The 288,358-nt window shown below is 39.9% G+C and overlaps 1 protein-coding gene across 13 annotated transcripts; it reads left to right on the top strand.

The window, feature by feature from the left end:
* The first annotated feature begins 38,212 nt into the window (after positions 1-38,212).
* Positions 38,213-185,403, top strand: FAM110B (family with sequence similarity 110 member B). Of its 13 annotated transcripts, XM_078353563.1 has the most exons (6): positions 38,213-38,439; positions 76,633-76,728; positions 121,307-121,395; positions 155,251-155,398; positions 172,914-173,100; positions 182,528-185,403. In XM_078353563.1, exon 6 carries the CDS (start codon positions 182,852-182,854, stop codon positions 183,962-183,964), a length of 1,113 nt encoding a protein of 370 aa, XP_078209689.1. In that variant the 5' UTR covers positions 38,213-38,439; positions 76,633-76,728; positions 121,307-121,395; positions 155,251-155,398; positions 172,914-173,100; positions 182,528-182,851; the 3' UTR covers positions 183,965-185,403. The 13 variants fall into 13 exon arrangements, 12 of the variants coding, with proteins under 12 accessions (XP_078209689.1, XP_078209690.1, XP_035133312.1 ...); XM_078353564.1 differs by lacking the exons at positions 155,251-155,398; positions 172,914-173,100 and adding an exon at positions 169,733-169,750; XM_035277421.3 differs by lacking the exon at positions 155,251-155,398.
* Positions 185,404-288,358: the final 102,955 nt, after the last annotated feature.

Here is a 288,358-nt window from a genome sequence, read left to right on the forward strand (position 1 = left end):
TGTATTATCCCAAGTCAAAAATGAAACTGTCTGTGGGAATCTAAAAACAAAGGAAAACACGACCAAAAAAAGCATGTTCCTACCTTCAAATGATGAAGCCAAGACCTCAGCAACTTTTTTCCCCCATTTTAAAAGTACTTAATTCTGGAAAAAAAATTAAAGAAATGTTCAATTTGAATGTTCATTTGAATTTAAGAGACATACTGGGACAGGAAGGAAATAAAGAGACATAAACATGAAATTTCATTCAAACCATTCTCGCAGGTTCTCCGACTCTCTCCTTGCTCTTACTTTCTCACTTGATGTGAAGTTTTCATTTAGAGTCAAATCTTATTTATAAGGAGCACATGCTGAAACTGTAATTTGTGGTTTTCTTCTCTATTTCCCTTTCCTCTCTTTTCTTTTCTTTTCTCTTGCTCTTTGGCTCCTCTTCTGACTAACTCACCAGAAGTCTACATTATTTGGTTTTTATTTAATTTTATTTATTTATTTATTTTTGAGACAGGGGCTCACTCTGCCAGCCAGGCTGGAGTACAGTGGCACTGTTATATCATAGCTCACTGCAGATTCAATCTCCTGGGGTCAACCATCTTCCTGCCTCAGGCCCTGAAGAGCTGGGACTGTAGGTGTGTGCCATCACACCTAATGTTTTTATTATTAATATTATTATTATTGTAGAGATGGAGTCTTGCTACATTGCCCAGACTGGTCTTCAACTCCTGGGCTCAGGCGATCCTCCTGCCTTGGCCTCTCAAAGTGCTGGGATTACAGGTCTGAGTGTCCACAGTTGGCCTAATTATTTAGTTATTAAATTGCTTAGTCATTATTATTTTTACTCAGTGTATAGAAAGGTTTTTTTTTTATTGTTGTAGTTACCCTTGAGGGGTTTCCCAAGCTTTTTTTTAGCCACAGCCAAGAGAAAAAGATACTGGCTATGCTGCTTAACCAGATGGATTCTTCTCTCACCCACCTCATGGACAGAGAGAAAGTTGCTCCCATCCACTTTCCAGAAAACAAGGCTGCTGCCTAAGCTCATTCTGATAAAGGTACCAGAAATTTACTCTCAGCTAAATGTAGGAGAGACAAACTCAGTCTTGTCACCGAACAGAGCTGGTGGCTTCCATGGAAGTTGCTCTCCACTCAGAATAACCCCCAAACTTACACCCCACCCCACTAATGCACACTCCTATTCCTGGCCAAACCCCACTTGGACTCATAATTTGGGACTTGGAAGCTTCCGAGGGAGTATCATTTACCCTACATTCTCAGGAATGCATCTTGTAATAACTTCCTCACCCTAACCAAGCCAGTCATGCATAGTTGAACTTGGAACATTTTCAAATCACATTGTTCTTACTCTAAGCTGAAGTCTTTAAATCTCATTTGAATCAAATTCATAAATTTTGCCTTACAGAAGTGATAAATTATCTTGTCTCCAAAGCATGCTATATAAAAAATTATCTGGATTTCTTAACACGATAAAATAGGTAATAAATTAAATTTGCTTGCTTACCAAGTTTATGTCAGTTTGCTTAATCAGGCTAATAATTGCCTTTCACTAGAAATGTTGGAGGTTAAGCAAATCATCCTCTTCTGTTTTCATTTCAGTGGTTTCGGAGAAAAGGAAAATCAGTTGAGAGGTCTTAAGTTACACTCAAATAACAGAAAAAAAAATTCAAGGGATTTCAGAGTAGAAATGTTGATGTACATTCTTAGCTAAAAGAATCCACTTATGAAAATATTTTTAGTGGTCTATGAAGCATCATTAAGTTTAAAAGGATACTCTTGGATAAAATTGAAGTATCATATTGCAATGCACAACTTCATTTGTATGATTGTTATTGCACTGATTTTTAATTCAATATTTCTACATAAAGAGAAAGAAGTTTCACTGAGTTACACGACATTCGTAGAGCTTAATCTCTATTTTCATATCTGCATGCCATTTCCAAACCCACTTAATGTAGATAATGACAAAGTAAAGTTAGTCATGAAACTTCCCGTTACAAACTGTGTTTTGTGGTGTGAATAAATTTTACAGTCTTTTCCACAGTTACTTTTCTCAGATATCAAATTTGATGCATTTAAAGATGATGTGATTTTTCGAAGTGGATGCCAAGTGTGACTAGTATCTAGCCAAATGACATTTTTTAGCCTAAAGAGGTATTTACATAAAGGGGCTTATAAGAATGTATCCTTTGTGCCATGTTATAACAAGAAAATTGTAAACATGTTCTGCAGATGTCAGCTTGAACTTACAAACTTACTCCTTCCCAGGCTACATTGTGCAGCTCAGTGCAGTTCTGGAGCTCCTTCGGTTCTCCTATCTGTAGCTGAAGTTCAGCTATAGCTATGAGAAGAGTGCTTTTAAAATATCCCATTTCAGACCTGTCTCTAGGAAACAGAATAGTGAATGATCTCCAAGTGGGCTGATTGGATATGGATTTCACTATGCTCAGAATTTAGACACAACTTGGAGAGTTCTTCAAATAGCTTATTGCAACTCCCTTGCTATGCAGGTCCAATATTCCTAGGTAAAATCAAAGAACAACAGTAGATTCAAGCATGCAGTTGTGCATAATCTATTCTTCTCATTTGCAGACTGAGAAACAAAATGTAACCTGGTTGTCTGGATTGTTATGACTGGAAGTTCATTCTTAAATAGTGTACTCAGTGGCTGCTTAATATCCTGATAAACTGACTGCACTTAAAGCCAAGATTGTATCAGCACATGAGTTTGCTATGCAAATCTGTAAAAGCTGCTGAGGTTAATAAGCTTCAAGGTTAGAACACTCAGAAACCTCGTTCTGCTCCATCCTATCAGCATCAAGGTTGTGGTATTGAAAAGCCTTGTACTTTAAAATCATAGACCTTAAGAACTTTGTGTTTAAAGCCACGTCAGTGACTACCAGATCAGAATAAATGAGCTGTACTCTGGGATAGATCAGAATGCTGAGCATGGTGATGTAACCCGCTTCGGTCTAGGAGCCATGGAATGCTTTTTCTCCTCTGATAGAGCTAGTCATAATCTTTCCACTTGTTTTAGAACAAATCAAAACCCTGTTCATTTAACCAACGTGATAGATATAAGGTCTGCTCACACAGTGTTTGGTCAGACCAATTTCCAGACTTCCAAATGCAGGTCTTTCTTGTCCCACAAGTGTAACGAATTTAGTTTCATCTTTTACTTGCTTTTGTATTCTTATTAGCATTTGCCCTATGAAATGTATTTTTTTGGTCAGAATTTGATGTGCTTGTATTACTATGTAGATAAAAAGCTTGGAACATTAAGATCTGTTTGCTATCAAGTCAGTCTGAACTCTTAAATCTCTCTGAACCATTGCTCAAATATAAATGAAGGTTAATGTTCACAGATCTGTTATTATGACCAAATGAATAAAAATGTAGAAACACTTTGTACATTAAAGTAGTTACAAATGTTAGTTATTATTATTACAGTATGCCAATGCATTTACTGTATTTTTCTTTTAATTACCTTACAGAATGAAAACTAATGCAGCAGCAATGGGGATTGTGAAAATACATACGGATTTAAAAATTCGTACCTAGGGCCAGGCACGGTGGCTCACGCCTGTAATCCCAGCACTTTGGGAGGCCAAGGCAGGTGGATCACGAGGTCAAGAGATTGAGACATCCTGGTCAACATGGTGAAACCTCATCTCTACTAAAAATACAAAAAATTAGCTGGGCATGGTGGCGCATGCCTGTAATCCCAGCTACTCAGGAGGCTGAGGCAGGAGAATTGCCTGAACCCAAGAGGCGGAGGTTGCGGTGAGCCCAGATCGCGCCATTGCACTCCAGCCTGGGTAACAAGAGCGAAACTCTGTCTCAAAACAAAACAAAATCATACCTACAGAAAAATCAAGACAAAAAGGAAAATTAAACATTAAATGGAACTCTGTAGTTACTAAAATTAAGAAAAGGCAAAACAAAATACTGCCAGACTCTCAACATTACTTCTCCCAACAACTGTTTCTTTATTGACGAATAATCTCCCACCTGGAGTTTTGTTTGTTTTACATTGAAGAATCCAAAATACAAACAGTTTATTTCTCAATGAAGAATAATAGGTAATTAACAAAGGATTATTAATCCTTTTCAATAAAAATGATTGTACACCAAGTGGCAGTACTTTAGAGCTTATTCTCAATTATAAAAATACTTAAATTACCTATAAATGTAGAAAAAATATTTTAAAAGAGCATTTGAAAAATAAAAAAGCAACAAATAATTCTTGAAAAACTTATATGTAATAAGTTATATACACATTTCACTAACTTATTTGTGGATGTCTCACTTTGTTCTTATTTCACTTGAGTAGGAATCTAGGCATCTATTTTTACTTAGCACTATTATTCATCCTGGAGTGGGAGAACTATTTCTTTGATTCTGTGTATTGTTCTCTGCCATGATGTTTTTTTCACTGATGTAGTTAAGGGATTGTCATAAAATTCTGCATCATCTGTCATTTGTTGCCAAGAAAATACAGTTCTTTAACAGCTGTACTCATTTAAAATCATATTAACTTTGAATTCTCCCTGCTGAAGTGTGGAAGGTTATTCACATAGATTTTATTTAGCTATTGTTGTCTGCTATGATCTCTGGAATGCTTTATTTATATATTACATAATAAAATATATTATTATTTATCTTTGATATAAAACAGCTTACCTATTACTTTTGAAGTGATACTATTTTTCAAGACCCTGAAATTAATTTACCTGAAAAAAATATGTAAAAATACGTACATAGAAAAAACATGTAACGTTTGAAAACTATCCATTTTAAAACATTATTCAAGGGCAGGTATGGTGGCTCACACCTGTAATCCTGGTACTTTGGGAGGCTGAGGAAATCAGATTGCTTGAGCCCAGGAGGTCCAGTGCAGCCTGGTCAACATAGTGAGAACCCATCTGTACAGAAAAAGATAAAAAATTACCTGATTGTGGTGGTAATTACCTGTAGCAGCTACTCAGGGGACTGAGATGAGAGGATTACTTGAACCTGGGAGGCTGAGGCTGCAGCAAGCCGTGATTGAGCCTGGGTGACAGAGCAAGACCCTGTCTTAATAAAATAAAATAAAATAAAAATAAAAACATTATTCACCATCTATAATACCTGTTCACATTGTACTAGATGATGAAATGGATATACCAATATGCATAAAGGTAGCTCCTAATCACAAAAAATATACATTTTATTTAAGGAGATAAGACCAATGGATACAAAATTATTAAAGAATAATAAAATATCAAATGCCATGATCTAGAGTAAAATTAATTTGAATTCAAATGAACTATTATAAATGTTTAAATCAGCATTTTGTCACTATTTTAAAGCAAGAGACTCAGTTGGAAAGAAAAAAAATCCATTGAACTAAAAGAAACAACTCCTAAATCATACTGAAAATGTTAAGATTTTGACCCTGTTATAGGCCACAGGAAATTACATTCTATGGTTCATCTGATAATTACCACTGTCTTTAAAAATCTTTAAGCTATCTAAGAAAGTATTCTTTGAGGAATAAAATCTTACTGATTGGTTAAAAAAAAAAAGGTTTTCTGATTAAAAATGAAAAACATTAGGGTTTAACAATATTATGTAACCTCTTCCCATGGACTAGTTTTATAACATTGATTCTCGAACTTTACAAATCATCTTAAAACGCAGATTCCTTGTCCTAAAACCCTAGACCTATCAAATCAGAATCTCTGGGGGATGGGGAGGAAAGTTCCCATCTATTTGCCTATATGTGAAGCACCCTGGGGATTCTGATTTAGTTACTCCAGGAAAACATGTAGAGAAACAAAACTATGAGAAGTGAAAAGAATTTACAGATGACACAACTCTTATAACTTAAAAGAATAAACATTCTCCAATAGTTTACAAGCTAGGAAAACTGTTTTATTTAATGGATATATCTAGAAAGCTTCACTCAACTTTTTGAGAAAATATATCCTTCTTAAACACACATACATGGAGATCTACAAATGTTTGACCACATCCAATATCATATGGATTATAGTGGTGTCTATAACAAAATGAAGGAACAATTAAAAAACACATTAGAAGTGTGCTTAGAAAATTTAAATTATACTTTTAGATAATGAATTTATTAAAGAAGACATAGTAAAGAGAATTAGAAAATATCTAGAACCGAATGAAAATTGTATATATTTAAATGTGTAGAATATAGCTTCAACAACGCTTAGGAGAAATCAATAGCCTTAAACTCTTAAAAAAGAAAAAAAGGCTAAAACTTAATGTCAAGGTTAAGACATTAGAATAAAACAAAAAGAATTGATCCAAAGAAAATGAAAGTAATGAGATGATTTTTTTAGAGCAGAAATTAGAGAGAAACTATATCACAACTGAAATCAACATGATTGGTTACTTGAAAAGGAAATAATACAATAGACAAATCTCTGGTGAAACTGAGAAAAGTAGATGGCACAGAACACACACATACACACACACACGAGCATGCATACATGTAAGCTCATTTTCACATAAATATTTTAACAGTAAAAAAAGGCAATATAGCACTAAAGTATCATAGATAAAAAAGATATGAGAATCACATAATGATTTTATACCTATTAAATGTAAAACTTAGAACTTGGGGAGGGATAACATGGGGAGAAATGCCAGATACAGTGATTGGAGGAAGGAAGCAGACCACATTGTCATGTATGTACCTATGTAACAATCTTGCATGTTCTTCACATGTACCCCAAAACCTAAAATGCAATAAAATATATATTATATATATATATATAAGTTCTAAGTGTGTGTGTATATATTCTAAGTGTGTGTGTGTATATATATATATACACACACTTGGAACTTAGCTAAAATACATAGATTCTGGGAAATATTATTAAGAAAGATTCGCTTGCAATTGCTTCTGGAATATACAGAAAGACTCACATTTTAATTTAAGAATACACAGCATGTGCAAAATTGGATGACACTTGTTCACTCACTAGCACACAACTTGATACACAATAGAAGGCCATAAAACAGGTGTTTGGCTTATACAGGAGTCTGTAAAAATATTTTTCAAAGGAGATTGAATTTGGAGAAAATGCTTCTTTTTTAGTTTATCAAAGTAAAACAGTAGAGAACACACCAGAATATTGATATTTCAGCATGGCCTTTTATGTTGCAAGGAACAGAGATTAGCTCAAGAAAAGAGGATTGGGGTGAGGTTATTGCAAGAATGTGCACAAAATGGGTGCAATGGAGCCCTGGCCAGACCCAAAACTAGTCTTCCCTCTCTCAGACCTTGTGCATTAGCCTCTGCTCCTTTGTGGGCACTGTACCTTTCTCCAAATGGAGCCACTTCTTCATCACTTCTGTTTGAACGTATCCAATGATGACTGCCTCATTCCTGTATAAGCTATTGGAAATTTCCTTGTGAGTGGCTTGCTTCAAGGGGCTCAAAGTCTGATCGCTCCAACTTTCCTGTTTTTTAAATTATTTTAAACCAGAGCTATAGTCAATGATTATGGTTTGACCGAACTTAGGGTTCTTGTGAATTTCCATCCAAAGAAATGTGGGAAAACAAGACAGGGTCATGTGGTTAAAAACACAGCACCTGGGTTGGAAGGGTTGTGTGAGGGGAAGGGACATCCCCCAGAAGTGTATGTGGGTGGGCAGGTATCCTAACATATATTGACAATACTCTTCTGTTGTAAATCTGCAATATTAAAATTCAAATAACTCCTCATCAATCCAGCATAAATTTAAAGGTTAAAAATCTTAAAAAGCAAAAAATACCATCTGGTTGGTATATTATAAGCATTTACTGAGAAATTGTTTTTTAAAAAAAATACAATTATGCTCAAAATTGAATGTCACATTCACAGTATATCACTACTCCCTCTCTTCATCTCTCCCCTTTCCAAACCTTCAATAAATTTACTAAAAGTTCTGTTACATTTAGTCTTATTTTTCAACTTTTCCTTTCCCTGCTCCTTCCTTCTCACTGACCTCTCTGGCTGAATCTGTAGCTGGGCTCTATGGGACTTAGGGCCCAAAGAAGGCACGCAGTTCTTATTCCCTACCCAGCTAGGTCTAAAATGCCTTCGTCTAAAAGAGACCAGATGCTTTGTTTTCTACTTACTGGGAGGACTATTTTAAAATACTAAAATGAGAAAGAAGAGAAACCAACATAGAGTTGAAAATCCCAAAGCAGACCGGTCCCAAAGAGGTTATTCAGCTAGTTGCTGATAAATGTGACATCACCTGTAGTGAGGATGTACTTGGACAGGATACTGGCTTTTTTTCACTTAGCATTATTTTTGACTCCTACTATGAATTGAGAATGACACAAGGCACTGAGTTACACAGGAAAGTCCCTAGTCTTAAAGAACTTTCCCCAGCAATTGAAATATATATGGACCAAATTACTACAATGTCCATATAGAAACAAAAGTTTGTACATAGTACAGTGGCAGCTTAAAATATCTGGAAACAAGATCTGTGGCATTCAGGAAAGGTTTCACCAAGCTGTTATCATCTTTGGTATTTGAAAGATGTGGAAAAATTCACCAGGCAGAGAAGAGAGAAAACGGATAATCTTGGTACAAAGACAATTATGTTCCCACATGCAGAAATGCACTGAGTTCTTCTGTTTTGAAACAGAGTGGCTGGAATTTTTAGGTTGTATGACAAAGAAAGGGGTAGGAAATGAGATGGTAAATGCAGATTGAGGCCAGATGGAGAAGGATCTGGATAATCAGCCTAAGAAGCTGATTTACCTTACAGTCACTGTAAGGTTTAGGAGATAGCAAAGGTTTAGGAAGAGAGAAGACGAGACTTGGATTTGGTGGGATCAGGAGATCAAAATGAGGAAGGGTCAGCTGGCAGGAAATCATTTGAGAGTCCTTTCTAACAATCAGACTGAGAACTCAAGAGGACTGAAACAAAGCTTGGAAATGGGGGAGGTTAGGAGGGGAAACATTTGGGAGACATTTCAAAGGTAGCACCTCCTAGATTTGTCACACTGGGTAAGAAGAGAAACGTGACACTTATTTAACCTGGGCTTGCCAGCTTGATTGAACAGTGTGGACAGTGCCATCACCTGATCTACTCGTGAAAGAAGAAGTGGAGTTGGTGCAGTTTTGGAGGAGTTGAGTTGAGGACAGGGATGGGTGGGAAGAAAGAATGGCAAATTCAAACAGACTCGGGTAGTGCTTAGAATCAGGCAACACAACTCTGACTATACCAAAAGCCGGTAAATTACACAATGCAAGCAAGTGAATTGCATGGTGTGTGAATTGTATCTCAGTAAAGCTATGGGTTTCTAAAAAGTCAGGCCAGGGAGAAAGAAACCACAAAAATGACAGGACAAAGAGAATGGAGGGATGTTCAAGGAGGTGGTGACCACTGTTGATATCTTTTCTTACTTTTTGTTTTGAAACCCCTCACTTCTCCTCTGTTATTCCTCATTCTCTTTCCAGCTTCAGGTTTCCTATTTTCTATTCCCTACCATGAAGGACCAGAAATTCACTTTTATTGGAACCCAAATTCTGGTGACTTGGATTCAGTAGCAATGTCACGTGTGCTAAAATGTCTCATAAAGACAACTTGTGACTAGAGATAAATTGCGATTTTATTTTCATCGAGCATGTGCAAAATGTCGCAAAAATTAATGCATGATAGCAAAGCTTAATTTTTAAAAAAATGATTTTGAGCAGCTGTATCAGGGAAATCTCAAGTGCTAAACTTTTAATCTGACATTCCAGAACCATACATAAATACTGAAATATTCATTGATGAAAAAATTCTGTATACCAGATGAATTCATGATTCTGAATATTACTCCAGTGACAAAGGATTGATACTGTTACAGAGCAATCAATGTGCTCATTACCTGATGTGCAGGGAGGCCAGTACCATGTGACCAGCTTTTGAGAAAATAAAAGCTTTGTTGTGAATTGGCTGGCAAGGAGAGAGGAGGCATCGGTCAAATCTGTCTCCCCAAGCTGGGCTTTGGGTAAGGTTTTATATGCATAGTGTAGTAAGAAATGATCTGATTGGTTTTTGCAATGAAGTGATGCCAGGAGGATCCTACCAGCCTCCTTTAGATTCTGCCCAGGGGTGATGCCAAGGCTCGATCTGAGCAGATCCTGGATCCTGTCACATGGTGTTTACTTCCTAATTCAGTCCCTACTCCTCAGTCTGAGCACTTAGGTTCCTACTATGGTTGCGCACGTGGTTCATCTGGACATGCTCAGATTATGGGATCTTCAACCCAGGAGTTTAAGGCAACTGAAAAACAATTCACAACTTTGTTATGTAAAAATTGAACAAAAGCTGGAGGCAGTGGCTTATGTCTGTAATCCCAGCACTTGAGGAGGGTGAGATCACTTGAGGCCAGGAGATCAAGACCAGCCTGGGCAACATGGTAAAACCCTGTCTACTAAAAATACAAAAATTACCCAGGTGTGGTGGCATGCACCTGTAATCCCAGCTACTCCAAAGGTTGAGGCATAAGAATTGCTTGAGCCCGTGAGGTGGAGGTTGCAGTGAGTCAAGATCAAACCACTGGACCCAGCCTGGGGACAAAGTGAGACCCTATCCCCACCCACCCCAAAAAAATGTCTGATGCAGTTACAATACAGTCACTGATGTTCAAGGGACAGGAAAAGTTACATCATTTAATGTATTCATATTTGCTAGAAGGTGACAACAGTGTTTTCCACAAAAAGAACCAAATTATCAAAAGAATAACTTTGAAATAGTACTGTACTATAATTTTTAAAGAGGGAGCTGTAAATTACATATTTGTGTTTCCCCAAATTTGCATGTTGATTTTATAACCCTCAATGGGATGGTAGAAGGAAGTAGGGCCTTTGGGAGGTTATTAGGTTTAGATGCAGACACAAGGGTAGAGGTCACTAATTTTTTTTTTTTTTTTTTTTTTTGAGACTAGCTCTCATTCTGTTGCCCAGCCTGGAGAACAGTGGCTCAGTCATAGCTCATTGCAGCCTTGAACTCCTGGGCTCCAGCGATTCTCCCTCCTCAGCCTCCTGAGTAGCTAGGACTACAGGTGTGTGACACCATGCTTGGCTAATTCCTTGTAGAGATGGAGCCTTGCTGTGTCGCCAGCCTGGTCTTGAACTCATGGCGGGAAAGGATCCTCTCTCCTTGGCCTCTCCAAGTGCTAAGATTGCAGGTGTGAGCCAGCACACTGGCCATTCGTGTCCTTATAAGAAATTGATACATGAGCTCTCTAGTATCAGGGTGCCTAACAATTCTGGCATCCTGATCTCAGACTTCCAGCTTCCAGACCTGTAAGAAATAAATGTTTTTTAAGCCACTTAATCTATGGTATTTTTGTTATGGAAGCCCAAATTGACTAAGAGAAGGAATGAAGGGACCAAATTCAGAGTGACTCTTAAAATGCAGGTCAGGGCCAGGCACGGTGATTCACACCTGTAATCCCAGCACTTTGGGAGGCCGAGGCTGGTGGATCACGAGGTCACGAGATGGAGACCATCCTGGCCGACATGGTGAAACCCCTCCTCTACTAAAAATACAAAAAATTAGCTGGGCGGGGTGGCACACGCCTGTAGTCCCAGCTACTCTGGAGGCTGAGGCAGGAGAACTGCTTGAACCCAGGAGGCAGAGATTGCAGTGAGCTGAGATCCCGCCACTGCACTACAGCCTAGACAACAGTGGGAGACTCTGTCTCAAAAAAAAAAAAAAAATTGCAGGACAGGTCATGATCAGGATCATGTTGCTCTTGTGCTCATAACTTTCCGTTTCCATGACCTTTAGAGCTCTGTGTTCCCTCCTTACCTGCCTGACTCGGTCTTGCATTTTCTAGTACCTAAATGATGTGCACCGTATGAGAGAAATGAGTATATACGAACATATTTTTAGTCCAAGCTATGGTTCATTGTTAGAAGCATCTGCATATGCCTCAAATATCTACAAGAAGCTAGGGCAAACAATGAGTAATGCTGAAATTCTATGAATGTATATTTCTATGCAAAAACAATTTTAGATAAAAATAATCTTAGTAAATCCACTTGAATTCTTTTTCATGCGACTGGACGCTTTCTTTCAATGTACTGTCTTGTTTTCCCCACGTATTGAACTTGCTGTGTTGCTCAATTGTTCACTCTGAGGGCAGAGATCTTTGCCTCATTTTCACAAGTTTTGGCAAACAGATTCAAGAGAATTCATAACATATGTCGTTGAATGTTCAAGAGAATGTGAGGACAAGTCTGAGAGGAAGTACCATATATACAACCTGATTGGACTGGTCCCCACATATAGTCAGATTTTCTCATTGGGTCCAAGTCCTCCCTCTTCAGCAAACTCTGCTGATTAAGTAATTAAGTAAATAAATAATTGAAAGTCATTGGTATTTAAAGTATTTGGAAAAATAAATACCTCAAGATCAGAACACACACACACACACGTGCACGCGCACACACATTTTAATGAGATCTTTCATTTCAGAGTCTGAAGAACGTCTGATTCATTTCGGGACATATATCACAGTCTTAAACACATGAGGGGCTAAAGCCCAGGAGAATTTAATGCAATAGAAAGTGTATCAGCGTTATTGGAAATGGGTTTTATTGCAAAATGGTAAAGATTTATGACTGGATCCTGAGGATTAGCAGTGTAGTTTTCTCACTTTCTTTTATAAATAAATCATATTAACAATAGTTTTGTAAAAACATCAGCAAGGTACAGCATAATTTTTAAATCACATAATAAATAGCGACTAGAAACATTACTAAACCAATTAAAATTTATATTCAAAATTCCCTAGTAAATGTACCTATAATTATTTTAGAGTCTGTGAAGGTTTCCAGCATTCCGACTTGAATTTAATTGCTGCTTAATGTATTCTGTGCACATCAGCTCAAAATTTTTAAGAGTTTTGCATAGATTATTAGTAAGTGTATGTTATATTCTCCCAGTCTAGTTGAAAGCATATGAAAATAGGAAGATTAACATAGAAGAAAAGTTTGCTGCGTATTCTTTCACATCCTAAATTCAACGGGTAAAAATATTGTTTATTTAGAAATTCATTTTTCACAAATTAGTTCTCTGAGCATAAATTTTCAGGAGCTCTCTAACGCTATCAAGACAAAGCTAGCATCTAGCATCATGGTAATTAACTAAATGTCCACTGTGAAAAACAGACTTTATGGCAGATTGTAATGAAAGAAATATTTTAGTATTTGTAATAAATATTCTGACTATGCATTTCATATAATTTCCTTCTTTGTGAGTTTTAAGAAGATGGGTGGAATTCAAATGCAATTCTCGGAGCCCTGTGGGCGGCGGGGTCAGTAGCAAGGTTTTTTTACACTCAGGTTTCCCTGTGCCCAGCTGAGTTCTGTAAGCATCATCTGTAGGTTTCTTTGCCTCTCAGTAACTCCATTTTGAGTAAATATAATACATGATAGAACTAATGCAATGTTCTTTTAATAATTCTAAATTCAGATGAAAATACTATCTTGTAGCTAGGATCAAATTATAAAGCTGGGAACTGCTGGAAAAAAAATATGCTAAGTCCCCAAAACAAAAATCCAGGTGCAAGTTATCTCTTGCATGACTTTTCTCATACCCTCTAAGCCTCTCCCATTATCACTTGCCTCCCTAACTAACATCTGTCATGGGAGGGCACTAGCCAGGAAAGAGATTCTACATGGAGGCTCCCTCTGAGTTTAATTTGGGGATGGCTTCCATTGGCCTCTGTTGTCCAGATACTCTTCAGGTAGTAGTTCTTTCTCTACCCTCTGCCTTGACCAGTTGTAAGCAGGATCAACTTTATAGAGATAATAGACCAAGTATATTCTACCTTGGGGGATATTGGGCTAGCTTTCTGTTCACATCTTTTGTTTCCCTAACAGAGAAACACCAACGGAAGTCTACAATTACACCCAGACTTACAAGTCTGATGGAAATGGGGAATAGCTCATAGATTAAGAGACTAAGTTAAGCTTCCCACTTCCTAAGGAAGTATCTGAGCACCACTTGATTCACCTTTTCCCAGATTTCCATTAATATCCCCAGACAATATACAAAAAATACATACAAGCACATATCTACAATGTATATTAAGGCTAGCACACAATACACCAGAGTCTAGGGCAAAATTTTACTATTATTGCATTAGCAAGACTCAAACAAAAAACAGAATCACGGGTCACACCCCACACTACAGTATGGCTAGGAAGAAAGAATTAGGAAAACATTTTGATTTACTACCACCATCTCTCTCTAGCTAACTCATTCATCTTAAACTTCCATCTCTATTACCCACCAGAGACTGAAACTGCCAGTAAAAAATACAACCCACATCCAACAAGGCAAAGAAATTTTAAGAAAAAAATACTCCTTGCAAGAAGAGAGAAAAGTCCTCATAGAAATTGCATCCTAACGGATCTCATCTTTTGTGTACCAAATCTAGACCACAAAGAAGTGCTTTCTTTATAAGCTGTAAGAGCACAGCAGGTAAAGAGAATAATACACGTCTCTAGCCTCAGCTGAAACAGTGGCCCTGAATAATATTATATGTAATTGATGAGACTCTTTCCATTAGAAATGAGAAGAACCTGAATCATCTCAAGCCAGAGGGAAGTTTATTGGCTCAGATAATCTATACTGTGGAAAGGGCAGAGGTGATGCTGGCCTCAGGGGCAACACATCCAAGTATCACTTCTTCCTCCCTTTCTGTATTTTTCCTTCCTTCTTTCCTCCCTCCTTTCCTCCCTTCCTGCCTTCCTTTCTTCCTACCTTCTTCAACCACCTTTCTTCCCCTCTCCTCTTTTTCTCCCCACCTTCTTCCCTCTGTCCCCTCCTTCCTTGCTTTCTGCATACCAGCTCTATTCTAAGTGCAGACAGACATCCTCCACAGAGTAGGGAAAGAAGGCTTCCAGTGGCCCGGTACTCAGCTCTTAAGGGCTCAAACAGCAGAAACAGCCTTCTTCACCCACTCTATTTTAACCTCGAGAAAGAACACAGAGCAGCTTGGCTTGGGTTACATGCCTACCTCCGTGGCACGAGAGAGTAACATGACCAGCATGGCCTGAGTCACATCTCTGTCTCCATAAATGGAATAGGAGGAAACAAATAAGCAAAGGAAGCAGGAAATGCTGTCAGAAGAAAGAGTAAAAACTAATGGATGTGTTTAATATAAATGTAAATATTTCTGATGCCTGTCAAGCATCAGAAGTTGTGCTAGGTCATTATTAACTTCTTTAGGCAAAGCTTTTTTTGTTTGTTTTAATTTGTTTTTACAGTTTTATCGTGGTAAATTGAAGTGCAATAAACTTCACATATTTAAAATGTGCGATTTGGTGAGTTTTGACACATGTATACACCCTTGAAATCATCACTGCAATTTGCATAATTAATATTTGCATTTCCTACAAAAGTTTCCTCAAGTCTCTTTGCAACTTACTCCTCTGTATACCACTTACCCAGGAAACCAGTGACCTGTTTACTGTTACTAAAGATTAGTTTGCATGTCCTAGAATTTTGTTTCAGTAGAATTGTTTTTGGCCTGGCTTCCTTCGCTTAAGATAATGAGTTTGAAAATCCTTGCATTTTTCAAGGTCTAGGCGGAAAGGTCACTTGAGGCTTGGAGTTTTAGACCAGCCTGAACAACATAACAAGACACTGTTTATACAAAAAAAAAAAAAAAAAAAAACATAAAAATTAGCCCAGTATGGTGCCATGTATCTGTAGTCCCAGCTTCTCAGGAGGCTGAGGCAGGAGGATCACTTGAGCCCATTTCAAGCCTGCAGTGGGCTATGATCGTACCACTGCACTCTAGCCTGGGTGACAAGGTGAGCCCCTGTCTCAAAAACTAAAAAAGAAAGAAAATCATCAGTGTAGTTGTATACATTAATAGTATGTTCTTTTCATTTCTGAGTTGCATTCCATTGTACAAATAAAGCATAACTTGGCTATCTGTCCAACTGCTGATAGACATCTGGGTTGTTTTCAGATTGGCCTACTACAAAGTTGATATGAACATTTATGTACAAGGTGGACATGTGCTCATGTTTTTCCTGGGCAATTACCTAAAACTGAAATGGCTGAGTTGTTTGGTAGGTGTATGTTTAACTTTTTAAGAGTCTTTAAAATTGTTTCCACACATTTTTACATTCCTGACAAATTCATTTTATAATCCCAGCAGCAGTGCACAAGATTTCCAGTTGGTCCATATCTTTACCAGCACTTGGTATAAACAGTCTTTAAGTTTTAGTCATTCAATTGGCTGTGTAGCAGTATTTCAATATTGTTTCAAATTACCTTTACCTCATGATTCATGACGATGCGTATCTTTTAATGTACATCTCATCCATTTTTGAACTGCACATGAAAGTCTTATTTAACTGGGCTTTTATTCTTAGTTATAAGAATTCTTTCTGTGTTTTGGATATCAGTTATTTGTCCATTTATATGTTGTAAGCATTTTCTCCTACTTGTGGTTTACCTTTCCATTTTCCTTTTCCTTTCGTTTTAAAAGAGATGGGATGAACTTGCTCCAGGCTGGAGTGCAGTGATATGATTATAGCTCACTGTAACCTTGAATTCTTGTAGTCTCAGCTTTCCAAGCAGCTGAGACTACAAGCACTGTGTCCAGATAATTTTTTTTTAAATGTTCTGTAGAGATGGAGTCTTGCTATGTTGCCCAGGTTGATCTCAAACTCTTGGCCTCAAGTGATCCTCTCACGCTGGCCTCCCAAAGTGCTAGGATTACAGGTGTGAGCCACTGCACCTGGCCCTTTTTCATTTTCTCTGTGGCATATTTCAAAGAGCAAAGTTTTAACTTTTAACTTCTGATATAGTCAAATTATCAAAATTTGTTTTGTATTTTCTGTTTTCAGTGATCTACCTAAGAGATTTTTGCTTAATCCAAGGTCTAAAAGATTTTTTCGTGTGTTTTCTTCTAGAAATTTTATGGTTTTGGGTTTTATATTTATTACTATGACCCATTTTCAGTTACTATTTGTTTATGATATGAAGAGTTTAGATTCCTTTTCTTTTTTAATACAGATATCCAGTTGTTCTGACACTATCTGTTAAAAAGATTTACTTTCTTACATTAAATTTTCTTGTCATCTTTGCTTAAAATCAAATGATAATATATGTGTAGGTTTATTCATAGAACATGGAAGTAATAAGTACCATTGGAAATCATCTAAATTTCAAGCATACTGTTTATTCTGTTCCATTAGTCTGTGGTTAATTTTTTCACTAATACAAAAATGTCTCAATTACAGAGAGCCTTGGCAAGTCCTCCAACTGTCGTCCAACACTGGCCATTTTTTCAGAATTGTTTTATCTATTACAGTCCATTGCATTTTAATTTATATATTTTTTATAAATATTATTATTTATATGTAACATATTAATAATATAATAAATAAATGTTAACTATATAAATATTAATAATAATATTAATAACAATACAGTAATCATTATAATATATAAATGATATAATTATATTATTATAATATAATTGTATTACTTCTTTTTAATATGTGATATTTTGTAGATTTTTTTAAAGTGATTAAAAATATAATATATTAAATATATATTTAAAATATATAAATACATATTAAATATAAATATTATAATATTTATTATAACAAATTGCAAGCCCAATTAAATAAGACTTTCATATTATAATAAATAAATTGCAGGTCTAGGTGCTGCCCAAATCAGTGAGGCTAGTCAGCTGATGAGCAGCAATAATAGGAGTTAGCTACGAAAGTTATCTACACCAACCTCTAAGCAAATTAGCTGCTGCTTTATTTCTGCATTCCAAATCTTACTTGAAAATATCTTTTATGGTTGACCCTAACTGGAAATACACAGGAAGGGATTCCTGGGAAACAGCACATCCTTGAAAAGTTGACACATTACAAAACCACCTCAGTCCATTCCTTTTCAACTTGCCATCCATCCATATCTCTTTAAAACATACTTAGTTTTCAAATATAAATAAGCATAGCATTACTTTCAACCAAACATCAGCCACACAGCAAAATCAAGGTAATTCTTTCCCCAATCGTTGATGTAAAGACCCCTCTTTTTCTGAGATCGTTTATCCTCCTTCCAGTTGATTAACACTCTTCATGTGATGTCTTCTAAGTCAAACACATAGCTACTGAGATAAAGTTAACTATTATTAGCATATGCTAGAAAGGAGAAGACTACGAGAGGGAAAGAAAGTAAAAATATTGTACACATGCCTACAAGAATGAGGATTAAATACTCATAACTATGACAGTACTCAGACCTCTGACTGGTTACATGCTCATAGCTTGGTGTTTGGAACTAAATTCTTCTACTACTGATTCTACCTTTCTTTTGCCCTCAGGAAGCACCTCAGCTGGTGATGCTTCCTTACTGGGTGATGCTTCCTTACCTGGTGATGCTTCCTTACTGGGTGAGTAAGCAAAATTTCAGATCCTGAAGAGTTTGTTCATTAGTATTCCTGTTTGGATTAAGTTTTTGAATTCCCATTGACGACTTTAATCTCAGAATCTGAAATTACTAAGCAGTGCCTCAGGTGATATCCTGCATTCCAGACATACTGCTCCTTATCCCCATGGTGAAGTAGCAACCTAATTGTCCCTTAATGATTGTGATCAGTCATCACAACTAGTATCGTAATAGCTTCTTTGCCTGTTGGCAAATACTTGAGGATCCCATGGTAGCCAGGTGACCATCTCAACTTCCAGCTCAATGCAATTGTAACCTCTGATAGAAGCTTTCCTCATTTTGGAATTAAGTCCTCTGGATAAGCAAAGTTTATAGCTGCAGGAACAGAAGGCACAAATTTTTCTTATGGATCACTAGAAATCATAGTAAGACATTTCCAATCTTTAATTTCTAGATTTTTGGGTTGGGAGGAAGCAACTGATTTAGAGCATATAATGCATCCTGGAGGAAATTTCTCTGGCCACCTAACTGATGGTATAACTAAGTCTTTAAAAGGCAATTCCACCAGCTGCTTCAGAACAGTAGAAAACAGAATAAGACCAGTAAATTCCATGAGCCCAGGCCCACTGCCACATTTCATTGTGGCAACATGAAGTAGGCTCCTTAATTGAAGCAATGCTATGTGGAATAAGGCATTCTGTAAGTTCATGGATGTGGGTTTTGGCAGAAGCATTACAGGCAAGGAAGGCAAATCCATATCCCAAGTAGTCGTCTATTGAAGTGGGAACAAAGCATTGCTTCTTGCATGACGGAAGTGGTGCAATGTGATCAACCTGTCACCAGGTAGCTGGCTCGTCACCCTGGGGAATGGTGCCATATTGGGGGCTCAGTATTGGTCTCTGAGATAGGGTACCCATCAGTGGCAGTAGCCAGGTCAGACCCAGTGAATGGAAGTTTATGTTGCTAATTCTGTGCTTACCCTCCATCCTTGGCACTGTGCTCATTTTTTTCATGAACCCATGAGGCAATGACAGGGATGGCTGGGAAATGAAGCTGACTGGTATCCATAAAAAGGGTTATCCTCTTCACTTGATTATTTATTCCCCCTCTGCTGAGATTGCTCTTTAGTAAGCATTCAGAGGGAACATAAAGCAGATTCACATCTTTACCTTTCCTGCCAGGTGCATTTACTTGCCCCTTCCCTTGAGGGCTGGCATTTATACCACCCCAAGAGTGACAGTCTCCTTAAATGTTGTGCCCGGGACACCTCATTTGTCTCACCCTAATAGTGGCCCAGGTTCATGTCTCCCAGTCCAAATTATTAAAAAACCAAGCAAATTCTCCTTTAGAATTATTAGTGGTAACTTTGTTTTTTTAGAAACTGAGGACAAAGGGAAAGATGCCAAAAGACTAAAGAGAAATACTATGGATCAATCCTATGTAGAAATTTCAGGAACCATCCATTCACTCATCCCTTTACCTAACATCTACTGCATTTCAGCCTTGGAAGTGTGGGTTTTATGCTGAAGATAGTAGGAAACTGCTGAAGAAATTCAAGCTATTTAAAACGGGGCTATAATGCATGATTTTCCCCTGCCGGGAATGTTACACTCACTTGGCTGGCTTCATTGTGTCATTCAGATCTCAGCTCAAAGATTGCCTATTGAAGTGGCTTCCTTGAGCTCCCCATTTTAAATAGCAACATCCTCCCCCATAGAGAAGTTATCATATCAACTTATATGGTTGCCTTCATTGCATTTATTAAAGTCTAGCAGGTTTTTATTTCATGAAGTTCAACTAGAATATGATGGGGTTTTTTTTTTCCACCTAATGCATATTTCTCTTAGAAGATTATTTCATGCCATTCACAAATACGAGGCTGTTCACATCTAGACTCTGCCTAGACTTAGAGTGGGTGCTGTTGGTCCCATATTCGACTTCCTTCCTTCTTCTCTTCAGGGGGTTGCAGTCTCCTTGCTGGAAAGAGAACTATTGGTGAAAATGAAGAAATCAAATTGCGAGGCCATTGTCTGTTCTCTGAATAGTACAGACTCATTTTCTGTTGTGGTAGGCAGGAAGTGAGGAAGAAAATGCTGAATTTATTCTTGTTGCAAGAATGCAGCATTTATTCTTGCCAATAGCTTTGCTCCATTTCTTCTGACCAAATAGCTTCAGGCTAGCAATTGCAATTCTAATTCAACTCCACTGATCTTTAAATACTTTATGGAAAATTATCTCAGAGAATTGTCTCACTTTTGAAATAGGGTGTCTGGCAGTTTTGGTCTTTTTATTTTACTCTTAGCATCATTATAGGTATTTTAGGAAGAGGTTAATGGGAATTAATTAAGAGCTAAGACCTAGACAACATTTAAATCACATCAATCTCCCCACATAAAACCCTTGGATTTCCTTTGTATGTGCTGTTGGCTACTTAAGAGTATGTTATTTGTTGCCCCTATAAACACATGAGGATGACTTTATATTGATGCCAATTCAACTTAACTCTGTAGATTTGGTTTGTTGTCCCGGCCTGTTGAGATCTCTTTAGAGTCTGTTTCTGTCAGGGCTTTTTGTTTGTTCATTTGTTTTATTCAATTATATGCAACTTCATATTTTCTGAGATGCAATAGGGCTACGTTCATGATTGAAAACTTTAAAGTGTTACTTACCTCCTTTCTTTGTATATGTTTAAGAAAATTTTAATTGAAAGATAACTTTCATGATCACACAAACTTAGATATCTTTGATTAAGATGCGATTTACATACATATTTACATACTTATATATTTAAAGTATAACTTAGTGCACAGATCTTAAATATTAGCTTACTGAATTGTCATAAAGTGAACACTCATGTAGCTACCACCTATTAAAGAAACATCAAATTGCCAGAACCTCTTAAGATTCCCCTCTGCTGTCTCTCAATTACAAATGCTAGTTTGTTCCTCAAAAGTAACTATTATCCTGACTCTAAACCATAGATTAGGTTTTCCTGTTAGTAAACATTACATAAGTGAAATTACAGGGTATACATTCTTTTGTATTTGGCTTCTTTTAATGATGTGCTTGTGAGTTTCACCTTTGTGGTTGCACATATCAGTAGCTACTGTATATTCATGCTCTTTACTATAACGTTACATGAATGCACCACAACTGACTTATCCATTTTGTTGAGGACATTCATTTGTCCCCAGTATTTAGCTCTTATAAATATTACTGCTATGAACATTCTTATGCACACAATTTTTTGACATATACCTAGAAACAGAATTACTGGGTCTTAGAGTATGAGTGTGCTAAATTTTAGTAGACGTCGACAAAGTACATGTAAAAATTCATACTCCTCCCTACTGTGTATCTAAGCTCCAGTCATCTCACAACCCGTTCACTTTTTTGCTTTTTGTTTTTTCATTTCAGCCATTCTGATTATGTAGTGGTAACTTAATGTAGTTTTAATGTACATTTCTCTGGGTTTTTAAAATACTCACTGATTGATATGATTTGGCGTGTCCCCACCCAAATCTCAACTTGAATTATATCTCCCAGAATTCCCACCTGTTGTGGGAAGGAACCAGTGGGAGGTATTGAATCATGGGGGCAGGCCTTTCCTGTGCTATCCTCATGATATTAAGTCTCACGAGATCTGATGGCTTTATTAGGAGTTTTTGCTTTTACTTCTTCCTCATTTTCTCTTGCTACCACCATGTTAAGAAGTGCCTTTCTCCTCCTGTCATTCTGAGGATGCCCCAGCCATGTGGAACTGTAAGTCCAGTTACTCCTCTTTGTCTTCCCATTCTTGGGTATGTCCTTATCAGCAGTGTGAAAATGGACTAATATGCTGATTATTTGAATGTCCTCTTCTGTGAATGTCTGTTGAAGTATTTGTCCAGTTTTCTTTGTTGTCTGTTAAGTCTGTTGAGTTCTTTTCATACTTTGTAGATGAATATTTTTTCACTCATATGTATTGCAAATGTCTTCCCCTACTCGGTGGTTTACATTTTGATGAAGAGAACTTCCTAACTTTAATGTAATACAGTTTATTTCATGTTTTAGTTACTGTAGTTTTATAACAAGTGTTAGTATTTATTAGTAAAATTCCTTCAACTTTGTTTTCTTCTTTAAGGTAGTTTTGAACAAAGATGTTGAAATCTTGTTTAGGTGTTTTCTTGGTGCATTTTTAATCCAATAGGTTATAAGTTATTTTTAGTAGCTTATAGTTTATATCATCATTTTTTACTAGAAAAATGATCTATAAATTGTGAATTTTGCATGTTTGTGATAAAGTATCTCTTTCTCTGTCTTCTTCTGTTAACTATAAAATCCCACCTGGCCCTAAAAGGAAATAACAGCATTTCTGGTATACTATGACCCATGCTCAATCACATCAGGCAATTGGGAGAGTTTTAATTCACTCTTTAGACAAATAACACTGTTTGAACATTAGAGGATCATAAGGACTTCTGCTTTTAATAGATTGTCTTGATTATCCAGAATTAACTGTTTTATAACCTAATAAGGCTACAGTACTAAAAAGAATACCAAAGTATTTTGCTTTTTAAATCCACAAAGTTCTTCTTGATAGGAAAATAGAATATTTTGTATTTCTAATTGATGTCACTCCTTTATACTTAGTCCTTTACAGAAATGCAGAGCAAGTGATCTGCCTATTCTACATGTTACCACCAAGACACTCATAAAATCTTTAAGAGTTTGTCTCCTCTCAGTCGTCCTTGACCTATTTCCAATTACGTTTGCTATCTTTAAAATGTGATGATAAAAACTAGACTGTTTTTTCCTGTTTTGAAAGTAAGAGAAGGGTTATTTCTCACACTTTGAAATAACATTTTTTGCAAAATATACCTTTCCAGTTTCATATTGACTTTTTAAAAACAAAAGGCCTCAAAACGATCTCCTATTTAGCTATGATCAAGGGAATGAGATTGGTCCTCATTAATCAAATAGCACTTTCCAAAGGTGTTCTCCTCACTGGAGGTTTTAACCAGAAGTTATGTGACCATCGGCCGGCAGTGGTGGAGACATTTTAAATATGAGGTTGGGCAAGGTATCTTCTAAGGTCTCAACTAGGATCATTTGATACCCAAGATATTTCCTGCCAGCATTTCTTTGGCTTCCATTTATATTATATTTTCTATTGTCAGTATTTATCATTTTTCCCTATTCTATATCCTCTCACCCCTACGAGACAATCCATTTTAAAGTTCTCTTGGCTTTACTTCAAAAATACAACCTAAGCGTTTCTTCATATTCATTACTTCCACTTTGGTGCAAGCGACTGACCTCTGCTTCCTTGGACCGTTGCGGAGTTTCCAGTCTCCCAACTTCACTTCCGATGCACCTCCTCACTGCGTCACTCCCCACTGTGATGTCGGAGTTGGAGTGATCTTTCAGGAACATGAAGAGGATTGTACAGCTTCCATGGTTTTCACTCTGGAATAAAGTACAAAATAAAATGTAAATGTCCTACCATGGCCTTTTCTCTTCTCCAGCCTCATCTGCCACTACTCCCTGTTCACTAAACTCATACTCGACTTCCTTTTTCTCAGACACACCTAGCACATTCCTACTTGAGAGTCTTTGCAATGGCTATTTCCTCGGCCTAAGTTCACATTCCTCTCGTCTTTACGTGGCTGGTTCCTTCTGCTTCCTCAGATCTTGGCTCAAATGCCAACTCTCTGGTGAGCCCTTCCTGACCACCTGATCAAACTGCACACCACCATTGCCAGTTGCTTTCTATAGCATCATCCCATTTAAAACAAATAGATCAACTTATCATCATTTGAAATATCTGGTTCATTTAATGTTTCATTACTTTTGGTCTTCTTCCAGGAGAACAGGCAGTTTCAAGTTCACAAGAACCCTCCCTATACCCCAGGAGCCTTAGGCAGAGCCTAGATAAAGAAACTTTGCAATTTATGTTGGCTAATTGAATGAGTGAGTTAATATGTAAGTGAATGAGTGAGCTCTCTTTACAATACGCCTATTCTTGTTACATTTTTTTCCTAGTCTTCTTCCTAATTCCAACTTGTCTTTGTAAAACAACATTACATATAACTTACACTTATAGTTTGTTGAGTACATAACTGTTAAGGCATCATCCTGCTTTGTGAATTCCAAATCTATTTCTATACAATCACACAAACATTATATTCAGCATATGTTTTAGATTATTTAATCTTTGATTACCTGCATTGCTGTGAATGATTGGCTGGCTTTGCCTGTTATTTGTTGAAATACCAAAGATACTTTCTACTTTTTCTGCGATTGAAGTAGTATCTGAAATATCTCTTTCAAAAAATTGTATTCTTAGGTTCTCTTTTAAGAGTGTCAAAATTTTTCTTATCACTACAGTGGAAAGAAAGCCAAGTAAATCAAAAGGAACAGAAACTGGAAATATGCAGGCATACTTGTGGCTGGTGTTATTCCACTACTTGTACATCATGTGGTTTACCTCAACATGTAGAAAAATACAGTAAGTCCTTCCTTGTGCAGGGTGTAGTTACAGTATCATGCAACTTAGGTAGCTTATTCTTTCTTGCAAATATTTTATGATAAACACAAAATATGCTGCAATCTTTTATGAATGATTCGTATCTATTTTTCTCAAAAGAATTTTTTTAACATACAAAAGCTCTTTAAAACAAAAAAATATTTTCCTTACCTCGACCGAAAAAGTTTCAACCCCACATACATGGAGAAATGCCTTTAGGCTACTCAAAGTCATTTATTTATGGGACTATACAGAGTATGTCAGACCTGTCCATCAGGAAAGACAAAACAAAAACAACAACAAAAAGATCTGAGCTACTACCATACCAGGTTTGCTTACAAGAGAAAATGTTCAACTTTTCTACTCTAGATATCTCACTGTCTGTACTATTACTGGGGAGGAGAAATTAATGTGTACAGTGTATCCAGAGTTTATGACCTACATATGATGTTCTTCAGTATAAAAATGCTTTAAAAATTGTTCCCAGAAATCAAAACTAAATGGTTTTGATTTAATTTCTGGCATTTCAATAGTTCCCTGTCAATTTTGCTAATAAGCAAAAGAAACATTTCTTTTTGTATTTAGTCTTGAGAACATAGAAGATCTTAAAGATCTATTTGCTTAATTTTTTTTCGGGAATCTTAAGATTTCATAGGGTCTTAATATTTGTATACTTTTGGTTGATGCTAATCTAAATGTTAAATTAAGATGATTTGAAAAATATAGACTGAAATTTTTTCTTACTCCAAAATTTGACAGTTTTTTTATGTACAATTTCAAAAATAATTGTTTTATATAAAAATGTGTTGGATATTAAATTATATAATTATGATTCATATTATGGTATATTTTAATTTTGTTTTTATTTGTACATTTAATTATGCAAGTCAACAAAAATAAAAATACTCAACAATACTATTTTATATTAAAGTTAAAGATAAAAAGCTGTTAACTCTTACAAGCATCTATAATCTCTTTAAGTGTTTTTAAAAGTGAGCATCCGGTTGGTTAGTGTGCTATTGACCATCAACCATGATTCTTATTCTCATCATTTGTGCACATGCTTTCCTTTTTATAACCTTTGTCTATCATAGACTCTTTAGAGAAGTTACCAATTTTTTTTGTTATTTCCACCTTCTTTAATTCATGATTGTAATCTACCAGAGGAAACTTACTTTGCTTTTTTTAACCTTTTCATTATATAAAATCCTGTTAAAACTTTGTTTCCTAGCCAGATGGAATGGCTCATGCCTGTAATCCCAACATTTTGGGAGGCCAAGGCAGGAGGAACACTGGAGCCCAGGTTTTGAGGCCAACATCGCAAAACCCCATTTCTACAAAAAAAATTTGCTGCATGTGGTGGCACACATCTGTGTTCCCAACTATTCAGGAGGCTTAGGAGGGAGGATCACTTGAGACTAGAAGGCAGAGGTTGCAGTGAGCTGAGATCCAGCCACTGCACTCCAACCTGGGTGACAGATTGAGACCCTGTCTCAAAACAAGCAATAAACAAAACTTTGCTTCCTCCAGGAAACTATTATAATTGTGACTTCTCTGCAGGGTACCTATTTGAAACTTATTTGAACATGATCTTAACATTATATTTATTTGACCTTTTTCACCTGTCCAGTTTTCTTCATGAGTTTATTCAGTTACCTAAAGAAATTGAAAACTACTGTACTTAGATAGAAATCACATTTCATAATTTGCTTATAATTCCCCCTAGGCCTTCTGCATTTTATGCATATTGAACATCATACAATTTAATGAATGGATCATTAGAAAATCTCTCATTATGTACACAATTATACATGCAATGCATTTTCATAACTTATATAATTGTTTTATTTCATGTTACAGTTAAGGTTGAAGATTGAGGCCTGTACGCACTAATCTATTCTTTATATAATGGTTTATTAAAATGCCCTTTTAAATTATAATAATTTTCTGCATTAAAATTGGTTTGTCCTTGCTTAACAGATTTAATCAAGAACAATAAAGAGTTTCTCTCGCTGAAATCATTAATACATTTACCTATATAGAGATAGATAGTTGCTGGCATATACTTATTAGCTTATGAATAACACAGTTACATCACATTGGCTCATTTCAGAAATGTCAGTATAAGTCACAAAATAGTTTGTGAAATGACTATGGTATGCTTTCGGCTACAACATTGAGTCTACTGTGCCTGAGAGGAAATTAGACTCTGTGGGAGGAAAAAGAAAAATTCACAAAATCAAATTTTTAGCACCAGGGGTGCTGTGCGCACTGCCCCAGAGGGTGCCATTTGTGGCAAGGTCTGTGGAGTTAAACAGTGTAGGCTATGTGGTTTATATGGCAGCCCTGTAGAAACCAGAGTATACAGAAAGGTATCATAAACTTTTGAACTTTGGTGCCACTCCTCAGTTAAGTGGTCTTCAAACTCTTATGGATGTTTAGCCCATCTGATATAATCCATGATGTTAGAATGTACAATGGTCTTTACCAGTCATTTTATCTGGTAGAAAAGAAAAATAAAATATAACAATGAAAAGTAAAATTACATATTAAAAATACATATATGTAAAATAGAATTAATAAAGCACAAAATATATGACAAGCATCTAAAGATTAAGTATTTTTCATAGTCTAAATTTGCTATGACTATACTGTAACGATTAAAATTATGTCTTGCTTATAAAAAAGGATTACATCTCAAAATGAGAAAATATTTTGTAGTGATATTTCAGTCTCCAAATAAGACTATCATTTAAGGAAGTTAAAATTAATTACTTTCGCTAAATTAATACAGATTATGAGCTTTCATATTAAGTATATGTTCTTTTTTAATGTAATGGTATCTTTTAGACATTATTCAACCACATAAAACATTGAAAATCAAGATTTATTACCTAACATTATTTTTAAAAATGCTTTTTAACATAAATCCTTTTTAGAAGACTTAGAGGCACAGGGAAATAAACATAATACCTACTTCATCAACATCTTAATTGGTTAAATGCAAATGAAGGAGTAGATTGTATATATTTGTATAAAATAACCTCTCTGTATTTATAAAGTTATATGGAAAATGCAACTAGTGCTGCTATGGTCAGAATGTTTGTATTCCTCTGAAAATTCACATGTTAATACCTAATCTGCAATGTAATAGTACTAAGAGCTGTGGTTTTTAGGAGATAATTTGGTTCCAAGAGTAGAGCCCATATAAATGGCATCAGTGCCCTTATGAAAAAGCTCTGAGGAAACTTGTTTGCCCTTTTGACATGTGAGTACTTAGAAGGTGTCATCTATGAACCACATAGTGAGGTCTCACCAAACACCAAATCTGCCAATGCCTTGATCTTGGACTTCTCAGACTCCAGAACTGTTGAGCAATACATTTTTATTGTTTATAAACCACCCAATTTAAGGTATGTGGTTATAGCAGCCCAAACAGACTGAGACAGGTGGGAAAAGAAGATGCATAGGCATACACACCTACTGTGATAGTTAATTTTATGTCAATTTGATTGGGCTAAGGGATGTCCAGATATTTCTGGGTATGTCTCTGAGGGTGTGTCTGGAGATTAGCATTTTAATTGGTGAACCAAGTATGCAGATGGTCCTCTCTAATGTGGACGGGCATCACTCAAGACATTAGGCGTTACAAAAAACAAAAGGCAGGGAAGGGGCAAATTTGCTCTCCTCTTAAGCTAGAACTGTCCATCTTCTTCTCCTGTCCTTGGATATTGACTCTCCTAGTTCTCAGGCCTTCAGATTCAGATGGAATTACTCCACCAGTTTTCTCAGTTCTCCATCTTGCAGATAGCAGAACATGAAACTTCTTGGTCTCCATAATAGTGTAAGCTAATTTCCATAATTAATATATATTAATTTATATGAGATCCTGTCACTATGACAATAGTATTATAAATAATAATAGACTGTATTTATTAATAAGAGATGTAAATGTATCTCAATTGATTCAGTTCTGTTTCTCTGAAGAACCCTGAGTAATCCACCCACTTTAGCCCAGTTTAATGAGCCAATTTAATTAATCAAGAATAGAAGACATACACCGTCTGTCTAATTGCTCAGATGCAGCTATAGGTAACCCAGACCAGACAGAAAAGCATCTCTCAGAATCCGACAAGCTCAGTAGTTCTTCTGTTTCTGCTCTTTTATACTTAGAGCTTACATTTCCATTCTGGAAGAACTAAATTATAATTTAAGAAAATATTACCTAGGCCACAGTCTCCTGGAAAAAGAAAGAAGATTCATCTGTGAGACATACCCAAAAACCATCTCTGCCTCTGGCTTTTCTAGCATTCTGAAATGCTCACTTTCCTGCATTCCCCCATTATTCCCACACCTTTGCCTGAGTGATTCACACCTTGTTTAGTTCAAGGACCATCATCAAAACTGTACTTTCTGAAATATAATATTCGATACAGACAAAAATAACATCTTTTTCATTAGAAATTAACAAGAATATTTTGCCATTCGTAATTCTTAAATGTGTGGCTTTGTGAATCTTTCCAAATCCACATAAGAGTCAGATGTTGCTGCAATCCCTCATTTTCATTCTTTCCTGGCTTCTGATATGTGTCCTCAGTTGGGAAAGACACCTTCGTGGCTTTTGGTAGCTGCACTCAGATTAGGGGTTTCTCCATGATGAAAGCATGTTCTATGCTCAGGACTCAGTTGTATAGGAGATGTTGCAATGTAGAGATTCCATAGCAGTTTCTAGAGATGAGAAGTTTCTGCATATAAAGTGACACAGTAATTATAACACTATCAGAATATATATTTATCTCAATGAGTATCAGATGAAGCTTTGTGAGCTGCTCTGATTTTGCTAAGTACTGAGGAAAATCTCAAAAGGGGTTAGCTACATTCTTGTTCTCATGTAGTTTACAGTTCAGCGAGCTTTATAAGGAGCCACCCGAGACCATGTTTGTTCCTAAGGTAGTTAACTGCATTGGAGAGTTATCAGTGCATAGTGCAGTTTGAGTTCTGAGAAATAAACCATCATCTAATACAAAATAACACAGGAAGGCCTTCTAAGATTAGCACAATTATGACATTTACTAAGAGTTTGGGAATTCGGCCAATCCAAAATTCCTAAGAGATTATTATGCTTAGTGATTATGAAAAAATTGTGCTAATATTTAAAATTTCTGCTTACCAGTTAGCACAAAACTCCTAACAACTAAACAGGAAGTAGAGGCTGTCAGAGGAAGATGTGCATATGGATAAATGTCACAGTTATACATTGATATTTTTGCAGCCTATGTTGATGTGTGTGTATCCATATTTCCACCCAAAAAAAAAAAAACCCAAAAGGGCAACATATGGTTACTTTTCTTTCCCCCCCAAAATTCAACATACTCTGATTTAGCCTTCCTATATTGTCACCAGACAGTTTAGAAGATGCTTTCGGATTGAGTAGAATAATGAGCTTGGTAGTAGAATTGCTCTCTCCCCTACCCCATTCTGTCTTTTCCTAAACTCTCTATTAATTCCTCCACCCCATTCCTCTTTGATGACAAACTAGCTGGGACTTTGCAAAAGTAGATTTTCTAAAAGGATATCTACTTAGAAGTCTTGGCTGCTGGTCATCGAACTAGCAGAAAATTCAGGCATTGTGTCATTTGTGAATATGTAAAAAATATTTGGAGTCATCAAACTACTGCGGAGAGGATTGACTTTTACTTCTTTGGGGAATGGAAGAATAGTTATAGAAGTGGTAATAAACAATACACTTGACTGGTTGTTTGATGACATGTTTAACTTGAAAATCTATTGAAGCTATTGTACTATGTGCAGGTAAGATGTGAGTAATGAGATGGGTGAGGGAAACACTGAAAATAAGAGACTTGGTGACAGAATGCACGAGGGAGGATGAGTGGGTGAATGAACTAAAATTCACATCTACACCAAAAGCACTCTGATATTTTGTGAAATTTTTCCTACAATTCTCAGGAGATTTCTACAAATGTCAGAAATGCCATTGCTCATCCATTAGACTGAAACAGATAACTGAAAAATAGAAAGCCTACATAAACTTCTGACTGTATCTTTACCAAACATTTAGAAATCATAACATACATGTTGAAAAAAAAAGCTCAGGAAAAAATACACATTGAACTCTAAGACTTAACAATCTGTGTACCTACTTTAAAGTTGTTTTAAAAGAGGAAAATAGTTAGGATGTGTTGGTGCTGTCGGAAGCCCAGACACCTAATATTCCTTACTTGTCCTTCTCTCTTAGTTTTCTCTTACTTGCTATCTATTTTGTTCATTAGCATCTCTGCTGTTTAATGGTAGAAAGGAGAAAAAAAGTTTATTTTTTTGCTGTTAATTAAGTGACTTAATATTTGATTAGGAAGAAGTTTGGATGAAATTAGGATTTCAGTTCTTCATGCCACCTTTGCATTTTGATTCCAGGGAAAATGAGAATTGGTGAGCTCTGTGCCAAATAGATGGATTATATTTCTATTAAATAAGCACCCTAATGTTCTAAATTCATCTTACCACAAATAGTTTAAAACGAATCCATGTATTTAGTGCCTTATTTCACACTGTAAACATGTGAAACGTGCATAGATTAATCTAATAGTCCACATACAACACAAGCATAATCCTGACATCATAATCTTTTAAAATATCTGTAAATCTAAAAGTAGGTGAAAGTATCATGCCAAAAAAATAAGAGCTCATGTATTTGTTTCATACAAGTGGACACAGCATCTCAGTTCTCAAGCATAAATCAGTTTTATAACTGGAAAGAACCTAAACAGTTTCAGCCTCCCTCTGCATAATTATTTGGTTATTCATAATATTTGGCAATCTAGAGTTCTCCAGGCAATTTTTCATTCTGCTCAATGTCAGTAACAGAAACAAAAATTAATTCAGTATTAGTTCAATTAAACAGACAGCATCTGTATGTCTTCCATGGTCTCAGTTTCTAGGGGGCAGTCCTTATTTTTTGTTGTTTTGGATCAGGTCCCTTCACTGGGTCCAACAGCTGGGTGCCTAGGACATCATTTCATTTTTCTGTGCTGTTGTGGTGGCAGTTTCCTGCTTCTGCCAAAATCTAACTCAACTCACTTTCTGTTATTCATCTCTTCAGCTTCTCTAGGATCTTTACAAGTAGTTTGCTATATTAAATTCTCTGTTTCCAACTGAACCCTGACTGATGCATTTGGCAATAATAATAACTTTTGGTTATTGACAGGTAATAGCAATGAGCATTGGGGTCCTAGAAAATACTCAGGTGGAGTCAGGCACAGTATTTTTTTGTGTTTATTTGTTTTTAATTTTCAATCCAGTTTAGACGTACAATATACAATATGATACAATACGATACAATAATGTGCCTACAATGTCAAACTGGTGTAAAAACTTATAAATACAGGCTTGGCCCGCCCTCCCTCCCTCCCTTCCTCTCTTTCTCCTACTTTTTCTCTCTGTCTCTTTCTCTCTGTCTCTTTTTTTATGGAGTCTCTCTCTGTTGCCCAGGCTGGAGTGCAATGGCACAATCTCAGCTCACCGTAGCCTCTGCCTCCCTTTACGTCAAATAATTTTCCTGCCTCAGTCTACCGAGTAGCTGAGACTGCATGCATGCGCCACCATGCCTGGCTAATTTTTGTATTTTTAGTAGAGACAAGGTTTCACCATGTTGGCAGACTGCTCTCACACTCCTGACCTCAGGTGATCCACCTGCCTTGGCCTCCCAAAGTGCTGGGATTACAGGCATGAGCCACTGTGCCCAGCGTTGGCTTTCACTTTCTAAATTCATCTTGTACTAGAGTAGCCACACACAATTCAAGGACCACTGCTGGTTCACAGACAGCTCTTTGAGTAGCACTAGCCAAATGGAGAGCTAGAAAAGAAAACTACTCTGCAGATTAGAAAAATATGTGGAAGTTAGAGATAAAAATTCTAGAGTCACTGGCAAATCAGTAGTAGTTGAAAACATGGAACTGGAAAACCAAACAACCAACAGGGAGAGGCATTGGGCAGATAGAAGCAGGCTAAGGGCAGAGGGTCAGCAAACATCGTACTCTGGCCAGTGGCAAGCAGGTACTCTGCAGAAGTAAGGACTACAGGTGAGAACTGAGATAACACAGGGAGAAGAGATGCACAGCTCCCAAGCATGGCATTCCGGTGCCTTGAGGGTGGGCTCCTGGCCGTGCATGCCTCACAGAAGCACTCAGTTCAGTATGCCCTGCTGATTATGGCCGCCAGAGAAACGTCTTACTCATTTTAGAAAGAAGTTCATCAAAACAGTTAACATAAAAGGGTTGGGGCAATTTACTTGGAAAACTCAGTCATGAAGAACACTGCCTTAAGATGATGATACGGATGAATCTGAGCAGCATCCAAGTCGTTGGATAGAACTTTCTGTGGTGATGGGGACATTTATTTGTGCGGCCCAAAGGCAGCCATCAGCTGCCTGTGGCTGCAGAGTACTTGAAAAGTAGCCAGTGCGGCTGAGAAACTTGCAATTTATTCACATTTACAATATAAAGTTTTTAATTCAATGAATTTAAATTAAATGTAATGAGGCTAGATGCAGTGGTTCACTCCTATAATATCAGCAGTTTGGGAGGTCAAGGCAAGTGGATCGCATGAACCTGGAAGGTGGAGGTTGCAGTGAGTTGAGATTGTGCCATTGTACTCCATCCTGGGTGACAAGAGCTAAACTCCATCTCAAAAAAATTTTTAATTAATTAATTAATTTAATTTAATTAATATAAATTCCATAAAAGTTTAATTCATTTAAACTTAAATAGCCTCCTGTGACTACTGACTCTCTTATTGCATAGATAATTTGTGAGATTCATTGGCAAGTTAGGCTTATAGTAAAGATCTTTAGGCTTTGGCTCATAAAGATCAGCCTTTAAGTCCTCTAATCACTAACACTGTGACCTTGGATTTATCTCTTTTCTGGGCCTGAACTTCTTGTTCATAAAATGGGAATCAATACTATTTATATTTAGGGCCGTTGTGACCACTGAAAATAAAACATGTAAACTGTTAGCACAGAGTTTCAATAAATGGCAGTTGTTAGTATTAAATGATGGAGGTCCGTATTCAAGAGCATAATTCAATTGTTTTGATTTTCTGACCACCAGCCTGAACAAGAACTATGCTGAGAGGCAAGCAGCATGAGGGAACCCCCAGGGGCTGTTGCCCAGGATGGAGTGGAGTGGCCTCTTAGTCCAGCAACTAACAATACTTTTCTGTTTAGTGATTCTTTTATCTCAGCCTTGCTGTGAGCTGCCTTTTTTCAGTGTGATTACTTCTAGCAAATCCGCCCACTCCTCATAAGGTGCATTCCTCGCTGCTTTTTTCTATTTCCTCAGAACTATGGTTGTTAAGGGGAAAAGACAAATTGAGTTTGTTCAATCAATAAGTTTAATTTTACATAAAAATTCTAATTCAATGAAGTCTGATCTGAGGGCTGAGGCTTTCCCAAGTCTTTTTCTGTGGAATTGAGAGCACAAATTCACAGACCTTATTTACATTAGCCCTGCCAGATTTGCTACAATCTCTTGGGTAGATCTTAAAAAAAAAAAAAAGGCCAGGCGCAGTGGCTCAAGCCTGTAATCCCAGCACTTTGGGAGGCTGAGGCGGGTGGATCACAAGGTCAAGAGATCAAGACCATCCTGGTCAACAAGGTGAAACCCTGTCTCTACTAAAAATACAAAAAATTAGCTGGGCATGGTGGCGCATGCCTGTAATCCCAGCTACTCAGGAGGCTGAGGCAGGAGAATTGCCTGAACCCAGGAGGCAGAGGTTGCAGTAAGCCAAGATCGTGCCATTGCACTCCAGCCTGGGTAACAAGAGCTAAACTCTGTCTAAAAAAAAAAAAAAAAAAAATGCTTGTCTGTCCTCCCTCAACCTAGAGACCTGGCATTTGTTGGGAGTACTACAGGTGATTCTGTTTCATGGTCTGAAAACCTCTGATGTATGCCATGATTTCAGGGGGATCTGTGGACAGATAGGGTGGTCTGACTGACCCTAAGTTAATTAAGGGACTGTTGTACCACTCTTGGGCAAGATAATGTGTACAAGCATCCCATTGATCCAATACAGGCATGCTGGGGGTACTCTGGATATTTGATTGACATTTTCCATGGCATAGCCAATCACTGGAACAAGTGCCACTTGGAGCTGGGCCTGGATTCCGGAACTCTTTTTTATTTTTACTGTTTAACTTTCCCCCCAAGCTGCTTTGGTTGTCTTGTTTTCAGAGATGGTTTACTTCCTTGTACTCTCCTTTTGTGAAGCTTGCATCTATTTATGATATATTATTATTCAGCTCACAGGCTTTTATACATTTAAAGTTTCACTAGTTGTTGACACGACTTAGGTACATACCTACCTGGAGAAAGACTAGTGAAAACTCTGAACTCATGTCTTTTCAGTTTCACATTTTCTTTCTTTTTTTTCCTAGAGATGAGGTTTCATCATATTGGTCAGGCTGGTCTCGAACTCCTGACCTCCCAAAGTGCTGGGATTACAGGCATGAGCCAATGTGCCTGGCATAACCAATCTCACATTTTCCCATAAGAAACCATTCTGGCGGTCAGAGCAGTAGGGCTAATAACTGCATGTCCTTAGGCTCCCTCCCTTGCTAGGAGTAGTCCCACTGTCCGCAGTGACCTGTGAGTAATGATTAAATTAAATACTGATTCATATATGGGTGCTTGTTTGGGTACTAGCCAAATGTTGTTACATACTTTTGGAGACAGAAATCTCTGTGAAACAAAAGAATCGCAAGCCTAGGCTAATGGCTCACTTCTGAAGAATAAACAACATAATAAAATTCCAGCAGAAACAACTAATTTCAACATTTCCTGAAAATTTGTAGCAGGCCTTAGCGTTTTCAGTCCCCAAGATAAGAAAACTATGTCCTAAATCTGCAACCATCAAGGATTATGACAGCATGTTGTATTGGCGTAATTGATAAGACAAGATATTTACTGAAATATTCCAGCATAAATGTTTTATTGTGTTCTCTCTGGCTCTTTAACCACATCTTTTATTGGTTTTTGGTTTTGGTGAGGACAATTTGGGGCCATTAAATCTATAATGGGCAGTAGTAAAACCCTAAATGAGAACCTTAATAATAAGAGTTAGGGCTTCCTACTAAGTGAACACCTTGGCAGATACTTTATTTATCAAGAAGTAGATTAGGCAATAGAAAAGCTAAAACTTGGCAGGGTGCAGTGGCTCACGACTATAATCCCAGCACTTTGGGAGGCCAAGGTGGGTGGATCACCTGAGGTCAGGAGTTTGAGACCAGCCTGGCCAACATGGCAAAACCCTGTTTCTACCAAAAATACAAAAATTAGCTGACCATAGTGATGTGCGCCTGTAATCTCAGCTACTGGGGAGGCTGAGGCAGGAGGATCACTGAACCCAGGAGTTGGAGGTTGCAGTGAGCTGAGATCATGCCACTGTCCTCCAGCCTGGGTGAGAGAGTAAGACACCATCACAAAAAAAAAAAAAAAAAAAAAAAAAAGAGAGAGAGAGAGAATAGAAAAGCTAAACTCATTGGTTGCATTCATGATTTTCAAAGCATGGATCATAGGGGAATCTTTTATGACTTTTTAAGTGAGTTTTTTTGAAAGAAACAACTCAAAATGGCATAGTAAGAAAGACAATGTATTGGTGCATTCCGTCAGAAGTTTAGGGATTTGACTGGTTTTAGAGGTGGTTACCTACAGATGGTCATTGATGTCATCAGTGTTCTTTTCTACCTCCATTGCTTAGCGTGGCTTTTTTTCTGCTTTTGTTTTATTCTCCAGTACCTTGACTCCAGCTGCTGTACTCTTGTATGATAAGGTCTCAGGAGCTGTCCTGTCAGTCAGGGAAAGGACCCCCCCTTTTTTGTTCCCAGAGGATATTCTAATTGGCTGGCCTGGGTCATATCCCTCACAATGTCAGGAAGGTCTGTGGGCTAGTCACACCCAATGGGAGGGGAAAATTCCTAAAAGGAAGGGATTGGGGCAAAGAAGTGAAAAAAGAAAAGTGTACTTGAGAGGGAGAGAAGTTGGTTCCATTTGCTATGGGAATGGTGAAAAATAATTTCTTTCTGCTGTTATGTGACTTTTGGAGTGAATGCAGACCACAACCTAATCTGTGATCAGGAGGAATGCATTAGTATGCCAAAGGAAAGTTCCATTTAAATCCCAGTATCATGTCACTTTCTTAAAATGGTAGTCTTTTAAATAGTAAAAATTTTTATCATAGAAGTCTAAGTTTTATTTAGTTGGCAACTTAACTATTATGAAACAATAGGTTCATTGAATTGAAGCACAATTCAAATATAAACGATCTTTCTGAGAAAATGAGATAAATGCAATTGTGTTTTCAGTGTACTAGAGATTAAAAAGAAATACTTGCTAAATATTTTCTAGAAGAAACAATTATTTTGTGAGTCCGTAACCCATTTAAATTCATTTTGATAAAGATGGATTTTATCTTTTAGAGTTTGCAATAGCAAGGCTAAATTACAATGTGTTTAGTCTTCCTAAAACTATCCCTCTCCTGAAACGACGAAGTTACTAGGCAAATCTAAGTAGAAAGTATTCTCAAATAACATATTAGGCGATTAAAAATGATGCACCCCAAAACGCTCCATTTTAAAACATCAACCGGCCCACATTTCAGAGGTAGTACATTTTTATTCTTTACTATTTTCTCCAAACATTTTTTTTGAAGCCTTAAAAATGCCTTCAGAAATGAAGTTAGGACGCCCCGTCTGAGTATATGAAAGTAAACAGAAAACGTCAGGCACCAAAACGTTTGGATGGCTTGACAACCAGGTGGGGTTATTTCATTCAAGACACAGGCTCTAGGTCTCAAGTGCTGAGCGGATCTGCGCTGGGGTGGCAGTCCGAGATCCAGAGAGATCACCGGATGGGAGCGGGGTGGGGGTGCTGGCGTGAGGATGAGGGTGGGAGTGGGGGGGGGAATTGGGGGCGCCGACGGAGTGGAGTGGGGGTGGGTCAGGGGTAGGGTGGGTAACGGTAGCGGGCTGGAGATGTGGGGAGAGAGGCAGGGCTTGGAGTGGAGGTGCAAGAGGGGTGGGGACCCGGAAGGTGGAGTGGGGGCGGGATGGAGGCGGGGCGGGGCTCTCGAGGGGCGTGTGCACTCGCTCAGGGACACGCGCTCTCGGCCCCAGCAACTGGCTCCAAGTTCCCTCCCTCGTTCTCCGGCGAAGCCTGCCTCAGCCCTCCCAGTCGGCGCAGACCGGACCATCGCGGCCGCCGCCAGCGGGGCCCGTTCCGCCAGCCCCGCCAGCCCCGCCCGCGGCCCCGCGGCAGCAACCGCGAGGACTCGGCCGCCTCTACAACCCGCTCTCGGCCCTCCGCCCTTAGCGGGCCCGGGCTCTCCCTCCTCGCAGTCCTCGGGAGCCTGGCGCCCGGCTCGGGCCGCACGGCCAGGGACTGAGGTGCGCGGCCCAGGTAAGAGTGGGCCGTGGGGGCCGGGAGGGGGACTGCTGGGCCGGGGTTGGGATTCGGGTTCAGTGGTCGCGCCGCGCCCCGGCTACGGACAATGCGGGAGCTGCGCGCGGCCGGCTCTTCGCCTGCAGCTTCTCCGCCCGGGCAGGGTCGCCGTTCAGCCCGGCCTCACCGGCCCAGGCGGACCCCGGTCGGCTTTCTGGCCCGCCGGGGGAGGCGCTGCGCCGCTGCCTGCCCCGCTCCCCCTCTGCGCTCGGCTTGGCTGCGCGTCCCGGACTCGGCTAGGAGGTCGGGCACGGGGCCGGGGTTGGAGCCAGGGCGGGGGAAGCTGGCCGCGCTGCGGAGCGGAGGTGGGCTCCGAAAGCGCGCCTGCCGGATGCTGCTGGAGGAGTGGGACTACCAGGGATGAGGACTCCATTAAGCCGCAGCTCCTTGAATGGTCTCTAATCTCAGTGTTAAATACTTTGGGAGTATCAATACCATCTAATCCTTGGCTGGGAATTATTGCAAGAAATGTAGATTCTGAGGTTCCAAAAGTTTGTTTTTGGTTACCCCTTCCAGCTCCTCCCTTGGCCTCAATTGTCTCTATTTTCTTTGAAAGCATACAGATTTGAAATAGAATTAAATTGTCCTTGGCTCACTCATGCCTCCATCACCCAGAGGAGCTCATAACTTGGCAACAAAGCCCATGCAGGCTGTGTGAAGCCCCGAAGCCTGCTGCCCAGCCTGGTGCCCTCCTATTGTTTAGAGCTGGAGCTGTACAGTGTAAATGGCAGTGACAGGTCTCCCCTAAGCTGGCTCCTGGGGAAGGAAGGGAGATAACTTTGCAGTGCTCTTAAATTACTCTGGAAAGTGGAAAGAAAACACCTGGTGCCCGGCTTTTTAACCCTTTCAAGTTATGATTCAGATTCATTGAGACACACACACACACACACTCACACCCAGAAAAGTGCAGGCTTTCTTTCCTGCCAAAAAATAGGCAAACTCTGGGTTCTTCCTCACAGCCAGTTTATGTCCTGTGCAAAATCTGGCACACATCTGTGACAACATTGCACTGCTGGTGTTATGAGGATTGCAAACTGGTCTGTTTCTCAAAAGGGAATATGATAGTAGAATAAGCATTTTTGCAATATGAATAGTGGGACTTCCATTTTCCTTATTTCCTTTGTTGGTGAAGAAGTTATTTATTTAGTATTTCCCCCCCAATTTACACGTAGTCATTTCTGGAAGGATACTTGTATTAATTTCTTGTGCTCATTTTTGTGACATCACAACCCCTGGTTATTCAGATAAGCTATTTATTACGCATAGTTGTTCTAAAATAAGGGTGAGTTAATGGTAAACTAGAATCCTTCGCTCATAACATCCCATTGGTTTACCCTACGGTATTTAATCTGCAGTGTTACTATAGGCTGTATACCATAAAGTCGCTAATTCAACAGAGGTAGTGGTGCCTTGTCAACTTGATAATCTATAAAGTGATTAGAACTGTGCCTTACATATAGTTCTAGGTGTCAGATAATATTACTTTTAATTTTTCTTATCAAGCTATGTGTTTCTTTCTGTTTGGAAAATGGTTGTTTTGATTTTTAAAATTCTGCTTTGTTAGATCATGATCTATTTTAAGCCTGTGGTTTAATTTTAGATCAGGGCTGAAGTTGGGTTGTTGTTTTGCCTATGACTGACAAGCTGCCCTATGTATCCATATGCATGGTAAGGGTTGATTGAATTCATCTTATATAGTGGATTTCTAAGGGAAGGACCACAGTCTTGAATCTAGTTGTGCCCTGGTGCCTTTCATAAGGAGACCTGGTTGTCCTTAAAAGGCTAATTGTTCAAAGAGAAGCCTAGACATTAGGGAAAACCTGGGCTCTGAACCCCATCTCTGACCTCCTCTGCACTCCCTTGTTCTCTAGGTTTAGAATCCTACTTCCAATTCCCAGTTGAAAGAACCATTGGTACAGCAGAGTTAAGTAACTCCCGCTGTGTTAAAACATAATGAAAGATAAACATGTCTGCTATATATACATCAACAATAGCATATAATTCTTATTCATGCTTTAAAATCTTTAGAGCAGGATTTATAACCTAATTAGCTCAGATAAGAAAACTCACTTATTTAAAACTACTTACTTGCCACTTATTTAAAACTGCTTATTTGTCATGTGTTAGTAACCAACGATTGTGTTTGCTGTTTAGATATTTTAAATGATTGGCAGGAGTTTACTCTCATTTCATGTCCTCCCTTCCCCTTTAACATTGAAGTAACTTTTTCAAAGTTATTATTTTAAATAACTTAGCCAAGCGAAGGTATGGTATTAACTGTTGGGGCCCTGCAGAAGCAAAACTGCTGTAGGCACAGTAGCTTGGCAGTAGATGGCGCTGTGGACAAGGCTGCTGAAGGAAGCACTTGGATGGTTTAGTAGAATCCCAGGGATTAATTTAGCAATCTCATTGTTTGCTCCCCCCAAAACATACTCTTACCAACCAGACACTATCCAGCATTCTTTTTGAGAATATGGTTTGCTTTTAAACTTGTTCTTTATATGTTCAACATGTGTAGACCGTTTACCATTTTTCTCTCTGAAAGCGATAGCATTTTAGGTGCTAGACAAACATTGCTTGCAAAAATATTATTAGTCAACTATTTATTTTATTTTATTTTCCCACACTAGAGTCAGATTGATCAGCTGAGCCTAGAGGATTTCCAACTAATTTGACCTTTTTTTCATACTTAACTTTTTAGGAGAGAGAAACAAATGATCAGAAACCTACTTGCATCTTGAATTTAGTTAAGAAAACAACTTCCTAGGGCCAATTCCAGTTTACTTTGATTTGCATCATTCTTCTGGCTCCTGGTGTGATGCAATGAGAGTTGATATTCAGGATGAAGACCGAAGTTTTGCAAAGTCATGACTCAGCCAAGAAAAATACATTCATTCCATTCAGTACAGACACCAAGACAAGATAGTACACTCAGAAAAAGGATTTCTGGTTCATAATAACAGTTATCTCCAAGGGCTGGCTCTGGGACCAGCAAAGTCTTCAATGATTGATGGTGGGTGCATCTCTCCTCTAAGACACCGTAGGTACTGTTATACCCTTTCTATAATACAAGTGAAGGGAAGTGACTTTTCTGAGTCACATAGCTAATATGTAGCAAGGTGTGTGTGTCTCCAGACCCTATGGATCTTTCTCTCATGCCAGGAGGAATAACTTCTGCCTTGTACATTCAACTGCTGAAGGTATTTGTTCCATATCTTCTTTTCAGGTTTGATGTCAACAAATCTCATAACTCATTGACATACTTTGAATTTTGTGCTTAGCATCTGATTATCAAAGAGTCTAAAATGAGAAAAAGTATGCCACTTTCAATTTTCAGAGGAAACCTTTTAAGATTTCACAATACCTTGTTAAAGACTGCTTGTTTAAGGAGGGTTGAGGAGAGAGATGGCACATTTAACGTCTTTGAACTATGTAGCCTCTGATAAAAATGTCTTAGATTTAGAAGTAATAAAGAATGTTGGGTTGGTTTTTGGCTTCGTTGCTCAGGTGATCTGGGAGCAGCACAGCTCCCCCTATGCCCAGTGACTTCTTTCCCTTGGGTTAGAGGGAGGCATATTACTTTTGATCACATAAGTATATCAGAGGGGATTATGATGATTTCAGAAACATTGAATCAAATCCTCATTCTGTATATTCATTTATTTTATTTTATACCATAGGCAGAGCCTAATCTAATTTTTTAAAATGGTGATTTTTTTTTGGACTGAAAACATAGAAATGCAAAAATATAATATTTGGGAATTATTCAGAAGAAAATACATATTATAACCAAAGTGTTTATCAGAGAAACTAAATGCAGCATTGACTTTAGACTTTTAAAGGATAAATTATGAGATGATTTGCGTGAAAGATTTTGGGGAATAGTTGTAGGAAACTTAGTTTTTTATTCTTTGTGAATGTTATCATCCAAAAGATTACAGATAATTAAGATACACACAAGGCTTCTCCACTGTTGGATAATTCTTTTTCATCCTGTTTTAAAAACAACCTAGTTTGTTTCTGAATGCTCCTTTTGTAATATAAAGTTAATGAACTTAAATCATGGATATGTCATTTTGACATACTTGATTTCCTTCTACTTATGGGAAGAAGGGATTGAGTGAGATTTTTGCATTTGTTCACATTTTACGGTTTGCCTCATAAGGAAACACCCATAAGAACCTGACATTCAAAGACAGAAGCCTTGTTTTTGTTGTTGTTGTTGTTGTTTTAAAGGAAACTTTAGTAGGTGAAGCAAAGTTTCAAAGTATGTTTGGTGATAAAAATAGTGAACATGTGGATGATTAAACAGTTTTAAACTGGCATTAAATCTGGGACTTTAAAATTGTAAACACTTTAAAGAGAAGCTCAAAAATGAATACCTAAGCAAAAGGAAACAGTATGTCATTTGGCGGACAGGTTTCTGGAGAATTTGAAGAATTCTGTGGTATGTTTTATACATCAGGGCAAGATCAATGGGTTTTGAAATTGTCCGGTTCCAGATAAGGCTTTTAAAAATACAATTCACAGGAATATGGGAAAGTTTTTAGTAGTTGTGTTATCATGCAAACCATTATTTTTCTCACAGTCCCATTAGAAATTTATTTCATCTTTTTAATTTTCTTTTTTCAGAGGAATCGCAGATAGGCTTCAAAACAATCATTCTCACCAGTGAATTTTTTTGTCCCATTTATAAATAAAAAATAAATAATTATGCAAAAGAACATAGTTTACTAAGTTCCTCTGCTATGATGATTATGTTAAATAGATATTGATAGAGGACTTATTGTGTGCCAAGCACTTTGAATAAACACTGGTCAGGAAAGACAAGTTTCCTTCCTCTTTGAGGCCTTATTGTGTAAAGTGGGAAAATAGATAATAAATTAAATGAATAAATGAAAAGCGGACTTAAGGCAATAGTAAGTGCAGTCAAGAGTGGGGACCACTTTTCCATCTGGGTTGGGTGGTCTGGGAGGGCTTCACTGAGGGCTTTAGAGCTGACTTCAGTGTAAAGAAGGCAACCGGACAGACACGTTGGCTCACACCTGTAATCCCAGCACTTTGGGAGGCTAACGTGGGTGGATCATAAGTTTAGGAGTTTGAGACCAGCCTGGCCAACATAGTGAAACCCCATCCCTACTAAAAATACAAAAAGTTAGCTGGGCGTGGTGGAGGGCTCCTGTAATTCCAGCTACTTGGAGGCCGAGGCAGGAGAATTGCTTAAACCTGGGAGGCGAAGATTGTAGTGAGCTGAGATTGCACCATTGCATGCCAGCCCAGGCGACAGTGCAAGACTCGGTCTCAAAAAAGAAAAAAAAAAAGGCAACCTCTGCAAGGTCTCAGGGCATTGAGGATGGCCCATGCAAAGGCCCTGTGAGAGGCAAAACCTGCTCTTGTGAGGAACAAGAAATAGCAGCAAAGGAACGAGGTCAACAGGGCCTTATGGACCACAGGGGAGTTGGGGTGGGAGGTGGGTGTTTCCATTTAGGTTTGAGTGTAGTGGGAACTGCCAGAGGATATGACGCAAGGAGGGCCAGGCTCTAATTTGCAGATTTGGGAACTCACTCTGCCTGCTTGTGGAGAACAGAGCCTTTGTTTAGAGTAGAAGCAGGGAGTCAGTTACAAAGCTGTGGTGACCAGTGCCACTGGACTGGAAGGAAGACGGAGGAGGGGAGGGAACCAATTGTGTGCAGGACTCTGAATTTCTCCTCCCCTAAAACATCATTGATTTAGATTAGAGATACATCATTATTTTCCGTATCACTGAGCAAGAAAACGCACTGCCAGTTAAACTGCGACACCCCATCCATTGTGATATGAGTCCTCATTTCAGCATTGAAATGAAAAAGAGGTGTGCTAGAATCAATGCTCATAATATATTCCGGACATCATGCTGAGATGACGTACCGATTTATTTGGATCTGTACCTGAATGATACAGGCAAATCCTACATTTGGAATTATCTGCAGAGTGAAGTCATATGTCTTGAAATTGCCTACCTCAACCCTGGAAATTGAGGTAGGAAACCGTGTCCAGTGTAAACGGTCTTTCTGATACTTAACAAAGATATAAAGGTGGCATTTATTTGATTTGCCTCAAAACGCACCATAGACTGTTGGTGTGACAGAGTGCTGGGAAAGCCCAGATTTGCTCTATTAATTCAGAGTGTGGGCAGTGTCTGTGACTGTCCCTGAACTTGGGCAAATCTGGGAATTATAAGCTTCGTTTCTGTTACACCACTGGGAGCAGGGTTGTGTGGGGGTTTGGTGATGACTGTGTGGATCCCAGGCCAAAAGATTAGCTGTGGGCCAGCTGGCAGAGAGGCCTTCCAGGGAGCTGAATCTGTCTGGGTGCGAAGACTGGATCTGTGTGAGGTCCAACAAGTTACTGAGGCTTCTGGAACCTCAGTTTCCTTATCTGTAAAATGGGGAATGAGTACACTACTTTCTCGAATTGTCGTGAGAGATAATAAGATGGTGCTTGCAAAATGCTGAGCACTCCATCGAGGTTAGTTGCTATCATGTGTTTCTGTTTCATGGATTTCATATCTTGTTTCAACTGCCTTGCATGTTATCATCATGTGGGTCACAGGACAAAAGTCACTTTTTCAGAGACTCATCCTGATGGCTGAAGCTAAAACAGCTGCTTCTCCAGCTACCCTCTTCTTTCTTGTCCTATTTTATTTTATTCACAGCCCTTATTTGTACTTGAAATTGTGTAATTTGTTTACATGTTGAAGGTGCATATACCCAAATTCAAAGGGGCTCTATGATGTCAACTGCTGTGTGCATCGTGTATAGAGCTGTGCCTGGCCACATGGCATGGCCTGGAGACAGATTCCCTGAGTGGAGTGTGAGTTCATAGTGCTGATGATGAGATCCCTGTGCTCTAAGACTTTGAAATCCTGGCTAAAATGCCTAACCTCAGCAGGATTTTTCTCTCAACTTTGTTTTTTGTGCTGTGAGATGACTGGCTTTCCAGTTGGAGTATATAAACTTGAGATCCACCAGGCAGGTTTTGAGCAGCCTTTGATAGCTTATTTGGGAGGAGAGGAAGAGTTTGTATTTGGAAGCATGGGCTTCTACGTGTAGTAGTACATTGGTATGGTTTGAATGTGTCCCCCAAAAACCCTTATGTTGGAAACTTAATGCTTGATGCAACAGTGTTAAGAGGTGGGTCTTTTGAGAGGGAATTAGGCCCTCATGAATGGATTAATGATGATAAAAGGGCTTGAGCGTTCTCTTGCTCTCTCTTGGCCTCTCTTTGCCCTTCCCCTGTGGGATGACGCAGCAATAAGGCCCTTGGCAGATGCTGGCACCTTGATACTGGATTTCTCAGTCTCCAGAACTATGAGAAATACATTTCTTTTCTTTATAGATTACCCAGTCTGGGATATTCTGTTATAGCAACACAAAACAGACTAAGGCAGAAACACTTGTTTTCCTCTGGTTTATCAGAAGGTATCACCAGCTTGTTCTTCAAACTAAATGTCACCTGCGGCCTAACTAATGCCAGCTTCCAGGCACCTAACTTACTATAGAAAAATAATAGGGGAAAACCTGATAAGGAAATGGAACCATTGTAAAAATGACGGATGCTTGGTAAACTGTGCTCTGGCCACATAGTTAAAACAAGGTGAATTGAGAGGTTCCTTGCACAGTTGACTGAGTTGGGAATTTTTTAAAAATTCCTTTAATCTATCCCTAGCCTGTGTCCTTTCAAATGATCATTAATTGGAATGTTGTGATTTTAAAATCAGATTTTTTTTCCCAATAAATTTTGTTCTTGTTTAGTGACCATGAGAGAAGAAGAGAAATCATTGTGTGGGTTGTTAATAGGACTAGTCATGGGTGCTCTTCACAGCTTCTGTCGGCTTTGTGCCAACCTGCAACATGCACCGGCTGTGTAACCATAAACTGTTTTATAATGTTTTGGTAAAGTAGCCACCATTTTTGAGGGGATAAGACTGTCTGCCTAGTAACTTAGTTCTTTAATTTAATGAAGATTTCTTTATCCAGTTCTTGTTAGTGAGTCTGTATGTACATCTCTTGTTAGTGGAGAGTAGTACAGTCATACAGATGTTTATTTTGGGGGTAGTTGAAATGTTCTTTTAGGTAGTGCCAGAGAAGATCTATGGTCTATGTGTATTATCTGGAAATTGACTTGAGATGAATTTTCCATAGAAGCAGTGAAAGTGCCACATGCCATGGAGTTAGTGTGTGCAGATGTGTGTGTGTTAGTGTGAAGGGCCTAGTGTTCACTATGCACGTGACAGTTCCTGTTTTTTCAGTTAGAAGTGACTCTGCCTTTGCCTCAATGTGACATGTGTTTTAACTCATGTGGCCTAATTTGCTTATTCTCACAGGTATTTTTCCTTTCAGAATTCACTAGCGTCACAAGATTGAACTGTTTTGATTGTTCACCTCTGGTTGCTATCTCCACCAGCCTTTTTCAGAGTAATTTCAGTGTGAAGCATGCTGCTGTTTAGGTACTGTGAGTCATCCATAAAGGGACCAAATCACATGGCCCTTTAATTAAGCATACCAGCATATGCGTAAATACCTTTATACATTTTGGGCCTGAGATACTTAAGTATCTTCATTTTACTTTGGACTTTTCATTTACCAGATGGTATTAATTATTTACATATACCTTGTATTAGAGAACCAGAACCAATAGAATATACATATGAAAAGAAATTTATTACAAGGAATTGGCTTACATGATTATAAAGGCTGAGAAGTCCCATGATCTGCTATCTCTAAGATGAAGACCCAGGAGAACCAATAGTATAAGTTCAAGTGTAAGGTCAGGAAAATACAGATGTATTAGCTAAGCAGCTAGAAAGATAGAGAGAGGGATGGAATTCATTCTTTCTCCACCTTTCTGTTCCATTTGGGCCTTCTACTGGTTGGATAATACCCATCCACGTTGGGGAGGGCCAATTGCTTTACTCAGTTCATCAATTCAGTGCTGATTTCATCCAGAAACACCCGCAGGTACAGCAAGAAATAATGTTTAACAAGATATCTGGGCATCCCAGCAGCCCAATCAAGTAGACATACAAAATTAATGATCACATACCTGTAGTATAATCAAAATAAGGTTTTGTTAAAACATTTTTGTGAAAGCGTATTTCCCAAGTTGGTTTAAATGATCAGACTCTGATCATTGTTAACACCAAGTACTCCTTCTCCAAGTCCTGCTTTATACAAGCCTTTCTCAGTAGTGCTAGCAACATCATACCTTTCCCTTCCCGACCAACATTTCCTTTATTGACCTAATTGATTGCTGCATTTTTGGTGTATTCTTGATTTTGTGAGTGTGTCTTTTATAAGACATTAAGTTCGTCCACGATGAAGACAGTATCTACTGGCATACATTGGAGACAAATTGTTGGTTCAATTCCAGACCACCACCATAAAGTGAAAATCCCAGTAAAGTGAGTCACATGAATGTTTTAGTTTCTGAGTGCATATAAAAGTTATGCTTAAACTATATTGTAGTCTATTAAGTGTGAAATAGCATTGTCTAAGAAAACAATGCACATGCCTCAATTAAAATACTTCATTGCTAAAAAATGCTGATGATTATCTGAGCCTTTAGCAAGTTACACTCTTTCTGTTGCTGGAGGTTCTTGCCTTAGTGTTGATGGCTGCTGACTGGGATCAGGGTGGCAGTTACTGCATGTTGGGGTAGCTGTGGCAATTTCTTAAAATAAGACCACAATGAAGTTTGCTACATCAACGGAGTCTTCCCTTCACCAAAGATTTCTCTGTAGCATGTAATGCTGTTTTATAGCACATTCCCCATAGTGGAACTTTCAAAATTGTAGTCAGTCTTCTCAAACCCTGCCACTGCCTTATCAACTAAGTTGATGTAATATTCTAAATTATTTGTTGTCCTTTCAACAGTGTTTACAGCATCTTCACCAGGAGTATATTCCATCTCAAGAAATGAGTTTTTATTTTTTCATCCGTCATAAGCAACACCTCATCTGTTGGTTTTACCATGAGGTTGCAGCAATTCCGGCACATCTTAGGGCTCCACTAGTAATTCTAGTTCTCTTGCTATTTCCACCACATCTGCAGTTATTTCCTCCATAGAAGTCTTAAACCTGTCAAAGTCATCTATGAGAGTTGGGATAAGCTTTTCCCAAACTCCTGTTCATGTTGGTATTTTGATCTCCCCCCATGAATCATGACTGTTCTCAATGGTATTTAGAATGGTGAATCCTTCCCAGACATTTTTGATTTACTTTTCCTGGATACATCAGAGCAATCAGTATCTATGGCAGCTATAGCCTTACAAAGTGTATTCCTTATCATTGACCCATGTGCTGAAGAATGAATGTTGTGTTAGCAGGCATTAAAACAACATTTATGTCCTAGTACATCTCTGTCGGAGCTCTTGGGTGACTAGGGGCATTGTAAATGAGCAGTAATATTTTGTAAGTAATCTTTTTTCTGAGCAGTGGATCTCAACAGTGGTCTTAAAATATTCAATAGATCGTGTTGTAAACAAATGTGCTGTCATCCAGGGTTTGTTGTTATAAAGCACAGGGAGCGTGGGTTTAATATCATTCTTAAGGGCCCTAGGCTGTTCAGAATGGAAAATCAGCATTGGCTTTAACTTCAAGTCACCAACTGCATTAGCTTCTAATGAGAGAGTCAGCCTGTCCTTTGAAGCTTTGAAGCCAGACATTGACTTCTTCTAGCTATGAAAGTTCTAGGTCAGCAGTCTCCAACATTTTTAGCACCAGGGACCAGTTTTGTGGAAGACAATTTTTCCATGGACTGGGGAGTGAGGTGAAGGAGGGGGATGGTTTGGGGGATGATTAAAGCTTATTACATTTATCACTCGATTCTCCTAAGGACCATGCAACCCAGATCCCTTCCATGCACAGTTGACAGTAAAGTTCACACTACTAAGAGAAGAAGAAGATGGACTGCTTGCCTGCTGCTCCTCTTGCTATGCAGCCCAGTTCCTAACCCCAGGAGCTGGAGTCCCCTGTCCTAGATGACATCTTCTTATATAAGGCTGTTTTGTCTACACTGAAAACCTGTTGTCTAATTGTAGCCATCTTCATCAATGATCTTAGCTCCATATTCTGCAGCTTCTAAATCACCACTTGCTGCTTTTCACCTTGCACTTCTGTGTTGTGGAGATAGCTTCTTTCCTTAAGCCTCATGAACCACCAGGCACAGTGGCTCATACCTGTAATCCCAGCACTTTGGGAAGCTGAAGGTGGGTGGATCACCTGAGGTCATGAGTTCAAGACCAGCCTGACCAATGTGACAAAACCCTGTCTCTACTAAAAATACAAATATTAGCCAGGTGTGGTGGCAGGCACCTGTAGTCCTAGCTACTTGGGAACCTGAGGCAGGAGAATTGCTTGAGCCTGGGAAGCAGAGGTTGCAGTGAGCTGAGATTATACCATTGCATCCAGCCTGGGCAACACAGCAAAATTCCGTCAGAAACGAACAAAAAAACAAACCTCTTGAACCAACCTCTGCTAGCTTTCAGTTACTCTTTTGCAGCTCTTTCATCTCTCTCAGCCTTCACTGAATTGAAGAGAATTAAGACCTTGCTCTGGATTGGGCTTTGACTTTAGGGAATATTGTGGCTGGTTTAATTTTCTATCCAGACTGCTAAAACTGTCACCAGATAAGCAGTAAGGCTGTCTTGCTTTTTTATGCTTTGTGTGTTCACTGGAGTAGCAGTTTAAGTTTCCTACAAGAACTTTCCTTTACATGCCCAACTTGGTTCACTGTTTGACTGAAGAGGCCTAGTTTTGACCTCTCTTGGCTTTTGACATGCCTTTCTCACTAAGCACAGTCATTTGTAGTGTTTGGTTTAAAGTGTGAAATGTGTGACTCTTCCCTTCACTTGAACACTTAGAGGCCATTGTAGGGTTGTTAACTGGCCTTCTGTCAATATCGTGTGTCTAAGAGGATAGGAAGGCCTGAGCAGAGGAAGGGGGCGGGGGGGACAGCAGTCAGTGGAGCATTCAGAACACATACATTTATTGGTTAAGTTTGCTATCTTTTGTGGTAATGGTTCGTAGTGCCCCAAAACAATGACAATAGTAACATCAAAGATCCCTGATCACAGATCATTTTAACAGGTATAATAATGAAAAAGTTTGAAATATTGTACGAATTACCAAAATGTGACACACAGACCAGAAGTGAGCACGTGCTCATGGCTACAGACTTGTTTGACCTCAATTGCCACAGACCTTCTATTTGTAAAAGACATTATCTTTGGAGCATGTTAAAATGAAGTGCAGTAAAACAAGGTATGCTTGTATTTTTTTCCACGGTGAACATTGTCTATGAAACAAAGACAGTGGTGTTTTTATACTCCTTTCCTGGTGGTCTTTGTAAGGAGCACACGGAGATGATGATTATGGCCATTAGCATCTCTCACTTCTGCCAGGTCTAAGTGTTCATTTTATGAATCATCCCCAACACAACTTACATTCAGGTGTAAAGTGATGGCAGTTACTTTGTACAATTACATCTTATTTAGAGGTTTCATTCTTATTTAATCTTCAGATTTTGAATAGGTAAAGGAGTGTTTTGAAACTTAAAAATAACATTTTCTGGTATTAACAGAACATAGTTATTTGATTTGATGGTAAATACCATTTATTGGCTTGGGATAAGGCCTAAGGGACTGTGACAATAGTGGGTGGCCACGTGATCTACTGCTGTGGCTGTGGCAAGGTTCAGCAGGCTAACTGTGGGTCTTTAAACCCCAAGGAAGAGTTTTCTCTAGTCCTCCTAGGGGAAAACGGGCTAGGTCCAAGTGTAATGAATCTAAAACCTCTCACTAAGGACATTTCACTATTAGGACATGAAGTCCGCCTTTAATTTAATTTTTTTCTTTTTTGAGACAGTCTCACTCTGTCACCCAGGCAGGAGTACAATGGCGCAGTCTTGGTTCACTGCAGCCTCTGCCTCCTGGGTTCAAGCAATTCTCACCCTCCTTAGTAGCTGGGATTATAGGCACACACCACCATCCCCAGCTAATTTTGTGTTTTCAGTAGAGAGGGGGTTTCACCATTTTGGCCAGGCTTGTCTCTGACTTTGGAACTCAGGTGATCTGCCCGCCTCAGCCTCCCAAAGTGCTGGGATTACAGGCATGGAGCCACTGAGCTTAATTGATTTTTTGTTTTTTTTTCTAAAACCGGTGCTTGGATTTTGGTTAGCTGATATGGTGATCATTGGTGTCCCTAGTTACTGACATCCCTAGTCACTGTTGTTTCCTAGCCAACCTATATTTCACGCCTACAATGTGCCAGGCACCATGCTTCTGTGTAGGTGGGTGGAAGTAGAGTCTTTCCTTGCCCTGAAACACTGGGTAACTGTAAGCCCCTGAGCCTCTTCTCTTAGAAGGTCATCTTCACCTTCAGTTATCTCTTAGAATGCCACTTCTCTGGTCTGAACCCCAAATTACTGCCTGGTGTAAGAGAAGTGAACCACCCTCACTAGTGCTTCTGTCCCCATGTGCCCTCCGAAATGTCCTATTGCCCATTTTAAGAAATGGCCTTAGCTGTTGCTGTTGTTGAAATTGTCCATGCACCTTGTATATGGGGTCACATGGATCCCATGGTTCCTGCCGACATGGGTGATGCAGCATCAGTGGAACAAAGATATGTCTTTTTATTCGGGGGGGAAACGTGAGGCTTCATCCCTTTTTCTTTCTACCATCACTTATCCGCCTCTCCATCCTTCTGCTATGGTCTGAATGTTTGTGGGTCCCCAGAGTTTATACATTGAGATCTATGAATCCCAAGGGGATTGTATTCAGAGGTAGGGCCTTGGCAGGTGATTAGGTGATGAGGGTGGTGCCCTCATGAATGGGATTAGTGCTCTTGTAAAAGAAACTCCAGAGAACTCCCTTGCTCCTACAGCTGTGCGAGAATGCAGTGAGAAGGTGCCACCTGGGAACCAGGAAGGGAACCCTCACCAGACACTGGATCTGCTGGCCTTGATCTTGGGCTTCCAACCTCTAGGACTGTGAGAAATTTTGTGGTTTGTAAGCTGTCCAGTTTATGGAATTTTGTTATAGTAGCCCCAGTGCACTAAGGCACCCAGGCAATATGCTGGGTGCTGGGAATACCTGGAACAAAAAGTAATACAAATGGAATGTTATGTCAGAGGGTGTTATTGTCTTCTTTATATATTGATATGTAAAGTAACAAGATTCCTGTAAGGTATTTTTTTTCTACCAACAAGAAGGTAAATTGCTCATGCCTAAAATAGCAAATAAAGCTACAAGCAGGGCAGCTTCTGTTTGTGCTCATATAGATGATTAATAGATTCATTGAAGCTCTGTGGTCTAATGAAATGACAATATAGGAGTCATGAAAAGCTTGTATTTTTTTCAATTACTATTTTTAATTAACATGTCATAGTTGTACATATTTATGCGGTACAGCTTGGTATTTGGATACATGTATATAATGTGTTATGAGTAAATCTGTGTAATTAACATATCCAGCACATCAAACCTTTATTGTTTTATGTGTGTTAGGAACATTCAGAATCCTCTCTTCTAGCTGTTTGAAAGTATATAATAAATTATTGTTAACTGTAGTCACCTGCAATACCGTGGAACACTAGAACTGATTCCTCCTCCGTAGCTGTAATTTTGGAGGGGACTTGATGAATTCTTCCCCCTGCATCTGAACTAAGGCCAGTACCAGGTATGTGCCCCATGAGTGGGAGAGGCCCCCACACTGCAGGTGGAAGACAGGCCAGTATCCGCAGACCGTGTTCTTGCAGTTGATGCTCAGCAACTCACTAGAGCTCAAGTCCCCTTTGACATCCCTCATCCTAGTTTTTCTTCTTTATCTGACCCTGAAATACCTCTCCTGTCTGGCTCCTCTCTATTTCTAGGATCTCGTCCACTTTAGTTCAGGCCTTGGTCATCTTTCCCTTCCTTTCTGTTCTGTCTGCCTCCAAATAAAGAGAAGAGAAGAAACAACGTCGTCTTTATCATGCTCAAGTAACTTGAATGCACAGGCAAAAGGTATATCTCGGCCTGACCACTAGACTGTAGGACTTAATGGAGGGGTGTAAATTACATTCCAGCCAGCAGAGTCTTGTGAATATCTGCTTCTGTCTTAAACTTCTCTGCTGCTTTGAGAGTAGTTTGTATCTGGAGATTTAGGTGAATTACATCTCGGGCATTGAAGGAGTTTGCAGATGGGAACAAAGTACCACTATTGATAATAACCTGAGAGTTTGTGGAGAACACAAAAGGTGCTGGGATCGAGGTAAATGCCTGGATTTTGCAGAAGGCACCAAGAGATCCTAGACCTACACCGTACAGTGTGGTGGCCATAGGACACATGTGGCTGCCCAGCACTAAAAATGTGGCTGGCCTGAATTGAGATGTCCTCCTGGAACTGTAAGAACATGCCAGATTTTGAAGATTTAGTTTGAGAAAAGAATGTAAAAAAACTCAGTAATTTTTATGTTAATTACATGTTGAACTGGTAATATTTTGGATTTATTAGATTAAACAATTATCAAAATTAACTTCACCTGTCCTTTAAAAATATGGCTACATGAAAACTTAAGATAACATATATGGTTCACATTTGTGGCTTACATTATATTTGCATGAGATGGTGCCATTCTAGACTCTGTAATTCATTGATTTTGCTCCATCTCCTTGGCAGCATTCTAAAACATAGTGCGAAGCAGATGGTTATATACTTGTAGAAGAGAAAGTAGTAATAACTAAAAGCAAGAATAATTCCACTAAGAACAAATTATGCCAAACTGACCTCATTTTTTTTTTTTCTTTTTATAGGGTTACTTGGCTAGAAAATCAGAACACTTCTGTAGGTTTCTATCTGGATTTCCGTAACTCATTTGAAATTTGTCCTCTGATCAGCTCCAAGGCATTTTAGAGAGCATCGAGTTGTGGTTGATGACACGGCTCTGTCTGTAGCTGGGGAAAGTCGGTTTGAGACAGTGTCTCACTCTGTCACCCAAGTTGGAGTGCAGTCGTGTGATCTCGGCTCACCGCGATGTCTGCCTCCCAGGTTCAAGTGATTCTCGTGCCTCAGCCTCCTGAGTAACTGGGACTACAGATGCACGACACCATGCCTGACTGATTTTTTTTTTAAAGTAGAAACAGGGTTTCACCATGTTGGCCAGGCTGGTCTCAAAGTCCTGACCTCAAGGGATCTACCTGCCTTGGCCTCCCAAAGTGCTAGGATTACAGGCATGAGCCACTACGCCTAGCCCTCTGTTCTCAGTTCTTGATGGTTGTGTCAGGAACAGCCTGAGCTGTCTTCCAGCTTCCTATAGAGTTTGTTTCATTTCAGGAATGTGAGGGAACATACACTAGCCTCATTTGGGAAGAGATCAGGTTTGGTCAGGTTTTTAGTGCTCTAGAAGGTTCTGTCCCGTGAGCCCTAATCTGTTAAGTGATCTGGGGTTCATTCACTGAATGCATTTATGGAGTACTTATGTGCCCTGGCACTGTGCTAGGTGCTGGGATTGATTAATAAGATGTCATCCCTAACCTTAAATTTTCATCTAGGAGGAAAGAAAACAGCTTAAACGAAACCACAGTCCCTGTAGTAGCACCCCATTAGAGAGGCACATGTGTGTGGGGCACTGGGCCAGGCCAGGGACATCACCCTCAGCTCCGCTTGTTTGACGAGATCTGCTGGTTTAACCTGATCCTGATTTCTAACTCCTGCCGTTAAGAATGACTTAATTGTTGTAAAACTAAAATCATTATCTCTAATTGTTCATATCCCACAACTTAGCAAATTCATTTATGTGAGATTTTTCTGCAGCTATGGTAGAAAGCTTGGCAACGTCTGCTTTGAAAAATTTCCGGGACAAAATCATCCTGACACTGTTCCGTGGGGGGTGTACTGGCCCCAAGTACCAGAGTGGTCTTCAGACATCTCTCAAAGAACATTCTAACTTTGCCTACACGGTGTCTGTTTGGCTGTATCTCTACAGAAGTGAAGGATTCTACATTATAGTCAGGCATTTTGAATTCTAGCAAAGAGTTAGGAACCTACTGAGCTCTTTAACATTGAGGACGTTTGTTTTCTATTTGAGAGACCAAAATAGATGCCCCTTTCTTAACTAATAAAGACCCTAAGGTTAAAGAAACAAAGTTGCCTACAGATTGAGGGTTCAGAAGCCTGGCTGGCATGGCAAATTTCTAAATTCCTATGGCTCCAAGCTCCCTACCAGTAACAGTAGGAATGATCAAATGCCTCCTAACGGATTTGCCACACAGACCACTGCAACTGGACAGAGCACTGGCCTTTTTAGCATTCTTTTCTAATCAGCAACTGCAGACATTAAATGGTTTCAGTGTGCTTTTAGAGACTGCACACAAACTGTCTTTGTTCCCTGTGGTTCACCTTTTGACATAAAGAGCCAAATTCCACTTCATTTTAATGCTGAAACCCTTTCCCCAAGGTGAACATGAGATGTATGTATGTTATATATATGTTTACCCACTGTGCGCTCTAAGCTCCTTCCAAACCTGTGGAATGTGTAGGACTCTCATGTGATTCAGACCCTGTGAGGCGTAAAACCCAACCAGTCCTCCATCTTCGAAGAAAGAAAGAGGACCTTTTACACACACCGAAGATCGTCTCTTCCTTGTCTGTGAAACAGATACCATGTAGGCAAGGCTAGAATGCTCTTTGAGAGATGTCTGAAGGCCGTTCTGGTACTTGGGCCCGGTACACCCCCCATGGAACAGTGTCAGGACGATTTTGTCCTGGAAATTTTTCAAAGCAGACGTTGCCAAGCTTTCTGCCATACCTGCAGAAAAATCTCACATAAATGAATTTGCTAAGTTGTGGGATATGAGCAATTAAAGATAATGATTTTAGTTTTACAACAATTAAGCAATTCTTAACGGCAGGAGTTAGAAATCAGGATCCAGTGGATCTTGTCAAACGAGCAGTGCTGAGGGTGATATCCCTGGCCTGGCCCAGCACTCCACACACACGTGCCTCTCTAATGGTGTGCTGCTGCAGGGCCTATGGTTTCATTTAAGCTGTTTTCTTTCCTCCTAGATGAAAATGTAAGGTTAGGGATGACATTAATCTTTACTCCCAGCACCTAGCACAGTGCCTACCACGTTGCTATAGTTTCACCTCAGTTTTGCCTAAGTTTGCCGGCAAAGCAATATCGTCAGAGAGCTCTCCTTTCTACTCTTCAGCCATCCTCGTCTTTTGGATGACATTTGGTTCTGGAAGATTATTTCCCGGATTTAGGTGGCCCATCCATAGCTTTGCTTCCATCAGCTTGTGTCTTCCAAGTATGTAGTAAGTGGCTCTAGGCAGCATCCAGGTGGCAAGGAGTTATGCTAGACCGCCATGGAATCACCTTCATGACTGAGTAGCCCTCACATCTGTCACAGGCTCTGCTTCGGCTGAAGGATACTCCAGAGATGGCCACATGGCGTCTCACTGTATTTTGGTAGAGATTTTGTGAGGACCTCATGCATTACTGCCTAGTGCACTCTGCACTTTACAGACCTTTAACAATCTGTCAAAAACCTGCAAGGCAAGTAATTTGATTAAAAATATGAACAGTTAACTTAGGCAGAATTGAGGTAAAACCATAGCAACTTGATAGGAAATTCTGGCCAGTTTCTTCTCTAGCTTGACCTCTTTGTTATATGCTTAAATTTTCTCTAGGTACTATATTTTTAATTTTCTGTTTTTGTCTCATTCTTTTTGTTTCTGTTGAAAATATCTCACATATTCTTGGGAAAGAAGGCAGGGCTTAAGGTAAAATGAAAGGCTTTCTTAGTGTCATTTTTGGTTGGAAGTTGGTTGTGTTTAAACTCAACACCGGAAGACAGAAGTTATTTTTGACCTTGTTCAAACTTTATATTAAATGTCTACATCAGGAGTGGGCAATGTTTTTATTTTTTATTTATTTTGGTAGGTGAGAAAAAGTATTTGTGCACTTTTTTCACATGTGAAATAAAAGGTTCTATTGAGTCCTAGGGGAAAAAAATTAAGAATGATCTCTTTGAGTAGAAAGCCTCCAAGGGGGATTTAGTGCTGGTTTCAGGCCATGAATGTGGTTTGCTCCGGGCACAGTGGGTGGTCACAGGTGTGGTGCACACAGCACTTTCAGTCCCTGGCCTATGGAGGACTGCTGGAGGACATTTGGGGCTATCCCATTTCATCCTCAGAGCAGGGCTACAGAGTCTGTGATACTGTGGTTGCACTTTAGTAACAGGGGCATTGGTGCAAAGATGTACTCTTCGGGTTGTTTGGGGAGTGGAGGAGTGGATGAGGACAGGGACTGAGTGGTTCCAGAGCTTGGGGTCCCAGCATCCTCCTCAGTTTGTTCTTCCCTTTCCTGGAGTCTGAGGTCTCATCCCACCTGAGCTTGACAAGGCAGAGTAAGCATTCCCATGACATTTGCCATCCTAGGCTCCTGTCACCCTGCTGGATGGCTCCCAGAGTCCCCAAATTCTGCTTCCCCCCGGGCTGTCACTTCTATCAAGTCTACCTTCCCCCAAGACCTGGGAGGGGCTCTGGAAGGCCCCTGATGGGTTTTCCCTAGGACCTCCTTCTCCTGAAAGACTGAGTGATGTCTCTGGAACTTAGGCTGGCTGAGCTTTCCTTATCAACAAAGATTTCTCTCATTGCTGGACTAAATGGCAAATGCCTGTGTTGCAGAATCTTTCCCCAAAGTGGATCAGAGATGGAGTATCATTAGTAGCATCTCAAGAAATGTCAAATCTGGCAGAAGAGTATGAACGGGGCAGCTTTGGGCTGTGCCCATGGCAGTCTTTGGGCACACGTCAGGGCTTATGGTAGGGGGTGGGTGCTGTCATTTCTCTGGCAGCAGTCCCAGCCTTGCATACTTTTTGGGGGCTCAGTAAATAGTTGTTTATAGATTAGAAAGATCTTGGGGTGGAGGGATTTGTGAATGACGTGTGTTTACCATGTTGCCGAACCCATGAGGGAGAGTAGTGGGTAAGCAGACATCAGCTTAATGTGCAGTCCCATGTGACCCAGACCAGGCTGGGCTGCCATATAAAGTGGACCCTCTGTTGTTCTGGGGCATGGAGCGGGAGTCCAGTGGGGCCGGACAGTCATCTTTTGGTCCTGCATGCTGAAGCCAAGATTTTTTTTTATCTTGACACATACTGTCCTCACCCGTAAACTACAGTTGCTGTTGCTATTTCTGGCACCACCATTTTTATTTCTAATTTTGGGTTTATTTTATCATGTCTTGGGAGCTCTGAGCCTGCTCTGTGGTAGACTTAACCAGAGTCTATTCAGGGCACTCTCAGGGACACAGTGTTGGAAAATAAGGTCACTTCTCTCTCTAACACCGAAATAAACTGATAAATGCTTGTATGTGGAGTACAGGAGGAATGAGGTAGCCGGCCTTTCATGCTGGTGTGTCTGTCACTGTGCTGTGAAAGTGACTGGGACATGGACCTCGTGCGAACAGGGACTGACTGTGAGCTAAGACCTGGCATCTGCTTGTAACCATCATGCTTTTGTCATCCATTCTCTCTGGCTTGGAAAAGGCCCAAGCCACACTAGAACAGTGTCAGAGCTAAATTGGCGTAAGGCATGTCAGTTCTTCCTCGAAGGGTCCTTTCGGAGGACCCGCTTCAGTGGTCCAGGCTGTCCATCTAGTAAGAACACTTGGGATCACAGAGCTTCCTGGGCCTCTCTCTGCTGAGTGGGAATCAGGGGGACGGTGCAGGGTACTCCCTGGGGGACGCTGATGCACAGGTAGCTTTAGGAACCCTGGATATGAGTCAGTGCTTTGTAAACTGAAGCACACAGTCACCAGGAGGGCCATTCAAACAAATTGCCAGTTGCTCCAGAGTTTCTTATTCACTCAGTGTGGGGAGGGCCTTGAGATTTGCATTTTTCCTAAGTTCCCTGGTGATGTTGAGCCTGTCTAGGTGAAGTCCTCATCCGAAAGGTGTGTAGTGCTAGGTCTCTGTCCCGGGACATAAGGTTATAAAGGTGGATGTCTTGCAGAGAAAATGCTGCAAAGGGCATAAAGGATTGTAAAAGTTCTCCCAGAGAATATGACCTTTGATGCAACAGGCTTTAACCTTCTCATTCAGAATCTTCAGTGCAGTTCCTACTTTTAAAAATAACACTTCTGCTTAATAAGCCATGTATATGTGTGTTTTCCCTAACTACTTTACATTTTTCTTTAGTGTGTGTAGATTTTCATATGATTTGCTTTTGGGGCTATCATTTATTAAACATTTTAGACATTTGGAAGCAAACCTATTATGATCTTTATTTTTTATTTTAAAAGAAAATGTTTTTATAGCATATTCTGCTATAAATAAAATATTTATAAATGTAGCGATTATTAGAAATTTTTACTAACATCAACACTTTAGGCCATGAAAATGTACTTATGTCCTTGGATTTAAAAATATTTTTACAAAATAACTCTCTTAGGAATTGTAATTGTTTTAGTTAATGAGTTGTTTTAGTTGATGTTCTTCTTTATGTTCAGACAGCGTGGGCAGTTTTTGTTTGAGGTAACATTAAAGCTGGGCACAGTGGCTCACACCTGTAATCCCAGCAGCTTGGGAGTCTGAGGTAGGTGGATCACTTGAAGTCGGGAGTTCGAGACCAGTCTGGCCAGCATGGTGAAACCCTGTCCCTACTAAAAATAACAAAAATTAGCTGGGTGTGGTGGTGCACACCTATAATCCCAGCTACTCAGGAGGCTGAGGCAAGCCAATCACTTGAATACAGAAGGTGGAGGCTACAGTGAGCTGAGAGTGCACCACTGCACTCCAGCCTGGGTGACAGAGCGAGACTCCGTCTCAAAAAAAAAAAAAAAAAGAAAAGGCCTGAGGATTTCAAGTGAAATCTGGTTACATGAGTATTCTCTAATTAAAATATGTCCTATCTGGAAACTTAACTCTTGGAATATTGAACTATTCTGTATCATTCAATTCATCCTATTTATATCATTTAATTATATATTTGACCCATTTAATCTGAGTATCTTGTAAAAACAAAACTATCTAGGGTATCTTTTTATCAATTTTAGCATCTGAGAAATCTGATGTCTCTTTGGTGGATGTGGCCAGAGATAACTGGAACATGTGCTCTCATTGCCAGTTTGATGATTTTTTAACAATCTATGGAATAAATACTTTTAGAAAATGATTTTACTGGGCAAAGAGAGAGCCAGGAGTGAATGTAAAATTTGTATTATCGATTGTTGCATAACAAATGACACCAAAACTTAGTGACTGAAATGATACAGATTTTCTGTCTTCACATTCTGTGGGGATTCAGTGTCTTAGCAGGGAGTTTCTGCCTCAGGTCTCCCGGGAGGTTGTTCTCAGTTGTGGCTGGGGTTGCAGTCATATGGAGGCTGTACAGAGCCTGGAGGCTCCACGTCCAAGGTGGCTTAGCTGGCTCAGCTCCTTGACTGGAGAGTTGATGCTGCCTGCTGGTGGGGGCAGGGAGCTCAGTTCCACCCCAGCTATAGCCTATCCTGGTACTTCTTGGTTGCAGATCAAATTTTTGGCCAGGCAAGAACCTGAAGGAAGATTTTTCATAATGTGTCAGAGTGGCTAGCTACCCAACTCTACGTATTCATCATGTTTGCCCTGGGGTGCTGCCTCATGCCAGGAAGTGCTCCAGTCTGTCATGTTCTGTGTCCTCCAAGAGCTCACAATGCAACCGAGAGAAGGCTAAGCCCAGGGCCCATGAGAAGCTGGTGCAGTGAGCAGCATGGGCACAACCTGAATGAGGAAGGAAATGTGTCCAGGAAAAGCTTTCCTCAAGAAGGTCAGATTTGAGCTGAATCAGACATGCCTACCTTTTAAGAGAAGGTAGTGGTTAGCCAGGTGAAGCTATGGGCTGGAAGCAGGGAGTCGGGGTAGAAATTCAGGAAGGAAATGCTAGGCAGATAGAATAGACTCAGTTAAGGGACTGAGGCTCAAAACAGCACAGCAAGTCTGGAGAAGTTCAGCAGTTTACTTTTGCAGTGCCTTGGAAGATGATGGAGAAAGATGCCAGGACTAGAGATGCTAGTGTGGTAGATAAGGGAGTCAGTGCTTCTCCTTCTCAACTGCGCAGCTTGGCTGCATGTGCATCTTGCCCATCATGCACGTTTTCTCATTTCATTCCTCTACAAAGATCTGAGCATTTACAAGGCTTAAGGCATTATGATGCTTTATTGACCCCTGCAAGGTAGATATGTTCGCATTTTATATATGAGACTGGCTGAGGGATATTAATTGACTTGCCCAAGATGATGTGGTCAGTGAGTAGCAGGGCTGCTTCTGTGTGAAAACCTGAAAGTCAAGTTAAGATGCAAGCTAGTTCTTCATAAGAATCACTGGAGGCACATATTTTGTATAAAGACTACAGGGCTCCACCCTAGACTTACTTATGTCTAGGAGAAGGGCCTCAGGTACTCTTTACTATTGGTGAAGTTGAGAGCTCAGCTTTGCTTTTAACTTGAACTTAACATCAGTGAGGGTGGAAGAACTAAGGAAGAGAGCGTGCAGTTTATTTTCTGTATGTGCAGAGGGGCATGAAGTCCAGAGGATGTTTTTGTTTGGAAAATTGTGAGTGACGTTACAGCCCCAGTATCTTTGAAGAGATTTTCAAAGTCTCTAAAAAATAAATTGTGAAGAAAGATATCCGGAAGTGTCAGTATCTTGGAATCAACACGCAATTGGACTTTTGATATTTGATTTGATTTGACATTTTATGTGGATGAGTAGCTAAAAGGTACTAATGGGTATTTAATAGAGGTACTAGAATCAAAAGCTAATAAATACGTGAATACAAAGGCCAGACAAGTAATAATGTGACAGAGTTCCTCAGGACTACAGAAAAACATGAAGGATAAAATTACTAAGAATTATTCAAGAGTCGTTGTTAAGGATTGCTCTGTATGTCATAATGTTCTGTTTTAAACTTTTCACATGTATTTGGTCATTTTAATCCTCAAAACCAAAAACGTTATTATTTTTGTATTTCACAGGGCTATAGAATTTGAAAAAATGTGTAATTTAGTTAATTATTATTTTTAAATGCTCAAACAAATGTGTTTAATTTTTTAATATCCTTATAATTTTTCTGCCTGTTCTGTTATTTAGTGTGGAGTGATAAAAGTCTTCACTTCTGATTGTAGATTTGTCTGTTTCTCTTTTCAGTTCTACAAACTTGTATTTCATTTAATTGAAATTCTATAGGTGCATGCACATTTAGAACTCTCAGGTCTTTGTAATAATTGACTCTTTTATCATTATGTAATACCTGCTCCTTATCTTTGGAAGTGCTTCTTGTCTTAATTAAGTTTACTTTGTCTGATATTGAAATAGCCACACAAGCTTTCTCATGATTAGTGTTTGCGTGGTATATATACATATATATTTTTTTAATTCCTTTATTTTTAACATACCTCATCTCTATCCTTAAAGTTTGTCTCTTATGTTGTATGGTTAGAGATTTCTTTTTTTTATCCAGTCTTGACAAACTTTCCCTTTTAACTGAAGGGTTAGTCCATTTACATTGGTTGAAATTTACAGTGATATTATACATTGGTATGGTTGATTTTTACATCTGTTGCCTTATTCTTTGTTTGATCTGTTTGTTCCTTCTTTCTGACTTCACTTTGACTTAAGTAATTTTTAGCATTTTACTGTGTCTCCTTTGCATTTTAACCAAGGTTTGTTTTTATTTTTTACTGGTTGCACTAGGGGTTAGATCGATCAATCGATAGATAGGTAGACAGACAGACAGACTGACCTTGGCTCATTCATAGACAGATAGATAGACAGACAGACAGTAGAATCACCATCTACATTGAATGCATATTTTACCACTTCACATTAAGTAAGAATCTTGCAACTGTTTATTTTCCTTTATCCTTTTCCTGTCCTTTGTGCTGTTTCCTATTTTACTTCATTTGTTGTAAACTTCACAATACATTATTTTTTACTTTTCAGCCAATATCTTTCTGTAAATATAAAAAAAAATATAAATCCACACATTTGCCATTTCTTGTGCTCTTCATTTCTTCTGAGAGCTAATTTTTTTCATTTAGTACTATTTCCCTTCAGCCTGAAGAACTTTCTCTGTTATCATAAGGTAGGTCTGCTGGTGATTAACTTTCTTAGCTTTTACGTAGCTGAAAACTTAATTAATTTGCCTTCATTTTGTTGCCAAGCATAGTATTCAAGGTTGACAGCCTCCTTTTTCTTTCTTTCAGCATTGTAAATATGTTGTGCCATTCTGGCCTCCCTTGTTTCTAAAAAGAAGTTGGCTATCATTATTATCTTTGTTTTCCTGTATGTTATATTTTTCTTGTCTTACTGCTTTAAAAAAAATTTTCATTTATGTTTCAGCAATTAGAGTATGTTATGCTGTCTGCTTTGAGTTCATTGATCTTCTTGGCTGATGTTTTTTCCAAATTCGATACATTTCTTCTACATTTCTTCAAATATTTTCAATCCTATTGTTCCCTTTTCTCTCCTCTCCTCTAATTGCCCATATATTTTATTGTTTGATATTATCTTGCAGGTTGCTTGTACTTAATTTCTTTCCAGTTGCTTTTCTCTCTTTGATTTAGTAATTTTTTTTTCATTCTACAAAGTCCAGTTAGCTAGCCATTCAATAAATTTTTAATTTGAAATATTATATTTTAGTCTTGTATTTTATTTAGTGCTATTTTGCAGTTTTTATTTCTGTCCAAAAATGTTCCATCTCTCCTCCTATTAGATTTTTTAGTTGCATGAATGCCTTAATGTATTTGATGTAGTTGTTCTAAAGTCCTTCACTAGCAAGCTCACAAAAGGAGTCATTTGTGATTCTTTTGTTCTTGACTGTGTTTATTTTTACTTCTGGGTCATATTTTCCCATTTTTAAATATGTTTTGTAATTTAAAAAATTTTTGTTTTTAAATTTTTAAGTTGTATTCTAGGTGTACCCAAAATCGTAATATTTGTTTCATTTCTCAAGAGTACAAGCGCTCTCTTTTTAGTGGAGATAAGGGTAAGGAGCTGTATATCCACATCCCTCAACATTTAGTTAAGGTTGGAGTTACACTTTAATTAGATTGAGTTCACCTAATCAGCCTTTTAAAAAAAAGTCTGTCAGTATCTCAACTGGGAGAAAGTTGGTCTACAATTTTAGATCTTTGATTTCCTGTTGGATTAAAAGATTGAAGCATCATGAGAATATATGGGCTACATGATTTCTCTCAGCCTTTTGTCTAATTTGGGAGGCTGGGGGGAAGGTGGTGGTAGATTAGAAGGCTTATTAGGAAAAGTAATTTGCTTTTGCATTTGCTCTTCTACCTTCCAATCTGTCCCACCAGTCCATGCCATTGTCTAAGGCTTGTCAGTCTCTCTTCATTATTGCAAGTCTCTCTCCAGTGGCTTCTTCCTCCTGATCCAGACTGGGCAGTCCTCAGATAGGGAGGCTGCTGGGGCTTTCAGCTCACCTAGGAAGGGCTTCTTTCTTCCTAGCCTTTGGCTTCTTTGCGTTTATTATTACTTTCCAGGCCCATAGAAAAGTAACTTTTTATTTTGTCCAGGTCAAATGCTTTGTTGCCATAGGGTGGAAGGCTTTTTTGTGCTTCTAACTGGACACACAAGTCTCATATGCATTTTTAAATCTAGTACCCTAAACTATAAAGTGTCAGTGAGTTCTCTTGTCCCCTGGATGCTGATTGGGTTTCAGCAGTTGGAAGCACTTGGTGACCATCAGTGCCCAGTTGAATGTGTTAAGTGACATTCTTCTAGTTTTTCTTTTATCCAAGTCTAAAATCTGTGGTATCTGTGCTATTCTATTGGGTCACCGCTGGTTACTGATACCTGCCAATCAAATAGGATATCTGAAAGGCAGTAAGTAATAATAATAATAATAATAATAATAAAAATAAATAAAACAAGCATTGCTCTGTAGGATTTGCCCTGAGACACTCTTTTTTAGTTATGGAACTGCCCTATCACATGTAAGCCAGAAAACATGAAAAGTTAAAGATACATACACAAACTTGATTTGTAGCATTACTACTGCTTATGGTTTAAACGTAACTGATTATTTACTGTTTCAGATACCGTATCAGTGTTGTTACATGTATTGTCATTTAGTAGTCTGAACAACATAGAGTAAAACTGAGATTCCAAGTTGGGGTTGACTGTAAAATATACACCTTTAACCACTGTGCTACTTTTTTCAACCAAGCTGATTAATATTATTTTATCTAATATCTACTATATTGTGGGCACTGATTTGAGAGTGAACTATAAGAGAATTTGAGATAATTTGATTTGAGAGATGGATATAAAAGAAATCAAAGACCGTGGAACATATAGTTTTGCTGGTGAAGTTAGGCTTATATAAAACAACCAACCAGTGCTACAAAACACCATATAACAAATACTGTATTTTATGGAGCAAGTTGTACTTTTTATCTTGCAATATAGTATTATCATTAAGATAGCAAAGTTGTCTTTAATGTAATGGAGGCATTAATTTGAAATTTATTCAGAGTGTTAGTATTTCTTGACCAGTCATTTATATTGACATTAATTTCCCTGAAGTTCTGAAGAGAACATATAGCAGACATTAAATATGGAAAGTTTAATCTGCAGGGAAACCTTACCCTAATTGCTAGCACTCCACTTGCTGGGGAGCCAGTGTTGAGGGTTTCTGGGGTGCGCAGGTGAGAAGGAAGCTGTGAGCAGCATCCTGGGGCGCTGTTGGTGCTAGTCTCTCGATCCTGCTAGTGTAGCCTGGTTCTCCCTTTCATCAACACAATGATTTATATTGAGCCTGTTCATGCACAAGAGCTTTACTGGTGAGAAAGACCTGACTCTGCTTCTATTCTGAAAGCTAAATGTCCTTTGACATGAGAAGTAAGAAGCGCCCAGTAGACATGCCCTATGCCGTGGACAAACCATGCTGGTATTATTCTAAGCAAAATAAGCCAGTCAGTAGGACAAATACTGCATAATTCTGTTTACACAAAGTACCTAGAGTAGTCAGCAGTGACCGAAAGTACAACAGTGGTTTCCAGGGGCTGTAGCAGGAAAGAAGTCGGGGTGAATGGGGGTACAGAGTTTCAGTTTTGCACGATGAAAGGGGTTCTAGAGTTGGGTGGTGGCAATGGTCATACAACAGTGTGATAGTACTTACTCCACCCACTGTACACTTCAATATGGTTAAGTTGGTCAGTTTTACATTATATACATTTTACCTCAGTTAAAAAGACAAAATCATATAAAACATGATGTCTCAATAAAATTTATATTTCAGCCTTTAAAAAAAAGTATCCGGTGGATTCTGTTACATTTTACTAAGATTATGCTTAATTTTTTGTAGAACAGCAGAAAACATCAGTATTGGTATTGGCATTGTTCTACACTTGCTTATTAAGGAGATGAATAGCTTTTCTTAGGGAAAGCCAAAAGTAGAAATTCTTTGGCCTGAAATCATTGCCACCTGCTCTGGAAAGCACTTGAAGAAGGCTCCAATTATACTTCTAGACAAGAAAGCCCAAACACAGGGGGTTGTTAGACAGTGATTAGTCTCTCCAAGGGCAGAAAAACAATGTGGGAAAGCCCTGCCCTTGCAGGTGATGAGCCCCAGGAGCCTGTGTGTCTTTCAGACAGATTATATGAGACTTAGAGTCCCTGCATCTGATGTTGAATGTATCATGGAGACTAAGTTTTTAAGGAAAAAAAGTAAAATAAAAGAGAGACGAATTTCAGCAGAACTCTATAATACTTGGAAGGATGGAAAACTGCCAGTTTATAATCATAGTGGAAAACAGAAATTTGTTGACTTAATTTCTTGGCGTGGTATTCTAGGGTTACTTAAGTACTATTACATAATTTTTATTTTTATTTTTCAAGCAACACAGTGACTGATTTAATAGATAGCCATTTAAAAATAATAATTTAAAAGATCAGCCTTCAGATAAGATAAATGCTTTGTGCCTTAGGTTTTTGTGAGTTCCCTACCCCAGTGTTTTTACTTTACAGAAGTATTTGTTAGGGTATCAGCTAATTAAGGATTCTGCATGGGAAAGTGTGAGCAGCTCCAAAATACATGTTTTTTGCAACAGTTTCTGCTGGACAAAGAAATACAGTGACTTTGGAAGAACTGAGCTGATGAAAAAGTAAATATTTCCCTGAGCTGATGAAAAAGTAAATATTTCCCAATGTATTTAGGACTTAATGAATCTCAAGTGCTGTCAAGTTTAAACTTTTTTAAGGAAGGTGGCCCCACCATTCTCTCCTGCCTAGAATAGCACAGTGAGTGGTCCCACAGCATATAACGGAGTTACCCTCATTTACATTCATACCTGGGGATCTAAATAGTAGTCCCATCTAGCTGCCGCTCACATTTTGGCTGGGAACTTTGCTATAAACTCTGCGTTTGCTTTGTTATGGTTTTCATCTTTTCTAGATGAGTTAGGATCTCCACCTTTTGACACAACCATTGAAATCCTGGAAAATGACATTATTAATTAGATCATATCCAGTCAGTCATGTGCTAGCTTTGAAAATGTGTGTTTGTAAAATAAGCTGTGTCTGAGTACCATTTTTAGGAGCGTTAAAAATGAAAATGTGAGATGTGTAGCACTCTTTTTTTTTTTAAAAAAAAAAAGGTATTATTTGCCACCAGGTGTATTTATCCTTAATTTGCAACCAAGTATATTTTTCCGTAAAAAGACTTTGTGACACTGACGTTGTAGTAAGCACTTACAGGTTTTTCCATTATGGCATTTTTTGAAATTTCTATCTTGGTGTAACATTTCTTTGACCATATATGGATTTGCTAAGTGTTATTTTTTATAGAGAATCAATGAACAAAAGTGAAGTGCTGCATTTGAGTAAATTTAATGAAACTTTGAAGAGTGTGCTTTTCTTTCCTTTTTCTTTCTTTTTTTTTTTTTTTTTTTTTTTTTTTTTTTTTGGTAAAACCCAGAGAAATATACAGATCTGTTTCAGCTCAGTCCAAATAAAAATAAATAAGTAATTAGAATGCATAAAAGGCTTCTTTTTAAGCTGTCTTTTTTCATAGCTTGTGGGGAGCATTATAGAGAGGTGATTATGGGCTTATTAGTTTGAACCTCAGAAAGATGTTTCTAATTGTATAAGCCTGGCTTTTTTGGAAAGAAAAGGAAAATTTTCTGATTGTTTGGAAATCGATCTGTAACCAAAAAGGGGGATAGAAGGAACTTTGTTAAGTGACTCCTCTGTGCCTGGCATTTTTACATATATTATTTTGTTGGTACACATTCCTGGAAAGTAGGCATTATTTCTCTTTGTTGATGAAAAAATGAATTGCCCAACTTGATTTGTCCAAGGTACATTATGAATAATAGTGGCAGGACTTAAACCAACTCTGCCTTACTCAGTGCTGCTGATGAACAGCCAGCCAGTATTGACTGAATGTGTGTGTTGTGCCAATTCCTTTGTCCACTTTTTTTTTATAATAAATTGTTATTTGATTCTCACAGTGACCCTTGGAAGAAGGGGCTATAATTCTCTTTTTATAGATGAGGAGGTTAAGTTAGTTCCTCAAGGTCACATAGTGCCATAGAGGCAGCCTTTGAACTCAGTTGACTTCAGACTTCCAAAGAGTACATTAGCTAATCGTTTTGGTTCCTATAGTGTATCCCAACTTAAGGCAGCCTAGATCCTTTAGACAGTTGCTCACCTTCTGTCTTCTGTAGACTTATAATAAGGGTATTTGCCTGGGCTTAAACTATATCTGCTGCATAACCCATGTTGATACACTGCAGACAAGACATAAACAACATGGCTCACTTACTGCCTTGGGATCCCACTCATTCAGAAATATCTATGAAGTGTCACATCCTGAGCCACATCCCAGTGATTAAGATAACCAGGCAGGGGATTGTGGTTTAGTGGGAAGATACAGCTTTAACTAACCTTTATATCTGGGGCAAATGTTTTAATGGAGGCAGCAAGGCACCATGGGCATGAAGGAGAGAAGTGATCAAAGCTCAGAGAGGTCAAGGGAATGCTTCTGAAAGGCAGCACTGTCTGAACTAGGGAGGCATGGGCTGAAAGTCTCCAGACTCACAGCAGGAGACAGGGGTATTTCAGACAGTGGGTAGCATGTGTCCAGTGGGAAGGCAAGAAGCATGGCCTGATGAGAGGGTGCTGCAGTGCTTCTGAAGAGCTGAGACAGAGCAAATGGGGATGCTGGTAGATGAGACTCCATCCATATCGACCTTGTCTGCCGTCCTGGGAGGTGTTTGGTCTTGATCTTGTAGGTGATGAGGAGCGGTGAAAGTGTAACGATTACAGGTGTGAGGGCACGAGGGCATGGTCATAACTGGATATGAGAGATTAATTTTGCTGAAAGGCTGGTATTGGGAGACAGGTTGTGAGGCGATGGTAATGCCTGGGTGTCACACTGAAATTAATTTTGGATGAGACTATTACTAAATTTGTAGCTGCTGACAGGTGTCCCTACCTTAGCAGGCAGTCCATTCAGATTTGAGTTTGTTCAATTGCCACAATATTCTTATCATGAGCTGTATAACCTCTCTGTAACTTCTGCTACTCAGAATGATGTCTCTTCCTCCACATGACGGGCACTTCTCTAGTTGATTTAAATATTTTTAGGTGCATGTCCTATCCACCCGTGCCTCAGTTTCTCAGGATCTGCTAGTGCTCAGCACTCTCATCAATTTGGATTGTATAGGAGGTACATGGCCTTTCCAGACTCATGCATCATCTTAGTGGGGGCTTGCAACACTACATAAGATTCTGGCACCTTCACCTGGGCTTTAGAAGGGGGCTTGTAATGTGTTCATTTACAGTGTTACAGAACATCCCCTTTACCCCTGCTACATGGGATGACCGGTTGAGTACAGAGTAGTGCTTGTCTATATTTGTACTGAACTCAATGCTCCTGATAGCGTAGCCTATAATTTCACTAGTATTTATGCCATAGCTAACAGTTGAGAGATAAACTCAAACTTGCAGGCTTTTTTAACGTAAAATAGTTGATGAGTTTCTACTGTGGATTGCATTACTTACTTTTTTTGGATGATGTATTTGTAAAGGCAAATACTCTTTTTTACTTAATCTTGGTGTCCTCTTCCATCTAGTGTAGCGACTGACACATGCCAGCCCATCAGGAAATAGTTGTTGAATCCATGTAGTTTGATTATTATTTTGACCTGCATTTGACATTGGTACTATAAAGTTGTTCTAGCTTAGAACATTTGGAATCATGATTCTATTGTATGTCATTTTAGTCACTGTCAACCTTGAATCATCTGTAATCACTTTGATAAGCCTGTCTTATGTCTTGCTTACATTATAGATAAGAATGTCTGGTAGACTCAGAGACAAGCCTTGTGGATGCTTAAGAGTTGTTTCCCACTTAGTATATCAAAGTGTTTTTAAGAATAGTTTTGGGGTTGATTTGTAATCTGGTCTATAATTCTTCAAGTTTCCACACTTAACTGTTTTTTTCTACACATTTTTTGGTAAGTCTTTGTTACCCATGCAATGGGTGGGTTCAATTTCTTGGTGGGTGACAGTTTAGTGACCACAACTGGATTTAACAAGGGATTTTATTACTTGCAAGAAGTAAGGACACCAGGATAGTTCTCAGAGCAGAGCCTTCCCTAACTATGGTGAAAACGGCTTTCATTAGGCTGGTTAGCTGTCATTGTATGAAGAGGTAAAGGCAGTGCAGGCACAGTTGCTGGTCATGTTTCTATATATTCAGCTTCTACATAAGATCAAGCTCCTACATGTGGTCATGCTTCTACATACGTTATATGTGATGAAAATTGCACATAAACTCCTTCCCAGGCAGGGTTTTTAGTAGGGTGATGAGGAGAGTTTGTCAGAGTTCATCTTCAACTCAAGCATCCCTGGATCCAAAAGGAGAATCGCTTGAACTGGGGAGGCGGAGGTTGCAGTGAGCGGAGATCACACCATTGCACTCCAGTTTGGGTGACGAGAGTGAACTCTGTCTCAAAAACAAAACAAAACAAAAACCAACACGAACTCAAGGTGCAACAAGGACAAGTGGGTCATCTTTCAGTGTTTACCTGAAAACCCAGGGACCCCGGGCTACATCTTCTCTCTCCTGTATGTCACTCTCCATGGATTATCAAGAAGTTTAGAAAGTTTATCCTTTTATGTTGAAGACATTTATTGTAGAATAAATAGGATTAGAACACATTTTGAAAATCTATTATAAGGTCACAACTTTGGGAGGCTGAGGCGGGTGGATCATGAGTTCAACAGATCGAGACCATCCTGGTCAACATGGTGAAACCCCGTCTCTACTCAAAATTCAAAAAATTAGCTGGGCATGGTGGCGCGAGCGTATAATCCCAGCTACTCGGGAGGCCGAGGCAGGAGAATTGCCTGAACCCAGGAGGCGGAGGTTGCGGTGAGCCAAGATCGCGCCATTGCACTCCAGCCTGGGTAACAAGAGCAAAACTCCATCTGAAAAATAAATAAATAAAATTAAAAAAAAAAAAAAGGTCACAACTTATTAGAAGTTGTAGAAAAATGGAATAATTTAGGTTCCTTGTAAGTGGTATTATTGACTATTGGTTTTTCTTTTTTAGTGGTCTCCAGCTACTTAGCCATGATCGATTGCTATAATCCTTATTAAGTATTTGAAGATGTTGAGTACCATCCACTGAAAGAGTCCCAGGGCTGATTGAGGAAGTTTGTGAATATTAAAAGATGGAGATGGCCAGACACGGTGGCTCAGCCTGTAATCTCGGCACTTTGGGAGGCCTAGCCAGGCGGATCACGCGGTCGAGATATTGAGACCATTGTGGCCAACATGGTGAAATTCTGTCTCTACTAAAAATACAAAAATTAGCTGGGATTGGTGGCACGTGCCTGTAGTCCCAGCTTCTCTGGAGGCTGAGGCAGGAGAATTGTACAAACCCGGGAGGCAGAGGTTGCAGTGAGCTGAGATCGCGCCACTGAACTCCAGCCTGGAGACAAGAGCGAAACTCTGTCTAAAAAATAAAAATAAAAAAATAAGATGGCGACACTGAGTTTTGTTTTTTAAAGTACTTTTGTGAATTACAATGTATATGTAACTAAATATACTGACTTTAAGCATATGGTTTAATGTATTTTCACAAATATGTCAGTTATGCACCCACTACCGCAGTCCTGGGTAGAACATCTGTATCACCCAAGCATGTTCTTTCTGGTGTCTTTGCCGTCAGTCCCTTCCCCCACACTCTGACCTTGCTGATCACTGATCTGCTTTCTATTGCTCTAGTTTGCCTTCCTCTAAAGTTTTCATATTTTGGGGATTGTACATGCAGTCTTTTGCGTTGGCTTCTTTTCCATAGTACAATGCTTTTGAAATTCATTTACATTTTTGTACATATCAGTAATTGTTTCCTTTTTATTACTTAGTAGTATTCCCTCCTGTGATACACCACAAATTGTTTATCCATCTACCAGTTGATGGACATTTGGATTCTTTCAAGTTTGGGGTTATTATGAATAAGGCTGCTGTGAACATTCTTGTTCAAATCTTTGTGTAGAACCTGTGTGTTTAAATTGCTCTTAGGTATATACCTAGTAGTAGAATTGCTGGGTCATATGGTATGTGCTTAACTTTATAAGCAACTGCCAAATTGTTTTTCAAAGTACTTGTAACATTTTAAATTTCCAACAATCATTGTGTGAAAATCCAAGTTGTTTCATATCCTTATAAATACTTGATATTTTCAAGCCTTTTTAAATTTAGCCATCTTATTTGGTATGTAGTGGTCCTTTTTTCCTTCTTAATATGGTTGTTTGGCACTTAGTTTTAATATCGTTAGTGAGTTTATAAAAAGAAACATAAGGAAAAGATAGTGTTGCTTTTACAGTTTCTAGAAAGATGTTCTTAATGGATATTTTGTTTCCTGACTGTGTGTGCATGCACATGCACGTGTGCTTGTTTGGGGCATGCCTGGAGGAGTTCTTCTGTCATCTGATGGCCGGGTTTCATTTATCTTACCTTGCTTCCTTGCATATATACTCTTTATGTCCGAGGAATCTGTCAGTTCACATTCCCCGGGAAAACCAGTTGTGGATTTACTAACTACTCTAAAGACACACTCACAGTTACACTCTCATCCCATGCAAACCTTAACTCCAGTGCTGCTCTGAAGGCCTTCCTTGGTGACCTCTGTCATCAGCCCACAGGGAGCAGGACACCATCTGGTGCTTTTCAGTTCTCATGCACCTAGCCCTGTGCAGCAGTACGTAGTGGGGGAGTCAACACATGACTTGTTACCAAGCTGCTGACCTGGCTGACCCAAGTGCTCTGTAGTGGTTCTAGGGTTTCAGTGAATACAAATTCAGTCTGAACTGATAGATCTAATACTAAATCATTTTGAAATTCTACTTTCTTTTTTATTTTATTTTATTTTTTTTTTGAGATGGAGTTTCGCTCTTGTTACCCAGGCTGGAGTGCAATGGCGCGATCTCAGCTCACCGCAACCTCCACCTCCTGGGTTCAGGCAATTCTCCTGCCTCAGCCTCACGAGTAGCTAGGATTACAGGCATGCGCCACTACGCCCAGCTAATTTTTTGTATTTTTAGTAGAGACGGGGTTTCACCATGTTGACCAGGATGGTCTCGATCTCTTGACCTTGTGATCCACCTGCCTCGGCCTCCCAAAGTGCTGGGATTACAGGCGTGAGCCATCGCACCCAACCCGAAATTCTACTTTCAAAGCTGCTTATGTAAGCTTTGAGTATAGAATACCTACATTTTGCTTGAGAGAGTCCATAAATCTACTTGAAAATATGTTGCAGCAAACCTATGATTATGATATGACTATGTGTAAGACAGGAAAACTGTATAATATTTCTGTATTAGATTTATCTAGGTTAGACAACCTAAGAGTATCCCAAATTTTGTTTCAGATTTCTCATGGGCATTCATATTTTAATCTACCTTTATCAGTGAGGCATAAGGCAGAGTACGCTCTTAATAACTATGAAAGTTGGGTTGACTCATAATGTGATCATGCTGTGTAGAAATGTTTTTTTTAATTTATTTACACTAAAATAGATGAAATTGTAAACTCTTAAGAGGTTATTTAAGAAATTAAAGATCCATTATGATCTAACAGGGCACTAGATTTACACCTAGAAAGTCTTCGAATCTGGAGTTGGCTTAGCTCTGTGACTTTGAAATGGTCACTTAACCACTCTGGGCTTTCTTTTTCTCATCGAAATGAGTCAACTGGAGCAGATGACTATACCATCCCTAAGTTGCAAGCATCTGTGCTATGAGTTATTTGTATTAGGATCGTTTTGATTTCACATGGCAACTTGGAAGATAAATCCAGTCTTGAATTTTCTCCATATGTGCTATTACTCCCTGTCTCAATCCCAATTGAGTGACTTTTCTATCTGTGAATTCATTCTAGTAAGTGTTTCGTTCTTTGCTATTTTCTCCCTTTCAAAAGTGTGAGAAGGATAAGGCAAAAATCATGAGAAAAATGAAGAGAGATTTTAGATATAATTTTTGGCTAAAACAAAAAATATTGGTTGTAAAATATTAAAATATAGAACATTTTGCTTTGTTATTATGTGTCACAATCAAATTAATATTGGCCTAAACATATTTTAAATGAATATTTCTCTAACATAATAACAGCACATGATTTTATTAGTTTGAGTTTATGGAAATTCCATATACTTCAGCAGGCAAATAAAATACTACCTTACACTTCAGGTATTAAAGCAATAAAAAAGAACCAGGGAAGCTGGAGTTTTTATTTCTATTTTAATCGAATACTACTTTTGTTCTTGTTTAACCTTGTTAGGTAATGGGACAGCAGAAAGTAGGTTTTTTGAAAGTTTTAAAACTGAGTGGAAAGTATCAATCTTAGTTGTTATTTAAATGGACATTTTCAGGCTTTCTTTGTACTTTTTGAAGCTATACAAAATCTAGGTCAGGATTTGCAGCCTTCCCAACAAATGTTTAGAGTATCATTCATTACACATCGCTCCAGAAAGGAGATGATAGTGCTGAGGACGCTGGCATAGATCTTAATGAAGTAGTTTTTAGCCATTATCTGTTGGAGTCCCAAGTGCCTCTTTAAAATATTTTTCTGTTGGTTACTCCCATAAACCTGAAAAATATACAGTAAATCTCAATAAAGAAGATATCTATTGCAGTCAGGGTACTTCCTTCCCTGTCTGTTGGCTCCTGCTTTTGAGTAAACAAAGCCGCAGTCATTTGGACTGATGGTATCTGACAAAAGCAGATGCTGGAAAAGAAGACAGTTAAGATTTTCAACACAGGATTTTCTTTAGCATTGCCAGCTGTCCCGGTAACTATCACTTTCATGACTCATCCCAGTATCTCCAAGAGCAGTGAAAGCAGAACATGTCCAGCAGAAGCGGCTTTCCTCCAGGAGCCTGGGTTTCGTTCCCCTTTTGTAAAAAGGAGTCATGTTGTTTCTGGGCCCAGTCAGTGTTAATTTTCCCTGATAATGAAACAGTCTCTACTTGAAATTTGGGACTGCGAGGCTGTCAAGATCTGTCCTTAATCCAGGAAAAAGAAGCCCAAGACCAGCGGAAATGTGTGCTTGTTTGTGACCTTGGGTCTGAACTGCATTTGGAGGACACAACGAGCTACTGGACCCGTCCTGTGGTATCTTCTCCCTTTGCAAACATTAACGGTGTTTCTGGGGGACAATGTACCTGTTTTCCTACCCAGTTTTGCAGTTGTTTTTGAGGAAGCTCTATCATTTCTTACCTGATTCTGTGAGCTAGAAGGATTGACACGTCCTTTCTGGGATGTTGAGTATGAAGTGGTGTGAAGCTACGGTTCCCAGGCTGATGGCAATACGCAAGCTTTCGTTTAGTTTGTTTTCCATTGAATACATGAAGTTGGCGCCATAGTGGGATTTTTGTTTCCTTTTGGAATCAGTCTTAAAGTTTCTTGGAGCAGCTGAATTAGAAATGGGCTTTGAATCCAATTTATCCTTAGATAAATATAATGTCTGTGATTCAAGGAAAATCAGTTTCTTTTGAATGATACCTTTTAATCACTTTTATTCTCCAGCATAATTTTTAATCTTTATCTTTTTCCTTTTAGAAATCTCCAAATTGGACATTCAGAGCAGCATTCTTATTCTTTCTACATCTTGAATTAGAAACTACCAAGGCTCTGTAAGACCTGATCCAATAAAAGGTAATTACACTAAAAATCTATTATTAAAATCATGTATAAATCTGGTTATAAAGTAAATATTATCCTTTATATGTTGAGCAGAATTTAGGTATTCCCCAATTTTTTCCACCTTTTTCATTCTTAAATACTTTCCCTTCCCTCCTTCTTTCTTCGTTCCCTCCCATCCTCCCCACTTCCTTTACGTATATTCATTTAGCAAACTTTTATGGACTCTACCCTGTGCTGGTCACTGTTCTAAGCACACACACTTTATTCCAACCTTCCATGCCCTGGCAGGAATGGGGAGATTGGCAGAAACCACCCTTGTGGAACTGGCTCCCCAGCTTCTGTGTCGGCTGCTGGAGGGCAGATGCCCTGCCATTGGTCTGGCTGAGAGGCTGATCCCAGCACCTGCCCCACGTTCACTATCACCACTGGCCCTGAAATGCTTGGGTGTTTACTTGCAGTGGCGTTTTTTCCTGAGAATTCTGACACTCAGTGGATATTTAATTTCCCCAAGTCGGATGTTAGAATTATAATCACTCGGGAATAAGTAAAACAGAAACAGTGTACTGTTCCCCAGCTACTGCATATTCTCACTGGACATGGGACCTGGTATATATTTTTTCAACTATTAATGTAATGTAAATATTTAAACAAATAAATGACAGATAGATAGCATAGAATGCAACTTTCTACTCGAAAGCCACTTTCCAGAGAAAATACTGGTTAGATTTAGGTGCACATTCTTTAATTATTTTCCTCTCTGTGCACATACTAATGTTCAGATGTTCAGTCTGTGTTAAATGCCTTAACCCTATGAGTGAAAATATTGGGGTAAAGATGACTTCATAATTTCTGGCAAATGTTGTGCCTTATTCTTGTTCCTGGCCTTTGCTAATATAAATAATGATATCTATGAGTTGCAGGCCACTGGCGCACCTATGCACTTGGTTTATTTGATGGTGTTTTTTAGTCAGTTTGTAGCCCAGAGTGCTTACCTCCCATTGCATTAAGAATGCATTAGTTGTTCCAGTCAGTGTTCCATAGAGAACCTGGACTCATGTGGCAGGGTGAACACCCTTATCTTGGGTGGTGGGCAGGGGTGACGAACTTCTCCCTAAGCTGAGTACTTCTGTGTAAATCCAATGTGGCTCTTGCATCATCGATTTCATTTTTTAAAATAATTTCTATTGTGGCCAGGTGCGGTGGCTCATGCCGGTAATCCCAGCACTTTGGGAGGCAGAGGAGGGCAGATCATGAGGTCAGGAGATAGAGACCATCCGGGCTAACATGGTGAAAACCCATCTCTACTAAAAATACAAACACCCCCACAAATATCCAGGCATGGTGGCACGCAGCTGTAGCCCCATCTACTCAGGAGGCTGAGGCAGGAGAATCCAGGAGGCAGAGGTTGCAGTGAGCCAAGATCACGCCACTGCACTGCACTCCAGCCTAGGCGACAGAGCAAGACTCCATCTCGAAAAAAAAGAAAAAGAAATAATTTCTACTGTTGTTTTAAATTCAGGAGGTGCATGTACAGGTTTGTTACATGAGTATATTGTGTGATACTGAGGTTTGGGATGTAAATGATCCCATCAGCCAGGTAGCGAGCAAAGTACCTATCGATAGGTTTTCAGCCTTTTTTCCTCTTATCCCTCCAGTAATCTCCAGTGCCTTTTCCTCCCATTTTTATGTCCATATGTACTCAGCGTTCAGCTCCTACTTACATGTGAGAACATGCTGTATTTGGTTTTCTGTTCCTGAATTAATTCACTTAGGTTAATGGCCTCCAGCTGTGTCCATGCTGCTGCAAAGATTGTGATTTCATTTTTTAATGGCTGTGTAGTATTCCATGGTGTCTATGTACCACGTTTTAAAAATCCAGTCCACCATTGATGGACACCTAGGTTAATTCTGTGATTCTACTATTGTGAATACTGCCACAGTGAATATATGAATGCATGTGTCTTTTTGGTAGGACAATTTATTATCCTTCAATTATACACCCAATAATGGGATTGCTGGGTCAAATGGTAGTTCTAAGTTCTTTGAGAAGTCTCCAAATTATTTTCTACAGTGTCTAATTTACATTCCCACCAACAGTGTGTAAGCCTTCCCTATCCTCTGCAGAAGGAACTTAAATGATTCAACAAGCAAAAAACCAGAGAACCCTATTAAAAAGTGGGCAAATGACATGCACAGACACTTCTCAAAAGGAGACATACAAGCAGCTAACAAACATGAAAAAATACTCAATGTCACTAATCATCAGAGAAATACAAATTAAAACCACAACAAGGCACCATCTCACAACAATCAGAATGGCTATTGTTAAAAAGTAAAAAAATTAATTTTATGTTTCACAGTGTCTCCATCCATCTTCAGCTGACAGCTGCAAGTCAGCTGAGTGCCAGACGTCTTCCTCCTGCTGGCCGCCTCTTACCCTGGCTTCCTCCCTCCCTCCTGGGATGCCAGATCATTGTCCCAGGTCCCAGACTCAGCCTTCCTACTGTCTGCTCCTAGGAGCCTTTGTTAACCTCCCCACATGCCCTCCCCCATCATGGATACCCACTATGTCCAAAAACAATTTTGCCATAAATTCCAGCAGTCCCTCCTGAGACAGGCCTGAGTAACCAAGAGGTCTGAGTATCAACATCAGTAGTCCAGAGCCTACTATGGCCGAGGGACACAGTGGGCTGCAGTAACTAAGGGACAGATGACCACTGAATGGACATGAAGCATCTGTCTAGAGCAAGGCTTGTTATCCTGGAATGCCTAGTGCCCTGGGCACTCAGAAACCCTGTGATTTGGGTCTGGTGTTCCAGGTATCATTGAGTTGCCAGCTTTGAAGCAAGGCTTCTGTTTTCTTACAGTGAGTTCCTTCAGGAAAACTTGGGCGTGGGAGTGTTTCAGCTAGATTTATCAGCTGACTTATGGGCTGGAGGGTATGGCTCTGCTCAAACCAGCCCTGACTCCCTTCCTGTCCATTGTTTCAATTCTTCTTATGTCTAATAACAGAAAGCGGTCCTGGAGAGCCATATTCCTCAGTGCTGAGGGTAAGAGTGTGGGCTTTAATGTTAGAAGGACCTGGGTCAGGACCTGGGTCAGGACCTGGACTCTGCCATGTGCAATGTGTACAGCCCCAGGAAAGCTGTTTACTCAATGTGCCAGCTCTTCATCCACCAAAGCAGAATCACAGTAGTGGCCAGACCATAGGATCATTGCGAGGAATGTGAGTTGCTACATGGGCTGGCACTTGAGAAGTGTTTAGAGTATGTTACTAGCTTATGTACTGTGATCTTCTGCAGAATGGAACTAATATCTACTTATGAGGGTTGCCGTAGGCATTAAATGAGGTGGTGTATGTAAATACACTGTGCTGGGCCCATAGTGCATACTCTGAAACTGAGAGCCCTCTGTGATAATGGTAAAGTAAAAATAGCACTATCAGCAAATGTGTTCAGAATGGGACAGGCATTGTGACTGGAGTGGGAGGGAATATCTAACAGTAGTAGAGAAGAATGGCTGCAAGTTCAGTAATCTCATCATTAGTTTAACTCACTGTCTAAACCAGTCACAAAGGTTCATTCATAATGGCTTTGGTTATGATTGACCACTAGAGTAAATAGTCAAGAGTTATGTGTCCAAAAATCATTTTATTCTTTTTTTTTTTTTTTTTTTGGAGAAGGAGTTTTGCTCTCGTTACCCAGACTGTAGTGCAATGGCGCAATCTCGGCTCACCGCAACCTCCGCCTCCTGGGATCAGGCAATTCTCCTGCCTCAGCCTCCTGAGTAGCCGGGATTACAGGCATGCGCCACCATGCCCAGCTAATTTTTTGTATTTTTAGTAGAGACGGGGTTTCACCATGTTGACCTGGATGGTCTCAATCTCTTGACCTTGTGATCCACCCGCCTCGGCCTCCCAAAGTGCTGGGATTACAGGCGTGAGCCACTGCGCCCGGCCCCAAAAATTATTTTATTCTTATTAGGGGCTACTTTTTGAATATAAAAGGCAGTATGTTCTTGGATTTTTATGAAATTTAGAAGTTAACTTAAGAATAAAGATAGTAGTAATGATTTTGTTCTCTCATTAGACCATTTTTTTCCATCATCCTTAAATGCGAAGTATACTGGAGAATGCTCACCTAGATTATATGGTTGTTATGAAACTATTGAAGGAAGCAAATTGAAGTCTAATAACGTTTGACCCTCTTATATCATACCTAAATTAAATGAGAAGTATTTAATAAATATTGGCATTCATTTTCCTCTACTTTGAACCAAAGACACATTTGAGTCCTCGGTGTATTAGAGAATTTTCTTACCATTTGTTTCACGTGTTTGCTTTTTGTACACTTGAAACTAATGATATTACCTGGCTTACAAATGTCTTTTAAAGAGAAGAGTTACATAATTACATAATTTACTATAAGTCACCTTAGAAAGTGAATGAATCTGGGGCCAGGCGCGGTGTCTCACTCCTGTAATCCCAGCACTTCGGGAGGCCAAGGCGGGTGGATCACCTGATGTTGTGAGTTTGAGACCAGCCTGACCAACATGGAGAAACCCCATCTCTACTAAAAATACAAAATTAGCTGGGCGTGATGGTGCATGCCTGTAATCCCAGCTACTCAGGAGGTGGAGACTGAGGCAGGAGAATAGCTTTAACCATGCTCCAGCCTGGGCAACAAAAGTGAAACTCCTTCTCAAAAATAAAAAAATACAAACAAAAAAAGAAAGAAAAAGAAGTGAATGTATCTGAGCTTTCCCGGTCACAGAGACCTGTCCTGTTATCTTAGCACCCAGGCCTGGCATTGAACATGCTCAGTACAGATGGGAACTGAATTAAAAATGCAGTAAAGGAATTGAAGATGTGGAAACCCATTTGTTAGAGCACTGAGAATATGATGACTTTTCAAATTTGCCTTTAGCAGTACGGTTTAAACTATAAAGAAAAACATTGTAATGGGAGTAACGTGTGCATTTGAATGCAGTGATAGTGACACTAGTTCTTTGTTCTATGCTATGTTTAGGATGTGGATTGCCTGGAGTCACCTCTCTCTTCTTTCCTTCTGCCCTGCTTCCCTACTTGCCCCTCCCCACTCCTTCTCTTACCACTCCCCACCCTTCCTCCTTATGAGATTGATCTTATACAAGGGCCATGTGTCCTTGTTCTCCCAGCATTCCCTATGGAGTAGCACAGGCCTCTGTGGAAGAGGTCCTGATAAGAAGCAATAATACCACTACACTTGCTGTTTCTGCATTTGTGACTTGTATTTCCGTAGACCCTTACATCAGTTACACACCAAGGGAAGGAGTAGGCAGCCTCTCTTTCAGAAGCCGTGGTGGCATGCCTCTCATGCTGACTTAAGTCTGCCTCTTAGAGTGGTTTTATCAGTGGCCTTTGCTGCATCTCAGCTAATTTGAGATGAAAACATTCTGTCTCTATTAACATCACTATATTCTGGCAGAGAACAGTATTACGCCTGAATTTCAATGAGTCTGTTTGCATTTCACAGGAGATATCCAGGCTCAGCCGGAAGTTTTATATTCTGTATGAAATCAAGACTTATTATCTTACTTGATAATAACTCATTCCTCATGTAGAAATCTAAAACTGAACTTGCTCAATGTTTTTCTAACAGTAGACGTCAGCAGTCTTAAGAAACACTGTCTTTTTAAAGTAAATTTGCCTTCTTTCATGGTGGCCCACAGGTTAGGATTTGTCATGAGATCAAGCTGGTAGGAATAATACAGCTACCTCTCAAAATTTGTAGTCATGCCAAGTGAGAGTTTCCGAAAACCAAAAAATAGTGAAGATACTGCTCTGAGTGGGATAGATTAGTGAGAACTCCCACTCTTCTTACACATGTATGCACATGCAAACACATGTGCACACACACACACACACACCTCCCAGAGGTGTGATTTGATTTTTTATTGCAACTCTAATTGAGTTTGCTTCCTTATTTGCTTTTGTTGTTATCTGTCCTGAGTACCATCAAAGAGCAAATCCCTTAAGCATGAGTATATTTTAATATGTAGTAGTATACAGTTCTTCAGCCTCTTCAGATTCTAAGAATTTGAATTTTTCTTCTCCAAGTACAAGAGTGTAATGGTTTTGTGAATTTTGATAATAAAACTTAGATTTTCCCGGAATGAGTTTCCCTGATTGACACCTAATCATACTTTTATTATTATTGTTGTTTACATTGTTTCACTGTTTGAGTAAAGGGGAAAAACATCTGATGGCATGTCTTGGTTTTTCAGATGTTTTGGAAACATCAAAGTACTATTGATAGATGTTTCATGTATTAATGCCATTAAGGTACAAGTATGTTACATTTTTTTTTAACATAATCTGTAATCTAAGCTGATCAATCTTCTACAAACCTGTCTATGGTAAATGAATTTTTATTGTTACATAGGATTATCTTTTAAAAAACAGTACTTTTAGTGATTTGAGGTTTTATATATTAATATATAATTTTTACTTGCCTTCTTTCTAAAAGGAAGTTTTTTGTTTTGTTTGTTTAGTTTTTAGTTAAAATGTTCTCCAATTTGGGGCTTAGAATGGTGGCTCAAGTCTGTACTCTCAGTACTTTGGGAGGCCAAACCTGGAGGATTGCTTGAGACCAGGAGTTTGAGACCAGCCTGGTAACATAGTGAGACTCACTCTCCACAAAAGAAAAAGTTAAAAATTATCCTGGTGTGAGGTGCATGCCGGTAGCCTTAGCTACTCTGTAAGCTGGGGTAGGAGGATTGCTTAAGCCTAGGAGTTAGAGGCTGCCCAGGAGTTAGTGAGCTGATAGCGCCACTGCACTCCAGCGTGAGCGACAGAGTGAGATGCTGTCTCTTTAAAAAAAAAAGTTTTCCAGTTTAGTTTGCATACATCAGTCATGATGATGAAATCCTTTTTTCAAGAAGAGTACTGTTCTCAATCTGTTTAAGTTTTTTAGTGGCATCTCTTTTCAGTGAATACTGTCTTGGCAATGTTTTCTGACTTGTTTCCTAACTTGATTAGAATTGTAAAACAGAATCGGTTACTTTCTCTCTTTCTCTGGATGCCTGGGGCCTTCATACCTGGCTATCTTGATTTTCGCTTTTTCCTTCCCCCACTTTCATCTCCAAGGCTATTTTCTTTGTTTGGAGTCTGTCAGCTGAACAGATAGGCATCACCAAAGTGTGACACAAGCAGGGACTGTCTGGGTTTGAAATGCAAGATGTATTGGACCAAATGAATTCTAGATTGTTCTGCTTAGTAGCTCACCCAATTTTTGTTTCTTTAATCTTCAAAAGGTACTACTAGGAGGATAATTGCACCTATTGAAAAAGCATGCAGTCCTCTCCCAGACTGATTGCTGATGACATAGAAATTCATGGTAGCCTCTTTTTACTTAAAAATTAAATATCTGGCACTGCTTACTCTAGATTAGGTTACAGAACTGCCGTTCACGCCTCACCATCAGCCCTGGGACCATTAATGACTGTTCTCTTTGCTCAGAGCTGTGTTGTGTTTTGCATATGAAATCCTGGAGTACTGACGACAGAGATGTTGCACATTTAATTTTAACTACTTGATTTTACAGAGGAGAAAATGGAGATCATTTCACAGTTGCCTTCATGTAAATAGTTGTAAGAATACGGCAAAGATATTCTTAGTATAGCTATTCTTCATGTAATTAAAGTATCTATGAAAAGTACCTGTAATCCCAGCAGTTTGGGTGGCCAAGGCAAGCCAGATCACTTGAAGTCAGGAGTTCAAGACCAGCTTGGCCAACATGATGACACCCCTCTACTAAAAATACAAAAGTGTAGGGGCACAGGCCTGTAATCCCAGCTACTTTGGAGGCTGAGGCAGGAGAATAGCTTGAACCTGGGAGTCAAAGATTGCAGAGAATTGAGATCACGCCACTGCACCCCACCCAGGGTGACAGAATGAGTGAAAGTCTGTCTCAAAAAGAGAAAAACAAAAAATCCGAAAAGTAACAATTGCATCAAATTATGTTAAAAGTGAGCAGCTTTCTATACCCGCCCTTCAGATCCACTTCATCCTGGACCCAGAGAAGAGCTTGGCATTCAGGAATTTCCTAAACAGCTGTGTGTTTGTGTTTGCTCATTCATTGGTTCACTTAACAAATGTATTCAGGGCATCTGCTGTGCGGTGCCAGAAAGACATGGCTCTTGTTGAGAAGCTCATAGTTAACCCACTAGAGTTGTTAGCTGATCCCATATTTCTTTAAATTTAGCATTTGACTGAACCAACAAGATTTGTGTTTTTGACAGAATTCCCTGAAGGAGCTGAGGAAAGCATATCAGCCTGAGATAGAGGCTATGAGGGCTTTTCCCTGGGGTCAGGTTGCTGGGGCCCAGCCTGGGCTGGCACTCACAGGGCCCCTCCTTGCTGGCCCTGCTGAGCTCAGAGTCGTCATCATTCTCAGAACCTCCTATGTTTGGGTTATGCTAAAAATGCAGGGAGCACTCTTAGATCAGCTGTAATTTGACTGGAAGAGGAAACTCATTTCCTGCAGAGTGCCCGCAATGCGTCTGGTCCCTGTTTGGCTCCTGGCTGGTTGGCTGAGGCAGGCGAGTCCACCCTGAAGCACCACATGCCAGTTTCAGGGGCCAAGAAGGCCTTTGTCTCCAGCTCCATTTTTTTACTCTTTGCTTTTGAACTTCTCACCATCTGTGTAGAAAAAGTCTCATAATTGTGGGATCCCATTGAGTTTAGATGGTGTTGAAATTTCACTCACCAGTACTCTTCTCACAATTTTAAAAATAGTCCTTTAAGAAGTTATGTCTGTGGAGTAGGCTGTGTTAGGAGCCACTCCTTTCTATGGGACATTGGGAAGTACAGCAGAAATTTCAGAGCCGAATTTCAGATCTGCCCCCTGACAGTAGTGGTTTGAGTCACACAGAGTGAGGTTAGCCTCCACCTATGAAGGTCAGCTCTTATGTATATTTGTACATGCACACGTGTGCACACACACACATATTAGAGACGGGGTCTCACTGTCTTGCTCAGACTGGAGTGCAGTGATGTGATCATGGCTCACATTAGTAACCTTGAACTCCTGGGCATGAGCAATCCCACCTCAGCTTCCCAAGTAGCTGGGACTACAGGCATGTGCCTCCATGCCTGTAGAGATGGTGTGGTCTCTAATTTATAAAGTTTTAAAATTTAAATTTAAAAAAATACATTTTTAAATTTAAAAATTTTTTTTTAATTTTTAATTTAAATAAAAAACAAAAAATTTAAAGTTTTTGTTTGTAGGGACAGCCTCTGTGTTGCCCAGGCTGATTTCAAACCCCTGACTCAAGCGATCCTCCCATCCCTGCCTTCCACAGTGCTGGAATTGGTCAGCCCTTCTTCGGCATACTGTACCCACCGCAGCTCTTTTTGAGTGAACCCTTTGTGGTTTTTTTTTCCCTGCAAAATACTTACCATTCCTTACTTGATATTTGGGCACAAATAATTCTCTCCCCAAAGTGGATGCATCTACATTATGTGAGTTTATTTATTGAACATATAGCACACAGAAGCAATTTGCTTTCCTCTGAGCATTTCATTTTACCGATACCGGAAATATGCTTATGAAGAGAAATTGTTTCTGTAGCCCAGTGAACATGTGCCATGTGCACGCAGTGGCTGCTCTCTCCGGCGTTGGCTTGTGGGTCCTGCATAGTCATCGTGTCAGCATCACAGGCACACATAGAGACCAGGCCCACCAGGGCCTCTCCGCCTCGATTACAGCTGGAGGAAGAGAAAACCGTAACCCGGGCAGCACCACCTGGAACAGAATGCTTCCACCCAGAATGGATGCATTCACGTTTTAGGAAATAGTACCTGTTTCCAATATAATTTTAAAAGCACCATTCTCCTTTTTTTGCTAGCAATTATATTAGAACACTAAAATTGTATTTTGATTTGAAACTCTAGAGACATTGAGGTAAGTGGAATATGAATTATAGTAAAGCAGGATCAGCTTTTTTTTTAAATCAGTTTTTAATGAGATTGAAAATGTCCACTTATGATATCTCTTCTTTCTCTACTATCCTTAAGTTAGCATATCCTGGTTTATAGCTAAAATAAATAGTAGTGACAAATCTACACTTTTTTGAAAGCAGTGGTTTAGAAATGGGAAAATCTTAATCGCCCATGCACACTCCGCTAACATACCCAGGTGAGGGGAGTGAACATAAGTGGAAGTGTTCAATCCAGCAAGAAATAGGACCACCCCTTTAATCTAAAATGTGATGATAGTCCCCACTCTTCTACCTTATCCTTCTATCTGCATCTGAAACATCTTGTCATGTACCATCAGTGCTCCTCTCTGATGAATTGCTGGTGATATTTTAGCCAGTGTGTCAGCAGATGTTCTTTGCTGATTCTGTCTCTCTGAACCCCAGAAGTTTGATTTGTTGTTCTTCTGCAGCTACTGCCTATGTGGAGCAAGCCACAGTCAATGGAAACCATAACCCATGGGGGAGTCTTGTTGCCGGGTAGGGAAAGTAAGGGCACAGGCCTGCATGGTAAAATTCACTCACTACAGTGGTAATCAGCTGTCGCCAACTTGTGACATTGATGCCTTGCATTGCACTGATTGGTGAAGGGAAAATGGGGGTCATCAACACTTAACCATCTGCCAAGTAAGACATTCCCTAAAGTGGTACATGTATTTCTATTCCCTGAATTTCAGCTGTAGGACTCAGAAATCACTTAACTACCAGATGGTTGACAGACAGCTGAATTCCGTTGTCAGTCAGGAAGCAGTGCTAAGAACTGAAATTATTGCCTTGCACTCTGATTTTTCTTAGATGAAATAAGCAGGGGTCTAGCTTCAGATAGTTCTTAGTGGGATGTAGCCTTGGCTACAGTGTATAAACTCTCCAAACCTCAGTTTCCTGTTTACCATGAAAAGGCTGAATCAAATAGATTTTGATTTCTCTGTTTTCATAAGACATAGAATCTTTTATTTGACTATTATAATCAGGCAGAAAATTACAACAAGTACTGTTATTGGACTGAAAGCTCTTATTCCATCTTTTTAGATTCTACACATGTGATCCAGTGTATGCTACTAATTGCCTTTAAGATGAAGAAATTCTAAAATCACAGATGTTGATCAATTTAAAAATAGAACATATGCATTTTTATTAAGCTGTTGAGTTATAGGGTTTGGGCGCCTCTTCCTGATTTTCTGGTGCAACCCAGCAGGAATGAGAATTGCGAGTGGAATGTCAGCATCATGCAGAGATGAAATTAGGGGACCCATTCATCTTTTGGCTGCTTTTGCAGAGATTCTTTTACACAACATATCTATTTATAGTTTAGTCAGACCTCTAATTTACCTGGAGTTTTTTTTGTGATACAAACTTCAGTTTTTCCTAGTGGGATCTCCCCATCTTATTTCTTCCGAGAGAACTAGTTAGGTGATTCGTTGCAAGAGGTACTCTGGGACATTTCGGTGCAGTTAGATAATGTGTGCACCATTGTGTGCCAGCATTTTATGAGTAGGATTGTGCTTTTCTAGAATTGCTAGATGTAGGTGTAAGTGGAGCTTGAATGTTGCATATATTTAATTCTCTTTAAAAATATATTTCTTGTATATGTTGAGTTTTCTACTATCTAAAACTGTAATTCACATCAAAGCTGGTTATCAGCTCTCCTGGGATGCTTGCATAAGAATTGAAATAGATAAAATGCATCTGCAAGTTAATATGCTAGGAATTTTTCTGGTTTCTAGCTGTCCCACTTCACGCTGTGGGAATAGGCCTGGCTCCCTCTAGCCTGGGAAACTGCATGGTGCTTTCATCTTTGTAACACTTCCTTCTCTCTCACAGCACCAGGAACAGGGCCTGTTTGCACTGCAGTGAATGAGGTCATTTTCCAAGGTGGGAGTGCAATGTACCAGGGATTAGCTGATATTTAAAGAACATGAATGAAAGCAGCAAATACCACACCAGGGCAAGCCACATGAGCCTTCGGACAGTTGGAGGATTTGGAGTTTTATTGGCAGCTGATTAGGTAAACTGGAGTTGTTTGTCCCCTGGATATGTGTCCCACCTCCCCTACCTGTGAGGAGAGGTGGCCAGTAAATGTCAGCTGAGGCACTGAAGGCTGCAGTGCACCAGCCTGGTGCCCATGAGGACGGCTGCGTCAATAGTGGAAACACTCAGTACATGTGAGTTTGCTTTTCAGACCTAATGATTACTTCAAGTCAGGGATTTTAACTCTCGGAAACTTGACTTATAAAACAGATTGGTCTCCTGAAAACTTCCCTGTTGGTCAAGAGCTTTCATTTTTAATCTGGAATACACCACTAATTCTTAAACTCCTGACCTGATCTCTTTCTGCTTTAATTTTTTTTTTACACCTAATGTAACCAATACAAAATCCAAACACTTACCTAGTTTGCTACTGCCAGGCACTGTTTTAGCTATTTTACATGTATTACCTCATTTAATCCTCATAACAGCTCTGAGGTAGGTTTTATTATTATGCGATTTTATAGATGAAGAGACTGAGGCATAAAGAGATGAAATAATTTGATCAGGGTCACACAAGCTAATAAGTGGTGAAGCAGGTACGTGCATCCAATCAGACTAATTCTGGAATTCCCTTCTCTTGACTGCTATATTGTACTGTCTTTATAAAATGTAATACATAGCCCCCTTATTTATTTGCATTTGGTTTGACTGTATGAATACACATTATCCCTGTTATGGGAGATATTTGAGCCAATGAATATGAATACCATTTTTCTGGGTTTAGATGTGTTTTGGGGGCTTGAAAAAAGCACCTCATCTATGCTACTTGTGAATTACTTTCTAGAGCAGCATGAGTTCATACCTAGATACATGTGTTCTCAGAGGCACTGCATATACTGATACAAGTAAATCATGTGAAATCCTAGAGGTACCACTTACATAGACTACCATGGTCATGACGCCCCTGAGATTGTGCAGTGTGCAGCCTATGCAACTGTATGTGCAGCCTTTCAAAAGCTGCCTGGCAGCTTTATTTAGATAACGTTCAGGAACGTGCAGAAAACTAAAATACGTCTGATAATAGTTCATGCTTTATAAGCTTACCTCAGTGCCTCAAAGCTACCTTTCCATTAAAAATGTATCAATGAAAAAATAAAAATATATTATGGAGAAAATGTCTGTCTATTAAAATATCCATATAAAAGCAGCAGCTACCAGGTAAATAAAGAAGCTGTTGGGTGGCAGCTGAGCAATCAAAGTAAGTTACCTGCACTAATTTCTGATGTAGATGGAACTTAGTAGCCAGACTGTGGATGTCACGCTTAACAAAATCATCAGCTTTGTAACTTTGCAAATTAGACGCTGACACAGTGGAGTCAGAAAATAAAAACCAAATGGAAATATTTTAGCTGTCATGTAGCTTGAAACCAGCAAAACTCACTCACACATCAGACTTTAGGGATTCATGGATGCTCTTTAATGAAGTACCAGTTGTGGTTAAAAATTAGGCAACACTTGGAAATTGTCATGAGACAGGACAGAATATTTTATGGATGAAGTGAAACAGAGCCCTCAAACTGTTGTTATCAATTAAGTATTACATAGGTTATGTAGCATTTATACTATTTAGTTTTAGGAAATCATGAGTTAACTGTCTCAAATAAAAAGCTCTCTTTTTAAGCAGCTTTAATTAGGTAAAAGTCAATGCTTAATAGTCTGTAAAAGCGTTACTTTAAAAATTAGTGAAGTGGAATTAATTGTGAGCTGGCAGTCTAAGTTGGTGTGGCATAGGTCTCTGCGATTATGATGGTTATTGCCACCTTTATTAAGGGAGGAGGGGTAGCATGGGGCCTGACGTGGGGTTCAGAGCACACTTGAATTCCATTCCCTTAGCTGCTCACAGCAGGGCTGTGTGCATCAGTCATCAGAGCTGCAGCAGGGTGTCAGCAAAGTGACACAGAACCACACTCTCTTCCTACTGTGTTGTCACTCTTCAGTGAGGAAGTTTAGTATTAATAGTAGGATGAGGATTTAAGCATCTTGAGGGCAGGAAGTTTTGTCTGTTTCTTGACCGCTCTATCCCCGGGGGCCTGGCACCCAGTGGTTGTTTGTAAGTGGTCACGAAATCAGTGGATTGAACTGTTTTCTGATCTGACTGCATGCACACTCTGTACTCATGAGGCATAGCTCTGTTTCTGTGAACAGCTTTACTATATGTGGTGTCTCTCAATGACTTGGATTTCTTTTATATTGCACTTATTTTTATTTTATATTGTGACCTTGAGGCCAGTTAGCCACCCACGTTTCATCTGATAGGCATGCTTGGTAGTTGATTCTATCAGTTAAAGTTTTATCTACTGGTTAAAATTCAAAGGTCCTCAGCCATCTGAGAAAACCACTCAGTATGGATCACAGACCAAGGAGGATTTTTATCTTATGAAAAACAGAAATTATATTAATATCCTAATACAAGAAGGCAGACATTCCTTTAAAGAGAATGTCTTAGTTTGCTCGGGTTGCTATAACAAAATACCTTAGGCTAAGTAATTTATAAACAACAGAAATTATTGCTCACAGTTTTGGAGTCTTAAGGTCAAGGCCCCAGGATAGTTGGTGTACAGCAAGGGCTCCTTCCCCATAGATGGTACCTTCTCTGGCTTCACATGGCAGAAGGGACAAGGCAGCTCTCTAGGGCTCTTTTCTAAGAGCCTGATCAAAGGCACTGAAGTCCATTCATGAGGGTGCAGCCTTTTTGACCTAATATCTCCCCAGGGCCCCACGTTCCGATTCCATCACCTTGCTGATTAGGTGAATTTTTTTTTTCTGCTGTGATCTTTTTGTTAACATAAGAATCATTTCAGTAGCATAAAATATGATATTAATTAAGCATGGTGGTGGCCAAGTTAGCATTATTATATTGGCTCTAATTAGCTATAATTGAATTTTTATATCTTATACAATTAAATTGTCAAAACCAACCCTTACTATATATATATTAATACACAACTATGGACTTTAAAAGTGTTAGTAATTCAGTCTTCTAGGACTCCTGGCTTCTCAGAAATCCTTTGTACATGGTTTTTGTCATTCTGACAAGTGCCCATTTCACAGATGAGGAAACTAAGGCACAAGAGAGGTTGTCTGGGGCCCAGGAGTTAACTATCAAATGTAACTCAAGACTCATGATTTCATGTATTGTGTCCTTTCTAGTCTATAGTACTGTGTACACCAAGAATCTTCATTAAATACAACATACCCATCCATTAGCAAACCTGAGATAATGAGAACGCCTTAGTACCACTGACATGTACGTAGGAATATAATCTCTTCCTTACTGGGGCAACCTTTGTAACTCCCTTAGTGCAAGTATCTAAGAAGAAAATCAACGTATCCCCCTTACCCTAGGTAAAACAGCATTTCTTAATTTTCAGCTTGTGTTGTCTGCTCCTGCTCTCAATTATTTTGTTTGAAGAGTCATTGATGCCAAGTCAGGCCACCGTAATAGCCAGTTTTAATTACCGCGTCTCCAGTCTTACACTGGACCTTGCTATTCTCTGTGATGTTACCCTTTACTGTAGTGACTGTAGCTCAGTTGAATGTGCAGTGTTTGGTGGTTTTACAAATGTTGGAGAGAATTTTTACTATAGTACAGAGGGTATTAAGGTTTTATGTGTTGGGCTGAGGAGCCTGTTCTATATTTGGCAGCTTTCTAGAGCTGATGTTGACAGCCATAATGTTAACACATTTTCAAAGCAAAGAAAGTTGGATGGAAGAGTTATGAAGAGAAAATTTGGTGATGGTAGGGTGGCATTTCCAAATGATATTGAAAATAGTATTCCAGGAGTGAATTTGATTAGGTAGAAAATACAAACTCAGTAGACAGCTTTCCTATGAAAACAGTGAAGACTCTTCAATAAGAATGAGATATTCTGCTTTATTTAGAAGCAGTGACATGAGCATCCTGCAGGATTTCAAATAGTTAGATAATTATTACACCTTGATCCAGGAGTCTCAGCCTGTCTGCAGAGAAGAAGTAAATATTAAGTACCTGAAGCGTTTTCTCTGAGGTCTCTGTTGGGGCAGGATGTTTGTAGTAAGGTGTGGGACTAGGGGATGCGTTCATAAACAATAGAGATATATGTATTATGCCTGGAAGCTGTCATTTTTGTTTCCTCCAGAAGTTCCAGAGTAGAAGGAAGCATCATAGTCCACCCATCACCTCAGTGGCATCCCTGAACCACATCTGGCTGCAGTTCCAGCAACTGACCAGAGACAGTACCTCACCAAACTGTAATTCATCTTTCTCTCTCTCTCTCTCTCTCTCTCTCTCTCTCTCTCTCTCTCTCTCTCTCTCTCTCTCTGTCTCTCTCTCTCTCTCTTTCTCTCTCTCTCTCTCTCTCTCTCTCACTCTGTGACTTGTATCAATCAAGTCTTGGTACTTAGTAAAGATCTGAAGAGGGAATTTCCTATTAAGTAGGAATCGTAATAGAGGAATTCTATCTGTACAGTTTATACTTGTTGTTTTGGTAAATGACTGATCTCTTGTAAAACTTGAGAGCTTTCTTTCTGGGCTATTCAATGTGCAATCTTAGTGTGCTTGGAGACCAGTTTGAGAATTTTGAAAAAAAATTTAATATCAGAATAGGATTTAATTTAAACTTTCGCGTCTTCGTCTTAACTCTCTTTCAACTTCTCCAGAACAGTTTTTTGCATAAAAGCTTAATGATTCACATCCGAAGGTTATGTATGTACTAAGGAAATTCACTGTCGATTCTAAATATTTCTTAGTCATCCTTAAGCCCAGCTGGAAGCTCTAGGGTGCTTAAGTGTAGTTCATTATTACAGAAGTAAATCATCAGTGAATTGTTTGGCAAACAGCAGTTCGTAGTGGTTTTTCTCTGACTTAGCCTCTTTCAGAAGTGTCCGCATTTTCAGGAAGATTATCTGTTCATATTTTGAGGGTAAAAACAGCGTTGAAAGTACATTTAGTACAGATTTGGTGGGGCTGTTATGGTGGTGCTGATTTTTTTATTTTAAGAAGGAATATTAATACTGATCTCACCATTATACTTCCTGGAATTCCTTACCCTGCTGACACCTGACATCCTTGCCTCTGTGGGGGAGTTTCCCATTATTTGGGTTTCCTCAGGCCCCAACCCTCCTGTCCCTTCTGCCTCCCGTCCTCCAAGGCATTGGTGTCCTTCTCTCTTGATCATCCTACCCCTTCCTTCCCCCTGCCCTCCTTTCCTTTCCAGTTGTGATGAAAAACATCATACAAAATGTACCATCTTAATCATTTCTAAGTATATAGTTCTCAGGGATGATTTGTTATTGTTTTATATTATGAAGTTTTAGTCTTAAAATTTTCATGTGTTTATTAGCTGCATCTCTACAGCCAAGATCTAACCTACTTCAGGCTCTGACCACATGTTACCTTCTCCCTGCATTCAGTCAATACGTTCATTATGTGCCTGTTATTTCCAAGCACTGCGTTTTGCATTCCTGACTTTGTTTAGCACACAGCAGATGTTAAACATCTGATCACTGAGTTTAAGAAATTTTTTTTAGGAATGATTTTTCAGCAGTAGAATTTGAAAACAGCTTGTGTGAGTAGTCATAGCTCATCCTTTTAAAAATAAATGCCAAATAAGAAATGGATTATTGTGGGGAAGTCTCTCACTTAAGAAAAATCATTGTAGAATAATACCAACTGAGATTTTCATTTCCTCTCAGCAGAACCGGTAGGATAGATACTGGGTGTGCATGTGTGTTTTCTTAAACTATAATGTTGATTATTTTCTTTTTTAATTGCTCTGCCATCTCAAGAATACATTTTTGTCATTTTAGATGGCTGGGTCAGGAATGAAAGGTTATGTGATTGATTTCAGACCTGAACTCTCATATACTATGTTTCTGGGGAGTAAGCTTGGTTTAATATAACTTCCCAATTGGGGGATTTTAGAAGTTAGTGCATAAAATAGTGCTCCCTTTGCATGGATGGATGAAATTTTGTGGTGTTCAAACTGTTGTGTTAAAGATGTGAAAGCTAATAGTAACAGATTAAAAACTCAACCGTCTCATATTTAAGCAGGTTACAATGGATAGAAATATTTCTTGAAAAGCTAGTTTTCTTTTTTCTTTTTTTTTTTTTAATGTAGTTGCTCAGGATCCTTAGGTGCACAGCAAATGTCAGAACTGCCCTAATTAGGTCAGATGTTTCGCATTAGCTTGTAACAATTGTGGATGGATGGATGAATGCACAGTGGATGGATTGATGGAGGATAGACACTTTCATTGACCCCTTGCCACTGTCACAACTCCCTGGCTACGCTGAATCTTAAAGATTGCACATACCACTAGTATTGTACTGATTGAAACTGCTTGTTTCATTTCCTAACAGACTGTTTCTGTCTTTCTTAATAGCGTGTGAATATCTGCAGAACAAGGTCTGACTTACCTGTTTTGTCAGTGCCTAGCATGGAGTAGACATAGAGCAAGTGACTGTAAATTGAAATCACAGCATGATAGCTTATGAAAGCAAAATCAGATGCAGAATATTTGTATATTTTTTCAGTATATTTATATTTTAGTAGTTAATGCTCACTCTTAAGTAAAGCAATGGGAAAAATATCCTCTAATATTTACTTTTTCTTGTAATAATGTACTGATGGCATATTTTTATTAGCATTCCCTGGATTATTCAGTAAGCATTTACAGAGGATCCTGTATACAGCAGATAATCAATTAATATTTTCATGAATAAAAGATGAACACTTCCTAATATACCTCATAGAAATGTAAATAAATTATATTGTTGATATTCCTGTCATTGATAACATTAATAAAATATTATGGAAGGACCGATTTCTATTTTAACATTTCTGAAAAAGATGGCATATGCACGACAGTCTTTAAAATAGTCACTCTCATTAAGGATTTGTATATTCTGCTTGTTCCCAGATAACATGGTCTTGTGGGGAAGATACAATGTTCCTCAGCAACCTCTTATAATTTTCTTTCTTTTTAACTGGTCTGTTCCATCTTCACACCTGTGAGTTCAGGTGATAGTGCTGTGAGATACTTTTAGGTTGTTATTTTTTGCCTGAACAGTCAGAGACTAGGCTTAGAGGAAAGCATATCAGTTTTTTATTGCTGCATAACAGATTTCCACAGACAGCACCCATTTCTTAGGTTGGAGGCTCCAAGTCTTCCATGGCTCAGCCAGGTTCTCTGTCAGGGTCTCCAGCATGAGGAGTTGGCTAGACAGCCATCTCAAGTAAGGTCGTGAGGAAGAATCTGCTTCTGAGCTCATTCAGGTTGTCAGCAGGGCTGAGATCCCTGTTTCCTGGCTGCGTGCCGAGGACTGAAGTTTCTAGAAGCTTCTAGAAGCCTGTTGCATTTGTTGGCTATGGGCCTTCTCAGGAACATCGCAGCCAGTAGCAGCAGGATCCCTCATCAAATTCCCGTCAGGCTTCAAATCTCTTTGGATTCTTTACTGTGACCAGCCAAAAGAAACTCTTTTAAAGGGCTCATGAAATTAGGCTAGGCCTGTCCAGATAATCTCCCTATTTTGAGGTCACTGTGCTACATACCTGCTAATCATGGGAGTCAAATCCATGGTATTTACTATCCCCGGGATTACGCACAGGGCATTCACCGGGGGTGTGAAGTCCTGGGCCCTCTTTGAATTCCGCCTCCACAGAAAGGTCAGTTCAGATGCTTGGAAAATGCCACCAAATTTACCCCAGCATTTATACTGCTTCTACTTTAAGATGCTGAAGACTGTGCTCTATGATCTCTCTTCTTGTTTAACCTTACTATGTTATTCTGGGAAAGGGAGGCAGCTCTGCCATTGGCATACAGAGATGTTCTTAATTTACAGTCAGTAGGGCTGAGGGTTTGATGCATATGATTTCCATCCATTGACCTGTATTCTCTCAGCCAATCACTCCTGGGCCAGTGGTGCCCAGATGAGGACTGGAGTCAGGTGTGCAGTGTGCAGGCTTGCAATGAACATAGAAACCAAACTGACCCTTGTTAAGGGCTTGACGTAAGTTAGGAACTTCACAAGCCAGGCCACAGGGAGCTGCCCTGAGTTCAAGACCAGAGGAGCGATTTATCAAAATCACTGTTTTGGGCAGATTAACCTCAAAGCTGTGTGGATGGTAAGAGAGAGAAGCCAGAAGCAAAAACCAGCCAGGAATTCAGAAGTGAATGTTCATTTATCAGTGATAAAGGAGATTTAGAAATGTATTGTGCTGCTTGAATTGCTACTATCAATGGTAGTAGTGCTGGGAAAATGAAAAAGACTGGGGAAGTATAAACAAGGTATAAGAGGAAATCAGGCTGCTTGTTGGGACTTGTGAGCACCTGGGTAGCCTTTGTTTACTTTTCGAGGAGACCATGTGCTTGTGACTTTCAGGGTGCATTGTAAATCGGCAATTTGTGTATGGGACTTGCAAATATAAAACTTATTTGGCATTTCAAATGGTAAAAAGCACTATGGAAGAAGATAAAGCAGAAGTGGAGATAGATATATATATATTAGTATTAAGTGCATATCCATCTGGGGCTGTTAAAAATCACCTAAAATAAGTTGTTAACCAGAGGCACATGGGTTGGAATAAATACCAAATGTGTATTTTACATGGAGTTGTATTTCACATTTATGGCATTTGGCCTTGCACTCTCCCCTACCTCCTGCAAAAAGCAACTTTTGTTTAAATGAGGTGGATAATGGTTCTATAACATTTATTACCCTGGTGATAGGATGTTCATTGCTTCTGAATACCTTACTTCTCTCTGTTTGAATCATTAACCTAATCACATACACTAATTTTCTTAGGGCCAGTATTCAAAGGGAATTTGGCTTTTCCTTCTTTTTGCTTCCACTGTTTGACACAGGAATTAAAAAAAAGATCGGAATCATCTGTGAGGCTGGGCAGTGGACAGGGAACACATCTGTTTCATGTAAGTATCAAATGCTGGCTTTACAAATATTCAGTGTGGAGTTCTCACCACATAGTTGGCTGATATTTTTCATGTTTGCAGTGGAACTTGAAATGAAAATAGAACTGTATAGCTTTGTTACCATGGGAAGGGATAACATTTAATTTCATCCTTGTGACTTAACAAAGTTCTGATGCAATGCAGCGACAGTAGAAACAGATCATAGAAATCTGTAACTCTAGTATAACTCTAGTATAATTAGAAATGTTGAGATCCTGATGTTTTTAAAGTAAAAACTTACGTAGTAAATAATACACTAATTAAATAAACATTTATTGGTAACTTACCTTGAACCAGGCACTGTTCTGCAGACTAGGGATATAGCAGGAAACAAAAGAGACTTGAAAGTTCTGTCCTTGTGAGGCTTATATTTCAGTGAATCGAAGGAGAGAATAAATAAGATAAATATATAACATATTTGGCATTCACATGGTAAAACGTGCTACAGAGGAAAACAAAGCAGGGATGGAGATAGACGTATATGTATATTGCCGGGGTGGGATAGGGTAGTGATTTTAGAGAGTGTGGTAGGCAGAATTCTAAGATGGCCCTTGCAATGGGTGGTTATAAACCTGTAGAGTGTGGTAAGAGTGATAGACTCTCACTGCTGTGATTAGGTTTTATTATATCAAACTCTACCAGCTGACTGCAGTAGAGAGTCTTGCTGATCTTGCAGAAGTGAGCCGCCATGTTTGAGAGAATCTACAGGAGACCAGTAGGACAGCTACAGGCATAGATTGCAAGGGATGGTGGCTTGGGCCAGGAGTTGGCTGTCAGGTGGTGAGAAATGGTCAGGTTCTGGAAAGACTGATAACTGAAAGTATAATATTTAATGACAACTTGGCTGTGTGATGTGATAGAAAGAGGAACAGAAATACTGACTCCTGAGTTTCTGGCCCACACAGCAGGAAGAAAGATGTTGCCATTAACTGGCAGAGAAGAGTGTGGTGGGACAGGTTTAAGAGAGATCAGGAGTCAGTTTGAGATGCTGATGACATGCAGTGGAGACGTGGAGTTGGCCATTGGATGCACCAATCTGGTGTTTAGGAAAGATGGTCTGGAGATGTCATTGGCATATTTATGGTATCTGTAGGCATGAGGGTCCTAAGACAGTCAGTATAGATAGGCGAGAAAAAGATTTTAGACCAGTCTTGGTGCTCCAGTAAAATATTTTCAGTTATTTTATCACAATGATTTTTATGTTTTATTATAAACTTTTGTTCAATATTTGGCTTAACTTAAAATGTTTTTCTATTCCCTTCTAGAACTTCAGCTCACTTAAAAACTTTTTGTGTTTGGTATACTTTATTACATTTTTAATGGAGAGGAAAAATCTTAGACAAACTAAATTTAACGTAGGTTACTTGAGAAATGAACGATTCTCAAATCGGGAAGCCCCTGTACCAGTAGTACAGGCTCAGTGCTACCATGTGGTGGAATATTTATGGATAGCAAAAGGGAAGTGGTGTACAGAAAACCGAAGTAAGGTGCAGAAATAGCCAGATTAGTTACAGTTCAGCATTTACCTTACTTGAACTTGGTTTGTACAGGTGGCTGCCATGATTGACCAAAACTCAGTGATTGACACAATAGTAAATGACAAGTCTATTTACACATCCAATTAGGTTACAGTTCACTGTGAACTGAGAAACCTTTAGGCCAAACTTAAAATGTATAAGGAGGCAGCTATAGGCTAAATTTAATCTAATAATTAGATACTGAGGGGAGTGGAGGTGGGAAGGTAGATACAAAACCACAAAATATGACATCTGATGGGAAGATTCTTTCACCAACTATAAACAGTCTACGCCTGTGGTAGCCTTCTTTCAGAGGTCAAATAGATATGTAAATCGAACATCTCCTTCCAATCCCAGCTGAACAAAATCAAACCAACTATTTCTATACTTCTCCCTAGTTCTCAACTTCATTATCAAAGAATTAGTGTGGTTTTTCACAATGGGATTTACAGAAGACCCATGGCTAGCCGGGTGTAATTTGCTGCATTTCTTCAGTTGTAACTGTTGAAACTAATAGATACACTGAAATAGGAAGATAAACTGTCAATGAGGGTAGACATGATTGAGACTGCAAGAACAGAGCATTTGAGAGTAGGTGAGAGGATAGTCTCAAGAGCCCTTGGGAAGCCTTTGCTGAATGTACAGGGGCCAGTATGTTTGCAGCTTAGAGTCTTGTAAGAGTTGATGGCGGAAGTGGGGAGAACCATGTCCCTCTAAAGCAGAAGACCTCTACCTGCAGATCTATTTTTTATATAAGTAATCCCTGAAGTTCATAAATTTATTTTTTAGGCTAGTTACATATTTATTCATACATGTGAAAAATTAAGTTATTTCATAGCACTTTCTCAAGTCCTATTTTTCTTTTTTTACCTGATATTAGAGACAGCTGTACTGAATTGCTTCAAATGATAATAATTCTCCAAAGTGGTACCATCTTTTAAAAGATTCACACAGATCATGATATAATATCTTTGGAAACTGAAATAGGTATTCTTACCCTCATTTGTTCCAAAAAGGACTGTAAGCAGCAACCTTTGGGAGTCTGAGTTTTCAGTAGTTTATCTACTGTCATGAGGACATTAGCCTAGGGCAGCAGAGCTGACCTTGTCACCCGGGCAAGTTAGCAGCAGGGTCAGAGAGCAGCATGGTTTCACTGTGTGCACCCTGATTTTCAGTACTAAAAGTCCAAAATAGCTCTCCACTTGACCTGCCATGAGCATTTGCTCAGATCTGACCAGCAGATGTGCAGTGCTGAGGATCTTGTTTTAGCAGACTGCATTGGAATAGGTTTGAATAGGTCTACTCCTCTTATACCTTGATACATCTTTTTTTGTCTTTTTTTCTTTTTCTATTTTGGGTTATGTTCCTTTTTGGCATTTAAGTAGATACCATTTCTGATCTACAGACTACATTTTAATTGATTTTCCTTAAGCCTTTGGAGAAAAATTATTTTGTGTCATTTGAGACTTGAAGTGTTTTTTTTCAAGCTTTTCTCTACTTCTCTTACTGTTTTGTTTGTTTTTCAAAGCATGGCATTCCCAGTGCCCTTTTGAAGTTGAATGAATCAATTGAACTCTTAAGTGACGGAAGTGACTTTTTTCTTCTAAGGAGCACTGGGCTTATGGAGAACCAATCCTGGTCAAATGAAGCATCCTCTTGTAGGTAGAACACTTTCTTTAGCCATCCGGAGTGAAATGGGACCCACGCTACTTCTAGCTGTGTCAGCATTGACACCTGTTAATGTGCTCTGTTTAAGAAAGGATAAACACCCTCAAATCTTATGTTTCATTATGAAAATTAACAATTTGCAGAAACTGGAAACACTGACTCCTTCAAAAGTTGTACAGTTGGAGAAAAACGGTTTCATATTTATGCCCTGAAGTTTCAGCTTCCACTATTTATTAGAGATGAGATTCTGCATGACGTTTTAGTCTAGTCTAAATCGGGTTGGCAAACTATGACCTGTGTGCCAAACCCAGCCCTCTGTCTGTTGTGTAAATAAGGTTTTGTTGGCACACAGCCACGATCATTTGTTTATGTGTTGACTGTGACTGTTTTCACCACAGTGGTGGAGTTGAGAGGTCATGAGAGACTGCCTCCAAGAAATAAAATCTTTACTGTTAGGTTCTTTATGAAAAAGTCCACTAATCCCTAGTTTAGTGCATAAAACTTTTTTTAAAACTAAAAACTTCCAGTCACTAAATAATTTTGGAATAAATAAACTTTAGCTCTTTCGCTTTGTCAGGATGAGTTCATCTAGACATAAGTATAATTTAAATATTTGGCTTTCAATTTCTGCAGGTTTTTAAAATCTGTTTAACTTAGGAAGCGTAATGTAATAGTATAAGAAAGGCAGACTAAGAGAGAGCACTGACATTTTATGTAAAACTGAGCATTAGGTTGCATTTTCATACAGCCTGCTAACATTTAAAGCTAAAATCTTCATGAAGGCATAATTCATGTATTTGCTAAGTGCTCCCTTATAAATGACCCCAGATGACATGTTTATGGCCGAAAGTGAAGGTTGGATTTGCTTTGACTGAAATCAAGTGAGAACTTTGTTTGTTCAGGTTCACATGCATGTGTTTCTGTGAAAATTTCAGCATTTTTTTCTGGTAGGTTACATTATCATACTGGTGCATAGTTTATTTGAACTGATACTCAGTTTTTTGTAGGCTTTTCGTTGTTGATATGTGTTCCAGTGAGGTAATGGTGGGCCGCACTCTCAGCATTTTCCATCCCAACCCTGCTGTAGCTACAGGATGTAGTCACAAGGTCTGGAACCCTCCGTGCATGTTCTCTCCATCACTTCTTGTGCTTTGGGGACCCAGGAGAGACACAAGGCTGAAAATGAGGAGGCCCTGTGTTTTTAGTGGAAATGTCTGCCTTTCTTTTTGTCTAGAGTTGGTAAATGAGGGCAACACAGAAATGGTGTTAAGCGCTGCAGAATCTAATTGCCACTTGATTTATTTACACCATGGCCAAGGGGCAAGTTCACTGCCACAACAGCACACTCAGCTGGGCTCCCTGGTCATGGGCTGCCCGGTTGGCTCTGCTCCCCTTTGCTGATCCTGGACTCAGTCACCATTCTCCTTGGTGAGAGCACTGGACAGATGAGCTCTCCAGGGTGACCTGGCTGGGACCCCTCAAGCACACACTGTGGGCACAGATCAAAAAGTGCTGAGCTTGTTGGTAGAGTGCCTGAGAATGTCCAGACATGGACCTGCACACTCACATGTGCACAAACAAGGGCATGTTTAAGCAGCTGAGCACAACGTTTTTGGTAAGGCTGCCCTTCTGTATTTTCTAGACATTGAGAAATTAGACTATAGTTTACTTTTCCTAAAGAATATAACTTTTCATTTTTCTTAATTTTTATACTGCTGTGAACCAACCTTAAGGATCCAAATCCTCTCAGACTGTTTTAAATCAAGAATTCCCCTTTTCTTATCCTCCACCCTTTTCTTTGTCACCCTCTTAAGCCCCTAGAAAGGCCATGCAGTTCAGAAATAGTCATGTGGCTTCATGGTTCAAAGGCACATCTTGGGGTCCACTGCCAGTGTGCTCCTAATTCCACCTCTTACCAGTTGCTAGCCCTGAGAAGGTTAGTTATCTCTCCATCAGTTTGCTCAGCTGTAAAATGGTGACAGTAGCATCTGCTTCATGGGATGCTGCAAGGATTAAATGACTAATGCCTTTTAGCATAGGGCCAGGCTCATGGAAGGTGTTTATTAAAGGTTAGCTGTTCCTGGGCTGTTACCGAATGACTCTCCTGGTGCTTGTGTTACTTTGCTCCCTCCTGCACTCCACAGGGTTGGCCTCCAACCTACATTGCTTTGACTTGTCCTATGTAGTGTCACTGAGACCATTTTGCCCCATGGGGCCATGAGGAGGGGATATTTTGTCTTGATGTGTTTTAGATGATCTGTATGTGGCTTTATTACTGTTTTTTACATTCTCTACAGACAATATGTCCTTATTAGTTGCAGGGGGATCACTTTCACCTTTTCTCCTCTTTTGAAGCTAAGAAATTGCTATAGTGATAACTGTTTTATTTAAGAAGGAGCTGGATCTTAATGAAATTATTTAACTTAAAGTCATATAGTGAGGTAGGAATAGTCAAACCCAAGACAATTTTTAAAGCCTTCTTTGACCTTAAAAGGCTTAGATGTGAGTTTGAGAATGATATCAGACAAAAAGGAAAAAAAAGACAATTATATATACTATAGTCATATAAAATATGTATTACTTTCCTCCAGAAAATGACTTTATTACAAACGCCGGACAAATAAAAGAAAAATTGGTAACATAAAAGCTGAAGAGGCAAAAATATTGGTTGAAAACACAAAGAAAGATGTTTTAAGTCAGCGTTAACAGTGATTCACTTTAAAATAAGGCCCGCGTACAAATAGGAAGACTTATTCTCAGGAAAATGATCTCAAGACACAATATGACACTGAAATATATAAACTATAACTGTCATATAAATGCATGAGAGTTTGAGTCACTTTTTTCTTTATGTATAGATGATAGGCTACATATAAAAATGGGAGGTTGGAAGGTTCAATGGAATTTAAAATAAAAATAATTTTATTAGGATGATCAAATCAGTAATAAAATTATTTTAAAAGTTTTATAGTAATACCATATTTGTAATGTTTTGTACAGTAGGGTTTTTTGAGGTAAAATTTACTGATCTTTAGTGTACAGTTTGACAAATTCTGTCAAATATAAACACTCAGGTAATCACCCTAATAAACACATAGAACATTGCTAACAAAGTAGCAATTCTCTCTTGCTACTTTTCAATTTTCCCTTTCCACCTCCAGAAGAAATGATTGTTCTGATTCCATAATCGTGAGTTAGTTGTATTAAAGTAAATGGAAACCTACAGGAAGTGCTCTTTGCACTGGTTCCTTTCATTTAGGAGGCTGTCTTTGAAATTCGTCTCCCTCTTGTATCAGTAGGAATCCTCCCTTTTATTGATGAATAACATTCCATTGTCTGGCTATACCATAATTTGTTTATCTGTTCTTCTGTGAATGGCTATTTGAATTATTTCCAATTGTGCACTTTGAATAAAGTTGCTACGAATATTGTTGCGTAAGTGTTTTTGTGGACATATGTTTTTTATAGATTTCGGGCCATGACCATGATTGGAATTGCTGGGTCATAGCGTAAGGGTTTGGGTAACTTTATAAGAAACTGTCAAAGAAGCTTTCCCATTAGCAGTCTGTGGAAGTTCCTGTTATTTCACATCATTGCCAACATTGAGTACTGTCTTTTTCTTTTTAGTGATTTGGGTGGCTATGGAATTGTGTCTCATTATGCCTTTAATTTGCATGTCCCTGATAGCTACTGATGTTGAGTATTTTTTCATATACTTACAGATCATTTGTGTTTCTTTGTGAAGTGTCTGTTCAAGTCTTTTGCCCCCTTTTTAAGTTGGATTGCTGTTCCTTTGTTACTGATTTGTAGAAGTTATTTTTTTCTGGCTAAGTCATTTTTCAAGTGTACATATTGGATATATTTTCTTTCATCTAGTTTTTGCCTTTTTATTTTCTTAAGTGTTATTTGATGAGCAGACATGTTAGTTTTTGTTAAAGAGCAGTTTATTAATTCTTTCATAACAGTTGATGTTTTTGCAACTCTAGAGAATTTTTACCTACTCCAAGTTTGCAAAAATAGTCTCCTGTTTGTTTCTAGATGATCTATAGTTTTAGTTAACTTTTAGATCTGTTATCTACCTTGGATTGATATTTTTGATATGAGGTAGGCATCAGTGTTTACTAATTTTTTTAAATAGATATCCAACTCTTTCATGATCATTTATTGAAAATACTTTAAATTTTTCATTGTATTATCTGAGTGTCTTTGTTAAAAATTGTATAATATGCATGTGGATCTATTTCTAGTCTGTTTCTTGTCTTTTATTGGTATGTTTGTTCTTATTAACACTGAAATGTTGGGATTACAGTGTCATTATGGAACAGCTGAGCTGTGCTTCTGGGGGAGGAGGATAATTTCTTATCATTGGGAACACAGACAACCTACCCATCTAGATTCCTCACCACGGCTCATATTTCCACAGAATGTGAAGTATCACTAATGCATGATTCTGACATTGAATTTTGTAGGTGGAATGTGTTATGCAGTTGGATGCCTTTAGTTTGTTCAGATATGAAAAATTAGGTGCCGTACATTTCATTTCACTGCAATTGAGGTCAGGGAATAATGCTGAAAAGAAATATGTATGAAGGCATGAGTGAGCACAGACTACAGAATGGCCCAAAACTAATAAGAAAGGAAGATAGATTAACTGAAATTCCAATTAATCTCACACAACAGAGACCAATGAGAGCAACCAATACTTTAAGTTACAGTGCTTTAGTATTGCTTTTTCTCGGTTGCCAATGGAGTATTTTTTTTCCTTCCTAACATCCTCCCCAGCGGCACATAGCATACAGTTTATTTTGGGAAAAGGGAAATTATTTTGCAAAAAGAAAAATGACAGGGAAGAAATTCTCTGTAAATTTCATTGCTGAAAATGAGGAAATTTTAAGGAAAGTGATAATTAAAAAATCAAAAAATATATTTTTTCTCTGTTCCCCTCTCTCGTCCTATCCCAAGTTGGGATTTGATGAAGGAAACCCTTGCCTACCAGTGCAGGGCCCTGGCTCTGTCACCTAGGGCCTCTCAAGGATAAGAGCTCAAGCATTAGTTCTCATCAGCAAGACTACCCGTCATCACTACTGATGAAAGAGCAAGACCTGTATGATTTTCTACTTTCTTTACCCAGAGAAGCCAGGATCCACTCTGTTCTGTGTGGATGAGATGCACCCATTGTAGACCAAATAAAATTACCTAAGAGCACCCCCTCCCCCAGCACACACAGTGTAATGTTCTCAGTGTAACAGGACACCAGCTACCATCTTTCTAAAGCCTGGCATTGATATATATCATACGTTCAAATTGTTTTTATTCAATAACAATAGAAATAAATGCAATGATCATGCTTATCCTTTGGGAGAAGATGGGTAAAAGCCTTCTTTAGTCTGGAAAACATTGAAAATACCATCAGGCTATCAGGTGGACAGTTCCTGTTGCTGCCCTCTAGACCCCTGGAATGGTTTTCTGCTCACCTGTTAGATACTTTGTGCCATTTGTTCCTGTTATAGAATATTTCTGTGACATTACATTAAAAGACTTCTATATAATTTAGTAGGCAAACCACTCGTGTAGGCTTGACTCAAACTTTATGATAAAAAACAGTCATCATATGCTATCCCCTGTAAGTGGAATTAAACTCTCCTTTTCATTAGGAGGCCTGCCTGCAGTGGAATTAAAATAGCTTCTCCTGAATGGGAGCACTGTCTTGGTAAAGATTCTGAGCAGGCATTCAAGAGGAATGGAACAGAATACTTGAAATTTAAATTAGCTTGTAATCTGACTTTGAAAATCAAGTACAAGAGAGACCCTAGAAAGTTTCCTGAAGGTGAATTAATGTCCTTCACGCCACTTCCAGTTTCAGAGCTAATAGCATACATATGATAAAAGTAGTAATAGCAGTGAAACTTACCTTTCCCATGTGCAGTTCTCCCAGATCACTGATATCATGCTTAGAAAAGGTGTCCTACATAGAGAGAACCCACATCTGCAAAAAACAGCTCTCAGACATCACCAGGGATTTACAAACTCTTCCAGGAATGTTTGGAGAAATAACTTTTTTTTATTGGGTCTGTAAAGCATAAATTGTTAACCCAAGAAAGAAAAAGAACCTTAAATAAGTGACACAGATTTTCTTCTTTATTTAGAAACTATTCTGATGTTCATATTTTTAAAGGATTCTTTCTCTTCAAATAACTTCCTCATTCTTGAAAGACACAATATATTTTTTTTTTTTTTCGTTAAAATCACCCAGTGGTAAATGCTCCAGGAGAATGACACTTCTGAAATGAAAAAGGCCCCATCGTTACTGCGACTGCCTTTAGCGATATTATGTAATGAAAAATTATTTCCTTGCTATAAAAGAACACCATGGAAAAGCATTTCTACGTTTATTACTGTATATAAATTCAAAATAGGAGAAATATAGGGAATCTAGGTACAGAAAAATAATCATTGTTTATGAATGGCATAACAGTTCTAAAAAGAAATTGGGGGTGATTATTTTTAGTAGAAGTCTTAGCTTTACAGGTAATTACATACTTAATAGTATAGATGGAATAGAGCTCAATTTGCTTCAAGGCAGATTTCCGTTAAGCAGACTCCATTTGCACATTAATTTCTATTAAAAAATGATCCCTTGTTATAATAAAATGATCTTTAAAATATACACACATAAATGGAAATATCTTTATGACAAACCCATTGAACCATTGTCTGTTAATGATACTGAGCTGTGATTCACAGACATTTTGAACTGTGGAAGTAAAAATATAGTCAGGATAGACAGACACACTGAAATATGATTGCTTTACTTTACCTTATTTTAAATTAGATTCCCACTGTAGTGGTGACAATACATAAAACTTCAGAAACTTGCCAAGGTTCTTGTCAATCTTGAATCATGCTAATGTTTTTGACTTTACAGCCAAAGACATTATTTTCCATTTTCCCCATCGCTTAAACTTCCTGGCTACTTTCCAGACATTTAAATCTGGCCATATCTTCCAAGGATATAAGAATATCCTTATATAAAAGGAGAGAATTGTCCAGATAACTAAGGAATGAAATATCTAGGCCCTCCTTAGCAAGGACGACTTGCTCCAATGCCAACAGAGGCTTGCCCTAATGTCTAATAATAATGAGCAAATTGGCTGACAATTCGGAGCTGAACTTTTGGGTCCCAGCCTAATGGTTTGACTGATGGCTGGGAATGGTTAGCACATCAAAATCCTGTTTGCTGAGGCTGCTGCTTACTAGCTGGTTAACAAGCTGAGCTGCACCATGTAGACGGGCTGTAGGCCAGATCAGATGACCAGAGCACGGGGCACCAGAATCTCTGAGACGGAGACTTCAGGGGGACCACTCATGAAAAATTTGCCCCCTGCAGTTTTTACCTTTTCCTTGGGTGGAAGTGGGAAAAAAAAGTACACAGTTTTTATTAACAATTTATATTCAGTGTTAGTAATTTCAGAGTAGAAATATTAAACAATTCGGACAGATTGACTATCTCTGCTATGCAGAGAGAAAAACTGTTGATGCTGTAGCTTTGCCGCAGACCTTTCCTATGTGTATATTCAAAGAGATACAACGTGGTTTTTTTATTTGAGATGGAGTTTCGCTCTTGTTACCCAGGCTGGAGTGCAATGGCCCGATCTCGGCTCACCGCAACCTCCGCCTCCTGGGTTCAGGCAATTCTCCTGCCCCAGCCTCCTGAGTAGCTGGGATTACAGGCATGCGCTACCATGCCCAGCTAATTTTTTGTATTTTTAGTAGAGACAGGGTTTCACCATGTTGACCAGGATGGTCTTGGAGATACAACATGTTAATACACACAGAGTGACTTTAACAAAACTGGAGTCCTAGTAAATCCACTATTTAAAATGCTTGAAACGAGCAGTGTTTTGAATTTCAGATTTTTTTCAGATTTTGTAATATTTGCAGAGTACCTACTACTACTAATTAAAAACCCGAAATCTGAAAACCCAAAATCTGAAATGTTTCAATGAGCATATCATTTGAGCATCATGTTGGTGCTCAGAAAGTGTTTGATTTCGGAGCATTTTGGAACCTTCATGCTCAACCTGTATACATTGATTTGTAACTCTCCTAATATTCAGCTATATTTTTATTTGGTAAGTATTTTTCTATAATAGGATTTTTTAATAACTTCACAATGTTCCATTAATTTTATTTACATGCCATCCTTTATTTAACTAATTGGCTGCTGCTAAATGGTAAGATTGTTAATTTGTTTTTGCCCTGTAAAGGTGTTATTAGTCTGTGCTCATATTGCTATGAAGAAATGCCTGAGATTGGGCAGTTTATAAAGAAAAGACGTTTAATTAGATCATCGTTCTGCAGGCTGTACAGGAAGCATGGTTGGGGAAACCTCAGGAAACTTCAATCATGGCAGAAGGCAAAGGGAAGCAGGCATGTCTTACGTGGCTGGTACAGGAGGAAGAGAGGGGGAAGGTGACACACATATTTAAATAACCGTATCTTGTGAGAACTCATTCACTATACAGTACCAAGGGTGATGGCACTGAACCATTCATGTGAACTCTACCTCCAGGATCAAATCACCTCCCATTGGGCCTCACTTCCAACACTGGGGATTACAATTTGACATGGGATTCAAGTGGAGACAGAGACCCAAATCATATTAAAAGGATAGATATTGTGGTAAATGCCTTTCTCTAATATTTTTGAATATATCGTCAATTATTTCATTTTTGGGGCATGTGATCCCAACTATTTCCTTAGAATGATATTTCCAAAATGAAATAGCCAGGGTAAAGGTATACACATTTTTTAATTTTCAAAAAGTTATTCCAAATTGCCTCATGGAAAAAATTGTGCTTAGTTAAGTTCCAGAATTTCTAAATCTTATTAACAAATTCTTACCAGTATAACAGTTTTTATGGGGGTTGTGCTCAGGGCGTGCGGGTTAGGTATTTATACTATCTACTTCTTTTCTGGGGTGGACGTCAGTTTTTCTAGTATTATCTATCCTTTGGCCTGGGTGTTTTAATTTTGCTGTCATCCAAGTGAGGAGAATTTTGATGATGTGTACTAATTGCTGTGCATTCCCGAAATGCTTTATGTATACATTAACTCACTTAATCCATTCAACATCCTCCAAGTGTTCCGGATGAGAAGATTGAAGCATAGAAAAGTTAAGTAGTTTACAAAAGATTACCAGCTAGAAAGTAGCTGGGTTTTGATAAAATGTAATAAATGGCATAGAAGGAGAGGCATATGTGGTGATATTTTTCTAAGAAGATAATTTCTCTCTAGGAATGTCATTTAAGATATAACCTTCAAAGTTTTTATACGACTCTTATCAGGACAGCTATCCTTTGGCCTCTACTAATTTTTAAAGTTTCAGAAAGACCCTAAAGGAATTTCATAGCAAATGATGTTCTTGGCTTATGTATTTGTTTGGATAAAAGTCTAATCTTTCAAAGTGACTATGTTGAAACCTAATTATAAACATTCACGGCATGCATACTTGAAATTCTTTCATGAATCTTTCTTAAAAAACAGCAGCATACATTACCCATGCAAGATTGTATGGCTTGATTTTGAACACTAAGTACAGAGATGCATTAAAGGGCTGGTGATGGGACTCAACAGGACTATCTCAAGTTATTGGAACCTTCGTGTAACTGAAATGGTAGGCATTTCGCTTAGGAAGACAAAACACTTAAAATTTTATAGGAATTATCCCACGGTCCATATAAAAAGAATCCTGAGTCCTTTAGGTAGTATGGGGATGAACGATGAAGTAACCACTTTCATAACCTAGAGGATTTCTGTTAACATCCAAAAACATGGTACAATTTGAGAGCAGAAGGGAAGCTAAAGTCTTAGGGTGACTTCTGCAACAGAATTCACAGCTCTTATTCAACAATATTATCTACTTATAATACCTAATACTATTAGGTTGTAATATATCATCATTATGGCTTTACTATGTATTAGATTAATCAGATCCAGTTACTATGCCCATGGAATGATTATTAATAATTTTTGTGTGTGGGAATGAATTGGATGTTAGGAATGAATTGAGTGTGGAGTTGCTCAGCAAGTCTTGTAACCAACCACCCTGGGCCATTTCCTTATCTCTAAGTGAGAAGAACACCTACCCAACAGCATTTTGGGGGTTCTCAAAGCAGATATTATATGTGACTTTCCCTTTGCAATTTTAAAGCCCTGTTTAGGTTTTGTCATTGTCATTGTTGAATCTGTCTTCTTCCTTGAATTGGAAGGTCCTTGTCCTTCTGGATCTAACACAGTATTTAGTAAATGATAGGAGTAAATAAATACCAGTTAAACGTCATTATGAGGACAGGGAGGAGGAGCCATGATGACAGGAAACTATATGAGAACCAGGTTCTGGCTCCAGCGTGAGAGTCCTAGTAACCTCTTTAATTCATACCCCTTCCGGAGCCTCGTAGTACCCCGCCCCCTTCACCAGTACTATAAAAAGCAGATCATTTGAAGAAGAACAAAAACTAGGCTTTGAAATGACACTCCAAGATGCACAACTGGCTTCTAAACTGAGCCCTGCAGAGAAGACTCATGCAGTCTGCTCAGGGCTTTTGCACCCGGCAAGGTCCTTGTCCAATACTATCATCCCTCTCAGCAGGTGACCTCCCTGAGAACTGACTCATACTCAGGATTTGGGGCTGATGCACAGGCACTGGAGAGCCACTGGGAGCCTCTTCAGGCAGAGAGGCCTCCTTGTGGCACAGGGATGCCAAGTGTGGCTGCTGCCCATGACCCTTAGAGCAGCAGGAGTGACTTCCAGCAGCCAGCTTCAGTCTGTCCCAGGCCAACCAGGCCACCACAGCTGAGTAAGTGCCTGGTATGCCACACTCTTCACGAAAAAAAGAAAGACTGCAGTTTGAGTGTCAGGAACAAAGAGGGAAGGGGTACCAGCTGCCCAGACGCTTGCCCACCAGTTGTCTTGCCCCTGGTAACTAGAAGGAGACTTTCACAACCTGGGAATTATTTTATTTTCCTCAGTATGGGGTGACCTTGGTGGCCCCTAGGACCAGGCTCGCATTAATTGGTGAGCAGATCGTTGGCTTCTCTGCCCATCTCTGCCTGCAGTGATTTCATGTTGTGGCTTGAGGTCTCCTGATAGAAATGCTGCTCAGCACTTAGCTGTCCAAACTGCCCTGTACTTTTTTTTTTTTTTGAGACAGAGTTTCACTCTTGTTACCCAGGCTGGAGTGTAATGGCGCGATCTCGGCTCACCGCAACCTCCGCCTCCTGGGTTTAGACAATTCTCCTGCCTCAGCCTCCTGAGTAGCTGGGATTACAGGCATGCGCCAACATGCCCAGCTTATTTTTTTTTTGTATTTTTAGTAGAGACGGGGTTTCACTATGTTGACCAGGGTGGTCTCGATCTCTTGACCTCATGATCCACCCTTCTCGGCCTCCCAAAGTGCTGGGATTACAGGCGTGAGCCACCACGTCCGGCCACTGCCCTGTACTCTTTATGTGGGCTTAGGTCCAGGGCTCCTGCTGGACCACAGCTCAACTGCTGGTCCTTCCTGCCTGCGCCTGGCAGCGGTCGGGGAGCAGAGTGAGGCCCAGGGCTTCCCCCAGCTATAGGGAAGGAACATCAGCCACGATGTTCCTTCTCAGGCCCCAGTGTTGCTCCTCAGAGCAGAATCAGCTCTCCAAGACCCCTCTCCTTAAGATGGTGTTTGACCAACAACTGAAACCAAGATACTTACAGCCAGAATATCATGAACTCTCTAAAGTTACCCCAGAGCTCTGACTTTCAACAGAATCGTTTTTTATATGTGAACCCTAACTTTTTTCTAAGGGGAAAAAACTGTAACGGTTGTAACAATTCTATATGAATATTCTGGAAACAGCCTCATTTTCATTCTCCAGGGTTAGAGAATGAGAACACAACTAGAAACTAGAGGAAATCCATGCAGGGAGGCAGACGGTTTCTGTAGTGCCTGCTCCTCTTCGCCAGCACAGCAAATGTAAAATGCACGTCCTCATTCTCTGAGCCAGAGAGAGTAGATGAGGCTTTCGACTTGGAAGATAATGGGAATCTACAAAGGAGATCTAGAAGGAGAGGAGCTGCAGTCCAGCCCTCAGGAAGCTTGGGCCAAACAAAACCTTTCCTCCTCTAGTGTGTGTGGTTGCGTCTCCTTCTTCGTCCTCCATCCACTGCCACCTGCCGGCCTCTCCACGACCTTCACAGCTCTTGAAGGTCCTTCCCACACTCCAGCTGAGGAAGCCAGCAAATCTGCTCCAGCCTTAGCCAGATCCTCCACCCCTCTCGTGTGAGCATCCTGCGCTGAGCTGCAGTTAACCTGATCTTTATTGCTAGTTTGTTAATCACTTAATGAGTGCCTCCCACGTTACAACAGAAGCTGCTTTAGGAATCAGAATGCTCCGTTATTCCCTGCAGTATTTCCAGGGTCCAACACAAGTCCTTACACATAGCGAGGGCCTGACATGATTCCCTGAGTAAACAAATGATTTTTCAGAGTCAAAAGTGTGTCGACTGAAGTTCAAAGCAAGAGTGCTCATTCCAGGGGTTGTAAGCATACGCCCCCGCCTGGCCGAGTGGCACTAAGAAAGATTCCCAATAAACTGTTTCTCAGTTCCAAAACAAATACTGGGTCTGAACATGTTGAAAGATAAGGCCTAAGAAAGGACAGTAGCTTTCTTCTTTTAGAAAGTGTCTGTTTAATGTCTTCTACTAAACAGGCATGAAACAAATTAATTAAACAGCTCAAAGTGCCTATTTTGAGCTAGCAGTCTGTTAAATCAGGAGGAAGGCAGAAGCTGTTAGATGTTTCCTAGAGAAATGCCTAGAAGTGTTACTAGCCTGTATCCTGGCAGCCTGCAGGGAGCTGTGCCTTAGGCCAAATCTCTGAAGCCAATTCCTCTTGGAGTTTTTACCTCCTGATAATGGTGATTGTGCTCTGATAATTCAGGAGGATGATGCTTCAAGGTCGCACGCATAGCTCTCGCTTTCTGTAGCCAACTTTCTCCATCATATTTTTCCAGGGTTTGCATATGTGTTTGCATTCCAGCACAAGTTTTCACTCTTAAATTTATGGACCATGAGTTTCTGTGCTTTCCCGTGAAGTTTATGGTCCATGTCATTCCTTTCACCGGTTTATTTCCCAACCGTTTGTGGTACCTGAAGACTGGAGGTTGAAATGCCCCTTCAACAGTATTCCTGTTTCATGGCTACTCATTAATCCCTCAGAATATTTGGTTCCTCAGAGCAAATTATAATGCCTCTTGAGCATGTCAGCTTTTTGTAAACTTTTTTAGCTCAAAATTAAAAGAGAAAAACTACAGAAATGGGGAGTTTGCATTGTATTTTTGTATTGGAATTTGGGATAATATACCTACTTGTAGGAAAGATTACAAAAAAAAAAAAAGCATTAAACAGATTTACAGATTTGACTAGATCAGCCCAGGACTGCTAATTCTGTAGAATATATTGAGAAGAAAGAATTACTTTAGGGGAAAAGGAATAGTTAAGTAAGTTGTAGGACTCAAGAGTTGCATTTGACTGCCTGACTTCTCTCCCTTTTCACATAAATTTGTTATTTTAAATTTAATCCAGCTTCTTCTAATTAAAACTTTTCCCAATTTATATTCCATAGAAAACATTTTTGAAATTTATTTCATTACAAAAATAATTAGAAGTCCATAATTTCCTGAAAATTTCTTTTAAGATAGGTTTTATAGAATCATGTGATGACTTATTACATATCAAAATAGAAGTAGGTGAAATAATTTGCCTTACAACAGTGAATACCAATAATGGTTCTGTGTGATTAATCAAGCCTACCGCTAGCTTCTCAGCCTTCATGACTTCTGAATGGTATTTCTGACAGAACTGTGCGATGGGGAGGTGTTGAGGTACTCTTTTGAGTGCTGTGACGCTGTAAAGAAAGGGAGCGAATGTGGAGTGGTTGAGATCACTACTACTCAGAAGAGCTTAATATAGAACCCAGAATCCATCCTGTGCCAGGCCCTGTGCTAAACACTCATTGACAGTAATTCTTCGAGGTGGCTCCTATCATTGTCTTAGACACAGAAATGCAGTTACTTGCCCAGGGTCACAGAGCTAGATCGTGGCAGATCTAGAACTTTAACCCAGGCAGTCTGGCTGTGAGAATGCGTGTTTTTACCCACATATCACAGGATTTGGCTTCTAGAAGTAGTTTGCCATTCAGTTGTATGGTGGCCAAATGTCTTTAATTTTTCCTTTTACAATAACTTCTGAGATCCTTTTCTGACTCTTGTAACTGCGAATTAATCACTGTAGTCAAGATTATGATTTTTGACACCTTGATTTGTACTTTTTCACTATAGATAGAAATTTGCACTGTATTTTCAACTATATTGAAGAGAGATTGATTAGCACTTTATGACAAATACGTGGCAAATTGTTAATTAGGTTAAATAAAGTGAGACCCAGATTTTGTAGCACCACTACTATTTTCACAGTATTGATTTTATTGTTTATTCTTAGTGCTGTATATTGATTTAACCACTCTTTGTTTCTCTAGATTGGAGGAAAATAAGAATACACTTTAAAAATCACGTATAGTTTATGGGTGACACCTTAATCCTCAAAATGACAGGAAATAGAGATGATTTTATCTATGAGGTTTAATTGATTGAAATTTAATTTGCTCCTGTGCTTTGCTCTGTGCTAGCAAACCAGCTATAATTAGATTAGCAGCCTGCTAAACGCCGGTGACAGCCTGCGTCTCATAGAGCATGTGCTGGATTCCGCATGTGCCTTTTCCTCATTGGTTGGTGGCATTGCTGCTCGTCCGTGTGATAGGTTTCCACAGTAATCTTTATGCTGCATTAGAGACATAGATACAGAGGTGCTGTAATGTGTTCCTGCAACGGTGGAGGTGCTCAGCTGGTAACGTTAAAGAAGGAATAAGGCGCCCAAGTGAAGGCGTTCGTCTTTGTTGTGGAGCATCGGTGGTTAAGGACGGCCAGCCGCTGTGGGAGGTCAGTGAAGGAGGCTCACTTCATGGTAATTGCTTTAAGTCTCTCTCTCATGAAAAACACGGCCATGCGTGAAATGAAGCATGTTCATCGTGTCATCTGTTTAATCTGATCTTGCTTTGTTAATACCATGGGTACTCCTGCATTCCATAGGAAAATACATTCTCCCGCAGGCTTGCCTGGCAAACAGCTACCCTGTTTACAGTATTCAACCAAGGAATAATGTTTTTACCTGGATTCAAGAGTGCATGTGTATACTTGGGAGTGATGCTTACAGACTCGCTTCTGTTTTGGAAAGCCCAATGTTCCATCAATTTAGGTGTCTTTGTAGGTACGTTTCAGGACCCAGTCGACTTTGTTTGCATTGAATCCAGACTGTCCTGAATAATGAGTGATCAGGAAGAATTTAGTGAAGCACACTAATTAGGACAGGGCAGTAACTCTCCTGATGTTGAAGCTGTGCCTTAGCAGAAGTAATGTGCTATTGTTTCTTCAAAGATGTGTGCAGCCTTCATTTTGGATGGCTTTCTTTGTCTCAACTTTTGTAGTTTTTATTAAGCCTTTTAAATACATAGAGGGTTAATATATTCTGTTCTGCCAGAGATATTTAAAGTGTATATTCAGCTGTGCTTGAAAGGGGAATTTTCGTCTCTCGGCTTTGTTTAGCAGGGGCATTGCCTTAGGAGTTGACCCGAAGTCACAGAAAGGTGGGGTTCTTCCCACTTACTTTGACTACTGTTTGGCAACATTTTTATTTCTATTAATTTTTGCCTGAAAATTGATAATCTTAAACAATCTGTGATTTAAAAAAAAGATACATTCCAAAAGAAAAATATTTGAATGGGCAAAGCTGAGGTTCAAATATCCCAAACAAATGAAGCGTGAGTTTTTGCTTCTCAGTGTGCCTTCTCCATAGTGTCCTATTTATACCAAAAATACCTTGTTTTTATTTATTCCTCAAACTTAAAAATTGATGTCCTTCCCATACCAGACTGTAGAGTCCACAGAAACTTGTGTATTGAGTCACCAGTCACACTCCTGGCTGCCAGCCACCATGCGTCTGCTGTCACCAGAGCCTTGCTGATCTTTAAAAACCATCAGGAATTATTTCTCTACTCCTGAAAACCCAAATGTTGCAATGTTAATGATTTGTTCAAATACCTGTCATGATCTAAACTATATTCTGGTTAAGAGTGTTCAGTATATTCTTTGAGAGAGGAAACTTCAGCGTACTTACCAACCATGCCCTCCTCCCACCCCACATTCCCTCCCAGGTCCATCCTCGCAGGTAGTAAATCATCCAATGCAAATTGCATCCAAATAACATTTTTTAAGGAAAAAAAGGAATATTATGAAAATTTGCCATGAATTGTAATAGAGTATCATCTATAATAAGAAAGTTTGATAGTTGTTGCTTGTAATACAGTGTCTTTGTGACTTGAACCAGCTGGCAGCATTCTCAGGCATTTTAGACACCTTGTGCTGTGAAATGAACCTGGGAACAGTCGTTCTATTTCACATCCCACTTCCTTGATAGAAACCACGCCTGTTCCCATTGCAGAGGGGTGTATACCAGTGGTGGAGAGCGCAGCTTTAGTGAGAGTGGTTTTGCTCTTTTCCTGAAGTCCAGACTTCTCTCCTGTTTCCCTCCCTCTCTCTCCCTGCTATGCTTTTTTGTGTGGTTGTGCAGAAAAACCTTTCTGCAAATCAACAGTTAGGCTTGGACACTCGTTTTGGGAAGGATAAACTGATGCGGATCGATCTCTCTCTCTGTGTCTGTCTGTCTCCTGAAATGCTCCCCAAATTTTCCTAGTTTTAGATAATTTCTAAGAAGATTTCCTCCACTGTCAAAGCCTTGGACACACATAAACATCGGCTAGAGTTCCTTTTGGGCAGAAGAGCCCTGTTGAGGTGTGTGTCGTGGAAGGATGTAGGAAGTAGTTCTAAGTGATGTCAAATCCCTAGGGCTGGGTCTTAAAGACTTTCTGTGTGGAGGAGGAACTTTTTAAAAAATTTAAATATGAATGTATCTATGTACTGCGTAATGCACCAATATTATGATATCCCAAAGGGACTTTTAACATACACCGAAGGGGCTTTATTATAACGGGATTAAATAAGTGTTACTTATGTTTTTGCAAGGTAGCCAAAATATGCGCTTTTATCTTTGGATGTATCACATCTTAACTTTTTTTTAAAACTACATTAAGGAGACTCTTTACATATTTCTGTGACAAGAAAATAAAAACAAATTTATGGACACTTTAAAATGTTGTTCTTTTTCCTCCTTAAAATTCCATAGCTCTTTACTGATGGGAGAATGCCATTTCTGACCAGTCAACAATAGATCTATTAGTATAAACATAAATATTATATTTTAAATTAAAACATTATCTGCTATAAGGGATACTTTCTAACTTCTCCTGAGGTCTCAACAGGAAAAGTGATCACCAGTTTAAAAACTGAAGTCATTCCATGAAAAATATGATGTGCCGCAAAGTAACTGGGTTGAACAAGGTCTGGAAAATATTTGTGAAGCAGAAAGAGAAATAGGTAGTGCATGATATTGCATGTAAGAGTTTCCATGGTAATATCTGTAGGTGGATTTGTGGCTAGTCACTTGGCGGCTATGATAATCCAAAAACCTGAAAGAGATTTGTCATTAGCAATTGATAAATATTTCAGGGTCGACCTGTTCAAGTTCCTGGGTTGGAAAAATATGTAAAGGGATCTTAGGCCTCTCATCTAAGTGCAGTTATTTTTCATTGTAGTATTCTATGATCATGGACGGTCACCATGTGCTAGGCTCTGTGCTAGGCTTTATGGAGAGAAAATAGAAGGTATAGTCCCTTCCTGTAAGAAGTGACTACTGAGAAAGAAAGGCAGCTAAATGAATAATAATAGGGGTACAAGAGGCAGACAGAGAGACATAGCTTGGTGATACCGAGGAGAGGCAACCAGTTTTTTAAAAATGGGGTGAGGGGTGCCAGGGAGGCCTTTCTCAGGAGAAGAGAGATGGTGCCCAATCCAGAACTTACTATTTCCTGCCCATCTTGATATCACATCCGCAACTCAACAATACATTGGAGCTGGCATGGCTTCATGTTCTGTTTTCATATTTTGTACTGACTTTAATACATGTAAAGTATCATTTCTCTTCTCCCTGCTGACTCTTCTCAGAATGCACACTAGGTTGGTGCATGGAAATATGTTTTAATAGATTTACATCCCATGGGAATTGAAGTTTTCTCCCAGAATTTAGAAATGCATCTTAGATGAATCACCAAACACTTTGATTGCTATTATACTCTAAGTAATTTAGTGATTACCTTTGAAACTGTTTGCATTGGCAGGAATTGTCATTTGCTCTTGGCTCCCTGTGGACTCCTGAAAGTCATTTATCTTCTATGTGCTCATTAAAGCCAAGCTTGTAAAATTTGAGACTGGATTATAACACTTGAATTTCACCTTGAAGCCATCTGCTTTTCCAATACATGTAATTAGATTTAAATTTAAATCTTGCCAAATTTGTAGGCAAAGTCCACTTTTGGGGTGACCCAATTGCACTAGATCTTGGCACGAGTCAAATCTCTACATGGAAACAGATCTTGCATTTCTACTTCTACAGATCCTGCAGTCAGGAAATCCTCCTGATTCTGTCATGTGTTACCCTAGTCTGGCTTCCACACTTACCTTTTCAAGCCCTGTAAAATGGAACAGCCTTTACTTCTCCCGCCCTCCGTGCCCCACCCCGCTGCCTGAGTTGAACGGTAGCCCCTTAGAGCAGCTCTCTGACCCAGGGCAGGCAGCAGTTGCTCTTTTGTCTCCGGTTTCTTTTTTCCCCTGTCTCCTTTGCTACCCTCCTTTAAGTAGCTATTCTCCAATGCTCTGGCCTTCATCAGCTTGCCTGTCCATGTCACCTGCTCTCCATTGGTGGACCCATCCTTTGCCACACAGTGTCCACCAATCCTCTACACCCACAGCGACACTGACCTCCTGTGACCCTTGCACAGCGAGGAGAGCGGCGCTGCTGCTCCCGCTGCTGCCTGGAATGTGCTTCCCCAGAAAGCCATGGCCTGTTCCCTCACTGCCTGCAGGATTTCGCTCTAATGGAGCCACCTCGGTGGGATATTCCGAGATAGTATGTACTTTAGTTTCCCCTTTCTGGAATGTGAACTTCATGAGGTGAGAGACTTTTCATCTTAACCCACAGAGCCTTGAACAGTACTTGGTCCATAGAAAGTGTTCGGTCAGTACCTGTTGAACGAATGAGAGAATTAATGATTCCTGGCCTGGGGGTGCTGTGCAGATGTAGAGTGCTCCTGTGGCAATCACGAGCTCTGCCCCAGCCAGCTGAGTGGTGCCACGGAGCCCTTCACCTTGAGTGGGCCTCTGTTTCCAGTTCTGCAGATGGGGAGTGTGTACCAGGGGCTCTGAGGCCCCTGGAAACTGTAACACTCTTTCACAGTCCTGGAAATAAGATGTGATGTCATGTAAAACGTTATTTATACGACTCATCACAACTTGATGTTATAGCATAATTGCTATCTATGGAAAAATGTCTCCTTTAAAAAAGAAACAATAGTTGAAGTGAACAAAACAGTTTCCGAATGAAGTTGTAAAAACTAATGCATATTGGTGTACTGCCGTGTTTACTATCTTTTAAAAAAATGTTTTGACCAATTTTTATTTATTTATTTGAGACCGAGTCTGGCTCTGTTACCCAGGCTAGAGTACAGAGGCACAATCTCGGCCCACTGCAACCTCCAACTCCTGGGTTCAAGCAGTTCTGCTGCCTCAGCCTCCTGAGTAGCTGGGATTACAGGCGTGAGCCACCACGTCTGGCTAACTTTTGTATTTTTGTTTAGTAGCCAGGTTTTCACCGTGTTGGTCAGGGTCGTCTCCAACTCCTGACCTTGTGATCTGCCTGCCTCAGTCTCTTAAAGTGCTGGGATTGGCGTGAGCCACTGTGTCCGGCCTATTTTTATTATTTTTGAGAAAGAGTCTCTCTCTGTCAACCAGGCTGGAGTGCAGTGGATCTCAGCCCACTGAAATCTCCACCTCCCAAGTTTGAGCGATTCTTGTGCCTCAGCCTCTCGAGCAGCACCACCAAGCTTAACTAATTTTTGTTTCTTGGGAGTCTTTTTGTAGAGACAGGGTTTCACCATGTTGGGCAGACTGGTCTCCAACTCCTGGCCTCAAGTGATCTGCCCTCCTCGGCCTCTCAAAGTGCTGGGATTACAGGCGTGAACCACAGCGCCCGGCCTGTATTGACTAATTTTTAAAAGAATTATCATTGGCTATAGCTAAATGTATTTAATAGCCTGCCTGTTTTTATCAAATTAAAAAGCAATAGCAATCTTTTCTTCCTTTGATTTTAGCAATTTCCTGCTGCAGAGAGCATTTTAAGAAAGGACAGCGTTCCTGTGACCTCAGCCTACCATCCATAAAACACTCATTCCCCTTTCAGGTAAGCATATTGCTTTGCTTTGATCCATTCTGAGAAGAAAGTATTGATTCTCTATGAAAATTTGTGTCATTATTGCACTAAGGCAAAGAAGCTGAGGTTTCAGATGTTTTGCTGTTGGGCAAAAAAAAAAAAAGAAAGTCCCACCTTTTGAGGTCCTTGCCAGGACCAAAGTATCAGTGATGGCCATTTGCCTTTCCAAGGGGTTTCATGATACACCTTCTACATATCTGCTAGTTGTTAGTTTGTTAAATGCTGTGTGCTATTTATTGGGTAGTCTCCCAGGAATTTTATGTCCTGTGTGTTTTTAAAATTTTTTTATTTTTTGTCAGAAATAGAGTTTTGCTCTGTTGCTCTGGCTGGAGGGCAGTGGTGTGATTCTTGCTCATTGCAGCCTTGAACTCCTGGGGTCAAGTGATCCTGCCGCCTCAACTTCCTGGGTAAGGCTATGAGTGTGCACCACCATGCCCGGCTAAGTTTTTAAATTGTTTTCGTAGAGATGGGGTCTCACTATGTTGCCCAGGCTGGTATTAACTCCTGGCCTCAAGCAGTCCTCCCACCTCGCCCTTGCAAAGTGTTTAATTTACAGGCATGAGCCACCTGGCCTGGCCAGAAATTCACTGTCTCTGCTTGGGGAATGAGTTGGTGGTGCAGGGTCAGCAGCAAGGGCACTGGGAGTGGGTGACTAGGAGAGATCTTTACAAGCTGGCCCCTTAAAAGTGGCAGGATTGAGAGAGAAGAACTTAAATTCCAGTCCAGGAACTGAGACTGAGGGGGTGGAGCATCTTTGGAGAATAGCCAGCCAGCAGGCCTGGGAATGGCAGTGTGCTTTTCTCCACGTCTGTACCACTCCCAGGACTCCTTTCTGGTCCCCACAGCTGATGGAGAGTCTGGAAACATTTTTTCCAGGTCTCTTCCTACAGCCAGACTATCTTCCACGAAGGAGCTGAGGAAGTGGAGAACGGTGGTCAAAGTACAGAGGGTTCCCTCTTTTATGGAGGGACTGAGAGCTTAATACCACCAAATGAGGAGGTTAGAAATGTTTAGGAAAATAAAGACGTCTCCAGTTACCTCGTGTCCACAGTGAGTTTAGGAGTGTAAAGAGCAACCCTACGGAGAACAGAGCCTCAGCCTCAGTTTCCACATTCTGAGTGGCCCCATGCTTGGATTTGATTGACAGCCTTCCTCAAGCTTCCTCCAGCTTCCTTTCTAGCATCCATTTGTAATGTACCCTTGCTTATATAGTAAGCCATACATTTTGTAATTTGTTATTATTGCATTATGCAGGATATTGTTAGGTGATGTGATTGCTCTTCTAGAACCTTTGAACCAAACTTAGGCCCACAAATAAGAATCAGCCTGTGCCAGGCAGAATTCTGCAATCTGTAGAAATAGGAATTAAAGAGAAAGCCAACAATACCCCTCAGTGCTGTACCCTAAAGTCTCTCACTCTTATTGCCATCTTACTTATCTTCTTATCTCAGATATAAGAAGCTCTAATATGAAAGCCTGGGCTCCTGTCTGCTGGAAGGAACTTTGCACCTGCCATCACCAGCACTTGTGGAGCTGAGGTTGTAGAACAGCACCCAAGTGCAGGTGGACTTAGTAGGGAATGCCTTCCAGTAGGCCCATGTTTTTCATTCTGCACCATTCTAAGGAACTCAGCCATCCTGATTTGCCCATGACTGAGGGGTTTCCTGGGACATGGGACTTTCAGTGCTAGAACTGGGAAGTCAGTGCAAAGCAGGACATGTTGGTCCCTCTTGTGATCCCAACACCCCACCTCTTTCATACATGGCTGCAAGATGTTCTGCTCATTGGGATGGTTGCTGATGGCAGTTGAGTTTGCAGTGCTAGTGGCCGGGGAAGAACTGCAGAGTAGGCCGGAACATCATCTCAGCTCGCCTACTTAGTAATCCATTTGGAGGGACTGGGATGGTTTGCTTTACTTCTGTGAGCCTCAGTTTCTCGTATGCCAAGTAAGAAGAACAGCAAGGCAGTGGGGATGTAGGAGAGGTAACAAGACAGAGCAGTGTTGATGCCTGATGTAGCCTAGGCATGCAAGAAAGGGCAGACCCCTCTCCCCATCAACATAAACCATCCAGAGAAGACAGTCAGTTACCTTCGCAGGCATAAAGTAACTGGCTTGAGCTTTACCAATGCTATTACTTACCTAGACAAGGAAGGTTAGAAAGAACTCAGCCAGGTGACTTACCAACACAGTGTCACCTGGGTTGCAGGCATAAATCCTAGCCCCAATACCTAATTCTTAAATAACCTTAAGTAATGTGTGTAAGTTACTTTGAGTTTTTATCAGCTTTCCCATAAATAGATTGAAACCTTTTTTAAAGTGCTTTAAGAATGTTGTGAAAAGCATAATTTGTTTCTTATCCATATCCAAATATTTTTAACTTTCAGGTTTTTATTGCATTTAAGGTTCATTAAAACATTTTTCTTTCTTAGATTCTTAAATTACAGATAAGCAGCCTTATGAATACATATGCATTATTATCACCATTAAGTTTTCACTACTCTCAATACGTGAGTTTAAGATGACTAGATTATTTTGTTTTTAGAGAATGCACTGGTCTTTTTAAATGTGGCTCCTTGTTTAAGGAAACTAAAAGGCAACTGAAGTCATGAAATAAAACGATATTGTAATAATGTTCTTTTGGTCAAACTTTTTTCAGTTTTTTCATCATGGAACATGAGACATCCTGAATAATGTATATATGTAAGTCATTTTTAAAGGAATACACAAACACCAATTTCTGTGCAGTTTGCATGTAATCACAGTTTCAGGAAATAAGCTTGAAGGCTTCCTTTGTTTTTTATGTTATCTTATTCAAACTTATGTAATTGATAAAGTCAGTTTCTCCTTGAAAGTTTGGTTTTCCAGAACTCTCCAGATTTTTGCCTTTTTAACATGGTGCGTGCTAGATGCTTGAGAAGTTGCTCGGAGTAGCAACAACCCTCACACATTTATTTTGTATGTTAAATGGGCCTGACCAAAAGTGCAGGCTGGTCTTTCCGACGCCTTTTTTTCCAACTCGGTGTTTCCTAAAGCTGGTCCTCCAGAGTGAGAGGTTTGTACCTCGTCCATGACTCATATCATCGTCTCATGCCAGCACCCCTGACTTTTGCCTCTCCCCAGATGAGCTGTTTGCCAAGAGAATGACTCAGAGCTCTGATTCCAGTAGTACAGTCAGGTGTGGCTCCTCTGAGGCCATCTCAGCTGACCTTGAGCAAGGTCTCCTCAGGAACCAGGAGAGCCAGCACAGCAGTGAGACCCACTGTGCTGGGAGGCTTGCTTGCTGCTTTTTTAAAAAGAGGAAGAGGAAAGGGCATTCTCTGGGAAAAGTAGCAGAGATTTTAGGTGTTTTATTTTCCTTATTCACAAAAATTGTATATGCTTCTGTAAGGATAGATATAGGGATTGTCTCCCTCATACTCAGAAAGTATAATTCTATTTTGGAGGATTTAACACGCATTTATTATGAAGTTCAAAAAATTATTGATTGCAATTTAAATTGTCAAATTACAGCAGGGTGTTGGTGGCTTACACTTGTAATCCTAACACTTTAGGAGGCTGAGTTGGGAAGATCGCTTAAGACCAAGAGGTCAAGACCAGCCTGAATAGCATAGTGAAACCCTGTCCCTACAATTTTGTTTTTTTAATTAGCCAGGTATTATTACTTCTTGGGCTTTTGGCTAAGATCAGGTTTAAAAGATTAGCCAGCTATTATGGCATGCGCCTGTAGTTCCAGCTGCACAGGAGGCTGAGGTGGGAGGATTGCCTGATGCCAGGAGTTTGAGGCTGCCGTGAGCTATGATCATGCCACTGCACTCGAGCCTCAGTGACAGAGCTAGGACCCTATCTTTAAAAAAAAAAAAGAAGTAATTTGAAGTATATAAATATTTTAAATCAAATGAAAGAGAAATTCTGTATTACTACCTGCATAGTTGTTTATTAATGGCTGTTATAGAAGTTATGTAACTGTAAAGGTAGTCACTGGTTTTCTTGCAACGATCAATAGAAAGGAAGAATGGGCCGCGGTTTCACCCATGGACTGTGGAAGGACTGCCCTGTGGCTCTGTGCTGGAGGTGTTTATGCAGTCTGCACTTGCCCTTCAGAGAAGCATTAGAATCTTCAATATGTAGACATTATAGTATCTTCAATATGTAGATATGGGATGTGTGTAATATGAGAATCAGAGGCTAAACTTCAGACCAAAGGGCAACCATGTGGTTAGACACACACTGGGTATAAAGCCCAAGTCTACCCAGGGTTCTTCTGTCAAACCCCTAAGCAGACCTTGCACACCAGGTCATTTCTTTACAATATCAGGGTCATACATGCAACAGGAAAGTTGGTTGAGGGAAACTGGACAATGGGGAAGGGAGAATTGAAAGGTTACAAGGAAATATAAATGTCTGGTGAAATATTAGAACGACCTATAAAAACCATGAAAACTTTCAATCAATTAGAGCAAGGAAGAGACCAAAAAGGTCGTATAAAGAGGGAAAGAGACTGTTAAGCAGATGCAGGTGAAAGAGGAGATTTAAACAGCGATTGTAGTTGTGCCAGGTGAAAACTAGACTTTCCAGACCTTCTCACTTTATTTTCAACCTGTAAATCATGTGCTACCATCTCTAGGTGTGGATGGAGGGAGCATTCACACATTTTGAGTACTCAGAGATTCAGAGAAATGTGATGCTTGCCAGGACCCTGTGTTTAGAGACCTCCACCCAGGTCTCTCTCTTCCATAGCATAGAATAAAAGAAGGCGAAATATTTAATTCTGGTTAAAAAATGCAACTGAAATCTGAATATATTTCTAATCTGCATTTCTTCGGGAAATTCCTTCTATTCACCAGGGAACAATGCTGCCCTCTCTTCGCATGGTCTTTAGGCAGAGCTTCACAGAGCACTGGCCTCTCATCATCCTGAAATGTGTATGTTTTACCTTTACTTGAGTCCTATGGGTCTAGTTCTCTATGATACATTTAAAAACAAGCTCCACATCACCCTTGGTCAAAAAGAGACAGGTTTCAATCACCATGACAGTCAGTGAAGATCCTTCCTTTGTGAAGAAGCCTCCCAAGTGACTGTCCCTTACCACACCTGCCTGTTCGGGTGTCTCACCCTGCTGACTCCTCCTTGAGGGCTTGTGCCTCAGCGCAGCCCCTCTTCATCACCACACAACCCCATTACTGACTTAGCCATATGCTGGTCTCCTGCTTCTAGTTTCTGCTCCCATGCCAGTCCATGTAAGAGGCAGAAATTTTTTATTTTTATTTTTTGGGACAGAGTCTGGCTCTGTTGCCCAGGCTGGAGTGCAGTGGCGCAATCTCGGCTTACTGCAACCTCTGCCTCCCAGTTTCAGCCTCATCCTCCCTAGTAGCTAGGATTACAGACGTGTGCTACCACGCCCAGCTAATTTTTATATTTTTGGTAAAGATGAGTTTTCATCGTATTAGCCAGGCTGGTCTCGAACTCCTAACCTCAAGTGATCCACCTTCCTCAGCCTCCCAAATTGCTGGGATTATAGGTGTGAGCCACTACGCCCCACCAAAAAATTATTTTACAAACGCTATCTTCCTCCTGTTACTTCCCTGCTGTATGTAAAACCGTGTTTCTCCCAGTTACCTGTCTGCCAATTTAAATTCCAAAGCCACCTGTCATCTGGGCTCTTCCACTTACTCAAAGTCAGTGTCTGTAATTCTATTCATATTCTCTGTATACCTGGCCCCTCAGAGCTTATGGGCTGCTTCTTGTCCAAAATCCCTTATCAATTTCACTCTCTTAAGGTCCAGGAGTTCCTTTAATCCCCGTTTCAAAAGTTACTTTTTCCTTTAAAAGAAAAAAGATTTTTTTTTTTTTTTTGGCAGAGTCTAAAACTTTTTACCATTTATTCATTCAACAAATTCATAATTAATGCAACTAATTTAATGTATACCATGTACATTTATTTATAAGTCGTCTTGGAATTATTCTTGGCTGTCTCTGAGGGTTTATGTGTTATCTCTTAAATTGTATGATCAATTTTTTTTTTAATTTTGCCTTCATCAAAGAGACTAGGCTCTCAGATGCTCGAGGCGTTGAATAAACAAGCTTTGCCCTCCCAACTTTTTTTTTTTTTTTTTGCCATAAAAATGCTTTATTAGGCCGAACTACACACTATAAAAATGCTTTAAAATGTAGCAGGAGGAGATGTAAAGACTCAAAGAAATACAAAGAAGTGACAGTGGCTATCAGAACACACTAAAGAATCTACACTACTTCCCCCTTTACTTAGAAAAGGAGCCGTGAGCACATGCGATGGGCTGAAATCCTAGAGGAGATTGTACCTCCCGGTGACGGCTTTGCAGCGTCAGCACTATCCTATGGACCAGTTTACTTCCTGAAGAGGAATGAAGTGATTTTCTCACCCGGGAAGCCTTTGTGAAAATAAAAATTTTCATCAACAACACAGAGTGGAAAGCTATTGTCAGTTCTTAACTGCCCATAGTAAAGTGATGTCTTAATGAGCATGTAGGACAAACCATCTAGGGGAAAATAACTGCATCTCCTCTAGAAGGCAAAGTGGCCCCACTGATGGCAGGAAAAAGGAGGAACTCAGTCTCAACTGCCAAGACCCACTTCAGATTCTCCCTCCCATGTGGGCTTCTTATCCTTAAATGGCCATTTATTCATTATTTACATTCTGTGTCTTCAGAGTTCCTTGTGATTCTGAGCACATAGTCATGTACATGTTTTAGTCTATGAGTACATTAAAGGCACTTGTGAAAATCTGATTTAAGTTACAGTAAAATTCTTCTGCCTCTCTCCAATAGACTATAAGCAAGTTGGGGGTAAGAATTACATTTTAACTCTGGGTCTGTAGAATAGAGCACAGAATGGCACTGGATTCTAAGCATAGAACACAGAGTAGCTTGCACCCTGCACCTCCCAGGACTTTTCTCAGGACACTTTTAAGGGGGTGTTAGAGTGGCTATACCGAGGCACGGGTTGCCGGGGCAGTCAGAGTATGGATTGACACATCACTCTCTGAACCTGGCAGTTGGCATCAAAAACAGGAGAAAAAACAGGCTTCGTTTTCATTTACTCTCCTAGTTGTATTTGTAGTTCAACATTTGGTGCTGTATTGGTAAGGGGAAAAGTTACTTTTGGGGGGGGAGTCATGCCCCCTTCCTTTAATCAACTGAAAAGCTGACACTTTTAGCAGGGTTTGGTGGCTCACATCTGTAATCCCAGCACTTTGAGAGTTCTGGGCAGGAAGATCACCTGAGGTCAGGAGTTCAAGACCAGCCTGGCCAACATGGTAAAACCACATCTCTACTAAAAATACAAAAAATAACCAGGTGTGGTGGCAGGTGCCTGTAATCCCAGCCACTCAGGAGGCTGAGGCAGGAGAATCACTTGAACCTGGAAGATGGAAGTTGCAGTGAGCTGAGATCTCACCACTGCACTCCAGCTAGGGAGACAGAATGAGACTTTGTCTCAAACAACCAACCAAACAAAAGAAAGCTGATACACTTCAAGATTTAATTTAAGATTTTGATCATTGGCCTATGAGGCAGAGAGATGTTTGTGTTGAACTTGGGCCTGAAAAAGTTTCACATTCATTCTTAGAGAGTATAGGAATTAATTCTGGAATGCCCCTGGCACACTGATTGATGCAGCATTGTAAGGTTGTGTTCACTTTCTTCCCCACCAGGTATCCATCTTCTCTACGGTGAACCCTCCACAGATGTCCCCATTGTGAAGTGTGCTGCATTCTGCTCTTTGCAGGGTGGTTTATTCCCCGCTGCAGTTCGTGAGCACTGGCCGTTTGCACACGGAGCCCTAGCCTTTAGGGGCCAGTGCCCAATTTAAAAATCAATGGAATTAATATAAACATGAGTAAGGTATCAATGGGAAAGTATGATTTACCTTACAAAATCAATTCGTAACTTTCCAAAATGTTTTCTGTTTGGCGAGGCCAGGAGGTTTCCCCTGAAGTAAAAAATTTCTTAAGACCTCAACTCAGTATGAGATACCTGGTTTCCACTTGACTGGCTTTAAGGAGGGGCCCAGTGAATGTTGCTAAAATGAAACTAATGCTGTGTTCATCACCTGTGTACAGTGCTCATGTTCATAACCAAATCTCGAGCTCTTCTGAGATGGTCTCCAAGAGTGTTAAACCAAAGTCAGTTGCCTCATTTGGAGCCTTTGAGAGCATCTCTCTCTTATTTTCAGCAGTCTTTGGTCTCTAAGCGTGTGATGAAGATGCTAGGTATAATAAAGAAAAATTATATGAATATACGACTTTACTGTTAAGAAACAGGAAATTAAGAGATCATTTAAACACATTTTGTGCCAAACCTGCAACATTTTTGGATTTCTTATTATATCTTGGTAATAATACTTCATGTTACATATGTTTACAGTATCTGATTAATTTTAAATTCAGCTATGTTTAAAACCATTTTGTGATTATTGGACATTTTCATCCAGTCAGTATCTTATTTTTCAGATGATTGAAACCTGGCTTTGAAGTGCTATCTGAAGCGTTCTTATGTCTCATACTAAGAAGTCACCTCTTGATTGGCACTTAGCTTTACACATAAGTAGGAGCACTGTGCAATTCTTAAGACATTCCACAGAGAGTGCTACTTCTGTTGTAAATTTGTGCAGTATTGCTGTGTTATGTAAAATACTTTACAAACTGCTACCTTTGCAAAGTTCCCAGTACCCTCACTTGTCAGTGATGGATGGTGATGTTTAAGAGTCCATTTCAGTCGAGGTGTATTTCTCAGTAAAGACAAAGGGACGTTAATGGACTAATAGCTCCATACTGTCGTGCCTGACTTATGTGATACTGCACACGTTGAAGATGGTAGAGCTGGTACTTTGCTTGGCATTCACTGTGCATTTCAGCCCTTTAGTGCATCATCTCCATTCTCACAACAGGTAGTTGATGAGATGTAGCATGTGATCATGGTGCTAGATTTGAGCTCACACCATCTGGTTGCAGATATGTCCCTCTAAACAATCTTGCCAAGTGTCCAGTGTGCTTTAGGTTCCAGGTGCTTCACAGACTTTGGAGGTAAATATTTTCCTACTATTTAGAAGCCATGTGTTTTCAGCGCATTAGATTTTCTGAAGATTTCTCTGAACAAAAGAATTTGCTACAGATACCAGCCAAGGGTTCCTTCTCAGGTTGTTTATCATATAGTGATGCCAAAGAAACCAGTGCTGTGCATCACCTTCTACCTTATCTGGAGCCCTGGACAGGTCACCTATCTGTCTGTGACTTAGGTCGCTGGGCATCGCTTCCAGTTCTCTGATTTAAGGCTTCTGTTAAAGCAGCGGCTGTAGCAATTTGCTTTTTGAATAGGCTTATACATTTTACAAGGACTTTCACTTCAGCGGCCTTGAGGGGTGGAGTAAACTGTTGTATCATCTTCATAGATGAGGCAACAGAAGCATCAGAGAAAGAGACCTCTCAAAGCTACATGGGTGATACCTGAAAAGGCCAGGATACAAGCTCGTCTGCCCCATTTGCTATCACAGCTCCAAAACTTGACCTCTTTCTGGGGCCGTCCCCTCATTGGCTCATTTGCAGAATGAATGAATTGAACTCTAGCAGTGATTTTCAAACCCTATTCCCTGTAGTATTAGGGGATTCAAGGCTGATGGGGATTGAGATTTGGGGCTTTCCTTTAGCCGAAACCACTCTGCATTCATCTGCTTGGCATTCCAATGTTCCACGTTATCTTTACCTTAAATAAAGCTTCTGTAGTTACAAAATACTTTAAAGATTACTGATCCTCAAAGTTTTTATTACATTCTAAACTCCAACCTTTAGGGAACAGTGCCCAATTTAAAAATCAATGGAATTAATATAAATATGAGTAAACTATCAATGGGATAGTATAATTTGACTTACAAAATTAATTTGTAACTTTCCAAAATGGTATCTGTTCAGTGAGGCCAGGAGGCTTCCCCAAAAGTAAAACTCCTTAGGATCTCAACTCAATACCTGATCCCTAGTTCCCACTGGACTGGCTTATAAGAGGGGCCCAGCAAATGTTTCCAAAAGGAAATTAAAAGAAAAAAATTTATTTTGATACTTGTTTTAAGCAATGCACAGGCTATCAAAATGTATTTATTTTATACCTTTGTAGTATCCTAGGATTATAAATATTCTACAATTAATTTTAAAGGACAATCACAATTTTAGTTTCTCCATTGAATCTTATTTTACTTCATTCATACATATATTCAGTGAGTCTTCTCTCTTCCCCAGTCTCTCCATAAATGTTTTCATTATTTTACTGACTTGATGAATTCCCAGTTCCAAATGATGTTTCAAGTCATATATCTAGGTTTAGAACTCCTGCAGTAAAATAGCATTTCTAGACAGAATTCTGAATTCAATGAAACGTGTTTCTTTCTCTCTATAATACATTGTCTGTGTTATCTTCATTCTTGGAAGAGATTTGGGTAGAGGGATTATATATGCTGCTTTTTATGGGATGCTATGAATATGAATACTTATTTAACAAACCAAATTATATTTTTCTCATTCCCCAAACTTTGGAAAGGTTTATGATTTCAATTGATGGCACACACTAGAATTTATGAAGTTACAAGGAAACAGAGCAGCACTTGAGAGTTACGCCTTCATCCTGGGTTCAGCAGCATCCTTACAGTGAAAAGAGAGTGGAGGCGTTTAACTGTATTCCAAGATCAAGTGTTATTTTGTCCAAAAACTATGAGGGATAGACTTCTCTGCTTTTAATCCTTGCTCTTTGATCACAGGGCTCATGGGGTGAAACATTCACACCAGCCTGCTCCCTTGTAAACTTGATCCCTTATAAATCTGTGACATTTTCCCTTCTTACAACAGTTTATATTCTCATGTATATAAATACTGCTTTTGACAGGATAAGAGACTAGTGCCATGAATATTCCTTTAGCAGTGGTAAAAACTCTTCAATAAAGCTTTAAAGTTTTAAGATGACAATCAAATGGTCCAACCAAGGGCAGGAGAAGCTAACATAAAAACCGTCACAGATGAGTGATTTTATTTCACATCAACCCTGTGGTCTTAACGCTGCCTATTGGAGGCACGTTTTTGCATCAGCCATGTGAATTGGTGAACTTTAGTGTTTATGGCTCATAAAGAATTCTTCACTTGAAGGTCATCAGTGGCTAGGCTGTAATTCCTGCAGTTCTGAGAAAATTGGCACTATCAGCCTTGTCATTGGAATTGGGGTCTTTATGTAGATATTTGATGCTTCTGTTTTACTCCCGCGTTCCCTCTGCTGTAGTGCTTAAAACATGATGTCCGAGATCCACACTAATTGGGTTTTGTGGTTTAATTGACTTGTGGGTGCCTTAGATGTAATAGAATCTGATCTCACAGGCGTGACCTTCTACACCCGAGGGTCTTTTCCCTCCCTTGTCACTTTTTCCCCGTTAGCAGACATCATTTTGCTTTGGGATTATTTGATTTGGTGTGATAAATGGATTCAGATTAAAATTAGGATCAAAATAATTACAGCAATTTGAAAAGACATTCATTGGGGAAACACTGTAAACACTCCAACTTCATAATGATAGGATACAGAGATTTGGAGAAAAAGCTATTGTACAGAGGCTCTAATGATAGGTTTTACTTCTGAGTTAAAATTCATTGTAAAAGCTCACATAGCCCTTAGTTATTTTTGATCAGGAGATCATGTTTTAGAAGAAAGCATTTCATGAAAGTAAAATGGCATCAAAACTATTTCTTACTTTGAAAACATACTTTTGCCATTGGCATCTTCTAGAAAATGTTATCTTTTATACATATGTAGTATGATTTCTGTCCGTCTCATATATTAGCAGGATTCAGTAGCAGACTTCCTATTAACTACAGTTGGCTCTTGAACAGCACAGGTTTGAACTGCTCAGGTCTGCTTATATTTTCTTCTGCCTCTGCCACCTCTCAGACAAGACCAACCTCTCCTCTTCCTCTTCTTCCTCTTCCTCAGCCTACTCAAAGTAAGACAGCAAGAATGAAGACCTTTATGATGATCCACTTCCGATTAATGAATAGTAAATATATTTTATCTTTTTTGGGATATTCTTTTATTGGAAGGCAGGAGGGGCGACAGTATCTCACTCTGTCACCCTGGCTAAAGTGCAGTGGCAGAATCTTGGCTCACTGCAGCCTCCGCCTCTCGGGTTCAAGCAATTCTCCTGCATCAGCCTCCCAAGTAGCTGGGACTACAGGTGCATGCTACCATGCCCGGCTAATTTTTGTATTTTTAGTAGAGACGGGGTTTCACTGTGTTGCCTAGCCTGGTCATGAACTCCTGAGCTCAGGCAATCTACCTACCTGCCTTGGCCTACCAAAGTGCTGGGATTACAGGCGTGAGCCACCGCGCCCGGCCTGGGATTTTCTTAATAACATTTTATTTTCTCTGGCTTTCTATATTGTAAGAGTAGGCCATATCATACCTATAACATACAAAAGTTGTGTTAATTGACTGTTTATGTTATCAGCAAGGCTTCCAGTCAACAGGAGGCTATTTGTAGTTAAAGTTATAGGGCAGTTAAAAGTTAGATTTTTTTCAACTGCATGCGGTAGACAGTCAGGGTCTTTAACCCCTGGCATTATTCCAAGGTCCACTGTAGTTTACTCAAAATAAAGGCTGAGGTATCTGTACACCCTTCAGAGAATTCCTTTGAGCATCTCAGTGGTTTCATCTCATTATTTATAAAGATTGACTTGGGATTTTCCCCACAAGGCCTTTGAGCTCAGATTCTATTGGGTGTTTTTTTTGTGGAAAGCAAAAACCATAAACTTAAGACACCCACAAGTAAATTATAATTTTTAATATGAGCAATACTAATAACATTAGATATTAATACTAATACTAATAACCTGTGGTGCGCGGCAGGTGTAGCCAGGCCTTTGCTCTCCTAACCAAGGGTGCTTCTACTAAAGCGTGCTCTTTAGTTAACCAGTCCCTGCAGTGGGCCAAAGGTTAATGCCTCTTCAGAAGGTGAACACCATAAGACAAGATGAGGGCATTTTCATGCTCTTCTCTCCAGGTGAGATTATGAGCAAAGCAAAGCAGAATGAAAACATTTCCCTTAAAGAAATAGGCTCACTGAAGACTCCCTTATTCCAGGATGTGAGCATGCCCAGTGTCAGATTACTTAGCTCCCCTGCCTTTGTTTCCAGCTCCTCTGGGTAGCCTCTCCCTTACCCAAGCGCAGGCAGATTCTCGTCATCACCGGGCATTTATCACAGCTCAGGTGTCCTGCTAGTGCTCACCAAAGCCCAGCTGGATGGCAGGCGTCCTTGCAGCACAGCCCCACGAGGGGTTTTGGCTCAGCCCTCCTCGCTCTCAGATTCCACCTCAGAATTTGATAATCACATCGGCTGTGGCTCATAATGAGATCTGTGGATGACCTTGTCACCACCAGGCTTCCATCAGAGCCCATACCTGATGGTCACTGGCAGACTAAACAAGAGGAAAAAAAAATAAGCTTAGGTAATTTTTACAAATTCATGATAGATGCCCCCCGTCAGCATTCTTATAAAAATACAGTCCTACTGAAACTCATTATTAATGGTGACCCTGAAAATCCAAAATGGGGATCTTGCTTCTCTCCTCGATGTGGGCTCTAGGTTACAAGGAACATGTGAAATGATCCCTGCATGGCAGAGCAGCCTGTTACCATGGAGACAGCTTACTAGTTTCCCAGCCCTCTGGCTAGTTCCAGAGACATTAACTCCATACCAGTCTTAAAGAAATAAAAAGAAGTCTAAGGTTCACTTCTAGCTTTTTATATAGTTATAATTACTGAAAAAAGCACTCAAATTGCAAACTGACTCTTCTCATTTGGAAAGGATTACATTTAATATTATTAATAGTGACCACTGCTAAAAGACTCACATTCTGTTGCTATTAATTGAGCCTGCCTTTTTCATATTTTACTTTCAGGCTTGGTATTACACTCATCTGGAGGAAAGTAATTTTGTTTATTCATACTTTGCTGTTTATTTGTTATTTTTGTCTTTTAAATCTCAAAATCCTTATGGAGACATGCTGTATTTTTCATGCCGACGGGCACTGTGCAGACGGGGTACATCCTTGTTCACTCTTCCCTGTTGACAGTAGATTTTGTGTGCAGTGTTTCTATTCCTGCTGATTTCTTAGTTGAAGATTGGGGTAATACCTCAAGGGATGCACAGTTGTAATAAACTGTGATGTACTTAAATATTTAAATGTAGTTTAAGAAAAATGAATAGAGATTGAGCATCCCAAATCTGAAAATCCAGAGTCCAAAATGCTTCAAAATCTGAAACTTGTTGAATACCCACATGCCACTCAAAGGCAATGCTTATTACAAGTATAATGAAGCTATTCCAAAATTTAAAAAAAATAAAAATTCAAAACACTTCTGGTCCCAAGCATTTCACATAAGTGATACTCAACCTGTATGTAATTACTTAAACCATATTAAACTGTATTTACTATAGTTTAAACATTAAGTACAAGTTTGATTTCACCATATAGGTAATTTTCAGTATATAAATAAATTTTTGAAACTAAGAAAAGTAAGCTTGTCTCTTCAGTCTGTTGAGTCTTGCTTAATACATACCTCAGTTCTGATCTCTCCTGTCCCATCTGGGCAGGTTTAGTACTCTTATACAGCACATTAATTTGCAGATATTTATTGTTACTTTATATAATATATTAAGATTTTAAAATAGATATATAGATATAAATACTGTATGTGTATCCAACTATGTTGTCATTCCTTTCAGAGTAGATCTTACCTATTTCTTTTTGAGGTATTTTCTTAATCTATCTCTTAATGTACATTTTCTACTATGTAGCCTATTGTATTTCACCTAAAAGGGCTTTATGAAGGCTCTGTGTTTTATGTGCTTTATTTCATTTTAAAGATTTCCACTGATTTCTGTCACCCCCTTCAGTCTCTCCTACTACCTGCTGGCTCAGCATCCAGCAACATCACGCTTTTGTTCTAGGGTTCCCATATATTCTGTGAATTTGCCCACTCTTTTTGTCCCCTCCCGAGCCCCCACTCAGTACTGTCTGTCCAAACCTCTCCCTGTCTAATCCCTAATCCCTCTCTCTGTCCCTTCCTTTTCTCTTGTAACTTAGATTTTAGGAAATCTTTGGAAATCAGGGAACTGTAAACTCTGGTCTCCTGGTTCTGTTAATATACAGTGTAAATAGTAATACATTTTACAAACTATAAACACTGAAATTGGTACTTCCTACACTTAGTCTGGTGCTTCCTCCAGATTTTGAAACAAAAAAGTCATGGACTCAGTTTGGGATACTGAAGTTATTCCCGTCAGATACATTCTGAAGCTGGATGGACTCCTTCAAAGAGAGCAAGGGTGTTCTATTTTGTTTCTGTTCTCAACTGACTGTGTTTCATATTGCACAAGTTTTCTAGGGTGCTCTAGCAAAATGCCACAGACTGGGTGGTTGAGACAACAGAAATGTATTGTCTCACAGTGCTGGAGACTGGAAATCTGAGATAAAGGTGTCAGCGAGACTGGTCCCTTCTGGGGGCTGTGAGGGAGAATCTGTGCCACGCCTCCCTCCTGGCTTCTGGTGGTTTGCTGGCCATCTTCAGGGTTTCCTGGCTTGTAAGGGCATCTTCTCCATCTCTGCCGTCATCCTCACATGATGTTCTCCCTGTGCCTGTGTCCAAATTGCCCCTTTTTGTAAGGACACCAGTCCTGTTGGATGAGGGGCCCAGCCTACTCCAGCATGACCTCCTGTTAACTCATTAACTCAGTCAAGACCCTATTTCCAAATGAAGAATGCTACAGTAGAATACAGTCTGAGCTATTGGGGGTTGGGGCTTACCTGAATGAATTTTGGAAGACACAATTCAACCCTTAACACATACCATTACAATTAATAAACATTTTCTAGTCCACGTCTAATCACTGATTTTACAATAAGCAGTGATTTTGTAAATCAGTGATTTTGATCTTGTGTTTGGACCAAAATATAGTACAAATCAAACACAATTGGCGTGAGTACATTTAATAAGTGAAGTCTTGACCGTTTTTGTATTGCCAAGCTCCAAAAAGCAGTCTGATTGTTTACGTGCTTGGAGGGTCCATTTATTTCTAATCATCCTGGCTTAACTTCATTTAAAGAATAAATTGTTTTTAAACTTATGCAAGCAGTTGTTATTCCCTGATGGCAGGTGAAATCTCTAAACACTTTTTAAACCTTTTCATCAAATAGTAATTTCATTTTAACCCAAAAATACCTTTTGATTTTCTTTCTTAAAACATGACCATGATGCATAGTCAATCAGAATAAACCAAAGTATTTATTAATTAGAGCTGTATTGATTTCTACTCTAGGTAAACTGACTTCCTCCAAAATCTAGTATGTTTCATGTTTCAAGAATTAATTTATTAATTTATAAACTCTGCTGCACCGTCATTTAGTCATAGTGGATTGAAGTCACCAGCTGTTAAGACAGTCATGATTGTAAATGGCAGATGGCATCCAGTGGCTCACTGTTGTTTGTGCCTCTTGGTACTCATTTCCCTGAAGCTCCAAGTTTAGCCATGAGGCAGTGATAACTGTCAGTTGGAGTCTCAGAGCTTATGCGTCATTTATTCCCAAGGCAAGGCACTAAAAAGCTATAGCTTGGGCTGTAGCATTTGCCAACTTGTATCTCTGCCATTTAAAACGTGCTCAGAGCCAGGCACAGTGGCTCACACCTGTAATCCCAACACTTTGGGAGGCCACTCTGCTGGATCACCTGAGGGCAGGAGTTCGAGACCAGTATGGCCAACATGGTGAAACCTCATCTCTACTAAAAATACAAAAATTACCCGGATGTGGTGGCACATACCTATAATCCCAGCTTCTTGGGAGGCTGAGGCAGGAGAATCGCTTGAACCTGAGAGGCAGAGCTTGCAGTGAGTAGAGATCACACCATTGCACCACATTTAAAATTTGAAAGGAAAAGAAATCTTCAGTATGAATGCCCCTTTTTGTTATTTTCCAAACCATTGCATCTTACTTTTCCTTTCATTCAATGCTAACTTATTCACCAACACTTTTCAAGAATGTGTTTACATGAAATCAGAGTGAGGATGTTAAGTGACCCAAGACTGCAGATAACTTTGGAACTGCTTCAGTGTAAATCAGAGTGAGTCATCCTGCCTCAGTTATACAGAATGAGCAGCTCTGATGGACAGAACTTGGGAAAGGTAACACAGAGCAGCAAAGGGATATTCCCCAAACTTAATTTCTGTTTGAGAACAAAAATATTGGGAAATTATCCATCTTCAACTTACCATGTTCTTATTGTGTAATTTGATTTTAATGCTGGAGGATTTACCATTGTTTATACAGTGTGATCTTCAATGAAATTTTACCCCTTATGTCCAACTTTTGGTTCAGATTATATCTAAATTAATAGATTAATAATAATAATAATGAGTGTTATTATTATTATTTTTGAGACAGAGTCTCACTCTGTCACCCAGACTGGGCTGCACCCAGTGCAGTGGCATGATCTTGGCTCACGGCAACTTCTGCCTTCCGGATTCAAGTGATTCTCCTGCCTCAGCCTTCTGGGCTGGGACTACAGGCCCGTACCACCATGCCTGGCTAATTTTTTGTATTTTTTGTAGAGACGGGGTTTCACCATGTTGGCCAGGATGGTCTCGATCTCCTGACCTCGTGATCCACTTGCCTCGGCCTCCCAAAGTGCTATTAATAATTATTTTTAAATGTAGTGAAGCAGCATAGATCAGTATGATTCCTGACTATGGAAAAGAATTTATTTGGGCAAGAATTACTGTTACATCTATTACTTGTGTAAATGAATTGATTTCCACCTATGCCATAACAATGTATCTCACAGGCAGCAACTAAGCTGGAGTTGCAGGAGCTTTCTTGTCTGCCACCGCCCTCAGCCTCCGTTCCCCATTGCTGGTGCCCCTGGTACAGTCTGTTCTTTTCACAGTTTGCAATGGGAACTTCTCCATGTCCCTTCTTGAGGGGCCTGCTCATCTTCACCTCTATACAGCCCACAAACTTCTCGCCTGTATCTCTCCTGGTACAGTAGCCACAGTAGCCATGCTATAAACCAAGATGGATGCTGATCAGTTACTCAGGCTAGAAGCTTCAAAACCTTGAAACAGGTTTGAGAAGAGAGCCACACAATTAGAATCATACTTTAGAAGAGTCAGTCAGTCCTCATCTTTACCTGAGCAGCGTTACATAGTACAATGCTTATTATAAAAAGGCCAGTTGAATCAAACAGCTTTGCAAGGCAGAAAAAAACTTCTATTTTGTTTAAAATTAGCTAAACTTTGTAAGGGGCTACAGGAAGGTTTATGCATTTAGCTCAATGAATGCAATATATCAAGAAAGGCGTGTATTTCTATAAGCAAATATTTGTGTCCCTTCTCAGACATATCATTCAACCTTGATAATGAATTACAATCATTTGTACTACTTTAACGCCTTCCAGGTGCTGTAAGATAGGTACAATAATTAGTCCTAATAGTTTTGCATTTCCAGCATATCCTGTTTTCTAACCTGTCACTTCATCCAGCATACATGAATATGAATAAGGATTCAAGTGAACTACATGTCCCTTGGAATCTAATTTGGGAAACCACTTCTAGAAGGCCCCTTCTCATCTGGCCTCCCACAACCCCACACTATTCATTTAATGCCTTTTCTTGAAATTCACATAGTGCTGTCTGCTAAATGTGACACCTTATTTATTACACTCTAATGTAATCATCTGGGTGCCTTGCCCAGCTAGAACACAGCCCCATAGTTGCTGGAACCCTCTTGTTCGTTCTTTCACTCACTTCTCATCGCCTTGAGCAGGACTTACCTGTTATGTATGCTATGGTGAATAAAGACTAAGGAGATATGTTAACTCTTCATCCAGCACCTTATCTTTTGCTTCTCTGCATACCCATATTTCATGCTTTGATTTTTTTCTGCAACTCTAGTCTTTAAAGATTTACCTGTCAACGTAAGAAGCACATTGATTGGATAGGATATTTCCTGGCAATGTAATGTGGAATCATGTGGTTGAAAGGGACGCTGTAGTTCCACCTGTTCTTCTCCAAGAATTGCAGCAAAACATTTACAACCTCATCTGCAGCCATTTTTAAGGAAATTTAATAAAGAGGTGTGAAGAGCACCTGAGAGCAGCCAAGATCCCAAGACAAAGTAGAAACTTACCTACTGAAACTACAAATAAAAATGAAATGTAAATATATCTTTCTATATATGGGCCATTTTCTTGCTCAATCTCTTTGTACCTGCGGGTGGAAGGAAAGGAGAATGGGACTGGATTGAAAGACAGCAATTGTAGATTTTTTCTGACATATGAAATAAATTGCAAATGTTAAGTGTTGTAATAACATGCTTGCAGCCATCTATGTTATTAAGACAGTACTTAATGAGTTTTGAAACAAGTACTCCCCACAGTATTACTACTATTCTTTACTTATATGTGGTAGACATTTTCAAAAAGTCATCATATCTGATTGCCTTTTATGCTGCTGTTCTTTACACATTTGAAATCGTGCTTTTCTAGATGAATACAATCAATCAAAATACAATTACATTGCTTGAGGTACTATTTCAAGAAGTTTCTCTAATGACATGACTCAGTGATTTCTTAAAGGTTAGAAAAACATTTTGTTAATGGAGAAAACTAGAAGTTCACCTTCTCTTGGAAATAAAGGTTGAATTTTAACTGAGTAACTTTGCACAGCCATATCATATTATTGAAATGTATTAGGTGGTAGATTTCTATAGTTGCAGTTCTTTAAAAAAAAAAAAAAAAGAACTTTTTTCCATTGCCTTATTTTTTTACAAAATGAGAGATTCCTCAGATGGATAACCTTCAGCAGTGCAGCCTGAGGGCCATACTTAGCAAGTGGAACTAGGTGCCTTGGGTCAGCATTGTCCTGTGTTAAGGGGAAGTGGTAGTTTCTAAGACTTTTGTAGTTTTCCTAAAATTGCTTTGGGCTCCATGTTACCTAAGGTTGGAGAACAAGTTCTGAAGCTGGATACAGGCAGGTTTCATCACAGCTCTACCACTCAGTATCAGGGTGAGCTCGGAACAATTTAACTCCTGGAAACCTTAGTTTCTTCAGGATTGTGTGGATTAAATGAGAAGATAGATGTAAAGCGCTTAGCATATTCTGATGCTCTGTTGGCTCAATTTTTATTGCATTCAAAAGGATAGTTGAAGTCAGACACAGTGGCTTACACCTGTAATCCCAGATGGGGAACATTGCTTGAGCCCAGAAGGTCAAGTCTGCGTTGAGCCATGATCACACCACTACACTCCAGCCTGGGCAACAGAGTGAAACCTTGTCTCAAAACGAATGAATGAATGAATGAATGAATGAATGAATGAATTTTTTTTTATTTTTATTTTTATTTTATTTTTTTGAGACGGAGTTTCGCTCGTTACCCAGGCTGGAGTGCAATGGCGCGATCTCGGCTCACCGCAACCTCCGCCTCCTGGGTTCAGGCAATTCTCCTGCCTCAGCCTCCTGAGTAGCTGGGATTACAGGCACATGCCACCATGCCCAGCTAATTTTTTGTATTTTTAGTAGAGACGGGGTTTCACCATGTTGACCAGGATGGTCTCGATCTCTTGACCTCATGATCCACCCAACTCGGCCTCCCAAATTGCTGGGATTACAGGTGTGAGCCACCGCGCCCAGCCATGAATGAATTCTTTAAAAAGGATAGTTGATTTATTTTTCAGAACTTTATTTTTCCTATATACAGATGCCTTTTTCAACTTTGAATGTCTCTGCAAAGCTTGGGAATTTGATTGTTGCCCCATTATAAGTAAATACACTGTTGTAGTCCATTGAATTAGAACAAAAGTGTCCACTGAATTTGAATTCCATCCCATCACTACTTTTCACTTTGCAGGCTTTCAATCTGCATTAATTTCAGTTTCTTTATTTTAGTTAAATAAAACCAGTTCCCTAATATCACAGTTCAAATCTTAGTTACCATAGTATATTAACTATAATTAGATAAAGTGCAAGCCTCATAATTAGGTCTTCATTCCCCAAAACACTCTGTAAATAGCAGGGGTTATTTACAGATAATAACATGATCAATGACCAATCATGCCCCTTCTTTCCCTGTCAGTGATGGGTCTGTGCACATTTGTTACTCAGTTTTCACACAGACAGGAAAGATTGTCCTTGTGTTGCCTCCCCCCAATGGTGATAACTCACGTAGAATTTTACAAAAATAGCTTTAAAAGATGGAATTCATCAACAAAGATGGAAACACAGCAGGGCAATGAAAAGTGATAACAAATGTAGTCAAATTAGAATCAAGCATATGTAAAAGAAATAGCTGGCGGTGGGGATGTTGACACTTCTGGCACTCTAGATGATGTTTCAGGAGACTCTAGAAACGCTGACAGGAACCCAGGAAAGGTGGACTCAACATAAATGAGGAATGGGGTTTTGACAGAAAGGACAGTGATGTCTTAGGGGACATGATGTCATCAAAAAGCTTTCCATTAATGGAGTTCTCAGAAAGCACAAAGGAGAAAATGTTAGAAGCTGACCTCAACTTAAGGGCAATTGGCCAAGCATGAAAAAGATGCTCACATCGTATCGTATACTATGTGATGGGATGAAGAAGTCACACACCCATTCGGAGTACTCTTGATACATTTTTAAAACTGGAAAACTGAAAGTCTAAAAGCTCAGTGTGTTTGTATTGTAGAGTGTTTTCTAGCATTCATTTCCATATACATTTATAACTGATGATAAGAGAGTTTTAACACTTTCACAAAAAGTTTTAAAAGGTCACAGAAGAGCCATACTTTTTGCCATTGATTATTAAGTACTCATTGCATGGTTTTGGGTTATATAGTTATTTGTACAGTCATAACCTCAGAAAGCAGGGACTGGCGTAGTAAAAAAAAGAAAAAGTCAAACCAATACTGTTGCCATCTGGATTTTATATTACCGAAAAATTAGTTAACACAATCTCCTTAATGTTATCAACAGTTTCAAGTACTTTCCCAGCCTGTTAAAGGCAATTTAGTAATAGATATCTTACTGATTATAGAACTTGACTTTCTAATATTTGCTATTTTTAATTTTCAAAAAGTCCTGAAATTAAATATTCAAACTCATATATTTATGGTACTTTTAGTGGAATGTTTTTGCAATGTAAAAGTTTTTTGTTGTTGTTCTTTTCATTTTAAAAGAAGGCCCTCCAGGATTCTCCATCAGCAAACAGCCAAGCCACCGCATTATACATAACAAATTTTAGTGACAGTTCTAGTCCCTTGGGGGTGAGAAATAAAGTCTCGTTTGCTCATTTAAGTCAACAAGCTGTGGGATTTATTGTGTATTTCATAGTAAACACACAGAATGTTTTGATTTTTAAAAGTCTAAAATAATTGAAACTGTCTTGTGTCATTGAACCCTATAATAAATACCTATAATTGAAAACCTCAAAATTGGTTGGTTTTGAAAGATGTTAGTATAATGCATAATAATAAGCGCCTCTGGATTATTTTTAATGCATCAGATCCTGTGCTATGATCTGTGTAAGAGAAAGGAGCCCTGATTACAGTTTTGGAGAATGTTCCCAGTGCCCCCAGCATGCCCACGGTGGATACCACATCATTATGCTGTGCTCTGAGGGACCTCATTCTGACAACATGCTTGGTTACATACAGTAATGAAAAGCCTTGTTTGGGAAACATTTGTGCTTTTAAATATTGGTTTCATCATGTCCAGGGAATGAAGCTGATTTAAACATAGCTCACAGTAAATCTGAGAGTGGAAAGTTTGATTTTACCCATTACTCCTTCTAAATTTTTATTAATGTAACTTCCCAAACTATTGTGTAGCAGAGAAACTGGTTGAATTTGTTCTTCCAGGGAAAAAGGGTCCTCTTTATAGCATGAATTTCTATGAAGTTTTTCATGTAATATATTTTGTCCTTTGTATTCATCACCTTTACAACGAAAAACTTATAAAGTTCTTACTCTAAAACATTTTGTCTGAGCCCGGGGTGAAGATTACTATAAGGAATGATTGAGCAACAAGATGCCTGTGATAGTCAAGGAAAAAGTCAAAATGTTGATTCTGAAGACCCTTTGCTAATTCTCAAATTCTGGTTGTTTTTATTTTCATCCATAAACAAGGGCAATTTCAGGAATAGGAAGAAGGAGGAACACGGAGCCTCAGCCAGCATTGACATGGGTGATACCTTCAGAATGTTTATAGGAGCACAAAAAGCCTGGTGTCACTTGCTGGCAGGCCTTAACTTCAGATTTGACCTTAAACAACACATAGAACCTCTCCTTTGGCTCGAATCCCATGTGAGGCTTCCCGCCATATTCAGGTAAATGGATGGCTTGGATCGAGGCTGCTCCTGACCTCAAATAGTAGACCAGCCCCCATGGCTTTCCTGGCCTGGTCTCCTCAGCTCTGGAGGGTGGCCTGAAAGCTCCAGATGATTCCAGGAGTACAGCCTGCTCCATGACAGGCCTCAGGTAACGGCTCCTACTCCTCCTGTCTCACCTGGTGGTGGTGAATTCCCCACACTTAATGGGTCATGACTGGGCTCAGACTGTCCTTTTGCTCAGAGGGCTTGTCCCTTCTCTCACTTTTCCATTTTGTGAACCACAGTGAAAATGTTGAGAATTCATTCCCGTACTTCCCAGGAGCTGCATTCCTACTTCACCGGGGTTCTGGAAATAATTTATTTTCAACTGTGGTTCCTCCTGTTTGTTGGGTGCCCTTTATGTGCAAGGCACTATCTCAACCCACCCAACAACCCTATTCAACCCTATTTAGTACAGATTCTAATTGGTGAAGAAATTCAACTTAGTAAACAGAGGAATTTGGATTGAAACGCCTTTCCTTTTTTACCTCTTACAGCACATCACGCGTTGTGTCATTGTTTGCCTGCTTCGTTTCTGTCTTCCGTACTAGACTAGGAACTCTTCTGTGTCTTATCTGTTAATGACTTCCACTCCCATCCCAAGCATCCCCATGCTTGGCCCACAGCCCTTGTTACATAAATGTTTATCTTGCAGGACCAATGAGTGAATGAATGGAAGTTTAAGTCAATTACCAACCGGTTACAGAGTAAGAACAGAGGCCGCAAGAAAGATGAAAATCCAATTTTACGAATTTAACATAATATTTACAAGAATAATTTTTTGCTGTACAAATTTGGCCATGGTGAGAATCTATGTAAATATAACTCGTAAAGACTCCAGGACTTAATTTACTTTTTAGTCTTAAAGGAAAGGCACAGTAGCTGTTTTTGTGAGTGGCACAGAAAAGTGTTTCTGTTTCCTATGATACTAATCCTGCACAAGTTTTTTCTTTTGGTTACTGTCTAGGGGTATATGAGGGAAGTGTGGGGAGGAAGGTTTGTTGGTGTTCCCTTGGCTTATACTCCTCCCCAAAGCTGTGCTCCACTGGCACAGCCGAAGAGGGACAGACAGGAAAACGAGGTCAGGAATCCTGGACAGCAGAAAGGTGCCTGGGATACCCATGGGGGATCCAAAGGGCCAGCAGGCATTCCCAGCGACATCAGAAACATGAAAGGTTGTAGGGTGGCCAGAGCCATCAGCCTGCCAAAATCGTGGACTCAGACTAAATAGCATCCTGCTGCCTTCCCATCATTAACCTGCCCTTTTATGCAATTGATTTATTGTGGGAGAAAACAGTTCACTGTGAGTTATTCAGTGATTACTTACTCAGAAGCTGTAGAGTGGCTCAGCGACAGGGACAAATGAAAATCCAGAACATCATGTTCTTTAAGTTTACTACGATGATTCTTCTCTTCCATCACTTTCTATAAGCAACACAATGGGGACAGAATTCCCTGAAAAACTAAGATACAGGACACCACAAAGGCCTGAAGCTTCCGTCCAAAAGAAGTAATCTGGGTTGGAGCTAGTGGGGATTAAGCCTGCTCTTGATTTCGGACTCATTTTTTATATTTGGACTGTTTAAAATTACTTATCCAAGATCCTCCAAGGCAGATGATTATATTATCATACTCATTTGTTGGGGAGAGTAGGGAGTTGTAATTATTAGTCTAATTTGCCCCAAACCAGAAAGTACTACTAAATTCTATGATTAGAAAAAGGAGAAGGAAATCTGAGTTTATATGGAAAAGTATTTACTTATGATATTATTCTGCATTTTAAATAGTACAGAAGAAAAAGGAAAGAATCTAGTTAAGATGCTTAAAATTTGAATTTCTTCTTTGGAGAATCTATGACTAAAATGCCTCAGAATGTGTTATGATCATATTTGAAAAAGTAAAATATTATACTGATTTATGTATAGTGAAATCTAGTTGAGCTTTAAGTAAAAGTGATAGTATTTCAAAGATACTTTACCCGGTAGCATTCTTTTTTTTTTGAGTTGTACTCTCACTCTGTTGCCCGGGCTGGAGTGCAGTGGCGTGATCTCAGCTCACTGCAACCTCCACCTCCCAAAAAGTTTAAAGTTTAAAATTAGTATCTTCAGCTGGGCACTGTGGCTCATTCCTGGGGTTCCGGCACCTTGGGAGGCCAAGGCGGATAGATCACCTGAGGACAGGATTTGAGACAAGCCTGGCCAATGTATAGTGAAACCCCATCTGTACTAAAAAAAAAAAAAATAGAAAAATTCACTGGGTGTGGTGGAGCATGCCTATAGTCCCAGCTACTTGGGAAGCTGAGGCAGGAGAATTGCTTGAACGTGGGAGGCAGAGGTTGCAGTGAGCCAAGATTGTGCCACTGCACTCCAGCATGGGTGACTGAGCAAGACTCCATATCTCAAAAAATAAAATAAATAAAAATAAAACATAAATTAGTATCTTCACATCAACAGCTTACCTAATAATTTTTACAAACATGCTCCACCTTATATTTGTTTGGAAAATCAAGACTTCTGAAGTCTGGACCATCACAGGCTTTACCTTGAGCATTCGTCTGTAGCATTAGTAACAGCCCCAGCTCGTCCTGCAGCTGAACTTCACCTGTGTGGTGATTTGACTTTTGCACAGTGCAAGGTGATGGTCAGGGTCCCCTGGACCACACCCCTGGGCTCTCCTGGGGTTTGTCACCCACTTTGCTGGAGTACAGCTTGGCCCCATCTGATCCTGTTCCATATGAGTGCTGGTTCTCATCAATAGCCTCTAGGAGTACTTTTTTTAACAATATATTCTTAAGATTCCTAAAGGAAATATATCTGGGTTTATTATTTTAAGGTATCTTCTAAAGTTTTCTGCATAAGTGTCTTAGTCCACTTGGGCTGCTGTAATAAAATACCATACCCTTGAGTAGCTTAAATTATGGACATTTGTTTGCCGTAGTGCTGAGGCTGAAAAGTCCAAGACCAAGATGCCAACAGATTTGGTGTCTACTGAAGCCCCACTTCTGGGCGCACAGATGGACATCTTTTCACTGTGTCCTGAAGTGGTGGAAGGAAAGAACTCTTTTCTCTTCAGCCTTACAAGGACACCATTCCCATTCATGGGGGTGGGGCTCTGCCCTCATGATTTAATCACTTCCCAAAGATCTTGCCCTTTATTTAAATTTTATCAGTTTATAATGAAAATTCTACATATGATTACCTTATTCCTGCATGTTTTCAGTTGTTTCTTCCTTGTGTTTGCCCTTTCTCGTGCCTGCTTGGTGAGAATTGGCTTTCTGTCCAAGCATCTTTTTTCAGTCTCTGTTCAGTTCTAGCCTAGAAGTAGCACCTTGCTGGAGTGAATGCCCATGTGGACAGTTGTGCCATTATCCTTTTCCCACTGCACCTGCTCAGCGTAGATGACATATTTCTTCCTGTAAACCTGGACTGCCTTGCCAGTTTGCTGACATTTATAGTGTCCTCACACAGCCTGAACTTCATCATCCTTTCAGATGAGCATGGATCGAACATTGGACTTCTGTGTCAGCTCTTTGGAAACAGGGGAAGACATATCTTCCTGTGAATGTGGAAAGGTGCCTTGAAATGCCTTTTTGTGGTTCTTGCTTCCATCAAAAGTCACAAAGGGATTAAACTTCATTTTTGCCGCTACCACTTCAGCAATAGCCACAAAAGGGAAGACCTTCTTTCTCTTAATACTCTCACATTGAGGATTAGGTTTCAACATATGAATTTGGGGGACACACATTCAGACCACAGTGGTAAAGAAATAAATCTCTGACTGGGAGTGATTCATTAATAAAGAAGTGTCTGCTGGGCCCAGATTTTTAATGGCACTTCATAGGTTTTCATTTCTCTAGTTGCTTTAGATTCATGTCTTAGCTAAAACTTCATAAAGCAAGGAAAGAAGATAAATGGCAGAGGAGAGCATAAGTGACTTCTTGGTATTACATCATGCCTTAAAAGTCTATGCTCACTTACAGTTCTTTGTCTCTTTATTTTGGTAATCTGTGTTTTAAAGTAACTCACTGCCCTGCCATTGTCATCTGCACATTTGATAGGTCTGCTCTAGCTTAACCTCTGGGTCTTTAATGAGTATGCCCTGTCTCTTAAAAGAAAGAAAAATCATTCAATGGCTAATATTTGTACAGGGAGATACTATTTTCCCAGACATTTATATGATGTGAAACAGAATCAGAAGTCTTGATAGATCTGTCCATGACTTGCCCCCTGTCTATGGGAAGGGCTTTTATTGGTCTGAGAGGGTTACTATGAGAAGCCACAGTTGCTATTCCTCAATAATAAAATAGATTGATATTAAATAATTATTTATTCTGGTAATGATATAAGAACAAATAATGTATTTCCGTGAATTCTCAGAATTTTTTTTTTAAAAGCTGTAGTTATATAACACTCAGAAATCTATGCTGGCTTTCCCAAGTATATTCACCCTACCCTGGGTGTCATCGTCTCAGCCAGCCTCATGCTGACCTCAGTAGCTATGTGATCTTGAAATTGCTGCTCCAGGTTCACCTCTCTTGAATCCCAGGCATTCTATGTAAGGCTTATTTTTCTGGACTCAAACAGCAAAGGGGAGTTCCCTTCTCAATTACCTGAACACGTTGGGGAGGATTTAGACATCTCTGCTGGCAACAAGGTGAGAGACCAAACTACTAGGTGAAGGGACAAGGGTTGAATATCAATGTGAGCACTAGACCCTGTTCTAAATGTGTCCCATGTGGAAATTCATTTAATTCTGACAATAATCCTAGGAGGCTAGCAATATGTTATCTCTTTTTGAAGATGAGGAAACTGAGACCCAGAGAATTTGAGTAGCTGCTGAAGGACATTCAGCTAGTCATACAGAGCATTTAAACCCAGCAGGTTGTCTCAGCTCCGTGTTGTATTGCCCTCTGATGAAAGGCAGCAAGGGAGATGGTCTTCACTGGAATCAGACCTCTAGAATTCCTGAGTGCTTTGGGGTCACCAGTCCTCTCTATTGGAAAGTTGTGGGTTTTTTTTTTTAATTCATAACTGGATCACTGTAAATTATAGGCAAATCCACTTTCTGCAGAATATGTGACTCATCTTGACTAACACTATTTTCCAAAATATCTCATTGCTCATCAGCTTGTGCCCACCCAATGCCCCACCCTGGCCAATATCTTAAAGACTACTTTCCTGGCTCAATTTTCATTTTCTTTAGAATGACAAAAAGTAATTCCTTTTGAATATACTTTGTGCAACTAAAAAATGCTATTAATACACTGTCTTCCCCAGACAATGAATTCTATACACAGCACCGGTGGACGTGAGCATATACACACATACGCATGCACACACGCATGCACGCATGCACGCGCACACGCGCACACACACACAGACATACACTAGCCAAAAGCAGAGCTTGAGTGTTTTTTTATTATTTATTTATTCATTTATTTTGAGACATTTTCTCTCTTTGTCACCCAGACTGGAGTACAGTGGCATGATCTCCGCTCACTGCAACCTCCGCCTCCCAGGTTCAATCAATTCTTGTGCCTCAGCCTCCCAAGTAGCTGAGACTATAGGCCTGTGCCACCATGTCTAGCTAATTTTTGTATTTTTAGTAGAGACAGGGTTTCACCATGTTGGCCAAGCTGGTCTTGAACTCCTGGTGTCAAGTGATCCACTGGCCTTTGCTTCCCAAAGTTCTGGGATTACAGCTGAGTCTTGAAGTATATACGAGCATCCTGGGACTTTTGCTCATCCTCGGCCTTTATCTTCCAGACTTCAGTGCTGTACAGCAGATGGCTACTGATCCAGTGTACCTTATTCAGGTGTTGAGAAATGTATTATGCTGAGCATAACTTAGGCTAGGAAGAAACTTTTTATTCCAGATAAAAAGTAGTATTAGCAGAGGTAGAATAGCGTAGTGATGATAACCTGGGATTTAGAAGGCAGAGGAAAGCCTGGATCGGAGTCCTAGCTCAGCCACTTGGAAGCATTTTGAACTCTGGCCGATTTGTTGGCTTGTTTAACGGGATATTTGTAAACACTGTGTACCAGGTCCGGTTCTAGGCTCTGGGAAGGCAGAACACAAAACAGATCAAGGCTACTTAAATACCAGTATGGAAGACATAAATAAATAAATGCCTGGTAACCAACTGGCTGCACTTTTAAAATATATTCAGAAAACAACCAGATTTCTCCACTGCCATCACAGTTTAAACCCCTCATCGCAGTAGCCTGTTAACTGGTTCCTGCTTCTGTTCTGCCGTTCTGCAATCCGTTTCCAACAGAGCATTCAGAAAGCTCCTTCTAACCCATGAGTCTGAGCCCTCTCTCCTGGGCACAAAACCTCACAGTAGAGTCCCATTCTCCTTGAAGACAGCCGTGGTCCTTGACACGTTGTGTCCATTAGCTCCACCTCCTTCCTCCCATGCCAGCATACCTGTGTCTCCAGGCCTCTGCACTGGTCTTTCCCCCTCATCGCTGTTGTTACTCCTTTATCTCCTTCATGACTCGGTATCCCCTTCTCAATGAAACTTTTCTTGTTTGGCAGACAGAATAATGCCTGAATAAGGAAGGACCTAACCCACCTGTTTCATCTACAAATATGCCAACCCTAATATTCAGACCAGATATATTTCTTAATACTTTTAAGTCTTCTGTAACTCATCAGTGGAATAAGCTTATTTTGAAGTGTTTGGGAGTCCTATTCCTTCCAGACACTGAAACTTGAATGTGTCATGATAGTAAACCAAGAGATGGTAAATGAATGAACATTTAGTCTTCAGGAAGAGATAAGAAAAGACAAGTAAATTACCTTATTTGTTTTTGTCCAAAATATATTTCATTTAAGGCTTATAATTCTCAATTCTCGAGGCTGGAGAACAGATTGTAGAGCTTCAGGAATGGTTTAACTCAAAACCATTTCAAGCTTCTTAATGTGATGCATACAGCATTTGGGGACTGCCTCCAGGAGCATAAGCCTAGCTGGTCCCTCAAGACCTAAAGAAAAGCAAGTGAGAAGGTGAATGCAATTCTCAGGATCTGATGGGATGGCTGAAAGCAAAGAGCCTCTATTGTGGCAGGTTTATTTTACAGCATTTTTGTGCTGCTCTGTCCAGAATCCCTTAACCAATGTGAGGGAAAAGTCAATGTTAGGTAAACCAATTAGGGAATCTCAGTGAGGTATTTTCTCAGAGACCAATAAAGCAGAAGCTAGCAGAGCTACCTGAGAAGGGCTGATGTGATTCAATGTGGCACTTTCTTGGTGGCAGCTGGACACAGATATGAAAACAAAGAGTACTTTGTTCGAGTTTACGCCCCAGTGGGATGATCCATGAACCAGTATTTGAGAAAAGAGTCAGAAGAAAATTCTGCAGAAAAGGCTGCAGAATCCTCAGCTTTGCCAAATAAACACAGAGCGACAGAACTACTGCCAAAAGCAGGGGTGGCAAATTTGGGGGAGGCCTTAACCTCTCAGCACCTCGATTTCTTCCTTGGCTGCATGGTATTCATGAGAAGCATCTATAGTGAAGCCAGCCTGCGTTGTTCAAATTCCAGCTCCATCTCTCTCTAGCTAAGGTAGAGCAAGTGATTTCTTGGGTAAAGTACTGAACGTCTTGGCATCCTGGGGCCTCATTTACTTCATTTGTAAAATAAAGGGTAGTGATAGCCCCTGTCTCATAGAGTTAGTATGTTCATATTTGCAAAACTCCTTAGAGCAGTTCTGGCACATAGTAAGCACGATCTGAATGCTATTTCTATAATTATTATTAGTATGTAGTATGTGCCTAATGACTATGTATATTAATAAACAGTCTATAAGCAGAAGGTATTTTTGCAATTTATTTAATTTGCATTAAACTTCATAGAGAGTTCTCTGTTAAACTCTTTCAGAAAACTAAAGGACATTACATACAGGACAGCATGTGTAAAATTTAAATTTAAAAGTATCTATCTATCTAGATAATTATGCAATAGTGTCAAATCTCAGTTTCCAGAAAGTATCAGAGAGATTCTAGAGTAAGATCTTTGGATGCAAAAAAGATAAATCCTGTGTTCACAAATGTCATTAGCTTTAAGTTTAGCCTTAAGTTTTAAAAATGTTTACCCCGTTGTCATTAATCTCTTCATTGATAATAATGCTATTTCCAAGGGACCTAATTCAAAATGTTTCTTCTCTCTTTTCTCCTCTCTCCACTGACCTTGTTCGGTGACATTACTTTTCAGACATTTGATGAATGAGCATGTTCTGTCCTGGAAATGCCAACGCAGATTGATAACGCCAGGGAGCAAGCCTCAGTCAGATCTTAAGAGCCAGAAAGCTCTGCAGATTTACTAACCATGAGAATGGAAACTAGCCACATTCCAGGACATTCAGATTTCACTCTTCCCATCCCAAAATGGGTGATATTTCTTGAAGCAGGTGGGGGAAACCAAATTTCAGATCAGATCTGGGTGCTTACCGGAAGATTAGCAGTGGGAAGTTTCTTCAGACTAGCTTAAGTAGAAAGCCTCATTGCAGATGCTTGCTTCTGGGGTGGGGGGGCATGCTATCTGGGGCCGAACGGCTTCCAAAGTGGCTGCACTAAGGAGACTGTTTAGCCTCAACACATTCACGTTTTTAGTTACAAAGAAGCAGCACACCTTGTAAGCAGCATCAGTTGTGAGCATCTTCCAGGCCACTTATGGGTTAAAAAACTCCAAAAATCCCCCTTTGAAACTGTAAAAGTTTGAAAAGTGCCTCCAGCACTGTAATGGGATGAGGCAGGATGAGCCTCCTCCTTCTTAGAGACACAACTTCAGATGTTATTTTGCAGCAGCTTGGGGAACACTATTTCTCTTCACTACCCTGAAACAGATAGTGCAGTCCTCATAAGTTGAAAAGCTACTCAACCGCATTCGTGCTGCTGGCCTTGCAATCTCATTTTTAGATTCTTGTTTTAACGTTACCTACAGACATTATTCTTACATGTTACTTTGAGCATTCAGAATTAAAATTATTCATGATTTTCTGAAGAAATGAGATAATGGCATCCTTTAGAAACCAAAAAACAAACACTCTGAAATGTGCCTGTTCACTTGCCCCTTACTTGGGGTGGCTCGCCTGAAATCCAGAACGGAGCCAACCAAAGCAGGCAGCGTTCCTGAAGAAAGTTCGTGCGCATGCCCTCCCTTTTCTGCTCTCTTAACTTATTTTCTCTTAATTTGAGTTTACAGGGTGGCTTAGTTCGAGCTGCTGTAACAAAATACTTCGGACTGGGTGATTTATAAACAACAGAAGTTTATTGCTCAGTTCTGGAGGCGGGAAAGTCCAAGTTCAAGGCGTCAGCAGATTTAGTGTCTGGTGAGGGCTCATTCCTCATAGATGGTGACTTCTTGCTGTGTCCTTGAGGGGAAGGGACAAGCACATCCTCTCAAGCCTCTTTTATAAAAGGATACTAATCCCATTCATGAGACTGATGCCCTCATGATCTAATCACCACCTAAAGGCTACACTTTTTAAAACTATTGCACTGGAGGTTAGGTTTCAACATATGAATTTTGTGGGGGACACATCTAGACGATACTGGGGGAAATAGTGGTATGTAAATTTCTCACTGACTGAAGATCTAACATTCCAATAACTTGGTTCTACTTGCAAGGGTACTTATAGTCTTGTTGCAGTCACTATAGGGTATATCCAGACCCCTCTGATAGCTTTGATTCTTCGCACTGACCTGTCTGCAGAGATTCCTCAGGGGTGTACTGCTTCCCAGGCTGGCCTGTGAAAGACAGTAGGTGACCACTCTGGTTGCTGCAGCCCTTTGGTAGTTACTGCACCCGGCATCCTGCTAAGCACTCTGTGTGGGTTATCTCCTACATTCTCAGTGACCTGGTAAGGCTGGTTATGATCATCCCTCCTTTACTATGGAGAAAACCAAGACTCAGATTTGGATAAATAACCTGCTTCTGAGAAATGTAGCCAGTAAGCCACAGAGCCCAGGGCCAAGCCAAGGTCCTTCCGACTTCCAAATTCATACTTTAAGTCAACATTTGTACATCTCAGAATTGTGTCCTAGACTCAGTGACTCTGAGGGCACCTTCCCCAAGGGCACATGGTTTCTAACTAGAGTGAGGAAATATGAACCACATGACTGGAGCATATTTACAGAAGATAGGCAAACTATGTTTGCACATAAATATTTTATCATTATTTCAAATACCTGATCCATAGCCTACAGCTTTCTTAATGAGATTGCTTTAGGAAACCTTCTTTATGTGGAAAGAGGGTTTTTCATCTTCCTGATCTAGCCCCTCTCATCTGAATTATCCACTTTTTCATCTCCCCGGTCTAGCCCCTCTCATCTGAATTATCTACTTTTTCATCTCCCTGGTCTAGCCTCTCTCATCTGAATTATCCTGAACTGTGGCATGCTGAGGAATAACGGAGAATGTAGGAATAAGAGAATAACTCCACTAACAACCATTATCTACTGGAAGAAATTCCGGGCAAGGCACTTCAGGAAGTGCCTCTGGTATTTCAACAGGTGAACATCTTTCTGTGTAATTTATTTTTGTGTTGGAACACGAACTTACAGATTGCTGGATCCCATCCCAGAAGTGGCTATCCCTCCACTGCAGATAAGAATAAGAGCTCTGAGGGTGGGACTGCCAGCCCATATTGTTGAAATTTTGATTTATTACCCAAGAGTTGTGTTCTAAAGAATCCCTCATTTAAGGTACATGTTTCTGGGATCCATGAAATTCCCAAGGTGAAGAAACAAGAATGGATGTAACTGGGCTAGATCGAAGACTGGGAGAATAGGTGATAGTTATTGAAAAGCCTGGCAGGGTGGGGGCTGACATCGAAATCCCCCGAAGCCCACTCCCTCTCAGCCAACATCCAAGCAAGGTAGAGTATCCCCATAAGAAACCTGGGAGAAACATGCTGCTCCCCTTCAGTTACACCCTTTGTTCTTTCAGTCATTTAAATATTTGATTATACAGGGATACAAGGGTGAGTGATGTCTTCTGGAGCTTGCTTAGTTACAGTGCAGGAGACAGAGAGTAAATGTAGATTTTAGTTAGTGGCAAGTTCATGCAGAAAAATTGGCCCTGTGATAGGATGAAGCAGGATGAGCCTACGGGTACTGTGTGGCTCCAGGGCTGGGGAGGTGCCATGCAAACAGGAAAGCCAGAGGCCCATTGATCTTTGTTGTCCACAGGCACCACTGCAGATGCAGCTTCAGTGGTCTCACTGATAGAACAGCATATTAATGCATTTGATGTATTCTCCTGTGGGTCTCAGAAGTCGAGTAGAGCTCATCAAAGTAAAGTATTTGTGTTTCAGCCAATATTAGTTTCCCAGATTCCAAGCACCCATATGAGAATGCTTCATTTAGTAAGTTTTGAATCCATAAGATTTACTCTGTAGTGTATGGAAAACCTGTAGTAATATTTTAAACTTATTTTTAAATTGTCTTTCCCCTTGAATTGCCCGATGGATATGCCAGATGGCAGAAATTATATAAAGTTGGGAGTCTTTATAATTAGTTTACTTTTTAAGTTAATTTTATTATGACAATCAATATAGCTACACATTCTGCATACTATCCTGTAACCATGCCTCTTTGGTTATAGACAAAGTCCTTTTTTATAGAGTTAATGACCTCCCTTTTGTCTTTTGCCTTATTTTTTAATATACCTGGAGTCAGATTATTTTCCCACCTGCTCCAGCATTTCTGCCATATGCCTTTGCATAATATTTCATGTGTGCTCATACAGACCTCTTTCCTGGATCTCTATTCCAGGGTCATTTCTGGGCCAGTTGCTCTCTAAGCTGCTCCAACAGCTGCTGTGCTGTGACTTCTCATCAACAGAATGTGGGAACCGCCTTGGGCTGCCATTCTGGATGGAATCCCCTCTTTTCTTGGATCTCTTATCTTTTTCTTTGTAGGTTTATTCTCTCACCTTACTGAAGCACATCCTCTGTAAGCCTCCTAAGTAAAGGTGCCTAGGATCTCTGCATACCACAAGTATCTTTATTCTTTTGAATCTCTGCATACCACAAGTATTGTTATTGTAACCTTTTCCTTGAAGAAGGACCTTCTGAGCATAAAACTGTAGGTTAATAATTATTGTCTCTTAAAAATCATTTCCCTCAATTCTGAAGACATTAAATGTTCTTTTTAAGTACAGTGCCATTTGGATTGCTGAATGTGCCCTGATTTTTCTCTAGTAGCTTTTAAAGATCCTCTCTTTGTCCCTCATGCTCTGGACTTTTACAGAAATTTACCTCACTGTGGATTTTTGTTTCTTTTTTCTCTGGATACTCCAGCCTTAGGTACTTGTATCCCTTCATCAGACTAACTTTTTGATGTTATTATTTCTTAATTATTTCTTAATGCCTTCATCTGACTAACTTCTTGATATTATTTCTTAATTTTGATATTATTTCTTAATTATTTCTTAATCCCTTCATCTGACTTTTTGATATTATTTCTTAATTTTGATATTATTTCTTATTTCTTAATCCCTTCATCTGACTAACTTTTTGATATTATTTCTTAATTTTGATATTATTTCTTAATTATTTCTTAATCCCTTCATCTGACTAACTTTTTGATATTATTTCTTAATTTTGATATTATTTCTTAATTATTTCTTAATCCCTTCATCTGACTAACTTTTTGATATTATTTCTTATTTCAATTTCTCCCCTTCGGTATCTTCTATTCCCCTTGCTTATAACTGTTATTACTTGCGCACTGAGTCTGCTGGGATGAATCCTCTAATTGTTATTATCTTTTCTTTCTAATTTTCTAACTTTTGTCATTTTACTTTCTAGGAGACTTCCTTGACATTTCTTCAAACCTACCTATTGAATCTTTAAATTTTAATTATTTATTTAATTTCCAAAGCTTATTTTTGCCTCTTTCTGTTGTTGGGTTTTTTTAAAGAGCATTTGCTTTTTATTTTAGGACTACAAAAACTTCACTTATTTCTGTATTTTATTTCCTAGGCCATTTGAAGTTCTCTGCAAATGTCCTTGGCATATCTTGTTTTCCTTCAGGTCGCTTTTGTTCTGTTTGATTATTTGAATAGTCTGTGGCTTTCATGTTAGAAGTTTGGCTGCCCATTACCACTTAAAAGGGAGTTCCTAAAAATCAGAGTGGAATCTCCGTGTGTGGAGGCGGGAGTTGCTGATGATGGAGAGTGCTGTATGAAATCATATGCAGAGCTGACTTTTTCCGAATTAGAAACCCTAACTTCAGCAGGCGTCTCCTCCAGATCATACCTTCCCAGGACTGATCAGTTTCTTTAGAGGGAAAAATAATTCCTTCCTGGAAAATGTCCTGTGTCCTGCTCCTGGCCTTGTGAGAGCTCAGCAGAGCGAGGAGATAAAGGTCCCACCCTCTGAAGACTCCCTTTATCCTAGTCCTCCTGCTGTCAGCCTGCTTTGGCCTGCCAAGGACCCCCTGGGTGCTGGCAGAGGTGGCAGGTAGTGGGGGCTTGCCTCACTGCCATATTAGGGTGGGGATTTCAGGACCCCACCACTACTCTATTTGGTGCTTCACAGGCTCTGTCTTTTCAGCTTTGTTTCTGAGCCCACACTCTGGGCCTCTCCTGCCCCTCGGGTCCTGCTCTTTGGGGAGTGGTCCCAGGCAAATGCACTCACTTCTTCTTGGAATCTTCCTCAGACACTTCGCGTGATTGCCACTGTCCTGGTGAGGTTAGTATGAACTCATCTGTACACTTTGTATCTCTCTTGTTCTTTCTGCTCTTTACATTATTTTCATTTTAACAGGGATTTGGAAATGAAAAGAGATAAACAAAAGAAATCTTGCTACCATTCTGAACCAAAAGTAACAACATTAAGGTTACTTTTTAATCACTCACTTCGTGTAATTTCACATTATTGAAATGATAGCAGTCAGACTGTTTATCTAATATTCTGTGTATGATGCTATAGTCTCCAGAACCCCTTGTGCAGAAAATGCTAAATTCTGTAATACATGAACATGATATGGTTAAGGTTTTATACAGATAGTAATTATAAATTATTTGACTAAGCATGACTTCTGCTTTATAAATACTCATCGGGCAAAAGTCTGTCAGCTATGCCAGACTTGTTTTCATAGCTGTCGTGATTTAGATTCTGAGGTACCCTTCCCTGCTGCACACACTTCCTTTGGAAGACAGAATAAAAGCAGATTTCTGAGTTAATTAAGAGTGTTTGTGACAGGGATTCAGTTTTGTTCTATTTATATAGAAAATGTGTTTTCAGATTCTTTACAAATGCAGAGGATAAGAAATCCATGTAGGACAAAGGTCTTCTTAATTTTATGTCTTCTTTTGTATCTCTGCTAGCCCACTTTATGCTGTTTCCCTTTTATCCGTTTCTGATTATTTGATAAAAGTGTCAACCTAGTGAAGAAGACAAAGCAGAATGCCAGGTTTCCCATTAACATCTTACTGTTCAATAGGTTGAATTAGGATTGACCTCTATTTTACAAATTAGAGGCCACATATACTGCCAAAACATTGAGTACTGGATTCGTTGGGTTACTTAGTCAACCCACTGTAAAATGATTTGTACTAGAGGGAGCTCTTGTCCCTAATGACAATGAAATTGTGAAACCCTCAGCTTCCTTGGTAACAAAGCACAGCAGACCATTGCTAAGAGGGGTTCTAGTGGATCATTTCTTGGGTTGCACTGTCTACCAGAAATACGTCCATCTCAAAGCAAACAGATGGAACAGCCTCGTTACAAATAGAGATTGGGATTCCATATTATGCGCACAGGCAACTTTTTTCACTTGACCTTTTCATTATCCTTGTACTCAGTCCTTAAATCCCAGAAATGCTGTCATAACCCATACTCTAGTGATGTATGGGAAGAGAGATGGAAGATAGGAAGGCACATCCTAAACATGCCTGTGCATTTTTGGGAGATGCTGTAGGATGAGAAAGCCCCCGTTTGCATCACTAATCCTAGAACTGATTTGCACATTTAGGTGGAATGCAAACTTGGAAGCATTGCTGTTTTTAAAACTTTTCCCTTCACTCTACACACATCTCTGTTTAAATAGTCATGTAAAATGTAGAATTCATGAAGGAGACTTGGGAAATGTCAACTATGGTATCTCTGATGCTAGTTCTTCTAAATAGATTGCATGATAATGGGGAGTTGTTTTTTTGATTGCATTTTAGGTTTGAGGCTACATGTGCAGAACATGCAAGATAGTTGCATAGGTACACACGTGACAGTGTGATTTGCTGCCTTCCTCCCCTTCACCTATATCTGGCATTTCTCCCATGCTATCTCTTCCCAACTTCCCACCCCCCACTGTCCCTCACCTATTCCCCGCAACAGACCCCAGTGTGTAGTGCTCCCCTCCCTGTGTCCATTTGTTCTCATTGTTCAATACCCACCTGTGAGTATGAACATGCGGGATTTCGTTTTCTGTTCTTGCGTCAGTTTGCTGAGAATGATGTTCTCCAGGTTCATCCATGTCCCTACAAAGGACACGAATTCATCGTATTTGATTGCTGCATAATATTCCATGGTGTATATGTGCCACATTTTCCCTGTCCAGTCTATCATCGATGGGCATTTGGGTTGATTCCAGGTCTTTGCTATTGTAAACAGTGCTGCAATGAACATTCGTGTGCATGTGTCCTTATAGTAGAACAATTTATAATCCTTTGGATATATACCCAGTAATGGGATTGCTGGGTCAAATGGAATTTCTATTTTTAGGTCCTTGAGGAGTCGCCACACTGTCTTCCACAATGGTTGAACTAATTTACACTCCCACCAGCAGTGTAAAAGTGTTCCTATTTCTCCACATCCTCTCCAGCATCTGTTGTCTCCAGATTTTTTAATGATCACCATTCTAACTGGCAAGATGGTATCTCAATATGGTTTGATTTGCATTTCTCTAATGACCAGTGGATAATGGGGAGTTTTTAAAGAAAAATAGTTCTTTCTATGTTCGGTAGACTAAGATGTCTGCTTTGCTCCAAATCTTTGTTCTTTGGTGCTGATTTTTTTAAAATCTCTTACCAAAATATAACTTTTAAAGCACTTCAGTTTACAGTAAGAAATCATTTAAATCTAGAATTGTTCTGTTTGGATTATTATAATTTGTACATGAAAATATTATTGAGGCCAGGTGGCTCATGCTTGTAATTCCAGCACTTTGGGAGGCCAGGGTGGTGGATCAGCTTGAGCCCAGGAGTTCGAGATCAGTATGGGCAACATGCCAAGACCCCTTCTCTACAAAAATATAAAAATTAGCTGGCTGTGGTGGTGCATGCCTGTAGCCCCAGCTATTCGGAGGGCTAAGGCAGGAGGATCACTTGAGACTGGGGAGTCAAGGCTACAGTGAGCCGTGGTCTTGCCACTGCACTCCAGCCTGAGTGACAGAGAAAGAAAAAAAAATTATTGAGAAACTCTTTCAAAGAATCCTATTAACGTGTTAAATTTCTTTTGTTTCTATCTCATCTTCTCAATCTACCTTCAATTTAGTATCTTCATAGACATGAATCATTTCATATGATTGTACCTTATTGCCTTCAGTACTATTTAAATAACGTATTTTAATCCATGGCATATTCTGAACCATAATAATGGAAAAAGACTTTTTGTTCAAAAAGAGACTTCATTTTAAAGTTTTGGGACAATTTAGGAGACAGTCTCATTTTTCTGATTTTGAGGCCAAAGTTTGACCCTAGGTTATTTTCCCAATATTAAAATAGGAGAAATGTAAGAACCTGTTTCTCCATATAAAATATCTTACAACCTGAGACACATGACAACTTACATTGTGATTTAACCTCTTGTGTTGTTTTATAAAATCATGATTGTTCCTTTATTTGGGAAGCAGATTATGGTTCTCTCTCTCTCCTTCGACTGTTTCCTTTAAACTTTTTACTTTGAAATTATAGATCCACAGGAAGTTAAAAAGATGGTTGAAGTCTCATGTGTCACCCCGTACACTCCCATTGTCTTTTATAATTTTAGTACAGTATCAGGAAGTTGACCTTGTGTATATAGTTCATTTTATCACTTGTATAGATTTGTGTAGCCACCACCACAATCAGGATCCTATTCTGTACCACAGAGATCTTGTGCTGCACAGGCATCCTCATGACTCCTCATCCTTATCTCCTGACAACCACTACATCTGTTCTCCATCCTTCTGATTTTGAGAATGTTATATAAATGGAATCTTGCAGTATGTGACGTGTGACATTGGCTTTTTTTCATGCAGCAGTTCTTCAAATACATCCCAGTCATTGAATGCCTCAATAGTTCCTTCCTTTTCATTGCTGAGTACCAGTCCTTGTATGGATAGACCATAGTTTAGTTAATCATTTGCCCATTAAGAGACATTTTGGTTGCTTCTAGTTTGGGGCTATTACAAGTAAAGTTGCTCTGAACAACTGTGTCTAGTGTTTGTGTGGATATAGTTTTCATTTCTCTGGAACAAGTGCCTAGGAGTGCAGTTCCTGGGTTCTGTGGTAAGTGTATGTTTAGTTTTTTAAAGAAACTGCCAAACTATTTACCAGGGTGTCTCTACACTATTACATTCCTACTATCAAGACATATAGTGATAGAGTTTCTCTCCATTATTGCCAGCATTTATTGGATGGTCTCTCTCTCTTTCCTCTCTCTCTCTCTCTCTCTCTCTCAAATCTTACTTGTTCTGACAAGTTTGTAGTTATAACTCATTCATGGCTAGTGATAGTTTTTTTGTTTTTCTTTTTTTTGAGACGGAGTTTTGCTCTTGTTACCCAGGCTGGAGTGCAATGGCGTGATCAGCTCACCACAACCTCTACCTCCTGGGTTCAGGCAATTCTCCTGCCTCAGCCTCCTGAGTAGCTGGGATTACAGGCACGTGCCACCATGCCCAGCTAATTTTTTTGTATTTTTAGTAGAGACGGGGTTTCACCATGTTGACCAGGATGGTCTCCATCTCTTGACCTCATGATCCACCTGCCTCAGCCTCCCAAAGTGCTGGGATTACAGGCTTGAGTCACCGCGCCCAGCCGGCTAGTGATAGATTTTAATGCCTAATAATATTGATATCTTTTCATATGTTTATTTGCTTTATATATGCCCTCTTCATTGAAATGTCTTTTGCCCATTTTCCAATTGGATTGTTTGGTTTTTTAAAGTTGTGAGAACTCTTTATATGTTCTAGATATGAGTCTTTTGTCAGATGTATATCATGTAGCTATTTTCCACAGTCTGTTGCCTATCTTTGCATCCTTTTAACGAGGTCCTTCACAGAGAAAAAGTTCTTGTAATTTTGATCAGTCAGATTTATTCATTTTTTTCTTTCATGAATCACTCTTTTGATGTCATATCAAAGAATCCTTCATCAAGTGACAGGTCCTAAAGATTTTCTTCTTTGTTGTTTCCTAATAATAATTTTTTTTGTTTTACAATTGATTCTATGATTTTGTCTGAGTTAATTTTTGTATAAGGTCTGAGGTCAAAGGTATGAGGGCAACATTCCTATTTTTGCTTATAGGTATCCAATTGCTCCAGCACCATTTGTTGAAAATTCTAGTCCTTTTTCTTTGAATTGCTTTTGCACCTTTGTCAAAAATCAGTGTTTGAACTTGCGTGGGGCTCTTTCTGGGTTCTCTGTTGTGCTCCATTGATCTGTGCGTCCATCCCTCCATAATACCACAATCTTGATATCTATAGCTAGATAATGTCTTGAAAATGAATATACTGATTGTTCATTCATTGTTCTTTTTTGAAGTGTTCTAGCTATTATACCCCTTTACCTTTCCATATAAGTTTTAGAATAATCTTGTGTAAGCTTGTGCATAACTAACTGATGGGAGGTTTTGCTTGATATTCGCTCTTCTTTCTCTCTCCCATTTTCCTCGGCCGACTTTTCTTACATCTTCTCCTTTGTTGTCTATCTTGTCTTACATGGTTGTCTACATAGAAAACTTCAAATAATCTACACAAAAGTGTAAATTAAAAGCCCTAGAACCAAAAGGTTAGTTTAGCAATGTCACAGGATATGAGATCAGCAGACAAAAGTCAATTGTATTTCTCACTAGAGATGAGTATGTGGAAACTCATGTTAAAAATACAATACCATTTATATTGGCTCAAAAAATATAATACTTAAAATATAAATCTAACAAAACACATACAGAACTTAGATGCTGAAACCTGAAAAACACTGATGAAAAATATCGAAAGTAAACGGAGAGGCAGAACCCTGTTTATGAACTAGAAGGCTCAACCTAGTGAAGGTGTTGGATTTCCTCAAAGTAAACAGGTTTAACGCACCCCTTCCCAAAATTCCATAAAGTTTTTTTGTAGATTCTCTTCTGATGCATTTCATTTTTACAAGAACATCTAGAATTTGCATGCGTTTGGATGGATTGACCAGGGAAGTGATTTTCTCACAATACCGAGTACTATCAGTATGTCCAATTAAAAATAACCCCTTTACTGTAAAACTGTAGTTCACACCTTCTGTATGCCAGGCCCTGTGGTCAATGCCTTCCAGCCTTTGCACCGTATCATCTTCACCACCACCCTATGAGGAAGATGCTGTTATTATCCCATTTAACACATGGGAAAAGAGAAGCACACAGATGGAATTCTCTCACCCAGAGTCACAGAGCTAGAAGACAGGGGAGCAGGATTCAGACATAGACCAATGTGAGTCCTGCGTCTGCTCTGCGTTCAGTGTTCCACAGCCTCTCTGCGACCCATTAGGGATCTCGGGGCCTTCTTTGGTTTTATCAGTTTACATCAAGTGCTCTCAGAGAATCCTACTTTTTGAAAAATCACTCTAATCCTTAGATCACTTCCCTCCCTGGCACCCTGTAAGGCCCTGTTTTGAGTCTCCCCCGTTTACTATAGGATTTCAGTTTTAGTTAGAGAGCTGAACCCAAGGATTATTTAGATTGTCCAGCCATAAGGGAACTTCTGATAGATACTTTTTTGAGAATGTTGATTAAAAGAGCCCTTCTCATCTGTCAGAGAAGGACAAATGTAGAAGTGTTTGTTTTTCACCCTGCAAGTGGGGGAAATGGATTTGGGGATGACACATCACTTTTCTGAGGTGTCAGAGGAAGTAGGTCACATTATGCTGTTGATCATGTTTGAAAAAGCTGGCATTGAAAAATGAGAAGTTGTATTTTGAGTAGTTCTTTGCCCAAAGACTAGAAATATTTTCTGAGACAAATATATATAAAACAAAAAGTTTTATATATATTTATTTTTTTTTTCATCATTTCCCTAGGATAACTTTTCTTTTGTGGCAATTTTAGCCTGTTAAAAGGAGTCATAGGCTCTTCATAGATGTATTGGCTGCATTTATTGAAATACCTTTTCAAGTATCCTTGTAAACACAGGAAAGCTCCACCTTCTGAGTTCTAGAAACCATGGAGAGTGCTCCAGAATGGGTTGGTACATAAAATAGATGAACATTTAAAAGCCTCCTCCTGCTGTCTGTCTTTAGAGCTATTAAACAAAAGAGAAACATTCAATATCTTCCCTCTAGTAGTCAATAAAGAAAGAAGAATGTCACAGAAGGGCTCGATCCCCTCTAGGCTAATGGAAGGGAAACCAATTCCAGAGAATTGGTCTGGAGAGGCAGGCATTATACCCAGTGGTCTCTGATAGCATCTGAGTTCTGAGCCAGTGGTCTCCTGCCTCAGGGGTATTGTGTCCCCGGCGTGATTACTAAACTGTAATTGCTGGCTAAATGTCTTCTAAATAATATCAAAATCTGGAAAATAAGCTGACATTTTACATACAAATATAACATGACCTTTAGCACAGTTTATTGTAGAACCACTCAACTCTTGATAACATTAGAAGCTGCCTCTGTTCTCCAGGCATCAGCCCTGCCTTCGGGGTCCTTATTGGTAATCTTTTAGACCAATAAATGGCTCCTGCCCAGCAGTTTCCTTGGCCTGGAGGAAAGGAAGGTGCTGTACACATTCTGTACCCTCTGGTACACACTGTATGAGAAGTACATGAGGCTTGAGGCTCAGGGCAATGAAGGATGTGAGGGGTCTGCACAGATCTGCAGCTACTAGAACAGGGAGGATCAAAAGGCTGACAGGTAACCAAGGCAGAGCCACGCCTATGCAGGGGCTACGGTGCCCACGGCTGATGGGATGCCCTGCATCCTGCTCCTTTTTTTCTTTTTTATTTTTTGAGACAGAGTTTCACTCTTGTTGCCCAGGCTGGAGTGCAATGGCAGGATCGCAGCTCACTACAACCTTTGCCTCCTGTATTCAAATGATTCTCCTGCCTCAACCTCCACATTGCTGGGATTACAGGTGCCCGCCACCACGCCTGGCTAATTTTTTGTATTTTTAGTAGAGATGGGCTTCACCATGTTGGCCAGACTGGTCTCAAACTCCTGACCTCAGATGATCTGCCTGCCTTGGCCTCCCAAAGTGCTGGGATTTCAGGCGTGAGCCACCATGCCTAGCCATCCCTCTTCTTTATCCTCTTTTTTTCTCAGATTTAATCTACTTACCAAAAATATTCTTGTCACTTTCTTAATATATTGCAATGATTATTTTCATGCTTAAATACTTATTACAGTTTGTCTTTAAAATTCTTGCTCCATGTTCTGTCTTCATGTTCCTTTCTTCTTGCTTTGGAAATAGAAGTTTCAGAGAAACATAGAACCTATAAGAAAGGAACTTGACATTCATCGGCCTCCTCCTTCCACCCATTACAGTAATCCCCTGTAAAATTTCTTGGACAGATGGTAAGTCTGCCTCTGCACGAACCATTCCTGGGATAAAAAGCTAACTAGCACTTCTTTAAAAAGCAATGAATTCCAGTTTTGGACAGTTTGAATTGTTCAAAAATTCTTCCTTCTATTAATCTGGAAATTGCCTTTATAGTCTATGATGGTCATCTGTTAATGTTTTCTCCAGTTCATTAAAAAGAACAGTAGCTAACATACTATCATGAGCTCCAGGGCACAGCTAAGGAACCTAAAGTTAGGGAGATAATTCTTCAAGATCATGCAGTGGTAGATGATGGAGCAGGGTGGGAACTTGGTCTGACCCTGGACCCTGGAACCTGGAACCTGTGGCCACACCGGCCTCTCCTCCTTATGGGCATAGAATTTTCCCTCAGAAGCCAACCATAGAATCTCCCCCATCTCTACTCTGAATTATGCAACGTGTTCTGTGGAATGTGTTTGAATACCTGAGCATGCCACAGAAACAGGGACTCTTGTCTCTTCCATTCATGTCAATACTTCTAGAACTAGAAACAGTGCCTGGCATGAGTATAAATTGAATGATTGAATTCCTTCCTTCGCTATTATATTACTCTATGAATTCTTAGCTGTTTTCCTCTAGGATCTCTGGTTCCTTGTTGATAAACTGCAAATTCATAGAAGCAGTACTTCCTTCCTCTGTCTTATAGAGGACGAAATTATCGCTTATCAGATGATTTGCTTTTGGCAGGAGATGTCTAGCAAATGGAGAGTTATAGCAACCTGTCCCTATTAGGTTTTGCCTCCGTGACCATGAGGCCGTTGTTTACACAGCAGCTGTCTAAGAACATTCCCACTACAGTGTCACTGTCTTCTTTTTATGCTCTCTGCCCCGCGCCCACCTTCAGCCTCCAACAGCAATCCATATAGGCACAAGCCCCAACCCACAGCAGCTCTCTTCCACTGCCACTCCTGTAGAGCCCTTACTATTTCAAAAGGCCTTCTCCTCTGACACCACTGACCAGTTAAGAAAAATCCCATACAACCTCTTGACACATATAAGCCATTATTCTCTGTGTTAAAGTTTTTGGTCACATTTGTATCCCCTTCTCAGTGCATGAAAGTCTTTCCTGCATCACATGCACTTTCCTTCTGCTGCGTCATTCCCAACTTGCTGCCTTGTTTTTTCTTTTTCTTTTTTTTTTTTTTTTGCCTCTGTTGCCCAGGTGGAGTGCAGTGGCATAATCATGGCTTACTGCAGCCTCAAACTCCTGGCCTCAAGCATTCCTCCTGCCTCAACCTCCCCATTTACTGGGATTCCAGGCATGAGCCACTGCTCCCAGCCCATGCTGCTGTTTTTACCATTGTAAAATAAATATCCTCTCTTGACTCTGCTTACCAACCTTCAGCTATAACCTGTTTTTCAAACTCATGAAACAAGCCACCCATATCACCCGTCTCCCGTTTCATTCTTCCCCTCTCTCCTAAAACCTGCCAACCACTTTAACCAAAACCCTTGTTATCACAGTCAACACTAATTTCCACCTTAGTAAGTCCTTGCTTTGCTTTGCTTTTCAGCACCCATGCTTGTCATACTGCATACTATATTGATGGGTGGATTGATTGGTTGATTGATTGATTGCAATATATGTGAGTTCCACATAGTGTTTATTTTGTTCACTGCCTGGCACATTTGCAGATGGTCAGTACGTGCTGAATGAACAAATACCTCTAGTGGTGGTGTCCTGCCTTCTAGTTCTTCTGCCAATATAAACTTGATTAAACAGGTCCGCTTTGAGGTCGTTCCCTTGAGGGCAGAGCTTGGGGGAAGTTGTATTGCGTGGGTCTGCCTGGTTGAAGGATCTGTCCCCAGAGATGGGCTCAGGCTTCACCAAGATAGGCTGATTTTTATCTAATCAGGTCATGACTAGATTGTTAGTTTTCTGTTGCTCAGAAGCTATTCTGATTGCCTTAGAAATATGTTAGAATACTTATTTTCCATGAAGGAGGGTGTCATCACATTTTGAGAACCCTTGGAGAATCTCAGCAAACAAAGAGGTTTTATTGTCACTGCCTCATATTGGATTCATTGGGCCTATTTTTTATATTTTATGAATGCCTCTCTTCACAAAGTTTTCACATCATCTTCCTGCCTCTCACTCCCCCTCACTGATGTATCCTCCGGCACAGCAAGTACTCCTAACCACGGCTTCTCCCTGTAGTGGGTACACACTCTCCCACCGTAGCAGGAAGGAGTTTTGCTGTGAAAGCAGCCTGGGGCTTGGCATCATATAGGCTGGGGGTGGTGAGGTGGGCGCTGGCCGATGTTCTTTCCTTTTTTCCTTCTTGGCTGATGTCCAGGTCTGGCCCCTCTTCAGTCTTTGTGGCCATAGATCTTTCCATGACCATCCAGAGCAGTCTTAGGGCACAGACTTAGAATATGGACAGCCCGATGTGGACAGCAGCTCCTTCAGCTCACTGACTGCGGGCAAGTTACTGAAACCCTCCGTGCCTCCGCTTCCCCATCTGTCAAGTGGCAGAATGATAGGCACTGGGCAGGGCTGGTAAATAGAAGAAATACACCCTGCTTGGTCCAGTGGGTGACAGGCGCCCATCAAATGGTGGCTGCTGTGTTCCTCTTCTTAAATTGAAGGTGCTTATGCCCAGAATCAAAAGCTTAAGAGACCATGAGGCACCAAACATCAGCAACTACCTTTCACTGCAAGCAAAATTATGCTCTTGTTAAAACATAGGAGAAAACTTCATTTCTCACTCAACAACAACAAAGCTAGAGACTGAGAATAAAAGAACTGTTTCTAAAGGCCAACTCCCTTTTTCACTCTGGGGAGTCATTTTTCTTTAGTAAACAGGAATGAGAAGCTTAAATGTTAATCAAGTTAGAAGCAGGTGCTATCATTTTAACATGAAAGCAGGATGGAATAATGTAAAAACATACATTCTATTTTAACGTATATTGAAGGCAGAGTTTTCATATCTAATGAAAGATGTGTTTTGCCCACCCAGCAATGTCTGTAATGTTTTAAAGTATTGGTCAGATTACTTTTAATGTCAGTTTTAGATTATTGTAATCCTTAGAGAGCCTCGTAAGTGAGCTCATTTTTTTTTTCTTTTTGACAGCAGGCGTGAATGGGGAAGTGGGTAAGTGAACAAAGCCATATTTATAATACATTAGGTGAAGTTTTTAGATTTTTATTTTTTTATCTTGGGGCAAAGACACATCCGGAGCTAAACACAAGTCACACGAGAATCTCTACAAGAGATTCCAAACTGCTGTGCTGGGCAGGCAGGAGCCAGGCAGCTGCTCTCAGGTGTCCTGTCCTTGGGGATGAAGGTCATTACCACCACTCCCCACTCAGGAATAAGGACTGTAAGGCAGGAGCTTGGGAGGAAGGATGGGAGTCAGAATGAGAAGTCAGAAAAGGCTTCCCTGTCGCTTTGTTGACTCTTTTTTCAGCTTGGAAGACTCAAGGAGGGCAGGGGATTCCAGGGGAAAGCATGGAATGTGGAAGCTGGCATCAAAGAGCCTGGGAAGGAGGAGGCAGTCTCGGTTGGGGGAGGCTGAATAGAGGGGACAGAGCCTGTAACCGCAGACCCAGATCCTTCTAACACAGTCTCTCCTCTCCCTCCTAAGGCTGGACCCAACCTAGCTCTGCCTAGCAGGACCCAAGCCTGTGGTTTTCCTTCCAAGGAGCCCAAAGGCAGAGCTGAAATGGGCCTGGGCAAGGTGGATGAACTTACTAGTTAATGCTGAGCTTCCTGTCACTTGAACCCAAAAATAATATTTCAAGAGCAAATGGTGATGAAGCCTTACCTTTAACATTTTAGACTTGAAAATGATTTTATGTAAGAAGTGTTAAGTGCTAGAAAGATGAAAATATGTGCTGCAGGAAATAGGTGTCTATCTTCTTACATGTCTTATTTTGAAGATTATTTATCCCACAGTTCTGTCTGAATCCATAGAAATGAAAAATAAGCTGTTTTTTTCAGAGTATACTTAAGGCAAAGAACTAATTGTTCTAACAACTGCTATACTAAGAACTCTTCAAGAGATGGAAAATAATTCTAGGTGTTTCTTGACAATATTCATTATTTTTTAAGTGAACTTACTGGTTCCGCTGTAAAATTCTACCTTGTATTGATTTCCTTTTGCACCTTATTTGTGCTCTAAGCACAAATCAGTGCTAACGTGTGTGTTAGGTTGTGAATAAACAGGCTCTGTGTATTTGCCTTCTATTACACCATAATTTCCAGTCAAAAAGAGGTGCTTTGAGTATCGTTTCAAATACATAAACATTCTCAACTTCACTTCCCAAGATTTTATCTGACATTTTATTTGGGCCTTTACAGTCTGAAAGGGTGTGCTAGATACTCTACTGAATGTGTAGTATTTTAGTTCAACTCAGTGAACATTTGAATGAATGCATACTGTGTACATAGCTGAGGACTTCAGTAAGAATAGCAGTAAAATTGGGTGATCTCTGCTCTTCACATGCTCTGTGCAGTAAGACAGAATGAAGCCACAGTCTTATGTTGCTTACTGTTCTTTTTCAAATATCTTTCATTATTTTCATCGAAGTTCAGCCAACTTTGATAGATCCGCAGTCAGTAGCATAAAGAAGGAAAATTTTAAATGAACAAAACCCAATTTATAAGCCTTTTACCTTTTGTGCATTTAAGCTATGAACAAGTACCATGGTTATTTGATTTAACAAAAATCAAGATTTTTTGTCCTCCTTCACCCTCTGTAGGAAGCTGGAGTTAATACTAAGCAATGAATGGCCAAAAGAGTAGATTTTCAGAAGTCAAATATAATTAGTGTGGGTGCCTGAGCCATATTACTTCAATATAAAGCATTTAAAAATACATCTGGTACTTCATACATATCTCTTTAAGAGCTGAAACAACACTGTGACAAGGTGGGGTGGACCAAACCATCCTTGTACCCACTTCAGTATGGAGCCCTCACCCCTCCATAGCCGAACGTCTTAGACAACCTCTTTAGTGTCTCTGAACATCAGTTTCCTCATCTGTAAAATAGCAATAAAAACACGTGATGTAGAGATACTCACAGAATGAAACTTAAAAATGTGTGAAAGGCATGATTACAATTCTGGGGGCATCCATGTGCCTAGTAAGAAATGATCATTACTAACGGGGCATTAACACAGTTCTGGGGACACTGTGTGCGCTTAATAATAAGGGATCATTACTAACAGGTAACTTTTTAACATAATTTAGGTAGCAATTTATCTAATACGCTCACAGAGGAGTTCCCCCAAAATACTGCTTTTTCTCCCGTCAAGTTTAGATATTTCATAATTTTATTATAACACACATTTTATTTCAGAGTAAATATCATCTTCTGCCCTAAGGCTGTTTATTAGACAGTAAATTTTTTTCAAAAATTAATGTTCTATGTATATTGGCACAGTAAACTTACGTAATCATTTGTGCTAGATTTGCCCTGGAGTACAAGTTTACACAGCTAAAAGAGAAACCAGTAACGTGCAAAGTGCAGGCGCTTAGAATGGACCTTGGTAGAAGCGCTGGGCATGGCTCCTCAGATCCACACCGCCCTGGCTTCTGGTCTGGGCTCTCCCTGACGCTCACCAGTACTCACCCTCCCCTCTATACAAGAGGATCAGACTGCCTCTTAACCAGGCTCGCTGAGATGAGGTGTGGTGTGGGAACTCACAGCACAGTGCCTTGTGAACTGCAGGAGTTACCACCAGAGTTTATAATCACTGAGTTCATTGAGTTGTTATTACTGCTGCTGGAAGTTGTACTTGGTTCACCCAAAATGGGGAACCCACTAACCCTCAGACTCACAGTAACCAGCAAGTCTTATAAACCCTGTGACTGGAGACTAGTCTGAAAAAAATGGCAGTTGTCCCTTGAACTCCACATTCATTTAATATTAGTTCATGGCCTCACACATTGTCACAGCTGAACATGAAGCCCCATAAAGCTCTCCACAGGAGAGAAACACTGGCAGAAAAGGGGATCATTTTATATTTGTTTGGATAGGGCAGGCATTCATATTGGATTTGCATTAGGAATTCTAGTAGCCCTACATTTTAATTACTTACAGTAATTTTCATTAAGCAAGTCATTATATTTCCAGGTGATTCTTGGCATTGGTTATGCACAGCATTGATTTCTGTAATCCCAGGTAAAAGGCAAGTCTCCCCCTCACTGATGCAATTTGGGGCCCTCTTATAACAACACTTTCCTTACGTTAGGCCAAGGAAGAATGTTAAACTGGAAATGTGAATTATTTTGGCTTTCTATTTCATTATAGCTGTCTTAAATAGGAGGAAAACATTTTAAAAGAAACTTCTAACATTATTGTTAATGGCTTCACTTACAAATGAAAATGAAGCACGTGGACGACTTCTCTAAATGACCTTGGAGAATGGCATTGAAGTGAAGACTCCGTCATGGACCTGAAATTTGACCTGCTATTTTTCTCCTACCACCAACTTTAGGTTTGATTTCATTTGTAATAATGGCTTTATTGTTTACTGTAGCCTGTTTCACTCACATAACTGTTTGCTTTGAAATTTGAAACCACATATTTTCTCTGTAACTCAAATAAAAATGGGGTCATACAAGTGACCTTTTAGCCTGAAACTGCACCGTCAATCCTCTTTGACAGGCTCCATCAGTTGAGAGTAATGGAATCATTTTAAGACAAAAGATCATTCATTTACCATAAAGCTTGAAATCTAATGATGGTGATTATCAATGCCAAGTTGCAGACACTGGGGACAGCATTTAATAATAGCTTACATTGGCTGGGCATGGTGGCTCATGCCTGCAGTCGCACTTTGGGAGGTCAAGATGGGTGGATCACTTGATGTCAGGAGTTTGAGACCATCCTGGCCAACATGGTGAAACTCCGTCTGTACTAAAAATACCAAAAATTAGCCAGGCACAGTGATAGGCACCTGTAATCCTAGCTACTCAGGAGACTGAGACAGGAGAATTGCTTGAACCCAGAAGGCGGAGGTTGCAGTGAGCCAAGATCATGCCATTCCATTCCAGCCTGGGCAATACAGCACGACTCTGTCTCAGAAAATAACAACAATAATAATAATAGCTTACATTTACTGAACGAATTCTGGGCTGAGCTCCTCACTGAGCACTTTTAGGTGTCACCTCAAGGAATTATCACCCCAGCCAATGAAATGTAGGATTCATGGTTATCAGTGTTCCATGAGCGAGGAAACTCCAGTACACCAGCTGGAAGAACTTGCTCAGGGTCAGTTGTCCCGTGTTCTTTTTCCATGCCCTAAGCATTTGCCCCACCGACTTCTTATTTCTATGCCTAGATGAAATCTCAGACAGGACCTGCAGCCTTTTCAGTTTACTTTCAATAATTTAGAGCCCCAGATCAGTTTCAGGCATGGAGAAGTGCCACCTCACATCAAGACCAAAACTCCACCTCTGCTCTAGTTAAATTGGTTTCTTTTCTCCCGGCTCAGACCCGCATTGGCTTGGAGACCCTGTGAAGAAGGGGACTTAACAAACATCATTTTCGCCCCCTTTCCTTGTTGCAGCTCCTCTCCTGCTCCTTATCACGTGGCTCTTCCAGCCCGTACTGGGCAGACCCCGCGTGGGTGCCTAATAAGCAACGGATGGGCAGAGCATTCAGTGGAGGTGACAGGGTTTCTCTCCTTGGCTCTTGCAGCAGAAATCGATGTCCTCTCGGCATTACAAATTTCAGAGCTGCTTCTCTCTGGGAGCTTTTGGTTCCCTGGAGGCAGCCACACCTTTCCCCCAGCTAGTGGATGCCCCCAGCCTTCTCAGAGGAGGGCTGTGGGCGGACATTTTCTCCGTCGGTCTCCTTTGAGAAGACTCCTTTGAAAATACTCCCAGACCACCTTTCTCCGGTACATGCGTGGGCTGAACAAACCCTCATCCTTGTGCCCATGGAAAGGCAGCTTCATCCTGCCTGTGTGGTCTGGTTAGAGTCCATTACATACTCTACCCTTAGACTTCCCAGACTGGAGGTATAAGCCATTTCCCAGGCTCCTCAGCTTCGAGGGACCTGTGTTGGGCTTTTGGGGTGCCCCTGAATTCAACCCTAGCCAGTGTGAGATGAGAGGAGGCTATAGCCACCACTGTGTACCTGAGCACTGAATGAAGGGCTTTAGACTGGCCTGATGCTGTTCTCCTGAGACAAAGCTACTCCCCTTCCAGTAGACTTAGCAGTTTGCCTTGCCCACCTGACATCGTGAGAAATCTTTGTGGGTAACAAACTGTACCCAGTCCACTCCCTCCTGACTTACCACTTGGAGGATCCTGCCACTAGTGCACATTCACTTAGGTCAAAATAACGTGCCTGTGCAAGTTTTGTGCTGTTGCACTAGTTCCCCTCAGCACACCTCAGGAGTGCCACGGGGGTGGACATTCCTTGATCTGTATCTGTAAAAACTTCAGAAGGTAAAAGTTGGCCTTCCCTGCATCTCTATGCTTGGTTCAACATTTGCTTCCCATCCTCTAGTCGTATAGAGTAGATGTGTCAAAAGAAACAGGACTTTTAAAGGTTGCTGCAAAAGGGGAGAAATTATTTACTCATCTTGTGGAAAAAATTAAAGTGCCTAATTAAAACAAAAGAATGGAAACCTAGAGAAGGAGGATACTTTATTAAATAACACTGGAAGACCTACTCTAGTCAGCTGAAAGAATAGGCTAAAATATGACTAGAATACTGGAATCAGAAGTTTTAATGTTATTAGAACAAGTCTGTGGTTTGAAAGAATTTATAACGTGATAGTGTTGTTGTCAAGAAAATTATTTTACTTGGAATCCAGAGCTGATTGCTGATGGCAATAGCAAGGTCAGAAAGAGAGGATTCAGCCGTCAAAATTATAGATGGTGAGGGATTTCACCATGGAGATAAGAAAGAAAAAGACACATCATTCAGTAACTGGAAAAGTGCAAGTCCTGAAGGGATGGTGGTTTTGACTTAATGTTTCCAGATGGTTGGCCCTCTGATTTCATACTTTCTGTCCAATTTATAGTGTGTGAAGTCAGGCTTTTTTGGTACATGCCTTTTACTCCTCCATTCACTCTTTCACTTTTCTCCTTTACTTTTGGATGCTTTACAAGTTATGCTCACAGTATAAAAGGGGCTATTGAAAATGATGATGTGCTTGGAAGAGAAGGAAAAGGGAAGGTGTTGAAAAGGATAGCATATCTTATTAACTCAAATGGATAAATAAATGTCTAAATAAAATGGGTAAACAAAGGAAGCAATGGAATGGCATTGCTGTTGGTTAAAAATGGCTCAGGCAGAGGGAGCAGCAGAAATGGACACAGTGGTTGTGGAGGAACCACCGTAGTTGTAGTTCTGTTTGACCTAAGCCAAGGGTACAGGGGAAGAAGGGAGCAAGGATTGGAGGGGAGAGTGAATACTTCCCACCAACCACTTCTCCTAGTTAAGTGGGCAGCCGGAAATGACTCATCCTCAATGTGTACCTCCTCACCCTCCACATCCTGTCTGTCTCCCAGTTTGGCCCAGTGCGCCTCTTTTTTTTTTTTTTTTTTCTTCCTACAGAGTCTTGCTCTCTCACCTAGGCTGGAGTACAGTGGCACGAACTCAGCTCACTGCAACCTCCACCTCCCAGGTTCAAGCGATTATCCTGCCTCAGCCTCCTGAGTAGCTGGCACTACAGGCATGTGTCACCATCCACAGCTAATAGAGATGGGGTTAGCCAGGCTGGTCTCAATCTCCTGACCTCATGATCCACCCACATGGCCTCCCAAAGTGGGATTATAGGCGTGAGCCACCACATCTGACCGTGCCTCTTAAACATCCCTTGAAACTGTCCACTCTTTTCTTCATCCTAAAGTCATCCTGCTGGTAAGAGTGAAGTGAATGAAAATGCCTGTGTGCTTTTATTTAACCCACTCAAAAAACCCTAAAGAGCTAGGTACTATTGCTATCCCCATTTTCCAGATGGGAAATCTGAGGCATGGGAAGATAAAGTGACCTGCCCAAGGTTACTCAACCATTATGGGCAGAACCATAGGCAGTGCCATACTGGCCAGTGCTCAGAGCCCAGCTGCCACGTCCCCTCCCCTGGGAAGCTCTGACCCATCTCTCTGCAGCTATACATAATCCCCACTCATCCTGTCCCCATACTGCAGCCAAAGGATTTTTTAAAAATACAAATATGACTAATGCTCAATTACCTTATAAAGTCCAAAGTCATCTGCCCTTCCCCTACACCTAGTTGGCCTCTGACCGCTGTCCCCTAGCACTCCATACCAGCCATTAGAGTGTCTTGAATGTACCATGAACTCAAAAGCTGCCCTGATGAGGGATGCCCTCACCTCCTGGGCCTTTACTGGAGTTTGTCTCCTCCCTACCCTTCCCTTACCTTCAAGTTCTTTGCCACAATCCTGCCAAATTTATGTTCAACATCACTCATTCAATTCACATTTATCAAATGCATTTTGAACTTTTTTTAAGTTCAGGATTTTTCTACTTCTTTATGTCTCACACATAATTGTTCCACCAATAGGTTGATTCGGTCAGCACTAAGTGCATTTCTCACATTTGTAAAGAATCCAAAAGTTAACATTACCATGGGAAACTGCATGTTTACTTCGAAGACAAGGATGTGACCCCGTTCTTAGAAGGGAAGCCGAGAGTATAGATGTGAGAGTGATCAGAGTCAGGCTGGAACCTGATGCTAAAAGGCAGTGAGCACAAATACCATTACCAGAAAAATAAAAAAGCAGTGCTCCGGAGAACAGTTGTGCACATATTGTAAACGTTTTGTTATTTGGCATGTTAAGAAACTAGAAGAATCAGTTCCAGAATTCTTAATAACTTCAAAGGTAAATCGCTTCTTTTATTTGCTCCCAAGAATGTTTGAGCTGAAGACATTTTTCAGCTCACCAGATTCAACACATTTATTTTTATAGATAAGAAAATCAAGACACTGAAATGTTAGGTGACTTAGAGCTGAATTACTCAGGCTTGCTCTTGAATAGTGTTATAACCCCCCTTTTTCTGCTGTAAGACACAGGGGAATTGCTCACTTTCACATAGAAACTTCTGTGGGTGAATCCAGGCTGTGTTCAGTTCCCAGGGCCCTTGCTCTAACTCCATTGCTTTCTTTCCTGAAAATTGAAAGACTAATTAGGCATTAACTATCCTTTTCTTTTTTGTTACCGGAAGCCCTCTTTAAAGAGGAAGTAATGAAACAGCAGACTGAAGTTTGGCCAACAATGTTTTTAATATTGAATTTTTAAATTGGGAGAGTTTGTGCAGAGCTTTGGATTTGCTGCTGTGTCAACAGTGAGCCACATTCCCCATGGCAGCCCTTAGCTGGGGTGCCTTTCCCCAGGCCACACACTCTCCCATTATTGGCCTGGCCTCAAAGGCTTTGAAGCACAAATTGCCCGGTTTACAGGAACTGTGGCTTTAGCTTTAAAAAAAAAAAAAAATCTGTGTATGAGGTTCATTCACTGTATCTAACCGCCTTCAGGATTGTAAATGTTCTTAAGTCTTCCCAAGGCTATAGTTCAGCTGCGGGTCCTGTTAGGAGCTGGCAGATTGGAAATTAGAAAGGTTCAGGCCACTTTGGTTTTAAAAACTTAGACGTCTCTGAGATTGCTATTTCTGGGCCTTAAAAGCTCAGACTTTTGCTCATTCACAGAAGAAACTTTGGCCTGTTTCCTCTGTGCTGGAGGCATTTGGGTTGTAATAGGATGCTGGCTAGCACAGAAATGGGCTTACCCCCTTTCCTGTTGCTACTCAAAGGCAACAAACAGTATCACCTGCAATCTGGTGAGAAATCCATAATCTGGAGCCTCACCCCAAATCTAACAAATCACACTGTGCTTTAAGGAGATCCTCAGGGGGTTTGCAGGCCCATTAAAGGTTGAGAAGCACCACTAGAGTGAGTAGTGGGAGATAACGTTGCTCTTCCTTGTCTTTGCATGCTCTGCCCTCAGCTGGCTCTATGTGACATATGTTCTCCCTGCACAGACCAGGACTCCCCCAAAGATGATATGCCCCCACCCCACCACCGTCACCCCCAGGCCAGATTGCTTTTGAGTTCACATTTGAGTTCATATGTGCTCTGATTCAGCGAACCATTTAGCACCTTGGCTCTGCCAAGTTTCTTTTCCCCGATCCTTTTAATCCCTTCATGAAATTTTCAAATGGATATTAAACAGAGTAGAATAGAGCCAAGATGGTTTGCGAATGGAAGTTTCTCCCACCCTCAGGCTGTGTTCTCCATCCTGAGTCATAAGTCAAGGATCAGGCAAGGCTATATAATTACTTTTGTTGATGAAACCCTACAGGGCCAAGATCTAATTTTCATTCCTCAAAACAACAAGAAGCCCCTCGTAGCCTGGCAGGTGGCCTGACCATCCCATCAGTGCCTGGCTGCATCTCAGGGCTATTCAGGACATGAGAGGGCTGGCAGCAAGGCCAAAGACAGTAGAGTGTCATGTGCCACAGTGCTCTCTGAACTGACTTGATGGTTATCTCGTACAAAACTCAGACTATTTCTCCAGCACTGTATAGCTCTGTCCCTGCCAACACTGTTTCCCAGTAAAAAATGAAAGAACCAGAGTTAAGGATTGAGTAAATATTACAAGAAAGAGCAGCCTAAGTCACCTGCTTATCTTTGAAGTAGGTTTACTTCGTTGGCTACACCAGGTAGAAAACTTGAAGTATGCCTTAGTATCCTACCGCACCCCAAACAGTACCCTTAGTTTTTTTCTGTTGCTTTTGGGTCTTTCAATATGATAATGTTGTTTTTTTCCTTCCCAGAGTTCACATCAAAACTACAGACTATCCATGGTCATGTCAAAACATCATCATCACTGTGTTGAAAATCATTAGGGAAATTGGGAATAGCATGGGGAAGGGGTGGAAGCCAAAAGGAAATGAGGTATGAAGTACTTACAGATAATTGCTATTTCTGACGTAGTTCTTTCACACGGGAGGAGTGTGGAACAATTGTGAGTGCTGGAGGAGCCGTCCTGAGGGTGTTTGCTGCATGACTAGAGAAAGCAGTGTGCAAGAAAGACAAGAAGTTTTCTGGGGAATGCTTCCTAGAAGATAGACTGGTAGTTCTCACTCTTGTGAATCGACAGTAAGGGTTTTTTTTTTTCCTTTTTTTTTTTCAGACAGAGTCTTGTCCTGTCACTCAGGCTGGAGTGCAGTGGCATGATCTCGGCTTACTGCAACCTCCACATCCCGGGTTCAGGCAGTTCTGCCTCAATCTCCAGCTGGGATTACAGGCACGCACCACTGTGCTGGGCTAAGTTTTTTTTCTTTAGTAGAGATGGGGTTTCACCATGTAGGCCAAGCTGGTCTCTAACTCCTGACCTTGTGATCTGCCCACCTCTGCCTTCCAAAGTGCTAAGATTACAGGCATGAGCCACCATGCCTGACCAAAAGTCAGGCTTTTTATTCAGTGTTGCCAGCAGTTCCAAAGCCTACCATAACAGACCTGCAGGTGTGCACAGAAGGCCAGGCCAGGGGTGTAGGTGTTTTAGGCTTCTGGTCCTAATATGATGGAACTAGAAGAGAAGATGGTTAGAAGAGACGCACCGGCCTGCATGAAGAGTGATGTTGCATGAGAACTACAGCTCACCTTCCAAGCACTTTGTCCTAAGAACAGTCAGTGCAGGACCATAGAAAAGTTCAGTCATTCACCAGTATTCCAACGTGCCATTTTGATACTGGAAAGAAGTCCTTCATTCTTAGATCCTCAGAACCTCACGAATTTAGAGTAAGACAGGATTGAAGGAATCTTCTCCAACTAACTCATGCCCCAGGAGAAGAGAGATGAGCTTTGTCTCCCACTGCCCACTGGATGGTGTTCCCACTCTAGTCCTCAGGCACAAAGTTGAAGGGTGCAGATCTTGGTCCTGCCCCTCACTGTCCCTAAACCTTCTGATCTGTCCTGGGGTCAGACCTCTCCCAAGAGACCTGGGTATGATGCCCTCAGAGTTGCATCCTGGCCCAGGCTCTGCTCTGGCTCTGCGACTTCTCTAAAGAGGGTGAGATTGTGCCTCCAGAGGAATCGGGGCTCCCTTCTGGCATTTCATTCAACATGTGTTCAAAGAAGCAATCTCATTTCATCTTAATGGGAGGAGGTGGTTTTTTAAACTAAATTGAGGTATCAAAATAGAACCACACAATTAAAGAAATTGTTAATGTAGATATTACCTTGGGGTTTCTCCAATCTTACATAGGAAAATATTTTTATTAGAAAAAATCCCTTCGAAGATTACTAAAATTACTCTAACAAAACACGGTGATGGGTTGCATTTAGAGATTTAAGAATTTCAGAAGATTATAAGGAGACATATCAGATTTGGTTGTAATATGACGTTATCTATTTTGAAAGTTAGTTATTTGGCATGTTAGTTGAATAGGTTACTCTCTGAACATTGCTAGTTATAACCAAAGATGCTGATAAGGTCATTAGCCATTGCTTTGGAGTGCTGATGCATTTGTAAATGTTCTCAGCCTGCAGTAACAGGCTATCAGAGGAGTTGTTCCAGGGACTGCAGGGGTAAGTGTTACATTATATGGCATATGAAATAGAAACACTCCTTATAGAATTATAGTAGGAATATTGATAAACGTTCCACTATTGACATGCTGGATTTGTTGTTGTTTTCTTAGTAGTCAAGTTGTCCCATGAAAGCTTACCTGTGACTCAAGTTTTCTATAGTATTAAAGTAACATATTTTTAGGTATGAGTGAATTTTTTTTTTTTTTTTTTTTTTTTGAGACGGAGTTTCACTCTTGTTACCCAGGCTGGAGTGCAATGGCGCGATCTCGGCTCACTGCAACCTCCGCCTCCTGAGTTCAAGCAATTCTCCTGCCTCAGCCTCCAGAGTAGCTGGGACCACAGGCATGTGCCACCATGCCTGGCTGTTTTTTGTATTTTCAGTAGAGACGGGGTTTCACCATGTTGGCCAGGATAGTCTCGATCTCTTGACCTCGGGATCCGCCCGCCTCCACCTCCCAAAGTGCTGGGATTGGTATGATTGACATTTTTAAGATTTTGTTCCTAGTACTGTAGGGAATTTAGGAATATACACACCATAAAGAAACTTTTGATTTCTGCTCATTAAGTATGAAAAATTCTGGAGCACTTGGGGACAATCAAATTATCTACTCACGTGGTAAATCTAGAAGTATTTCTAGGTTTTTCTAATGTTAAAAAAAAAAGTAAGCTTGTGTTTAATGGGAGGAACTCCATACACATTTGTGGTTTGCAGAAGAAAGTGTTTTTAAATATATTGGTTGGCCAAAGTAAGATAACTGAAACATGTTGAGTTTTGTTTTGTTCTGTTCTGTTTTAACTTTGTAGCTTTGCTGCCAATCCCATTTCTTACCCTTTTCAGTTTATGAAGTTTAAAAAGTGACTGTTGCAAGTGTACCTGAAAGATGTGGTAGTAGGAAGGGAATAAGGAGGGAGAAGTTTTGCTTCATTGCAAAAGAAGGATTCGTAGGAACTCGGGGGCATGTAATGAGCTGGGGAACTGGGCTTGGCTAGGCCCTTATTTCTACGTTCATCTAGTATTTGCTGGGTTTTGAGCTAAGAAATGCCAACCAGACATGTTCAGAAGGCGGATCTCACCAATCCGGAGGCAGCTGGAAGAGTTCGCGCGTGGGAAACCTCAGCCCTTTCTTTCTTCCCAGCACTGCGCTGTGCTGCCGCGCGTCGGCAGAGGCGGGGGCACACAGCCCGGGTCGTCCCCCTCGCGCGGTTGGGGGAACAGCTCCGGAGCTGCGGCCTTGCGACCCTCGGCCGGCCGCGCAGGGGCGGGGCGGGGCGGGGGTGCTGCGGGGTTTGTTGCTAGAGCCGTGATGTCACCCGCCCCTCCTAACCCGCGGTTGGTTGTTTTGTGTTTCAGCTCTGCCTGCAGTTGAACACAAAGACCTGGAGGAGACTCCCACCTCCTTCAGGGAGAAGAAAGGAGGCAGCGAAGCAGATTAAAGGAACTTGTGGCTTGTGGCCTTTTTGTCCAAGAGCTGCTTGGAAGGGGAGAAAAGTGTGTGAAAGCCACCGCGGCGGTTAATGAGCTGTGAGATGAGGCGCTGCTGCGGCCGCCGCTGCTGACACTCGCTCCCAGGCTGCACCCGCCGCCCGCGTTGCTTCATGTACATGTGTCTATTCAGGCCGTGTGGAGGCGCCCAGAAGAGCATCCAACACGGCTGCCGGGGAAAGACCGCCCACCATGCCCACGGAGACCCTACAGACAGGTAGCATGGTGAAGCCGGTCAGCCCCGCGGGCACCTTCACCTCGGCCGTGCCCCTGCGCATCCTCAACAAGGGGCCAGACTACTTCCGCAGGCAGGCAGAGCCCAACCCCAAGAGGCTCAGCGCCGTGGAGAGGCTGGAGGCCGACAAGGCCAAGTACGTCAAGAGCCAGGAGGTGATCAACGCCAAGCAGGAGCCGGTGAAGCCCGCGGTGCTGGCCAAGCCCCCGGTGTGCCCGGCTGCCAAGCGCGCGCTGGGCAGCCCCACGCTCAAAGTGTTCGGCAACCACGCCAAGACCGAGAGCGGCGTGCAGAGGGAGAACCTCAAGCTGGAGATCCTGAAGAACATCATCAATAGCTCCGAGGGCTCCAGCTCGGGCTCAGGGCACAAGCACAGCTCCCGCAACTGGCCGCCCCACCGCTCCGAAGCTACCGACCTGCACCGGCACTCCTTCGCGGAGTCCCTGAAGGTCTACCCCACGCAGGGCCGCGGCAGCCCGCAGGAGGGTGGCTCCCACGTGAGCAGGAGACTGCTGGAGCAGTCGGCCGAGTCCTTCCTCCACGTGTCCCACAGCTCCTCGGACATCCGCAAGGTGACCAGCGTGAAGCCCCTCAAGGCCATCCCCTGCAGTAGCTCTGCCCCTCCCCTGCCTCCCAAGCCCAAAATCGCAGCCATCGCCTCCATGAAGTCCCCCGAGGCTGATCCTGTGGAACCAGCTTGTGGAGTCAGCCGGAGACCCTCCCTCCAGCGGTCTAAGTCAGACTTGAGTGACAGATATTTCCGAGTTGACGCGGACGTGGAGAGGTTCTTCAACTACTGTGGGCTGGACCCGGAAGAGCTGGAAAACCTGGGCATGGAAAACTTTGCAAGGGCTAATTCTGACATAATATCCCTCAACTTCCGCAGCGCAAGCATGATCAGCTCGGACTGTGAACAGTCTCAGGACAGTAACAGTGACCTTAGAAATGATGACAGTGCCAATGACCGCGTGCCGTATGGCATTTCTGCCATCGAAAGAAATGCTAGAATCATCAAGTGGTTATATAGCATCAAACAAGCTAGAGAGTCACAGAAGGTCTCCCACGTGTAAGACAGTGCGTGGAACGGAGGGAGGGTGGGTCTCTGTGCTTATGCAGTTGTGAAGGTTGTGCGGTCTCCTTGAAGTGTTGTGAGCTTCTCCACTCTTTGTGTTGCTTGTTGTGCAATGTTTTCAAGTTGCATGCCTGTCAACATGGGGACTGACCTGGCTTCCACGTCACCGTCGCTGCAGAGCCTGGCTGAACATGCGTCATCTGCCAAAAGTTTCAGGCCAGAATCTGATTAGGGCTTTGCTCCTAAGCAAAACTGTTTACATGAAAATGGTATACAACTTCTTCGATATTTATGTGGGTCTTGTGTTTTTATATCCCGCGCTATTGTGTCTTAATTAAAAGTTTTATCAACTGGCTTTTAAGTTGAGAGCAGAATCTTTTTGAAATAAAAAGCCACTTTGCCTACATGTGAGACTATTCCCATGGGACAGTGATTGGGATCTGCTGTCAAACAGATAGTGACTGACAGAACATAGAACCAGGCTGGGTTTTCTGTGGAATAAAGTGGTGAGCCTGACATTTATCGTTTACATGTTGAAATTCTCTTTCCACTTAGTGAAGCAGTCGTTTGGGTAACAATGCTACGTTTTGTGTTCGATTCAGTGTGTAAATGTTGGTGGTTCTGTGTAATCCTGACCCCAAGGAAAGATGATCAGATTCAATGAAGGATGGATAAATCTAGGAGGTTGGGTGTTTGGGGGTTTTGTTGATGTTGTTCTGATTTGGGATCATTCAGAAATTTTTAATATTATCTTTTGACAGAATAGCCACCCTGAAACAGATACTGAATGCCTTTAAAAAAAAAGTTATGTTTTTTTTTTTTTTTTGTGGGCTTTTTTGTTTGTTTTGTTTTGTTTTGATCAAGAACTACTAATTTCAGGCTGTTTCTTTCCCTCTCCCTTTGTTGTTTGATTTGGAGGAAGGGAGTAGGGCTTCTGCAGGTTCACACAGAAATGGAAATACCAGCCATATCAGTAGAGCCTCCCTTTCAAAACAACGCACTTGGTAGCTAAACTATATCTGAGCAGCGTGATTCTGTTGTCTTGTATATGTTATTCTCTCAGGCTGTGGGTCTTTGTTACAGCTCTAGGAAACTGTAGAAACACAATGCTATGTAGCTTTTCCACCCCATGGTCTCTAGTGCTGCCTATCAACTTGTCCCCTTTCTTCCCCAATAACCTGTCTTCCAGGTGGTACACTTTAGCTGTCACTCAGCTGACACCAAGATGTGGCAGCAGAGAGGGAAAGCTACAAGTGGTTTGCCTCATTCCTTTTGCTACGTCTGAAGTTCTCAGCAGCACTAAGTTAGACTTGATCAGCTAATAGGAAACTTTTTATGGTGTAAATGCTCTAAGACTTTGTACATACTTCAGTTGTCACGAAATCTTTAAAGAAAAAAATGAAAAAGCTACGCTAATAAATTGCTCTGGTGCAGGCACTAATGGTGGTGGTTTCTCTTTGTCCTTCTCTATTCTCCTTCCACAAAAGTTTAACTTTTGACTATGAATCAGAAGCAGATTTTTTGATAGTCAATAATTATTATTTCAATAATTTTCATTATTGAAATAATGAAACATTATTTCATTAAGTTTTCACCATATTCCAATGACTCTGAACAGCAGTGTTCTTAAAATATGCTGCAGCATCTCAGTTCACACTTGTGTTATTTTTGTCTTTTCTTAAACATCAGGATGTTTTTACATCTTCCACAAGACTCCTGAGTTGTAAATATTCATGAGTTCTTACCTTGGAGGCATATCTTTGAACTGTATGGCTTTGTTTTTATTTGTGCCAGCCCAACATCTGTACAATGGCACGTGTCCACGCACTCGCTCCTCCACTCGTTCCTTCATTCCTGTCACTTGTGGAATGACTCCTTTCAGACAGCACGGCACAGGACGGCCACGGTCAACAACACAGTCTCTGCCTCAAGGAACTTAGATTTTCCCCGTTATTTTAAGAGAAATAATATACCTCTTATTGGACACGTCCTATCGGCTATGTTTGGACACTGAGTATTCCATGGTTGTTTATTACATCAAGTTATTTGAAAATTAATATTTCTTACAAAATTCCATATAATATGCAAATATAAAATAAAGCCCTATTGAAAAGGTAATTTTCAGAAACAAATTATATGATTCTCAACTATTACTGTTTATAAACATTTTCCTTCTGAAAAGAAAATTTGCTTTCTTGACTTTCCTGGTTTTGAATTCTGCCTGGTTCTTTTATTCATGTTCAGTAAAACTAGAACCCTGCTTCCCAGAGGAAATATTTTGGAATGCAGCTATGAGTGGGGATGATACAATGTGTTCAATATAATAGAATAAAAATAAATTTTCTACAAAAGAAACAAAATAAAACAAAATTTTCTTTCTTACCATTTGTATAGAAATGTGGCCTTTTAAAACCCATATGACTTCGCATTGATATATTCATCTCTTTCTCAAGCTACTGACATATTAAAAATAGAAATTATTTTCCTAAGGAAACCCTCTTCTGGGGAGATGAGCACTTAGCTAATTTACTGTCACTGCTTGTGCTATTTGAGTCATACACAGTGTTTGAATCTTCCAGTATTTCAATACTATGTGCGATCTGTGTTCAGACAGGACTATAAATCATCCCACTACGATTCAATCTAATCCTCTGTGGCTTACTTGTTCAATGGACAAATGTGAGGCTTTTGGTTCCAATGGAAGATCAGCGCTCTTTATTTTCTTTTGTTCTTGAACTAGCATTTCTATAAGAACTATTTCAAATGCTTAATATTAAATCCTAAGAGTGTGGTATTTCTTGTGAAGTACTCTGTGAAGGGCTCATTCTTCTCAGCTCATGGAAGTATCATGTGTGTGTGTAAGACAATGTTGGTATAAATGTGGTGTCAGATAGTTCACACTTCCTTTTCCTACACAATGCAGGGTGAAGCATGATTGCACTAGACAGCCTTAGAAACTACCTGTTTCTTTCTGAAAACCACCAAATCTTAAGACGACCTTCCATATGCACCCCTTCTGCCATTGCCTTAGTTCATATTATCATCATCTCTTACCTGAACTGTTGATTCTAGAAGTTCCTAACTGGAAGTCTCCATCACTCCCTAATCAGCCTCTTCCCCATTCCATTTCATGCCAGAAATACCATCAACTCTGATCATGTCACTCCCCTGTATAAAAACACCCTCTGGCTTGAATAGGTTGCTGATAGGCTAAATTCTAGCTTCCTGTAACGTAGAAAGCTGGGCATCTCAGTCACCCAGCCCAGGCCTCCAGGCTCCAACCGAAGGGAAGTTTCCTTTGGAAATTTTTCACCACTGTGTTTGTGATCTATTGTGTAACAAATTATCCCAAAACTTAGTAACTTAAAACAATAAATGATTACCATATTTCCTGTGGCTCAGGAATGCTAGAGTGGCTTAGCAAAGTGGTGTTGGCTCAGGTTATTTCACGAGGCTGCAGACAAGATGGGGCTAGACCACTTCCAAGATAGTTCACACGGTATCAGCAAGAGGGCTCAATTCTCTATGACATGGGCCTCTCCCAGGGACACCCTGAAAGTCCTTCTAACATAGCCTCTGGTTTCCCCCAGAAAGAGTGACCAGGGAGAGGGAGCAAGGAGGATGCCACACTGCCTCATACAGTTCAGTATCCTGGTTCACACACATTCAGTGTGTGTGATGGCAGTCTATCACATTCAATTCACTCGAAGTGGGTCACTAAATATAGCCCAACAGGAAGAGGAGTGAGGCTCATATTTTAAAGGGAGAAATATCAAGGAACTTGCAGACATATCTTAAAACCATCATTGCTGCTGAGTTTCAGTGGCTCTTCACTCTAGAAGGAATGCTTTCCCCTCCCTCCTAGACCACATAGACACTTGCTCTTTCGATACTCAACACAATCATCATTCAGTGCAATTTTGTTTTTTGAGTCTCTATGTTGCCTTTCTCCATTATATTGTATTTTTTTGTCATTTGTCATGGCCATGACCCGGCCTTTGCTAGCCTAAATGGTGCCTTTGTATGAATTTTAAAAAGGTGTGCCTTCCTCAAAACATTTTATTTCCTGCCAAAAAAATAAAAATGAAAACCTTCTAATAAATGTGCAAATCTCTGATGACTGTGATGCAAACTGTGGTGCCAGAGTTGGGCAGCAAGCAAGAAACATAGCAGCCCAGGGTATATAACAGGTGCTTAAGCAGTACATACTGAATTTTTTTGTTGTTGTTTTGCCTATGATTTTCACGTCCTATGCTAAATTATAAATGTTGCCCCAGTAAACCCAAAGTAGTAGTTATTGTCCCCATTTTAGAGGTGAGGAAACTTAGTTTCATGGAGATTATGCACCTTAACCAAGATCCCAGAGAGATGAACTTGCGGAGTGGAACTTGAAACTCAACTCATTCAAAATGGTTTTTTTGTTTGTTTTTTAATTTCAGACGGAGTTTCGCTCTTGTTACCCAGGCTGGAGTGCAATGGCGCGATCTCGGCTCACCGCAACCTCTGCCTCCTGGGTTCGGGCAATTCTCCTGCCTCAGCCTCCTGAGTAGCTGGGATTACAGGCACGTGCCACCATGCCCAGCTAATTTTTTTTGTATTTTTAGTAGAGACAGGGTTTCACCATGTTGACCAGCATGGTCTTGATCTCTTGACCTCGTGATCCACCCGCCTCAGCTTCCCAAAGTGCTGGGATTACAGGCGTGAGCCACCGCGCCTGGCCCCTCAAAATGTTTTGAGGAAGGCATGCCCTCTCTACAGCCCAGTTGAAGACAAGAAGAGGCAAACTGAGTGTGTTATTCTTAAACACAGAAGGGCCCTTAAATTCATTTTGATATTTTTTTTTTTTTTTTTTTATAAGAATGTAGAAAACCTTTATTTTTTTTTTTTTTTTTTTTAATTTTTTATTGGATTATAGGTTTTGGGGTACATGAGCAGAGCATGCAAGACAGTTGCGTAGGTACACACATGGCAGTGTGCTTTGCTTTTCTTCTCCCCTTCACCCACATTTGGCATTTCTCCCCAGGCTATCCCTCCCCACCTCCCCCTCCCACTGGCCCTCCCCTTTTCCCCCCCAATAGACCCCAGTGTTTAGTACTCCCCTTTCTGTGTCCATGTGTTCTCATTTTTCATCACCCACCTATGAGTGAGAATATGCGGTGTTTCATTTTCTGTTCTTGTGTCAGTTTGCTGAGGATGATGTTTTCCAGATTCATCCATGTCCCTACAAACGACACGAACTCATCATTTCTGATTGCTGCATAATATTCCATGGTGTATATGTGCCACATTTTTCCAATCCAGTCTATTATCAATGGGCATTTGGGTTGATTCCAGGTCTTTGCTATTGTAAACAGTGCTGCAATGAACATTCGTGTACATGTGTCCTTATAGTAGAACGATTTATAGTCTTTTGGATATATACCCAGTAATGGGATTGCTGGGTCAAATGGAATTTCTATTTCTAAGGCCTTGAGGAATCGCCACACTGTCTTCCACAATGGTTGAACTAATTTACACTCCCACCAACAGTGTAAAAGTGTTCCTTTTTCTCCACATTTTGATATTTTTATCTGATGGCTGTGTGAATAAACAGTCCTCAAGCAGTCAAAATTCAGAAATTTCATTCTTACCTAAATAGAAGCCCATAAAGTTAGAAAAAGACTTCAGCTCTTCCACTGTGAGTAACACACAGCCCAATGAGTTCAGAGAAAAGGACATTCGAAATCTGTGCTTTCAGTTTTGATATGCCATATTTTAAAATCGCATCCTGTCTGTTTTGATCAAGGACTTTTAGAAGGGTAGAGAAAAATGGCCACAATTCAACATCAGGAAACACATTTTGACTATTTGTTGAGTCAGCTTCACTGCATTCTCCTGTCCTTGCGGGTGTAGCTGGCATATTCTGACCAGAAGGAATAAAGAGGGTAAGAAAGCTCCAGATAGACTTGAGTAGATTCCTAACTCCGTCAGAAGAGATGGCGAATCTCATCAGCATTTTGAAAACGCCAAACCTGACTCATCTGCTTAGCCCTATAAAATAACTCGAGTTCTGTCAGTTTCATGCTGAATAAGAGCTGAGCTGGAAGTACCCCAGGCTGGATGGCTGCATGAGTGACTCTGCACAGGTCACCTTCATGAAGGTTTCTCCTGTGTAGTCAGGTCCTGTCTCCTTGCTTTGGCAGAAACCCAGGAGAAGGAAACACCAGAGGTCCTTGGCCACCATTTAGAACCCCTTCCTCCAATACCTGGGACTCACCTGCTTCAAAGTGCACCACCATTCCCTCATCGGGAAAATGTGGGGAGGCCATCAGACAGATGTGAGCTCTTGGCCTCAGGGCTCTGGGACATCGTGGATAACTGTTTTTGAAGCATTAGGATGATGTGTGAAGAATATGAGAATTCAGAGAAGACTGGGTTCATATCGTAGGCAAGTAGGACAGCAAGTGAGACCCAGTAGGGGCCAAACACTTCATAGAATAGCACTTTATGCTCTGTCTACCTGGGAGAGCACTTATGCTCTTTCTAATTGGAGAAGAAAATGAAGGATTCTTTTCTAAATGGAGGGAATCTTCAGAAAAGCCTCGTAAACTTTCAGGTTGACACAGGCTGACAGAATCAAATGTGGCTAGGTCCACACCAACATACCATTCAAAGTTGTGAGGATAAAGATCATGATAGTCTTTTACTAGTTGAACATTCTTTTCATATGACATTCATGAAACAACTACATGTCTTAGATGGACACAATGCTAAGCACTGTGTTACATTATCTCACTTTATTCTCAAAAGAACTTTAGAAGTAAATTAGAATCCATCTTACTGATGAGGAAGCTGAGGATTAAGTTTCTTCTCCAGGGCACACATCTAGTAAACAGAAAAAGCAAAACACAAACCCAGGGTCATAAAACATATCCTAAGACTCAATCTGTGCACATGAAAATGGACTGTTAATATCGGGGATGGTGGGATCGCTTTGGCTTCTTTGCAGTAAGTTGCATCACAGAACATTTCTCAGGACTTAAAACACTGTTGAACATACTGGTTTGTGATTGTTTCATAGAGTGAGTGACTCAAAACTGTTGATCATATGTGATTACATCAGGACCCAAGTTCTGAGTTCTTCTGAGAGGGATGTTAGTAATACACTGTCCCTCTCCCTGTTACTGTACAAAGGAGAAAACAGAGATCCAGATTAAATGAGGTGGTGGACACAGCCGGGGCTGTAGGGCAAGTGAACTAGCAGAGGGGCTGGAACAGGGAGACAGCTGCTCAGACCCCGTGAAGGAGCCTGGATCGGGGAACAGTAGAACCTCGCAAAGCTAACAATTTCATTGTGCCAAGTAGGAGTAACCTGGATGAAATAAACTCTGTTACTTTTAGGCAGTTTCCCTGACTTTAAAACTAGGTATCAGATATTTAAAGAAACTTTGATTTAGAGTTTTTCTGTTAATATACATTAACTATTTTGAAGTTAATTAGCAAATATAAAATAATAAAGATGAAGAAATTTCTGTAAGGAAGTTTTTGTCAATTTCGGAAATGAGAACCACTATCAATATTACTTTATTGACTTCGCCATCCATGGGTGCCCAGTGATCCATCCTCAAGATCTCAGGAACTATTTGTCCAGGTCTGGTTCCTCTGCTTCCTTGTCTGCTGAGAGGGATGTTGCCACTGGTTCTGATGTCCCTTTCTCTCTCCTTCAGGATCATAGGAGGATTGTATTTCTACATCTCATAGCATTAGCTGTGGCCAGTGAGCCACCAACAGAAGCAACATGTTACAGATGGGAGGAGGCCTAAAGAGCCAGCCCATGACTGTCTGTCTTCCCCTCCTCCTGACAGGCAACCAGCAGAGTCCCAGAGGGTGGAGTTTCTGTTAGGATCCTGAATGAGGACAGTGTGGAACGAAGGCCTCCATCCTAACCCAGAAGGTCTATGTCAACCTGGGGGATAAACTTTATCTTTCTAAGCCACTGAGAGTGTGAGGCTTTTTTTTTTTACTGAAGTACAGCCTATCCTGTGCTGCCTACAGCCTCTAATGCACTGATCTGCCACACAGGAGGGAGAGACTGCCGCACAGGAGGGAGGACTGCTGTTCCATCAGGAAGGGGTGGAAAGAAGCTGGGACCAGGAATCACCTTTTCACGAGTGTCCTCGAGATGATTCGTGTGCACTTCAAAATTACAGTCTTTACTTTCACAGATAATTTTCAGTGTTACCAGAAATCAAGTGAGAATACTGTAGTTGCCAAATGCTTAAAAATAGATCAATATATATTAGAACCACCATATAAGCTCTAGCTTTTTGGAAGCTTATTTTCAAAAATTTAAAAAAATGCATTCATTGTACCTGCCCACTGTGACAAACTTGGCAGATTGGAATCAGGTTGGAACCTCTTTCCACTTTCAGTGTCCCAGTGCATTCTGGCCACTGTGATCTGTCATGAGGACCACCACCATAGTCCCTGAGGGGTGTCCACTCTGCTCTTGCATCTCTCAGTGCATTCCCAGAAAGCTACCAAAAGTGATCTGATCTTTAAAAAGCAGAAATCACACGCTGTCATTTTGTGGTTTCCATTGCAATTATGACATAATTCTTTAAAAATGCCAAACCTCAGCCTATAAGGCCTTTCAGGGGTTCTTCCCCAACAAGCCACTTGCCCTCAGCCCCCATTCTCTTCACTGGCACCCTGCTCTGGGCTCCTCCTCTCTGTGTTTGTGGAACCTATCAGCTCTCCTCACCCCAGTCCCCAAGGGCCAGGATCTTGCTGCTTGGTCTTAGTAGACTATTTTTCCCTTGATATTTGACCTTTCTGTTACCAACTTGTCATTTTAGATTTTGCTTCAGCTGACATCTCAGAGGGCCCTTCCTGCCACCCTGTGTAAAGTAGATGCTGTGTTAATCTCCATTTCCTGCATATTTCCTTCCTGGTCCTTTGTAATCTGAAGTTACTATATTCATTAAGTGACTGTCTTAGTCACCTTTTACTTCCTTTACCCAGTTCAGTGCCTGGCACAGGGTTGTGAAGAGTGGGTACCTTTGGAATGAATGGAGGAATCCAAACAAAACTCCTCAACTAAATCCTACCTTGTGGCTGCAGAGCCCCCAGCAGCTCATGCCTTTCTGCCTCCCCTGTCTCTGTTGTAGATACCATCGTTCTACAAGAGGCAACTGGGCTTGACATTGAAGAGTTTTCTTCCTATTTGTTCTTGGAAAACAAATCAGACAGCATGTTTGGGGTAATGGGAGTCCAGAACATGAAATTCTTTGTATGAAGAGATTTTGCAAGCAAGTTATTTTTCACTCCTTGTGCAATTGTCTTCAAAAGAAGGAGAAGTCATGCTCACTTTGCACCATAGCCCAGAGCCAGGGAAACTGCTTGAGGGGGAGGGGGAAGCAGGGAATAATAATCTAAGACTGTTAACATGAGCTAGATCTGACACCCTTGTATTTGTCCCAAAGGACAATGTGTAGCATACTCCTTTTCTCTGCCAGAATACAAAAACCCTTTACCGAAAATACATCCTCGGGGCAGTGCTACTGGGTATTAACCATTGAAGCCCTGCGGGGAGACTGTTTTCCGGGCAAATCACCTCAGAAACACTTTCCATTTTAGCCTTTCAATGTGTGCACACTGACCTCTCCACCACAGGTTCACCGTCCAAGTTCTCTGGAAATTCTGCTTACTGGGGCATTGGGAAACAAGCTATGCATGAATGCAATTGCTCCCTCAACTGAATAGAACTGTGGTGGCTCATAATTGATAACACATGGACGTTCAACTGGGAAAAATAAAAAATGGGAGGGAGAATTCGCATTACACCACTCCTAGAATGCTTAGCTTAGCATGTTTTGCTTTCTTAAGTGTCAATAAGTTTGAAGCTTTCGAGGATTCTGGGCATACATAATCTTTTCCGGTCCTTTCCTCCTTTTTATAATAGAAGGAGAACAGCAGCCCGGTGAGTTATTTATGTGCCTCACAAACCCAGCTCCCGGTGGACAGGTGCTCCAAACGTTTCAGTCACATCACTCCTCTGTTGACTTCTAGGCCATTGTCAGGACGTGAACTACTGAGCATTTTATTTTGGTAGAAAACGTTGAGACATTCATTTATTAATTTCATGGGCATGTGGTTTTTCACTAATGCTTTCCCTGTGTCCTCCCAGTGAGCTGACAGCTGCACATGGTTTGGGAATGTGTGGCTAAGGTCTGTGGCTGCAGGAAAAGCACTCCACTTAGTCTGGACAAAGGCTTGGTGAGTTTTCTCCGTGTTTCAGATTTCTCAGAGCATCTCAGTGTTCAAGCATCTGATCTAAACCAAACCCCCTGAAGATCACTGGCTCTGTGTTTATGGACTCATTCCCATCTGCTGAGAATTCTTTTGGTTAAAAAAGAAATCTATGAATGGAGATCTGGATAGCATTTTAGGTTCCCAAATGTTTTCAGGTTTCATTCCCCACCTAATACCTTTTAAAAGCAGTTGAATGGTTGAGATGGAATTTTGTGCATTCTGCTATGTTCATATGTATGCACATGTTGGATTTCTTAAGGAATTTATTCCAGACAAATGTGCTGGGGGTCAAATTACACTACGGTTATTTCTAAAACTTAAATCCTGGTGACTTATTTGGGTCTGTTCAGGGAAATATGAAATGCTATGCAGACCAGCAGATTGCAAGGCTGATTTTCAGCTCAAAGGGAAATGTAAAGGATCTTCTTTCCTTGAGCATGTATTTGATCTTAACACTATTTTCCTTTTGATTGGATTGCTTTTTCACACATTCAGGTTTAGAGGGGAAGAAAGAAAGGAAAAGAAAAATAGAGATCAAGCATCTTGCCAGTGAGAAGGCGACACAGCTGCTGCTGAGGCTGCTTAGCGTTCCTCTTTTTGCCGACGTGCAGAGGCCCACTAGAAGATCACCTCCCTGAAGACGGGCACTCTTCCTCACCTGTGTATCAGCAGGCCCTAGTTAACTCTGTGGCAAGTATTGGATATAGGTGCTTAATGTCTGCTGAATGGATGTCAAGTAGAGAGAACTAGGAGCACTTTAGGATTCTTCATCTGTGGGGAGAAACCAGAAAGGCTTAGCAGGGTGGCTTCCCATCAGTACGTCCTGTCCCTTCGTAGGCTCCCCACACACCTGTGCTGTGGCTCTCCCCCTTCACTTTCTCCATCTCACCTCTCTTCCCTGAGTTGCCATGATGAACCAAGCATCTGTAGGCCCAAGACAGAATAGATGCTCACAGCCACAAGGAGGCTGGCTCCTTGATGGAGAGTAGAGCCAAAAGGCTAAATAGGTCAGATGTATAAGACGTTAGTTGATGGTATGTACTTAGGGAAAAAAAAAATAAACAGGGAGGAGAGAGAGGGAGTAGCCCGCTCAGGGAATCATTCCAGAAAGACTGAAGGAAGTGAGGGAGGAGCCCTGCAGATACCTTGGAAAAGCAACCTGGGCTAGACAGATCAAATAAACCGCAGGGAGGCCAGCAGGACTGGTAAGGGATGGGCTCATCAGGTAAGACCTGCTGGCTATTTAGTAATAAGTGTCTAAGGGGAAAAAAAAGAATGTACTATAATCAGATTTAGAGGGAATTCAGGTTAAATGGAGGTAAGCATGTTCCGTGGGATTTTCCTCGGAGCCTTTACTCCCCGAGAGGCAGTTTTAGTGAAAAGTGTTCCCTAAGTATTTGAGTCAGGAGGCATTTTTGCAGGGAACTCAAGTACTCAGTTCTCTGAAGATCCCAGAAGTAAGCTGAGGGGCTTGGGAGGGGATGGCAGCGAAGGCTGACTCTCTGGCCCACCCTCTTCAGCGACTATGTCCCAAATGCATCCTACCTGAGCGAACAACACAGAAATGTCCAGGAGAGAGAAAAGTCAAGTAAGCTGCTGTGTCAGAGGACAGAAACATTATACACATATTAGACTTTCCTGAGATATATTATTTATTTAGCTTATCCAACTATTAAATACTACCAATTGCTACCATTCACTAGTCTTATTTCTGTTTAATTAGTAACATGTAACAGAAAAGTAAATAATATAAAATCGTGTGCTTTCAAATAAACACAGTTTTCATATCTAAGGTAATAACACACATGTCTACCATATGAACAAATATATACATATGTAGTATGCATATATTATCTACATATACGTATATGACACTATATATATAAAGTTGTTGTCATTCTGCTGTGGCCGTGTCCTGGGTGGTCTCTCTGAAAAGCTGGTCCCCTACCCAAGTTCAGAGTTCAGTTTTCCTGGGGAGTTGGAGAAAGCATCAGCCACCAACCCCACCTGGAGAACAAAGACAACAGAAACAAATGAAACCGTGGAGAGCAGCAGACACTCCCCGGTGGCATCTCCCAGAGCCAAACAAATCAGGAACCTAAACTGGAGCCAACCACAGAGGCTGAGGAATTTCTGAGAACTTGAAACTCCAGTCTCTCCCTCCCAGTAACAAGAACTCACATCTGCTGTCTGCTCCGGAGGGGAGCCGGGGACTCCTTCCCCACTGCTCGCTGCTCTCCACCCCCTGCTGGAAGGCAGCCAGCTAGAGGGTGAGAACTTGCTTGGGGATTTGAGAATTTGACTCCCATTTCCTTCTCTTCCTGCGATGAGCCTTTAGCAACTCACTGTAATTCCCTAGGCCCAGTTGTGTCAACTGTGAGATGGAGATGCTGTTGCCTCCTCCTGAGTGGTGGGGGTCAACTCTTTGGTGAGGATTTCATGTGTGTCTACAGTGGCACACTGTGGGGCCTTATAGATCCCCTCCTCCTCACTACACCCTTTGCTTTCACAAGGGTTGCTTCAGTTGTTCGGCAGAATGAACAGTCACCATGAAGGAGGTCTGAGCCTTAGAAAATTATTTGCTGGCTGGGCACAGTGGCTCCTGTAATCCCAGCACTTTGGGAGGCCAAGGCAGGTGAATCACTTGAGGTCAGTTGTTCAAGACCAACCTGGCCAACAGGGTGAAACTCCGTCTCTACTAAAAATTACAAAAAATTAGCCGGGCGTGAGGCTGTGGCAGGAGAATCCCTGAAACCTGGGAGGCAGAGGTTTCAGTGAGCTGAGATCTCGCCATTGCATTCCAGCCTGGGCAACAGAACGAGACTCCATCTCAAATATATATATTTGCCACAGGAAAACTTCCTTAATTTTTTACAGGTAAAAAATTTAATTTTATAAATAAAAATCTGTATTTTTATTTAAATAAGAATTAGTGCAGTTCCAGTGTGTCCTGGGTTTTGTGGAGCACAAACAGAAGTCAAACAAGTGAGCAGAGAAGCGAGGACTCAGCTCCCATGGCCTGGAGCTCCTTTCCGCTTCTTCTCCCCAGTTTCAGTTCAAGTCCTAGGAAGACCAAATCACATTATCTCCTCGGCAAGCCCTCCTGTTCCTGCCATGCCTCACATGAAGCAACCTCCTTCCTGAATATGCTTATGATAGTGATTCATTGTACAGAACACTTGGTAATAAATCACACACAGCATGGTGGCATGTTCTCCATGCTAAAAAAAATTGTTTTTTAATTGTTGTCAAAAATTGTTTGAATTTTACATCATCCTATTTAACTTTCCCACTGAGAAAGTAGTGAGAAAGCCCACCCATATTCACACTGTGACTTCATCTGGGAAAACCCACTGTGCTTACACACTGCCCAGCATTCGCTTTAACATGAATTTAAGACTTTCTATTTTTAATCTATAAACATTAACTATAGTTGTAAAAATCACTGTTTCAAATGGGGTGGAGAGATGTACAGACATGTGCAGTTAATTAAAGACCTAGGTAGACCATCCATGCTCTGCATTGTCCATTCCTGTCCCTTTCATTGTGGAAGTCTGCAGTCCAGCACCCTTTCAAGCAACTACAGTTTTCATTGTGCGTCATGCTTACAGAAGTGGGAACACTAGGGAACTTAATGAAGGGGGAGGGCAAGAGGGGAAGGAAACCCAGAAGAGAAGTTTCCCTAAGTGGCTGTGTTCTGTACCCACCAGATAAGTATATCTATTCACAATACTCCAGGACTCAGTTATGTCTTAGCTTCAGAAGCCATAACACAATATCGTAGGCTGGGTGGCTTACATAACAGATACCTTTCTATAGCTCTGCAGGCTAGAAGTCCGAGATCAAGGGGCTGGCACGGTCCGGTCCGGGTGAGGGCCCTTTTCCTGGCTTACAGATGGTCACCTTCTTGTTATGCCCTCACGTCTGTCTTGTATCTTTTCCTCCTTTTTTCTTTTTTTTTTTTTTTTTTTGTGGGGTGGGGGGACGGAGTCTTGCTCTGTAGCTCAGGCTCAAGTGCAATGGTGTGGTCTCAGCTCACTGCAACCTCAGCCTCCTGGGTTCAAACTATTCTCTTGCCTCACCTTCGCGAGTAGCTGGGACTACAGGTGCCTACCACCAAACCTGGCTAATTTTTGTATTTTTAGTAGAGATGGGGTTTCACCATGTTGGCCAGGCTGGTCTCGAACTCCTGACCACATGATCCGACCACCTTGGCCTCTCAAAGTGCTAGGATTACAGGTGTGAGCCACTGGACCCAGCCTCTTTTCCTCTTTGTATAAAGACACTAATCTCATCATTAGTGACCCGTCTCCTGAGTCCTCTAACCCTCATTAGCTCCCAAGGCTCTATCTCCAAACACCATCACATTGCGGGTATTCAACATATGAATTTCGGGAGGATGCAAATATTCAGTTGATAGCAGTAAGTTTGCTGGAAAATAGGCCAAAAGTGGAGGCTAAGTAAAAACAATATTATTTGCAGGGCGTGTCTAAAGTCATTCACATGTACGTCTCCCACCCCAGGCCCAGAAAGGCTGAGGAGCTTCGAGATCATCCTACGTCAAACCGGATTAAACGGCGTTCTAGATGCTGTTGGCAAGCGAACACGTTAGAAGATTTCAGATGTTAAAACCAAGAGTTTGAAGATTTTCTGCGTAAATGTTTCTAACCAGATGTGCATGCGTGTGTGCCTGTGTGTGTGTATTTTCATGCTTTTATAAGAGAAATTGTACCCTGGAATTTAGGGATTTGAAAGTGTGGATTGAGAAGACAGGAACTTGCTGTGTGGGTCTTGTTTGCTGCTTCCTACTCCACCAAAGCTGGTGTTTTAAGCTCACTGATGTCATTTACATCCTGAGACCTTGCAGATAAGATAGATATCCCTATAGATAAAAATACAAGGTTGGATCCAAAGCACACAGAAGCCCATGGCAGCTGCAGACATCCTCACTGGACCGCTCCCTGCACACCAGTCACAGGCCAGCAGAAACAATGGGCCGGTCTCTCCAAAGAGCACACCATGTACAGCACAACTTGTTAAAACTCTGCTGACAGTGACCTCTGCATGAGGTGGCATTTCTTTTAAATGACAACAGTTTGTCAGTTTGGTAGAGGAGAGTATGTTCCCTGAGATGCATAGCTAACAAGATGGCAATCTCAGGTGTTTTCCCCAGAACAAAGGACAAAGTCTGTGTTCTTAGGATAAGATGGTTAAAGGAGTGAGCAGGGACATCTGCCCGGGAAATTTAGGGGGCAAACCAAGGACAATTCCTGAACTTTAAAAAGAACTGAGGAGTTTAAGTAACTAAGGATCCTAGCCTAGATGTTTGTTTTTGGTTTTGCATTTTGATTCACAAGTACTCAGAATTATGTTAACATCTAACAAAATGAATACCTAAATATTTTATCAAGCAGAGAGTCATTGTTAGGTCTGATTGCTCTAAGTGTGACCACACTCAGTGGAGACTCACAAAGGAAGCGTCCACCTGCAGAGAACAGCAGTCTTCCCGTCACAGCTCTGTTCACAAAGCCCGTAAAAGGGAGGCCCAGGCAGGAGACCGGCATGCTAACGTCCTCTTCTCATGAACTGTTTTAGTTCCACTCCTATGAGGAAACTATAAGCTACCTATTGTCAACCACTAATTTCACATATTCCTCTGTGTCCTCAGAAATGAGGCATGTTGGTTTCACCTATGCATGACCCGTCACCCTCTTCTGTACACAATACTGCTCATTTCCTTGAGGTACTGAGGCTTCCTGTTACCACTTCTTCTTACCACTGGCTGAGGGTGCGCCAGGGACTCAGAGACGGCCAATTATAGAGTGTGCCATCTCCCAGGCCACCCGCCCCATCTGTGGTTCCCCCAGGAGAAGTAGGGGAGAGGCTGTGGCTGAACAAGCCAGGGGAGATAGTCCTGGAGAGACTGGGGCCACCACGTGCAGTGAGGCTGAGCAGGGACTGTTCAGTCATTCCATCTGGCTTGCAGTTATGTAAGCAAAAAAGAAAGGAAAAAAATCCTCCCCTTTTATTAGTCAGTTTGAATTGGGTTTTCTGTTGTTTTCAACAAAGAGTGTTTGAACTAAAAAGCACTATGTATAATGTCTTTTAGATAATTTGCTGGGTTAAAGACAGTGAATCATTTACGTAGGACTTGAGCCATCTTCTCAGATTCATGTGCTCCTTGGAAGCTTTGTTCAAATGAAGACTTCCTGAGAGCATCACAGCAGGGCCAGGGGGACGGATCAGCAGATGTGGTAGGAAAGATCTGGGCCAAAGGTCCTGGCCTCAGGCCAAAGACCCCAATGAGGTACCCCAAGTCAGGGGGCTACGTTGGCCAGCAAGGACCTGCCCTCTATAAACTATGGACACTTTAAAATGTACATTTATTTATAATATTTTTATTATACAAGTAACCCATAGTAGTATTACAAAACTAGGGAAAAAAATCTGGTAAGTTAAAAGAAAATATATAATTTCTCTATGATTCTCATTGTACATGTAGGTAAAGATGTCACTAATTCTTTTCTATCCTTTCATTGCACTATAAAATCACAGGCAGGGCTGTGTCTTCATCACTATATGAATTTCAAGACCTAGCACTCTCCCTGCCTCATAACAAGCATAATAATCAACACCAATAGTGAGGAAATGAATGAATGAATTTGAACCTAAGGCATCAAAGCTCAGCTGCATGGTGACTTTACCTACCCCTTGTCCTGGGACCACAGAATGTCCTTGGTGTACAAACTTGAGCCTGGGGAGCCCACAGAACTGAAGTGGGATTCATAGCCCTCTGAATGAAGCATCCTCCTATTCAGAAATTGGATACATTTTTGAAACCTGGTTTAGAAACTGGATCCAACAAAAGATGAGTGATCAAATTTTATTTTTATTTTAGAATAAGGCATAATTATAGAATAAATGATACATTGATCATTCTCAAGCAGTTTTTTCAAAAATGTATCTTGGGAACCATTCTGAAAACAGAGCCAGAATATTTTAAGAAATAACACCTCTGCGAGAATATCATCTCCCACAATAACTACTCTGAGGGGAAGCCTCATTTAGATATATGAGTTTCAGCAAGTATATTGGAAAGCATATGTCTTTATAGTAAAACTATACAACTGCAATCACTTTGGACACCCTGGTCATCTTAGTGTGGGAACACATAAAGTATTTGTATTTGGGTGAGGCCCCTGCCCGGCCGCGTTGACTTATTGTCTGAAAGAACATTGGTGGTACATATCTAATCACTTTGCAGTGTATCTTGTCTCTGACTTACACAGTCTCAAGTGTTGATGGGACTATGAGTTTCAGGTATCTACTTTTATGAAAACCCAACAATAATTCACAGCAATTAGAAATTAACTTTTTCTTTAATTTTTGTATTTGCTGGCCTTTAAAAATCATTCTCTGAGCCTAAGTTTGAGCTCTGTCTCTTAAAATTCTTTTTTTTTAATTTGAGACAGAGTGATTCACCTCCACCACCCAGGCTGGAGTACAGAGGTCTGATGTCAGCTCACTGCAACCTCTGCTCCCAGATTTAAGAGATTTCCTGCCTCAGCCTCCCAAGTAGCTCGGATTACAAGCACCTGCCACCACACCCAACTAATTTTTTGTATTTTTAGTTGAAACAGTGTTTTACCATGTTGGTCAGGCTGGTCTCGAACTCCTGAGCTCAGGTGATCCGCCCGCCTCAGCCTCTCAAAGTTCTGGGATTACAGGCACCATACCAGCCTTAAAATTCTTTTCTGAAAGCAAAGCAGAGTTCTAAAACATATTCCTTTCCTTTCTGTATGTGATGTAAAACTGCATCAGAAAGCTGCTTTAATGAAGATTACGTTAAAGTAAAATATGTAATGCTGTGTTATGTATATTAGTCATATTCTCTATTAGGCCATACTATATGATCTCAGTAGCTGGTATGTTGCTATACTATTAACAATCATAAAAATATGCCGTCTCTATATGAGAAAAATAAAACATAAAGTAATAATGGGAACCCACCTCTAGTGCCCAGATCTTGTGAGTTAGGCAAAAGTACACACTTAGCAACCTAGAGAGAAAGATAGTGGGAGAAACTGACCTTTCGCCCGGCAAGGAAACCCAGGAAGGACTTGGCTGTGCATCCTCAATCTGGTGTGTTACCTCAGAGCCTGAGTTCCCAGAGCAAAATCCACGAGATGCTGAGGTTTAAACAAGATGTCTCTAGGGAAATTTTTACTTTTTTCTCCTTCCAAGGCACAACCACATTTCACTAATGGGGCCTATATGGATGTGAGGCCAGGGGATCAAGCAGTGTTTCCCTTCAGAAAGGCCAAGCTGAGCAATAGTGTTTTTTCCCCCGATGATAGAAATTCTGCCACAGTGGCTTTCGGTTCTGTGTGAGAGCGGTGGAGGTGAGTGGCAGCAGGAGTGCTACAGGGAAGCCCTCTGTGACCAGGCACACTGAATAGGAAAGGGCCACCTTGTGGCCCCCCTCAAAGGCTTCATTCCTAGTTTCTGCGTCTGGAGGTCCCTTTGCCTGGAATGTGCTTTTCATCCCCAGCACCCTCACTCTCAAATGCCTCTTCCTTCCCGGAGTCTCAGATTAACACTATTTATGGCAATTAAGCTGCCTTCCATGACATCCCAGTCATATGATCCCATAGCACTTTGGGCAGATATGGCACACTTTTAATGGTGGGCTTGTGTGTTGATTGTCTTATTTTTGGCATTAGACAGTAAGTTCCCTGAAGAGAGGAACTGTTCGGTCTTGCTGTCCATTGCAGATTCGGTGCTTCAGCACAGTTCCTGAGACATGACTGAGAGTTCATCATACATATATGTTGAAGGAGTGAATGAACCATGTAAATTTCTTGACACGAAGTATTTACTCAAATCATCAGAGTCTGATTTAGGGAACTAATGGATGTGCAGGAATGATGGGGTTAGAATTCCACCATTTTGCCACAAACACAGCAATAATTGATTCGGGATGCTGAAGCTTATGGATGCATGTTTGATGAGGAACAGGGATATTTACATGGCTTAAAGAATCCTCCACAAAATACTTGTTCATTAGAAAGGGACAAAGAGTAACGTTATGGCAGGGAAACCAGCTGGGCACCACAATAACCAATGGATCAAAGTTAACATCACCAGTGTTGGTACAAATCAACATCATGAGATCCTGAAGGGAGGCACAAAAAGGAGAGAGTATCACCTATGTCGAGTCTACGTGGAACAGGAATTGAGACGTTTAAGGAGAGAGAGACTTTCACTTGGTTCTCATGACAACCCCAGTGACACAGGAACCCTGAGATATAAGAAGGGCTTATTTACATATTACAAACGAGGAAGCAGATTCAGTGAAATCAGCTAACTGAACCAACAATCAGTGCAAGAGTGTCAGAGCTGGACTTCTAACAAGGACTTCCAGCTCCAGCCTAAATGTACCCTCCACTTCCTGCTGCCCCTCCCAAGGTCTCAACCATACAAGAAATGTGAGTGGAATAACTCCACCAATGAGAGGTGGGCCCAGTGGTGAGCACAGGGAGAGAGTCTGCAGACTCAAGTTCCAGGCCTGCCGCCACCATCAACCAGCCAGCCATGGAACAGCAGGGAGGGATCCTCTGCACCCCTGGCTCTGTATCGGTAAATGATGAAACTTGGAATATACCTCTCTAAGCTTCCTACTGCTTCCGATACTAGAAAGCAAATCTTTCTGTCTAGATTTTTATCACAGATTTGGCAACCATTCAGTTTCAGTATGATCTGGAAACTTACTATGAATGTTTTAAGAGAAGCAATTTCATTCAGAATCAGATGCTTTGGTGAAATGACTTCAGTATCTCAGATTTGAGACAGGTAGAAAGAAGGGAGTAGTCATATCACACTACTAAAACACTTTTCAAGTGTAATAGCAAGTGAAGGAAAACTCCCGGCTCCCCACCCTCCACCCAGTCATATACACATACCTAGAAGGGAGGGGGCCCCATAAGCAAACACAAAGGGTGTGACATGCAGATTCTACAAAGAACCTCTAGTCATTCAGTCTCATTGCCTGTCAGGGAATGTGGATGCCGGAGGAGGGCATATGGGGAAGAGTAGCCTAAGCTTAGAATTCCTTGTCTTCCTTGTTCAAGCTCTTGTCTTAAAGATGATGAAATTTTTTAGCAGAAGCTTCATGCTTTAAGGGCTGTTTGGGTTGTTTCTTCGTTTGTTTAAAGGATACTGGCTGGAAAATCTTTGGGATATTTAGGAGTCCCCTAATCTAGACATCTAGGAGAGCACTAGAGCCCTGGCTATGGCACCAGAAACGTAAACCTCTCATTGAAGTGGATACTTGAAGCACAGTGAGCCCGAAGGACCTCAGCAGATTCTCCTTCTGCTGGGTCTGGGACACCTTGTTCTGGACCTGAACCTCCAGTTCCTTGAAGGTCTTCAGATCGTACTCTGATGTGGTTTGGATGTTTGTTCCCGCCAAATCTCATGTCAAAATTTGATCCCCAATGTTGAAGATGGGACCTAGTAGAAGGTGTTTAGGTCATGGGGTGATTTCCTCATGAATAGATTAGTGCCCTCTCCCAGGGGTTAGTGAGTTCTCATTCTGTTAGTTCCCATTAGATCTGGTTGTTAAAAAGAACCTGGTGACTTCTCCCTCTCTCTTGCTCCCTCTCTTGCCAGGTGATGCTGGCTCCTCTTTGCCTTCTGCCATGAGTGGAAGCTTCCTGAAGCCCTCACCAGACGCAGATGCTGGCCCGATGCTTCTTGTACAGCCTGCAGAACTGTGAGCCAAGTAAAGCTCTTTTCTTTACACATTACTCAACCTCAGGTATTTCTTTATAACAACGCAAAATGAACTAAGATACACCCTTACCCATATTAATTAGGAAGAGCCGATGCTAACATCACTGTTGGGAAGATGCATAGGTCATGCAGTGAGCTACTTTAGACCCATAAATACTTGACACTTGAGCAACAGCTCCTGTCTGGATTCTCAAGGAATTTATGGAGAGTCCTGGGAGCCTCTGAGAAGGTATCCACACCATAACATAGCTGGTGTAGACCAGCTTCCTTTTTTGGTGGTTCATGGTGCTGTGTTGGAAAGACGCCAAGGTTTGATGCATTGAGGGGGACTCTCAGAAGTCCCCTCAACCACAGGCCAGAGACTCTCTTGGAGTTTGTGCAACCCAAGACTCCAATATACTTTCACCCACAGCAGCTTCTGTTGTGCTCCTACTGGAAGCACAGACTGTGGAAAAAGAGCAAGAGACAAATGATCTGAGAGAAAACCACCAGCAAAACAAATGATGGTTCCCCCTGAGCTGTGGGTATCTGAGAGACTCTCAGAAGGTCATGCCGGCTTATCAGCACACTTCAGTTGGCAAGAGTTTTTACTCAGACTGTATGATGAGCTTAAATCCACAAAATCTACAGCTGAGCTACTCAAAGGTAGGACTGTGAACAGGTGCTGGTCTACAAATTGTTACCAGTTCACAGAGATAAGTATGGAAACAACGACATTCAGAAACTTTTATGGCTGTTTGACATGACTACAACACTCAAGCATAGGATCAGTGCATTTGTCTTACTGAACACGGAAGAGATGAAAAACACTGGTCTGCAACAGCTTGGAAGTGAAAATGACGACAAACAAAACAGCAAACTGATCTTCAACCACAGCTGGTGGTAACAGCAGTGCTGTAGAGAGCAGGAGGTGGAACTGGATTTTGGTGGTTTATTCTCAGCATGCTTTGAGTGCCACCCATGTTCCTACAGCTGGGGAAGAAGGGCTGAATATCATCCTTAAGGAGCTCACAGTTCACCTGAGAAGACAGACAGGCCAACCAAGTCATATAACCCAATTGGATAGATGCTAGAATAGAGCTTACTCTAGCTGCCCCCCACAACATCCTAAATAAGTCTGCTCTTCCTTGACCATTTGGGATGTCTGATGACAATGGTGATAGTATCCATTTCTCAAGCATTTACATTGTACCACACTCTGAATTAACCAATTTACATGCACTATCTGTTTAATCCCCATAAGATCTCCCTGCCTAGGTACCTTATTGTCATTTTCAATTTATACTTGTGTAAATTGGGGCTCAGAGAGGATAAAAGAACTTGTCCAAGATCACAGGTTTAATACATGAAAAAGCCAGAATTTACAGATCACCTTAATTCATAGTCTTAAATTCTTAACCCCTACCTATGCTGCCTTTAATCTGCCATGTTGTACTCGCTTGTTCACTGTGGGGAAAAAGACTAAATTCATTGCCTCTTTAGTGGCTTACAAAAGGTTGGCACGTAGTAGGTGCTTGTGATAAAGCAGATGATAGTTCAGCTGATAGTTACTGCCTCCATCTCCACCAAACTCCAAGAAAGGAGAATGTGTCCCCACATTATTGATCATGAATGCGACCATGTGACTGTTGGATTATATGACTCATTAGAATGAAGGCAGTAGACCTGATTCACCGGCTCTGACACTCTGTGTCTCTACTTGCCCTTCTTGTACTTCTGCTAGAGCCACTGGGTAACCAGTACCTGAGGAAGATGGTGCAACAAATGGTGCAGATCTGGGCCCATTCACCTTACAGTTGGGAACCAAGCTTGGCAAAGCCAGGCTTGGTCAGCCAACACCCACCTAACTGGCAGACATGTGAATAAGAAATACATCTTTATTGTTATATGTCACTGAGGATTTATAATTGTAATTGGGTTTTTAAATTTTTTTGCAGCAATACCTACTAGCAAAATGTTCAATAAATATTTGTTGAATAATGAATCTCGTGCCATAGGAGCATATAAAAAGTTACCTGACTCAGTGCAAGGGGAAAGAAAGGAGGCTTTGTAGAGGAACTCCTTGAGTAAGATACTTATCCAAATTTTTCATAAATCAGTTCCCAATGGTCAACCTAGTGCCTAATACCTAGTAGAGAACTAATATCAACTACATGAATAGGAAATGTATTAGATTAATATAAAGTTATATATATGAGCTAGATAATACTTTTTAATCTAAAAGGCTAAAGCTATTAGTACCAAAATTAACAACTGAAAAGCATTAGTATCACTCATACTTTATAATGAATCAGTGTCTTGATCTGAAATGCATGTAGCCATTCCTTCATCCCTGGACACCCACCGATCTCACATAAAGCTGATGCTGAAAATACAGTCCTTCTTTTCTCTCTTAAAATATGGATGTTTACTCAGTACCTACATTTCTCCTTTGCTGCCAGGGCTCAAAGCAGAGGTGACAAAATGCCTGAGAAAGACAATTTGCCTAAACTGCCAATATGAAAGAAATCCAGAGGTTCCAGCAAACTTCCAAGAACGGCTGCTCTCAAAAGACTCTAGCTGTATTTTTGCAGATGCAAGGGGTTTAAATAAACATCCAAATTTCTGCATGCTTATCAAGACTGAACCTCTGAACCAGTCACAGTCAGAAAGATCTGAAGCAAGAGAATGAGAAATCTCATGAATAAAGATCATATTTAACTGTAAATGCCCCCTTGCTCCTAGTGGCTCCCCGCAGAAGGAGAACAGACAATATTTTGAACGAATTGGTGAAAACCATCAGCATACATAGGTTATACCTAAAAGTAACTAGCATCCGTGTTCCCTTAACAGACCCAAATCTAACAACAAAATGCAATAGACTTGTGTATTGTAGCACATCTAGAGGTCTAAATGTTTTTCTTTCTTCCAAGGATTACATTTCTATTCAATTTCCATGAATATTTGATATACACATATTCATGGATTTTCAACTTGTCTGCTGCATAAGCAGATGGCTAATAGTGTAAAAACATGGAACTTATTAAACATCTGAATCCCAGGCCATTTGATTCATCTTGAATACCAAATTGAATATTGGAATGTTTTAAATTAAAGTGCATAATTCTTACCACGTTGATGAGAGTCGTAAATTCTGTACACAGATTAACTAATGAGATCACAGATCATGGAACAGTTGAGAAATAAGGCATGATAGGGACTTTTAAAAAATAATTTACTTCTGAAGATGGAAATAAAAAAATGTTATGCCACTCCTCCACCGTGATTATTTTTATAACACACATTACAAAGGAATCTTGTTTTCCTCTATGCTGCTACAAATGTTATTTTAGTTTATATTAAAACAAGTTTACCTAGTAGTTCCAAAAATCAATGAATGTGTACAAGTTTAATTGGCTTTACCTCCTCTTCTCAGTAATATTCTGTTCTCTCTTTTCTTCTGCCTCCTGACCAATCCATTTACTCATTTGACTTCGCAGTTTGACAATGGCAATGGCAATTAGCTAATGTTCTATTGTATTCAGTGACGTCATGATAGGACACAAGGAACAAGCCTACGTCCCTGTGGGAAGCCGGAAAGGCTGTGCTTCTACTCCTGGCTGGCTCCTGCTCCTGCTCCTCCCTCAGGTAACTTCTCCCACCACTGAGGACTTGGTTGTTTCCATGACCCCTAGTGTCCCATGCAGCAGAGACGTGGTCATGCCTATCATTGTGGAATTCAGTTATCGATTCCCTGAAGTTTAAAGCATCACCAAACAAGCCCTTTTTCTAGAAGGGCCCATATAGCCTCCAGCTACACCACCTTGTTTGTCCAAAGCTACACTTTTCTGACGAATGGACTACATTCCCTGCGTCTGCTTTCTCCTGTTTCTTTCACTTCTCATTTTGCTACGGTCAAGCCTCTGACACTTCTGGTCATTGAAACTACACTCGTCAGGGTGACTAATGCCCTTCGTGTTGCCATAAACCATGGGCATTTCTCAGCTCTTGACTTCCCGTGGATTTGCAGCAGCCTCTAGCATCAAGCACTTCCTCTTTGGGCTCAACTTCCTCCCTGCTTGCATTTTCTGACGCTACAATCTTGTGTCCCTTCTGCTCTGCTGGCTGCTCCTTCTCAGCTTCCTTTGCACTCTTTTGCCGACCTCTAAAGACAGTGGAAAGCCAGAGAACTCACCTTGGAGTGCATTTTTCTGCTTTGCTTTATTTTTCCTATGTTCTCATTAAGTCTCATCTGTATGCTGATGACTTACAGGTTTGTATCTTTGTCTCCAGCATCTCACCTGAGTTGCAGACATATAAAACCCTCTCTCTGCTTGTTATCTCAACTTGCCTAACTTAAAACGAAAATTAAATAAACAAGCAACAGCAACAGACACCAAATTCTTGATTTAATTTCCCAACGTATGCCATCCCCCTGCCATCTTCCCTGTATCAGTGATTGGCACTGCCATTCCCCTTTCAATCAAGTCCAATTTAGGGAGCTATCCATTTCTTTTTTTCACTATCCCTACATCAAATCGCTAAGTAAATTCTATTAGTTTACCCTCAAAATGTATAACGAATCTGTTTACTTCCCTTCACCTGCATGGCTTATCACCCTTGTGTTAGATATAGTCTGACACCAAGAACCTTGCACCAGACTCGTGGTTCTCAAAGTATGGTCCCTGGATCCATAGCATTAGTAGCACCTGGGAAATAATATGAAATACAAATCCTGAAATATTGAATCAGAAACTCTGCAGGTGGAGGCCAGAGGCTTGTGTTTTAACAAGCCCTCCTGTGATTTTGATGCATTCGCAAAGACTAACATACCTTCTGCTTCATTTTTGTCTCAGATCACACTCTCTTGCAAATGAAAACTTTCCAATGGGCCAGAAGTGATGGCTCATGCCTGTAATCCCAGCAATTTGGGAGGCTAAGGCAGGCGGATTGCTTGAAGACAAGTTTGAGAAACCTGCTTCTACTAAAAACAAAAACTAGCTGGGTGTGATGGCACACACCTGTAGTCCCAGCTACTCGGGAGGCTGAGGCAGGAGAATCGCTTGAGCCTGGGAGGCGGAGGTTGCAGTGAGCCAAGATCGTGCCACTGCACTGCACTCTAACCGGGGTGACAGAGCGAAACCCTGTATCAGAAAACAACAACAACAACAACAAACGAAAGAAAAAAGAAAATGTTTCAATGGCTTACAATTTATCCTTTCTAATTTCTTTATTCCACTGTATTCTAGGTGTTCTGGTCCGGTTTTTCAGCTCTGATCTCACAGCATATCATCCATCCTTCTCACACTCCTTCTCGTGGACATCTTCATTCTTTGACGACGTTAAACTCAAGCCTACTTCTGTGCTCACATTGTTCATTATTTCCAAAATCTTCTTTGCCAGATTCTTCCATATCTGATGCTTTTTTTATCATTTAGCTTTCAGCTGAAATGTTTACTCCAGTTAAGAATCTTCCCTAACCTTCATATCTGCACACCACACCATTTTGTATTGCATTGTTAATAGCATTTATTATTACAAATATTATATTACTCATTGGTTCCCTCAATTATTGTTTGTCTCTCCCAACAAAAGTTAAGCTTCAGCAGAGCAGTGATCTTGTCCACCTCATTCATTACTCTATTGCCAATACCCAGAACAGTGCCAGACACATACCGTGAATCAGGGCATGAAAAGCTGCATTAAATTCAGAATAATTGTGTGTACTCCACAGGGCTCAAATTGCTTCTCCTCCACAAGAGACACACAGGCCTGTGACTGGCTGTCAACCCAAGTGATACTTTACTGGGACTCACAGTGGCCTCTGCTCCTGCAGTTCAGGAGCCAGTTGACTATAGTAAGTCTTCAATTAATGGTGGCTGGTCATTGTGATTTGATACTCAAGATTCTACCTTACGCATTTTTATCTAATGTTCTTCACTTCTTGAGCATGTATTATTTTAAGTGAACTTTAGAATTCTTTTCTACTTTCCAAAAATCTCTGACAGGGCTCTCCAGAATTTCTTTACATTTATAGATCAGTTTTGAATTTAATGTGGGGAGTAGAGGAAAAGATCTGTATTTTGACATGCAAAAGGATAAACGTAATATTGGAACAATTTCCCACTGGCTTACTTAACACCTGACATACTTAAATACCTCCTAATAGGTTCCCTCATAAGCATTTTAAAATTCACAATTTTCGAATATTTAGTGGGAAGAAAACCCACAAGTTTTCCCAAATGGCTTGTGGGATTTTCTCATAGGAAGAACTCCAAGAATATGTAATAAGAGTCTACATTTCCATAAAAAGTATCAGATATTTTGATGTGTTGGTCATATCTAAGCCTTGAAACTATAATCAGAAATGTGGTCTTTGGAGCTTTGTGTGAAAAACCAATTAGTTTCAAAATGATTCCTTTAAAATATTTCTTATATTTTGAGTGAGTTGCTTTTCTAGTGTGGCAGCTGTATTGACACGGCCTGGAATTCCTTTTCTAACAAAAGAATTAATTCACAACGTTTTCTTGTTTAACAAAATAAGATGTAAACAAAATACTTTCATTTTTTTTGAAAGGTAGGAGAAACTGCATATGTGGTAGATGAGAAAGTTTTAATAATACAGAGTTCTTAAACATAAATTAGGTAGTTATAATTACAGAGATATGAAGACTCTCAGTTTTGCTTACTCTCTTGAGGAAGCTTACTTAACAAATTATTTAGTGAATTTACAGATGTTGTTAATTATATTAGCATCTAGACAAATTTATACTATAAATATATATTTGATTTAATATATAGATTTAATTTAATATATATTTGATCTAATACATATAGTAGATTTACTGTAATATATTTGGTTTTATTTAAAGAAAATCTACAAAACATTTTATTATGTAGGCTTTTATCCCTGTGACTCCTAAAGACTCTAGTAAAAAAATAAAATTATTTGATATTCATTAACAGAAGACTCATATTAGAGCACCGCCTTTCTTTTTAATTAAGTTTCCATTGAGGCGTATTATATATACAGTAAAGTGCACCAGTCTTATTGATGAGCTTTAATATATGTGTATAGCGTGAATGAACTCTCCCCCTCTGACAGCTCAAATGACATTTCCAGTATTCCAGAAGTCTTCCTCATGCTTCTTCTAGCCAATATTCCCCCAGCCACATAACCACTATTTTTATTTCTATCGCTGTCTATTCGTTTTGCCTGCTCTTGGACCACACGTGGGTGGAACATTATGTGCCATCATGCACTGCATAATATTTTGGTCAAGGGACCAAAAATATTGACGGTGGTCTTACAAGAAAATGATATCATATTTTTACTGTTCTTTTTCTATGTTTAGATATATTTAGATACACGAACACTTACGATGGTGTTACAGTTACCTACAGTATTCAGTATTGTAGCATGCTATACAGAAGTGTAGCTGAGGAATAGTAGACAGTGCAATATAGCCTAGGTGTGTAGTAGGCCACACTGTCTAGATTTGTGTAAGGACACTTTCTGATGTTCACATAATGATGAAATCACCTCATGTCACCTTTCTCAGAACTTATCCAATGGCTAAAAAGTGCATAACTATAAATGTAGTGTGTGTTTTCTTGACTAGCATCTTTCATTCAACACTGTGAAATTCATTCATGTTGTTTCATGTAGCACCATTCCATTTTCATTTTTATAATTGAAAAGAAACATTAAATACTTGGAGACAGTTTATAGAAGAATAAAGAAATAGTTAAGTCTGGGCTCGGTGGCTCATGGGTGTAATCCCAGCACTTTGGGAGGCCAAGGTGGGTGGACCACGACGTCAAGAGATCGAGACCATCCTGGCCAACATGGTGAAACCTCATCTCTACTAAAAATATAAAAGTTAATTGGGAGTGGTGGTGTGCAGCTGTAGTCCCAGCTACTTGGGAGGCTGAGGCAGAAGAATAGCTTGAACTGGGGAGGTGGAGGTTGCAGTGAGCCAAGATCGTGCTACTGCACTTCAGCCTGGTGACAGAACTAGACTCTGTCTCATAAAAAGAAAAGAAAAAAGAAATAGTTAAAATTTGGTTTGTTGAGCATTAGGTGTACATATACATTCAAGTTCTAGATCCCCAAATGAAAAACACTGGGGTTTCCTTTCTGTTCCCAAATTTCCCGTTTCCAGAATGGTCATGTCATGACCTTCCTAGGGACCTCAAGTCAGACAAGACCTGTCAAACTGGACATATAGTAAGTAAAAAAGGCTTATGGTACAGGGACTCAAAGAATAGACAATGGAAGATTTTTCAGACTAGTTATTGAATGAGTATTTTGACTTTTGGCAAGGGAGCAATTCTCATTTCTATTGAAAATATGTTAACAGGTTAGAGTCTTAAATTATACAGGGGATGGTGCAAAGATAAGGATGAGATGAACTTAACACCTGTAGAATTGTGGAGTCATATAAAAAGGGATTATGCTGGCTACTTCTCTGAAGGCTCTAGAAAAAATAGGAAATAGGTACATCCTATAAACACATGAAAGCGTTCAACTTATATAACAATAAACAGAGGCTGGGCATGGTGGCCCATGCCTGTAAACCTAGCAATTTGAGAGGCTGAGGCAGGCAGATTACTTGAGGTCAGGAGTTCAAGACCACCCTGGCCAACTTGGTGAAACCCCAACTCTACTAAAAATACAAAAAAGCAGGGTGCGGTAGTGTGCCCCTGTAACCCCAGCTACTCAGGAGGCTGAGGCAGGAAAATTGCTTGAACCAGGGAGGCAGAGGTTGCAGTGAGCCAAGATTGCACCACTGCACTCCAGCCTGCCTAACGGAGTGAGATTCTATCTCAAAAAAGAGAGAGAGAGAAAAAAAGACAATAAACAGATATTAGAATAATAATAAAGAGAACTTTTAACATTAAAATTTGCAAAAGTTAAAAATATACTAATATCGGTGCTGGCCAGAGTGTGGGGAATTAGCCCTCTAAAACTCAGTCGGTCGGATATAAATCAGTGCTCCATTTCTTAAGAATGATTTGTTAATATGAATCTGGGACCTTAACATCTTTATACTCTAGTTAAGTAATTTCATGTCCAGGAATATATTTTAGGAAAACAAAGACAAAACAGTTCTATGCAAACTTATCACAAAATTATTTATAATAGCAAACATTTAAAAAAATCCAAATATCCAAATAAGCAGAGAGTAACTTAATGAATATCACATAATATGATGGAATATTATAGAACCATTTAAAAATATTTTTAAAGGAATGTTTAATGACAGGAGAAAATACTTATGAAATAATGTCAGGTGAAAAAGAAAGTAGTACAATTATAAGAAGCAAACGTCAAAAGTTGTGTTTCGTTTGACCCATGCAGTGCTTTTAAAATGAAGCTTCCAGGGATCTCAGCGCTCTGACTTTCTGCAGCCCATCATTCTGGTCCCTATACTGATGACACTGTGCTGAATGAGAAGTGGCAAGTAATCTGGGTGCCCTTGTGACACACAGGGAGTCAAAGAGTAGCAGATAAACCTTGCAAACCAGGATCGGCCTGCTGCACTGTAAAGTTTTAAGGGGTGTAATGGTCTGGACAAGCCAGATCATCCCTCCTATGAGAAAGGTCAAGATAACACATCCTGTACCCCTGTGTTAACAAAAGACTATGAGATCCACAGAGGGAGGAAAGGAGAAGACTTTATTAGGAGAAGCAACCTGCAGATCAGGGAACACAGCTTCTGGGGAAAATCAAAAGTGCAGGTACCACAGAAGAAAGTGGAGAGCTGGTATATGTTTCACAGAGTCAGCCTTACATACAGATGGAGCAGGATGGGCAGAAAACTATGAATATTCATGAGGGAAGTCAGTCCTGGGCACAGTGGGTAATCATATATGTTCACTTTGAGAGTTTTAGCATTAAAATCAGGTGGTCTTTGACTCTTCACAACAAAAGGTGAACTGAAGAACACAAAGACAGTGTGTGCGCAGCCTCTATAAGCTGGCTGAAACTGGCTGGAGGTCTGCAGCTATTCATTAATAAAGAATGTCTCGGCCCAGCATGATGGCTCACACTTGTAATCCCAGCACTTTGGGAGGCCGAGGCAGGCAGATCATGAGGTCAGGAGATCGAGACCATCCTGGCCAACATGGTGAAACCCCATCTCTACTAAAAATCCAAAAAATTAGCTGAGCCTGGTGGCGCATGCCTGTAATCCCAGCTACTTGTGAGGCTGAGGCAGGAGAATTGCTTGAATCCAGGCAGCAGAGGTTGCAGTGAGCCGAGATCATGCCACTGCACTCCAGCTGGGCGACAGAGCAAGACTCCGTCTCAACAAAAACAAAAACAGTGTCTCTAAGACCAGCCCTTTTTCCAGTCCGGGTTGTGGCAGGAATGGCAAGGTGGGGAAAGGGGGTTGTGTTGGCTTGCTGGCATCTGGTGGTTTATCAGGGTCAGGTGGTAAATTTTCCAGATGTAGTTGTTTTGGCAATTCTTTTCAGGACCTGGCTTCTGCTTAATTACAAGAAAGAAACTTATAGCAATTAATAACACCAGGATACATGACTAATCCTTCATCCTGCTACCAATGAGATTCTGGTTTATTCTTGGTATGTCTCTGGCCACAGGGAGTTCATTTTGTCTGTCTGTTGGAGTATATCTTAAGACCTGCCGTGTGAATGCGGAAGCGAAGTGCACCATGCTTGAGACTACTGCTCCAACCCATTCTGCAGATGACTTAGAAGTCTGCCTGTTTTGAGTGGGAGACCTCTGCTGTGATCTATGCCCTGCCACTCAGGCTGAATGACCCAGGCCACTCAGTAGTGCTAAAGGATCCACTGTGTGGCAGTTCCCAATTCAAGAGTTCAGCCCAGAGCCTAAAGCTCTGGCACGAGGCCCTGCCTTCTACAGCAGAGAACCGTTTGAACAGCAGCTTCTGTGTGCTCCTGGGCCCTAGGAGAGATTCAGCATTTGGCAATGGGACTTCAAGTGACAGTGGCCCAGTCTTCCCAGCATCGGCTGGGATTTATCACAAGAGCAGGCCAAGAGCAGTTCCTTGTGCTGTGGAAATGGAGCCAGAGGATCTTGCCAGAGTGGGGCCAGAGAGCACAGGAGGACAGATAACTGGGTTCCTTCCCTATCTATGGCCTCAGGGATGTGGAAAGGGGAAGAGAAACCTGAGGCTCCTCCTGGATAGCTCAACATATTTGTGCGAGCTGAAAGTGGTCTGCAGCCATACTAGAGCCAATTTTGACAAATGGCATCTTCCATGTAACCCACCTCTATCAAAACAAGCCATCCACTTTTAGGAAGTGGCTTTGTATATAAACTTAGTGGCAGGTATACAGACTAATCTCTCAAAAATTGTATGCTTCCTAGGAAAATAGCATTCTATAATGCAGTACTAATTTTAAATTACTGTGTCTTTGTTATGGCCAGATTATTTAGCTGGAATTAGTGAACAAAACTTGCCATTTAGCTAGTAAACAATCACTAGAATTCTCAAGCAAATTTTTAATAAGCTGTTAATATACAATACATACACATATTGGCATATATAGTGTGTGTGTGTTTGTTCCTGGTATTTTACTATATTTCTCAGGTTAAAAATTAATGTGCTTGTTATTAGAGGCATAACACACTATGCATATGTATCTAAAATCTATCTATTAAATGTCAATCATCTTATTCGTTTTCTGGTGTATTTAGCTCTGCTAGTGAATGACTAACTTTTGGGTCATATAAGTTTTTGCCTTAATCAGAGATATTCTGACTTTAGGCACTCGTGAAGTTTTAGTGACAGTTTGTTTGTGTTCAGTAACAGAAGGAATAGAATGGATTTGTGACTGGATTCCTTGGTATCTAATTTGAACTTTTCATTTACACAGCTGGTTTTGTTTGCTCTGAGGTATTATTGCAAAGAGGATAGAAGAAGCACATGTATTATACTAAACTCGAAGCTCATTTAAACATTTTATCTTCCCAATCCTGAACTACAATTGACCCCTTCAAAGTTCAGGTTGATACTTACTCTTGGAATTATTAAAATTCCTGTTTTTATAAAGGAAGTCATAGAAAAAAAAATCACTGGGGATAAAGTCTGTCTCCAAAGTCTACTGATTATAAGTGAAACTAACATAATTGATTTAATTTTTCTTAACTGTAAAAAGACATGAGTCAAATATACAAGTCAAGCAATTCCAAATTTGCTAGTAATTCATTTGTTTAAAAAATAATTCATGTTCAATGCCACTTCCTTATTATCTAGGCTCCTGATTCAGAAGTGAGGCAGAGAAGGTTTCTTGAATTTTGTTTTATCTTCCAATATTATGAGCCCTATCTTTGAATATTTAATTTTATATTTTGGTGATGACTTTTTCTTTTATAGTATCTATTATAAAGCTGTAGAGAAGAAAATATAGTGATGGAACCATATAAAGATACATAAAATACTTCATGTGAAGTAGCTTATATTAATCTTAAGACTAAAAGCTACTCCCAAGTGGGATATTCTGAAGCAACAAATCATCTTTTTGGGTATCATTTTTGTTTTATTGTTTATTTGTCTTAATTTTTGTTTTGTTTTGTTGTTTTGAGAGAGGGTCTTGCTCTGTCATCCAGGCTGGGGTGCAGTGGTACAAACACAGCTCACTGCAGCCCCGACCTCCCGGGCTAAAGTGATGCTCTTGCCTCAGCCTCCCCCGTAGCTGAGACAACAGGCATGTACCACATACCCGACTCGTTTTTTACTTTTTGTAGAGATGTGGTCTTGCTTTGGGTATCATATTTCTAATCTAGCTTTATTTTTAAAAGATGACTTTTATTATTTGTAAAACTACTGTTTTTCCCCCAGAGGCATAGTTGATCACCTGTGGAAACAATAGAAAACATGCTTTCAGCGAACCTTAGGAGTGAACACTGTGGTTTGCATCAGCATTAAATGCTGTAAAGGGTTTTTACCTTGCTGCAACAGTCACACCTTCAGAAGATGGGTGGAAAAAGTCAAGGAGGAAAAAGATGGTTTGTGTCAAGTTAATGTCAGGACCAAGAGCACAGATGCAAGAAACACTGGCCATACATCAGGAAGGGTCTGCCTTCCTTGGTGGCACAGGCACCCGGGCTGGTCAATGTAATGTGATGGATGGAGGAGGATGCCAGATCACGAGGTTCATGGATGCAGAGTAAGAGGGACTTTGCTTTGGGGGGTCTATTGAAAGAACATTTTTAAATAGGTCTTCAGCACAAAGAGTGACTGCTCTAGGAAGATTACTCTAATACATGTTTATTCTGTTGTTCAACAAATATTTGTTGAGTTTGTACAATGTACCAGATGCAACCTAAATGCTGGTCACACAATGAGGCCTTTGTATCGTTCTTTCTCTCAGTTTAGTGAGACTATATAGAATGAATTGGAGAAGCAAGATAATCAGGGTAGTTAAGAGATACTTTCTGCGTTACAGAAGAGAAAATTTATGCTGAGTTAGTGGCAGTGGGAATGGGAACAGGAACAGCAGTTGGGCCTGGCTTGAGATAAAAACCCATAGAAAATGGACAGAAATTGACGAATTATTTTACGCAAAAGAATAAAGGAAGTTTATAAAGAAAGACCTCAATAATTTGGTAAATTGGAGATACCATAACACAAACAGCTATCCAGCAAACAGAGGCTTTTGAAGAACAATGTGGATTAAGATTGGGATGAATTGAGTTCAGAGGTCTTATGAGATATCTAAGACAATATGGAGTTGGAGCAAGAAGTCATTGTTTTGCCAGAGAAGGGTGACCATATAACTTATCATCCAAACCAGGACCCCTTAAAGACAAAACAGGGCACTATTAATAACTACTCTAGGACAACAACATAAATGGGAGCACTCTCAGGAAACCCAGGACGGATGGTGGAAGGAAGGAAGTTATAATCGCCCACAGCATATGATGACTGACTTCATTGCAATAGCATAACATTGTTAAGGGAGAATGTGGAAGGAGGGGAGCAGAGGATGAATGGCCATAGCCACCCTATGAAATAACTCATTAAATTGTGGTTCAGGACACATCGCGTTGGGCTGTATGTAGTCTGTGAAGCTTTCCACAGATGGGCAAGAGGCTTTGAGAATCTAGGGTTAAATGCCCCATTTCCTCTTTAGCAATCTGTTTTGTAATTGCCGTTTTGCCACCAAAAAAAAAAATAAATAAAGGAAGAATGGAAGAGGTATATAGGTAAGTATAGTGCCCCTTTAAATTTTTAAATTTCTCCTTTTTAATATTAACTACTAGGCTGGAGGTGGGTATAGCCCTGGCCTGAGCCCTTGAAGCAACATTGTAAGTGTGGGTTGGATGTGACAGGCCAGATGGAAAAGCATGGTGACTAGACATATTTTTCTTTCTTTCTTTTTTTTTTTTTGAGACGGAGTTTCACTCTTGTTACCCAGGCTGGAGTGCAATGGCGCGGCTCACCGCAACCTCCGCCTCCTGGGTTCAGGCAAATCTCCTGCCTCAGCCTCCTGAGTAGCTGGAATTACAGGCACACGCCACCATGCCCAGCTAATTTTTTGTATTTTTAGTAGAGACGGGGTTTCACCATGTTGACCGGGATGGTCTCGATCTCTTGACCTCATGATCCACCCGCCTTGGCCTCCCAAAGTGCTGGGATTACAGGCTTGAGCCACCTCGCCCGGCCTCGACATACTTTTCATAGGAAGATATGGCCTGCAGAGGAGGGGCTGTAATAATGAACTATTAAAGGATCAGTCATGATGTGTTCATTCCCAAAAGCCATTCATTTTGTCATCGTGTTCTAGTTGCCAAAGATATGTGTTAGAAAGTATGTTAATAACTGTGAAGGGGGTGCTGAGTGAATATATGTCTAAAAAGCCTAATTTAGATACCACCATGGACACTAACTGAAGGCCCTTTAAATTTCCATCCATTAAAAATGAATTTTCCCCTCAGGAATAATGCTAATTAGTCATAAGATCTTACAGGAATATGCTTGAGCTGGGCCTTAACAGTTTGCAAAAATCGATTGTTAAATTTTCAGAATTTTCAAGCTTATTGCTAAACATAGCTATTATTAAAAATTACATATTATGGGAGGCCGAGGCGGGTGGATCACGAGGTCAAGACATCAAGACCATCCTGGTCAACATGGTGAAACCCCGTCTCTACTAAAAATACAAAAAATTAGCTGGGCACGGTGGCGCGTGCCTGTAATCCCAGCTACTCAGGAGGCAGGAGAATTGCTTGAACCCAGGAGGCGGAGGTTGCGGTGAGCCCAGATCGCACCATTGCACTCCAGCCTGGGTAACAAGAGCGAAAGTCCGTCTCAAAAAAAAAAAAAAAAAAAAAAAAAATACATATTATGGCAGGGAGCGTTGGCTCGCGCCTGTAATCCCAGAATTTTGGGAGGTCAAGGAGGGTGGATTACCTGAGGTCAGGAGTTTGAGGCCAGCATGGCCAACATGGTGAAAATCTGTCTCTCCTACAAATATAAAAAAATTAGCCAGGAGTGGTGGCGGGGCACCTGTAATCCTAGCTACTCCGGAGGCTGAGAGAGGAGAATCACTTGAACTTGGGAGGTGGAGGTTGCAGTGAGCTGAGATCATGCCATTGCACTCCAGCCTGGGCTAAAAGAGCGAAACTCTTGTTTCGAAAAAAAATTACATAAAATATTATTATGCAATGTTACATTACATTATTTTATTATGTAAAAAGATATGAACATTTAGAACTCAACACTTTCTAATAGCTTTATCACATTTTATTGTACTGTGTGCTATAGTGATATTCATAATTATTATAAAATTGTGGTTACTTGCACTTCTTTCCAGTTCTACATTCTGATGCTGGGTTGGTAGTTTGAAGTCAGCAAACTGATGGATGTATCTACACCAAAGATATAGTAAACACTACAGATCAGGACAGCCCCTCCCCAAACCTCAAATATGGCTATCATTTAATCTGTACGTTTCATAATAATATAATAATAGACAGATTGTTAAATACTTCTATAGGACTTCCTTTTAAAAATAAACTCTCAAGAGTGAAAGCACCACATTAGCATTCAGTGCAGTAAACAACTGTTGAGGGATTGCCTGATCATTTCTTTAAATAAAAGCATTTTTTAAGCCAGTATTTCTCTGGGAAAATTTCACTTTACTAATTATATATTCAGACAACAAAACCCAGAATGGATGCTATTGCAGATTAGAAAATGTATTTTATTCTGTATTCCTGGATTACAGGCAATGAAATTTCAATTTTCTGAGAACTGGCTTTTCTTAAATTAATTGTCTGCTCAGCAGACTCACTTGGCTCTTTTAACATTCTGAGTATTATGTTTGCACTTGTGTTTACCATCTTATCACTTTGGTGATTCTTTTCCCTGATTAAAACATACTAAAAGAGAAAACTTATTAGGAAACCCACATCAGTTTCTTTCAAACCACAGTTTTGCTTTCTATGTTAATGTGCTAGAGCTAAATGAACTTGTTATTTAATTTTTTTAACCAATGAATGTGGACCAGATTTGAATAGCAGGAGCCCCAATATGATTGCCCCAGGAGAGCAAAACCAAGATTATTTGCATTCCTGCACAAGGAATCTGGAAGAAATGCTAATTAGCTAATTTAGGTTGTAAGTTTACAGTAGCTCTTTATGTCTGTCAATTTTGTGTGTTAGTATAAATTTCATTTAGACCCCTTTATCAGACTGAAAAATCTAGGAACACTTGAAAACAGCTGATTTAATTTTCCCTTCTTTCTATCTTCTCTTCTGTATTAAGAAGCATATAGGAGACTTGTATGTGTAAAAAATGCATTTTAATCAATAAACCCTAAAATTGGTTGCAATATATTCAGAACATAAAAAGGAAAATCAATTTATAGGTGATGACTCATCTTTGATCTAGGACAATTTAAGAAAAATATACAGTTTAATATAAGACATGAGTTATTGCCATTACTGAAGTTGGCAGGCTCCGCATCTACCCTAGATCAATGGAAACTAATAGGAAGATGTGATTCTAACAGCCTTTCCAAACCATCTTATTATTATGTCAGCAATTTCAAGAAGCTATTCATGTGAAGAGTTCCACATATGAGATTCTAGATCTTACTGTACCAATTAAATGAAGCTCTCACTATGGTTTCTGGCTGTGGCAGTCACAACAGACAGAGCAAACTTTGAAGCTCCTTCTATCACCCTGCAGATTTTTGACAGGATTTTGAGACAGAGGATATAGCAAAGGTGTTGTGCAAGAATGTGGGAAAAAACAGGAGAACAATTTGGACACAGAGAACAACTGAATCTTTACCTGCTGTTCCAAAAAATATTTTCATTATTTAGCCCAAAATGTGTTACACTTTAAGCAACAAAACCATTTTCTAACTAACTGCATATTTATAAATTCAAGAAGTGCAAGACTTGAGTGGAAATTTCTTTTAAATAGTGCATTCTCCAAATTCATTTCAGTAATATATGAATCCTGTGAGTTTATAGTCACTTTACTAGAAAAATAGATGATAGATTAGACAGATAGATAGATGATAGATAGATGATAGTATGGGAAGTAGAAAAGTTTCTTTTTAAAGTATCCTTTCTTGTTAAAGAATAAGTTTGCTAATAACTTTGTTAAGCCCTATCCTATGTAGCTGTTAGACATGCCATGCTTACAGACACATAGCACATTCTATGTCCTTGTATTTTAACTGAAATATCTGTGCTGGACTTGCTCACAGTCATGTTCCAGCTCTCCATTGCTTTTACCTGTTTAAAAAAATTTTAAGTTGTTAGCCATTCGGGTTTTAGTTTAAATTGTGAGGTCTGGCTCTGGCCAACAGAGATCAGACACAGCAGTAAGGATGACTGCAAATGTGTAAGGGATCAATTTGTGTGTTTCCCTTTGTTCGTTGTACTCTCATGGGATGATGGCTAGTGAGGGTACCCTTCCTGCAGTCTGGGAAGTAAAAATTGTGTTACTAAAAGAGGCTTTGTTTCAGTGCAATTTTTTCTTTGTGGCACCACGCATCTATTTCCAATGATCGAGAGATAGATAATTAGATAGATAGATAGATAGATAGATAGATAGATAGATAGATAGATAGATAGATACCACTGATATGGTTTATCTCTGTGTCCCCACCCAAAGCTCATGAGGAACCTGGTGGGAGATGATTAAATCATGGCAGCAGATGTCCCCATTGCTCTTCTCATGATAGTGAGTGAGTTCTCAAGAGATCTGGTTGTTTGGAAACGTGTAGCACTTCCCTCTTTGCTCTATTCTTTCTCCTGCTCCCTCCAGGTAAGACATGTTTGTCTCTCCTTCTCCTTCCACCATGATTGTAAGTTTTCTGAGTTCTCCCAGTCATGTGTCATATACAGCCTTTAAAACTATCAGTCAATTAAACTTTTTTTCCTTTTTTTGTGTATGTGATGTGCAATTTTTTAAATATACTTTAAATTCTGGGATACCTATGCAAAAGTGCAGGTCTGTTACATATGTATACGTGTGCCATGGTGGTTTGCTGCACCCATCAACCCGTCATCTACATTACATATTTCTGCTAATGCTATCCCTCCCCTAACCCAACACCCCTGCCCCCCAGACAGGCCCCAGTGTATGATGTTCCCCTCCCTGTTTTTATGTGTTCTTATTGTTTAACTTCCACTTATGATTGAAAACGTGGTGTTTGGTTTTCTGTTCCTGTGTTAGTTTGCTGAGAATGATGGTTTTCAGCTTCATCCATGTCCCTGCAAAGGACATGAATTCATCCTTTTCATGGCTGCATAGTGTTCCATGGTGTATATGTACCACATTTTCTTTATCCAGTCTATTATTGATGGGCATTTGAGTTGGTTCCAAGTCTTTGTTATTGTGAATAGTGCTGCAATAAGCATACATGTGCATGTGTCTTCATAGTAGAATTATTTATAATTTTTGGGGTATATACCCAATAATGGGATTGCTGGGTCAAATGGTATTTCTGGTTGTAGATCCTTGAGGAAATCACCACACTGTCTTCCACATTGGTTGAACTAATTTACACCCTCATCAATAGTGTAAAAGTGTTCCTATTTCTCCACATCCTCTCCAGCATCTGTTGTTTCCTGACTTTTTAATGATCACCATTCTAACTGGCATGAGATGGCATCTCATTGTGGTTTTTATTTGCATTTCTCTAATGACCAGTGATAATGAGCTTTTTTTCACATTTGTTGGCCACATAAATGTCTTCTTTTGAGAAGTGCCTGTTCATATCCTTTGCCCATTTTTTGATGGGATTGTTTGTTGTTTTCTTGTAAGTTTGTTGAAGTTCTTTATAGATTCTGGATATTAGCCCTTTGTCAGATTGATAGATTGCAAAAATTTTTTGCCATTCTGTAGATTGCTTGCTCCCTCTGATGATAGTTTCTCTTGCTGTGCAGAAGTTCTTTAATTAGATCCCATTTGTCAATTTTGACTTTTGTTGCCATTGCTTTTGGTGTTTTAGTCATGAAGTCTTTGCCCATGCCTAGGTATTGCCTAGGTTTTCTTCTAGGATTTATATCATTTTAGGGCTCAAACGTTTAAGTCTTTGATACTTCTGGAGTTAATTTTTGTATAAGGTGTAAGGAAAGGGTCCAGTTTTAGTTTTCTGCATATGGCTAGCCAGTTTTCCCAACACAATTTATTAAATAGGGAATCCTTTCTTCATTGCTTGTTTTTGTCAGGTTTGTCAAAGATCAGATGGTTTTAGAGGTGTGGTGCTATTTTTGAGGCCTCTGTTCTGTTCCACTGGTCTATGTGTCTGGTTTTGTATCAGTACTATGCTGCTGTGGCTCCTGTAGCCTTGTAGTATATATATTGAAGTCAGATAGTGTGGTGCCTCTGGCTTTGTTCTTTATGCTTTGAATTGTCTTGGCTATGCAGGCTTTTTTTTTAATTCCATGTGAAATTTAAAGAAGTTTTTCCAATTATGTGAAGAAAATCAGTGGTAGCTTGAGGAGAATAGCATTGAATCTTTAAATTACTTTGGACAGTATGACCATTTTCACAATATTGATTCTTCCTATTCATGAACATGGAATATTTTTCCATTTGTTTGTGCCCTCTCTTATTTCCTTGAGCAGTGGATTATAGTTCTCCCTGAAGAGGTCCTTCCGGTCCCTTGTTAGTTGTTTTCCTAGATATTTTATTCTCTTTGTAGCAATTGTCAATGGGAGCTCAGTCATGATTTGGCTCTCTGTTTGTCTGTTATTGGTGTATAGAAATACTGGTGATTTTTGCACATTGATTTTGTATCCTGAGACTTTGCTGAAGTTGATTATGAGTTTAAGGAGATTTGGGGCTGAGATGATGGGGTTTCCTGAATATACAATCATGTCGTCTGCAAACAGAGACAAATTGACTTTCTCTCTTCCTGTGTGAATACTCTTTATTTCTTCCTCTTGCCTGATTTCTCTGGCCAGAATTTCCAATACTATATTGAATAGGAGTGGTGAGAGAGGGCATCCTTGTCTTGTGCCAGTTTTCAAAGGGAAAGCTTCCAGTTTTTGCCCATTCAGTATGATATTGGCTGTGGATGTGTCATAAGTAGCTCTCATTCTTTTGAGTTACATTCTATCAATACTTAGCTTATTGAGAGTTTTAGCATGAAGGACTGTTGAATTTTCTGCATCTATTCAGATAATCATGCGGTTTTTGTCATTGGTTCGGTTTATGTGATGGATTACATTTATTGATTTGGGTATGTTGAACCAGCCTTGCATCCCAGGGATGAAGCCAACTTGATCATGGTGGGTAAGCTTTTTGATGTGTTGATAGATTCAGTTTGCCAGTATTTTATTGAGGATTGTCACGTCTATGTTCCTTAGGAATATTGGCCTAGAATTTTCTTTTTTGTTGGGTCTCTGCCAGGTTTTGGTATCAGGATGATGCTGACCTCATAAAATGAGTTGGGGGGAGTCCCTCTTTTTCTATTGTTTGGAATAGTTTCAGAAGGACTGGTACCAACACCAATTCAGCTGTGTATCTGTCTGGTCCTGGCTTTTTTTTTCAGAACTTGTTATTGGTCTATTCAGGGATTCAACTTCTTCTTTGTTTAGTCTTGGGAAGGTGTATGTGTTCAGAAATGTATCCATTTCTTCTAGATTTTCTAGTTTATTTGCATAGAGGTGTTTATAGTATTCTCTGATGGTAGTTTGTATTTCTATGGGATCAGTGGTGATGTCCCCTTTGTCATTTTTATGGTGTCTATTTGATTCTTCTCTCTTTTCTCTTTTAGTAGGATGGCCAGTGGTCTATCTATTTTGTTAATCTTTTCAAAAAACCACCTCCTGGATATATTGATTTTTTTGAAGAGTTTTTCATCTCTCTCTCTCTCCTTCAATTCTGCTCTAATCTTAGTTATTTCTTGTCCTCTGCTAGCTTTTGAATTTGTTTACTCTTGCTTCTCTAGCTCTTTTCATTGTGATGTTAAGGTATCAATTTGAGATCTTTCTAGCTTTCTTATGTGGACATTTAGTGCTACAAATTTCCCTCTTAACAATGCTTTAGCTGTGTTCCCAGAGATTCTGGTATGTTGTGTCTTAGTTCTCATTGATTTGAAAGAACTCATTTATTTCTGCCTTAATTTTGTTATGAACCCAGTAATCATTCAGGAGCAGGTTGTTCATTTTACATGTAGTGATGTGGTTTTGAATCAGTTCAATCTTGAGTTCTAATTTGATTGTACTGTGGTCTGAGAGACCGTTTGTTATAATTTCTGTTCTTTTGCATTTGCTGAGGAGTATTTTACCTCCAATTATGTGGTCAATTTTAGAATAAGTGCGATGTGGTGCTGAGAATAATGTATATTCTGTTGATTTGGGGTGGAGAGTTCTTTAGATGTCTATTATGTCCATTTGGTCCAGAGATGAGTGCAAGTCCTGGATATCCTTGTTAATTTTCTGTCTCACTGATCTGTCTAATATTGAGAGTGGGGTGTTAGAGTCTCCCACTATTATTATGTGGATTTTATAGGTCTGTAAGAACCCACTTTTTGAATCTGGGCACTCCTGTATTGGGTGCATATATATTTAGGATAGTTAGCTCTTCTGGTTGCATTGACCCCTTTACCATTATGTAATGCCCTTCTTTGTCTCTTTTGATCTTTGTTGGCTTAAAGTCTGTTTTATCAGAGACTAGGATTGCAACCCCAGTTTTGTTTTTTGTTTTGGGTTTTTTTTGGTTTTTTTGTTTTTTTTTTTTTGCTTTCCATTTGCTTGCTAAATATTTCTTGATCCCTTGATTTTGAACCTACGTGTGTCTTTGCACATGAGATGGATCTCCTGAATACAGCACACCAATGGGTCTTGACTTTTTATCCAATTTGCCAGTCTGTGTCTTTTAGTTGGGTCATTTAGTCCATTTACATTTAGGGTTAATATTATTATGTATGAATTTGATCCTGTCATTATGATGCTCGCTGGTTTGCTTGTAAGTTGATGCAGTTTCTTTATAGTGTCAATGGTCTTTACAATGTGATTTTTTTTGCAGTGGCTGGCACTGGTTTTTCCTTTCCATATTTAGTCCTTCCTTCAGGGGCTCTTGTAAGGCAGGCCTGGTGGTGACAAACTCTCTCCGCATTTGTTTGTGTGCAAAAGATTTTATTTCTTCATCACTTATGAAGCTTAGTTTGGCTGGATATAAAATTGTAGGTTGAAAATCCTATTTTTTTTAAAGAATGTTGACTATTGGCCCCACTGTCTTCTGGCTTGTAGGGTTTCTGCAGAGAGATCTGCTGTGAGGCTGATGGGCTTCCCTTTGTGGGTAACCCAACCTTTCTCTCTAGCTTTCCTTAACATTTTTTTTCCTTCATTTCAACCTTGGTGAATCTGACTATTATGTGTCTTGGGATTGCTCTTCAAGAGGAGTATCTTTGTGGTGTTCTCTGTATTTCCTGAATTTGAATGTTGACCTGTCCTGTTGGTTGGTGAAGTTCTCCTGGATAACATCCTGAAGAATGTTTTGCAACTTGATTCCATTGTCCCTGTCACTTTCAGGTACACCAATCAAATGTAAGTTCAGTCTCTTGACATAGTTCCATATTTTTTGGAGGCTTTGTTTGTTCCCTTTTCTTTTTTTTTTTTTCTAATCTTGTCTTCACACTTTATTTTATTAAGTTGATCTTTAACCTCAGATATCCTTGCTTCCGCATTATAGATTCAGCTATTGATACTTGCATATGCTTCATGAAGTTCTCATGCTGTGTTTTTAGCTTTATCAGGTCATTTGTGTTCTTGTGTAAACTCGTTACTTTAGTTAGCAATTTCTCTAACCTTTTTTCAAGGTTCTTAACTTCCTTGCATTGGATTAGAACATGCTCCTTTAGCTCAGAGAAGTTTGTTATTACTCATCTTCTGAAGTGTACTTCCATCAGTTTGTCAAACTCATTCTCTAACCAGTTTTGTTCCTTTGCTGGCAAGGTGTTACAATCCTTTGGTTTTTGGAATTTTCAGCCTTTTGGCACTGGTTTTTCCTCATCTTAGCGAATTTATCTACCTTTGGTTTTTGATGTTGGTGACCTTCAAATGGGGTTTTTATGGATGCCCTTTTTGTTGATGTTGATGCTATTCCTTTCTGTTTGTTAGTTTTCCTCCTAAAAGTCAGGCCCTCTTTGCAGGTCTGCTGGAGGTCCACTCCAGACCCTGTTTGCCTGGGTATCATCAGCAGAGGCTGCAGAACCACAGAGATTGCTGCCTGTTTCTTTCCCTAAAAGCTTCTTTCCAGAGAGGCACCCACCAGATGCCAGCTGGAGCTCCCCTGTAGGAGATGTCTGTCAACCCCTGCTGGGAGGTGTCTCCTCATGAGGAGGCATGAGGATCAGACATCCACTTGAGGAGGCTATCTGTCCCTTAGCAAAGCTCGAGTGCTGTTTTGGGAGATCGACTGCTCTCTTCAGAGCCAGCAGGCAGGAAAATTTAAGTCTGCTGAAGCTGTGCCCACAGCCACCTCTTACCCCAGGTGCTCTGTCCCAGGGAGATAGGAGTTTTATCTATAAGCCTCTGATTGGGGCTACTGCTTTTCTTTCAGAGATGCCCTGCCTAAAAAGAAAAAATACAGAGAGGCAGTCTGGCTACAGTGACTTTGCTGAGCTCCAGTGGGCTCCACCCAGTTTGAACTTCCTGGTGGCTTTGCTTACACTGTGAGGGAATATGTGCCTACTCCAGCCTCAGTAATGGAAGACACCCCTCCCCACACCAAGCTCAAGCATCCCAGGTCAACTTCAGATTGCTGTGCTGGCAGCAAGCATTGAAAGCCAGTGGATCTTAGCTTGTTGGGCTTCATGGGGGTAGGATCTGCTGAGCTGGACCATTTGGCTCCTTGGCTTCAGCCCCCTTTTCAGGAGAGTAAACAGTTCTGTGTTGCTGGTGTTCCAGGTACCACTGGGGTATTAAAAAAACTCTTGCAGCTAGCTCAGTGTCTTCCCAAACAGCTGCCCAGTTTTGTACTTGAAACCCAGGGGGCCCTGGTGGCGTAGGCCCTCCAGGGAATCTCCTGGTGCACAGGTTTTGAAGACCATAGGAAAAGCATAGTATCTGGGCCAGAATGCACTGTTCCTCACAGCACAGTCCCTCATACCTTCCCTTGGCGACAGGAGGGAGTTCCTTGACCCCCCATGCTTCTCAGGTGAGGCAACACCCCACCCTGCTTCTCTTCACCCTCCATGGGCTGCACCTTTTGTCTAACCAATTCCAGTGGGATGAGTGGGTACCTCAGTTGAAAATGCAGAAATCATCTGCCTTCTGCATTGATCTCACTGGGAGCTACAGACTGGGCTGTTCTTATTTAGTCATCTTGCCAGCCCAATTAAACCTTTTTCCTTTATAAATTGCCCAGTCTCAGGTAGCTCTTTATAGCCATGGGAGAATGGACTGATACAGACACATTTCTTTAAAGATTTATAACTAACACCTTTTCTCTCCCTTTACTGTTTACCCATTCCCTATGGGATCTAGGAACACAGGATTTGTCAACCTCTTCTTTCTGTGTCCACTGAATAAATGTTCAATGTACTATGCAAATATCTAAGCAAAGCCTTGCCCTGCTCCCCACAACATTTTAAAATTTTGGTTCTATACCCAGACCCTATGGCCAACTTACCCAGGACGAAGACAGTTTTCAGCTGAATAGTCCATGCATGTCCTAATGGAAGTCCAGGATAGCCTTGGGCACCAATTCACAGTTTCTCCCTTTATCCTGGAACTCTCCCAGGAAATGTCACTGCATCACACACTGTTGTGATAAAAGCCTCCTAGGAGGAGCATCTTAAACACAGCACATATGGAGGCACTTGGCAATACCCCTCACTAAGAGAGAACCATTGTCAGTAAATCAGGCTCTTTCTATTATGAAGTCCATTTTATGTTGCTAAGGGAAAAATAGCACTGAATCATTAGTCATCTAGAACATTTTTTTTTTCAACATAGAGAGCAACAAAATGTATCTCCAAGGAAAATTAATCTGAGCTAAGTCTGCGGATTAAACTGAACATTTCTGAGTCTGGAAATTTGATTTAAGAAATTGTTTTTGCATAAATAAATTTATGCTCACATTTTCAGGTAAATAGAAGCAATACATCACCTTCCAGCTAAAAATGGAAGGTCAGTTGGATGAGGATGGCTGGGGAATAGTTATAATTTTTCAATTAAAATGATAGGATAAAACTTGTAGCCTGGCTTTTTCTTTCTTTTTGGTTTGAACAGCACGAAAAGAAAATTATAAATACTTTCAATAATGAATTTGAGCTCCATGCAACTGACAGTAGAAGCTAGATTAGCATATATTTTGATTGACATTAGAAGTCTCTTCTTGTTTATTTAATTCTGAGTTACCATTATTTTGAAATTAAGTTATAGAAAAGGAAAAGACATACCATCATCTTGTCAAGCTAAGCAAAGAAATAGATCTGATTTCCTACTGGGAAATTATAAACATATCTTCTTTCCTTGTTGGGATTAAATCAGAGCTGGAGTTCATTTCCTATTAAGGTTACACTGGCTGTTTCTGACATCGTAAGTCTAGAGGTAGTGAGATTGTTTGTATATCAAAACTGTGATTGTGAAAAATATACATGTAGAAAAAAATGCAAAGGGCAGCCTAGAGTGTAGAAATATGAGATAATCAAATGCATCTGTGGAAACTTACCTGCATTTTGAGAGTAAATTATTGAATGTGCATAATTAGCATGTGCTTTTCTTCAGACCACTAGTTTTTTCCTGTCGGTGTCATTTTTTCCTCCATTATAGCTAAGTGACTATAATAAGCCTTTATTAAAGGATCATTTTATTGTATTAATAGTGAAAGTATCAGTTTGCCTTTTTTTGGTTGAATGTAGTCACATGTCTATCATAAGAGTATTTGAAGTTTCTGAGTTTTACAGCACAAGATATGGAATTATTTCAGCTTTTTTTTTTGAATCTTTTATTGCATTTTAGGTTTTGGGGTACATGAGCAGAACATGGAAGACAGTTGCATAGGTACACACATGGCAGTGTGTTTTGCTTCCTTTCTCCCCTTCACCCACATTTGGCATTTCTTCCCAGGCTATCCCTCCCCACCTCCCCTCCCACTGGCCCTCCCCTTTTCCCCCCAATAGACCCCAGTGTTTAGTACTCCCCTCCCTGTGTCCATGTGTTCTCATTTTTCATCACCCTCCTATGAGTGAAAATATGCAGTGTTTCATTTTCTGTTCTTGTGTCAGTTTGCTGCAGATGATGTTCTCCAGATTCATCCATGTCCCTACAAACGAAACAAACTCTTCATTTCTGATTGCTACATAATATTCCATGGTGTATATGTGCCACATTTTTCCAATCCAGTCTATTATTAATGGGCATTTGGGTTGACTCCAGGTCTTTGCTATTGTAAACAGTGCTGCAATGAACATTCGTGTGCATGTGTCCTTATAGTAGAACGATTTATAGTCCTTTGGATATATACCCAGTAATGGGATTGCTGGGTCAAATGAAATTTCTATTTCTAAGGCCTTGAGGAATCGCCACACTGTCTTCCACAATGGTTGAACTAATTTACACTCCCACCAACAGTGTAAAAGTGTTCCTTTTTCTCCACATCCTCTCCAGCATCTGTTGTCTCCAGATTTTTTAATGATCGCCATTCTAACTGGCGTGAGATGGTATCTCAATGTGATTTTGATTTGCATCTCTCTGATGACCAGTGATGATGAGCATTTTTTCATATGACTGTTGGCCTCATATATGTCTTCTTTTGTAAAGTGTCTGTTCATATCCTTTGCCCACTTTTGAATGGGCTTGTTTGTTTTTTTCCTGTAAATCTGTTTGAGTTCTTTGTAAATTCTGGATATCAGCCCTTTGTCAGATGGGTAAACTGCAAAAATTTTTTCCCATTCTGTTGGTTGCCGATTCACTCTAGTGACTGTTTCTTTTGCCGTGCAGAAGCTGTGGAGTGTGATTAGGTCCCATTTGTCTATTTTGGCTTTTGTTGCCAATGCTTTTGGTGTTTCGTTCATGAAGTCCTTGCCTACTTCTATGTCCTGGGTAGTTTTGCCTAGATTTCCTTCTAGGGTTTTTATGGTGCCAGGTCTTATGTTTAAGTCTTTAATCCATCTGGAGTTAATTTTAGTGTAAGGTGTCAAGAAGGGGTCCAGTTTCTGCTTTCTGCACATGGCTAGCCAGTTTTCCCAACACCATTTGTTAAACAGGAAATCCTTTCCCCATTGCTTGTTTTTGTCAGGTTTATCAAAGATTGTATAGTTGTAGATATGTTGTGTTGCCTCCACTGCTTCTGTTTTGTTCCATTGGTCTATATCTCTGTTTTGGTACCCGTACCATGCTGTTTTGATTACTGTAGCCTTGTAGTACAGTTTGAAATCTGGTAGTGTGATGCCCCCCACTGTGCTCTTTTTGCTTAGAATTGACTTGGCTATGCGGGCTCTCTTTTGGTTCCATATGAAGTTCATGGTGGTTTTTTCCAGTTCTGTGAAGAAAGTCAATGGTAGCTTGATGGGGATAGCGTTGATTCTATAAATTACTTTGAGCAGTATAGCCATTTTCACGATATTAATTCTTCCTAACCATGAACATGGAATGTTTCTCCCTCTGCTTGTGTCCTCTCTGATTTCGTTGCACAGTGGTTTGTAGTTCTCCTTAAAGAGGTCCCTTATGTTCCTTGTGAGTTGTATTTCAAGGTATTTTATTCTTTTTGTCGCAATTGTGAATGGCAGTTCGTTCTTGATTTGGCTTTCTTTAAGTCTGTCATTGGTGTAGACGAATGCTTGTGATTTTTGCACATTAATTTTATATCCTGAGACTTTGCTGAAGTTGCTTATCAGTTTCAGGAGTTTTTGGGCTGAGGCGATTGGGTCTTCTAGATATGCTATCATGTCGTCTGCAAATAGAGATAATTTGGCTTCCACCTTTCCTATTTGAATACCCTTTATTTCTTTTTCTTGCCTGATTGCTCTGGCTAGAACTTCCTGTACTATATTGAATAGGAGTGGTGACAGAGGGCATCCTTGTCTAGTGCCAGATTTCAAAGGGAATGCTTCCAGTTTTTGCCCATTCAGTATGATATTGGCTGTTGGTTTGTCATAAATAGCTTTTATTACTTTGAGATACATTCCATCGATACCGAGTTTATTGAGGGTTTTTAGCATAAAGGGCTGTTGAATTTTATCAAATGCCTTCTCTGCATCAATTGAGATAATCATGTGGTTTTTGTTTTTGGTTCTGTTTATGTGGTGAATTACGTTTATAGACTTGCGTATGTTGAACCAGCCTTGCATCCCCGGGATGAATCCAACTTGATCATGATGAATAGGTTTTTTGATTTGCTGTTGCAATCAGCTTGCCAATATTTTACTGAAGATGTTTGCATCTATGTTCATCATGGATATCGGCCTGAAGTTTTCTTTTCTTGTTGGGTCTCTGCTGGGTTTTGGTATCAGAATGATGTTTGTCTCATAAAATGATTTGGGAAGGATTCCCTCTTTTTGGATTATTTGGAATAGTTTTAGAAGGAATGGTACCAGCTCCTCTTTGTGTATCTGGTAGAATTCAGCTGTGAACCCATCTGGACCTGGGCTGTTTTTGTGTGGTAGGCTCTTAATTGCTGCCTCGACTTCTGACCTTGTTATTGGTCTATTCATAGTTTCAGCTTCCTCCTGGTTTAGGCTTGGGAGGACACAGGAGTCCAGGAATTTATCCATTTCTTCCAGGTTTACTAGTTTATGTGTAGAGAGTTGTTTGTAATATTCTCTAATGATGGTTTGAATTTCTGTGGAATCTGTGGTGATTTTCCCTTTATCATTTTTTATTGCATCTATTTGGTTGTGCCCTCTTTTATTTTTAATCAATCTGACTAGTGGTCTGTCTGTTTTGTTGATCTTTTCAAAAAACCACATCTTGGATTTATTGATTTTTTTGAAGGGTTTTTTGTGTCTCAATCTCCTTCAGTTCTGCTCTGATCTTAGTTATTTCTTGTCTTCTGCCAGGTTTTGAGTTTTTTTGATCTTTCTCCTCTAGCTCTTTCAATTTTGACGATAGGGTGTCAATTTTGGATATCTCCATTCTCCTTATATGGGCACTTATTGCTATATACTTTCCTCTAGAGACTGCTTTAAATGTGTCCCAGAGATTCTGGCACTTTGTGTCTTCGTTCTCATTGGTTTCGAAGAACTTCTTTATTTCTGCCTTTATTTCATTGTTTTCCCAGTCAACGTTCAAGAGCCAGTTGTTCAGTTTCCATGAAGCTGTGCGGCTGGGTTGGTTTCTGAATTCTGAGTTCTAACTTGATTGCACTGTAGTCTGAGAGGCTGTTTGTTATGATTTCAGTTGTTTTGCATTTGCTGAGCAGTGCTTTACTTCCAATTATGTGGTCAATTTTAGAATAGGTGTGATGTGGTGCTGAGAAGCATGTATATTCTGTGGATTTGGGGTGGAGAGTTCTGTAAATGTCTATCAGGTTTGCTTGCTCCAGGTCTGAGTTCAAGCCCTGGATATCCTTGTTAATTTTCTGTCTGGTTGATCTGTCTAATATTGACATTGGAGTGTTAAAGTCTCCCACTATTATTGTGTGGGAGTCTAAGTCCCTTTGTAAGTCATTAAGAACTTGCCTTATGTATCTGGGTCCTCCTGCATTGGGCCCATATATGTTTAGGATCGTTAGCTCTTCTTGTTGTATGGATCCTTTTAGCATTATGTAATGTCCTTCTTTGTCTCTTTTTATCTTTGTTGCTTTAAAGTCTATTTTATCAGAGACGAGAATTGCAACTTCTGCTTTTTTTTGCTCTCCATTTGCTTGGTAAATCTTCCTCCATCCCTTTATTTTGAGTCTTTGTGTATCCTTGCGTGTGAGATGGGTTTCCTGGATACAGCACACTGATGGGTTTTGGGTTTTTATCCAATTTGCCAGTCTGTGTCTTTTAATTGGTGCATTTAGTCCATTTACATTTAGGGTTAATATTGTTATGTGTGAATTTGATACTGCCATTTTTATGCTAGCTGGCTGTTTTGCCCATTAGTTGTTGTAGATTCTTCATTATGTTGATGCTCTTTAGCATTTAGTGTGATTTTGGAATGGCTGGTACTGGTTGTTCCTTTCTATGTGTAGTGCCTCTTTTAGGAGCTCTTGTAAAGCAGGCCTGGTGGTGACAAAATCTCTGAGTACTTGCTTGTTCGCAAAGGATTTTATTTTTCCTTCACTTCTGAAGCTCAGTTTGGCTGGATATGAAATTCTGGGTTGAAAGTTCTTTTCTTTAAGAATGTTGAATATTGGCCCCCACTCTCTTCTGGCTTGTAGTGTTTCTGCCAAGAGATCTGCTGTGAGTCTGATGGGCTTCCCTTTATGGGTGACCCGACCTTTCTCTCTGGCTGCCCTTAGTATTTTCTCCTTTATTTCAACCTTGTTGAATCTGACGATTATGTGCCTTGGGGTTGCTCTTCTTGCGGAATATCTTTGTGGTGTTCTCTGTATTTCCTGCATTTGAGTGTTGGCCTGTCTTGCTAGGTGGGGGAAATTTTCCTGGATGATATCCTGAAGAGTATTTTCCAGCTTGGATTCATTCTCTTCGTCCCCTTCTGGTACACCTATCAAACGTAGGTTAGGTCTTTTCACATAGTCCCACATTTCTTGGAGACTTTGTTCATTCCTTTTTGCACTTTTTTTCTCTGATCTTGGTTTCTCGTTTTATTTCATTGAGTTGATCTTCGACTTCTGATATTCTTTCTTCTGCTTGGTCAATTCGGCTGTTGAAACTTGTGCATGCTTCGTGAAGTTCTCGTATTGTGTTTTTCAGCTCCTTTAATTCATTCATATTCCTCTCTAAGTTATCCTTTCTTGTTATCATTTCCTCAAATCTTTTTTCATATCTTTTTTCAAGGTTCTTAGTTTCTTTGCATTGATTTAATACATGTTCTTTTAGCTCACAAAAGTTTCTCATTATCCATCTTCTGAAGTCTAATTCTGTCATTTCATCACAGTCATTCTCTGTCCAGCTTTGTTCCCTTGCTGGTGAGGAGTTTTGGTCCTTTCTAGGAGGCGAGGTGTTCTGGTTTCAGGTGTTTTCCTCCTTTATGTGCTGGTTTCTTCCCATCTTTGTGGATTTATCCACTTGTCGTCTGCATAGTTGCTGACTTTTCAATTGGGTCTCTGAGTGGACACCCAGATTGTTGGTGATGAAGTATTTCTGTTACTTGGTTTTCCTTCTACCAGTCTAGCCCCTTCGCTGTATGACTGCTGAGGTCCACTCCAGGGCCTGCTTGTCTGGGGTGCACCTATAGCAGCTGTGGAAAAGCGAGGGATGCTACCAGTTTCTTTTTCTGCTATCTTTGTCCCAGAATGATGCCTGCCAAATGTCAGTCTTTTGGATATAGAGGGGTCAGGGAGCTGCTTGAGGAGACAGTCTGTATTTTGTAGGAGCTCAATTGCTGAGCTGTGAGCTCTGTTGTTCATTCAGGGCTGATAGGCTGAAAAAAACCCTTTTTTTCTCAAATGCTCTGTCTGGGGGGGAGGGGTTAAGGCTTTCCTTGTGAGTGTCCGCCTTGCTGTCCTGCCCAGCTAGGAGGCAGTCAAATCACTATTTGCCTGCCGAGGCTCCGCCCTGCTGGTGTGACGTTCGCCCTGTTGCTGCAGGTTCTGCTCTTCAGCTGCGGTCTCCGCCCTGTTGCCATGGTCTCCGCCCTGTTGCCACGGGCTACGCCCTGTAGCGGAGTCTCTCTATGGTACCGGGTTGCTTCGGCAACGGCAGGCTACGTTAGCAATGGGGTGTACCTCATTAGGGGCTGATTGCCTCGGTAATGGCGGATGCCCCTCCCCCACGGAGCTGCGCTTTAAGAAAACCTCCTCACAGGGAGGGTTTGGAATCGCCGTTTTGTTTGTCGCACTGTGCTAGCCCAAACGCTTTGTCCCTGGGATTTCCTGGGCTGGCTCACTGCCCAAGTCCCGTTCAGTCTCAAGTTTAGCCCTCCTGGGTCTCGGTTTGCCGGTTCAACAGGGCACCCGTAACAGTGCGCTTTTGTATGGAGTGCTGTGGATCACCTCTATGTTCTGGCATGGGCCAGAGCCGCACCAGCTGCCGGCTACACCAGCCGAGACCTCTGCCTGGCGTCCCGCGTCTCTTTTATACCTGGGAATTTCCCCGTTCTGTGGGCAACTAAGATTCGTCTGGAAATGCGTCCCTGACTCACCCTCTCCACGCATCCAGCGAGAGCTTCAATCCTGGGTTGTTCTCACAGCACCATCTTGAGTCCTCCCCTATTTCAGCTTTTTAAGAGTGGAATCATTTCTTCCCTTATTGATGTCTTAGTCTTAACAATTTTATTCTCCTTGTAATAATTACAAGGACATGAAATTTAATACAAACACTTCTGTTTATTCATTAAAAAGTAGTTACCATAGGCCCACAATGTGTTCAGCACTATTGGAAATTCCAGTACACAGGGATGAAATTAGACAGTTATTGACCTCATAGAGTTTACATTCTAGAAGAGGGTCTAGATCATTACAAATAAATGTGTAATTCTATGGCCACTGTGATACATGCTGCAAGGAAAAATAAAACAGGGTAGTAAGATAGAGAATGTCTTGGGAAGAGAAAAGGGTGGTCAGGAGACATTTCTTTGAGGTGATGACATTTGAACATAGGATATTTGCTGACCACAAAATAACCACAGGCCTCTGGAGGGGCAACCCACACTAAGAAAAATGTGAGTGTAAAAAGCCTGAGAAGGGGGAGAAGACTGATGTCAAAGGGAACAGGAGAAATGCTGATGGAGCAAGAAAGTCTTACTTTAAGTTGAGTCAGAAAAACCAAAACCAGATCATGAAGGGAGTTTTTGTTTTGTTTTGTTTCGGTTTGACACAGAGTCTTGTTCTCTCACCCAGGATGGAGTGCATTGGCCTCAAACTCCTTGCTTAAGCGATCTTTTGCCTCTGCCTCCTAAGCAGCTGGGACTATGGGCATGTACCACCATGCCTGGCTATTTTTTTTAAAACTTTTTTTACAGAGATTAGGACTCACTATGCTGTCCACACTGGTCTGAAACTCCTGGCCTCAAGCTATTCTCCCTGCTTAGCCTCCCAAAGTGCTGTGATTGCTGGTCTGAGCCACCATGATGAAAGATGTTCTTGATCATGCAAAGGACCTTGGATTCTCTTCTTAGCATGATGGAAAGCCACTGGAAAACACACCACATAGAAATGACATAAGTTGATTTATATTTTTAAAATCCTTATGATTTCCATGAGAAGGATTGAATGTGAGATGGGGAAGAGAGAGACAGGGGCCAGAGCAGAAGCAAAGATGACCAGGTAAGAGATGATGATGGAGGCTTAGGCCAGAGGTAGCAAGATGTCAGCCTTGGCCAGATTTCAGAGTAAGATTTTCTCATGGGCTAGTTGTTATGAGACAGGAGAATAGTGGGGACAAAGCTATTAGTAGAATTATAAGTGGAAAAACTGGGTCTCATTACTTTCAGAGGCTTTAGAAAATGAGACCTAGAATTCTGGGAATTGGCTTGGGTTGGAAATATAAATCAGTAAACATCAGAACATAGATGAGGATTAAATCCAGGGGACTGGGCAAGTCCCTCTAGAAAGTGAGCATATATAAATAAGAGGTCTGAGCACTGAGCTCTGAGCTCTGAGACCTGCAATTTCATGATTGAGGAGAAGAGCCAGCACCTCAGAAGGCTGAAGTGCCCAGGGAGGTAGAAAGAACAACAGGAGGTTACGGTGTTCTGAAAGCCAAATGGGGAATGTGTTTCCAGAGAAAAAGAGTGATTCCGATGCTGCACACTCCCAAGAGGCTGATGGCAATGACCTTGCCAATTGTATTTTCAGTCCGGAGGCATGGGTAAAGCTGGAGGGACGTAGGTTGAGGAGCAAACTCTAGATAAGAACATGTAAAGAATCTGTAGAGACAACCCTTTCTAAAAGGATGGCTACAAGGCCAAGAAGAACTGGGCTGAGGCTGAAGGCAATGGGGATTCTTGGAAGAGCATTTTTACTTTTATGGAAATTATTATAGCACATTAATTGATGGTCATGATCTAGGAAAGAAGGATAAACTAATGAAACAGAAAAGAGAGGGAATAATTACAAGATTGAAGTCCTCAAGCAGGTGAAAGTGAACAAGGTCCATGAAGGTCCATAATTTTAGGTGCCAGCTTGACTCAGTTAAGGGATACCCAGATAGGAGGTAAAGCACTATTTTGTGTGTTTGTCTGTGAGGGTGTTTACAGGGGAGACTGGCATTTGAATCAGTGAACTAAGAAAAATTCACCCACACCCAGTGTGAGGGCCTAGACACCAGAAGAAAAATTTCTCTCTCTTTCTTTTGAAGCTGAGGCACCTTTCTTCTGCCCTTCAACATCAGAACTCCAGGTTCTCTTGCCTTGGGACTCCAGGACTTGCACAGGCAGCACCCCTAGTTCTCAGGCCTATGGTTTCAGACTGAGATTGACACCATTAACTTTCCTGGTCCTGAGGCCTTCAGACATGGACCGAGCCCTGCTACCGGCTTCCCTAGCTCTCTAGTGCGCAGGTCACTTACGGTGGGACTCCTCAGCCTCCATAAACCACATGAGCCAATTTCCCTGAGGCATCTATTCCCCTCTCCTACATCTACATCTATGAGTATATCCTATTTTTTCTCTTTCTTTGGAGAGCCTGTCCACTAACACAAAATTCAACCCACACATCAAGGGGTTGGTCTCAGCTGGGAGTAGATGCAGTTAAGCATTGTAAAAAGAGGCAACACAGAGATGTCAGCAGGCTGGTGGACGTGGTGGTGGCTGACAGGGTAGTTCTTTTTCTGATAGTTATTTTATCAGCTAAGATTGAGAAGAGGAAAGGGGTAACTGAAGTTTCCAGGAAACAGAAGGTGTGTGTAGTAATCTCTGATAATGGGAGAAACAAGGCTCACTTGAAAATAGCGGTCATATATTTAAGTTGAGCATCTTCAGCTTAGGTGTGGGTTTTTGTTTAGCCTTCTCTGCTGCTCAGGGCCAGTAAGGAATAAATAGCAAACTGGAGTTCTTCCAAATGAGTAAGGCGGAGAGAGCATCTTGGACATAGGCTATCAAACTTTTCCTGCAAAGGGTCAAACAGTAAATATTTTAGGCCCGCTTTGTAACCATACAGTTTGGCATGACTAATTAACTTGCAGTTTTAATCAAAAGCAGTCATAGATAACACATCAACAAGTGGTGTGGCCAGGTCTTAATAAAAGCTTACTTATAGAAACAGGCAGTGAACTGATTTGTCCTGAGGTCCTTAGTTTGCTGGCCTGTGGTCTAGGGAATTGAGGGTGCCTGCAAGGAGCTATTGTATTAATGGCCCATGGACGCAAAACTGGATAACACAGAAAGTAAGCACACGAGAATGTGATGGGTTGCAAATGGCTTAGACGTCTAGATGAGGATGGTAAATTACTGGAATGGTGGTATTAATTAAAAATAACTGGAAAGAAAGAAGTTGATGCTTAGAGTGCTTGCAGCTTCACATCTAATTGTTAGAGGTGAAGTGTTCTTTGATTGGATAAGAGCCAAATGAGGACATGAATCTGGGAAACTTGGAGCTGGGGAAGCAACTTTTAAATGTGTTGGTGCTAAGTCTTGATGAGGGGATGAGAGCTCTTATTAAGCACAAGTGCTTCTCTGGAGACCTCTCGCAAATCAGGGGCATCTGGAGCTTTGTATGCCTCCTGTATAGATTCCCAAGAACGCAGGACAGGCTGACTTCTCCCAGGACTCAGATCTCTGGGGTTCTCTTCAACACCGTACTGAAAATGAAGGCATGGTCAAGCAGAAGTCATTTTGCAAGAGTCTAACTTTAAATCATTTGTTAGTTACTTCCACTGTATCTGCTACCATATCTCTTTGCAGATTATCATTTGCTAATATTCTGTAAGAGGTAAAAAAAAAAAGACATTATTAGTTTGTTCTTTTTTGAGATAGAGTTTCACTCTTCTTGCTCATGCTGGAATGCAGTGGTACGATCTTCGCTCACTGCAATCTCTGCCTTCTGGGTTCAAGTGATTCTCCTGCATCAGCCTCCTTAGTAGCTGGGATTACAGGCATGTGCCACCACGCCCAGCTAACTTTGTATTTTTAGTAGAGACAAAGTTTCTCCATGTTGGTCAGGCTGGTCTCAAACTCTTGACCTCAGGTGATTCACCCGCCTCGACCTCCCAAAGTTCTGGGATTGTAGCATGAGCCACTGCACCCAGCCAGGATGATTATTTTTCTTGAAAAATCACCATAGTTGTTAATGTCTTCGTTGATAATGACATTTTTGTCATTCCTTTCTCAATAGTTCAGTATTTAGATAGACAGTATTTTTGTAGCTGTAGAAAGAGTCTTGTTAGGAAATTTGACGGTCATTTCTGATATAAAATATTTTTGAAAGTTAACTTCTCAGATTAACTCATCCCTTTGTTTATTCTTTCATTTTATGTGGTAGGCAGATAAAAATACTTAAGGCAAAGTCTCTTCCCTCAACATACTCAGACTAGAAGCAGAGTTGAGACAGGAATAACAGAGGGTGGTTGCAGGAGAACAGAAAATTCCACAGTTCCACATGATTTGCAAAAGGAAACTGTTGAAATAGCTGTAGAAGCTAGGGGCTGATAAGACCCTGAAAAACAGGGTATGGACCAAGCTGGCTGAGACCAACATGGCACTGAATTTTACCTGGGTTTCACCTAGGACCTCACTATACACTAAGTAACATACTAAATCACACACCCACCAGTACCATGATGGTTCTGGAGAAACTCATATTTAGTATAAAAATTGGTGACACCACAGTTCTCAGAAATCTCCACCTTTTTCCGGGAATTTTCATGAGTATTCGACCCTTGAAAGAAAGAAACTCATGAAGACAGAAATCCCAATCCCCACTGCATGGTTCTCTTGAGTATACCTGCACTCCCTTTTTTTGAGTGTACTTTTCCCTTTGGAATAAGTCTCCATATTGTCCCTATTTTCTGACCTTGAATTCATTCTCACAATGGTGTCAACAGCCTGGACACCAGCTGGGGTTGAGATCCCACCGGTGTCTCAGGACCTCCCCCCGCCCACTGGTATCAAAGCGGTTATGTAAATAAATAATTATAAGACATCCAATTAATTGCTATAACAAGGCAAAGAAGAGTAATTCATTTGTTAATTCATCAAAAGTTTTATTTTTACTCTTTTCTCTATGCCAGGCAGATAGAAATGAAGAAGATAGTTTCTTTGCTGTCAAAGTGTAGAGGCTAGGTGTGGAGTTGGATAGATAAACAAATGACTGCAAGCTACTGCACGCATTGCCACCATAAGGTGGTACAAATCAACGACAGTAATAGCACAAAGAAGGTCAGAACTCACTTGAGAGGAAAAGAAGCTTCACCAAGGGGAAAATCCTCAAATGGGTGTGGAAAGATGGTTAGCATAGCACCAAGAGCGGAGGAACAGGCTAGAAGGTGGGCGTTAGCAAATGCGTCAAGTCTGATGATGGCTGGAATGCTGGAACAATAGAGGAGAGTAACAGGACGTGAAGCTGGAAAGTTGGTGGCACCAGGGTATGGGAGGATGGCAGCAGGGGGAGTTAGACCTTCTCAGTGAGGCTGGCTTTAATCAGGTTTACATCTCAGAGAGGCAATGGAGAAAGGACTGGAGGAGGGCGAGTCTGGAGGCAAAAGATTTCCAGTTTTAATTTTTTTTTAACTTTTTTTCCTCTCCCCCAACCCCCCTGCCTTTTTAAAAATTTGGTTGTGACGGATTCAATTGATATGTAAAACACAAAATCTCAGAATCAAATGGTTGTTTAGGTTCTTTATAATTTTGACCTATCCTGGTTTAGATCACTCCTCTGCACTCAGGTTTCAGTGCTTATATCTGTCACTACCGGCTCATGTGCTAAATATTAATAATGGATCTATCTCTGACACCAGCCTGAAAATTCCCTGAGGATGAGGGCCAACCTGTATTTACCCTAGAGAGCATCTTGCCTAAGTTCCCGTTACTTAAATTCAGCTATGAGAGATCACTAGACTCAATGTGATTCTAACTTCTTCAAGGTAGGTTTTCTTTTCAACCTGCATGCAATTTATTTCCTAAGATACTTTCTTGTCATTCATTACATGCACATGATGATATAAAAACAATTTTTGAGGCAGTATTACGAAACACTAAAGTGAGGGTGTAACTTAAACGGCCTGTCAAAAGCAAAGGTATGTGTACGCGAATAACCTGCTGTTTGTGTCCCTTTACTCTACGATGCTTCAGGCATTGTGATATCTAGACTTTCATCCCATGCTCCTGCTTAAATGGAAGCCCTGTACAAACAGAACAACTGTTTCAGCAGATTTTATTTGTAAAAATCTTTCCCCTCTACACTGTTTAACACAATGTGAGAGTAGTGGCACTATGTCAGTAGCATATTAGCCATTGGATATGACATAGTATCAAAAATGAATTCCACACTCTATTCTCTTTGGTATAATTTAAAATATACTGATACCCTCTAGCATTATGGGGCAGATAAAACACAGCTCTGTCTAGAAGTGCTAAAATGTAGGTGGTATCTTGAAAGCTGTGTTCTTTTAAAGAACAGAGACAAATAGGTTATTTACATGTCAAAAAAGAAAACGATCTTCAGACTACCTGTGGGGATGGAAGAGGCAATGTGACCAAATATTATCAAAAAAAAAGTATATGAGGTATATATTTGTCTCTGCTTATGATATTAAGAATGTGTAAGTTCTCTCCACACTTACAGTACTTGGTATTTACCTCCTAATGGTAATAGAACTCTTGCCTTTAAGGCTGCTGTATGTACAAAGTTGCATTCTCAGTGAAGCTTACCTTCCTCTAGGCAACGAAGCCCCCAACTATGTAGCTCACAAAGCTTCACAGGGATAATAGTAACACTTAAAATGTATAACAGAACCAAATACTTTTAAGAGATTTATTGATCATGAATCAGTTTGTATCACATTTCTACGGATTAGCTTTTGTGGCATTATTTCATTTTTATAGCTGAGATATCACTGGTGATAAACTGGTTTTTCTGGTTTTTTTTTTCAAGGGGAAGAGGAGAGAGAGCAGGATGAGGCATTTCTCAGTGAGAAATCTTACCATGTGGTCACACTGGTTGGAACTCTGTTTATTATTGAACTTCTTTATGTCAAAGTTAGTGAATAATCAAGGAATTTCCAACCCTGCAGAAGGTACTGAATCATTCTGAAGCAATCACGTATCCACAGGACAAAATATGACACTCACTATTTAACTGGCACAAACGCTAGAGGACTTTTCATCAAGGAGATTCTAGAAAGATTTTTTTCTGAGTTCAGGCACCACTTTAAATTTCATTTTTGTTTTTAATGTAAGTCAGTGGCTTTTTTCTCCCTGACAGTACTATAAATGAGACATTTCATAAGTTAGGTAAGGAAAAGCAACCAAGATTTGGGCTGAGTAAGAAGTGGATTCACAGGAGTCACTGAGGAAGACTCTAGAATCCCTTTCGCTCTACGGTACCTGAGTTGGTGTGGATGTGATTCCATAAAGTAGGCGTGATGGTTAATTTGATATATTAACTTGGAGGGTGTTTTGGATGACATTAACCTTTAAATTGGTGAGCGCTGAGTAAGCAGATCACCTTACATGATGTGGATGGTCCTCGTCCAATGAGAAGAACGCATGAACAGAACAAACGACTAGCTTCCCTGAGTAAAAGGGAACTCTCCAGCAGACTGCCTTTGGATTTGTCGGTCTCCATTACTGCATAAGCCAATGCCTTATAATTATTCATTTTTAAAAAATTTATTGTAAGGAAAAGAGTTCTGTTGATTCTGTTTCTCTTGAAAACCCTGACTAATGCAGTGGGATATGCATCAACAGACAGTCCGCTGGACCAGCTGTTCCTCAATAGATTTATGGAACTCTGTACCTTACATTTATAAGTCTCTAAGACCACTGCAAAGAATGACTTAACTGATAAATGTGCTTTGGTATCTCCATTTGGTTTACTTGTCATGCTCTGAATCTTTTTCACAATCCAGTGAAGGGGCAGGCCTGGATGGCCATGATTGTTACTAGGTAACCCAACCCCCATGGCTACCATTTACTGAACCTGAGATTAATAATTGAGTAAGAGAGTTGCAGAGTAGCAATCTATAGGTGAGGCTGAGTCATGTAAACACTTGGTCTTAAAGACTTAAACTAAGATACTCTGAAATACCAAGGGTAGGTAGTCATTGCTGACTAAATCAAGTACTTGCAAGAGGATTCACTGCCATCTTCTAAACCCGCAGGAGGCCAAACACAGAACACCTGGGAAGTGGGGAGTAAGAGAGAGCAGAGCATGCCCGTGATGCACTAGGGTGAAAGGGCTTCAGGCCAGAAGGAGAGAGGATCGTGGCATTCTTGCGCCAAGGACCACCATGGCTGAAAAAGCTGCTGTGAGCCCAAGACACTGGCAAAGACCCACCCCTGCCAATCCATGGTTGATTTATCTCCAGCCACACCCTTATTTTACCTTGGATAAGTTCTTTCCTGGGCTTTACTTTCCTCCTCTGTAAAATAAACAGATTAATTTTTGTGTGTAAAGTTCTAGAGAATCCAACACATTTTTAAAATTAAACTTAATGTTTTATAAAGACAGGACCTGGCTATGTTGCCCAGGCTGTTCTCGAATACCTTGCCTCAAGTGATCCCCTGCCCCCACCTCAGCCTCCCGAAGTGCTGAGATTACAGGCTTGAGCTATCATGGGAGCCCCAACAGTTTTTAAATTGGTCATATGAAACAGGGATTGTTTGATGGTGGATTCTCTGTCCATTTTATCAGGTTCTGTATTCTGTCACTCTTACCTGTAGCAACAATGGAATTTTTCTTAAGGAAAGTAATTTTCAAACTTTTCTTTTTTGTGTCAGGGCACGCTTTGTCAAAAGGAAGTCTTACATGGAGGTTTTAAACAAAACAGATAAAAGCTGAGCGGATCTAATCAGAGTGGCTGGGGCTTGGAGCTTCGCCCTGTGGCCTTTCCCAGGAACCTCCGTCCCCACATGCTCCACAAACTCAGCTCTACAGACTCCAGTTTGAAAGTATTCGCCCTTGAGAAACAACCAAGATGAATAAGGAAGAGAGAGTGAAATAAAGTTAAAAACTGCAGGAGCAGCTGGAGACCAGCAGGATTTCGGAGATCCACAGTCTGGAAGTACTTCTGCTTTGCCTTGCTAAAGTCCAGCAAAGAGTACAGGCAAGAACCTGAAGGTGCAGAAGCTGAGGAGAGGCAACTGCAAAACTGGGGTTAAAGAGGAATGGGCATTGTGGAAAAAAGAGCAAGCGGGAGCAGTTGCACCATGTGGGTTTGTGTCCCTGGCTTCAAATGACATAAGAGAAAATAAAAGAAAGAGTTAGTGAAAAAGAACATTCCCCAATATGGTTAGGAAACTGAAAAGAAGAAGATTTTTTAAAGATGGTACTGTAGTAACTAAAAACAGGAAACAAGAAAGACTCAGGAGGGATTTTTCCTTATACGTTTACTTGGGAAGACCAGACTAGGTGTTGTTTCAATCACAATCAAAGATACTGAGCGCATCAACAGAACTGGTAGGGACAGAACAACCAGAAATTTCTTCCTCCATAAAAGCATTGAGAAACTGGCAAAAGCGGTCAGACTCAATTTGTTATAAACTCTGAAAATAAACCAAAGCTTAGAGCAATATGGGGAGGATTTATGCAAGTGAAACCGCTAAATCCAGCAAGAACAGTGAACTTTGTGGTCTTTCAACTTGCCCTGTCTCCATTCTCTCCTCCTGAGCTTGAAATAATCTTGAAAACCAACAGCCAGCAATCGTGGTGAAAACCATCAGCCTGTCAGCCACTGGAGGAGGTACAACAGGGTTGCTGGGGCTACTTCAGTCCCAGTCCCAGGAAAATGTCAGTGTCTGACCTGTGTCCTGTGGGGCATTTTTTGGAATACCCTACTTGCAAGGTTAGCTTTATTTAGCCTGACTCAAAGCTCAATGCAAACGGCCTTTTCCTCCATAAACATTTGTTGAAAATAATCAAAGGCAATTGAATATTGCAGCTGCCTGAAGCAGAAGATAGTAGTTGGAACAAACACAGCGTCTGACCAAGATGATTAATATGAAAAGCTGGGACATAAGAAAGAGGGCTTTGAAAGTCTGCAACATATTCCTGGGAATCTAGAAGGCCACACACACGTACAGGGCTATGTGTACACCCAGGAAAGACCAGAAACAACCCTAAGCTCTCAACTTGGTTCAACCGTGAAGCTCTACATAAGTGAGAATAAAAGCCAAGACAGAGTTGCAAACTGCCTGCCTGAGCGTTGAGAGCATGTCCCAACAAACACGCAGAGATTAGGAGAAAAGCTGTTGGTTTCACACAGTAAAGAACATCTCTGTCTAATCATTAGCTGACGAAAAAGCAAACCAGGTAGAGACAGTGGCCACCGCACACCACAAGGACTATAGGCCATACAGAACTCATCCACTAAACAAATAACTACAATAAAAACAACAACAAACACCAAAATCTTGTGAACAGGAGAGAATATAATTCTGCAGTTGTAACGTTATATTATTTAGGATAATATGTTGTATATAAAATTATTACATATATGTAAACATATCATTAAGATAATTTATCATATATAAAAATTATTCAACAAAAGATTATAAAATTGGCAAAAAAATAGGAAAGCATGGCCCATACACAAGGGAAAATAAAAATCAATAGAAACCATCCATGAGAAAGCACTAGATATAGAATAGGAACAAAGTGTTTAAATCAGGTATTTAAACATATGTTCAAAGAACTACAGCAAATAATGCCCGGAGAAATAAAAGGAAGCATGAGGTCAAACTCTTACCAAATCGAGAATATAAATAGAGAGAAACTGTTTAAAAAGAATCAAATAGAAGTTCTGTAGTTGAAAAGTACAAAAAATGAAATAAAAAATTTACTAGAGCATTTTAAGAGAAAATTTCAGCAGGCAGAAGAAAGAGTAAATTTCAAGATAGTTCCATTGAGATTATTCATCCCAAGGAAAATATGAAAGAAAAGGAAACAGAGCCACAGAGAACTGTGAAGCACCTTCAAGCATACCAACGTATGCATAATGTGAGTCTCAGAAGAAAAGAAGATAGAGAATAGGTTAGAAATAATATTTTAAGATATAATGACAAATAACTCTTCCAATTTGATGAAAAACAGCAATCTTCACATCCAGAAACTCAGTAACACCAATGATGATAAATACAGAGAGATCCACACAAAGACAGGTAAATCATACATTGACTTCAATACTCCACATTTAATAATGAAGAGAATAACCATGTAGATGATCAGTAAGGAAACAGGGAACTTGAACATCACTATAAACTAACAAGATCTAGAAGAACACTCCACCCAACAACAGAAGAATGTACGTTTCTCAAGTGCACATAAAACATACTTCAGGACACACTGTATATTAGGGTATAAAGCAATTTCAATAAATTTAAGAAGCTTTAAATCATCAAAAATATCTTCTCTGACTACAGTGGAATGAAGCTGGAAATCAATTATATAATGAAAACTGGAAAATGTACACATATATGGTTATTAAAAAATTACTCTTAACCAAAGGATCAAAAAGAAATCATATGGAAAATTGGACAACAATTAGAGGCAAATAAAAATAAAAATACAGCATATCAAAATGTATGAGACACAATGAAAGCAGTGCTCAGAGGAAAATGTATGTTTAAACATATACATTTAAAAAATCTTAAATCAATAGCCTAACTTTACACCATAAGGAAAGAGTAAAAAAGAGAAAAATAAACTCAAAGCTAGCAGATGAAAGTAAATATTAAAGATGAGGTAGAATTAACAGAACAGAGAATAGAAGGAAATAGAATTTACAAAACAGGAAGTTGGTTTTCTGAAAAGATCAAGAAAATTGTCAAACCTTTGCTTGGCCTGACCAAGCAAAAAAGAGAAAAGACTCAAATTATAAAAATCCTAAATGAAAGATGGAATATCACTACTGACCTTACAGAAACAAAAAGGATAGCCTAAAGGAATACTATAAAAAATTGTATGCCAATGAATTAGATAACCTACATAAATACTATAAACAATTGTGTGCCAATGAATTAGATACTTTACATAAAAATGGGCAAATTCCCCCAACCTACCAAGGCAGGCCAATATTCAAATCCAGGAAATACAGAGAACACCACAAAGATATTTCTCAAGAAGAGCAACCCCAAGGCACATAATCGTCAGATTCACCAGGGTTGAAATGAAGGAGAAAATGCTACAGGCAGCCAGAGAGAAAGGTCGGGTTATCCACAAAGGGAAGCCCATCAGACTCACAGCAGATCTCTCAGCAGAAACTCTACAAGCCAGAAGAGAGTGGGAGACAATATTCAACATCCTTAAAGAAAAAATCTTTCAACCCAGAATTTCATATTCAGCCAAACTAAGCTTCATAAGTGAAGGAAAAATAAAATCCTTTGCAAACAAGCAAGTACTCAGAGACTTTGTCACCACCAGGCCTGCTTTACAAGAGCTCCTGAAAGAGGCACTACACATAGGAAGGAACAACCAGTACCAGCCACTCCAAAAACACACCAAATGCTAAAGAGCATCAACAAAATGAAGAATCTGCATCAACTAATGAGCAAAACACCCAGCTAGAATCAAAATGGCAGCATCAAATTCACACATAACAATATTAACCCTAAATGTAAATGGGCTAAATGCACCAATCAAAAGACACAGACTAGCAAATTGGATAAAAAGCCAAAACCCATCAGTGTGCTGTATCCAGGAAACCCATCTCACATGTAAGGATACACAAAGGCTCAAAATAAAGGGATGCAGGAAGATTTACCAAGCAAATGGACAGCAAAAAAAAAAAGCAGGAGTTGCAATTCTCATCTCTGATAAAACAGACTTTAAAGCAAGAAAGATCAAAAGAGACAAAGAAGGCCATTACATAATGGTAAAAAGATCAATACAACAAGAAGAGCTAACTATCCTAAATATATATGGACCCAATACAGGAGAACCCAGATACATAAGGCAAGTTCTTAATGACTTACAAGGAGACTTAGACTCCCACACAATAATAGTGGGAGACTTTAACACTCCACTGTCAATATTAGACAGATCAACCAGACAGAAAATTAACAAGGATATCCAGGACTTGAACTCAGACCTGGAGCAAGCAAACCTGATAGACATTTACAGAACCCTCCACACCAAATCCACAAAATATACATTCTTCTCAGCACCACATCACACCTACTCTAAAATTGACCACATAATTGGAAGTAAATCACTCCTCAGCAAATGTAAAAGAACGGAAATTATAACAAACAGTCTCTCAGACCACAGTGCAATCAAGTTAGAACTCAGAATTCAGAAACCAACCCAGAACCGCACAGCTTCATGGAAACGGAACAACTGGCTCTTGAATGTTGACTGGATAAACAATGAAATGAAGGCAGAAATAAAGAAGTTCTTCGAAACCAACGAGAATGAAGACAAAACATGCCAGAATCTCTGGGACACATTTAAAGCAGTCTCCAGAGGAAAATATATAGTAATAAGTGCCCACATGAGAAGAATGGAGAGATCCAAAATTGACACCCTATCATCAAAATTGAAAGAGCTAGAGGAGCAAGATCAAAAAAACTCAAAACCTAGCAGAAGACAAGAAATAACTAAGATCAGAGCAGAACTGAAGGAGATAGAGACACGAAAAACCCTTCAAAAAATCAATAAATCCAAGAGCTGGTTTTTTTAATGTATACCATATTTTCTTTATCCAGTCCATCATTGATGGATATTTAGGTTGGTTTTACGTCTTTTCTATTGTGAATGACTATTACTTTAAGTAGCACTAGGAATAAACCTGTATTTTTGCTCTTTGGGTTTATTCCTCTTCTTCCAATATGGGTATAAAGGACAATTCTATTTAAATATTTTTCTATTATCCTAAACCCCAAAGAAGTAAAAGTGATGTGTATAAAAATACTTGGCTATAAAATGCCTAACCGTTTATGATTAAAATTTTTCTCATTAGACAGAGCTTGGGGTCTGTCTTACTTAGAAAACAGTTTTTACTCTTAATGGAAAATTCCTTTTGTAAAAAGTCATTTTCTAGCCAGTTTTGCTAACAAAATACAATAAATTACTCTCTTATATTTAATTGTTACTATGTGGTTTATTATTTTAAACCCTAATTTTTGTTTAATTTGAGGCAAATATATGTTTGCTTTGAGAATAGAGATTTAATTGGCTAGTGATTTAATTGATGACATTTAAAGTGCAGGAAAGAGAATGTAAAATTTATATGCAAAAACAGAGACTGGAAAATTTCCTCTTTTTATTGCAACAGGATATTCTACATGAGACAAAAAAATTAAACTGGGATTTAGAGACTCATATTGTAGAAGAGAGAACTTTTACAGTTTTACTTTAATTACCTTCAAATTTTTATTTGTTGTCTAATTTAATCAATAAGCCTCTTTGTCTTTCATTTATTTTTGTCATATCTTTTGAAAAAAATCGCTTCCTTCATGTCAGAAACCAAGAAAATGAGTTTCCATAAAAAATTGCAATTATATTTTCTAAATATTGTAGAACATTAATATTCCTAAGGTACCCAATTTAACAACCTATGTGAGTCCATGTTTAAATGATAAAAGTACTGTACTACCCGGTAATCAGGCGTCTGATTTTTTCAGACTTTCCCAGACACTGAATCCATCCTCTTCTTTGTGTGTCTGTGAATATTAACCATGTACTGTGGTACATTTTGTTAGCACCTTTTAGTAGAAACAAAGAAGCCTATGAAACTACAGATGTGTTAATATCCAATTTTAACAGATTGGCTGCCATCAAGTTTTAGGAAGTTTTCAACTCTTTTCAATTTACCACCGATTTACAAATTACCATAGCTAATATTTTCTGATCACTTTTCCATCTACTGCATACTGTTCTCAGCTCATTATGTATATTAACACATGTACTCTTCACAAGAACCATGTGAGGTAGGCATTATTATGATCCCTACCTAACAAATGGGAAGGGACTCAAAATGGCTGATTAGAGGCCTCTCTTATTCACTTCCTCTACTAAAAAGAACCAAAATAGTGAGTATATAATTGTACTTTGAATAGATCATCCAAGACAGAACATAGGAATTTAACAGAAAAGTGACAGGAAGCACCTAAAGCAAGAAAAGGGAAGGAAATGAGGCAGCCTGCTCAGCTGGTATCATCTCCAAATCCTAATTCAGGAAAAGAGTACGTGAGATACCCCCAGTGGTCCACATTCCCACCACATACCAAATTTTGCATACAATCCTAGCCATGGGAAAGCCACTTGACTTTCATGGGCCCCTGAGACTAGCATAGGGAGCTCTCTGAAAACTATGAGAGCATTGCTCCAGAGAAAGAATTCATGCTAGATCCCACAAGCCTCTGAGTCCTGGGTTGCAACAGCATATACCAGACTGCATTCTACCCTGCAATCAGGCAAGAGGCAGCAGCCATGAGCAGCAATCCTGCCCCACCACCACCTGCAGAGGGACAGCTAGACATTCTCTTGTGCTCTGAGGATAAATTCCACTGCTCATAACCACTGCAGCTGGGAACTACTCTGGGACAACGTATAAGCAAAGCCCACACACCCCCAGTTGGCCATGGCTGCTCCTAGGGAAAGCAATGTTACTTTCCCTAGTAGCAGTGCTACAGGGTAACTGCTGCCTGCTTCACCTGAGTGTTTCACTGGCAGTAAGGGACTCACCCCACACATGTACACCAAAGCCAGCATCTTTATACACCACCAGGGAGCTTGAGACCACAGCCCAACCTGACTACATGCCCCCAGTTCATGAGTACACTGTCCGGGGGCCTGGGGATGGCCCAGCCCAATCCCCTCCAGGTGGTACATAAACACTCCACCTGGAGTTAAAAGTTGGGTCCACTCAATTTAACTGCTACTAACATAGATGGAACCCACCCCCACACACAACCGGTGGGTCTGCAGACTGGCATGCACAACCCATCTCAACTACTACCAACACCAGTGCAAGCCACTTTGGTCCCAGATAAATTGTTCTGCCACTGCTGTTGTCATTTCCCACACCAGACTCACTGCCCAGAAGCCTGAAAACCTGCCCATCCACCTGATACTGATTTCTGTATGCCCAAGGATTAGTCTGCCAGGGCCTGCTAACATCTGCACTAATATATGTCACCCTGAGGACCCAACGACAGGCACACTTTGTCTAATACTGCTAGCTCTGGGGCTCAAAAGTTGACCTAATTGGCATCCCAGGCCACAGCAAAACTTTACCACAGCCTGCACTAATATCTGCACTCCAAGCCACCCAGGAAGTCATGGATACTACTGTTGCTGTTTACAGACAAAAAAAAAAAAAAAGCCTACACTATGGTACACACTCAGAATTAAAGCCGAAGTATCCTATCCAACTAACATCATAGATACATCTTCAGGAAAAAGGCACTCCCTTTCAAAAGCAAATTCAAAAAGTTGAAAAAAGCAATTGTTATCCCAGATGCACAGATACCAATGTAAAGACACAGGAAACATGAAAAAGCAAGGAAATATGTCACCTTCAAATGAACACAACAATTTTCTAGCAATAGATTTGAATCAAAAAGAATTCATAAAATCACAGAAAAAGATTTCAATATTTTGTTACTATAGAAACTCAGTGATATGCAAGAGAATACAAAAATACAGAGAATTAAGAAAAGCAATTCAAGATATGAAAGAGAAATAATTTTCCAAAGACATACCATAAAAAAACCAATCAGAAATTCTAAAACTGAAAAATATATTAAATGAAATATAAAAAACAATAAACTGTATTAAGCGAAGAATTAATCTTAGAACTTAAAGACAAGTCTTTTGAAATAAACTAGTAAGACAAACATAAAGAAAAAATTTAAAAGAATGAGAAACAAAAGTGTTCGAAAACCTATTTAATGAAATCATCGATAGAAACTTTCCAAGTCTAGCAAGAGATTTAGACATCCAGATACAGGATGCTCAGCAATCCCCAAATAGATATAATTCAGAAAGGCTTCTCCAAAGTACACTATAATCAATCTGTCTGAATTCAAAAACAAAGAGAGAATTCTAAAAATAGCCATATCTAGTCACTTATTAGGGAATCCCTTATTAGAATAAAAGCAGACTTCTCAGCAGAAACCTTATTGGCTAGGAGAGAATGAGATAATAAATGTAAAGTTCTGGGAAAAAAAAGTACTGCTAGTCAAGGATGCTATGTCCAGCAAAATTATTCTTTGAAAGTGAAGGGAAAAAAAGTCTTACCCAGACAATCAAATGTCGAAGGAATTCATTAACACTAGACCAGCCCTATAAAAATGCTCAAGACAGTCTTACACCTGGAAGCAAAAAGACAACAATTACTAACATGAAAACACACAATAATGTAAAACTCACTGGTAAAACAAGCACACAAATAAGGAAGAGAAAGTACCTAATACCACTACAGAAAACCACCAAACAACAATGACAAACAACAAGAGAGAAAGGAACAAATAATATACAAAAAAATTTAACAGTATAACAGGAAAAAGACTTCACATATCAATCATAATCTTGAATATAAACAGATTAGATTCTTCATTTCAAAGGTACAGACAAGTTGAATAAAAAGACATAATCCAACTATATGCTACCTACAAGAAATGTTTTTTATCTGTACAGATACATACAGACTTAAAAGATTAAAAAAGATATTCCATGCAAATGGAAACCAAAAGCAACCAGGAATCGCTATACTTATATCAGATAAAAAAAAAAAACTTTAACTCAAAAATGGTAAAAAAAAAAAAAGGTTATTATACAATGAAAAAGGGACTGATCCAGCAAAAGAACATAAAAATTCTGAATACATGCACCCAACACTGAAGCACCTAGATTTATAAAGCAGATATCACCAGATGTAGAGAGGTATATACTCCAATACAATAATAGTAGAGGACTTCAACACCCCACTCTCAGCATTAAACAGATTATTTAGACAGAAAGTCGACAAATAAACATTGAATTTAAGCTAGACTTTAGACCAAATGGACCTTTGGGTAGAAATGTACAAAACTTTTTTCCCAATAACTGCAGAATACACGTTCTTCTCATCAGTACATGGAGCATTCTGCAAGATAGATCATTTGTTAGGCCACAAAACAAGTATCAACAAATTTTGAAAAATCAAAATTGTATTGATTATCTTCTCAGTCCACAGTAGAATAAAACTAGAAATCCATACCAAAAGGAACTTTGAAAACTATACAAAAACATAGAAATAAAACATGCTACTGAATGACTATTGGGTCAATGAAGAAATTAACGTGGAAATTAAAAAATTTCTTGAAACAACTGAAATGAAAACATGACATACCAAAATATGTGGAACATAGCAAAAGCTGTGTGGTAAGAGGGAATTTTACAACAATAAATGCCTACATCAAAAAAGTGGTTGAAATATTTTAAATAAATAATTTAACAATGCACCTCAAGAAAAGCAAAAACAAACCAATTCCCAAAGTATTGGGAAATTGATAGAAAGAAATAATGAAGACCAGAGCCGAACTAGATGAAATAGACAAAAAACAAAACAAAGGGTCATTGAAATGAAAAGTTTGTTCTTCGAAAAAATAAATAAAACTGATGATCCACTGGCACGATTAACAAAGAAAATAAGAAAAAAAACCCAAATAAACACAATCAGAAATGAAAATAGAGACATCACAACTGATACCACAGAAATACAAAATATCATTAGAAAGTTTTATAAACATTTATTTACTAATAAACTGGTAAACCTAGAGGAAATTGATCAATTTTTCAAAACATACAACCCACTAAGACTAAATCAAGAAGAAATAGAAAACTTAAACAGGCCAATAACAAGTAACGAGATTAAATCAGTAATAAAAGTCTCCTGAAAAAGAAAAATTGAGAATCTTATGGATTCACTGTCAAGTTCTACCAAACAAATAAAGAAGAACTAATCCTAATCCTCCTCAAACTCTCGCAAAAAATTAAAGAGAAGAGAATTCTCCCTAATTCATCCTATGAGGCCAGCATTACCCTAATACCAAAACCAGACAATGAGGCAACAACAATGAAAAAAAACTATAAGCCAATATCCCCGATGAACACAGAAGCAAAAATCATTAACAAAATACTAGCGAATGGAATCCATCAGCACATCAATAGCTAACACATCATGATTAATTGGATTTTATACCAGGGTACAAGGATGGTTCTACATACACAGATAAATAAATGTGGTACTGATATGGTTTGGCTGTGTCCCTACCCAAATCTCATCTTCCATGGTAGTTCCCATAATCCCCATCCATCATGGGAGAGACCCGGTGGGAGGTAATTGAATCATGAGGGTGGTTACTGCCATGTTGTTCTCATGATAGTGAGTTCTCATGAGATCTTATGGTTTTAAAAGGGGCTTTCCCCCTTTACTCAGCACTTTTTCTTCCTGCTGCTAGGTGAAGAAGAACATGTTTACTTCCCCTTCCACCATGATTATAAGTTTCCTGAGGCCTCTCCAGCCATGAGGAACTGTGAGTCAATTAAACCTCTTTTCTTTATAAATTACTCAGTCTCAGGCAGTTCTTTATAGCAGTATGAGAATGGACTAATACATTCAGTCTAGATGCCCATCAATGATAAATCGGATAAAGAAAATGTGGTATATATATATATACCATGGAATACTATGCAGCCATAGAAAAGAATAAAATCATGTCCTTTGCTGCAAAATAGATGCAGCTGAAGGCCATTATCCTAAGCAAAGTAACACAGAAACAGAAAACTAAATGCCAAAGTAACACAGGAACAGAAAACTAAATATGCACTTACTTGCAAGTGGGAGCTCAAATAGTCTCAAAAATAATTTTGCTTTCAAATTAAAAATATGTATTTATTAACTTTACTATTGGGGAAAGAATTAAGCAAGTGTTGTAACTAGTACACTTGCATGGAATTATTTTAGTATATACCTACTTTGCAGTAAGGGCATGTAAGTTAATTGTTCTAATTTATTTACTATAGTCCATTGTATTTCTGCAAAAATTATAAAAAAGATTTATATCATAAAGTGAAGAGCATAGATCTGGAAAAGCTTTCTTATCTAACTCCCAATGCACAAATTGTTTAAGTACCAAATGAGGAGAGAAGAAAAAGAAACAAACAAAAGGAGAAGTGTCTCCCACCTTGTTTCCAGGAGGGCTCTCTGATCCCTAGTTTAAGTGCATAGTTAAAGCTATTCTAGTTAATATTTAAAATAGTATTCTCTAGTGAGCTTTCGTAGAATGGGATGATCAAAGAGAGCTGACCTACATGAGTCTCAACATCTTGCAGCTTACATCTACAAGGTGAGGCACTCAACCTTCATGTTTACCTGCTGTCTCTGGGTCACATAAATGATAGAAGCTTAGGGTTGCTCCTGATCTCCATGGTCATGGTGTCTTAAACTCTATGTTTCTGGCCGGTCGCGGTGGCTCAAGCCTGTAATCCCAGCACTTTGGGAGGCCGAGGCGGGTGGATCACGAGGTCACAAGATCAACACCATCCCGGTCAACATGGTGAAACCCCGTCTCTACTAAAAATACAAAAAATTAGCTGGGCATGGTGGCGCGTGCCTGTAATCCCAGCTACTCAGGAGGCTGAGGCAGGAGAATTGCCTGAACCCAGGAGGCGGAAGTTGCAGTGAGCCGAGATCACGCCATTGCACTCCAGCCTGGGTAACAAGAGTGAAACTCCGTCTCAAAAAAAAAAACAACTCTATGTTTCTCCAGGTGGGTGCTTCATCACACTTATACTGTAAATATTATTCATTTTGACACCATATTTCTTGGATGACAGCATTCTCCTGATAAAAGTATTGTAAATTCTTCCATGGGATGTGTGCCTTAGTAAATTGCATTTTACTTCACTGCTTGACTGAATAACCATACACATGCAAATACACACACACACATACACACACACACACACACACACACACACATAATCAGCTAAAGAAGAATGCCGCTTTGAAGGATCCAAATATTTGGAAATAGTTCTGTTTGTGAGAGGCATTTTTTCTTAGGTGGGACTGAGAGGCATCCTGCCAAATTCAAAGACAAGAAAGTACTCTAATGGTATATTGTCTCCTCTAGAGTATTTTAGAAGGAAAACCAGTAGCAGTGCTCCTTGGTTACAAATGGATAGCCAAGTGCAATTCCAGTGTGTTGTACAGACACATTAAACAAATACAGTGTCCTATCTTTTCATCAGAAAATAATTAAAGAAAGAACCAAAGGATCAATGCAAATGCCAGGTTGTTTATAAACATATTTTCTGCACCACTGGAACCATTATTTCAACCTTCCCTGTGATAAAAGGATTATATAGGAGAGTGAAACTATAACCATTATAGTATCTTAAATGAAGAGATGTAATTAAATGACTTTTATGTATGTCTTTTTCTATTTAGCAGTTAGATGATTATTAGGAATAGACTTAGAAATTCACCTAGCACTTCAGTCCTTTGTTGCAACCCTTGGTAGTGAGTCAGTGTCTTGGTTTGGTTTGTACCGGAGCAGGTTTGGTTGCCTCATCCACATTACTTGTTGCTAAAGAGCAAGTCATACACTGTGGAACTTTGGAAATCCGCTGTCATAGAGGCCTTAGGCTTGGATTCTGTAGCTGAATTTGGAATGAGATTAAACCCTTTGATCAACAACAATAAACAATATGTTGTACAAAAAAATTGCAGCATAAAAATAAGGAAACTCAAACTTCCTTCACACTAAAACCAATGAAGGAAGAGAGGTCCATGAGTGACCTGGCATGGGGGAGCAATGCTCTATTGGTGTCCTCATCCTGGACATGTCTTCTCCAAGAATCAGGTTAAAACTATTTCTGAACACAAAGTGTCCAACTCAGAAACCAGTGGAATGTGTTCATTGATCTTTATTGCCTGTCTTCCCAGTGGCATCAGCAAGGGTTTAGGATTATGCTTTTAATTAATTGAATGGGGAGTCTGATCTGAAAAATTTGCCATAGTGTTTGACTGTCCTAATAGCTGAAGTTTTAAGATGGTAGTGGAGATTCAGTCTGGAGATGCTGTGCTTCCATTTACTGCAACGATGGGCCATTAGGGATAGGACCTAAAAATGTGGACCTCCCGGGATTATCATGCAATCTAATGTCAGAACTTCGTTATCAACTATCGTACATACATACAACAATATTTAATGCTATTGCGAGATGTGTTAAGAAAAGTGTACTATTCTAAATTTCATACTCCTAAAGGTTGAGAAATGCAGATTTAAATACTTGATGCAGTACTATAGCTACCTGCTATAATTTTCTGTCTTTTCTTGCTATGGATTTCAGAAAAGCTCCATGTGATTATGCGTATTTTGCAAATGATGAATTACAAAAAAAGTCTTTTAAAGAGGAAAACATTGTACTAGAAGACCTCTTTGCTGTACTCCTGTAGGTCATCTACCAAAACAAACAAACAAACAGTGGACTCTTGAAGAAAATGAAGGAGACAAAAAGTAATTACATTGGAGTCTTAAAAAAGAGAAGTTAAAAGGCAAAGTTGTATTTAATCCTTGTCTTATACACGATGAATTGTAAAACTAGTCTATCACTTTTTAAAATTCTCAACCACTGAGGTTTTTTATTTTAAGAAAAGGAAAAGAAATTTTTGAGGTCCAAAGCAATGTTTACTTGTAAAAGTTGAAGATGTCTTAAAATGGGATAGAGATTAGCACATCTCTGTCTATTGGAAATGTAATATAAGCCACATATGTACTTTAAATTTTCTAATAACTGCATCTAAAAAACAGTGAAAATAGTTTTAATATTATATTTTATTTAACCCAATATGTACAAATAATTATTTCAACATCTAATCAAAATATACTCATTGAGATACTATATATTCTTTCTTCTTCACACTGTCTTTGAAACCTGGTGTGTATTTTGCTTCACAGAATATTTCAGCTTGGGCTATTTATATTTCCCATTCTTTGTACTCAGAAGCCATATGTGGTTATTGCTTACGTGGCTCGCACATCAGTAAGCACAGGTATAGCATAAAGAGTCTTCTTTGTAAACAGACCAGTATATTTAAAACATGACTGTATGGCCTTAGACAAGTGGCATAACTTCTATCCTTTAAAAAAAAATAACATGGAAAAAATGATATCTAACTTCTAGAATTTTGTGAGAATTAAACATGCCAACCTTTCTTCACATAGTCAATCCCAATAAATGGCTGCTAGTATTAGAAGTATAGTGGAGTAGATTATGATAATGCAACTATTATTTTTAAGCAAGTTAAAAATTACCCTGATTTTGGAGTATCTGCTATGTTTCCAATAAAGTGAAGGCATGCGCAAGACATCTTACAGCCTGTGCTATCCAGCCCTATGGCAAAGTTTGAATATTGAAGCTCATCACTTCTTCGTTTCTGCTTTGAAATACGTGTATATATTCCCACGCAAATATATATAATTGAGATTGGATTTCAGACTTTTCTAAACCTTGTGTTGGGAGCTATGAGTGGGAAACTTTTGGGTATTTAAGCATGCAACCACTGTAATAATCAGCAAATGAGGTTGGGTGCTGTGGTTCACATCTGTAGTCCCAGTGCTTTGGGAGGCTGAGGCGGAAACAGCTAGAGCCTTTGAGGCTGCAGCGAGCCATGATCGTGCCGCTGCACCTCCAGCCAGCACAACAGAATAAGACACTGTCTCTAAAACAAATTTTTTTTTTTTATGAAAGAACAGCAAATGACCCTCCCCAACGTTCTAAAAGGACTATCACATTGTTGGTAAGTCATTGAAGATCCAAGGCCAGTCAAGTGTTCGGCCAAGCAGAATGAATGTACTCCTAGAGCCCCAGGATATCATCTAGTCATCTACACTGTTCAGGACTGCACTACTCCCATTTAATACTTTGGAAAAATGTATTGCCCTGGTTTGATTCCCCAGGAATGTAAATGGTTACAGGCTCCCCAGAGGAGACCATCAGTCTCAGGGCTAGGACTTAACAGCTTGATCACGATGTCAGTGATAAAGATGTTGACTGAGCCCACTGGTACACACTGTGCTATTACTGAATCTCGTTAACTAAAGCCATCTCTGACAGGGAGTTTACAATCTGCCTTCCCAAAGTGGATAGTTTGGGTTTGTTTGTGTGTTTACATTGTGAAATTATGTTTATCAAGATCTCTGCACCCTGACTAATCACTAATTTTTCGAGTGATCAAAAATGCACAGCCGAAACAAGTCATAGCAGTTTCTCTTCACTGCTGAGCTGTCTACTTACAAGAGAGAATTGTGGTAAATTATGTGGTCGGTGACTCAGAGAAAGGTTTGTAGACACTATCCGTGAAAGCTTGCATTAAAATAACACATGCAAGAGTCTGTTCTCATGTTTTTGTATAGGGGAAGCATGAAGCAGGTCCCCGATGGTGATGAAAGCTATCATTTTTCTTTTTCTTCTCCCAGCTCTGCAACATGGAACTGAAACCTCAACAGTAATCTGAACAGACTTGCAGTGACTAAAGGATCCTCTTTGATTTTCACTACTCAGCAGCAGAAGCAACACATTCTGAGCATGTAAAGTAGTTCAGCTGAGTTGAACAGCTGAGTCGATGCTTTTCATGAAAAGCCACTCACAGCCAAACTAGGGGAATCAATATCTTGACCCATATTAGCAACATGGCTGAGGATTTTCAGGCTCATTTAAATAACACTGGGCACCAAAGTGCAATGCCTCTCTTGACGGGGGTGAGAGGAGATTGACATTTATTTGATACTTAAAATAAACGCTGTTCATCATCCCTGTACTGAGAGAACATTGGTTGGGAAACATCCAAGGCTGAAGTCTGATCTGACATAAAATAGTTAAACTGCAAACCAGAAAACAGAAAGAAACCGTTTGTCTGTCTGGGATGGATAGAAGAATTCTATTTCACTGCTTTGCACATTCTGTGGTGAGATGCTGAGCACAGACAGCATATTCCATAAATTCCCAGACTTGTGTAGAGTAAGAACATTTCATCATCACCTTTCAAACTGCAGGGCTAGGTGTTTTCTGGTCCTGAAAGACACTACCTCCTTCTAAATCAGCGTGGCGAGGCTGCCCCACATATCGGGTTCTTGTTTATCAAGAGACTACAGCAAAGCATTGTGCAACTTCATGACTGCGTGCAATAGACTCAGAATAGCCAGAACCCCATGGAGATCTGTGTTGATGTTTAGTTTACAGACTCTTGGAAGATAATATTTAAGCATAAACTTGTGATACTGAAATTTTTTATCATGACTGTCCTCCTGATGGATCTGTAGGGGAATTCAGTTTGAGACATGAAGAAATACTCTTAAAGGAACTTTCTGATGAGCTGTAGGAAAAAGCGATGTGCTGGGAATTCCCTGCATAGCGGAATAAGCCTCAAGGAGAAAGCTCAAAGGCATAACTTTTATTCTGGTTCTGCATGCAGTTTACTCGAATACAGGAGAAATATCTGGAAAATACCAAGAGGAAAATAGCATGTAATAGGCAACTGCATAATTCAGTATTTTAAAAATATCTGTTATTGGGAAATTACACTAAAAACAATTGAATTCCTATTGCAACCATTCTTTAAACAAGAATTAATGGATCGCTAGTAGGGTAACAGCTGAACTACACAGTTCCATGCAAATGAAAGTGTGCATTTGTCTGTTGATGAGTTCTACTGGAGGTTTACTAATCTCCAAAGGGATCCGAGACAGCTCCCTGCCTCCAGGCCTCCATAACAGACTTCTACTAGGACCCAGTGACTCACTTTGTAGGTTTCTCTAAACACAGAAGCAGGACTAGCAGATGGTGCTCAGCAAAGTAAGGGTTAGCAATGTACCTATTTTAGGCATTTAGTAATTTCACTCATCTAGTAAATACGAAATATTAGCTGAGATGTCAGTGAGCAAGCAACGGCACTATGACTGTGCTGGCTCCATCAGCTGAATCAGCATCTTGCCATAATTATACCAAGGAAACTGTGCTAGGTTTTCTATTATACCACCCCAATATTTTCATCCAGTTTCACTGGCCTTGCAGTTAGCAAAACTTCCTAACACAGCGATGTTTGATCAGCAATATTGTGCATTCCTTCTTTTCTACATTGACATGGTTATATTAAGGGAAGTGCAGAGAGTCTATATTAAGGCCATGATAATCAGGTGTGATTTGAAGTTAAAATTTTCACTAGGGATTTAAAAAAACTTTTTTTTTTATGCTAAATGCCACTGGGGACGGCAGTTGGAGTTGTTGCAGGTTATCCTACAGCAGACATAACTCAGCCAGTTACCCAGAAGTAGGCATTGAAGTGGAGTTTGGCATTTGGATATTTCCTGGGGATCAACATCTGTGAACAAGAGGGAAAGGAAGCAGAATTGAGCAGGAGGAGGGGCCAAACCACCATACAGACAAACAGCACAGGCTCAGCTCAGCCAGAAGCTCTGCAGCATACATGGCCCAGCAGAGTTAACTGGTTTTGGGAAGAAATGGCTGGAATTTACACTCTTGCCTCAATCACTTCTTAGATGGGCCTTTGTAAGAACCAACCCTGCCAATAAGGCAAACCCTTTAGGAGCTGACAGCTGGAGGCTGTGCTGACAACTGGGACACAAATCCTTCCTCCAACGGTAATCTGGGCAGTGCCTTTCCATGTCCACCACAATCCATGGTTTGTACCACATGAACCCATTGCTTTAGAGCAGCCTGGGAAGCAGCTCCTTCAGGGTTTTAGAGGGCTTCTCTTCTCTGGGTGTGCTTAGAAGAGGAAAGTCAGCTGCATAAACTACAGCCTTGCCTCTGACGCAGGTCTCAGGGCTGATACTGGCTGAGACTGATACTGTCTCTCTGCCCTCTGCATTCTAGGCTTCCCTTAGCTTTAGACAGCACTTCTGCTGCTCTTGGTGGCATACATGGTGGCATCATGAAGTCTCTCATCCCTGAGAAGCCTCAGCCCTGGTGCCCCATGCACTTCTCAGGCCATACCTGCTGCACTGTCTATTCATCTCAAAGCTGAGCAAGACCATACAAAAGAGCACCCAACTGGGTCACCTGGATGCCAAATGTCTTCTTCTCTTCCTATTGTGTGACAGCCGTCCTCCCTTCCTCCCCCGATAAGGACCAATGCCCCCTCTTGTCTGGAATTCCTTGGCACAAAGTGTCTGAAATGTCCAGGAGGCAGTGGTAGCCCCTAATTCATTAGAATGCTTGCTACGTCCTTGGGTGGAAATAATCCATCTTTAGGAACCAGGACCTCTAAACTTCCATAACCTAGAGTTGTGGGGATGGAAGGAACAAACTCCCTAAGTGATCACTGAAAGTGACGCAGAGCCACCCCTGGTTCTGAGACCCATGTGTTCTTCCTATCATGGACACAGATGCAATTGTATCAGGGCTTTGATGCAATTGTATTCTGTGCCCCCAACTGGCCCAGCACCCTCAGCGGGTGGTTCCAAGGCACTGTTAGGTGGCTGCTCTGGATGTCAGTACTTGAGAGAACCAGTGATTCCCATGCCTTGGTTCCCAGAGGGCTTTGGTTCCTTTGTTATAATGAGTCCTTATGTGGAAACCTGCGCCGGTGGACAAACACTCGGGAATCATTTCCTTATGATTCCTACTTCCTCATACTTTTCAAATGGCTGAAAACTGCACCACACAGTACATCTAGTATACTCCAGTATAACCATCCCAATTCACCTAAAAATGTCTGATCTCCTAAGTCTTAATTCTTCTGAAAAGAAAAGCTGAGAGCGACCTTCTCAGTGTAATTTAACGACCCAACGAGAGGGGCAAGAAACAACAAAAAGCCCTGTCCCCTAGTCCTTCTGCCTTTCCTATTAGATCTTACTTTAAAAAATGTGTGTGTGTGTGTGTGTGTGTGTGTGTGTGTGTGTGTGTGTATACACATCAATACTTTGAACTGTTCTGAAGAAAAATGCTGAATTTAGAAAAATATTCTTGCCAAGAAATATTATTGAAGAAGGGTGTGTGTTTTCTTTCTTTCTTTCTTTCTTTCTTTTTTTTTTTTTTTTTTGAGATGGAGTTTCGCTCTTGTTACCCAGGCTGGAGTGCAATGGCACGATCTCGGCTCACCACAACCTCCACCTCCTGGGTTCAGGCGATTCTCCTGCCTCAGCCTCCTGAGTAGCTGGGATTACAGGCACGTGCCACCATGCCCAGCTAATTTTCTGTATCTTTAGTAGAGACAGGGTTTCACCATGTTGACCAGGATGGTCTCGATATCCTGACCTCGTGATCCACCCGCCTCGGCCTCCCAAAGTGCTGGGATTACAGGCTTGAGCCACCGCGCCCGACCGGGTGTGTGTTTTCTAATAAGAAATGCAGGCTTCCCCTTCTGAATGATTTGGAAGAAGACAGTTTTACAATCCCCTAAATCCTTCAGAATTCTTCTGATACATACTCTCGGGTTTTCTAGTTCCTTGTATGGGACCCAGAACTCCTTTTTAGGTGTATATTTACAAATACCTATCATACGGTAACTGGAAGCCAAGTAGACATCAGAAAGCTGTCAAGTGAAGGCAGCAGAAGGCCTGTGCCTGAGACCTTCGCACACAAATGTGAAGACACAGCCATTAATATTAATTTGTGTTTTCAACTGTAAGTTTATTTTGTTTCTCCCATGATGCTCCATAAGTTTAATCATCTCTTTCCCAAAGATAAAAATTGCTGATATTTGTGCTTTTAAGAAAAGCATAAACAAAAACTAGAGTGCTACTCTTCTCCTTCAACACAATTCCTACTGATTTTAAAGTATACGAAAGTAATTTGAACAATCTCATGCCAGGTAATGAATGAACGCGGCAATTTAGCAGCTCACTTTTTGAGATACTATTATAGTCAAAATGTTTTTATCTGAGTTTTTTATGGTGGTGTGATTATGATCATTGATAATAGTAAAAACAGCTCTTTGGCTGGTTCCCTTTCCAGGTAAGAAAGTGATTAAATCAAAGGCATATATTACCTGGAAAAGAAAATCTAGATGAGAACAGTAGATGGTTGTAGCACTTGTCCGAACTCTACCTTTTAATGATACTAATTAGACTCTGAAAATTATATTCTCAATAAGACATGACAATTTCAATTTCCATTTTTTTTTACTTGGCCCAATTTCAATAACTGTATATCGTATGGTGCTGCTGATTTTAAAGTTCCATAGACAATGTTACATAAGAATGCTGACTAAATCTGTAAACTTTGAAAGTTTTAGCAAATGAGCTTCACATGCAACATAGGTCAACTACACATCTTCCTATGAGTAATATTTATGCTTTAAGTAAAGTAACAGAAAAATACAAAAAATGAGCAATTCAATATTGGTAGAGTTATTTACTTGGGATCTTTCTAAAGGAAAGAAAATGAACATTTCTTCTGCATAGCAATAAATAAATAAGCCAAAGCAATTTTTCACACAGAAAATTAGCTATAAATTTATCTCTTAAATGTGCTAAAGTATGAGAAAGTATCTTTTTAAGACAGAATTAATATAGTGGCTATCGTGTCTCAGCAGTATTCAAAATACCAATATATTATTATCCTGGGATGCAAATAAAAGCTATTTACTTGATATACAAGCTCCACCAGACTTCTCAAAAAAGCATCTAACATTTCTACCCTGATTGAAAATATTCAACTACTCTTTCAGTTTTCTTATAGAACAATTTTAACAACTGTAGGGAATACTCCCAAAGAATCATAAATTAAGACCAAAGCTTCAGTTTTCTTTAGGGTCATTATTCATCTGGAAATTGTTTTGGAGTCCAATTAAATAAACTAGCACTAAAAAGGACAGTTTTGTTAGGAAAAGCAAGGCAATGACATCTACACTCTCATTTCAGGAATGTTTGTCTGCTAAAGGTTTGAGAAAATCAGTTTCAATTTCAATTAGATAATCAATTCTATTTAAAGGTTCTTATATTTATATTTAGAGTAACGATTTAAATAAGAGTATTACTTGCCTCTCTAAAATTGATTGAATATCATAGGAACAAGAGTGAGAAAGTTGGGTAAATAACTGTAAACAACAGCATTGAGGATAGCAACAACTGTAGATTTTTAAAATATGAGTGAGAAATACAAATAATAGATACATACACGAGAAAATGTAAAATCCAGAAATAGAAAGGTTAATTTGAACTCTTAGTAACTGTGCTCACTGTTAAAACTCTTTCCAGCTCAAAGAAAATGTTTCCTAAATGCAGCTCTGTGGCTTGCTAAATCAGGCTGCCCAGCCTCCTCACCTCAATTCCCTCATCTTGATGGGGATAACAGCACTTCCCTCCAGTCGTTATTGTGAGGATACATTAAGTAAAGAACTTGGTCCAGAGTTAGGGCTCCATAATTATAGGTATTATTATCAGAGACTAATGTGAATAATCTAAATAGAAATGGCAATGTCATTTTAAGCCTTGAATGAATGGAATTTAAATATACAGACAACAGGAAGTAAGCATAGGGAACTGGATGGATCACTGTCATTTGTAACTATGGAATGTATGTCTGCAAATTTCTCCAAAAGGGCAAAAATATGGCAATCTAAATGCATGACAAGGATGCTTTTAGCAGACAACCAGTTAAGAGTTTTTTTGTTTTTTTTTTTCTCCGTTGAGTTCAATTGTTTTAATTTATATATATATATATATATTTTTTTTTTTTTTATTGCATTTTAGGTTTTGGGGTACATGTGCAGAACATGCAAGACAGTTGCATAGGTACACACATGGCAGTGTGCTTTGCTTCCTTTCTCCCCTTCATCCACATTTGGCATCTCTCCCCAGGCTATCCCTCCCCAGCTCCCCCCCACCCGCTGGCCCTCTCCTTTTCCCTCCAATAGACCCCAGTGTTTAGTACTCCCCTACCTGTGTCCCTGTGTTCTCATTTTTCATCACCCGCCTATGAGTGAGAATATGCGGTATTTCATTTTCTGTTCTTGTGTCAGTTTGCTGAGAATGATGTTCTCCAGATTTATCCATGTCCCTGCAAACGACACGAACTCATCATTTCTGATTGCTGCATAATATTCCATGGTGTATATGTGCCACATTTTCCCAGTCCAGTCTATCATCAATGGGCATTTGGGTTGGTTCCAGGTCTTTGCTATTGTAAACAGTGCTGCAATGAACATTCATGTGCATATGTCCGTATAGTAGAACGATCTATAGTCCTTTGGATATATACCCAGTAATGGGATTGCTGGGTCAAATGGAATTTCTATTTCTAAGGCCTTGAGGAATTGCCACACTGTCTTCCACAATGGTTGAATTAATTTACACTCCCACCAACAGTGTAAGTGTTCCTTTTTCTCCACAGCCTGTCCAGCATCTGTTTCTCCAGATCTTTTAATGATCACCATTCTAACTGGCATGAGATGGTATCTCAGTGGTTTTGATTTGCATCTCTCTAATGACCAGTGATGATGAGCATTTTTTCATATGATTGTTGGCCTCATATATGTCTTGTTTTGTAAAGTGTCTGTTCATATCCTTTGCCCACTTTTGAATGGGCTTGTTTGTTTTTTTCCTGTAAATCTGTTTGAGTTCTTTGTAAATTCTGGATATCAGCCCTTTGTCAGATGGGTAAACTGCAAAAATTTTTTCCCATTCTGCTGGTTGCCGATTCACTCTAGTTACCATTTCTTTTGCCATGCCGAAGCTGTGCAGTTTCATTAGGTCCCATTTGTCTATTTTGGCTTTTGTTGCCAATGCTTTTGGTGTTTTGGTCATGAAGTCCTTGCCTACTCCTATGTCCTGGATGGTTTTGCCTAGATTTTCTTCTAGGGTTTTTATGGTGCCAGGTCTTATGTTTAAGTCTTTAATCCATCTGGAGTTAATTTTAGTGTAAGGTTTCAGGAAGGGGTCCAGTTTCTGCTTTCTGCACATGGCTAGCCAGTTTTCCCAACACCATTTGTTAAACAGGGAATCCTTTTACAAAAACAACCCATTGCTTGTTTTTGTCAGGTTTATCAAAGATTGTATGGGTGTAGATATGTTGTGTTGCCTCCGATGCCTCTGTTTTGTTCCATTGGTCTATATCTCTGTTTTGGTACCCGTACCATGCTGTTTTGATTACTGTAGCCTTGTAGTATAGTTTGAAATCCAGTAGTGTGATGCCCCCCGCTGTGTTCTTTTTGCTTAGAATTGACTTGCCTATGCGGGCTCTTCTTTGGTTCCATATGAAGTTCAAGGTGGTTTTTTCCAGTTCTGTGAAGAAAGTCAATGGTAGCTTGATGGGGATAGCATTGATTCTGTAAATTACTTTAGGCAGTATAGCCATTTTCACGATATTAATTCTTCCTAACCATGAACATGGAATGTTTCTCCATCTGTTTGTGTCCTCTCTGACTTTGTTGATCAGTGGTTTGTAGTTTTCCTTGAAGAGGTCCCTTACGTTTTTTGTGAGTTGTATTCCTAGGTATTTTATTCTTTTTGTAGCAATTGTGAATGGCAGTTCGTTCTTGATTCGGCTTTCTTTAAGTCTGTTATTGGTGTAGAGGAATGCTTGTGATTTTTACACATTGATTTTATATCCTGAGACTTTGCTGAAGTTGCTTATCAGTTTCAGGAGTTTTTGGGCTGAGGTGATGGGGTCTTCTAGGTATACTATCATGTCGTCTGCAAATAGAGACAATTTGGCTTCCACCTTTCCTATTTGAATATCCTTTATTTCTTTTTCATGCCTGATTGCTCTGGCTAGAACTTCCAGCACTGTATTGAATACGAGTGGTGAAAGAGGGCATCCTTGTCTAGTGCAGGATTTCAAAGGGAATGCTTCCAGTTTTTGCCCATTCAGTATGATATTGGCTGTTGGTTTGTCGTAAATAGCTTTTATTACTTTGAGATACGTTCCATCGATACCGAGTTTATTGAGTGTTTTTAGCATAATATCTGTTGAATTTTGTCGAATGCCTTCTCTGCATCAATTGAGATAATCATGTGGTTTTTGTTTTTGGTTTTGTTTATGTGGTGAATTACGTTTATAGACTTGCGTATGTTGAACCAGCCTTGCATCCCTGGGATGAATCCTACTTGATCGTGATGGATAAGTTTTTTTATTTGCTGTTGCAATCAGCTTGCCAATATTTTATTGAAGATTTTTGCATCTATTTTCATCATGGATATTGGCCTAAAGTTTTCTTTTCTTGTTGGGTCTCTGCCGGGTTTTGGTCTCATAAAAATGATTTGGGAAGTATTCCCTATTTTCAGATTATTTGTAATAGTTACAAAAGGAATGGTATTACCTCCTCTTTGTGTGTCTGGTAGAATTCGGCTGTGAACCCATTTGGACCTGGGCTTTTTTTGTGTGGTAGGCTCTTAATTGCTGCCTCAACTTCAGACCTTGTTATTGGTCTATTCATAGTTTCGGCTAACTCCTGGTTTCGGCTTGAGAGGACACAGGAGTCCAGGAATTTATCCATTTCTTCCAGGTTTACTAGTTTATGTGCATAGAGTTGTTTGTAATATTCTCTGATGATGGTTTGAATTTCTGTGGAATCTGTGGTGATTGCCCGTTTGTCATTTTTTATTGCATCTATTTGGTTGTTCTCTCTTTTATTTTTTATCAATCTGGCTAGTGGTTTTTCTATTTTGTTGATCTTTTCAAAAAACCAGCTCTTGGATTTATTGTTTTTTTGATGGGTTTTTCGTGTCTCTATCTCCTTCAGTTCTGCTCTGATCTTAGTTATTTCTTGTCTTCTGCTAGGTTTTGAGTTTTTTTTGATCTTGCTCCTCTAGCTATTTCAATTTTGATGATAGGGTGTCAATTTTGGATCTCTCCATTCTCCTCATATGGGCACTTATTGCTATATATTTTCCTCTAGAGACTGCTTTAAATGTGTCCCAGAGATTCTGGCATGTTGTGTCTTCGTTCTCATTGGTTTTGAATAACTTCTTTATTTCTGCCTTCATTTCATTGTTTATCTAGTCAACATTCAAGAGCGAGTTGTTCAGTTTCCATGAAGCTGTGTGGTTCTGAGTTGGTTTCTGAATTCTGAGTTCTAACTTAATTGCCCTGTGGTCTGAGAGACTGTTATGATTTCAGTTGCTTTGCATTTGCTGGAGTGCTTTACTTCCAATTATGTGGTCAATTTTAGAATAGGTGTGATGTGGTGCTGAGAAGAATGTATATTCTATGGATTTGGGGTGGAGAGTTCTGTAAATGTCTATCAGGTTTGCTTGTTCCAGGTCTCAGTTCAAGCCCTGGATATCCTTGTTAATTTTCTGTCTGGTTGATCTGTCTAATATTGACAGTGGAGTGTTAAAGTCTCCCACTATTATTGTGTAGGAGTCTACGTTTCTTTGTAAGTCAGTAAGAACTTGCTTTATGTATCTGGGTGCTCCTGTATTGGGTCCATACATGTTTAGCATCATTAACTTTTCTTGTTGTATCGATCCTTTTACCATTATGTAATGTCCTTCATTGTCTCTTTTGATCTTTGTTGCTTTAAAGTCTATTTTATCGGAGATGAGAATTGCAACTCCTGCTTTATTTTGCTGTCCATTTGCTTGGTAAATCTTCCTCCATCCCTTTATTTTGATCCTTTGTGTATCCTTGCATGTGAGATGGGTTTCCTGGATACAGCACACTGATGGGTTTTAGATTTTTATCCAATTTGCCAGTCTGTGTCTTTTGATTGGTGCATTTAGCCCATTTACATTTAGGGTTAATATTGTTATGTGTGAATGTGATAGTGCCATTTTGATGCTAGCTGGCTGTTTTGCCCATTAGTTGATGTAGATTCTTCATTATGTTTATGCTCTTTAGCATTTAGTGTGATTTTGGAATGGCTGATACTGCTTGTTCCTTTCTATGTGTAGTGCCTCTTTCAGGAGCTCTTGTAAAGCAGGCCTGGTGGTGACAAACTCTCTGAGTACTTGCTTGTTCGCAAAGGATTTTATTTTTCCTTCACTTTTGAAGCTTAGTTTGGCTGAATATGAAATTCTGCGTTGAAAGTTCTTTTCTTTAAGGATGTTGAATATTGGCTCCCACTCTCTTCTGGCTTGTAGAGTTTCTGCCGAGAGATCTGCTGTGAGTCTGATGGGCTTCCCTTTGTGGGTGACCCGACCTTTCTCTCTGGCTGCCCTTAGCATTTTCTCCTTTTTTTCAACCCTGGTGAATCTGAAAATTATGTGCCTTGGGGTTGCTCTTCTTGCAGAATATCTTTGTGGTGTCCTCTGTATTTCCTGCATTGGAGTGTTGGTCTGCCTTGCTAGGTGGGGGAAATTTTCCTGGATAATATCCTGAAGAGTATTTTCCAGCTTGGATTCATTCTCTTTGTCACATTCTGGTACACCTATCAAACGTAGGTTAGGTCTCTTCACATAGTCCCACATTTCTTGGAGACTTTGTTCATTCCTTTTTGCGCTTTTTTCTGTAATCTTCATTTCTTGTTTTATTTCATTGAGTTGATCTTCGACTTCTGATATTCTTTCTTCTGCTTGGTCAATTCGGCTGTTGAGACTTGTGCATGCTTTGCGAAGTTCTCCTATTGTGTTTTTCAGCTCCTTCAATTCATTCATATTCCTCTCTAAGTTATCCATTCTTGTTATCATTTCCTCGAATTTTTTTTCAAATCTTTTTTCAAGGTTCTTAGTTTCTTTGCATTGATTTAAAACATGTTCTTTTAGCTCACAAAAGTTTCTTATTATCCACCTTCTGAAGTCTAATTTCGTCATTTCGTCACAGTCATTCACCGTCCAGCTTTGTTCCCTTGCTGGCAAGGAGTTTCGGTCCTTTGTAGGAGGCGAGGTGTTCTGGTTTCGGGTGTTTTCCTCTTTTTGCGCTGGTTTCTTCCCATCATTGTGGATTTATCCACCTGTTGTCTGGGTAGTTGCTGACTTTTCGATTGGGTCTCTGAGTGGATGCCCAGATTGTTGATGATGAAGTATTTCTGTTACTTGGTTTTCCTTCTACCAGTCAAGCCCCTCCACTGTACGACTGCTGAGGTCCACTTCAGGCCCTGCTCGTCTGGCGTGCACCTATAGCAGCTGCAGAACAGTGAGGGATGCTACCAGTTTCTTCTGCTGCTATCTTTGTCCCAGAATGATGCCTGTCCAATGTCAGTCTTCTGGATATAGAGGGGTCAGGGAGCTGCTTGAGGAGACAGTCTGTACTTTATAGGAGCTCAAGTGCTGAGCTGTGAGCTCTGTTGTTCATTCAGGGCTGTTAGACTGCTACATTTAATTCTGCTGCAGCAGAACTAATAAAAAAATCCCTTATTTTCTCAGATGCTCTGTCTCGGGGGGTTGGGGCTTTCTTTATGAGTGTTCGTTGTGCTATTCTGCCCAGCTAGGAGGCAGTCTAGTCACTATTTGCCTGCTGAGGCTCTGCCCTGCTGGTGTTAGGTCTGCCCTGTTGCTGCAGGCTCTGCCCTGCTGCTGCGGTCTCCGCCCTGCTGCCACGGGCTACACCCTGCGGCGGAGCCTCTCTGTTGTGGTGGGTTGCCTCAGCAATGGCAGGCTGCGTCAGCAATGGGAGTGTAACTTCAGTAGGGGCTGATTGCCTCCGTAATGGCGGACACCCCTCCCCCACTAAGCTGCACCGTCCTGGGTTCAGATGTGCCTGCAGTGAAACTCTCCACCCAGAGCGTTTGGAATCACCATTTTGTTTGTCCCACTGCACTGGCCCAAACGCCATTTCCCTGAAATATCCTGGCCTGGGTCACTGTCCAAGTCCCATTCAATCAGATGGATATGCCAATCTGCCCTCTCCAGTCTCAGATTGCCGGTTCAACAAGGCACCCAGAACAGTGCGCTTTGTGCCAAGCGCTGTGGAGCGCCACTGTGCTGTAGCACCGGCCACCAGCTGCACCGGCCAGTGGCTGCACCAGCCAAAACTGCTGCGCTGGCTTCCCTCATCTCTTTTATACCTGGGAATTTCCCTGTTCTGTGGGCAACAAAGATCTGTCTGGAAATGTGGCCCTGACTCACCCTCTGCATGTTCACTGAGAGCTTCAATCCTGGGTTGTTCTCACCATGCCATCTTGAGTCGGTCCAAGAGTTTTAATCTTAGAGTACATACACCTATTTCTGTACCAAGTAAATACACAGTTAAACAAATTGAGGCCTAGGAAGTGAAATCATTTGCTCAGAGTACACCATGGTACATTTAAGATGAGAATCTTATATGGAGAGTCTCAGCTCAACTCTAAGGCCATATATCTTCCTTTGCTTTCATATCTGCCAACTCAGCCAACAAAGACAAAGCTCTCCATTGTCTTCAATCATAAGTAATTTACATTCTGTGTCAGGATTTCATCACTGATCATCTTGATTACTTTACATACTGTTCTCGTAACAACTCTACTCTCATCATGGTTGAAAATGCTGGTATTACTCAATATCCATGTGGTACTCTTTTGCTTTTTCCTGGCACCCAGCTAGATCACATTTCTAGCTATTGCATTAGGTAAGCCATGAGACAATGGATTCTTTTCCATGGAATGTGATGTTCCAACTTCCAGGAATAGCCCACAAGGTTCTCCCACTCCCAATCCTTGTTTGGATTATGACATAATTAAAAAAATAAAATGTATTTATTAAGACTTCCCCCAAGACGGAGAAATGCCAAATGTGGGTGAAGGGGAGAAGAAAAGCAAAGCACACTGCCATGTGTGTACCTATGCAACTGTCTTGCATGCTCTGCTCATGTACCCCAAAACTTAAACTCCAATAAAAAATTAAAAAAAAAAAAAAGACTTCCCCCAAGACCAAGATGAGATAGTGTCCTAAAATAAGAACATTCACCTCTTCTTGAAAATAGACAAAAGTGTTGCTCAAAGACTAAAATAAACACTATTTCAAGAAAACCATCAGGGTTTGAGGAGCAGCTCCAGAATTTCCTCTTATGACGGCCTTGAGAAGGAGCAATCCCATTGAAGCAAGGCTGGCTGGTGGGCTTGACCACAAGTTGTAAAAACACCTTTTTTTAAAATTGTTTATTCAGTGTGGCTGGGTTGGAAATGTCTTTGCTATCAACTATAAGAATCACCTGCGGAGTAAGACTTTTGGTTAACTGGAAAAAGCAATGGCACTGGTTGCAATTAAAATATTCCGGCAAGAGCAGTTCATCTGCTAACAGAAAGTATTGGTTGTCCTGAAAATGTAGAGAAACAGAAATTTTTGTGCATTGCTGATAGAGACCAAATGACAATAAATATATCAATATCCATTAACATTTTACCATAATGATTTTGTACCATTTGGCCTAATAATTCCAATTTGTGGCCTTTACATATAGAAACAAATATCCTAGTTCTCATGAACAGATAGGTAAAGAATTTGTTTTTCAGTATTGTTTCCAGTGACAAAAAATAAAGTTTAAAAAACACAACCTAAATTTCTATTTTCAGGAGAATGATTGAATAAATGTATTTCCCTGCTTAAGAAATGTTTCTTAGCTATTAAAAATAATGAGTCAGATTTATGAATATTGGCTTAATGTTCATGATATTACTAAGTAAAAAAGAAAGCTGTGATATCAAGTGTATTGTATTGTCCTATTCTGTAAAATCAAAAACAGAAACAAAACTCTTACAATTGTGCATCTTCATAGAAAATAGAGTAGAAATGGTTTGGAAAGAGACTGACCTACCTATTGTCATAGTTTAACTTAGAATAGTGAAAGGTTAAGGGACGGGAGGATAATATTGGCATTTTCTTTACATATTCCAATGTTGTTTTACTTTCTAAAAAAATTCATGCTTTCTAATTTTTTAAAAGCCACTAGACATCTCTTCTCGGCCTTTTGGCCAAGATCAAGTGTAAAAGCCACTAGATAGAGAAGCCCTTGAACAGGGTGGCTAAGAGCATGACTTCTGGCCCCAGGCCCTGTGGCTCAGTCCTGCTTTTACAGGTACCAGTTCTACAGCCATGGACAAGACAGTTACTTCAACTGTGAAATGGAGGTAATAAAAGAAGCCATCTCCCAGGGTTGTTCTGAGCTCTACATCATTTAACGCAGGCCCAGTGCTTTGCACATGGTAAAAACTCTGCAAATAGTCACTGATAAGATGGGAAACTCTAAAGGGCCCATGCTTATTTTTACCCTAAAATACTGCGATAATCAGAAAATTTTAGCTCTTTGCCCAAACCAGACGGTTGACCTGCTCTTGTTTTACCAAGTGTTGAAAGAAAAATGGATACATGAAAGGGGAAAGAAATCAGCTCACTAGCTAACAGCAGGACCGGCAGGTTTAGTAGCTGGTATCATCATTTCCCAGTCTTCCCTCCTTAGAAACATACCACAGCCATGATGGTTAGTACAGCACTGAGCTGAGAAATTGAACACATCAGGTCTGTGCGGTGGAAGCCAGAGTGCTATGGGGGCAGCTGCACTCTGAAGTCTTGATTCTAGTCTTCGTACTGAATTGCAGGACTCTGAACACTCGAGTTTATCAAACAATAAATCATAGCACTGAGAGACCCTCTGCTTTACCTCTGCCTATCTGTCCCTGACTCTCACTGAAACATGCATGCACTCATTCCTGCTTGTTAGGTGTCTGCCTTGTTGATCATATTCTGCAGCTTTCTTTCCTCTCACCTAACTGTCCACAGAGGAATCTGGAAGTATGGGCGCCATTACCTCACACTTCACATCCCTCTGAGCCGGCTGAAAATCATTCCTACGTCATGTGAACAAGAGATGCCTTTATTAACCTTGACAATACAAAGTCACTATTCCTGGAACAAAACTTATCCTGGAGCTCAGAGAGGGCCGTAGTTCACTTCCCTGCAATGCTGAAAATACCACCGATAATGAGTGAAACTGACCCAAGCACCGGCCTTCCGCCACTGTCTGCAGAGGAGCACAGGCGCTGGATGGTGCCAGCCACATGGTAAGCGGAATAGTCAGTTCTTCAGATGTCCTCTTCATTCAGACATGGCCATGAAATTTCATCAGGTTGAAACTTACTAGTGTCGGTTTAACTTCTTTTATTTTATTTTTGAGACAGAGGGTCTCAGTTTGTCACTCAGCCTGGAGTGCAGAGCCGCAAACTTGGCTTACTACAGCCTTGACCTCCTGGGCTCAAGCAATCCTCCCACCACACCTGGCTAACTTTTGTACTTTTTGTAGAGATGAGGTTTTGCCATGTTGCTCAGGCTGGTCTCAAACTCCTCAGCTGGAGTGATCCACCCCAACTTTGGCTTTCCAAAGGGCTAGGATTACAGGCGTGAGCCAACACGCCCAGCCGTGTTTGGGTTGTCATGATTCAGATCAGGTGGTGTGCCTGCACAGGAACATGTCTTCTCAGTGTGCTTCCTCCACACTCTTTTTCCTTCCAAGTCTTCATCTTCAGTCCTACCGTACTCTTCCTCAGGAGGCCACAGCTCACTCTTCACTGAAACTACACTATTCATGTTTGCTTCTTGCTCATAGGCTGGTGAGGGAGAAAAATTTGATTTAGATACATTTCTTGGATTTAAGAGCTTAAAATCTACCTCTTACCTCTTCCTTTATGTCATGCCATATTTGTCCCCAAATATTAATTCATTAACATTCAATCCAGGCATATTTATTCTAATACATAGTAGCTAAAGGTGCATCAGAAAAAAGAATTGCTTGAAAATGCTCAGAACATGAGCTAGTATGTCCAAACTTAAGTAGATGGCTCAGTCTACATTCTTTTGGACCCATTAGTCTCCAAGATCTAGAGGTAAAGAAACAACAAACACAAAAGAAAATGTGTGCCCAACTGGCTCATAGCGTGCATCACAAAAATATACTGAAAATTATGTCTTCTGATGAGACACAGTGATATAGAATGATTTGTATTTTGCTTTAGTCTCTATGTGCTCATTTAGATGTTTTAGAATGTAGCATACAGAAAAGATGCTCAGAAAAGCAAAGCTGTTGAACAATATTAAACCTGAACCAGTTTTCTCTTGTCTGGACTTTGAAGATGTCTTGTCATGGACCCAGTGCTCTTCCACCCTGTCAGTCTGACTACAGGCACTTAGCATAAGGAAGAAATGCAAGTGTCTTTAATGGCTTCCACTACATTTGGTTTATTTTTAATCTTTCTAAATTCATTAGAATAGGGCATTATGGTATTTCTCCAGTAATATCTGCTCAGATCCTATTGATTTTTACTGTTTCACTCTGATTTAATCTTTGTTAATTGGAAACTGAAGTTAGTTTCTGTTAACTAAACAACTACTCATACTATGCCCAGTGCAGAGCAGTGGCCCGATTTTGGCAGGATGCAGTATTGTGTGGCTGAAGCTCTCAGCTGTGGAAAACCATTTTGAACTCTGAGTCAGGAATTGATGTTTCTGCTCAAAAGATTATAAGGGTCACCTGGATCCCTAATAAGGGTAGTTTTTAGTTTACTAAGAATCAAGTGGCCTTGACTCTACAACAAAAACAGAAGAAGAATCAAGGCCACAATCTGAATGATTCAAATGGCACTTTAAGGAGTTCCAAGAATTTAAAATAACTGTGATTAATATGCTAAAGAGCCTAAAGAAAAAAGTGGACAACATGTAAGATAACATAGTTACGTAAGAGAAAAAAAATGGAACTTTCAGAAGAAGTTTAAAGGAAATGCTACAAATCAAAAACATTGACTGGATACGGCCAAAGAAAGAATCAGTAAATTTGAATATAGGTCAATGGAATGTTTTCAAACTGAAATTAAATTAGAAAAAGAATGACTAACACAGAACAGGACATGTAGTTAATGCGGGACAGTTTTCAAAAAGTGTAACATACATACAATGGGAATACTGGCATTAAAATAAAGAGAAAATGGAGCAGAGGAAATTTTTGAGTTGATAATGATCAGTATTTTGCAAAATTAGTGGCAGACAACAAACCACAGCTCTGGCAAGCTCAGAGAACACCCAGAAGGATAAATAACAAAAACTTTATACCTATGCATATTATATTCACACTGCAGGAAGCCAAAGGCAAGGAAGAAAACTTGAAAGAAGCTAGAGAAAATAAATCATCTTATCTATAGAGAAACAGGGATAAGGATTATAGCAATCTTCTCATCAGAATCATCAACAACTTTGAATAGTTTTTATTTACCAATGAAGAGACAAAGATTGTCATAGTGGATAAAAGGCAAGAGACTATTATATATAGTCTGTAAGAAATCCACTTAAAAATAAAGATTCTAAGCATAAAATTTAACAGTTCATTCAAGCTGGTGTGCAGTGGCGCCATCTTGGCTCACTTCCGCCTCTGGTGTTCAAGTGATTCTTGTGCCTCAGCCTCCCAAGTAACTGGAATTATAGGCATGCAACACCACGCCCAGCTAATTTTTATATTTTTAGTATAGGCAAGGTTTCACCATGTTGGCCAGGCTGGTCTCAAACACCTGACCTCAAATGATCCACCTGCCTCGGCCTCCCAAAGTGCTGAGATTACAAGCATGAACTGCTGTGCCCAGCCAAAATTACTTTTAATAACAAAAACTCTGAGATAAATAAAGCTGTTTGAAATGGAAAAAAATATATGAAGACTCTGATAAGTTAAAAGTAAAGGGATACAGAAAGATATGACACTCTAATACTAATTTTAAAAAACTGGAGTAGCTGTATTAATTTAAGATAAGACAGACTTTAGAACAACAAGAACTTTCAAATATAAAGTTAAGTATTATGTAATTACAAAGAGAATCTTAATTCTCTAAGGAGACTTAAGAATCCCAAACCTGTATGCACCTGTGTTAGTCAGGGCTCTCTAGAGAAACAGAATCAATAGGAAATGATAAATCTCAACAGAGACTTATTGGTATTGATATAAGGTATTGGTTTACACTATTTTGAAGACTAAGAAGTCTTGCTGTCTGCCATCTACAAGCTGAATATCTCGGAAAGCCAGGGGTGAAGTTCAAAGTTCTGAGAACCTGAGAGCCAATGGCATAGATTTTGGTTCAGTTCTGAAGGCTTGGGAACCAGGAGCACTAAGGGCAGGAATAGATTGATGTATCAGCTCAATCAGTCAGAAAGAGGGCAAATTAAACCTTCCTCTGCCTTTTTGTTCCATGCATGCCCTTCAACAAATTGAATGTTGCTCACTCACATTGAGGAGGACAATTGCTTTATTCAGTCCATCAACTCACATGCTAGTGTCTTCTGGAAGTACCCTCACAGGATAGTTTCATAGTGAAGAACACTGAAAAACACTGCTTGAACCAGGTGATCAAGGTAGAAATCATCATCGATCAGTCAGTCATGTTGAGACTATTCATCTATGGTATTATGTGAAGAAAATGGTACTTCAACACTGTTGTCTTCCTCTCCAAAATGTATAACCCCAGGCTAACCATAATAAAAATATCAGAAATATCCTAATTGAAGGGCATTCTACAAAAATACCTGATTGGGACTCCTTGAAGCTGTCAAAGTCATCAAAAGCAAGGAAAGTCTGAGAAACTGTCACAGTCAAAAAAGTAAAAAAAAAAAAAACTAAGGGGAGATGACACCTAAATACAACGTGTGTCCTGGATAGAACCTGGGGGTATAAAAGAGACATTAGGTAAAAACTGAGGAACTCTGAATGAAGTATGCCCTTTGGTTAATAACATGTCCATACTGTTTATTTCATTGTGGCAAATGTACCATACCGTAGGATGTGAATAAAAGGGTGAGCTGAATACAATATATAGGAGAGCTCTCTGGACTATCTTCACAATTTTTTTGTAATCTAAAACTGTTCTAAAAATAAATTTTATTTAAAAATAATAAGATAAAATAATTTCATTTCCTTTCCTCTTTCAAGCTTTGGAAGCAGTCTCAAAGGAGATATTAAGACTTACCGGAGAGCTAAGATTGAGAGGTAAGTTTGTGGGCTTTTTTCTTTTGGTAAGAACAGAGCCCCAGAGAAGTTACTCTCCAACCAACAAACCCTTGTCTGGAGGAATTAATTAATGAATCAGAACTTACCGTTCCGGAAGACACAGAAGGAAATATCCACTACAGCAAATGAGTATTGGGTTTGAGTAACGATAAAAAGGATAGAATTTAGGATTATGTAGTCAAAGAGAATTGAAGTTAAAGCCACTTCCCAACTGTGGATTTATACAGCTCTTATAGAAGCATCAACATGCCTGAAGTAGTAGACACATGTTAATATTTCAGGAATGCGATCACTAAAGCCATATCTTCAAGTCGATATAGGCCCAAACCAGAAATGTTATCTGGAAACATCTGATTTTTAATTCAGAAGTTGTAGCTGCCAGGAAAAACTAGAGGACACCCATGTAGGAACTATATAACGGTGTATCTTTTAATCCAATTTTTATTCTCTTTCAACAGTCCTGAAATCTTATTGCTAGTATATCTCCACTTAAATACTTTGACATTCTTTTTTGGTCATTTAGGACTATGTACATATCTAAATGTAGTCCTTTACATCTATTAGCTGTTGTCTTTTGAAAGAGAAATTAGATAAATATATCCTTCCCTGCACTTCATCTTTCATAACACAGTTCAAGAATTTCACTGAGCTAAAAAAAGGAAACCTAATGTAAAAGTAAAATTCTTATTGAATTGAACAAACATAGATAATATCACGTGTTTATCTACTTGTAATTCTCCACTTAGAGGGATTTTTCACCTTTTTTAATGTTTGCTCTTTATTTCATCACTTTGTGTCATTCTGTTGTCTGCCTACCTCCCTTACCAATATAATTTCAAATTTAATCATTCTCACAATAACGTATTTCAAACTTATTTAAATGCAAAAAGTAAAAGCAGTTTCACCGATGTGCAAGTGTTAAATCCCTCAGGTTCTGAGACTTGGAATGACCATATATGATCCTAAAACAAAAATGTGTCTCAAGAACCAGCCGTTGATAACCTGGAAAGTGTTAGCACATCATCATGTCACTCTGCCCCACTTCTGCTCTTTTCATATTGCCATTTGCTAACCTGAGATACGCAAGCTGTAGTCAAGCAGTCGAGTCAACTTTACCTCCTTTAGGAAAAGGTTCCCTAACAGCCTCAAAACATAACATGCAAAACAGCCTCCTGGTGCCCCAGTCCCTCTTTCAGCACTTCTTCCATTTCCCCTAGTTCCAAGCAGTACAAAGTTATCTGCTATCTATAGGACTTCATTTCCTCAGTTGTGTAAAGCAATTTGTGATTCTATGTGACAGTGAATAGAATTTAATAGTCTGTATTGAGTTGGAGCCTTAAAAACTATAAGCCTATTTCATTTTTTCATTTATTAGAATTGTCTTTCAATTCTGGAGGAAAACATTCTGGATAAAGATAGAGAAATTTTTTAAAGGAAACCTTGGCTTCTTGCTAGGAGAGTTGCCCTTTTGCTTCATGGCATTGCAAGAGAATCCCAGGGACCTTACTTAGCCATGCCAACTTGCTATTAAAAAGTGAATCCCATTCTGTTCAGCTGGCACAAAAATCAAGCAGTTATTTGTTTTCTTACATTTTTTCAGATTCATAAGAATACATTATCCAGATTTTCCTTCATTGAAGCTAATATTTCAAGGGTTTTTTTTCCTACCCAGTGTTTTCTAGGGATCCACTCTGCAATGGTATCTTTAGGAGTTAAGCACACAGCAACAGAGACACACTGAACATATTGATTACCAAGTAAAATGGTTTCCCTGGCAACCATAACCCAATGAAAGCCTTAAGAGCTTCCTTCCTTCCACACATGATTTTTTTTTCTCATGATTTCAGGCATCACAGATGGCAGAAACAGATTCAAAAGTACCTGTTCCAAATATGTTGCTACAAAAATAAAGCTGATTCAGCAAGAGATATTCTGCTCTGTTCTGTGGCTAGCTAACTTACGTATTTTTTCGAACAATTTTGAAATGAGTCCATTCCTATGTGCACTGTCATATGTGGATGTGTTCGTTTTCTATTGTTGCTATAATAAATCACTACAAACTTCACAGCTTAGAATCACATAAATGTATTATCTCACAGTTCTGCAGATCATAAGTCTGGCACAGGTCTCATTGGAATAAAATCAAGGTGTCAATAGAACTATGTTCTATTGTGGAGACTCTAAGGGAGAATTCTTTGCCTTTTTCAGCTTCTAGGAGCTATTGGCATTCCTTGGCTCCAGGCCCCTTCTCTTTTTTAAGTTGGAAGCATTATTACCTCTCTCACCCTTCTTCTGTTGTCTCATCCCAGATAGGAAAGGTTCTTGCTTTTATAGACCCTTCTGACTGCATTGGATCCATCTCAATCATCCCGAATAGTTGCTACATCTCAAGGTCTATACCATTAATCACATCTGTAAAGTCCATTTTGCTCATAAGGTCACATATACACATGTTCCAGGGATTAGGCCATGGATGTCTTTGCAAGGCCATTATTCTGCATACCACAATGAATGCATTGTCTAGCATATTTCAAAAAAAAGGAAGATGTCTTTCAAAGTATTCATATGCAATAGAGCATGAACTTATAACTGATTGTTTTAACTATTGGTGATTGTTTCACACTTAACTAAAGCAGAGATTGGTAAACCTTGTTTGTAGAGTGCTATGCCCTATATGTACTGGGCATTGCTTACCATACAGTGCTTGTTACAAATACTCAACTCTGCCATTGTAGTGTGAAAGCAGCCACTGACAGTACATAAATGAACGAGCTTGGCTGCATTCCATAAAAATTTCTACACAGAAACAGGCAGTGGGTCAGAGTTGACCTGTTAGCTGTCATTTGCCAATTTGCAAAATAGAGCTATGAAAGTGGGTTTCTTATAGAATATAAACTTTCTTCAATATTATCAAATCTATCTTGAGTATCAGTGATAGGGCATAAGATCACAATCACAAAGAGCCAGAGGACAGAGGATCTACCCTCAAGGGCTAAATATAATTCAATGGATGAAACATTTTTATTAAAACATAATAACATATTATTTGATTTGTATGTTTAGTTGGATACATTATTTAACTCCCAAATGTATCATCGTTAAAAATTATGTTATGACAGTTCCACTTCTCATGATGATAGACTACTTGGTATTGAACTAGTTCCTGCAGATAACAAACATACACTAAAAATAAAAATATTTATTTTTAAACATATTAAAAATAAACAGCTATATGTAGGTAGTGTAGAATGATCAATAGCACACAGAAAGTGGAGAGGAGTCAAGCTTTGAAAGAAGAGAGCTATTCTGGATAAAAATTAGGGCTTATATGATTTTTTTCCCAAGGGCACGTCCCAATCTGTGTGTCATAAAGCAGGAGAACTAAGGAACAAATCTGGCCTTATCGGCTTAAGAAATCAGAGTATGGAGTTGGGAGATGCTACAGATTATAGGGAATAAATAAGAAATCTCAGAAATTAGTGATTCACAGAAGGAAAACTCTCAAAACTGCATATAACCTCTGTTCACCTTTGGTCGAAGCCTGAATTTTACATGCATGGAAGGTGTACCTCATTTCCCAGTTAAATGAAACAGCTGAAAGATTAAAATCACTGAGTATTTTCAGCTGCTGTTTATTCCAGGGGAGACAGAGATTAAAGTTTAATGCTAATAAAGTTGGCATCCTGCTAAAACAAAAATCTATAGTTGTAAGGATAAAAGATTCCAGAGTCTCAGTCTTTAACAGTATAAATGCATCATGAAGAATAACCAGTACACAATAAAAAATAATAAACATGAAAAGAATTAGGAAAATGGGAGCAATACTTAAGAGAAACATAGCATGTAGTAACAGATTTCTAGATGACACAGATGTTAGAATTAGAAGACAAGAATTTTAAAGTAAGTAAAATTCACATTGATGACTTAAAGGAGAACATGGTCATTGTAAATGAACAGAAGGTGGAATCTGCACACTAAGGGAAACCATGAAAAGAGAACCAAATGGAATACAGAAGATAAAAAGCAAAGTTTATACAATTAAAAATATTACTGGATGGGCTTATCAGCCCAAAGACTACTTCCTGTGAGGTTCAACCTGTTGAAATTTATCCTCGAGTAAGCAAAGTATTGAAAGAAGAATGGAGCAGAACAGAAATTGAACAAATTAAGACAGTTCTCATTTCCAAAATAAAAATTTCTCCAGAAAGGATGTCATGTTCCTGGCCTGATAAATATGAAAAGGAAACTGAATTTTTTAAACATTTTAAATGTTGTTATAGTTACATTAATTTCAGTGATACTGATGTTGATACTATTTTTCAACCAACACATCATAATCTTTTTAAATGAAATTACTTTAGTATAACTTTCTGAAGCCTCTCTGTTTACTGAAGTTTATCTAACAATCCTCATGATGTAAAGAATATACTGTGTCACATTTTCTATTTTTTGATGGAATTCATGTGGAAAATAGTTTCTGACCGAAAACATCAATCTTAATTATTTAAATGGGCTTATTCTGTACAGCAGAGATTAACCATTGCTGAATGAAAATTGGTGGGTTGCATGGATAAATAGCAAACTAATTATTATTATTTATGCAATAATAATTGCAACTAATATAAACAAATGTTTATGTTTGTTGCTTCTTTTGATTAGCAATGATATGTCAAAGTTAGAAATGAGCTATCTAAACTATTCAAACCATTGGAAAACAAAATCTAGTAACTACTTAATTTGAAAATAGATACACTATCCCATTTTTATTGGCATTATGGAAGTTGACATAATGTTACTGTCACATTTAAACATTCTTGTACCAATATTGTCTTTTACTATTATTATATACTTCAGTTAATTGGCTTTATAGTTCTTTATATAGAACAAAATCCTGAAAGTATATATACCTTTATTTTGACATGGCTTGAAGCTTTTGAATGGGTGAATAAGGATGATAAAAAGAGGTTTTAAAATCAAGCAATGAAGTCTTAAAGTGATAAGGCATTGCCTAAAGATCTTTTGATCAAACATACCTGTCTTTTAGATAGATTTATGAGCCCTAAATGATTATCAGCATTCACTCGAAATAAAGCTATTGCTATTGGATAACTGTTAGGGAACAGTGGCTTTTTAAAAAAAATGTTTGAGATGAGATCTCACTTCGTTGCCCAGGCTGGAGTACAGTGGTCTGGTCACTGCTCACTGCAGTTTCAACCACCCAGGCTCAGTTGATCCTCCCACCTCTGCCTCTGGAGTAGATGGGACAAGGCACACACTGCCCATGCCTGGCTAAATAAAAAAATTTTTTTGTAGAAATGGGGTTTTGCCATATTGCCCAGGTTGGTCTCAAACTTCTGGGCTCAAGAGATCTGCCCATCTTGGCCTCCCAAAGTGCTGGGATTACAGACGTGAACCACTGTGACTGGGAGCCAGCATTTTCTAGTGCTTGTCATATTCTATAGTTGTGTAAATTTAAGATCGTGTTTTAACTTTTCTACTCTTGTAAGTCAAATCAGTTCTTGGATAAAAACTCATTCTTACTAGAACAGAATCATGTTGGTGACTTGATCTGCAAGTTTTTATGGCATCATGTGGACTTTATTCATCTTAAAAATTAATTTATTTAAATTTTCTACTACATTCCCTTAAGCGAAGGCAGAAGTACCAACAACTTAACCTTACAGTCTTAGTTTTGCTTAAGAGGGCCTATTAAATCAAAACCCTTTAGTTCTTTTTAACAGGGACTGGAGTTATGATGCATGTGTTATGACTTGGCCCACTGTCCATGTAACCCTAAATGCAAATTGATTTGCTTTCCAGAAATCCCAAATGGGCTGCTCTCGAATCACCAAAGAAGAGCCTTATCTAGTTCAAAATGACGTTCTGGATCAGATTAGACCATGCTCCTGGCCCTACAGATTGCGCATAATCATAAACAAATACAGCTTTTTCAGGGAACTATTTCTTATCTGCTGAGAATAAGTCTTAACACTAAGATGACTGTATTAAGTCAATTTATGATTGGAATTAGACTTATACCCAGCACAATTAACTATTGTGTGGGCAAAGAACGTTTAAAGGGCATAGTAGAGATAAGGAGAGAGGTATTCAGCTATTAAGACAGAGATTAAAAATACTAAGTTGCATTGATTACTCAAAATACTAGTCACACCATAGAAGTGCCCTGTAGTTTAAAATACACATAAGCAATGAAACCTATGTTAGCCATTATGTGATAAGCCACTTAATCTCTCGTTTCTGTGATGTGAATATTTTTAACCCCTTTTAATCACTTTTTGTAGATGAGGCAACTGACAAAAGTGACTTGCCCAAGGCCATATAGTTGTGTGAGAGAATCCATGCATTCTCTTTTCAAAGTTCATGCTATCACTCAACTTTAAAGGAGTTAAGTAGGTCAAGATGAATGTCAATAAGGATTTATAATTTGTAAGAATTATAGCTAAAAATGCAAGTATATATCTACCATTTTAGATTTGACATTAACATTTTGTATCTTGCCAGTTTTTAGTAAAACTCTTTTCATTTTGTTAAGTATGCATAAATATAGTAAAGTATATGATTAACTGGTTCTTATGCTGCTGTTTTGTATTTTTACCAGGAAGATTGCAGAAGTTAACATATATAAATCTTGAAATTTTTCTACATTTTATGTGTAACAAAATATATATATTTTAATAAACTCCTTTTGATATTTGAAAAAAAAGAAAGAAACACTAATAAAAATTCTTCATTTGGAAGGGAAATTACACCAGATAAAAACTAGGACCTAAAAGAAGAAATAAGAAGTCTTTAAAGTGCTAATTACATAGGTACGTATATAGGATTCTCTGTTGCCCTTTTTT

The sequence above is a fragment of the Callithrix jacchus genome, chromosome 16 (genome assembly GCF_049354715.1).
Source record: "Callithrix jacchus isolate 240 chromosome 16, calJac240_pri, whole genome shotgun sequence".
In the NCBI taxonomy this organism is placed as follows: Eukaryota; Metazoa; Chordata; class Mammalia; order Primates; family Cebidae; genus Callithrix; species Callithrix jacchus.

Excerpts from the sequence above, each read along its gene's own strand:
- FAM110B (XM_078353563.1), top strand. The coding sequence starts at position 182,852 with ATGCCCACGGAGACCCTACAGACAGGTAGCATGGTGAAGCCGGTCAGC.